We start from the raw sequence: 205,663 nt of genomic DNA on the forward strand, positions 1-205,663 counted from the left end.
TGGGGTGGGGAGAGGAATAGAAGGATATGCAAACTTACAGGGAAGATGCACAGTATGATGCAGAAGAGAGTTGCAGGATTTTGTGTAAATCTCTGGGTAGATGTGTGTGGGTTGAGCACTGCTTTATAGAAAACAATGGGATTGCCAGTGGTTGTCTTTGAGCATCCCAAGATTGCTCACAAAAATCTACAGCTGTTTAGCAGCCTGCATTGTACACCATTGGTTAAAGGCTCAAAAAATACTCCGTGAAAATACTCCTTTATCATTGTGCTCTGAATCCCCACTGCGAAACTTCCAGGATGAGAACCACTTGAATCCACAATGATTTTAGGAGAGTTCCTATAAATGTGACATCTTTAATTAAATATGTTTTGCAAAAACAAATTGTATTAGATGACACTGAGTTAAAAATAATATCAGGAAAGTTCAATCAACATTCCAGTTATAGGGCTTGGGCTATTTATACCGTGCCTAAATAAAAATGAGGCGTAAATCAAGAATCATATGCATAAACAGACTTTAGCGATAAAGGAGTCAACTACACTGGAAGCACAGGTGAATTTTACAAATTCATCGCGATCTACTTTCCCAGTCCTGCGGAGAGGAAAAATATTTCTGGAAAAGAAAACAATCTAACCCTATAAAAGTTGAATACAGATTCTGCAGACAACAGATTCTAAGCTTCTTCTTTAACTTCTAATGCATTTTTCTTGTGAAAGACTCCTGACTTTAAGCATGTGAAAAGCTAAAATAACAATATATTCTGAAATTCATGGTCTCATTTATAGGCACAGTTGATTTTAGAAACAGTGAGATCAATTTGAAATAGTAATACTGTGCTTTATTGTTGAAAAGCAAATGCAAAGAAATATTGTGTGTATGCATTCTACATTTTTAACTGTGAAGCCCAAGCTTAGCCTTTGGATTTTCAAAAGGCTAACTTTGGTAGCTCATTAAAACCTCTGCTTTTAGACATTTTCCTTCACTAACTGGCTAAATCCACCTCCTTAATTTAATGGCAGGCTTATGATCTTGCTGTTCAGTGCTCATTTCCAACTAAGATGATAACTTTCATAGCGGCACGTGGACGCAGATGTGCGCGCGCTCATAGACCCATGCCCAGGGACGTAGCCATTTTATAACATACACACTTACATGAGCACATGTTATAAAGTAGCCTGACCATGTGCAAGGCAATTTTAAGTGGACACGTGCCTATGAGCGCCAATGCCACTTCTAAGTGGGGGGAATTTAAAAGATGTGCGCCGACGACATTGCCAGTTTTCCCAGTTTGTTCCGAGTTCACCCAGTTAAGTGATAGGACTTCCAAATCTCCCTAGTTTAATACCCTTCCTTCCCCCCTGTTACACTCGACCCTTACAATCCAACTGATCTGCCTCATTTCTTTTGTTTTATAAGATACACGTATTCCATAGCATAAGTAAAGTTACGCGGTAGGAAAATCTGCGGCGCTGGAGATGACGAGCTGGCGGGGTTCCCTCTCCCTACCAGTAATAGGAAGATCCAGTGGGTCACCTGCATTTCCTATGCAACTGGTGGCCAAAGAAGAGGCTCCATGGTGCCACTGGCATATCTCCTAGTTCTAGAGTGAGAGAGTGGGACTGGCTGTGTGAGAGAAACTGCCTGTGTGAGAGTGAGAAACTGGCTGTGCGAAAGTAAGTGTGTGTGTGTGTGTGTGTGTGTATGTGTGTGTGTGTGCACCTGAGGGAGAGGGAGAGAGAGAAAGAGGTTAAAGTTTTTGCGAACTCCTCCAATGTTTCAGACTCTCAGGGGGACTAGAAATCTAAATTTCCCAGGTATGAAAAATGGGAGATTTTTTAAAATCCATATTAGTTTATGGATATGATTCTTGATTTAGGCCTCATTTTTATTTAGGCACTTCAAAGTGGTTTTAATTATTGGATGTGTTAAGAACATAAGAACATACTGGGTCAGACCAAGGTCCCTCAAGCCCAGCATCCTGTTTCCAACAGTGGCCAGTCCAGGCTTCAAGTACCTGTGTTTGCTGTTTTGAAATATTTTCTTAATGTTTAGTAATTAATGCACCTCCAACATTGCTCTATGTCTCAATGGCAAGAGGACATGTGGGACAAAGGATTTGCATTCACAAATAAGCTTGGGAGTAGCTTGCTTGTTGCGGCGGTTACTACCCCGAACCAATTAAGCCTGATACTTCACTTTGAATACATATACAGTGCAGCTCACTGCTTCAACGGCAGGGTGGAATGAAGAAAAGAGGATTTATATTAAGACAACCATCAAGGACTAAATTGCACAGGCTGGGTAAACAAATAAGCGTGGGAGTAGCTTGCTTATTGCGGCGGTTACTACCCCATACCAATTAGGCTTGATACTTCACTTTTATGCAGCTCCAGCACTGCTCTCTACATCAATAGCAGGGGTGGAAGGAAATTAGAACCAACAAGTTACCAATGGGCCCTGACCTCAGTGGTCAGAGTAACAGATAAGTATGAGAAAAATAACTGTGAAAGCTTGCTGGGCAGACTGGATGGGCTGTTTGGTCTTCTTCTGCCATCATTTCTCCATTTCTATTTTTCTCTGTTTCTATAATTTATTAAACATTTTTGTGTATTTCATTATTGGATGATGTCCTGTTCAGCTGATTTGACATTCTTTTTATTGGTAGTGTTAATGTTTTATATTTCTTGATTATATTTGGTGTTTGCATTGCATACAGAGTTTGGCTTCTTGTGATTTCCAACTCATTTTTTGTCTGCACCTTTCTGTTTATATTTTATGGTCTGTCTATTCTGTATTGGATGAGGGTCTATCTGTGTTCTGCATATGTGACTGAGATGAGGTATTCTGCAGGCGTGTGGTTTCTGTGCCTGCCTGGCATGTTCTGTTTTCCTAATAGAGGGTGAAATGGTGTTTAGGTCCTGGTGTAATATTTGCAATATTGCTTTTTCATAGGTGAAATTGTTACTGTTTGAATGCTGGCAGTTATGATATGGAAGGCTTACTATACTAGAATTGTAGTTCAGTTTATTCATGGCTTTCTGTAGGCCAAGTCCACACACAGTCCACTTTACCGTAGGCCTAATACATTATGGGATAGAGATGTGAATCGGAACCAGAATCGGTTTGGTTCCGGTTCCGATTCAAATCGTGCATTTTTTTTCGTCCGGCCCAATCGGGTTTTTTTTTAATTGGCTGCGCTCGATCCGATAAACAAAAAACCCACCCCGACCCTTTAAAACTGCTCCCTTAGCCTCCACCACCCTCCCGACCCCGGCCAATGGCACGGTTACCCTGTCACATGGTAAGGGCAAAGGGCCATTGGCGCCATTTTTATTAGTGGCAGCCGACGGCCCGAGAGCAGGAGATCACTCCCGGGGCCCACTGGACCACCAGGTAATTTTAAAATGTTTTTTGGGGGGTCGGGAGGGTGGTGGAGGCTAAGGGAGCGGTTTTAAAGGGTTGGGGTTGGTTTTTAGGTTGTGTCCTAACTCCTGTTAGTGTGCACTAACCTGATTAATGATTTTTTCACGATAAATCGGTGGAATTTCTATTGTATCGCACTCTTTAATGATTAATGACGATTTAAAAAACATCGGACGATATTTTAAATCGTCAAAAAACGATTCACATCCCTATTATGGGATTCAGTAAACTGCCTTGATTTCTCTGAAAAAGGCAGTTTATTAAGCCTATTAAACTACTATTATTGCAAGTGTCTTTTTTGCAGTGCAGGTAAATATAATATACATATTGTTGTAAGTGGTATTTTTACTGCAGAAGATTGTACTTTAAATGTCCCTTTTCCATATAAAATCTACCTTCTTAGTTGGGGAAGTGGTTAATAAATTTTTCAAATTGAAGGGAAAAAAAAGCATAATTTTTAATTGTATGGAGAAGGGAGGGAAGGGGAAATGAAAGGTTGCAAAGTTCATCTAGGGCATCTAAAACCCTTGCACTGGCCCTGAGAGAGTGTGCCCCTCCCCCCTCCCCTCCCCCACGCACAGACTCCCACCATTCACTGGCATCCCCCTTACCCAGGGGGCATATGCTGGGGAAGGGTGGGAGGCAGGCAATAGGGAGTAAAGGAGCAGCTTAGCAGTGAGCGCAGCGGACTGGGGGTTACCCATAGCATGGCGATCAAAGTTTAAAGTGTTAGTACTTATTCATAAGCTGCTCCATGGGGAGACCCTCTGCTCTTTGGAAGGCAAATTGCTTAAATACACCCCTGGGAGAACATTGCATTCACAAGGAGTAAATTTACATGCTGGTCCTTCATTAAGGGATTATAAGTTCATGGCTATTGCCATCTAGAGCTTTTTCAGATGTGGGGGCCAGGTCTCTGGAAGAGTTTGCCAGCTGAAATCCATGGGGAAACAGATGTGAAGGCACGTCGAACGATGTTGAAAGCTGTCTCTTTTGCTGAGGCATTTGATTGATGTATTTATTTTTATGTACTGTTATTGTCGAAAATTTTATGGGCGTTTAAAGATTTGTAATCCACCCTGAACACAAGGTAGAAGTGGTGGGCTATAAATACAAAAATAAAATAAAATCAGCAGAGAAGCCAGGATTCAAATCCTGCTACAGCTCCTCGTGACCTTGGGCAAGTCGCTTCTCACCCCTCCATTGCCTCAGGTACTGCAGGGAAATACCCACAGCACCTGAATGAAGTGGCTGAAAGGCGGAATGTAAATCAGATAAATACATAAATCGGGTTCCCAGGCGTGTGGCAGGGCTGCCAGCTCCCTAGAAAGAGTGCCAGAGGTAATATATCTGCCACTCCTTTGGGAACCTGCCCACCTCCAGCCCCCCCCGGCATTACAAATCACCAAAAGGGCCAGATTCTGAGGGGGACCCTTCCCACCCCCCACCTACCCTGCACAATGGGGGAGGGGCGCCATTTCATCCCTTGCCTCAGGCAGCAGGTTGCCTTGCCCCGCCCCTGCAGGCTGTCTAGTGCTTTCCGTGCATACAGTCCCAGGAGGAATAGAGAGGAAAGTAAGTTTAATCGCTGTGGAGTGCAGAGGCCTTATTTATGAAGAATTTGATTCTCATAAATAAATAAATAAATAAGAGCAAGAGAAAGTTTTTACAATAGAATAAGACAGGAATTGTTGCCATAATTTTGTGTAAGCCAGCTCTTCCTTTCGTAGAACATCTCCGTCACACATTTATTAATATATATGTGCTTTTAACTCTTTTCTCATTTTCTCACCACATTAAAGTCTATGAAATTGTGGTATTCAAATATTTCTGGCCATATTAAACAAAGCATATTAAACGATGTTTGAAGGCTGGGTAAATGTGTTTAGGTTTGAGTTGACATCAGGTTCAGAATATTTTCTGTCTCCATCCAGTTCCACATGTTGATGTTTTCGGCAAAGTGACTCTGCCTATCAGGAAAAAGATAATGGGATTCTTGCATGTTGTAGTGAAGTTACAAATCTATTATGCAATTTGGAATGGATGCCAGTCTAAATACTGAGCCTTTGTGGCTTATGCAGTTTCGCCAAGATACACAGGGCCCTTGAGCTGTGTTTTTTAAAAATATGAAATGTAATTATTTTTATTCACCCAAGATGGTGAATGTCTTTTTGCCAGAAAGGTTTATAAACACTTGCCTCTAAGCTGCATGCATGTGTGGCCACGCACAGCTTTTAGTTCCTCCCCTGCCTGATCCAATCAGTGGCATCACATCTCCTCCCAGGCAGCAGGAGTCACGTTTATCCCGATGTCATCTCCTGCTGCCGTGGGGCTAGCTCTTGCCAGGAGATCAGCCTCATGGCAGTAGGAGATGACATTTGGATAAATGCGACTCCTGCTGCCACTCACCCCACAACTCAGCAGGCCACCAAGAAGACTGTCCCGTGGTGGCTGAAGTGAGAGCGAGCAAGAGAAGATGTGGAGGCCACTAGTGACTCCATCCTGTTTGCAGCTGAAGACAAGGCCCAGGCCCTGTATGTATGTGTGTGGCTGGGTGAAAGCCTAGGTGGTAGGGTGGTAACTGCCTTTGTGTGTGTGTGTGTGGATGGGTGTGTGTGGATGAGCACCTAGGTGTGAAAGCCAGGCTGTGTCTGTGTGTGGGGAGGGGTGTGGATGACTTCCTGGGTGCGTGAGATGCTGTGGGTGTGTGTGTGTGAGAGAGGCTGTATGTATGTGGGGGTTAAGAACCTGTGTGTGTATGGGGGTGGGTGGGTGATTGTGTGTGTGTGGCTAGGGTAAGATCCAATGGGTGGAGGTGTATGTGTGACTACCTGTATGTGGGTACCTCCCTTTGTTTGTGTGGGGGTGAGGATAAGAGCTTGTGGGTGGGTGAGAGCCTGGGTGTTTGCCGGTGGGTGAGAGGTTCTGTGTGTGCGTGGAGGTGGATTTTGAGAGCCTGCGTGGGAGGGTGGTTGGGTGAGCCTGAGTGCGAATATGTGTGGGGCTGAGTGACAGCCTGTGCATCGGGATATATGTGTATAAGACTGCCAGTGTGTGGGTGTGAATAGAGGGAGGAAGGTAGAAAGACAGGTGGAGAAAGAAAAAAAGAGACTGAGAAAGGGAATGTGGCGAAAAAAAAAAAGCCTGGGACCAACCGATTAAAAAAATAAGAGCAAGCAACAAAGGTAAAAAAAAAAATGTATTTTGAATTTTTAGTGGTTGGCATATGTTATCTTTGGGAATGTGGTACAATATTATGAGGAATATATTATAGATCCCCCTTATTAATACAACATCATCACACTCTAGGAATCAATAACAATAAATGTAATACAATTGCAAATTGCTACAATGTCAAGTATTTCACATCAAATGTATAATTCCATACAACACATAGCATAATATTCTTCAAAATTTTTTATTCATATTGCACTTAACCCATATATGCAATCTGTATGAAATAAACATTTTAATCAATCAAGATGGAGAACCTCATCCATCTTGTGACTGTGGACATGTCATGTTTACGTCATACAGTGATATTGAAACTTCTACACATATATCAAATCCTTATATCTTAAATATCCCTATTTCTTAAATATCCCAAAACCACATTCACACTCATTCATACACCTAAAATTCAAACCCACCCATAAAATCCAATTCAAAATTCAATATTCATTCATTATTGTATACATCCCATGTATTACTATATTGCATCCCCAGAATTACAATGCTGTTAACTTATATTTGAATCTAAAATGCAGTCTTTACATTGCATTATATATGTATTACTTCACTAATACTTCTATACAAATATGTAATATGCCACTCCAAAAATTATTAACTATATATTAGTTCCACTCCCATGATGTTTTATCACCCTATTCCAGCGAAGTTCACCCCCAGCAGTATTCACCCCAACAAGGTGCCTTGTTTCGCCCTAACAGGGCTTCTTCAGGGGAAGTCCTTAACACAATTTGATATCCTCGGGAATAAATTCTTGTTCACACTCAGATTCTAATCTCAAAATGCGCTTTGTATCCACAATCCCCCGTCAGATCAGTCTCTCAAAATACCACTATTGAGGGCGGATTAACCCAACTCACTTCCAATTACCGCCGGTCTTCTAAAATAGTAACAGTAGACAAGCGAGGATGCAACCCGATATCACCAACTACTGCAGGAGCAGCCGCTTACGATAAATTTCTCTTACCGGGCGGAGGACTTCAAATCATCTCCCCATACAAATAAAACCAGCCACAACCACAATAATGTGCTTTCACTTCTTAAATAAGTTGGACGCTGAAACCATGCTGAACTCACGTTGAACTCACAAACCTTCTCACATACACACTTGCATATTCATTCTCATATTCTTTCTCACATATACATGCTCATTCTCACAAACATATATACACACGCACTCTCATTCCTTTTATTCACTTCCCAGACACTCACATACATGCACACTCACTCAGTTCTCTTCCTCTTCCACGTACACACACACACACACAAATATCTCGGTAACTGCAAATCCTTCACTGAGAAGTAGAACAGACCCCTCAGGACTCAAACAGCAGCAGGCTTACTTATGACATGGCAGCAATGCAAGTATGATACCATGCCCTAGAATACTAATATACCACCTACTGTGGTTAACAGAACAAAGCCCTTTAGACTTATAAACAATGTTCTCTCTAAGGATTGGGTTGCTCGTGAGCAAAAATATTTCGTTTCATTATCCTTTGAGCATGACTTTATTTGATACAAAGTCTATGAATTTTATGCTCACAGCAACCCATTCTTAGAGGGAACATTGACTGCAGCTTGCAGTCATCAGCATTAAAGGGAATAATGCAATTATACATAATCACGGTATTTGTGCTATGTTATTTCTTCCAGAAACCTTAGACACATCTGTAAATGTCATCACAAACACAATCTAGATGTGTTTGTCCATTCTGACAGGGATTGTAGCCATAACTAGAGAAAATTAAGAAATTAGAGGCATTAACATGCCTAGTAAGCATTTTTTCGATATTTCCCCTAACAAATTATTTTTGACTGTAGATTGACCCTGAAGTTTACACGTTAGAGGAAATAGCTGTATCTGTGAAAGTACTGCTCAGTACTACATATACAACCAAGTAGTTTCATTTTCAGATTTACCGCAGTATTCAGGAACTGCTTCATGTTCACACTGGTCTTTAAGTATCTGATATGACAACAGTAAATACTAGGAGGCTGATGCACACTGAATTTTGCAAAGTCCACTTTGTACTTAAAAATGGTAATTTGTCCTCTAAACTGGGCTTGGGTGCATTTTCCCCTTTTTACATGTGAAACAGTCTTTTGGAAGTTTTTTTGGGGGGGGCTTTGAATGTAGTAAGCCTACACGCATAAGTTTACTCTCGCAAAAGTATATGCACATGCAATTGTTAATGCGTTGCTGCAATGCAAAATCATGCAAAGCAGCTTATTATGGGGGTCGTTCTTTAAAACCGCGATGGGGATTGTGATGTTAGCATTTAAATGAGGGAAAGGGGAGGGGTTAGGGTGGGGTTTGGGCAGGGTTAGAAAAATGTTCTTTCCGGTACAGCTGCGGGCGATAATGTTTTAGACGTTATCGTTGGCAGTAGCACCGGAAATAACACCACCTTTTTCAGTGGCGCTATGGGGGCAATAGTATGCGGTGCGGTTGCAACCACGGTGGGCAAAAACTGGCCACTATGTTTATAGCGGAATGATGAATCCAGGCCTACGTTTGTAGTGCTAAAATACCTGTGAAAAGGCCTTTGCACGCTGGTTATCTTTTCTATCATGCTGTCTATAAGAAATTTCTGCATGTAGATTTTCTACTGGGGCTGTTTGCACATGAGTCCCTGTGGAAAACCTACACATGTAAAATTGCAACCTGCACAAAATTTGGCACACTTTAGTACATTGGCCCCTCGGTGAGAAAGTGTTTGCTTGTTTTCTCCATGAGGCATTGCCAAATCCTGCAAATAATGCAAATGAATTTATTATTTTCAGGGCAAGAGAGGAGAAATTCAGCACTTGACTCATTAGTGCTCTTTCATCCTGTAGTCTATGTGGCACTGGATAAATGTTGACCCATCATTCTTTACTTTTTCCCTCCATGTCCATTTCTCTGTAAAGTCTTGCTGGGAGTCTCTACAAATTCTATTTAATGTCCTTCTCGAAGCTGTAGAAAGAGTGCAGTCGCCACGGTCTTGCAACAGAAGTTGCTCTTTTATTACATAAAAAGCACAGCATGGATATGTCTTCCGCTCCGTACCAACACAAAGTACTGTAATGTACAGCTTCCCTTGCAATGGTTTTTGCTACAGTAATTGCAAATGAAAATGAAATTGCACCCGTAATACAGAAACAGAATTGCATGACTAAAAATGGTTATCCTTATCAAAAGCTGCTGCTTTCAAATTGCACTTTTACAATATTGCAATAGCAACACCAAATTCTGGGGCCAGCCCAGAAGCGGATTAAGTGACAAAAGCTGTGTACCAGCGTGCAGAAGACTTGGCTTTGTTTCCTGAGCCTGGCGTCTGCTCTCCAGGCAGGTTGGGGCTGGGGCTAGAGATGCCATGGAAGCAGTGTTCACAACCCCTGGGCCCCTCGCACCACAGCGGCAGCAGCAGGGTCCACATTAGCTGGGTCCCAGAGGGAAGTGCAGTTTGGGGTCCCTGGCTGAGAACTGTCCTTGCAATGGATGGGCTGAGTAGGGAGGGGGATAGAAAAGCAGGGAAATATCCCTGGGGAGTACCAAATGAAGTCTCAAGGTGACACCGCAGCCCAATGGATGCTGGTTCTAGTTGATCTGGAAGCCCAAAGGAGCAGGAGGAAACTGCTGGGGGAAATGAGACTCACGATTTTCTTTTTTCTCTGTTGAGATGGATAAGGTTCTAGAACATAATAAGTATTTTACAGTGACACTTATTGTGAACTGGGCCATAATTATAGCTAAATCTATTTCTGGGGAAAGTAAAACAATTAAATCGTGGACATTAAAATGAAGGAAAAGTAATTGAGAAGGCCAGCACAATTATAGAGCAATTTGGAATCCTCTGAAATACACATATGGTAAAAGATAAAGCTTGTTATAATCTTGCATGAATACAGGAAAAGTATATCAAACGTTATATGCAAATACTGCACTACAGCATGTGTGCTATATGAGCATATACAGAATCGCAAGACAAAAAAAAATCACTACGTCTATGTAAACCAATGTGGTCACATGCAGTAATTTAAAGATACAATTTTAATGATCAGTAATTTGAAATAATACAATTGGTGCCATTGGTATTACTATCCTTAACATAAGGCTTGGGGGTATCCTGCATGGAGCGGCAGTTACTATCCTTACCTTAATAGAAACATGGGGCTTACCTGCACAGAGCAGCAGTTGCTACCATAAGAAACTTGGTGGGCAGAATGAATGGACCATTTGGTCTTTATCTGAGGTCAATTCTATGTTACCATGTTAGAAAACATTTATGAGAGTGTAATGGAGTATCTATCTCTTGGGGAGGAAAGAAGAGAGATGATGGGGGGAAACTACAATTCCTCAAGAGATTGTGGGCAATGCTCATCACCTGCAATGATTGAGAGAGAGGCTCTGGGGGAGGGGTCTCAGGAGAGAGAGGGCAGGGACTCCCAGCACACAGGTGAAATTGAAGAGCGGGGAATGCTGACTCAGAGATGGAGAAGGGAGTTGACTGCAGTCAATGGTGGAGTGGCTGCAAATGCCAGAGAGACTGGAGGCTATCCGTTTTCTAATGGTTTGCAGAGTGCATTTACAACTTTTTTTTGAGGCTGAGAGGTTTATAAACTATGATGTTCTCATGCTGCCCTAAAGGAAGTGGAGGCAAATAGCAATGGAATGGGAATTCTTCAAGCTGAAGTTTATTTATTTATTTAAAAAGGATTTTATTCTGCCTATAGCAAGATGCTCGTGCTAGGTGGATTACAATGTTTGAAAACATCCAATGATTCTGGTTGGGCTTTGAACACTGACTTCATTGCATGCAAATTTATCTCATTGATATTCATTGTGGATAATGAAAACCTGACCGGGGGTCCCCAGGACAGGTTTGGGAACCACCGCTCTAAGCATTGTCCGAATGAGCATGCTTCTGGACAGCAGAATAAGGGCTTGAGGAGAAGCCCAGTGACAGCCTACTTGATAAAGTCTTCAAGTGTAATCGGATGAGGCCAGAGGAGGTAGGACTCAGTTTGGAAACCTAAATTTCAAGTATGTTTACGCCAGAGACTTCATTATCTCCAACACGGAGCCTAAGGCCCAGGTCTGAAATAGGGCCAACTCAACAGCAAGAAGAAAGCAGAGTCCTGCAGAGTGGATCTGGCAGGTGGAAACAATTCTGTGTGGACAGCGCATCACTACAGAGAGAGCAAATTGCACAAGTCATATCTTTACTGAGGGTTAAGGGGTTGGTTTTCATTAGGGTGCCTGGCTTAAGTGTGGATGGTTATGTTTTAGCCATCTAGATATAGCAAGCAGCTTATTTTCTTCATCTAAAAAAAACCCTTAATGGCTTAGGAAGATATAAAGCATGTTTGATTTCTGCCTTCTCCCTTAATTGCTCATGTTCTCTCACTGATAAAGAATATAACAATGGTTACTCAGCTGGCAAAGGATGCCTTTCTGTTATTCAGCACCACTCAACTCATGCAATGCTAGGCTGGTCATATAGCTCACAACAGACTTACACAAATCATCCCTGAGCAAAAAGAGCATGTGGAAAATATAGTCTTCTTTTATCTACAAGAAAGTAAATAGAATGCTAGGAATTATTAGGAAAGGAGTGGAGAATGAAACAGAGAAAAACATAATGCCTCTTATCGCTCCACAGTGCAACTACACCTTGAGTATCGTGTGCAGTTCTGTTCACTGCATCTCAAAAAAGATATAGCAGAATTAGAAAAGGTACACAGAAGGCGACCATAATTATAAAGGGAATGGAATGATTCCCCATGAGCAAAGGCTAAAGAGGTTAGGAGTCTTCAGCTTGGAGAAGAGATGGCTGAGGGGAGATACGACAGAGGCCAATAAAATAATAAGTGCAGTGGAACAGGCAAACTTGCATCGGTTGTTTACTCTTTCAAAAAAAAAAAAATACAGACTAAGGGACATTCAAAGGAGATATAAAAGGAGAAAATATTTTTTTTATTCAACATATACCGTAATTAAACTTTGGAATTCATTGTCAGAGGATGTGCTGACAGTTGTTAGTGTAGCTGGGTTTAAAAAAGGTTTGGACAAGTTCCTGGAAGTAAAAAAAAATCCATCAACCATTATTAAGGTGGACTTGGGACAAATCCACTGTTCATCCCTGGGAAAAGCAGCATGGGATCTATCTACGCTTTGGGATCCTGCCAGGTACATGTGACCTGTATTGGCCACTGTTAGAAACAGGATACTGGGCTTGTTGGACCTTTGGTCTGATCCAGTATGGCAATTCTTATGTACATATAGGCTTCATCTCCACTTACCTATTAATATTGTGTTTAGGGCATCTTAATTGCACAGTACTCATGCAAGTGGTTTTGCTTTAAAATGAGGCTCTCATGGGAGAACCCATGGAAATACGGCCACTACCTGTATCAATTTCAAAGGAAAAGTGAGTCATCTGGAAGGAAGGCCTTCTCACCCTCTGCTTCTGCACAGTTCACCTTATCTACATGTAGGCAAGCCACGCAGACAGACAGGACTTGATATACCTGGTGACATGGGTACCTTCTTCGCCCCCTCTGGATTTTAATGATTGTTTTTGCAATTATGTCTATGATTTTTGTTACTATGCAACCCTCTGTTTTTGCTACACCATCTCTATTCCTCCCCTGACAATTTTTCTGCTGCTGCCTCTAAGTGACTGCTGCCTTTCATATTTCTTGGCCCTTTGATTAAGGCTGATGTGTCCTGGAAAAATATATAAATATAGCAAACACTCCCAAAATACAAAAATGTTCTTCTCCAACAATAGGAAAAGCTGAACATTTAAGGGAGGTAAGTGGTAAATTTCATACATGGCTACCTCTACAGTAGGCACCAGGTGCCTTTGTTTAATCATCACCACCACCTTACCCTCCCAAACAGTTCAGTCTAATTTTTTTTTTCAAAATATTTTTTAAACTTTTGCATTTTATATACTTAGCTAAGCAAGCCACAGCTATTGACACATCCAAGAGGCTAATAGGTGGGGGTGTAGGTGTCCAAGCAGGTTCCATTGTACAATTTCAGCGTTGCTGAATATTGTTTGGAAGGGGAAGGAGAGAATCTGGCCCTTAGGTTCCTTCTTTTCCATTTTTCCCCCCAGTTCATTTTTATGTTTCATTCATTAGAAATAAACAAAATGAACAGGAATAAATAGCAAAGAAAATGGAAAACCCCCACAGAAAATGAAACAAATCTTTTTAGTGCACACCCCTAATATTCTGCCAATAAAAGCAGAGAGTTATATTGTAGTTGGGATAAGATCATACCAGCCTGCCCGCTGTTAATATTTCAACATCACATGCATGCAAGCTGTAATGCAGCTCCTGGTTTAGGAAGTCACATATTTGATATGCTCCTTTCAACACATGTTGATGGGTTACCGCTCTTTCATCAGATCTTCTTCATCCTTAGGTTACAGAGAGTTCGAACCAAAAAATGATTTTGGTGGCACTATACTGCCCCCCTTCCAAAAGACATCTCCAAAGGATTGATGTCCTTACAGTCCAAGCATGCCACTACTGGAAGAGGGCGAAGCATCCAAGGGGGCATTTCTCAGTAACCCAGTTAGGTGCAGGCTCAGTGGAAACATTTGTAATGTCATGGCTTGTAGCCATTTTGCAAAGGGAACCTACGCTGACCTTGTATACTATTGTTGGGGGTGCATGCTCGAAAATGTGTGTGTACATTTGAAAAAGACATCTATGCACATATTTTTCCTCCCCAAACTATCTCTGCCTCCAGGATCACCCTTTTTTTTTTTTTTTTTTGCCACTGGTAAATCTAACCACTTAGTAATGCAGCTTCTCTGATAGAAGACCTAACCAAGAAAATTGCTCTCAAAATTATTTTGATTTATATTTTACAGAAGCATTTTTATTTTATATAATTTCTGTGCCATGTATGTGTTATTGGATAGGTTTAGCACATTGAGCATGATCCTTCCATGATGTCAGCTCCAAACCACCGTATAGGCAAGAAACCAAAAACATTTGCTCACACCTCAAATACCAAACTGACTTTTAAGCATGCTCAAAACTACTTTTGAAGTTCAGCACCATTGGAAAAAATGAAGAAATTTTTTTTAAAAAAAAAACCCCAAAACACTGAAATCTTTACATTACTGTTAAAAAAAAAATACAATCATAACGTTGCACACACTGTTTGACAAAGTTTATGGAAGATTCATTCACAAGAATGCTGAAAAAAGAAAATCTCTCCTTCCCTTTGTATGCTGTGCTCTGCCCTCCCTCTCTTATAATCAGCCTTTCACATCAAGAAGAACCATGGCCTTCCTATGGAAAGCTTGTGAACTTTGCAAAATAAGGACTTTTCATTCTCCACTCTAGCACCTCTAGAATACACTGGTCTCACATACAAGCCATTCATTGACAGCAAGCTGGGCTGCAATTGAAATCTGGCCTAAATCTAAGCTTGTTAATGACGTGTTCATGGGGGCTCTTCTTCCTGGGCATTCTACCTTATTTTTTTTCGGATTATGACAAATATGTTCTTCTTCTGAGGAATATCTCCAAAACATCCTAAGATATTTTCCATTGTTTACCTTTCAGAAGCCAAAATTATTTTGAGCGAATGGAACTCCATGAATAGCAATAGCTTAGCAGCCTTACACATTGACAAGACGGGAGCCCGTTGGTCTTAGTCTTTCAAGTTAAAAGGATGATTCAAAGTTTTTTGGTGTTCTCTCTAAAAGTCCCTGATGCTTTCATAGATATTATAAGGTTATTAAACGTGCTTCATAATCATTTAATTGATATAATTCGATACAACTATCAACATTAATTTATGTGCCTTATTGTAAACCGTTGTGATGGTATCTATCTTAATGATGGTATAGAAAAGTTTTAAATAAATAAATAAAATAAATAAATAAATTATAAAACACGTGCATCTGCGAGAAAAGGCATACATACAGTACATACAAATTACTAAAACTACATAAAAAACCATGATCTAACCTTCAGTATGAGAGAGGAAGCAAGAAAGGAGGAAAGAGTAGAAAAACAATTTAGTATCAGACTGTGTTGTATTTCTTATGATTGCTAACCAGTATTTAATTGAAAGAATAAATGACCATGCTATGAAAATGCCTTTCAAAAATGACGAATTGATAAGCTGGAAAATACATGTTTAACATTAATAGTGTTTGTTGAAGCATCATGGTTATTTCTTCACAGCAGGCAGATTTTGAAGGTAGCCTTCCCTTTAGCTCTCCATTAAATGATTATAATATGCAGAGTTTAGCTGACCATGATAATTTTAACTCCTCAGATACTATATATAATATTTCAGGTCTTGAAAAATCCACTTCTAATTAGTGAGGAGAGAAACTAGGCTGAACAAGTCTTTTCCCATAGCTTTCTGATTTTTTTAATGATAAAACAGATTTTCACTATCTATCTGAACAACTATCCTTCAAGGCGAAATCTCCAATAAAAATTTATGCAATTACAGCATGTTGCATTTATTGCCTTCCACCACCCATTTCTCACTATCTGTTCTCCCTACTCCTGTTCATATACTTGACTTAATAATCAATGACAGGCCCAATAGAGAGTTGTGAGAGGAAAGCAAATCCAAGATGGAGGTGACGTGAGAGGAAGAGGCAAATTGGCAGAGCTCTCTGTTTGACCCCCCCCCCCTTCAAAATACAGTAGCCAGTTGCCCTGAGCTTACTGCATCACATTTTTCATTCTTTGTCCATGCATGCATAACTTTGTGCTTGCATAGATCATTGACAATTTAATAGCCTATATTGTAGCAACTTTGACACGCCCCCCAGGAAAGCCCCGGGTCTTACGCGCGTCCCGGGGCTTGCGCGCACCGCCGAGCCTATGCAACATAGGCTCGGCGCGTGCAGGGGATGGAAGGGGCAGCTTTTCGGGGGTTACAAGCGTATCTCTTTGAAAATCTGCCCCTATGTGTTAAAATATTCAGTTCCCCAGAGATTCAATAATATTTCCATATGAAAAGATACATGTGTCTTTACCAAAATGAAGTCATTTGGGTCTACCATGTTCTTTACTTTCTGTATATTGTAGCTTTATTGTGCATGTGCAACATTATAGTTCATTTCTTGTTTAGCGTCAATTCGATTTATAGTTTTCATAAAGCATAACCTACTTGCAATAAATAATTATCATAGGTTTTACCCGTGTTAAGTACAATGAACATAAGTATATGGGCTTTTGAAAATTTCTTTTTCCTTTGGCAATTACCTCTTTTGGTTATATACTAGGAATAACATTGGGCAGACTGGATGGTCCTTACCTGCTGTCACTTTCTATTGTATGTTTTTATGTTTTTGCCTTTCTAGGTAAAGGACTTGAAACAAGTATTGTACCTGCACCTCCAAGACCATTTGTGTGCAGGCCTGGAATGGCCAGAGGTAAGTGCACCAAGGTCGCACATTTGAGGTTTATTTCCCTATGCCCAGCTTTTAGGATTCAGCCATTACTGCTCAACTATGCATCCACCCTCTGTGGAGAGCTATCTTTGGGACAAATTCAAGGCATAGGTAAGGACCTCGCAATCTAGGACAGACATTAAGGAAGATTGATGAAAAAACAAAAATTGATGTTTATTGCTTTGGTGCCAAATAGGCACTAAATAAGCTATTGTTTCCTACAGCTGTGTTTTTGCACTCTCAACTTTATATGTTTCTGAACATGTTTTTGCCAATCTTACAAGGTCAGATTACCAAGCAGTTTAGTCATGATTTTCCAAATTCTTTTTTAACTCCTGGTAGAGTTTTATTAAACCAATATCTGACAAACACTCCTTCGTTAAGCCCCAAACCCTGATTCTAGGTCTGTAGACCTAGGGGTCTACAGACCCTTGCAGGTGGGTATCTCCTTTCCCACTCCCTATTCTGGAATAGACAGCCACCCATAGTGGGGAAACAGGTCATAGAGCCCCACATTAAAGTCCCCAAAAATGTGCACGGCAACCCCAGAGCACTGCAGTGCCTAGAAATAATATCCCAAACCTGTGCTAGAAGAGTGGTAAAATGCAGCCCAAGTCAGCATGGAAATGCAGCTACAGCAGTCTGAGCAGCAAGGGAGGAAGAGAGAGACATCAAAATGAGCACCCACTGCAGATGCTCGGTAAAAATGTGTTTACACAAATGGCAAGACAGCACACAAAGCATGTAAAAATGCAGGATAGGTGCATATATTGGAGTCCCTCCTAAACCACGATTACCAAAATGCTTCTTTTTCGAATGTGAAAACTTATAGAGTGAAGGATGCGCACTTCGGGGCAGATTTTTAAAAAGTACGCACGCGTGTACTTTTGTTCGCGCAACCAGCGCAAACAAAAGTACGCCAGATTTTAAAAGATGCACGCGTAGCCGCGCGTATCTTTTAAAATCCGGGGTCGGCGTGCGCAAGGCTGCGCAAAATCGGCAGCCTGCACGTGCCGAGTCGCGCAGCCTGCCTCCATTCCCTCCGAGGCCGCTCCGAAATCGGAACGGCCTCAGAGGGAACTTTCTTTCCAGCGCCCCCCACCTTCCCTTTCCTTCCCCTATCTAACCCACCCCCGGCCCTAATTCCCCCCTACCTTTATTTCAAAAGTTACGCCTACTCGAGGCAGGCATAACTTGTGCGCGCCGGGCCGGCTGCCGGCGCACCATGTTCCGGTCCAGGGGCTGGTCCGGAGGCCACGGCCATGCCTCCGGAACACCCCTGGGCTGGAACCACGGCCGTGGCCCCGCCCCCGATGACACACCGGCCATGACACACCACCTGACACGCCCCCAGGAAAGCCCTGGGACTTACGCGCGTCCCAGGGCTTCCGCGTGCCGCTGAGCCAATGCAAGATAGGCTTGGCGCACGCAGGGGGTGGAAGGGGCAGCTTTTCGGGGGTTACACACGTAACCCTTTGAAAATCTGCCCCACAATGGATAACTTTCAAACAACTGCACTCAGTGTCATATTTGGCATATGTATGGCCGTGTGTATCTTTACTCCACAACATATGCGCTTATATATGCTTACTTGTGAATACATTCAATGCATTGAATGTAAATATTTCAATGAATTGTACATGCACATTTTCTTACCAATTAAAAAAATATTTGCACATATATTTTACACACAAAAATAAAGTAGAACTTGTGTAAACTGGGATTTGTGTGCCTAAGGCAGTATATTTTAAAACATGCACATGTAATTGATATTATCAGTTTTACCATTCACTCCACCAATTCACCTAGTGCTTCATCGAGACCCTCCTGGTTCTTCAGCCTGAACTTCTCACAGTTCACCCAGCCAATGGTACCCAATAAACAGGTTTAATATCACTTTTGCAAGATAATTAACTGCTGCAAAATTACATGAGTAAGTTGGCAAATCTGCGCGCGACTTTTAAAAACAGCAACTTAGGAATAAATGTTGGCCCTGCCCCAGAATTCCCCTAGACCACTCCCTTTTTATGTGCATGTATGTCATGAGAAAGCAAAAATACACGCGTATATTTGATGTTTATGAAATAGCACGTGCGCGAGCTGCTGCTACTTATGCATGCTAATTTTTATACACATAACTTTCTGAAAATTCACCTCACTATTTGCAAAGTTGAAAATGTGGATATCTGCCTATAATGCGATTTGTATGCAGATTCAACCTGCATTACTCCTTGAACGTTGTTATCATTATGAAGTCTAGGTTAAATATCATGAGTGTATAAGTAAGTAGTCATTTCCCATAGTATAGCTATTTTGTGTGAGTTCTGCAATATTTTTAAAATGGATTCACAAGGATAAATATCAATTTATCCAGGTAAGTAGGCTGTCAAAAATTGCCCTTCCCCTACCTTGTTTCACCTTTACCTGCATAAAGAGGAGCATTACCAGAAATGCATTTAGCTGGGGAAAGGAAAATAACACAGGAAGATTGTATTTTCAAATCTATTCACATTATTCTCAATGAAAAACGCTTGCAGCTGCTTATTCTGCGGGTACGTCTGTGGGTTCTGTTTCCTCAGAGCAATTTTTAAAGAAGTGTACAGATACTTTCCCTTTACGAACTGGTGCAAAGCTTCCAGGTGAAAGTACCTGAGGACTGCATGAGTGCCTGAAGTTTGAAGATTGCCTCTCCCTAAATACTTAAAAAAAAACAAAAAAAAACAACAACAGAAAAATAAGAGCTGAGCAAAACAAACAAAAAAGAAACACAACTTTTCATTGAGGTGTACACTTTGGGGTAGATTTTCAAACCAGCGTGCGGGCATACATGTGTGCGTGCTACCTGCTGCGCACACATGTACGCCCGATTTTATAACTTTGCGCGCAAGTTATAAAATTGGGGGTCGCGTGCACAAGGGGGTGCACACTAGTGCACCTTGTGCGTGCCGACGTCCGCGGGCTTCCCCCATTCCCTCCCCCCTAACCTAACCTTCCCACCCCTTCCCCTTCCCCTAAGCTTTTCTCCCTAGCCCTACTCTAATCCCCTCCATAATTCTTGTCAAACCTTTTGTGCCTGCCTAAAGGCAGGCGCAGGTTGCGCGCGCCGGCACCCTGCTGGCACGCAATCCTCTGACACAGTGGCAAATGGCCGCTGAGTCGGAGGTCTCTGGCCCTGCCCCACCCACGCCCCGCCCCTGGACCGCCCCTTTGCAAGCACCGGTACTTACACGTGTCACGGGGCTTTACGCACGACACCGGGCCTTTTGAAAATACGCCCGGCGCGCGTAACCTTTTGAAAATCTGCCCCTTTGTGAGAATCTTTTTTTTTTTTTTTTTAAAGATGGTGAGGATAATGTAAAGGAATTATAGGTACAATTTGTATTTAGTTCGGATATCATTAGGTCACACTGAAATTCAGCCATATGTGATAAGCTAAAGACCAGATTGATTAAGCAATATAGATTTATTCCTGTATGAAGCCTAACATTATAGTACCTGACCATACATCTTCAGGAGGTAACAGAGATTACAAATTCAATATTACTCATAAGTAGATAAGTTTTGGAGAGTAATTTCATAATTTGTAGATAAGGGTAAAGTCTGCTTGTAAATTTTACATGCAGACCTTACTTCACATTTTCAAAGCCAATTTATGGGCATAATTCACTTTGAAAATTCCCAGGTAAATGCCCTGGTAAGTGCACAAACTCACACCTACAAAGTGTGCTGCAGGCATAACTTGTGCGGATATATGTATGCACATATGAGGTAAAAAGGATTTCTGCACGTAAAACTAGGTTTTACATACTTAAATGGGCTTTTAAAAATTGAAACTTTAACGTGCGTAATTCCTTTGAAAATTCACTCCTGCTGAATTGTCAAAAGGTTTTAGGCATGTAAATGTTTTTTTTTTTAATTGCTACTTTTACACATATAACTCCTTTGAAAATCACCTCCTTTCTTTTTATAATATAAAAGTATGAATGTGTATCCCACTGATACTAACGCCTTTGGTATAATTCAGTCACCCCCAGGTAGAAGACAAATTTGGGCCAGTCTGAGGGAAGTGGTACAAAATTTGATTCAGAGAGCAAGAGCTGAGAGGAAGGAAGCTGCAGCTAGTGGTGTTTCACGCAATGGTAGCTGTTTTCACCAACCCAGCTCTCTGGTAGAGCTTCTAATTGCTCCCAGAGGAGATCATACACAGTATTATGTGAAACTTCCAGGTGAAAAGATCTCTGTTAAAAAGAACATTTATGTGCGTACAGAGAGAGAGCAAGGGAATAAATGCTGTGAGTGGACAGGTACCTGAAATGCTGCGCAAATTAATCATGAGAATAAGATCAGAACTGAGAAAGTACAACCAAGTAACATCTTGCTCAAACAGTGAATTAAGTGCTTTGAATGCAAAGAAATACCAGTAATTATCCAAGTCAGCATCCCAACATCTTGCCGTATTACCAAAGAAATGCATTAAGTTGGAAACAGTTCAATTGGTGCGGACATTATTGTAATAGAGACACCCTGGTCTCTACCAGATGACCTTAGTTAATATCTAGGAGTAACATATTCTCCAAGGCACCTCCCCTTGAGGTTTGCCTAGGCCAGAGCTTTCCAAACCTGTCCTGGGGACCCCACAGCCAGTTGGATTTTCAAGATATCCACAATGAATTATGCATGAGATAAATTTGCATATGCTGAGTCTCCATGGTATGCAAATATTTCTCATGCATATTCATTGTGGATATCCTGAAAACCCGACTGGCTGTGGGGTCCCCAGGACAGGTTTGGAAAGCTCTGGCCTAGGCGGTGAATTCCTTTTCTGGTAAGGGAGGGTGAGCCTAGGAGTAGTGAGGGCAGTGTGGCTGTGGTTGCAACGAGGGAGGAAGTATTTTCTGTGTGCTCTCTGAGTTAGGCCCCACCCTAGAAAGATACAGCCCTGCCAGTGCTTTGTATTAAAGGCTGGAGGGAAGAAGGACCTGAGAAGAGTTTTTGTCTGTTTTCCTACTTTAGTATGCTTTTGGGACTGTACAGACTTGCCCTTCCTGGAAGTCAGAAGTCCCCCCTCAGGAGTGCAGGAAGAATCTGCTTACCTTTTGCATTCAGCTAAGAGGGGTTTGCAGAGACCACCACGAGAGTCCTGTTTGATTTCACTTATACCACCTACTGGTATAAGTGAAATCCTTCCTTGCCCAGACTAGGCCTTTCCCCCAGAAAGATCCCATGAGATCTGCATTTGAGAGAAGAAAAGAGGAGCCTCTGGAGACCCTCCAGTCAGAGTCTCCACCCCGGGCTGCAGGATCATAGCTAGGCTGGAATTCAGGCCATGCGAGGTAGAGATCAGGGACCTTACACACAGCTAGGACACTCTGGCCACATTGGGATACCCACTCTTCCCAAATGAAGGGAACCAATATCTCAACACTTGTACAGGAAAAGAACTGTAAACCTCCTGTACTCTAACGTTTCTATCAAACCTGGGTGTAAATGGACTTTCGTTTTTCAATACATGTTGATTGCATCATTACAATTCCCAGCAAAATATTATTTGAACACCCAGCCTGTGAGTCACAATTGGTCTGTTGAGTTACCTGCACCCAAGAGCTATGGCAGCCCAGAAACGGGAGATCACTAATGATTGGGCCAAGAAGGTTAGCCTTCACCCCCACAAAAAGGACCCACCCCCTTGGAATCAGAAGAGCTGGGAAAAAAGCAAAGCAGCTAGCTGCGCTGTACAAATCATTTAATGTGCCCTGGGAAATAGAGACAATCCTGGAAAAAGGGTTACATTATCTTTATTAAGAACTGCACCAATACAGCAAAGCAAATCAGCCTCAAGACCCCTTGGAAGAACTTGTACAGAGCCTTCAGTGTAGCTGAAAGGGAAGTTAACAATTTTGCAGAGGTATTATGTGTGTTACACATGTAAGCCCCAAATGCGCCCCCCTCCCCCTCAGAATGCCTCTCCTCAGTGCATGAAGAAAGAAAATGCACAGAAATATGCACTGTAACCCCTCCCCCCCCCCGAGATATTTTATAACAGCTATTCCCGTGCATAAAACCATGTTCTAGACACACACATAGCTTTGAAAATCCATTCCTCAGAGAGAAATGCTTTCTGCTACTGGAAATTTCAAATGAACATTTGTTTAAATATTTAAATCAATAGCAACAACAACAAAAAATAAAACAGAGAGCAAAGCAGATTTAATAAGCTTAATAAACTATTGGAGAAGAAAAAAAATATTTTGTAAGGGAAACATTTTTCTGGCTTCATGCTAGAAACTTACTTAAAAGATTAAAAATTAATAACTGTGCATTTACTAAAAAAGATTATATACACATATGCAACAATTCTTACTGCAAAAATGTATCAAACAAAATTGGCAGCCATAAATTTCAAAAAGTAAGATTTAAAACACACACACACACACACACACACACACACACACACCCCCCCCCCCCCCCCACCCCCTATATAAGCTATACTGGAAAGGAAATTGTGAAGTTCTCTGGAATATAATATAAATAACATTTAGATGCTCTTGCTAAACATTTGATTATTTACAAGACCTTCTCATCCTTTTTTTGGAAATCCCAAATTAATGTGCAAGACTGTGGTGGACTGAAGCAAAGAGAGGAGAATAAATATGCAGCATGGAAAACACCTAACATATTAATACTGTATTTTTTACTTTATGAAATAAAATGCCGCTCAGTTTAGACTTCCACCAGTTTGCTGTGAATGTTCATGCTGAAATATTACATTGTATTTTGACATGCAGAGAGACGGCAATATTCAGTGGCGTGAAAGCCAGTGTTTGAAGGGAGACTCTCTGCGGTTTCCCTGTGAAAATCCCACCTGCGGGCCCACCCCACAGGCAGAGGGGGTAACCCGCAGACCTTGCAGGAGCAGAGTATGTGGGTTTATAATTAGTGAAAAGCAGGGAAGGGGGGGGGGTGTGTGTGTGGGGGGGAGGGGGGGGGACACTCTTCCAGCCCTGCCCTGTCCCTGTTCCCTTTCCCCAGCACCGGAGGCAATGTTCACAGGGAGGGCCTTTACCCGTGGGTGGACACCTGTTTAGTAGCAGCAGTTCATTTGGAAAAAAATTGTCCCGTGAAGCATGCACAGGTGAAAACTTGGCAATGTATTTATTTATTTTTTATTTTTTATTTTTTTTAATAAATCCAAGCAATTTTCTGGGTCAGAGGAAAATAACCTGGCCCAAAGTACAAGAGGAATTTCAGGATGCAGCATGCCTGGCAGGAATTTAAAAACTCATCGGAGGCAGATATTCCATTTTTGCCTTTTCCAGAAGCTCAGAAAATAGCAGGAGGCTGCATAGCGCGTTATTCCCAGTGGGGTCTAGAAAAGTCCTGGTTGCAAATGAGGCGCCCTCATTTACATTCAGTTACAGTTAAGCATTAATTATAGTGCTAATGAGTTAATGTGAGGGGGGGCCATGCTAAGGCCTTACTGCAAAACAGGCTTAGCCTGCACATTTAACTTCATTGCATAGTCTCCTAAAAGTTAGCATTTTGTTAGCCTGGAATAAATATTTTTTCGGTTGCTAGAATAGGAATACACAGTGCTATCTGTGTATCTGAAGATATTTATTTTATTTAAGGTGTTAAGGATGTGCATTCATTTGAAACAAAATGGAAAATTTTAATGAAATTTACTGTTTTGTTTCAATTAAAAAAAAAAAAAAAGAAACAGAAGAAAAGCAAATTTTTGTTTTGTTTTGATAAAAATATAAGGCCAGCAATCTGCTGCAATAAAAAAACCCCAAACAAACCCAAAACACATCTACAGGTGGGCTCTCCACTTGATCCACTCAGCCCCTCCGGTGATTCTTCCTCCACTGAGAAATGTTTGCAGGGCTGAAGTGATCCCCGGTCGCTCCTGCTCCACCAGTGCGTCGATCACAAATGGCACTGGCTGCCCAAGGCCAGCATCATTGCTGATTTATTCCAATCAAACAAGCACCAGCCAGGCTCAGACCCAGGCCGCTGTCACTTTGCACAGCAGAAATCAACAATGGTACTCGCCTTGGTCCGCTGGCGGCATTTCTAAGCGCACCTCAGGCAGGGTGGGAGTGACCTGAGAAGACTCCTGCCCTGGAAGGGTGGGCTGGGGCGGAGTAGGAAGGAAAGCCCTTTTTTTCTCTGATGGGACCTGATATTTCTGAGTGCATCCCTAGTATCAATATGGAGGTCCAGCCCAGGAGCTTAGTAGCAGTACCATGTGGAGGGTCCCTGGTTAGATCCCTGAGTTGAGTATTCTGCTCTGCAGGAGCGGCTGGGGGCTGGGGATGCTGCAGAGGCAGCACTCATAGCCCCTGGGCGGGGAAAGAGTCATGGTCATCACTCAAGGGTGACACCTAGTGGTTGGATTCTGGATGGAGCCCTAGTGTATGGCTTCTGGCCCAGGATAGTCCTGACATGACCAGCCTGAGTACATTGGGGGGAGGGAGAGGGGGGGTTACAAAATAGGGGAAAAATCGCAGAGTAGTTGCCAGTGAAGGCTCGTGTTGCCAGGATCCCAGCCCTGGTTCTGACTGAGCTGGAGGCCCAAGGGTGCAGGAAGAAACTGCCAGATGAAAAAAAACCCAAGCATTAGTACAGATAAAATCGATTGCTTTCTATGTGGGTTCTTTCAGATCTCAGGCTTCTCCGTGTATGAAGTCATATTTTCTTCCTCACTTGTGTACTTTATTGGAAAATTATAGGCAGAGGTGTAATGGATAATGGGGGAATATTCCATCAAATGGCTTTGGGAGAGCCTCACATTTCCAAAAACTCAATACAATAAAAAAAAACAACCCAAAAAAAACCCCCTTCTTTACATCTGATGTCTGTTTGGTTTTAGGAAAGCAGAGGCTGATATTCTGGTAAAATGCAATTCAAAAATAAGGACCAATTTATTTTTTTTTCTGCACCAGGTTCTCTTGGACTGCTGCTTCAAAGTGGCATTTTAAGGTATGTGAAACTCGCTGAAATTTTGATGCTGATTGTATGTGGTACTCCAAAGCAAATGATTGCAATTTCTTCTGAATCACTCAAGCTTGGGTTTTTTTGTGAGGCCTTTTTTTTTTTTTTTTTTAGCTGACCTCTTGCCCAATACAGACTCTAATCAGAAAAGCTGCTCACTAAAGGGACTGAATTCCAACTGGACCCTGCTGAGGGTCAGAGAGCAGCCGGAAAAGAATAAACTAGATTGTTCAAAGATGAAATGCACTTTTGTTCCAGCAAATATATATAAATACAGGACAATGGATTAATGGGAAGCCAGGGTTGTTTTTTTTTTTCTTGCTTATTTATCTGTCTTTCTGGCTATTTCTTTCATTCTTTCTTTGTTTATTTTGGGGGATATGATAGGAAATATGGAACTATCATGAACTGCTATTTTAAAGGGGGGGAAAAAAAAAACTAGCGCACAAGGGAAATTCTCTTTTAAAAAGTCCCTGTATTTTCTCAACCACAGTAATGCTGCTTTGAGGGCCATTTTCATTTACCCATGTAAATGGCTATTTAACCTGGCTAAAAGGGCTTTTTTTTTTTTTTTTTTTAATAGCCCACCCTGTAGGTGAGATAATGTGCCTGTTTTTACCTGTCTTTTCTGGGAGAGGTTCCTGGGGGCAAGGTTAGGCCAGGAAAAGCAACAAGCTGCATAGTTTTACATTGTCAGAAACACTGTACGTTTGTTTTTGTCTGGGAAAGCTATCCACAGAGAGAGCAGGCGCCCGGAATCTAGACACTAGAGAGTCAATATTCAGCAGCGTGGAGAGCAGACAATTTAGCTGGCTAAAGGGTCACTTCTATTCAGCGGAGTGCTGCCAATTAGGTGCGCCTGCTAAACTAGCTTTAGGATTTCTCTTCAGCATGACCAGACTTATGGGTAGATTTTCAAAGGGCCACACGTGTGCCCATAAACATGCAGATCTCACCACACATGAATACCTTATATGGAGAGAGAGAGAGAGAGAGAGAGAGAGAGAGAGAGCGAGCGAGCACCTCTTTATAAGGCTCAGCCTGACACTCAACATATGGACCACTATAAGGGGGCACTTTGATTCGGGGTGAGTTTTCAGGAAGTGGGTTGGGGTTACGGGTGGGGTGGGGGTGGTGTTATAGACACATTCAAAGGTATTCAGTACAATTGACATCAGTAAAGAATTATAGCCCTTATAAGTGATGAAAAGTCTACCAGATGGAGTTCAGTTGATTTGTACTGCAGTTTCTGCTAGCTCCATTGTACAAATCAATACTTTTTCATCACTTATAAGGTCTAAAAGTCTTTAATGATGTCAATTTTACAATGGATACCTGTGATTGTGTCTGCAACAACACCCCTGTAACCACAACACACCTCGCAAAAACTCACCCCGAATCAAAGTGCCCTCCTATAGTGGTCCATATATTGAGTGTCAGGCTGAGCCTTATAGAGAGAGTCTCTCTCTCTCTCTCTCTCTCTCTCTCCTGAGGAGCTGTAGCAAAGTTACATATGCTGGCTGAGGAAAATTAGAGGTTGAGCACGTGTACATTGATGTATGCGTGCCCTTCCTCCCAGCTATTTAAAATTCACGAGCTCACATGCAGCCCATTTACGCATGTATATGGCCTTTTTTGCACGCACAAGGCTTTTAAAATCTATCTTTTAGCCAGTCAGCTTTAGGGCAACGAAAACACAGCGATCACACAATTTTCCCCCTTGCTTTACTGACCGTAGCAGAGGCTGCAGCACCTATTCTGCATGTGCTTGCCCGCTTTCTGTATGTCACCAGACTGGGTCATACTGCAACACACAGTGTGTCACTAGGCAGCTTCACTTTTATGTATAAACTCTGTATTTTATAGAATGAAATGGAATGGTTTGCAGAGAGTTGATCTGCTCTCTTTGAATAGTAGAACTTAGGGGCTGATTCATTCTACATTATGCTAAAAAAAAAAAAAGGGGGGAAGTGCTCTCCACTGTTACTCCCTCATTCCAAACCCTAATACACACATTGCCAAAACTTAATACTAACAGCCCAATGCTGAGTAATATTGCAGATATATGGGAGGGCTAGGAGCATGGACTAGTGAAAGTCTGCCTAGAATTTGAGTGGTCAGGTGGGGTTGAGCAGGAGGAGAGAGCTCATGATTGCTGGGATGAGCAACAGAGTGAAATCCATACTAGAGATGGGGGGGGGGGGGGGGGGGGGGGAGAGTAGTCAGCTCATGGAAGTCGAGGGGGGAGGGGCAGAGACCAGTGTTAAGACCCAGTAGGTGCAGGATAGGACAGAAGGGGAAGGGATGGAGACCCAAAGTTTTAGGAACTGATCAGGTGATACCATGTCTCGGGTAGACACATGTGGTGTGCTCTTTTCTAGGTGTACATTTCTTGTATCCTTTCTCAACTGCTGCATGGCTATATGGGGGCATATGCTAATTTGTATTCAATCTGTAGATTTTTTTTCTGAGTCAATTATATTAAGAAATTGGCGCTGTGATGCTATTTCTGTGGCAAGAATCATGATTGTACCATGTGGACAGCAGTCCATGATGCAGACCTAAACTTTATTATTTATTTATTTTTGTCATGGAATTTCATGTCTTTATTCTCTCCCAGCTTCCATCTTAGTGTCTATTCCCTATCATTTGACATGAAGCACAGCCTGCTGATTTAGGGATAGATTGTTCCCAAGAGCTGCTAAGTGGTGATGTTAACTGATTAATTTTACCTGGCTAACTTTGCCCATATACTCAGCTGAAGCTAAATACCTGGTTAAATCTATCCCGCAAAAAACGTGTGCGGGTAGATTTAAAGCAGCCATTTGTATGTCTGCACTTAGGTGGACAAATTTATCAGGTTAGTGCTAAATATAATGCTAACTGGCTTGATTTGAAAACCCCCTCCTTTCACATGTCCTGAATTAGTCTCTCTCTTGTGCACACAATGATTTTATGTGGACAGATTTTAGTCAGATGGAGAATGGGTCTAGTGGGTGCCCTGGGTGAGAATTTTTAATCAATTAGAATTTTGTGGTTAAAAGCTGATTTATAATTGCATAACTCTTTTGAAAATCAACCCTTTAGGTTTTACTTTGGTTGGTGTAATCATGTTAATAAGATGTAGCTATACTTTCAACTTCTGTTGATGCTACGATATTATCACAACATTTTTAACCACTTTTTTTTTCTGGCTGTAAAATGATAGAATTCCCATTGTAGTATCAGATTTAAGGCCAGAGGTTTTCTTCAATCTTGTAATGAATGATGTGCTGAAAATTTGAAATCCAATTTGAATCAGGTGAATTTCAGCTAGTTCAAGTTCAACTGAATCCTTTACATTCACTGGCTAAGTTTATTGCAAATTTTTCCCAGTAAATAGTTAAAAATCTGACAGATTTGATATGATTTTTCCAATTCAAGCAGCAAGTGGACAATTCTAGTGCAGGGGTGGCCATTTCTGTTCCTGAAGAGTCACAAAAAGGTCTGGTTTTCAGGATATTCACAATGAATATACATGAGGCAGATTTACATGCACTGCCTGTATTATATGCAAATGTATCTCATGCATATTAATTATGGGTATCCTGAAAATCAGACTTGTTTGTTGGTTCTTGAACACCAGAGTTGGCCATCAGCTGTATGATTCATCAAAGCCCCCATTAAAAAAATTCTTTCAAACTATCAAGCAATCAGGGTGATATATGAAACTGTAGAAAAAACTCTGCACATTGGGCTTTGTATGCCAAACCCTGAAATGGTGCTCGTTATTTGTGATCATACACGCACGTTCAGTTTTTAGCATACAAGCACCATTTGCAAAGTTTTCTGCATTTGCAAGTAGTACAATTTTGCATGCAGGTCACTAAATATGAAATTTTATTTATAGGCATCATTAATGAGCTGCTATGATGCAAATTCATGCATAACAGCTCATTAACTATGCTCATGGCCCAAACCTGAACATGGAAAGGTCTTCACAACTTTCTGTATGAAAACATAAGTGCATCTTGGTGAGGAGTAGTTGCTTATTTTGCAAAAATATTCATTACAAACTTTTGTGAGCATTATTTCTACCATTTGCATAGGTAGAAAAATTGCACACCCAATTCCTGATAGCGGGGGTGTTGCTAGCTATGTGCACATGGGGCCCATGCCCTGAGAACATTAAGCTGTTTTGTTTTGTGGATGCTTCTTGCCCTCGCCTCCCTTCTTCATCCCGTGTCATGCTTGTAACAGAGCCGCTTTTCCTTCTTGGTGCTGGCACGGCTTAATTTAATGACAATTTTTTTTTTGAACCATGGGAACACCCCTTGATATGGAACCCCGCAGTTCATATAAACTTATTGAACCATGCTGGTGGGAGTAGCAGCATCGAGCCAGGAGAAGCAGCTCTGTTACAAGTGCCAGACAGGAAACCTTCCAGATTCAAGGAGAGGAAGAGGAGATCGGATGGAGGAGGGGGGAGGGGGGAGAGAAGAAAAGGATATTCCCAGGTTTAGTGGGGAGGGAAGGGGGAGGAGAGAGAAGAAGGGGGGGTGGAATAGAGGTGGGTATGGAGGAGAAAGTAGAGACATGGGAATGTTTAGGGAGATTGAACATCTTCAGAGATTGTCTGGTGACTGTGGGAAGAGCAGGAACTTGGTAGTTGGGTGGGGTGATGAGTGGCGAAGTGTTCGATGAGTTATGTACGAGATGGGGCTATGGATGTGAGATGTGAGGGTAAGAGAAGTGTGGAAAAAGGCTGAGACGTGGTGTGAAGGACCAGGAAGGCTAGGGCAGGGATAGGGGTAAGAGGTAATAAAAAGGGATGGAGAGGGGGTGATGGGCAGAGTAAAGGGATGGACCTGTGAAGAGGGTGAGAAATGGTAGGAATGGGGCTTCGGTTGTAAAACAAAAGAAAGTGGCTGGAGGCAGGAGAGTGAATGAGCAACAGAAGAAGTTGGGGGCTAATGAGATGAGAAATGGGGAGTGAGATAAAGGAGGGGTGAGAGCAGGGAGATGGACTGGGGTGAGAGTGAGAGATAGAAAACTGGTAGGTAGGTGAGAGGGGAGAAGAGGGGTGAAATGTAACTGAGTGGCTAGAAAGGCAGTAGAGAGGCAAACAAAGAAAGATGGGGAAAGATCAATGTCAAATATAGATCTAAGGGAGGAACTGAAGATGATAGGAGGGAAGAGAAGAAATGCAAATGGCAGGAGACCTTAGAAAAGGAGAAGTCAGAGGAAACTAGAAAAAAGACTGGGGACCAATATGATTAGTAAAATGAAAATGCTCAGACAACAAAGATAGAAAAAAGCATTTTATTTATAGTTTAGTAATTGGAAAGTGTCAGCTTCTGGGATGTGCAACTCTGATACCCTTTTGCATTTTGCTAAGTACAAGAGAAAATGCATTTCTGTTTCTCTTTCTATGGTGTTGCACTCCCTGCAGAGTCTGGATTCTCAGGATTTCCATTGCAAGTTTTGACTGTTCATGTCTTATTTGTGGCCACTTATTTTGTATTTGAGGGTCTGTCTGTGACACAGTTGAGGTATTCTGCAAATGTAGGATTCTATAGCAGACGGACTTGTTTTGTTTTTCCGTAACTGAGCCTGGTGAGGTATTTGCATTACTGCCTTTCATGGGTAAGGTTACTAATATTTGTGTCTGGCAGTTAGTGTGTTAAATATGGTATGGCAGATTTGCTGTACAGGTTCTGGGTGCATGTTTTTCACAATGTTCTTGGTAGCAGAGTGAGTTTGTGTTGCTTTTACTGAGATGGTACCAGAATCTGAATATTATTTTTGTATGGTGAGTAGTAAGAGAAAATATCCTAGTTCTGCTCTGCATCTGTTGTAAGGAGAGTTGCTGGGGATGCAGGACATGTTTACATAGCTTGGGGTGCTTGGTTGATATTGGGGTTCTGTCCCACACTTCACTTCTATGTAGGAGAATTGATTGATTGATTGATTGATGCTATTGAATAATTTTAATGATAGTTTTACTGGGTAGTTGACCCTGGTCGTGGGTTTCTTTGTTACAGTTTCTTTGTCTAGAAATCCTACTGACATGCACATCCAGTACCTTGTTATAATGGTGCAAAAAATTGGCAGTGCTGCCTCCTGCTTTGAGTGGGGGTATCCTGTTTCCGCATGGATGGAGCTTGGTAAGGGATGGGTGCTGAGGAAGCCATGCAATCTCCAGCAGTACCAAACTAACAGGGCAGTTCCCTCACAGGTTATGACTCCCTGATAGCAGCTGCATGGGAATGTAAGACTGAGATCATTTAAAGTTCATATTTAAAAGTGTGATGAGCTGATTGTAATTGAGTTAATTATCAAAATCTCGGTGGGGGTCAGGAGGGCTTATGGGCCTGTATCCCAGGTCTTTTTCATACCTAGCAATACCTCTGCTCATTGATACTGCATGCTAATACCCACAATTTGGGAAATAGCCCTTAATGTGTTAGAAACATGGAACAATATTTTCAAAGTAGATCTAAACAAATGATCAGCAATTGGCCAAGTGTTACTGCCATCTTGGCAATATGTGCACTTGTTTTTTTTTGCTAAATGTGTTTTTCAAATGGTCACGTAAAATAATAAATCTGCACACATCATAAAAACAGCAGAACGTAGCCAATTGTATGAACAGCTGTCTTGCTGGCTTTTGAAATATGACGTCAGGATGGTTTTTTTGATGGTCAATAATCAGTCATCTGAAAGACAAAATGTAGGAATGCATACAGTACATATCAAACAAATGGCACAAACCCTCTACTCACAAATCTTTGTAAAATCCAGTAAGAGGCAGCATACATGACTTCTTCTTGATTTAGAACTTTGTTATTCAGATTGCCATGCAGGACCATGATCTGCTTGAGCCTTTCTGTTGCATATATTGTGTTACAGTACATATACAGTAGCAATATGTGTTTATATGTATGGCTGTTTTATGGAGAGACCGATTAACTGTATGAAACAATTTGTCCATTCGCTGACCAATTACTGATTTCAAAATAGGGAAATGCAATCTTTCTGCTCCAGGATTAAGCCCATTTTATTTTAATTTTTCACATATTGTGCATATTCACTTCTTATCTTAAGCATCCAAAGCAGCAAGGGACATTTTTAAATAGTCTGTAGTATTCTTCTTGGATCTGAAATAAAAGGCAACACACAAATGTTAGCATTAAATGTAGGCCATGCATATGAATTATTGGTAAATACTTTGAGATATTTCTTCTGCCTCAGTGACTGAACTAAAGACATTCTGTGATGGCATTTATGTGAGGCATAGGTGTCTGAAGACCACTTGAGAACCACAGTATATTTTTTGAAATATTAAGGGACCAATTCACTAGTCACATTAGGTTTGAAAGGTAATGTGTGTAACCTTTCAGACATAAAGTGCATGGGAAACATTTGCATACCATGACATTCGTTAAGGCCATAGTATGCAAATAAACACCATGATAAGATTTTTCATCCAATCACACCCAAATGAAGACTGGGGCAGGAGAGAGCTGGGCTCTTTCTCATGCCTCTGCCAACAATGTGAAAGAGGGCACTGGTTGACCTCTCCATTCCCCTGTCTCATGAAGGCTCCTTATTCTTGGTGATGAGGATGGGGCAGTCAGGGCTTAGAGGTCCTCTACTTTGGTGTGGGAAGGAAGGGCATCTGGCCTCAGAGGCCCCTTTCATGTTGTATTGTGAGGGGTGAATAGAATACCTCATGCCAACCATGTTTTTCACTTTGGGGAATTTTACCATCATGTACAGCACAGCAGTTTGGTTACCGCGGATATTACTATTATGGTCAAGCTCGTGTGGCAAAAATTTAACTTGTAACTGGTAAAACTTGCATTTCATGGTTAAATGGTGTTTTACCATACATGTAAAAGTATTACTGACTCCCACACTAGCATGAATTTTATTGCATAGGCTCCCTTTATACATCATACCTTCTACCAGCATAATTTGGAACTTAGCACTGGAGCTAGGGGGACATAAGCATACCTCTTCTTGGTGGCTGGGAGTGATTGATGGGTGGAGGTTAATCAGATATTGATTAGAGATCCAGGTTGGGAGAAGATGATCATGGGGTGGGAGCGAGTATTTGTTTTTCCATTTTTCTTGCAGTGATCACACTGATGATGTCAAAGGGGCTAGAATTCTGGATCAGAGCGCTAGGCCCTTTGTACCATCTCAGGAGCTGGAGAAAATATTTCCGCGGTAAATGGAACATGCAAAATTGTGCTCCAACATACTAAATTTTGTGAATCGGCATAGGCAGAAATGAGTTAATGAGCTCAAATATCACCCTGCTTGAATAATATAAATATAGAGCCACAATCCTTTTGACTCAGCCGTGGTCTTCCTGATTTGGTGCAAGTTTTCACCCATGCTCAACCTTTAGGGGCTGATTTTCAGATGGATAAGTGTGGATAAAATAATCAAGTAAACTTACTTAGCTATCTTCAGCTGAATATCTGGCTACCTTTTACTTAGTTGCATACTCTAGGAACACAAGGATCTGGCCTTTTTTACCTGGCTAAATTTTGTGCTAGTATCAATTTACCCAAACACATTTTGCTGGGTAAAGGATGGGAGAGGGGATAAGAGAGGAATTTTCAACAGATTTACCCAGCAAAACCAAGTTTTAGCCATGTACATTTTTTGCAGATTGACCCTTTAGTGCCCATGAAGTTTGGTGAATCAGCCTGTGCATTTTTTCATTTTGACATTCACATGCACTAGCTTTATGCTCAGATGGAAGAAACATGCAGGCAGATATAGTATAACTTTGCAATAAAAATGACCAGTCCCCAGGCCTGCTTACCTTCCTAGATAATACACACAGAAACAGGAAGATGAACATTCCTTGAAAGGCATTAACAATTGTAAAAAGGTATGCTGTAACCACCGTGCCATGGACAACATGCAGCACTCCAAATATCCAGGTAGCACCAAGCAGAAACAAAAGGGCAAGAGCACCTCTTGCACACGACCTAGGTGAAAAGGATAAGACGAGTACATGAAGAGAGTCATTACATTAAATTGTTGCCATGATCTGCATGCTGTAGTTCAGATAAATTAAGGACTTAGCCACTGTAGATCTTTGGGGAATTTGCTTAGTGCATGTGGCTCTATAAATTTTGGATCTATTTACCAAAGCGTCAACAGTATCTGAAGGTATAGTTAAGTTTGTTGCTTTAATGTGTGTTACATTCATTTTTGTGCTATTTAAACAATCCAAGTTGTCTTGCAATAATAACTAATTTGCACAGCTCTGCATCTCATTACTTCATCACAAATTTAGTGTTAATGCTGATTTAGCATGCTTTAGGTGCATTTGGTAACTAATCTAGAAGTTTAATGCATGTTAATGTTGCTTTAGCACTAACATGCTTTAGTAAATGGACCTGTTAGTGTTTTGCCAACTACCAGCCAATCTTTTGTCTTGTTTACAGAACTGGTAATCTAACAGTCTAAATCCTTGTAGTGCATGTATATGGTTTGTCCTTTAGGGTGTGCTGCAGTACTGTAACTGGTATACAGTCATCATACTGACTGCTTTTAAAATCTGATGCTCTAAAGCACCGAGCTTCTGTAAATATGTTTTCCTTGGTGGAGACCATTGCCATATGATTTGATTTTACATCGAATGCTAGCATAATTCCCCATAGTCAGACATGCAATGTGAAAGTATTCTTTGTGAAACTTTTTTTTTGTTTTTTTTGTAAATCGCCATATGTTCCTAGGTCAGTCATTGTACATGGTATCAAACACCTACAATGGTTTTCTTTAAAGTTCAATGCAAAAGCATGCTGGATATAAAACTATATTTTGTTAGCCCACGGATACCAAAAGGGACTTGTAAATTGTCTTTTTACTGCTCTATGTACTTATACTTATGTACATGCATAGAGATATGTACCCCAGTCACTGCCAAACCACAGCGAGCCTTTCAAATTAAACTGTGCATAGTGTACACGCATTCACTAAATTTCACTGCTAAACTTTTTCTAGTGAATGAGCCATTCAAGGTGTGCCCAGAAAGTGAATTCTCGAAAGCTTCATTAGTTAGCCAGTTCAGCAGATAGATTTCTAAAGGATGAAGTGAGAGTGGGGGGAAAACAATCAATCAAACAATTGCTAAGTCCCGACTATGGATGCGATACAATGCACTGTAACTGCAAGAAGGTTTCCAAGCAACACAAACAGTGAGTTGTTTTCAATGCTCCCTGTAGTGCACTTTAGCTGTTCCTGTGCAAACAGTTTTCAAGGTCCCTATAAATCAGTTTTAAATAAGGGGAGTTGATGGAAAAATCACAATAGCATGCAAAGTAAAACTAAAAAAATCTTGAAGAAAATGCGGGCCTGAAGCAGTGAACCCGAGTATGCTATTTCTTTACAAATAAAACGTATCACAAAAATCCTGTGTCTGTCATACAAAATACAGCATTGCGTGCCTTTTCTGCATCAAGAACAATGACCTTATTCTCTATGGCAAAAAAACTTTTTCTGAAAGAGGGCACAAAGAATCTTTGCTTAAAAAAAAAAAAAAAGTCATCCTCTCTTTGACCTTGACTGACCCCTTTTGAAGAAGAAGAAAGCACAGTGTCGATACATGAAATGAAAGCCAGCATCATTGACGTTTGCAAAAAATGGAGTATAGCGTTTGTCTAATGGGGGCCCTCCCTATTCAGGTCTCTGGTTCTTCTGAACAATGAATTCACTTTAAAAACAAACTTACCTTACATTTTCATAGCAACTAACTTCTGGTTTTAGCATTGCAGTGTGCCGAAATACTTTGTAAATGATCACCACAAAAGCTAGGAGATTAACCTGTGAAGACACATTTTTTTGGTTCAAGATGATAAACACTTTTTAAAAAAAAAATTAGTTTAGCACTGCAAAGAGCTGCACATTATATAGAAAGATCCAGTCCACAATAAATACTTTTGTACCAAAGACATTGAACATACCTTCCCACCCCCTATTCAATTTGTCCATTCTCTATTGAAGACTATTGAATCCAATGAGGAATCTGGATCAAATAATAAGAGTATCTGAGTTTCATCTTCACAGCATCCCTGCCAGCAGCATGCAAATATTTATTGATTTTTTATTGGCAACTCTCACTGCACCAATAAATTTTAAACATAGATTTAAATACCTGAAGGATTTCTCAGTTTTAGTTAATAAACAAATGCCTGTTGCTGTCAAGAAAATCAATGGCATAATATGCCTGCAAACCTTTTGGGTTTCGTAACTTTTAAGTGGCATGGAAGGCTTTGGGGTTTACATAAATAATTTTGTTTAGTAAAATAATATATCGTGTTATGCAGTTTTTAAAGGGGAATCATTTTTTAAGTGATAGCTTGAATACATTTTTCACAGTGTGATGGTCAACAAGTGCATGAACTAGAAGGAGGGATTGTAAAATCTGCAGCTTCTATTTAATGGAAGGTAAAAAGTGTCTCCCTGCTTTGTTTTATTTTTCTAAATTCACTGATTTTCTGTTTTCTGTTTTCCATGGAATTCAATTATATAGATATGCACCCTGTCTCAATCAGCTCTTAGACACAGGGGCTCACTTGGAGAGTCACAACCTAGGGCAGGCTTCGTGACCTCCCAGGGGTTCCTTCACAGGCCCCTCTGGTTTCATCTTTCTGGGGCTTCTCCACTCATTAGTCCAGTCAACACCAAAATAAAAACACTCTGAATTTCTTAAATAAATAAGTCATTTTTCTGGCACTGAAGATGGTCAACTCAAAGTCCAAAGATACTGGTACATTCATAAAAAAATGCACCACACTGCAAACAAGTCTAACAGTAGTACAATGAAACTTCAGTCTCTTTCAGCAACATCGGTCCTCTTTCAGACAGGTCTTCTCTCTGGGGAAAGGATCCTTCCTTCTCCTGGACCTTTCCCCAGTACCTGTTCATTAGGATAGCTGTCCTTTTTTCTTTTGCCAACTTCTGGCACTTGGATAAGCCTCTACCTAAGTTCCTATGTCAAACTTGAACTCCTTAGGACCTCTCTTCTGGTGGGCGGTCTCCTTCCTCCAAGAACTCCCACTGAAGAAAAAATCTTCCTAGGTGCACACTTCATCAAAACATCTTCTCCGGGATGAATGGGGTAATCCTCCTTCATTTCTCTTCCCATAAGAACATAAGAAATTGCCATGCTGGGTCAGACCAAGGGTCCATCAAACCCAGCATCCTGTTTCCAACAGAGGCCAAACCAGGCCACAAGAACCTGGCAATTACCCAAACACTAATAAGATCCCATGCTACTGATGCAATTAATAGCAGTGGCTATTCCCTAAGTAAACTTGACCAATAGCAGTCAACGGACTTCTCCTCCAAGAGCTTATCCAAACCTTTTTTGAACTCAGCTACACTAACTGCACTACCACATCCTCTGGCAACAAATTCCAGAGCTTTATTCCAGAGCTTTCTGACCTTCACATGCCACTGTCCTCAGGCAAGGAATATTTCTGTTTCTCTTTACTCTTGAAATCTTCCCTTTGAAGAGGCTAGGCTCACTAGTAGGCAGAGTTGGATACACTTATTCCAGCTTCTGGAATCCTACTCTCCATACTCCTCCAACCCTTAGGCAGCTATGGCTGGCTCTTAAGAACTCTCCCAACTCCTCCTGTATTACATGAGCGTAAGAGGTTTTTCTACTCAAAGTCCCTCCTATTGGGGAGTGGCACACCTCTCTAACATACAACTTTTTACTGTAATAAGAATAGGGTCTTCCGAGACTACTGACTAACTTACTGTCACACCAGGGCCATCAAAGTTAAGAGCATATACCAAAAGTAAGGGACAGAATTGGGATCCCCCTTACAATGATATTTATTTGTGCTGTTTTATTTCAGAAACAAATAAGAGAAATATAAAAATTGGTGCAAGAAGTATTAGTTAGATATCATCCAGATTCTGTTAGGCACTGGAATATAGTCAATTAGTTCGTGCCTATGCATTTAGAGCTACACTTTCATGGCGGAACACCTGGTCCGCCATCAGATGTCCCTAGGTCCTTTATTATAAAAATAACAGATTAGTGAGACTTCCATCTTCTTCATTCCCTCCCAGCCTGGAGGCCAGGTTACTTAGTGAGGTGATCAGTAAGTTTGGTGTGGTCATTTTTTAGTTAGCCCTTGGAGAAGCAAAGAGCTCCTTTCTATTCCGCTACTAATTTGGTCCCCCAAAGTTAAGGAATTTATAGAGGAGGTTCCCCTCAGTACATTCTCTGAGAGGTCCTGCCTCATTTTGGGTGAGAGAGAGATTTTTGCCAGATTCCTTTTGGATTTTCATTCTGGGGAAAACCTTTCATGGTCCCGGGATTGTGTGTTTCCTTGGAGAGGGAAATACACAATCCCGGGACCAGGGGTTAAAGATCTGTGAGCCATCCCTTTGCTCCTTAGGGGAGGCAAGCACCAGTGACAGAACTATCTAGCATGAGATTTTTGATAGCTAGAACTTATCCTAGTTTTTGAGATTGGACTGTTGTTTAAACATTGAACCCTTTTGGAGAAGGCATAAGGCAACCCTTCAGACCCAAAAGACAAAGGCTGGCGACCTGTGAGCCTTTTTCTACTCCCTAGAAGAGGCAAGCATCAGTGACAGCATAACATCAGCCACAGAGAGATTGCTGGAAAATAGAAGGTATTCCCATTTTGTCTGTGGGGAGATTTTTTTGATTCCCCCCCCCCCCCCCCCCCCCCCCGCCGTCCTCACTGGGAAACAGGACTGGGACAGCCAGTTTCCCATTCTCCACAGACTTTTCCTTCAGAGAAGTCACAGACCATTGAGATTCAGGAAGAAGGACGACTAAGATCATGGAGATCCTCCACAGGTTCTCCACCCAAAAGGACCAGGACACAGGCTGGGTGACCACAATTGGACTCGGGTATGATTTTTCTGGTTCTAAGGAGATTCCCCCACAAGTAAGGTTTCCCTGGCTCTGGGACAGTTTATGCACTTAAAGCATAAATAATAAACTCAACCCCCAGGAACCTGAGAGAGAGGATGCATACCCAGAGGAATATTAACATCTGTAAATCAGACAGCTGTAATCTCACACATTTGGATAAATTGGACTTCAAAGTTAAATCAAAGAATAAAGAAACATTTATTTTGAACACCCAGTACCTTATCCTGCTTGTTTGTCTCAGGAACAGCATTACAGTTACTAAGGAAGAAGGAACTAGAAGCACAACACTACCTGGGCCATAAGCTTAAGCTTTCCCTCACAGAAAAGGCCGACCTCTTGGGATAAAGAGAGAGGGGAAAAGCACAAGCCGGAGCAGCCTCAGAAACAGAAAATTAGTTTGTGTGCCCTCAGGGAAACTGAACTCCCCAGACAAAGGGTTACACTTTACTCTGACCAGACTTATTGTCGCCATATTTTTTTCCTGTATTTTTTCACTACTATTCTACCGTTCAGACCATAATAGTATTTCACAATTAAAATTCTATTTAATGGGCATAGTTTTTCAAATCATCCAAGAAATAATCCAAACTCACTGAGAGTGAAAAAATAAATCAAATATAAGACACTCATACATTTAAATACAATTGCTGAACTAGACACAAAACTCAATAAAGCATAAGAGTAATTTGTTAAAGCACCGTCATAACACTGGGGCGGTTACTTGATAAAACACTTTTTTCTGCGAGAATGGTCATAACTAATCATCGGTCCAGGGGTCTTTTTTTTTTAACAAATTGCTTATTAAGTCTCCATGCAAAATCTGTGAAAAGTAACAAGTTGTTCAAAGTTCTTGAAAATATCCAAAATTCTCTGGATTGACATATGTAAAAAAAAATGCTTACTTGTACTGAGTGAGGAATAAGGTTCAACTGTGCCTGACATGGCACCATGTTTTGGAGTACCTGCTTCAGGGGCTTCAATTGACAAGAACGGTGGTGAAGGAGGAAACCTTTTGCAGCTGAAGCTTTGCTGCGTTTAATGCCGCATTTAAGACAGGAGCACATGTTGGCATTTCTTTAACTTTTGGAAGTACAGATGCATTTTTGTATGGGTTCATGGGCCAATATTCTTGTCAATTGAAGCCCCTGAAGCAGGTACTGCAAAACATGGTGCCATGTCGGGCACAGTTGAACCTTATTCCTGAGTACAAGGGTACAGTTGAACCTTATTCCTGAGCACAAGTAAGCATTTTTTTATGTATGTCAATCCAGAGATTTTTGGATATTTTCAAGAACTTTGAACAACCTTGTTACTTTTCAGAGATTCTGCATGGACCCTTAATAAGCAATTTGTCAAATAAGGACCCCTGGGCTGATGATTAGTTATGACCGTTCTCGCGGAGAAAAGTGTTTTACCAAGTTACCGCCCCAGTGTTATGATGGTGCTTTAACAAATTACTCTTATGCTTTATTGAGTTTTGTGCCTAGTTCAATTATATGTAAGCATAGTTTTTCAAAAGCATAATTATAATAATACAAATACAAAATACATTTATTTATTTATTGACATTAATTTATATTCCACCGATTTCCAGAACTTGTTCTGGGAGGTTTGCAACATATAAATAAACATTTTAAAATATAAAAACATAAAATGTAATTTTAAAACACTTATTAAGCATACATTTCCCATATATTTACAAAACAGTTATATAATTCAAGCATATGGAAAAACTTCTTGAAATAAATGACATTTTAATAAATTTTTATAGGATTTATAATCTTGAATCTGATGAAATTCCAATGGGAAACTATTCTAGTGTTGGTGCCACACAAGAGAATGCCCGATGATTAGTTTCTTGCAATTTAAAATTTTCAACTGGGCACTCTCAACAACTGAGTGACCTGATTGTAAAGTATGGGCTGAACATACCATCAGATCGTACCTTTCAAATACACTGGCTAAGCTTTGCATAGAGCCTGAAAAACCAAGATGAGAATTTTAAATGTAATTCTCTGTATAACAGGTTGCCAGTGTATAAATGTTAATATTAGAGAGATGTGTTCTCAGAGATTAGTCTGCCACTGGATGAGTGGCAGCATTCAACAGAATTTGCAGTTCCCTGAAATGATACTTGGATAAACCAATTTATAATGTATTGCAATAATCTAATGTAGATAACACAAATGCCTGAATAACAGCTCTGAAGTCACTCCTATCTGCTAGGTCCATTTATCAAAATGCATTATGGCTCTAATGCCTGCGATATTTATTGCAACCTACAGTGCGAGTGCAAATTTTTAGAATTTGTTCAAAGGGGTGGGATCAATCAAAATGAGAAGCATTATCGCACCATGCTTTTAACACCAGAAATAACTACACCTTTTTTCCTGCTGTTAAGCTGTGTGAAATGCCCAAAGGGGGATTTGTGATAAATGTCATAAATTCAGTTTGAGGTTTTTTTTTTTTTGGGGGGGGGGGGGGGGGGGGGGAGAGAAAGAGCGAGCCTCTAGGGTGGCGGTAGTCAACTCTTTATACCACTACAGGAGGGCCAGCTAGTAAGTTGAGGAGAGATTTTGGTGGTGTTATAGGGTTTTGCGGCCAGTTTTACATGTACAGTGAGACATACGAACAGCACAGTACACATCAGTGAATATTTGACTTGATTTGGAGTGAAGAAAGCCACACAAAGATAAGATTGGTAGAGAATCCATCAAGTTAGGGCAAGAGAACATTGTAGAAATCTCATCTTTGTGTGACTTTCCTCACTCCAAATCACATCAAATCTTCACTGATGTGTACTGTGCTGTTTGTACGTCTCACTGTGCATGAAAAACTGGTCCCAAAACCCTAGATCACCATCACTAATCATTCCATTGTCTTTCATGATATATTGTAACTGAATCTATTTGGCACCTGTTAGAATGTTCTAGTGTATGCATTCACCTACTTTAATTTATGTGCCTACATGTAAATCGTTGCGATGGTATATAACTAAGCAATGGTGTAGAAAAGATTTTAAATAAATAAATAAATCAAACCTCACCTCAAGTTACTAGCTGGCCCTACTATAGTGGTATAAAGAGTTGACTACTATGCATCTTATAAAGAGTCTCTCTCTCTCTCTCATGTGATAACTTTAACATATGGTACAATAAAGTACCTGCAAAGCACACAATGCAGTAACTCATAAATTATCATAGCCAGCCATGCCCCCTTTTTTCTTATCACAGATGTTATTCGTGCAAAGGTTATCACATTTTGATGAATCCAGGCCTTAGATAAAATCTTACATGGCACAATAGCAGTTACTTATAATATCCCCCCTTAACTGCCATTTTCAATTGAGGATACAAGTTAAAATCCAAATCAAATAAAACTCCTAAATTCTTAATGGACATCGCTAGAGGGATAGTAAATCCATTTATTTTCAAAGGAGGAAAGGATGCTGAATGGAAGATCGAGAAATGAATGAAGCTTCTGTTTTGGCCAAGTTTAATAACATGCATTGTTTGTCATCCACTGCTTAACAAGACTTATAATATGAAAGACCAGATTAACTGACCCAACCACTGGAAACAAAAGCTGAACATAATTGGTGTACATCTTGAAAAGGATGTCTAACTCAGACAATTTACAACAAAGAGGATGTAAAAAATAAATATTAAATAAAATAGAAGATAGAGAGGAACCTTATGGCACACCCATACTAATCTGTACCTATGACAAAGTTTGCAGTCCAGTTCAAACCTGACATCCATTTAAATAAGAATCAAATCATTGTAACTCTGTACACTAATACTTATTTCTTGTAGCTGCTGCATCATTATAAGATGGAAAATGGAGTCAAAGGCTGTGGAAACAACTGAACAAAAATATCTGAAAGTTTCTGATCTAATGTCCACATTATAAAGCCTGCAGCAGAGACTGAAATTGCCTCTGTTCTGTGCCTAGCATAAAAATTTCCTTGATAATTACTTAAGATGCTATGATTAACCAAAAAATTGACCCAACATCATTTCTTCAATTATTTTAGCATTAGAAGAAAGGATAGAGCTAGATCTATAACTGGATGGCCCATTCACAGGAAGATGGCTACCAACACCATTTTAAACTAATCTTGAACTACAATCTCAGTCACAGGCAGATTGACTAAATTGGTGGGGGCATTCCAGAAAATCATCTTTCAGTCCATGTAAGAGCCAAAAGCAGCAGGATCTAGCAAACAAAAGGAAGATTTTAATTTTGAGATGGCTCCCTCAACTTCTGACGAAGCCACAATATGCTTCAGCATTAACCACAGTTTCATGCTGATCAGCCATTGAGCCACATGACAAAATGTCTTTAAAAAGACTATCCTAAACCTTTTGCCATTTTTTACAATATGCCAGAAACTCATCAGTCAACACCATCAACTATACCTGATGAAGGAGGTTCAAACGGGAGACTATATCAAATAAGTCATGTGGATGATTTAAGGAAGACTTTAAATATGAGGTAAAATATAGTTTTCTAGCTTTTTCAAACTCAGTTATATATATATATGTATATATCTTAAGCATTTACATATGCTTTTCTATCTTGTACACTTCAAGACTTTCCCTAAATCCACTCCATACATTGCAAAACTCTTTTTTTTCAACCAGCACATTATTGAATCAGAGAGTATGTGGTCTATATAATGGGCAATCGACATATTATAAGGAAGCAACCTTCTCAAATACTTCTGACAAAGCATCAGAAAGGGAGTCTGCAAGATAAGTGGTTGAATTCTTTACTAGTTTTTTGGGTTTTTTTGCCTTCTCCCATTCTCTCGCAAAACTCTACATATCAATCTTACCATGAGTTTGATGTAAGATGTTGATCGGGACAATACTGATAGGGTTTCTTTCAGGTAAAAATGTAAACCTAATTTAAAAAATGGTGAGACCATAGTATTTCTTTAGCATTCAAATCATCATAAACAAATTTTTTACCCACAAGATCTGTAAGAATCAAAACCAAGTTCAAAGTTTACCCAGCCCTATGGGTTGGAAAGGTGCTGAATTGTATTAGACCAAAAGATGTGACAGCCCCTAAAAAATCTTTTACTTGTCCCCTAGAGGAGAAGTCTACCTGTATATTAAATTCCCCCACCAATAAAATGATTTATACTGTGAACACAAAGAAGAAATACAATCTAACACTGTATCCAGTGATGACCCCCACCCCTGCCTTGTCCAGTGGGATAATACACCAATGCAATAGCCCAGTTACCAAAATTCACTACCATGCTTTCACTGCAGGCACCTATTTTATGTGGAGTACATTGAATACATAAGACTGCACAAAAAAATGACAATGCTGTGACTAAAAACAGATCAGGTCTGAAATCCAATTTAACAAAGAACAAAACTTCAGTCTTATTCACTAACGAACATGCATCGATATACAGACATTTGAGGGAGCAACAGAGGTATACTCTGGTACTGCTTTGCAGATAGGCAAATTAGATAAAACAGCCCCTCCATATTGAAATTTACTAGACACAGGTTGTAAATGAGAACTGCACTTCATTCTCCACCAAATAACTGAAATATTACCTTGCACACCTTCAGCCATTAAAAGTAAAATCAAACATCCAAAATCCATTCATTTACAGTTATCAGTCAAGCAAAGGTGCGAGCAAAGGGGCACATTTCCAGCAATATACATATAATTCCATTCTTTGCACTGGAGCCCAAGAATAATCCCCTGAAATTGTGTATAAAATTATGTAAATACCATAAATAGATCTGATGGCCAGCCTAGTAACTCAGTGGCAATGCTGAATGCTACCATGCAGAAAACTTAGGTTTGATTCTTGGGTCAGGTGGGGCTGGAGAAGTGGCTTAAGAAATGTTCACAGACCTTGGTGTGATGGCTTCATAGTCATTGTGCAATGGTGGCAGCTGGACCTAGGGTCCATGTTAGCCAGGTTCTGGAAGGAGCTGCAGCTTTTTGCCTTTGTTGGAAGAATGTCCCTGTAGTGACTGGGTTCAGTTGGAGGGTGGGGGTATGAACAAAGACTCATGACACTGCCCAACACAGCTCAGCTCCAACTGAGCCTGAAGCCCAAGAAGCAGGAAGAAACTACCAGGCAAAATTTTAAGATGGAGTTCTGATGTATCAGATCCTATTTAGGCTGGAGTTCTCTGGATTGAGGTGAGGAAGATCCAAGTTCAGATTCGCCATCCTTCAGGCGGGGCTGGACCAAGCCAGGAGGGTGCCCTGGACAGGTCAGAGTTGTGCGCTGAGAGGAGAGATGTGCCCTGCATCTCGCTCTCCCCCTGCAAGTTTTGGATGCAGTGCTGTTGATAATCTTCCAGCCCTGCCAGTGATCGCCGCTACTAACCTATATTCTGCAGCCTTGCAGTGTGTGTCGCTATTGCTGTCTTCATGCCCTGCCTTCTGGTGCCTTGCCCTGCCTTCTCCTGCAGTATTTTTGTTAGGGATGTGAATCGTTTTAGGACGATTAAAATTATCGTCCGATAATTTTAATATCGTCTTAAACCGTTATGGAACACAATACAATAGAGATTCTAACGATTTATCATTATAAATCGTTAGAATCGTGAGCCGGCACACTAAAACCCCCTAAAACCCACCCCCGACCCTTTAAATTAAATCCCCCACCCTCCCGAACCCCCCCCAAATGAGTTAAATAACCTGCGGGTCCAGCGGCGGTCCGGAACGGCAGCGGTCCGGAACGGGCTCCTGCTCCTCAATCTTGTTGTCTTCAGCCGGCGCCATTTTCCAAAATGGCGGCGAAAAATGGCGGCGAAAAATGGCGGCGGCCATAGACGAACACGATTGGACGGCAGGAGGTCCTTCCGGACCCCCGCTGGACTTTTGGCAAGTCTCGTGGGGGTCAGGAGGCCCCCCACAAGCTGGCCAAAAGTTCCTGGAGGTCCAGCGGGGGTCAGGGAGCGATTTCCCGCCGCGAATCGTTTTCGTACGGAAAATGGCGCCGGCCATACGCGTATGGCCGGCGCCATTTTCCGTATGGAAAATGGCGCCGGCAGGAGATCGACTGCAGGAGGTCGTTCAGCGAGGGTTCCGGCGCCTCGCTGAACGACCTCCTGCAGTCGATCTCCTGCCGGCGCCATTTTCCGTACGGAAAATGGCGCCGGCCATATGCGTATGGCCGGCGCCATTTTCCGTACGAAAACGATTCGCGGCGGGAAATCGCTCCCTGACCCCCGCTGGACCTCCAGGAACTTTTGGCCAGCTTGTGGGGGGCCTCCTGACCCCCACGAGACTTGCCAAAAGTCCAGCGGGGGTCCGGAAGGACCTCCTGCCGTCCAATCGTGTTCGTCTATGGCCGCCGCCATTTTTCGCCGCCATTTTGGAAAATGGCGCCGGCTGAAGACAACAAGATTGAGGAGCAGGAGCCCGTTCCGGACCGCTGCCGTTCCGGACCGCCGCTGGACCCGCAGGTTATTTAAGTCATTTGGGGGGGGTTCGGGAGGGTGGGGGATTTAATTTAAAGGGTCGGGGGTGGGTTTTAGGGGGTTTTAATGTGCCGGTTTTGCGATTTTTAGATTTTTAGATTTTTCACGATTTTTCACGATATTTTACCCCCCCAAACGGCAACAATATGATTCCCTCCCCCTCCCAGCCGAAATCGATCGTTAAGACGATCGAGGACACGATTCACATCCCTAATTTTTGTCCCTTCATGCCTCTGCCCAGCATTGGCCTTGGCCTTGGACCCTGATTATACTTCTGGATCTCCACCTACCCCGACCTCTGCCTGGATCTCTAGACCGCCTGTTCACTGCCCACCCTGACCTTGGCCTGCTACCTGACTTGATCTGACTGCTCCTTCAGGACCCTTGCCTAAGCACTGCCGGCCCCTGGAACCTAAGGGCTCAACCTCCAGGAAACGGGGCTGGTATAAGTGAAGCCCTAGACCTAGTCCTAGTAAGAGCGTGTCCACCTGTGTTGTCAGTGTGGGCCTAGTGGGTTCGCCTGCTAGGCTGTGCTCACCGTGCTACAGGAGGGAGAGTATGCATAGAGGCTTCATTTGCAAATCTCTACCTGTACCTTCGGTGCATTCTTTGAACCTAATCCTAAGCAGGTGGAAAGTACGTAGGAACTTTTGTACCTGCACACTCTGCATGCCTATACGATTTTCAAAGGAAGAGTCCATTAGGAGTCTTCCTTTGAAAATGAGACTTTGCAGGCACAAAGTATATTCTTGCTCTCCCCATGAGGAGAGGAATATACATCTATTTTAAAAACACTGAGCAGGGTGGGCTGCGGCAATTTATCCAGGTAACTTTTATCCATTATATTTAGCAGGAAACGTAACCCACAGAATATTCCCAGTTAGGTTTAAAGTTAACTGGATAAGTTTAGACCCGCACTCCACCAGGACCAGACTTACCAGGCCAAACTTAGTTGGTTAGCGCTGAAGAGCCGTCTTAATTGGCTACGATTAAGCCCTACCCATGGACTGCCTCCCCTCCACCTCCTTATTTATTTATTTCTTATTCAGGTGTCCTTTTTTTAGCTGAGTAATGACATTCCCTGCTAAAATGTATCCATTGCGAGGGGCAGGAAATTGAAAACTCGGGGTTTGTGCAGGTGAGTCCTGAATGCAGTCGGAGACAAACCCCTTTGACTATGAACCTCATTCTTGTAAACAGAATCCACAGTCAGCACAGTATAAACCTGCACATCGGGCTGTCCAGTAGCATCTGAATCTAATAAAACATTGTTTCCTTTCATAGAAAAACTTTGCTGGTTAGAGACCAGAAGCGGCAAGCTTTATGCTTTCAGCACTGAGGAGCAGAAAAACTTCATGCAAAGGCGAAACTGACAAGAACTATTGTGAGGACAACAATGCAGATTTAATTTGAGTTAGAGCTTCTGAGATCTTTTCAAGTGGTTATTTGAGAAGAAGGCAAATTTGCACTTTATAGTTCCCTGTGACATCCTAGCATAAGAAAAGTAAAGATACTGTAGGACTTGTCATAATCTATTAAAGCCTTTCTTGGGGGAAGACACTTCAAAGCCCTCTAAAGCCGTTACGGAGTAAGAAAGCAGATGCTAATTCTAAAAGAGTCGGCGTTTGTAGATCTGATTCAATTTGGACACTTCAATTCAAACTTCAAAATGAAACTCTCAAATCATTCATTTTTGCCTTTTTCATTCCCTGTTTCAATAATTGATGAAGCCATCCATATGGTGATGACAGATTTCAGAAAAATGTAAGAGGAGGGCTTCTGCTACTCATATGGACACATATTTAAATGTGTGTCGATAAAACAGATTGGATTTGGATCTTTCAGAGATGAATGCTATTCAGCATTATCCATGTTTGTGTCAGTCCTATCAAGAGCAATTAATATCTGCAGTGCTTAAAATTTAATAAACCCTTCCCTCTTTCTCTAAAACTTTGCCAAGTATAGGAGCAGATTTCTAAATCCCTCTATAAAGTGGCAAATCTGGCAGTATGGGAGTTACACCGCTTTATTTAAGATAGGAGTTAAGGTACCTATTTCAATGCACTAGCTACTGGTCTTAAGCTTTACTACAATGTTTGAAAGCTAATAATTAGATTACAGTAAAAGAAAATCTGGAAGTCAAGAAAGAAGTGTTTTGTGATGATAATTCCTTATACAACTGAAATTATAATGATGTTAAGAATAGGTGATGGCTAAGATGATTCAAATGTTGCTTTTTGAAAATAAGCTACAGCAGTGTATTCTAGCATCCTGCAGAGTTATTTTGTGCTTTTGCAGAATTAGTGAAAAAGGTGAATATGATCTTATACAGCAATACATAAGGTGGACAATTTCAATATAATTATGAAAATTCTCGGGTAAGTGTGAGCAGTTTCCCTATTCTGAATCTGTCTTGATTGAATGGAGATTAGTAGCATCTGACATACATTTGCACTTCGGGATGGTAACTTTCAAACTGGCACGAGGGCATGGTTTGGTGCGTGCGTGGATACGTGGCTATTTTATAACTTGCGCGCGTATGTTCGCACATGTTATAAAATAGCCTGACGTGCGCAATGTGCACCCAGGTTTAAGTGGGCATGTGCCTCTGCGCATAAATCCTTCTCATACTGTGAAAGTCCGAGAATTTTAAAAGGGGCGCGTGTCCACGCCATGGCCAGTTTCACCAGTTCATCCAACAGTTCACCCAGTTAGCAGCTAGGCCCTCCAAAACCCCTGGTTGAATAGCTTACACTCCCCCCGCTCCCCCAGTTACCCCAGACTCTTAAAACCCCTCAGGTACGGCTAGCTTTTTATTTTTTTTAAAAACGTACACCTCATCCCTAGCAGAAGTAAACTTGTGTGGCAGGGGATCTGGGCGCGTGCCCATCTCTTGGCCAGGCCTGAAATGCCCATGTCCGTGCCCCAACTCTTTTTTGAAAATGTTTGAGATGTGCATGCAGCGGGAGATGTACGTGCCTTTGGGTGGCTTCCAAAATTCGATGAGCGCCCGTGAGCCAGACTTGTTCGTGTATCTCCTGATTTTGTCACACGGTGGACTTTTAAGGATTCACCTCTTAGGTTCCAAAGCAGGGGTCGGGAACCTTTTTGGCTGAGAGAGCCATGAATGCCACATATTTTAAAATGTAATTCCATGAGAGCCATACTAACTACAACCCCCCACCCTCTTGACCCCCCCCAAGACCTACCAAATTAATTTACTACAACCCCCTACACTCCTGACGCCCCCCAAGACCTGCCAAATTAATTTACTACAACCCCCTACTCTCCTGACACCCCCCAAGACCTCCAAAATTAATTTACTACAACCCCCCACCCTCCTGACCCCCCCCCCCCCCAAGACCTGCCAAAATTCCCTGGTGGTCCAGCGGGGGTCCAGGAGCGGTCCGGGAGCGATCTCCTGGACTTGGGACAGAATGATGAATCCTGTGAAAATGGGGGGCGGACCTGCGAAAGCCCACAGCCTTTGCACCACGGCGGTGCGCCGGCTGCCGGCTTTCGCACCGAATAGCACCACCATGAAAGGTGGAGCTATTCGGCGCACTACTGCCGACGATAATGTTAGTAACATTATCACCGGCAGCGAAGACACTGCCAACTCCGCCCCTCCCCACCCCGACTCCTCCCCTCCCCGACTCCTTCCCTCCCCCTAATTTGCATTTTATTGCATGCGAAAAGGCCCTTTTCACATGCGATAGAGGCTTATCGTACACAATACGGCCATATCGTGTGCGATAAGCCTTTGATAAATGACCCCCCTAGTTTGCACTGTATATTGCACTATCCTAAGTGGCAAGTCTGGACCCTGTAGCTGATACATAGCATCCAGAAAGTCCATGACCTCGTTGAAGCCTCTCAGGTAGGCCCACCAGGTGGTTGGTGCAACTGATTGGCGCAGCAGGTCAAATGTGTCCTCACTCCAGTGATCAAGAGGTGTGTGCAGGCACAGGTGTCCCAATGGCACTGGCAGTTCCTCTCTCATAGTAAGGGCAAAGGGCTGCCGGTGACATTTTGACTAATAGCAGCCGCCTGTCTGGGAGTGGGAGATCACTCCTGGCCCACCTGCTAGACCACCACGGACTTTGGGTGAGTCTTGGAGAGTCAGGAGAGTGGATGGTGGGCTCTGCTGGAAAGGGCTTTATTTTTAAATAAATGTGAAGGGTTGGGGGCAGGTTTATGATTTTTTTTTTAACTGTGCATTTTTTAATCAACCCCCCAAAAATATAGGACAAACCATGTAAAATTTCAGGGGTTTCCTTTCATTTTTTTTTAAATTCCCAAAATGCAACAAAATAGGAATTATCATCTTTATTCCTGTTTTCGTTGTAAACAAATTCCCACCCTTTTACAAAGTACTGACCTAAAGGGTGACCAAACTTTTGCTTGTTAAATTCACTGTTTTATTATTTTCATTCTGTTAAAATCATAAAATAAATTGTAATTTTGCATTAAAAGAAGTAGAAAGATGCTGTATTGGACTTGTACTGAGTGGTGTTTAACTCTGTACCATGTAAAAGGTTGTGTCAGCTCTGTTCCCTTAGAGATTCATTGAAATGTTCAATTTGATCAGGGGTGCCTAACTTTGCGTGTGAGTGTATACATACATATACATATATATATATATATATATATATATATATATAGACAAATAGATAGATATGGATCATCAAAGTATAGAAGAGAATTTCGCTAACCAATGATGACACAAAATACTTGACCTCTTTATCCTCTCCTTACTTCAGAAGACCGTTTTCTTGTACTCGGTGACCGATGACTGGAGTTGGAATGACTGTTGTAAACTAATAACAGTTACAAGTGCCTTGAAGCAAAGGAGATAAAGGCTCTATTTAGAAATGAACAGCTAGCACCTGGTAAATTGTCTGGTTCAAAACTCCCTTTAATAGGAATTAAAAGTCCGTCTTCCAGCTGAAATTGGGCTATCAGTGAGCGAATGTCTGCCCATGTGAAATGCTGGGTTCTCGCCCCTGATGTGGCAATTTGGCTTAAAATAGCTGTGAAGATGACAGGGTACATGAGGAAACACAAAACATAAAGATGACAAGTCTAATCTTCAGAGATGACCGATCACCAAGAAAAGATTAAGTAATGCAACATTTGAAATATCAGATTATGAACCTGTTGATGTATTGTCTGCAGCCACCTCCCGCTGAGCTATTTTGAGGTACTGCTGACATGTCAAGATGCCTTCCCTTATGAAGTACAAATTTATACAAAACTCTCTTCCTAAACTGTCAGACTGAAAGGTAAATGCAACTCTTTCTCTAAAGAATTATTTTTTAAATCGTGTGTATTTTTAGGTAGGTGCTAGACTTATGTAAGCTATATAATATTAACAAAAAACAATTATATTTGAGGATTAATGCTTAAAGGCATATGTTGTGATTTGTAACGCTTTAACAAACTATACCGGGGAAGGTATCAGATAGAAGTGCTCACAGTCTCATAGGCTCTTGCCCTATACAGGGCTACAACCCTTCTCATGTATCGGCACTGTTAAATCACGTCATCTACCATTGCCCCATGGTAAGCCTGTTTTATTTGTGTTCTTTATAATAAATCACCAAAAACTTTTCTTAAAAATTTTTTTTCTTTTTTTACCCGTGAAAACTAATCACCATTATATTGTTATGTGATCTCTCTATTCAATAAAATTATTTAATACTATAACTTAATAAAATTACTTATCTTCACTTATTGTGTGCTCATTTGTTTGTTATCGGCTGGCTTCCTGCCCATTTTTGTTATTATCTTTTTATAAATACATTTCTTAATGACTAAACACTCAATGGTACTCACTATTCACGTTAGCACTTTTTCACCCGCTTTCTCTCAGCATTCAAATATGGCGCCTAAACACCTTCTCTGTCTCAATGCCGGAAATACCTATGCTCTTTATTTCCTGTCAAGCATTATTACAACACCTATCAGCTGATTTGTCTAGAACACTGACCAATCGACCTCCTTATTAAGCCCGTCTGGGGCTACTGTTTGTAATTTAAAAATCCACTTTTGCTCATGTTGTAATAAACGTAAGTTTAAATTGCCTCCTCTTTCGTCCTGCTCCATCACCTCTAACACCGTACTTTTAAATTCCAAAAATCATGTGATTTGTCTACACAGTGTTGCACCAGCGGGGCCTCTAATCTATTACGTTTCAATGCACTCTTATGCTCTATTAAGCGAGTTTTCAACTGTCTTGTGGTTTTGCCAATGTAAAAAAGACCACAAGGGCACCATATAGTATATACTACAAAACTAGAATTACAAGTTGACTTTTTTATAGGCTTAAACCTTTGAAGTTTATCTGAGGGGATATCAATGTTAGAATGAGCTAATGGGCACATCACGCACGACCCACATGCAGAATGTCCTTGTCGATTTACTTCATACTGTAGGGAACTCTGAAAATGTGATCTCACTACTTGATCTTTTATATTTGTTCCTCTTTGAAAAGCTATTAATGGTCGAGATCCAAAAACTGAGTGTACTTGGAGGACATTCCAGTGGCGTCTAATGCTGCATGCTACCTCATTCGCCCCCTGAGAATACGGCAAAACACATGTTAAACTTGATGAAGTTTCTCTCTGTTGTGGTTGTAGTAGATTTTCTCTGCAATTCCAACGTGCTCTCTTGCAAGCTTGTCTTACAATTTTTAACGGGTAACCCCGGTCTAAAAATCTCTGGCTCATTTCTTGTGATCTAACTTTATATTCTCCTATTGTTGAGCACAATTTTCTGAGCCTTAGAAATTGGCCAAATGGGATACTATTTTTTAAAGGAAGCGGATGACAACTTGAATATTCCAACAATGTATTACGATCAGTTGGCTTTTGATAAATCGTAAAAAAGAACTTATGTTCTTTAATTGAGATGTTTATATCCAGAAAAGAGACCGAATTCTGATGAAAAATATAAGTAAATTGTAAGGCTTGTTCGCGAGCATTTAACCATTGAATGAACTCTTTAAATAGAGCTTCAGTGCCTCTCCACACTATGAAGATATCATCGATAAATCGACGCCATACCAAAATATTCTGTTGATATGGAGAAATTGATAGCCACTGTGATTCAAAGTGTCCTACATAAAGACTCGCGACACTGGGGGCCATTGTGGCTCCCATCGCGGTACCTCCCACCTGTTGATAGTACACTTTATCAAAAACAAAAAAATTTTTTTTCAAAGCCAATGCTGCTAGTTCGACTATAAAAGTAACCTATGAGCCTATGAGACTGTGAGCACTTCTATCTGATACCTTCCCCGGTATAGTTTGTTAAAGCGTTACAAATCACAACATATGCCTTTAAGCATTAATCCTCAAATATAATTGTTTTTTGTTAGTTGATAAATTTTGAGGCAGTGAGCCGTTTTGTGTAAGAGCTATATAATATTAACATAAAGGTGCCCAAACAGTCAATTCAGTCAGTTCTGTACATAAGATAAGAATATAATATACCTGTTTATGTTTCTTTTACTTCAGGGCTGGTGTGGTGCAGGTGTGTCAATAATCAGCATTGATTTTTTCATTTATTATGCCTCTTGTACCATGATTTCCTTTTAACTTTCATAATAAATGCATTTGATTTCCATTTCTGATACAGTTTTAAATGCATTTTTAGATAACTGAAGATGGTTTTTAAACTGCATTCAGATTAGTTTCAAACTAATTTGGTGAAGAAAGTTAAATGAAGACCGTGCTGCACGTCATACTGTAATTTTGGCCTCATATATAGAATAACAAAAAAAAAATTAAACTCACAAGGATTATTAGACATGCAGGTCCAATAAAGCTCCATATAAAGTTGTTCTCTGTGCTCAGCCAACAGCTAGAAAGAAAAGAGTTTGCAATGTCCATTACTGTTTAAGCAAGGAAAACACATTCAACCAGGAAAATTCTGTTGCATTCTCTTGAAAACAAAAATGCAATATGGAATGACTTCCGAGTGAGCACACGCATTTTCTCATTCATTTTCTTTATTAGTCGGTCCTTTGCATGCGTGTTTATATTTAAGATGTCCTTGATGTATTTTTCACAAGAGGTATCTGGTTGACTGAAAATCTGCACCAGTTTCTGTCCCCCTACTTCAGTGGTTTTCAAACATTTTTTTCCCCAAGACATCCAGTGGAAGAAAAGTATCCCCACCCCTGATCGCATTCCCTAGAACCCATTGCTCACTTTCATACCCCTTCCCCATGGCACGTCTTGCTCATTCTCACTATCCCCTCCCTCCCCTGCCTCTACTGCCCACTTTCACCATCTTTCTGCCTTCTCCCAGCCCTGATCACTCACTGTCTCCGATATTCCTGCTCTGCACGGCCCATTCATGTTGAACCATGTGATACCTGCTCCTCTGGGTTTCTAACAATCCTCCTCCCCCCTCATTGTGAGAACAGTGCTGAGAGTGCGGGTACTGCGTGGCTCAAACTCCATGAGAAGTGTGCAGTAGCCCTACTCTCAGCACTTTTCTCGCAATGGGGGTGAGAAGCCCAAGAGTATAAGCACAGCATGGCTCAAATGGACTGAATTGCATGGAACAGGGCTGCAACTCAGTCATTGCCATGCCATGACCCAGTACTAGGCCATGACACCAAGTTTGAAAACTACTGCCCTACTATACGGTTACCCACTTATTCTAGTAATGTATTTGGAGCCAGGTCCAGGGCTGCCCATTATCAAATTTAGACCTCAAGGTATGGAAGGATGCTGCCTCACTCTGCACCCTTCCATACCTTTTGGGGTCTAAATTTCCTTTAGTTGGGAAGCAGAGTGGGGGAAGGAGAGAACGTTCTAACCCTTTGTGTATCTTTTGAACCATGTGATCGGAACTTGCCCGCTGGTGAGTCAGTTTTTTTGTGTCTATACAGAATTGCTCAATCCCTCCTCCTTTTGGCACTCCAAGGGTTGCACCCTCCTGCCTGCCCATCTTTGGCATGCTATTATCATATTCCTTGTTTGCATTGACTGTTGCTTAGCTTGTCGCAGCTTGTCGAGGCAGGGTACCCAAAGTTTTGGGGCCTAAGGAAGTGTAGTTGGAACTATCCACTCTGGAATGCTGGAGAACTTGGGTGTGATTGGGCGCAGTTACACCTATTGTGGGTAGCTTGCTAAATGGGAGGTGATGGGCCCTTTTATGTCTACTGGTCTGCTGGCCTGGCTTGCTGGGGCATGGCAGATAGACCTACAAGCACAAGCGTGACAGGGTGTGGGGTAGAAGAGTGGTGATAGTTATGTTGTTGCTGACTCAAGTACACTTATGTTAGAATTAACAAAGCTGTGGCCTTTGATCTCCAGAAAGCTTGCCTGTATTTTGTTCCAATTGTTGGTGTTATCTGATGTGCAAGAGAGGACGGGAATTCAAGGAAAGGCTGGATGGCCTAGGATGCATATGGTTATGTTTCTGTGGTACACAGTTTTGTTGGTTCTGTGTCACATGCTCCCCCAAATTTTTGCTTAAATAATTCTCTCTATACCAAATGGACAGGCATAAATAAGCATGTTGCACAAAGACGTTACTAGTAGGAACACTGCAACTTACACTTTATCGGTGCCATAATATCTATAGCCCAGCACTGCTGAGATTCCTACAACCACTGCAGGGCTGCAATAGCCAAAGATATAAAAGTTCTTGTGCAAGAATCCCTTGTTGTAGATGACTCCCACGACTATAAGGTAGAGGTGTATCCCTTCAATACACATCCAAGCAAAGGCAGCTAAGAAGAAATAATGTAACAATCCAGCGATAATGGAGCAGAAGAGCTAGAAAACAATAGAAAAACAAACAGCACCCGATGAAGTACAACTCCAGAAAGTGAGTCTCAAATATTAGCGCAATTAACTTTCCTGACCTTTATTTCTATGCTGATTAATAGAACAACACACATATATTCCACAGCTATATTGTATTGGGGTGTTTGTTTTAAGCAGATAATCTCTATTTTCAGAGCATATAAAGTCTGCATTCCTATTTTTGAATTATTTGAATAGGTAAGGCAGGTATTCCTACTTACATTTTATTATTAAGCCTAGGCAAATAGTAAATCCTTCTATACCCCTTCACCCTCCCTGAAGCAAGTAAGAGATACATTTTTATACCAATCAATCATTTAATATTCTCTTTATGCAAATTATTTGTCCCAGCTTTAAAATGATCAGAAAAAAATCATTTGAAAATATAGGATACATATTTTCAAAGTAGACTAATGATGTGTTTATATGGTAAATGGCTCTTAAGAAACTGTTTTTTCCAAGTCATGAATGCAATAAGGTTTTATTGTTTGTAAGCAGCATTCTGGTATTCAAATAGATCTATATTTTTAATATGAGATAGTTATTCCTATGTATTCAGCGACCCACGTATGGCTAAAGTCTCTGGGTGCAATGTAGCCAGGGACTTTAGCCCAAATCACTTTGAAAAACTGTGGATGACCCCAAGCCACATGTACACAAATGCACAGGAAATTACAGCTTCTCCCGAGCTGGTGTAACTTTCTGCATAAACATTTACATGCTTACTTTAAAATATAAAAACTATATGTATAAATGCTCCATCTCCGCACCCTTGGAATGCCTACCTCGAGTGTGGAGTGAAGCAGGAGCGTAATCGAATGATTGCATGTTTTTGCCCACACAATCCCCGGATAATTTTCAAAAGCTGATTTACATGCATAAACACGTGTGTTAATCCTTTTGAAAACTATCTCCTGAGAGGGTACATTTATAGCAGCCAGTATAAGTTAGCCAGCACATATGCATATAAGTTGCAGGAGTTTTCAAAGCAGGTATATACATAGAAGCTGAGCTCACTTTGCAACTTATCCCACCAAATTTACCTGTACTGTTGAATCTGCTACCATGTATGAGGAAGTTTTGTGAAAATTTACACGCATGCTTTTGAAAATGCCAAAGTATGCACCTAAGTCCAAAGCCCTCTCCGACTCTACCCACGGGAACGCTTCCACTCAGTCTGAGCAACATTTACATTCAAACAAGCAGAACTCTGCTTTATTCGTGGAAATTGCCTTTGAAAATTACACTCTTAAAAGGCAATATTCAAAAGTTTTTACACAGATGTGCACATTTACCATGGAAAAAATTTCAAAACTGTCCCTTCCCTAGTGCAGGTAGTGCGTATACTTTTACCAGTGCAGAAAAGCGAGCAGAGCTAGGATGGGGGAAGGAAATCACACACTGGAATATTAGTTTGAAATCCCCACATATACTTTACTATACGGACTTTGCATGTGCTTCAAAGCAGGTGCAGAGGACGCAGGTACAAAAAGTACCTGCATCCCCTAGCTGGCTTGCATTTGCAGGTAAATAATGATTTGCCCGAGGAATGAAAATTGCCATCCTTAGAGCAGCTGAAAAATATACATGGGTTCACAGCATGCCTACTTTTAAGCTACACTGCGCCCCTTTGGGTGTGTTTAAGAGGGGGAGGAAAATAGCACACCTAACTGACGTTTTTAAAAGTACACATGATATTTTCCCCTTTCGGTGGCCTACACAAAAAAGCAGGAGCAAAATAACTATGCTGGAGGCTTTAATGCACACACTTTATCCAGATTTTTAAAGAGAAAGTATCTGGGTATGTATGGTAAAACCACCTACATACTTAGCAACTATGTGGGATGACTGAAAATTGTCCCCTAAAACTGGCAATGTGGCAATGCGTCAGGTAAACAAAAAACAAAACAAAACCTAGCATGTCGAACATGACTTGTGACTACAAAGGGATTATTTAGCCATCAGGAAGGGTGTAAAAATCAAGTTATTCAGGAGATTTTAATACTTGCATTTTTTTTACCCTTAATGTACTGGGTGTTTATCTTGGTTGGTGGCATTTTTACGGTGCTCATTGCTGTATGTTGTATCTTTTCAAATGCTATTCTATTACAGGAAAAGAGATTTTAGTAGGGTATTGGAATGCATTGCAGCAATGCATGCAGGGCTGGGGATGGTTTATATTGTTTTGGATGGGATTGTTGCATTGGCTATATTAGATTTGGTTTGATGCTGATAAGGGAGGTTACTATGGTATATGTGGATTGTAAATGAGTGTTATGCCTTAGATTATATGGATATTTTTAGTATGTAATGTAAATAGCCTTGGGTTGTAATTAAGATATGGCAATTAAAAAATAATATAAATACTTTAATGTTTTAGAAAAATTATTGCTGAAAGGTAATCCATTTAAGAGGGCAATTTGCAAACGTTTTGCACAGGAAGTAATGACTGTTGTAAACTGCATCTTGTGTATGTGGCTAAAAGTATGTCATTTGCATGACAGTGTATGAACGTTTAGCTCTGCTGAAAAGGTGTGGGGCGAGGTGGGGGTGGGTAGAGCAAAGTATGCACCAGGATTTAATTTTCAGCAAAGTACCTGTGGGTAGAAAGTGCCTGCAAGCCCATACAAATTTTAAGCCACCCACTAAGGGCTGTATTTTCAAAGGGTTACGCGCACCGGGCCTATTTTCAAAAGGCCCAGTGACACATGTAAGTCCTGGGGCTTTACTAAAGGGGCAGGAAGGGGCGGGGTGGGGGCAGGGTCAGAGGCCTTTGACACAGTGGCCATTTGGTGCTGTGCCGGCCGGCGCACACAACTTACTTCAGCCCTGGGGCTGAAGTAAGTTTAAAAAAAAAAGAAAACAGCAGAAAAAGGTAGGGGGAAAGGGTGGGGAAGGTAGGGGGGAAAGGGTGGGGGAGGTAGGGTGGGGTGGGGGAGTTGGGAAGTTCCTTCTGAGACCATTCCGATTTCGAAGCAGCCTGGGAGGGAACGGGGGAAGGCAGCGCGGCTCAGCGCAGGCTCAGCACGTGCAAGGTGCACAATTGTGCACCCTCGTGCATGCGCCGACTCCTGATTTTATAACATGCGCACGCATGCGCATGTTATAAAATTGCGTGTCCATGTGCGTGCGCTGGGTAGCGCACGCACATGGACGCACTCACGTTGTTTTGAAAATCTACCCCTAACTGTCTAGTAACTCTTACTACTGTTGTAAGATGGGTCATATTATTGCATTTTAATCAAAGCTCCTTGCTTTGAACCATGAGATGTGAATGATAATATGCAATCCAGAAACTGCTGGCTCAAATGATGAAAGCCAAAACAAATCACAGATCCTCTAGTTTGGAGGTTTTGAGATCATGATCCATGAATCACGCATTTTGATTCACATGTCTTGACTGTCTGATATGCCATTGAAGGTCATAATGTGACTCTTGGGCATGGTTGAACAGTTGATCTCAGAATGGCATTTTGAAATGTTTGTCTTTTTATTTTGTTTCTTATTGTTTTAGATTTTATGCCTGTATTTTAAGTTTGTAAACCGCATTGATGTATTTATTTTGCGGCTTATAAGTGATTGTAAATAAATAAATACATACATACATAGTGGGATTTATACTCTTATGCTTTGCAATCTCCATATCCAGTATCAATTTTAGATAAGTCCGGAAAGTATGCTACTCAATAAAATAGTTAACCCCCAAACTCCCAAATAACATTTCCAAATCCAGGACCACAATTCACCACGTGAAGAATCATGATCTGAGAAGAACACATTGGAATTTGTCATCCACAGGGTAGGAATGAAAAATCCCAGGGAAATCGTGAACCTCTTAGTTGGTTTAGAAGATTTGGACTGACCCATCTCTAGCACATGCCTTCATTTTGTTTATATTTTTTTTTGTCCATTCTTAAAACAAAACAGAAGAACAAGCGGTTTTCATTTTACACGTAGTACCAAACTGTCTTTCAAGCACCACAGGAATAGTACATTTCAAGGACATGTTCCTAAGACATATCTTTATAAGCAAGCTAATGAATGCCAAAGCAATCAACAAGGAAGCATAATTTGAGCTGAGGGTTCAATTTGTGTCTACAATTATTGAAATATTGTATGCATTTTGTAAGCCTACTTTTAAAGCTCAGTTGTTTTTTTTTAAAGAGGCTTGAAAGAGATGCCCAACGTTAACAAAAATTCTTTGTGTATAGCTCAAGATACCAAATTTTAAAAGAAAGAAACAGCAACCTTCAGGTACACACCTTATTATTATACATGTTAATTCCAATGAGAAAAAGGAGTTCTGCTAGGAACAGGCTGCAGCAGAGATTTTTGTGGATCGTTATCCTTGTGCTTTGAATTTCACTGAAGAAGAGGAAGGTGAAAATGCACATGGAGAGGCAGATGAGCGAAATTATTATTCCCAGCTGAGTGATTCTTGTGAGGATACTGTAATGGGTAACATTCTAAGGAAAAATAAAAATACAGCATTTAAGTTAACCCAGTCAGTGGCTTGGTTAAAAAAAAAAAAAAAAAAAAGGCAGTCCATAATACCATACTCTCTCTATTTTTTTTTTTTTTGCTGAACCCTTAGACTGAGTCAGAGCTGTACACTGAGATGCCAGATAGTCCCATACTGCAACATGGGCTACCTTGCTTCTCATGGGAAGTCTAGATATGTCCTTCATGCGTCAAGGAAAACACCTGCAGCCAATAGCATCCTGCAAAACTCCATCACTAGAGCTACAGAAATAGAACAGGACATTTGGAGCTACATCTGCATGTGTCCCATCACCCAAAGTTGTTTGTCACAAGCTCAGAATGAAGGAAAGTGTTTATCTGTTCTGTATCATAACTTCATTTTTCAACCTATAATAGCACTGGCAAGTGCTGTTATAATGCAGTGAAACTTGTCAGGGTCCTGTGGAAGCAAGTAATGCATTTTAATCTTAAATTGTGAGACCATTTTGCTTATTGATAGCCGCTACAAGACTAATTTGGGGAGAAGTACAGAAAAAAAAGGGAATCGAAGAAAAGAGAAGGGACCGATTTTGTACATGCATACAGGAACTGTTGTACAACAGAAATTTTCATGAATTTTACAGTGATGCATTAAACAGAAAAGAAAAAAATGAATTATGTTAGTTTGGAGAAATTCTTCTGTTTTTTTTTTTTAATGTCATCATCTTTAATGATGTTAATTTTACAATGAATACCTCTGAATGTGTTTGTAACAACATCCCCCCTAACCCCAACCCATGTCCCGAAAGCTCACCCCGTATCAAAGTGCCCTCTTACAATGGTCCATATATTGAGTGACAGGCTGAGCTTTATAAAGAGGCTCTCTTTCTCTAGAGCTTCAGACATACATGCACGAAGAGCATTTTATAACCTATGCATATACTTTATAAATAGCACGTATCTTTGCGTGCGGCGAGAAACGTACATTTATAGACACACACGCCGCCCTTTTAAAATCAACCCGTATGTGCATTAGTACACACTATTCTATATTTTACCATGCGATGCCCCATTTGTGAAGTTTTAAACATTCACAAGGAATAAAATATTATGAACAATTTTCCATGTATGAAATGCTATTCAGATGAATGGTTAATGAGCTGCTGTGATACAAAATCATGCAAAGCAGCTCATTAACTATTAGTGTGCTGATAAACTACTCATGAAATTGGTTATGTGGACCAAAGTTTGTGTATTATTTTTCTATGGGCGTAGAAAAATAGTACACAAAAAACAATAGTGCATGCAAAAACCCACAATTTAGTACATGAGCTCCTATCTCTCTACCTAGAACAAAGGATGACTAATCTTTCTTCCACCTACCAAGTGGAAAAGCAATTATACGTGTGTGGGTATGCACACCTGGACAGTGTGTTATGCCATTAGCGACTCTCCTTCAGAGTATATCACATGCAAATGACCATTTTATTCTTAAAGTAGGCGGGAAAGAATACATAAAAAATATAGCCAACAGCATAATTAACTTTGGTACTGCTGTCTACTTCCCCTGCATCTCCACCAATTTTAAAATATAAGAATTCGATATTGCACAAACACATGGCAAGGTTTGATAAAAGAATTAAAAAGAGCACCTAAGCAGTCCATGTATATTTCCTATGACCTAATCTCTTATTTAAAGTAAAAGCTGCACTGCAGCTCATGTACTCCATTACAAACAACTCAAACTATAAAATAGAATGTGGGCTGGAGTGTGACAGTAGCATGCTGGTTAACTATGTCACTAATGTTCAAAACTGAGATGCCTACTAGTGAAAATTAGTGACATTTTAAAAATACATTAACATGAAATAAGCATTTTATGGTTGTAATATTGCCAATAAAATCAAGTTTCCTGGGCAGTTAGTGACCTTTATAAAGAACAGAGATCTCATTTTTGCTCCATAGGCTTTGATTTATCCTAGGTTGGTAACTGGCCAACCACGATAGCTAAAGAAGTATTTTTAGGTGATAGGAAGATAAATTATTTTCAAACAATGACTGTATTTTAATTGTGCTGTACAAGAATGTCATTAGTAACATATGTCCAAAGTATACTCATCACCCCCCAGTATGGCCCAGTCTGTCTCAAGTACACTCATCCCCTCCAACCCAGTATGACCCAGTCTATCCTAGGTACAGTATCCCATAGGCTGCTGCTGTGTCCATTCACCCAGAGAAGCCAACCTCCAAACACCAGGTCGAAAAACACCATGAAAGTTTGAACTTGGCACATCATTGAGCAGTAGTAAATCTATTTGCGCAGTGTTGATGATGTTCATATGTAAGTCACTGGTAAAAGAGCTTATTATGCATGTATGAGCAAGCAACGCCTCCTAATACACCCACATTTTCCGTGCATACTTTTACTCACAAAAGTGCAAATACATGTGTATGTAACCCTTTTATAAAATACAGAATATGTGCATGTGCTTCACGTACACTCATATATGCTCATTTTTTCACTTGTTACCATTTGAAAATTCACCCATTTTGTTTTATCACTTAAACCGTTTCTCATCCAATTTGCAGTTTTCTGCACTACTCTCATACCGTCAAACTTATCAGTCTTCTGTGCAGAACAGTTTCTAAAGACTTACAGAAGTCCCAGATAGAAAATATTCACTGCACCTCCCTGATCCACTACTTTTATTTACCTTTTAAAAAACAGGCATTTTTTAGGCTGACTTGACACAAAAGTCTTGTGTATTCAAATGCTTTGTAATTCTGGTACAACAAAATTATATTAATGTATTACGATTAACATTAATATGGTTTGATTGCCTGATACAAAGAGAATGCATAACATTTTAGCAGCTATCATCTCAATATACACACACATATATATATATATATATATATATATATACACATTTCCTCCTATGCTTAACTCAAGCTCCATCATCATTCTTTTGGGGAATGGGAAAAGGGTGTTATGCTGGAGCTGCTGAGCTCCCATCACTGTTGTAGTGGAGAAGGATGGGGTGTTTTGTTCCTTGCCACCCACAAGAACAACCCACATCTCCCTCCCATTTGTGGCACTTTGCTTTTCCCAGCTCAGCACCAGTATCCCTCTCTTTCCCCTGTGCACAGCAGCCTCTAGCTCCAGAAATGGTAGCCTCAAGCTTTACAACCCCTCCCTTAGCCAGCCTCCATCTCAGAGCCCCGATCTCAGCCAGCCTGCAGCCTCTAGCCTCCAACACCCCCATCTCCAGTAAGCCAGCTTTGGATTCTCCCCACCTCCACAGCCTCTGACCCTTGACCCAGCCAGTCTCTTACTGGCCTACAGTGAAGATTCTCTGGATGTGTTGCAGAAATATTGCTGGAGGCACCACATGCTTTCTGCCTTGCACTGGTCTCGCGAAAGCACCAGATCAGCGCGAGAATACAGGCGCCAGCCTGGCTACAGGCATTCTCCCGCTGATCTGCTGCTCTCGTGAGACTAAGGGGAGACAAATACAGAAAGCGGTGCGGCCATGGTGTCTTCATTAGCAGCAGCAGTACTTCCAGTGATGGTGGTGCAAAATTTGGGTAGGCTGGGTCCCAGGTGACCCACCTCATTTCAACACCCATGGGACTTCCAGCCTCTGTATCACTTTAATGACCATTTCTGTCTTAATATTAATGTGTGTTAAAGCCTGCAAGTTACTAAGTTGTCCCATGAACAAATACAAGCAAAATTCCTCCTAACGGTTTCTAATGCTGACGTGCCATAATTAATAGCACAAAGGCAGACAATATGATCGCTGTCTGCTATGCAGTTATAAAGATAATTTTGAATAAGAAAAAAGGAAAAAGAGGACAGTTTTTGAGATCTGCGGTTTGAATCAGATACTGTATGCTCAACTCTGATTCTTGAGAACTGCAAGCATTTCGGTGAGGTTTTTTTTTGTAAATTCACAATTAATATTCATCAAATAATTTTGCATGAATTTGGTCTAAGAACCTGCTTACTTTCACTAATTTGCTTACCCTGAATACTATACATATTTGAGACCCTTCAGGATTAGAGTTGAGTTTAGTTGACATTGGAGTATGACAGATACAGAATTTGAATTTGCTTTATGTAAATTAAAAAAGTCAAGGCAAATAAACAGAAGGTTCTGAAGAATCAGATCCTACATGCTGTTTCCTTTCTTATTTTTTTTTTTTTACGAAGTATTTTTAAAACATGAATATATCTAAAAGATAGTTAGCTTCTGACTTGCTCATTTTGTTGTTGTTGCAGAGGAGATACCCAACTCAGATCAGCACGTAAAGGAGCTGATGCACTAGACATATGCCCAGTGCAATATCGGGATTAGCGCATCTAAAACGCGCGTCTATACTGGCGCGTAGCTATTAGCACTCATCACATGCAAATGCCATATTGATGAAGCTAGTAGCTAGTATCCCGATGTAAAAAAAAAAAAAAGTGCAACCAATGTACACATTTTAATCCTCAAAAGTTAATGCCAGCAGAGAGGTGGGGTTAAGTTTTGAGGCACCTGAAGCCATGCTCAGAAAAGCAAAAATACAGCTTTTCTGTGGTTCCTCCTACTTAATATCATTGAGAAACTAAGCAGGAGGAACCACAGAAAGCTGCAGCATGAAAAAAAAAAAATCTTGCCAGCAGTCAATTTACAAGCATCCATTTTCCTAACCCGAGACTGTGCACGAGTTAGGAAAACGGATGCTTGGAAAATTGAATGTCCACTTTCCTTACCTACGCACGGCCAGTTCTGGGCGCTCAATGCCATGGACGTGCTAGGGACGTGCAATTTATCCACTGAGCGTCCTTTTTAGCGCACCAGCTCGTTTTGAGTATTGCATCGAGCACCCAAGAGAGGGGATGTGCACGTGTTCAAAAAAATGTGCGTCCGGGTTGGATGCACATTTGTTTGCAATCATGATATTGCATTGGCCCCAGAGTGGGTATAACCTCTCCACTGCCGAAACTGCGAGCAGCATATAAGTGCTAGTGGAAATGTCAGTGATTACTGAACTTGTATCTTGCACCCCAGAATTAAAAAAAAAAAAATAAGATGGAAAGTAAAGTGAAAAATTAGTGTCTTGATGACTTGGATCGGCGAAAGCTTATGTGATGTAAATTCAATCGAGGCACACCTCTCTGCTGGCTAGTCAGTGATATGCTCAGGAATTTGTTGAGTAAATGATTACATGCGAGATTAACGGTCATAGCTGCACTGTCCGATCGTGAAGAAGGCCATCTAGACAGAATCAAACACAGACATGCACAACAGAAACAAAAGCCTGAGGATTCAAACTGCAATGTGATTGCTTGAGCTGTTTTCTTCCTGCTCTAGCCTCCTTTTTTTTTTTTTTTTTGCTTTACATCCTCTTGCACATAGCAAAGTGTCTCATTACTTGGCAACTCGCCCATGTTGTTGAGCACGAATTTTGAGTAACTTGTATGGCAAAGCAGTATCTATATGTTGTCATGTAAAAATGAGTTTAAAAGAGGGGTTAGAGATAAGTTTAATAAAATGGTTTGATATATGGCTACATTAAGATCAAATTATATCCAGTAGTCAGGATATGGGGAGGCCAATTGGAAGGAATTGTGAATGCATTATGGGTGGAAAATAATATGAAGCAAAAAGACTGAACAAAATTATAGGAATTTGAGACACCAGACATTTTAGGGGAAAATGAGTTCTTTCGACAAAACACAGCTGGAGAAAGGAGTCCCATCAGTGAGCGTGATTGTTATAGGAAACTTTCATTATAAATAGTAAACTGGATAAAGTACATCAAGAGTCTGGGTAACTCTTTGCTCCAGCAGTCAAAGATGTTTGGGTGTTCCATCCTCTAAACTAGCTCATGTTAATGAGACCCAAGGAAGGGCTTTCACAGTTGCAGGTGCTACCTTAAGACATGCACTCCCCGTACAATTATGGACCATAGAATGCCATAAAGTATTTAAGAAACTCCTGAAAACCTCTCTTTTTCAGCAGACAACTGAGCATATAGGTTAGCAGTGACAGGTTTATGTGATCTGATGTGTGATGAATGATCATGCTATTTTTGATGTTTTGATGTTTGTTTTTATTCTGAATGTTTATATGTAACTCGCCATGAGCAATGGAGTGTGTGAGTAATACATTTCTTCTTATTATTATCATTATCATTTGATATTTATTTTGGTCCATTTTGTGTGTATTTGAAACAAAGTAAACACCAAAGCAATAAATCAAAGGAAAAGAAAAGAAAAGCAAAAGGAAATGAAAAGCCTGGATTCCGCGTGCCTTCTCCCCAATACCAGAGAAATAAAAATGTAACTCCCCTCCCGGGGCATTGCCCTATCCCCCGGGGCCCCCCCCCCCCCCGGCCTATCGGACCCTCATATGCAGGTTGCATGAAGTCAAAATCTGGCAGAAGCTATCCCCAGTTGCTCCCTGTTCTACTGGGTTCCATTTTCAAAATGGCATCAGCTGGCCCTTTGCATGGCCCTGAGGCCAGCGTCATTCTGCTATTCTGGCCGTACAATAGATGAGTGCCAGCCTCTGGGGCCAGCTGGTGCCATTTTGAAAACTGGATCTGATAGGGAATGAGAAACCGGTAATTGATCCTGCCCCATTTCAATTTCTTGTGGCCCCGCAGATTGGGTACAGTTGGTCCAGAGAGGGTGGGTGGATAATGCAAGGCCTGGGGGGGGAGGTGGTTGAGTTTATTAATTTGGTATTATTTGGGTAGGCGTTGGGGATTTAGTGGTGGCATTAGTAGGAGACTAGGTCAGGGCTGTATTCCGAAATGAAAAGAAATCCCCAATGGATTTCATTGGGGTTTTCTTCTGTTTAATTTTCAACTGACACAAGATGAAATGGTGTTTTCTTTGCATTTTTCATGACATTTCAAAATGAACGCACACCTCCAATAGTTAATAGCATCATTTTAGGGTCTTCAAGGCCACAAAATTCATTGAATAAACTCCCATAATGATAAACCTTGGAAATTACTGTTAAAAAAACACTACTCTCAAAGGTTTCTTTTATTTTATAGTCAAACAAGAGATAAGTACACAATACAGCAATGTCCCCAGGTGAAAGTATAATTAGGTAGCATAGCAATTTCTATACAAAAGAAATGTTCCCACTGTGAAAATAAATTATTGATTTCCACAGCAGACATGTTTATTTCAACAGGAGAAAAACAATATATTTATTTGTGTTGAGAAAGTCACACTGGGAAAATAGTAATCTCTTAATATGTCTATCATATGCATACCTTTAGATTAACAACACAGTTGGGCTATGCCTTTCATAATTATTTTTTTTTTTTGTGGGGGGGGGGGGGGGTTCATGTTCTCTTAGGTCACAGATTTCACAAATACACTTACAGTACAATCTGTGGGCTTACAAATAATGAGAAAAAACCTAAAGCACATCAAAAAAGCAAGTATTGAAGCATCTCTCTCATGTATATCTATATATCAAGAGATAAATAGATACAAAATGGAAGAATCACTTCAGGCTGCGTTGGTACCCATCTTGAACTGAGTGAATGAAGCAGACATTTTGCTCAAGTCCACCTCTGACTAAACACCTTGAATGAGACCTGTGCTTCCTTAACCTGGCCTAGGAAAATCTAAAATCTATCTAAGATATAATATTACAAATTATACTTTAAAGTGAGCATGCTACTATATAAACCCAGCAAGCAGGGAATTTTTAAGTCCTTCTGATGTGACTACATCTGGTCTGATAATGGCCAACCTGGGCTTCTCAGTCATTCATCCCAAACCACATAGTCAATCACGTACATTTTTTTTTTCCAATTGCAAATAAAAAGCAATCAACATCAAATATTGTATACTTCTAGTATACTCCAAATCAATCAGCATAGGGCTCAAGGGGTACATATATCAAGGTTGCTAACTTAAAATTAACAGCATCAAAATAGCCCCAACAGCTGTTTTGGTGATGCTCTGCATTGGGGGAATTTAAATGTAAGTACTTATCTGGCGAGCATGCTTAAAAATGGGCGACAATGAATCATCAGTTCATCGCAAGGAAAATCTAAGACAACCACGCCTGAACTCCTTGTAAGATCAGGTACTTTCTCATCATTAAGACGTGTGTTCTGTTCTTTCAACGTATGGTTAAAATGGGCAGAATACAGCCTTACATATAAACATTTACATATGCTGATTAACCTGCACTCTAATTTCAATTTCATTGGGAAAAATACTGGAAAGCCCTCACTGTTTACTGCTTCAGCCCCTCCTCTTCAGGCAGCTTGCAGGGAATGGAGGGGGAGGGGTTGGAGAAAGGATTAGAACAATTGTATTCTGCTCTGAAGTCTCTCCTGCAGGCTCACCCCTTCCCCTTCAGTCCTCACAGGAGGGCAGGGGCTGGAGCAGACAGCGCTCAGCTAGCAGCTCTATGTGATTCCAGATCTTAGAACTCAGCTGAGGAGACGTGAGCGAGGAGGAAGGAGACATTCTAGAGCACATGTCAGGGAGATGTGAGTCATTTATGGGGAATGAGTTCTTAAATAATTTGAATGACCATTTAGATGGATAACTCAAATGTTATGCATCTAAATGACAAATATGGTGCATTCAGCCACTTAGCCATCTAAATTATAGCTGGATAAGTAGTTATCTGTCTAAAATTTAGCTGGATGAAAAAGGGGCATTTTGGGAGCATTCCAGGGAGGGGATGAGGTATAGTTAAGTTTTTGCATCACTTGCGGCCTTAACACAGATGCGTTAGGTCCTATTAAAACCCAGTTTTGACACAGAATGCAATAAAGGCTTTTCTCCCTTTAGTAGATGGAGTGTCAGATACGCTGCTAATGTGTGTTAAAAGGGACATGTTAACCCACAGTTTAGCACTTAAACCCCTTAAGGCAGGGTTTCCCAAACTTTCAGCAATGTGATCCCATTGTAGCACTTGAAAATTTGCATGGTCCTAAGGACAACCAAAACCAAAGAAGCAGGGGATTGATCTTCCTCCAGCAATCATTCCTCTCCCCCTCCCTGCATTCTAACTAATTCCCTCTCTTGACTTACATCCCCTCCAGAGGATCCCCACTGAACCCCCCTCTCTCAACCTCATCCGCCCAGTTGATCCATCGGATCCTCTCTCACCCCCAAGCCCTTTCTATAACCCCCAGCTGATCCTCTCCCCCTCCCTCACATGCCATCTCCCATTCCCTCCTCACTCTCATCCCCTCTCTCACCTCCCAGCATCACCGCCTATCCTCTGACTCACATTCCATTCTTACCTCAATTCTTGTACATCCCCCTGTTGATCTTCTGTCATTCCCTCCCCTCATCCTCCACAGCCAATCACTCCACCTTATCCGAACCCCTCAAATCTCTCCTGCATCTTCTCCATCCTTTCAAACAGCCCCTTCTCCAAACAACCCTTGGCCAGGGCCAATGGCAACATTTTTCTTTGTGTCCTGGGCCAAACATGAATGACAACTGGAGGGGGATAGAGGGCAAGCAACATTTTACTCTTGGGTTGATTCAGTGGTGGCCGAGGTGAGAGGAACAATGGCAATTTCCTCCTCTCCCCTCATGGCTGGCTTAAGACTGACTAATCTGCAAGCGGCAGCAGTATTACTAATGAAAGTCAGCATGGGGGCCTCTAAGAGCTAGTGCAAGCTTACAGGGCCTGCAGCGGCCCTGATCCCTTTTAATGCACGGCTTTCTGCTATCATAGAAACTCATGCAAGGGCAGTGACGCTGCTGGGCCTGTGAGCGCGGGCTTGCTCACAGGCCTCATGCTGGCTTGCACTACTAAGGCTGCTGGCATCTGAAGAGTGCTGACATATCAGGCACTTGTGACCCCAGCTGAATGTTTGGTGACCCCCATATGGCTTCCTTGTCCACAGTTTGGTAAGCCCTACCATAAAGTTCTTCCCCCTTGGAAAAAGGAAATAAGGTTAAATGGTAGTTTCACCTATACTAAACTTGAAGCAGAACATATATATATATATCTATATATATATAAAAATAAAACGCTACCAACATTTCTGTGAAGCTAAAGGGCAAAATGATACATAGAAGACTGGAAACTAAGTGAATGTGTGTAGTGCATGCTGATTTTCAATATCTAAAGATCAACTAATTTAATTAAAAACCGAAAAAGAATGTGAATGGGAAGACCTTTTTTTTTAATATGTGTAATTATAATCCATATTTTCAGTTGCTTGCTTCTGAAAATGAAGCCATTTATTATCGTACATTTGAACATGTTCAACTTAGAAACTGATTTTAGTGCTTTGACATTCTCATGATAGCTTATAAAAGGAAAGTAATTTTATATTATTAATATTTCTATGATTCTTTCTTCTTGGGAAAGCTGGTGGGAGGTAAAATTACTTTTCTCAAGACAACATGGACAATAGGTAACACCCAGCTCTTTGCTGTAATCACAGAAACACTCTCTTAATGAAGAGTTCCCTGTCACTTCTAAACAATCCTTCTAAATGTGTGTGTCAGTGTTTCACTGCTAAACCATTTTCATGAGTTGCCTCGCAACTTCTTCCTGCATCTCTGCCTTCCTGTCCTATTGGAATCTGGTGCAGCTGGATCTTTGGCCCTAGCAATGCCCAGGATTCCCTGAACTCATTTTTCATTCCCTCTCCCTTTTCCATGTAGCCCAGATACAGTCCTCGGGCTGAGAAATACAGTTCTTTCTAATGTCCAACAGAAGTATAGTTTTGTGCTGACCAGCAGGTGTCGCTCTTTTTTCCTCCTATGACTTCTGCCTGAATAGCATCCATAGCTCCTGGATACCGGAGCCCATGAATCAAAACCATGACTGTGCACAGTCCTGTCCACTGGAGACTGGGAAGATCCCAGCTTGTGAAAAACATTGTTCAGATGGCATACACAAATTCACTAGTACACCATGAGAAGAATGCACTGCCATCTGTACCTCTAAATAACTTCTTTATTAATGGAAATCATGGTCGGTGTTGGGTTTGGGAAAGTTAGGGGGGGACCAAAAAAAAGTTCCCTCCAAGGCCGCTCCGATTTCGGAGCGGCCTTGGAGGGAATGGGGAAAGCCATCGGGCCTCCCCTAGGGCTCGGCGCACGCAAGGTGCACAATTGTGCACCCCCTTGTGCGTGCCGAACCCGGATTTGATAACATGCGAGCGGCAGCGCACGCATGTTATAAAATCGGGTGTACATTTGTGCGCGCCGGGTAGCGCGCACAAATGTACCCCGCGCGCGCAAAATTTAAAATCGGCCCCATAGACTCTATATAAGTGGGAAACATAGGAAAAAAAAGATTTTATATACTGAAATTGTTTGTTTGATTCTCTATATATGTCTTCTCAGGAAGCAAAATTCATTACATGCATTTAAAAGCATATACACTGCATTTTGTATTCTTTTAATTTTCATGTACACATTACTATGGTGAATTGATATTGTACAAGCATAAAAATATTTCATTTTGCTCTTTACTCTTTTCGGAGTTACCTTGCCATTATCCAGACTATAGTTTTATCCAGATAGTTAGGGAAAGACCTTTTTTAATAATTGTCTTAAGCTGTAATTAGTAGAGAGGGCTATAATTGTAATGCTGCACATTAATATATAAATCTAGAGTCTGATATTGCTTGCCCATAGGTAAAACTGTTAAAAACTTCAGGTATCCTGTTTCAGTGGTGCATGGTTATGAAATTGGGTTCTTTTGCAGTTGACATTAACTGCAACAGGTATTCTAAGGATCTAACCAGTGTTATATGAATCAGGTTTTTTTTTATATACAGTTTTCATAACCCTGTCACCCAGTGCTGAGAGAGATCATCTTCGTTATGTTTACTGTAATGGAACTTAAAGCACACTTTGAATGTTGCTGTGAGTATAAATGCAGCCTGGTAAAACGCCCAGAGAAAAAAACAATACTTACAATAGAGCGACCAGAAGACATCAGAATAGCAAAATGAGTGAGATGATTGCACGTGCAAGAGGTGTGAGAAGCATTGGAATCTATCCGCTCACAGCCTTCTGTGGACCAGCTGCCATTCATGGTGTCTGGCGAATACTTCCAAAAAGCACATCTGGTTGAATCCTGCTCTGCTGACTGGAAAGCAACAAAACTGTTTAACTGAAAGGGATGAAATGTATTAGACAGTTTGTCCAAAGAAATGTGATTCTGTAATTCAGTTCTACTGGGAGGGGGGAGAAGGGTCACCTTTCACCGAGTCCCACAAAGAAATACCGAAATTGTGTAAACAAGAGTAGGTTGAAGACCGTTGAACCCCATGGACAAAACCCCCAAAACCCACCTCCTGCTCTGGGCTGACTCTTAGCATGGGAATCAGGAACATTCTGCAAGCGAAGGCTTGAAGAATGCACCACCTGCTCTAATTTAATGGTCCTGTCTTTAAGAATTCAATTTAATGCATTTACTCTACACTGGCTAACAAGTAGCATGCAATTTTTTGAATTTAAAAAAAAAAGAAGAAAAGTCTATTCTTCCTGTGAACCCAATTGACAAAGGGGCTAGACAACCAATAAAATAATGACCTCAGAGGACTTGCCCCCTGGCAGTAATTTTGTGCACTTGCACGTGCTTCGATTTCCTGATTTCCCCCTGGGTCAGCGGCAGCTGAGGTAGCTCCAAAGACAGGGTTTACAGTCCAAGGGGGGAGAAGCGGTATGAGGTCATAACTATCAAGGGTGACATTGGGTGGCCGGTTTTATAGCCTATGGTTTCCAGAATTGTTTGTGCCTGTATGTGTGTGTGTGTGTGTGTGAGCGAGGGAAGGTGGGAATGAGGTCCATTAAAAAAAAAAATAGGGGAAACATGGCACTATTTGTTTTGCCATTGCTTTGTTCAGGGAATATACACTTCTTCCTTCTCTATGATACTTTTGGATAGTAGATCGCTTAGCTTTTTTCTGCCCAAGCTAATGGTGTTGTCAATGTGACATGTGGTCTGGGCATTCAAGGACTTCTGTGAATCCCCTGCCCTGAACAATGACTTTTATTTTGTTGGGTTTTTGACTTCCAGTCATAAGCATGGCCATTGGGTAATGGAAGAGGAAGCCTGCAGCAGCCATAGAGGGGGGAACAGCAAGGAGCAGGTGGCTGGCTTTTCACGGCAGGGCCAATCGTGGAAGTAGGCAGCGCCCAGGTCCATTATCATGGGCAGAATCTGCACAGCAGCAAAAAGCAACACAGTATAGGGCAGAAGCTTGAAGTAAGGCTTCAGAAGTGCCGGGAATTGGGAGTGTGGGACATTCAGAGGGCTTCGTTGTCTGATCTTATTTTTATAATCAGATGGTCACAGTCTCTTTTTCCTCGTGTCTGTCTTTCCTAAATCCTTTTTCAAGGTCTCTTTTATTCTTTCTGTTTCTGCTCTCTTCCCCTATCTTCTTTCCTTCCTCCCTCATACAGGCTCCACTCCCACACACTCTCTCTTGCCCGGGCTGCCAATCTCACATGCAGGCTCTCACTCTCATATACGGTCTATCACATGCAGGTTCCCACTCCCACACACACACACACACACACACACACACACACACACACACACACACACAGGCTCTCATTCTTACATGTTCTCTCTCACATCGACAGGATCTCACACGCACATACTCTCTCTCTCTCACATATCACACAGGCACTCCACATGCTCTCTCTCTCAAAAACACATACAGATTCACTCCCACATGCTCTCACTCACACTCACACTCACACACACACACACACACACACACACACACACACACACACACACAGGCTTCTCACTCCCAACCATGCTCTGTCTCTCAGATACACATGTACACAGGCTTCTCAATCCCATGCTCTCTCTCAAACATACATATAGGCTCTCCTTCCTATGCTCTCTCTCACACATACACACACTGGCTTCTCACTCCCACACCACTCTATCAGGGCTCTCCCTCTCTTCTGGGCCTCCTTGATGCGACAGACTACCTTTTCGGGCCGCGCAGGATGAACTCTGTGACAGCCCTATGTCGGGCCTCCTCTTCTCAGGCCACGCGGGATGCTCTCCATGACAGTCCTGCGTTGGGCCTCCTTTACTCAGGCTGCACGGGAATGAGCTCTGCGATGGCCCTGCATCATGCATCTTCTTCTCAGGTCATGCAGGATGAGCTCCATCATGGCCCTGCGACAGGCCTCCTCTTCTCGGCACTGGGCAAAGCTGATTGGTAGTCCACGGCCCACCCAGCCCACTTGTGGCTACACCACAGGTAATAAGAAGGAGAAGAATCTCTAGAGAGATAGGAATGGGGGAAGAAATGAGGTCGAGTGAGATGGGGAGGGAATATGTAGAGGGAGGGAGGGAAGAGCCTCTGGAGGGAGAAAAGGGGTGAAACGTGGGGGAAAGAGGAAAGATAGTGAAGGAAAGGGAAGGAAGAGCTGAGGTAGTGAGGTAAGAGGATGATAAGTAAGGGAACAAGATGAGGTAGTGAGGCCATGGGCAGCCTGTGGACCCCCATCTCGTCCACCAATGACCTAAGTAGAGAAGAGGCTGTGGGCTGCCGGTGGACTGCATCACACCAGAAGCCGACGTGAAGTGGAGGCCACCTTGTGATCCCGACCCGATAGAGGCCAAACTGAAGAGGGGGCCCGGAGCTCCCAGGTGAGAAATTGGAATAAAATAAAGAAGATGAAGCCTGTGTGTGTGAAAGATCATTGTGTGGGTGAGTGCGCGTGCAGGTGGGAGGGAGAGAGTGTGTGCATCCGAGAGGGGAAGCATGAGTGTGTGAGCATGAGTATGTATGAAAGAAAGAGTGTGTGTGCATATATGAGAGAGAGAGAGACAGGAGAAAATTTGTATGCCCTCCCTCCATCACTAATCCACAACAAACTTCAGTTTCCAGGTATGGAGAGTAGGAAATTTGTTTTAATCCTTATTAGCTTTAATTATTGGGTATTTGATGTGTCTGTTGTTTTGAAATATTTTACTGGTTTTTGTGAAATTAAGAAAATTTAAATGAGTTTTTAAATATTGGATGTTTATTCTTCAGTTGTCTTGAGATATTTCTTTTCATCATAAATATGGTTTTTACTATTATGATTGAAGTTTTATATTTCTTGATTTTACTATTTGATATTTTATGAGGAATGGTGATGTTTCTGTTTTTACATTGTTCAACTGTAATTGCTTGTTGCAATGTCCAGTTCAGTTTTCTTCACATTTCTATTTGTACTTTATGGTCTCTTTATTCTGTAATAAGTGATGGTCTGTCTGTGTTCTGCATGTGTGACCGAGGTCAGCTATTCTGTGTAGGGATGTTTAGCAGCCTGGCTTGTTCCATTTTCCTAATATTTTGGTATTTTAGGAGGTGGTGTTATACTTGCAGTGTTACTTTTTCATAGATAGGATTGCTATTGTTTGAATGCAGGCAGTTAGTGCTGTTTTGGTACGGGAGGTTTGCTATATTGTAATTATTTACTCATGGATTTCTGAGTGTCAGGCCCATATTCATCATGCATTACAATAGGCATAATACCAGAAGGGTATTTTTGCAAGGTTTTCTAATAGGCACCATAGCAGTGCATGTAAATATAATATAATATACAGGTTATTGTAAGGATATTTTCACTTCAGAAGACTACTCTGAATGATATTGTAATGCAAAATCTGTTATTATAAATGCATCATTTGTAATTGTGTGTTTGTGTGTGTGTGTAGAGGACCAGAGTGGGGGAGGGGGGTGCTAGGGCATCTAATACTCTTGCATTGGCCATGAGTTCCAGAGGAGAGGGCGTGGACCCGGGTAGGGAGGAATCTCAGATTTTAAAGTTTGGATTACTGGAGGGAAATGAATGAATCACGAAGGTGGGGGGGGGGGGGGGGAGTAGCACACTACTTATTCATACAGGGCAGCAAAAAATCTAGCACTGGCCCTGCTTAGAAAGTTATACTTTGAATGCCCTTTTTCATGTAAAATCTGTTAGGAAAAGACTTGGGATGGAGCTGGGGAGGTGGGCAGAGAGGAAGGGAGGAACAGTCCTAGGATGGAGCTGGGGTCGGGGGAGGGCAGGAAAGGATCTAGGATGGAGCAGGTGGGGGGAGGGGAGGAACCTAGGATGGTGTTGGGGGAGAGTGAAGGAAATAACATAGGACTTTTAATGTGGGATTAAAGAATGACAACGTAAATGAAAATAAATAATAACTAAATATCATTTTGCTTTGCTCCTTTCATTTGCAAAACAATACAATACTCATAATTTTTCCAATTTATACCACAGGCACAGCACCAGAAAAATCTCACTCTTCAGTCTCGTTTATTGGGATGTTAAATCCTCGTGTTTGGGATGGGGGTTAAGGGGGGGGGGGGGGGAGGGGTGGAGAAGGAAAGTCAGATGAGTATGCCAGGGAGGAGTAGGGGAGAGAGAAGGTTAGGCAATTATGCTTGGTGGTGATGGTGGGGAGGTGATTATGCAGAGGAGGGTTGCAATGGGATATTGTGCATTCACTTTGTGCTGAATCCTCTGCTTAGAATGTCACCGCACGTCACCGGTATTTACAGTTGCACTCTACCACTGCTGCTTCCTGTCAGTTTCCCTGTTATCTGTTCAATATTTGCTCTTGATGTTCATAATGTGCTTTTTTTTGTGTGTAGGATGCAAAAGTGAAGGTCATGGGCTGTTAATGGACAGTAGAGCACTCTGGCATAATGAATAGCTAAATTCATATTAAGTGTGATAGGAATAATTGTCTTTATTAAAAGAGTGTTCTCAATCTAATGGAAGACTGAGCTTAAAGTTCTATCCCAACTATGTTTTGACTGCACCATCCTCCACTATTGTAAGCGTTTTTGCTAAAAGTTGTAAAATAATAACAATAGCCCATTAGTTGGTACAGTTACATCCTCGTGCACATTATGAAAACCTCTATGTTCAGGGCGAGAACAAGATTTTATGTTTGTTTTTCACCTGATGGCTTATAATAGCAGTGACTTTTGTTGTATTTTCCATTGACTAGCTGGGCATAATATATGGATAAATATCTTTCTAGAAGGGCTTATTACTCAAAAAAACTTTTCAATACAATTACTCATTTATATGGGATTTTCATTTATAATATATCTATGTGTAAGAAGAACACACTTAAAAAAAAATCATATAATGGAAAATGTTTCGTCCAGGGATATGATCCTTCTTAAAGTCTTGGTCTCTGACGATGAGATGTGTTCGCTGCAATATCTGCCAGCATCATGTGCTATACCATCTCATTCTGCTATGCTATGGTAAAATGTTCTACTTCAGCATGAATATTTATGAGCCAGTGAATAACCTACTGGAATTTCTCTTTATCTAATATAGATTTCTTTCATTTTCATTTGTGCAGTGATTGATTGAACTTCATGCTTATCTGATGGTATCGACTCACACCTCAGTACCTTTAAAAGGATGCCTTTTAAATGGTTTTCCATATTTGTTGATAATAATAAAATGCTCTGGGCACTATTTTCTGTGACTCCTATGGAACACTTTTGAAAATAAATGTAGTTTACTTGGCAATGTATAGAGAGGTGGCTAGGCCAGGCCCTGGTTGCCATCATGTGCCAGGTCTGGCCTCCAACCTCCTCTTTACCCGATGGGGGTGATGCTGGGGGGATGGAATGCATTTGGACAACTGTTCCTGTGTGGCTCACGCCAAGCATCAGGAAAGTCCTGCCACTGATGGCTTGTGGCATGGGGGCCTGGGAAAGGATAAAAGGTGGGGGGCATGTGACATTCTGCCTCCTTTGCTATCCCAGCCTTTTAATCCTCCCACCCATACCCTTAATATATTTTGTGGTATGGTCATAATTTATATGTTGCATCTTGGAAGAGGGATGGCTTCTGATCCAAGGATGGCATCAGGGCAGTGTGGATCCATCTTGCCCGAAGGCCAGGTTTGCCTGAAGATCTGCTTGCTGGGGTATGATGAATGGGCTACTTAGATGTTGCCAAAAAACAGCAGGGTAGGCGATCCAGTGAAACCGTAGGTAAGCAACAAACAAAAGGATGCCACAAGAGCGTCTTTTTCAAAATTTAATCAAGGAGACGTAAAGAGGAAGGTCAGATAGTCCATGTTACCTTGTTGACACTTTAGCTAATGCTCAATTTTAAATAGTGTATATGCCATGTGCTGAGCTTGTAAATAGCTTAAAACATCAGTTTGCAATCAGATGTGTATAAATTATTGAGTGGGGTGGAACTGGCAAACAGGAAATGGCCATTTACTCTTTCAAATAGTTTTTTTTTTTTTACTGATGAGTATAGCACAGAATTTCAAAAGAATTTAAAGGAATTCAAAGAAATGTTACTTATCCTTTGAAATTTGCATAGGGAACTTTGTATCAGCTTTTTGTTAGTACATGAAAAGTTTTGCCAGATGATATTACACATAGAGTTCAAATTTCAATTTCTGTACATTATTTCAGAACCTTCCCAAAACATTCCTTCACCCCAGACTAGCTAAAAGTACACAGACAGTCAATTTACCTGGATAAGTCACTAACTACTCCATATAGCCACAGGTGGGTGGGGAAAGGCAGATTTTATAACAGTTGGCAGAGAAGTCTGGATCTGGGCTATGGACAAGTCTATAGCCCAGATCCAGATACTTCGGACTGAGTCAGCCGAAGTGTCTAAGTGTCTCTGCACCTCAGAGAATGGTAGCTTGAAGTAGCAGTGATGGATGGTGAGTGTAGTAGCAGAATCTGCCTAGCTGGGTTTGTTGTACTCTCTTACCAGGTCAGTGGTGGCTGGGTCTTGTCCAGCAGGCATAGTATTTCCTATGTACTACCACTGGGAATCTTCTAACTCAGGACGGTCAAGGGGTGCAACTGGACCAACAGGGAGGTTCTTCTCCCAGAGGGGAAGGGACAGATTAGGGGAGTATATTATCATGCCTCTCTCGAGGCATGGAAGAGTTTTGGAAAGAGTTCTGGCAGAGTTTAGTGTTTGGTCTGAAGACTGTATCTAGTATGAACATGAGCTGGGAGAACGGGAAGAAGGGTTCCTGGAAAGGAAGAGACCCCTTTCCCTGGAATATTTCATGAGTGAGACCTGGAGCATCTGTCCAGCGGAGAAAAGCGGAGGTTTCTGCTGAGTGAGCTGTGAGTATGAGCACTGTGAGCAAAGGACTAGAGAGCCTCCATAATCTTTTTGTGAACAGCAGAGAGCCTGGGGGGAAATTATTATGACCTTTAAGATCTGGATGCTTGAAGACAAGTTAGAGGATTATTGGTCTGTGTGGTTTTTGTGTGACTGGAATTTCTACTGTTTTTCCTGTATATCTGCTGAACTGGTTATTTTGAACGTAAGCTCTCTTCTATTTGGAGCACCAACCTTTGTGGGGACTGTTTCATTTTTGGAAGGTTATTTCTGCCCAGTTTGGTGCTGTAGGTGATCCTACCACCATTCCACAGGACCCAGAGATGCTTTCCCCGTACCCTGGTTGAGAGAGCCCTGTGCTCCCCAGGGCTGGGAAGGTGACCCCCAGCCAAGGGGGCATAGAGTTGATTATTAGTGCACAAGGACGTGGGGGGTATACACAGAGTTTTTTTGACGGGTTTATTTATCAGTTGGAGACTAAATCTTCTTCAGAGAGCCAGGTCTTAACTAGTTTTCTAAAGGATGGCAGATCTGACTGTGAGGTGGTAAAGCTTAGCACGGGGTCGGGGGCAGATCCTGTGAAGGGAGGTGCATTGTTCTTGAGGACAGTACCATTAGGAGAGCCTGAGACAGAGAGCATAAGAACCTGGTGAAGATATGAGAGGTAGAGAACTGTTGAGGTATGTTGGAACCAAGCCTTTGAGGGTTTTGTAGGTTAGGAAAATAATTTTGAATTTGGTGCTGTAGAGTGTTGGGAGTCAGTGTACAGTTTTCAGGACTGAGGTGATTTGATCACTTCTGTTTGCATTTATAATCAAGTGGCCTACAGTGCTCTGTATGAGCTGCAAGCATTGGTTTAGTTCATTCCAATGTATAGTGAGCTGCATTGCCTTCCAAGAGAGGATGGGAGGGATGAAGCTGAGAAAGGTGGAAAAGAATGTTTAACTCACTGCTTGGACTTGTGTTTTGGTGGAAGTCTAGTAAAAAGCCTAGGTCTGGGCTTGAGAGCTAAGAGATGTATCCCCAAGGGTCATTCTTGGGTTTGGGCAAGTATTTACTGTTTCTTATACTCTCTAGCATCGCTATGTTTTGAGGGTTCAGGCTTAGCTTGTTTTGGCATAGCCAGTTGGCTGGTTCTTGCAGAACATTTGACATTCACAGGGGAGCACACATGGGTTTTTGACGTATTTTTTATATTCCTTCATCTTGGCTGTGGTGGCTTGCAGTCTCTGCAGGGTTGAAAACCCCTTTTTGACAGGGTCCAAAACACATCACTAAGATCCAGATGCAGCTTGGTGCACATTGTAAGGATCCAACACATGATATGCTCGTGGGGGCAGGAACCTGGTTTGTAGTAGCCTGCCTCAGCATGACTTGTTCAAGTTGTAATCAATAGAACTGTCTCCCTTTTGTTCCTCCACATTACTGCTAATCAGTTTGCTTATTTATTTATTATTTGGAATTATTGGATATTTAATGGCATTAGCGTGCAGACCAAGGGTGCTTGGGGCTAGGGGTAGGGATAAGGGGGCGAGGGGGTAGGGAAAAGTGTAGAAAAGTATGTGTGGTGGTGTAGGGGTAGTGAGGCAAGTCAGCTGGCCAGGCTACCAGTGTTCATGTTATTGAAAATACTTTAAAATTAGTAAAGCACCCACTGCTCTCCTACCTATAGAAAAGCCTGGCAGAGCCTTTCAGAAAGTCTGAACTCTTAAAAGAACCCTCTCACGTAAGAAATATTCAGTGCTGGGTAAGAGACTCTGGTGAGCATTCCTGTAGTCTAGAAACTGAATGTGTTTTCACTCCTAAGCAGCCTCACACTGAAGAAGATACTGTGCTAAATGGAGAGCAGTTAGGGACCCAGAGTGTTTTCTAATGATACTAATAACTTATTGGCTGCTGCCATTAATGTATATTTTGTGCTAACAGTACTTTAAATAGTAGCATATTATTGCCTTAATTGTATTTATTGTGCTTTCTTTCATACTCGTTTTTTCCTAATTAGAGCACAATAAAATAAGAATTACAGTACATAGAGGACAAGGAATATAGCTTTCTGTTTTACGCAGTATGGCTAAGGTTGTTTAAAGCCAGTTGTGTAACAAATAATTAGAAGAGCTGTTTGCTTTAGTTAGACAGTAGCTGAAGAGCCCATCTTACCTTCATGTGTTTCAATGTGAATGTTATTTTCTCAATTTGATAGAGCGCTGGTGGGTGGGAGCTGATGGCAGCGGCTATAACTGGTGAGTTCACACTCTCACTTTGCTGAGACCCAGACTTGCTCTTCACCTTGTCTTGAGCGTTTTCAGATGACGCAAGCAAAGCACCAATGCTGTCATACCGCAGAAATACAAGTACAATAGTTCCTGCCAATCAAAAAGGCCATGCTTAATAAATAAATGCTTGAAAATCTGCAGGAAACATTGAACAATTGCCATCAATAGAAACATGTGAAGCATGTAGAAAAGTCTTGCATTACATTTTTTTTTACCTTGCAGTTTCCGCCAGCTCTTTTGTTCTTCCAGTTCTTTCACAACAGGGACTGGGATTTGACTCCATGAGCCTTCCTTCCAAACTACCCAGGGATTTTCTTTCTCCTATTTGTATTTCCTTGACCTAATGTGCCTAAGCTGGTCATTACTGTAATGAACCTGAGCCAGAGTCCATGCCCCAGGTCTCCTTCCAGAACACTGGAATCAAGGGTCCTGAATCGGGCCACTAGCAATTCCCACACTACCAACCCTGCCTACCCCAGAGGCTCTGATCAGTGCCTCTGCAGCATCCCCTACCCCAGATGACTCAGGGATTGGAAGACCTGACTCAGAGATTGAAGTGTGTTGTCACTAAGCTACCAGGCTGGCCCACATTTAAATATTTTATAAAACAATAAAGCAACAGCTCACGGACTGTTTGTTGCTGAATTCCAGCTGTTATCACATTTATAATTCTAATTTGAATTTGTGCACTGCACAGTAGGTACTACTGAGAGTAAATTAAGCAGTACATATGCATTTGATTTATATGATTACTTTATATGGTTTTATATGACTAACTAGGTTAAAAGCTAGTTGAGTGGGAGTCAAAGGATAGTGGTAAAGAGAGTTCATGCAAAACAGAGAGGCATTACTAGTGGCGTGCTGCAGGGAGTGGTCCTTAAACCAGTTCTTTTCAACATTTTCATAAGCGATATTGCGAAAGTGCTATCTCATTTTTGCAGAGGAGATCAAAATCTGCAACGGGGTAGGCATCCAGGAAGATGTGGAAAACACAAGGAAGGATCTAGCAAAGCTTAAGAAATGGCAGCTAAGATTTAGTGATTAGAAGTGCAGAGTGCATTGGGACTGCAAAAACCCAAGGAAGCAGTACAGTATGGGGAAAACTTCTGTATACAAAATGAGAGCGGGATTTGGGATGTGATCTTATCTAATGCTCTTATGGTGGCCATACAGGTGGATAAGGTGATAACAAAATCCAGAGGGATGCTTGGGTGCATAGGGATAAGAATAACCAGCAGGAGATGATATTGCCCTGGTATAAGTCACTGGTGAGACCTCATTTGGAATACTGTGTACAGTTCTGGAGACCACATCCTTAAAAGGATATAAGCCAGATGGAGTTGGTTTAAAGGGTGGGTACTATAGCATATGGGGACAGACTTAAAGATCTACACATGTATAAGGACGGGGCAATATGATAGAGACATTTAAATACCTCCAAGGTCTAAATGCACAGGAGATGGTCCCCTTTCAATGGAAAGGAGGCTCTATAATAGGAGTTATGAGATGAGGTTGAAAAGGGGCAGATTCAGAAGTAATCTAAGAAGATATTTCTTTACACAGAGGGTGGAGGATACCTGGAACAGCATCCTAATTTTGGTGGTAGAGATAAGGACAGTATCGGAGTTCAAGAAGATAGCTTGAGACAAGCATAGGAGATCTCTGAAGAAGTGGCAAGGATTATAGTACTGAGCAGTTGGTAGGGGTGTGCATTCGGATTGACCGCATTAGTAAAACGCAACTCATATTTTTTTTTAACTTAAAAAATTGATTCGACATAAACGATCGGATTTCCCACATATCGAACATAGATATGTTCGATATGTGGGAAATCGCGATTGTTGAGCCAAAATAAAAATATAAACCCCCTCACCCTCCTTAATCCCCCCCCCCGACTTACCACAACTCCCTGGTGATGGAGCGAGGAGTGAGGACGCCATTTCTGCAATCCTTGGCGAGAAGCATGTGACGTCGGCGGCACGTCGAGTGACGCCGGCGTCACGTGATTCCCGGCTCGTTCGCGCCGGACGGCTCGTTCGGCCCAAAAAGAACTTTTGGCCAGCTTGGGGGGGTCAGGAGGCCCCCCCAAGCTGGCCAAAAGTTCTTTTTGGGCCGAACGAGCTGTCCGGCGCGAACTCGCTGGGAATCACGTGGCGCCGCGTCACTCAGACGCGACGTCACGTGATTCCCGGCAAGTTCGCGCCGGACGGCTCGTTCGGCCCAAAAAGAACTTTTGGCCAGCTTGGGGGGGCCTCCTGACCCCCCCAAGCTGGCCAAAAGTTCTTTTTGGGCCGAACGAGCCGTCCGGCGCGAACGAGCCGGGAATCACGTGACGCCGCGTCACTCGACGTGCCGCCGACGTCACATGCTTCTCGCCAAGGATTGCAGAAATGACGTCCTCACTCCTCGCTCGATCACCAGGGAGTTGTGGTAAGTCTGGGGGGGGGATTAAGGAGGGTGAGGGGGTTTAAATTTTTTTTTTGCACATATGTACATATACCCAGCTCATTGGATTTTTTTTATGTCCATATTGGCCGCAAGTGGGACCCCCTTTCGGACATAAGAAATATGAACATAAAATTTTGCTCTGCACATCCCTGGCAGTTGGTATGGATGGGCAGGATAGGCCATATGGTCTTTTTCTGCCATCATGTTTCTATGATAATGCTTGCCTTTGCAGAATATTCCTTTATGTATTCTGTCCAAACCAAGTCAATAACAATGTTTAAACCCCATCATTGTTGCTATTAGCATCTCTTACCATTGGTTACTGTTGCTTCTCTTTTCCTGGGAAAGATCTTTATGTAATCTTCTTCCATGTGTGCATGAGGGTGAATGTGTTTGGTGTGCTCTGTGTCAAAGGCGAACACTTTGAGAGCTGTACATGAAAAATAAAAATACAATCATAGCTCCATTAAAAAGTAATACAATCTAACATCACTTATGCTTAACCTAATGTGCATGCTGTCTTGCTGCATAATTATAGAGACATTAAAAATGTTGTTGTTCAGAGTTAAAAAAACAAATCAGTAAATCAAACTTATTCTTTCAAAATGTTCTATTATTATTAGTGTATATAAATCAATATCTGAATCATTTTTCATATTTATGAAGAATATAGATATTTATTTGAAGAATATGAAATTAGATCTTGTAAATAGTAAATATGTTACACTTTTAATAACATGAGCTATTAAAATTCTTTTTGAAAAGAGGGATTGAAATGTGTAGCACATTCCTCTTGTGTTAATATATTACAAGGTCTAATTTTTGAAAAGATTAATCTTTTAAAGAACTGATCATAAAGTGATGGAAAATTCCATCTGCTCCATGTAATACAGATGTATGCTGTCAAACAGACATTGCCCCTCAGGACAGTAACAATATTAGAGGATACCAAGGTCTTGACTTTGTTCATTTTAGGCACCCAAAGCAGCATTTCAATCATCCATGATGGGTATATAGAAGAAAAGTCAACTGTATTTCTTGCCTGATGGGACAAGATCACTAATCTAAACCATATATATTGCTTACAGCAGTTTTTGCAAGACCTAGGGTACACAACAGATCAGTTGTCAAAGAATGCTTGTCAGGACATTTGGAATAGTTCTTGAAGGATGAAATTTGGAAATCCCCCACTGTGCATGAAGCTGACTCATGTAAAACACTGCATTAATAGCTCATCTTACTGGCTGGAGGTTATGTTCTTAAGCGTTATATTTTGGGTGTATATTATTTAGATATATATTATATTCTTGAGAATGAGTACCTTTAACCTTCTCATGGAAAAGAAAAAATTTTGAAAAGAAAGACTTCAGAAGGCTTTTAACATAATGCCAGGTATATTGAAAGTGACCTTCTAGTGAGAAAGGTCACGGCATTGGAATGTAAAGCTCATGATGGCTCTTTCAGGATGTTAGATTTGCAGCTGAGCTAGGTGTGAGGCAGAATTCAGACAAGAGATAAAGAAAGACTGGGGTCAGATGTGGAGGTAGTAGGGTCAAGGTATAGGAATAGAAGGTCATAATGAAGGTTTTAGAACAAGCAGAAGAAAGATCAAGAATTATGAAGGTCAGAAGTGAAGTAAAAATGGATCACCAAGAAAGGACAGCAAAAACAGGAGTTGGTTACAGGTACTAGGATGTAGGATTTAAAACAAGGTTGTTGTATCAGTAGAAAGCATGATTTGAACAGGGAAGTTAAATATTGCAGCCAAATGATATTGGCTTAATGGCTTCTTTTGGTACAATGTACTGCAGTAGGGCTAGATCCAATACAGAAAGGCAGTAATTGTTCTGGAAAGCATGCTATACACCAGGAATTTGGATAGCTCAACTTTCAAATCTGAGTTGGGAAGTCACAGGACACTGGTTTAAGACTGGCCATCCCTGACACAAACGCTTTCATTCTCTCATAGCAGACAATGGGGCTGAGTCACTGAAGTCCAGGTAAAGAATTGTGCATGCATGCTAAAAATGCAATTAATATCTTAGAAACTAACTTATTGACATGTACAGCATTCATAGGCTATTTATTTATTTATTTAGTTTTGGCTTTTATATACCGGAAGTTCCTGTATAATATACATATCACTCCGGTTTACAAGGAAATGATTAACTATCGCCTGGATGGCGGTTTACATGGAACATATAGAACAATTAAAACCATTAGAAAACAAATTAAAACAAAATAAAACAACTAGTAATTACATTATTGCTGTAAACAGAACAACAGCATGAAGGCGCAAAGGGGGCGTTCGTGCAACTCCAGTGAACAGAATATATATGATAAGTTAAATTTCAGTAAATGATTTCTTCAGGAACTTGTATGCAGGGGTGGGGGGCAGTGGTGGACAGTGACTGATTTGAGATTGTCGTTCTTCCTGCTCTTAGCTCTCTGGGAATGCTTGTATGAAGAGCCAAGTCTTAAGTTTCTTTTTAAAAGTAGTATGGCAAGGTTCAAGGTGCAGGTCTGGTGGTAGCGAGTTCCAGAGTGACGGGCCCTCTGTGGATAGTGCGCGTTTCCTCAGGGAGGATTTTGCAGGTTGGGTGATCAGTCTGTTCTGGTATGCCCTTCTAGTCGGTTTTTTGGAAGTGTGTAGCTGGAGATGGAAGGTTAAGTTGAGAGGAGAGATGCTATGTAGGGCCTTATGTATCATCATGCTGGTTTTGAACTGAATCCTGTATTTAATAGGAAGCCAATGGAGATGCTGGAGGATAGGATAGGGGTGATATGATCCTTTTTTTTGGCGTTTGTGAGAATTCTTGCCGTGGCATTCAGCTAAAGGGAGTATGGGCCTTTTAGCATGCACACAGTATATGTATTGAAATTTACTGTGCTAAACGCCCAAAATGGATGGCCTGGTTAGTATGAGGGATCCCCACCACTTTCCCTGATACAAAAGAAGCCCCTGGGCTTGATACAAAGTGAAGCAGGCTAACATTTAACACCTATCCCCCAAATGGTGCTACATTTACCATGGCCAAGCTTCCTTTATAAATTTAGCAGGGATTAGTAAATAGGATGATAGTAGCTGATAAGCACATTATCACCCGATTTACATATTTTGTATGTGCCTATATGTTAATTTTTAGCATTCAGCAACATGCTAACATGGCTTTAGCATGTGCACTAAGTGATATCAGTTATGAGTGACTTAGTCCCCATGCTATATAGTGATTAGAGATTGCTTGATCCAACTTTTGTGGTCTATGCATCCTGATCAATAATGCACTTAGCTTGAGGACTATGGATTGTTTTATAAATTGCAGTCACTGCTGATAATCATGGTTTTTATGACTGAGAAGATCATAAAACTTAGATCTAAAGGATGGTCCTATGCCCATAAATAGGGCCATATATGTTCTTTTGGAATTCCCCACCCCCAGTAAAAGAAAGTATTTGGTACCAGAAGAGCATTGGCACATAGGTTGCTTAATTAATATACTGATGTTAATATAAATATCCGCACCCCTGTTTTCTGTAAACCGACATGATGTGAACGAGTTCATGAATGCCGGTATAAAAAAACCTTAAATAAATAAATAAATAAATAAAAGGGAAAACTAATTTTGTTAAATCTTAATCCTCTGGAATTCATGCAGTTCAAATATTCAGATATTACTAGTGAATGGACAAGTTTTCTCACACACATTTTCTCACTTCTTGGCTAGGAGATTCCAAATCATCTCTGTCAATTGAAAAGCAGACTGTTAATACGAACAAAAAACACACTTTGAATTGTTTGTATATATGTATGTCAATGCCAGAAGTCTAAGAAGTAAGATGGGAAAGTGAATAGCAATGAATGATGAGATAGCTTTAATTGGCATCTCAGAAACATGGTGGAAGGATGAGAGCCAATGGGATAATGCTATGCCAGGGTACAAATTATATTGCAATGATAGGGAAGAGCAACTTGGTGTGTGTGTGTGTGTGTGTGTGTGTGTGTGTGGGGGGGGGGGGGGGGGGGGGTTGGCACTTATGTCCGGGATAGCATGAAGTCCAACAGAATAAGGATCCTGCAAGAGACTAAATGCGCAATATAATCTTTATGGGGAGAAATCCCTTGTGTGAGGGGAAAGAGTATAGCAATAGGAGTATACTAATATCCACCCAGCCAAAATGATGAGACAGATGATGAAATGCTATGAGAAATTAGGGAAGCTAAACAAATTGGTAGTGCAGTGATAATGAGAAATTTCAATCACCCCAATACTGACTGGTAATTGCAACATCAGGACATGCTAGAGAGATGAAGTTCCTGGATGGAATAAATGACAGCTTTATAGAGCAATTGCTTCAGGAACCAATGAGAGAGGGAGCTATTTTAAATCTAATTCTTAGTAGAGCAGATGATTAGCTGAGAGGGATAATGGTAGTGGGGCTGCTTGGCAATAGTGATCATAACATGAGAAAATTTGAATTAATGACTGGAAGAGGGACAATAAGTAATTCTACGGCTCTAGCACTAAACTTTCAAAAGGGAAACTTTGATAAAATAAGAAAAACAGTTAGAAAAAAACAAAAAAGTACAGCTACAAAGGTTAAGAGTGTACAAGAGGCATGGATATTGTAAAATACCATCTTAGAAGCACAGTTCGGATGCATTCTATGCATTAAGAAAGGTGGAAGGAAGGCCAAATGATTGCCAATATGGCTAAAATGTGAGGTGAAAGAGGCTATTTTGTCAAAAGATCTTCCTTCAAAAGTTGGAAGAAGGATCCATCTGAAGAAAATATGAAAAAGCATAAGCACTGGCAAGTTAAATGTAAAACACTGATAAAACAGGCTAAAAGAGAATTTGAAAAGAAGTTGGCCATAGAGGTAAAAACTCATAATAAAAACTTTTTTAAATATATCTGAAGCAGGAAGCCTGTGAGTGAGTCAGTTGCACTGTTAGATGATCCAGAGTTTAAAGGGGCACTTAGGGAAGATAAGGCCATTGCGGAAAGACTAAATTAATTATTTGTTTCGGTGTTGGAGAGGATGCTGGGGAAATACTTTTTCTGGAGATGGTTTTCAAGGGTGATGAAATCAAAACCAAAATGGAATAAAAAGAAACTTAAAAACACCCAAACAAAATGACACACACACAAAAAAAAAAAAAGAACATTTTTGCTGTGCACATCCCTACTTTTACAATGTTACTTTGAATGACAGAAGAACACATTAAAACAATTTAAGTCAATTAATTGTCTTTTGCTCTTCTATACATTTCAAACTTTCCATGTGGTCCCCTTTCTGTGAAATAAATTGCTTCTTTATTTGAAGGAAGAGGTAAATTGTCTGACCTTCAGGAAAAATTTGAAGACCTGGCTTTTTCTGGTAGTGTGTCAGTGAATAGGGGGCATGTAGTCATTTTGTTTTTATGATTTTTTATTTGGTTTGTTAATTTTGTTAATTTGTTTTGGAGGTTTTATGGTAAATTGCCTAGGGCAGTCATTTTCGGTCAGGGAGGCGATTTAGAAATGCTTTTAAATAAATATGATGAACAAATACCTACTTCTTTTTTATTCTTAGTTTTCATAATGCATTTAGTGCTAAGTCCTAAAGAAATGTATACGATGCCAGTTTCAAAGAAAATGATATACTTCGAATATTTGGAAACATTTCAAATAGCAAGACTTACCCTATATTAATGAAAATCATCACAAAGTCACTGTACGTCATTCAAAATGCTCTTAAACTTCTAGGAGTGGCCATATCAGAAAGAGTTTCATAGGTTCATTTTAAATCTTTATCAAAATATATGAATCACCAAATACATAAGGCCCAAGGTGATTTGCAACTCAGTGTTCATAATAAAATATGCCAAACAAGAATAGACAATTGATTAAAACATTAAAATAATGTGACAAATAAGATTAAAACCTGGTTTAAAAACAATAAAAGGTTTTACAGATAGCAAACAAAAATGTGCCTAATCGCATCAAATGCAGCTATGGCTCAGAGAAAATGTTATAGTCTGCCCGTATGCCACTATAAATAAGTAGGCCTTTAATAGAACTGCTTTGGACATGTTAAAAGACGGAGTTCTGCAGGTAAGCTCTTCCAGAGTTCTGGAGCAGCAATTGAAAACACCCTGTCATGCGCTTCAACTAAATGAGTCATTTTAAAAGAAGGTAAATCCAACAAGCCTCAGTGAGCTGAGCAAAGGGCACGAGTTGGGGCATACAGTCACAGAAGGGCCAATGGTATAACACATCTGGCAGGGATCTGTCAGATCCTGTGTCTTGTGAAGTAATTATATAGCCTTTGTAGAAACACAACTGTGTAAGCGTTTAGAAGAACTGCTGGGAAGCAATTGACCTAACCCAAACATTTTAGTTTATACTGAACGAGTATTAGTCTGCTGTGTGTACTTTTAAACATTGCACAGAACTCAAGACGTGCAGCTTTATTTCCACTTCTGTGCTTTTGGGATTTAACCTAAATGTGCCACTTTACCAAATGATTCATCGCGTGCATGACAATGTCATACCGTCCTACATACTACAATGCCTTAAACGTACATTAAGGTTGCATATTTAACACTGCATCGTTTGAACGGAGTCAGTAGATATTTATGTGGCAAATGGAAATCCTGTAGGTGTGGGGCATTTGACAGTCATTTTTCTCCGTTATTTCTAAAGCAATAGACCACTGCTGCACGCAGTTAAAAACGTTCTTAATCACTGGAAAATGTAACTTAAGAAGCATAATGTACATATCATTTTTCACATTATGAATTGCTTAGCACTTTTTGCTATCTCTTACCCAGGTCACTTGCATTAATATCTAACTGTGTCATCTTTTTGAAGCTCTTTGACAAATGTAATGTTGCCTGTTCCACAGTGTGCATCAGCTTAGTGATACTCTTTCTTCTATTATCTTCTGAGAGCTCATTCCAAACCGTAATTTTCTCCTTTTCAACAAAATTGTTCACTGTGTTAACAAAAGCCTGTCAGAATAAAAACACATTTTTTTTCAGTATGAGATTCTTTTACTTATTATAAGGTATACTTATACATATACATCTTTCTCTCTTTCTCTATATCAATATATAAGATTGCCAAGCCCAAGCCACTTACGTTAATAGTTGCATTTGCGAATGTTTCTTTGTCAGAATCAGCGAGCAATGGATAGGACACGGCTAGAGCTTCTACATATGAAATCATATCTACTGGTAAGGGTTCTCCTGTGGTGCTCTTCTTGATTTCTTGCAGTAAAGCCAGGGGGTCTTTTATACTTTTAATCTAAGGAGAAAAGCAAAAAGCAATTTTATAGACAATCCTGGGCTTTAAACACTTTGTTTTCTCTTACCCATCTCTGATGTTGAAACTTTACAGTTTTGAAAAGCAAAACTGAAAAACTCTGCCTGTGTTACATCTTTTTGTTTTCTTCTTTTAATTGCCTTGAAAAAGAAAGACACTTTGTGAACGAGTTTCTGGGAGAGGAACTGAACAAGCACAGGAAATGAAGCCGAGTGAAAATCTGCTGGTCATTTAGGGACTGGAATTTTTCAACAAATTCTTCAGCCAATGGCCTTAAACTGAAATTCGTTCTCTGCCAGGAATATCTTAGGAACAATTTTCTAATAATCATGAGCTGACAGCAGAGACAGCATTTTGCTTTGTTTCCAAAGTTTTTGGAAAACCAACGTGGAATTTCCTATGTTCAATAACATTTTCACATTTGCTTCCTGCAAAAGTTTTCCTTATGAGAAATAGACAGAGATGGACTAAATCGACTTCAGTGACTTGTGATAATGTTTGGCATCAAACTGGACACTGTAACATGCAAAAACAGAGCGTGAGAGAGACCGAGGTGGAATAAATGACAGAGAGGGAGAAGGGCATATAAGCAGACCTAAGACACCTCCAATAAGCATGAGGTTCTTTTTTATTCTCTGATCTGATCCAGCAAACAGATTATCAGATTGATTATACTGAGATTCAGGCCAGGTAGATAGCAAACTGTTTGCAGTCATGCAATTTCCCTGCCTCAAAGGGGTTTCACATTTGTCTTTAATACACCCTGCTCTAGGGCAAGTTAACTTATAGTCTCACGTAAAATTAGACTGGATTGTGTTGACTGGGTTTCCTGACAGCAAAGAGCAATAAAAATGTACTTTTTATTTCACAAAATATACTGGTATATATATTGTTCAGACTGAAGTGATTTTCAGTCCAGTCCTCGAGCCCACCAGGGGTCTCCAAACCTTTGAAGCAAAGGGCTCCATAGGCCATTCTTCTAAATTGCCAAGAGGGCTGCAGGAAGGGGGCTCTCCCTCTGCAAAGTCCCAGGCCCTTCCCTAACATCTGCTCCCGGGGCAGTGGGGAGCGGATGACTGGCTTGGTGGTATGTTTGTGTGTGGTGAACTCTCTCCTGCTCACACACTCCAATACATTCTCCCTCCCTCTCTTCTTCTCTCCCCTAGCCCCAACCCCTCTCCTGCTTACCCTCTTTCCTCCCTTCCCTTCTCACTCATCTCACCTTCCATATTTTCCTCCTCTGCTGGCTTGGAAACCCTGCCAGCACCGCAGCCCTTGCTGCACTGTGGGTCTTCCTTATAACATACAAATGTCCACTTTAAATTCTTTCCCATCCCAGTGTCCTTATATCTGTCTGGGCCAGTTATTGTGCTATAACAGCCCCCCGTCGGCATCACATGCTCCTCCGCGCCTCCGCTCCCGGACCCCCGTTGGACCCAACCGGAACTTTTGGCCAGCTTGGGGGGGTCAGGAGGCCCCCCCAAGCTGGCCAAAAGTTCCAGTTCTGTCCAGCGGGGGTCCCGGAGCGACCTCCTGCCACATGACCTACCTGTCACGTGGTAGAAGCACAAGATGGTGCCATGACCATGTGACAGGGGCTGACCAATGGCAGGGGCAGCCCCTGTGACACAGGCTATCGGCGCCATGAGGAAATCGCAAAGGAATGCAGGGATGGTTTCCTGACTCCCCGCTGGACCACCAGGGAGTTTTGGTAAGTCTTGGGGGGGTCAGGAGGGTGGGGAGTTTAAGTGTTTATTTAGGTTCAACGTATTCAACATAGCTATGTTGAATAAGTTGGAAGTCGCGATGCGTTGCGCATCAAACCTTTTTTTTCTCTTTTAAAAATATAAGTTGCGTTTTACATATGCGTTCAAAACGCATGCACACCCCTACTGTCCAGACTCTCTGGAAGCCCTGCCATCATCCCCAACAGCAAGAGCGGTTCAGGAGTGCTCCTGCTGCTTCTCTAGTTTTGGCCTCCCTCTGCTGGGTTTGCAGTGAGTGGCCACTCGAACCGAAGACTGCCTCCTGCTTCTCCCCTTTGCCTAGGAACACATAAATATGTGAAATACCATCAGGAAAGTCTCATCTTCTGCTGTTGGAGGTTGTGAACTCCACTGGCACTGAAATATCTGACGTGCTGCCACCTCTCACCATACATGGGACAAGAAAAAAAGTAAACCTGGCTTCAGTTCAATCTGGCCATCAGCAGGGAAAGTTTGTAGTCCAAGAAAACTTATTCTAAGGGACGGATTTGGCCCTCAGGCCATAGTTTGCCTAGCCAGTCTGGTTTTCAGGGTATCCACAATGAATATGCATGAGATATATTTGTATACAATGGAGGGAGGACATGAAGATCTACCTCATGTATATTTAGTATGGATACCCTGAAAACCAGACAGACTGAGGTACTTGAAGACCAGGTTCAGAATATCTTTAAAAACATGACCCAGTCTTGATTTATTTGTTCTATTTAAGCTGGACATTGTCTCTTTGTCTACTTGTCTATTCAAAGTAGCACTTAATATATAGAGGCGAAGAAACATAGATAATGATGGTAGAAAAGGACCAAATGGTCCATCCAGTCTGCCCAGCAAGCTTATCATAGCATCTGCTGCGCCATACAAGTGACCCGCTTACTTAGTTTCTCAAACCGTCAAAGTCAGGGCCCTTTTTGGTTACTGTCTGAGTCCAATTCCCTGTTACCTCTTGCCACTGAAGCAGAGAGCAATGTTGGAGTTCCAACCAAAGTATCAGGCTTATTGGTTAAGGTTAGTACCTGCCACACCAGCAAATTACCCCCATGCTTATTTATTTTCCCTGCCATAAAATCCAATGTTCTTGTTGGTTGCTGTCTGAATCTAATTTCCCTTTTACTCATTTCCCCCTGCCGCTAAAGGAGAGAGCAATAATGGAGTTGCATCAACAGTATGAAGGCTAGGGATGTGAATCGTTTTTCAACGATTAAAATTATCGTCCGATAATGTTTATATCGTCTTAAATCGTTATAGAACACGATACAATAGAAATTCTAATGATTTATCGTTAAAAATCGTTAAATCGTGTTAGTGCGCACTAACTCCCCGTTAGTGCGCACTAACTCGATTTAGTGCGCACTAACTGAAAATGATACAAATAAACACTTTCCAGGTCACTGAAGGTCAGTTAGGAATGAATATGTGTTCCTATTGGCTGGCTGCCCTCTTATCTATTGATATTACCAAGGTTACCACTGAGGTGATGGTTGGGGGGATGGGAAATGGAACTGGAAACTAACGAACACCAACAGAAAATGAAACAAAGTGTTCACACTTCCCAGGTCAGTAAAGGTCACTTAGGAATGAATATGTATGTATGTATTCCTATTGGCTGGCTGTGCTCTTATCTATTGATGTTACCAATATGGTTGGGGGGATGTGAAATGGAAACAGTTGGAAGCTTGACAAAAAAAGTAATGTAATGATCAGCACTCACGTGACTAGAACTTGTTTGTTTATTATTTTTGTTAGCAGGCACCTGAAATGCTAGTGCATGTTGAATTTGCCAATCACTGTGCATTTTAGAAAGGTGGTCCTGGCTGGAACTGTACACAGTTCAAATATATGTAATTGATTGTTGGTAAGTGTATTTTTTAAGTAGCCACACTGGCACCAGTATGTTTACTTTTCCTCCTACTTAACTCACTAGCTCAGCTTTGTAAGAAGGGCTTCTCTGCTTGTGTGTTGTTTTTGTTTGGTGTGAGGAGAGCAGAAACATCAGATCTTTATTCAATCTACTACAGTCATCTCTTACAGTGCCCTATCCCTATTAATACCAGGAGTGTTGTGATCTTCCTGCACACAGTGCCCTAACCCTGATACCAGTCTGAGACAGCTCCCTCCCTGCATTACTAGTGAGAGGCTGGCTTCACAGACAGGGGGGAGCTGCCTGACCCTCACTCCTGACTTCCCCCATGTCCCAGCTAGTGAATGGTGTGTGGGTGAGGGGGGGGGGGGGAGGATGGTGAAGTCTGAGACAGCTCCCTCCCTGCATTACTAGTGAGAGGCTGGCTTCACAGACAGGGGGGAGCTGCCTGACCCTCACTCCTGACTTCCCCCATGTCCCAGCTAGTGAATGGTGTGTGGGTGAGGGGGGAGGAGGATGGTGAAGTCTGAGACAGCTCCCTCCCTGCATTACTAGTGAGAGGCTGGCTTCGCAGACAGGGGGGAGCTGCCTGACCCTCACTCCTGACTTCCCCCATGTCCCAGCTAGTGAATGGTGTGTGGGTGAGGGGGGGGGAGGATGGTGAAGTCTGAGACAGCTCCCTCCCTGCATTACTAGTGAGAGGCTGGCTTCACAGACAGGGGGGAGCTGCCTGACCCTCACTCCTGACTTCCCCCATGTCCCAGCTAGTGAATGGTGTGTGGGTGAGGGGGGGGGGGGGGAGGATGGTGAAGTCTGAGACAGCTCCCTCCCTGCATTACTAGTGAGAGGCTGGCTTCACAGACAGGGGGGAGCTGCCTGACCCTCACTCCTGACTTCCCCCATGTCCCAGCTAGTGAATGGTGTGTGGGTGAGGGGGGGGGGGAGGATGGTGAAGTCTGAGACAGCTCCCTCCCTGCATTACTAGTGAGAGGCTGGCTTCACAGACAGGGGGGAGCTGCCTGACCCTCACTCCTGACTTCCCCCATGTCCCAGCTAGTGAATGGTGTGTGGGTGAGGGGGGGGGGGAGGATGGTGAAGTCTGAGACAGCTCCCTCCCTGCATTACTAGTGAGAGGCTGGCTTCACAGACAGGGGGGAGCTGCCTGACCCTCACTCCTGACTTCCCCCATGTCCCAGCTAGTGAATGGTGTGTGGGTGAGGGGGGGGGGGAGGATGGTGAAGTCTGAGACAGCTCCCTCCCTGCATTACTAGTGAGAGGCTGGCTTCACAGACAGGGGGGAGCTGCCTGACCCTCACTCCTGACTTCCCCCATGTCCCAGCTAGTGAATGGTGTGTGGGTGAGGGGGGGGGGGAGGATGGTGAAGTCTGAGACAGCTCCCTCCCTGCATTACTAGTGAGAGGCTGGCTTCGCAGACAGGGGGGAGCTGCCTGACCCTCACTCCTGACTTCCCCCATGTCCCAGCTAGTGAATGGTGTGTGGGTGAGGGGGGGGGGGAGGATGGTGAAGTCTGAGACAGCTCCCTCCCTGCATTACTAGTGAGAGGCTGGCTTCACAGACAGGGGGGAGCTGCCTGACCCTCACTCCTGACTTCCCCCATGTCCCAGCTAGTGAATGGTGTGTGGTGAGGGTGGGGGGGGGAGGATGGTGAAGTCTGAGACAGCTCCCTCCCTGCATTACTAGTGAGAGGCTGGCTTCGCAGACAGGGGGGAGCTGCCTGACCCTCACTCCTGACTTCCCCCATGTCCCAGCTAGTGAATGGTGTGTGGGTGAGGGGGGGGGGGGAGGATGGTGAAGTCTGAGACAGCTCCCTCCCTGCATTACTAGTGAGAGGCTGGCTTCGCAGACAGGGGGGAGCTGCCTGACCCTCACTCCTGACTTCCCCCATGTCCCAGCTAGTGAATGGTGTGTGGGTGAGGGGGGGGGGGGAGGATGGTGAAGTCTGAGACAGCTCCCTCCCTGCATTACTAGTGAGAGGCTGGCTTCGCAGACAGGGGGGAGCTGCCTGACCCTCACTCCTGACTTCCCCCATGTCCCAGCTAGTGAATGGTGTGTGGGTGAGGGGGGGGTGTGGATGGTGAAGTCTGAGACAGCTCCCTCCCTGCATTACTAGTGAGAGGCTGGCTTCACAGACAGGGGGGAGCTGCCTGACCCTCACTCCTGACTTCCCCCATGTCCCAGCTAGTGAATGGTGTGTGGGTAAGGGGGGGGGGGAGGATGGTGAAGTCTGAGACAGCTCCCTCCCTGCATTACTAGTGAGAGGCTGGCTTCACAGACAGGGGGGAGCTGCCTGACCCTCACTCCTCCGGGGTATTGTGATCTTCCTGCAAACAGTGCCCTATCCCTGATACCAGGGGTGTTGTGATCTTCCTGCATGCAGTGCCCTATCCCTATTAATACCAGGAGTGTTGTGATCTTCCTGCATGCAGTGCCCTATCCCTATTAATACCAGGAGTGTTGTGATCTTCCTGCATGCAGTGCCCTATCCCTGATATCGGGATGTGTGCAAGAAGATCACAACACCCCCGGTATCAGGAATAGGGCACTGTGTGCAGGAAGATCACAACACCCCCAGTATCAGGAATAGGGGCACTGTGTGCAGGAAGATCACAACACTCCTGGTATTAATAGGGATAGGGCACTGTGTGCAGGAAGATCACAATACCCCTGGTATCAGGGTTAGGGCACAAGTTCTAGTCACATTGACTGATCACATTACTTGTTTTGTCAAGCTACCAACTGTTTCCATTTCCCATCCCCCATATACTGTCAGTAGGAAACTTGGTAACATGAATAAATAAGAGGGCAGCCAATAGGAATACATATTCATTCCTAAACTGACCTTAACTGACCTGAAAAGTGTCAAATTGTATCATTTTCAGTTAGTGCGCACTAACTCCCAGTTAGTGCGCACTAACTCCCGTTAGTGCGCACTAATCGGAAAAAACGATTTTTAACGATTTTTTAACTAAAAAATCGTGCCTAAGACGATTTTCTTGCCCTGCCACACGATTTCTATCGTTAAGACGATATGGAAAACGATTCACATCCCTAATGAAGGCTGATTGGTTAAGGGTAGTAACTGTCACCAGAAAGTTACCCCATGCACTCTTTTCTTCATTTCCATCCTGGAGCCTTTAGGGATCCGCAGTGTTTATCCCATGCCCCTTTGAAATCTTCCACCACTTTTTGTCTTCACCACCTCCTCTGGAAGGGCATTCCAGGCATCCACCACCCTCTCCGTGAAGAAATATTTCCTGACGTTGGTAGATGTACTAGGGTGTGCTATAATGTTTACTGGGGTACTAACAATTAATTGAGGAATTAGCATGGTTGCCTATATAAATATGTTAATAGCCATGCAAATGAAGAATAATGAACATAAATGTCATAGATAATACATTCAAAAATCAATATCTCCTGCTCCTCCTCTCTTGTTAAGCACAAACCTATCTTCCACTCTCAGGTTTAATTCCTCCCCACACTTTCTTTGCATCACTTCCTAGGGGTGGTGTCTTTTTTCTGCAATGACTTTCAGGTCTCGATTAGTCAAAATATTTTCTGTTTTGAATTTTTTTTTTAACTGCACGCTAAAGAGATATTGCAGAATAATGTAGTAAAAATATCATTAACGTATCATTAACTTCATCCATAGCACAATATCAACCTTTTATGTTCATCTGATAATTTTGGTAAATTGTCTACAGTAATGTACAAAAGTATCACATTTTAGTACAGTTGCCTCCTAATAACTCAAAAATTGGCTAGTTTGAAATACTCCAAGTGTACAGCATTATAACATCCTTAAGGGAAAATATTTTTGTAGTAAAAATTGTCTTGAATAACATCTGAGAGCTTTATTCTGACTGCCTTGATGGGAGTTTAGGAGTACAGAGGGCTAAAATGCAAATGGAGAAGGATGCCAATATTTCTGGGGGCATGTCAAATGCTAAAGTTTGAAAAAAAATTAACTGAAGAGTTATCTCCACTTTACAGGGTAAAGTACTATATTTTACAGTAACGTCTGATCTTGTTGACTAACTATAATCCATCATAAGACTGCAGTGTACTAATTGGGGGAAGCTAATTAATTGTTCTGTTGGAGGAAAATGTGGGGCTGCCCCTTCAAATACAGATCATTTTTCAGCTTTGTCCTGCAGTTCATCTCTTCTGGACCATTTCATTTCATTGGAGTTTTATGATATTATCGTCATTCCCATCAGGTGTTTCAAAATGTCAAACAAATCTTCCTTTGAAAAGCTGCTGTCCCCTATTGCTATTACAGATAGTGTCCTCCAGAAGAAGTCAATAGATAATATTTTAAATTAAAAAAAAATGTTTAAGCTATATCTGATAAGAGAAAATCCAGGTACAGATGGTGGTGACAGAGTCATGTTTCCAGTCAAATCAGAACGTGCTAGTCTTGTTGATTTATTAGTGTATTTAATTTACTGTTCAAAAATGTAGCTTTTAAATAACAACTGATTCCCTAGAACCATCAAATGGAGCATAACAATGTTGTGAAAAATACTGCTGCTGTATTGTATTGCTACTTTATTTTCCGCTGCTAGATGGCCACATTCCATTTTCTTTGTATAGTCTAGTGTAGAATAAAAATAGTTGTTATTAAATCCTTAGAGGTTTAGTTATAAACTTACCATCCTCCTAAATCACTACAAACTAATAATTGCCTAGATATGTGAACAATCTGATGAAGGAGTAATTGAATGGTGCCTGCCTTCTATTAAACTAACTCTATAATGTAACTACTGTTGCACAAATAAAAAAATGGTTTAACAAAATGGAGCCATAGAAGGTTAACTTAATTGACTGCAGGTAATCCAGGGGTTTCTCATAGCTCTTCATAACTTTTAAGTTGATGGCAATGTACATACCAAACATTTAGGACAGATTTCATTTCTTTTCTAGATATATGTATTGTACTATATTTGTATTAAAAAGAAAACAAAGCTGCCCATCCCATGGTTTACAGCAGAGGTGGGCAAACTTTTTCGTGCTGGGGTGACATTACACTTTATCAACTGCACGAGGGCCGGGGGGAGGGGGTCCTTCACACAGCAACCAAACCCCCAGCACTTGCTGTAGGCATGCAGGCATTTCAATATCCAGCAGGCTTAGGCACCATCATTTTTAGCACCCGAAGAGCCCCTTCAATCATGGATCCCAGCCTCTTCCAAAATCAGTAAAACTTTCAACCCAAGAGGTTCAAGGCATTTTCCTGGCTGGCAGATTACCTCACCTTGATCACAAATGCAGAACACAGACAGACCCTCACCAAATCAGAATAAAAAGGCCATAAAGTATAAATAGAAAGGTGCAAGCCAAAACCTGAACTGGAAACCACTAAAAGCCAGACTCATATGCATTACAATAATGCAAAAATAGAAACATCACCATGCCTCATAAAACAAAATCAAGAAATATAACTCATCAATCACAACAGTGAGTAAACCATACTAATATAAAGAATATTTAAAAAGATGACAAATAGAACAACATCTAATAATTAAGAATAAGGATTAAAAAAATTAAATGTTTCCCAAAAATTAATCAAATATTTCAAAACAGCAAGCATATCAATCACCCAATAATTAAAACTATTAAGGATAAAAAAAAAGGCCCCCCTCTCCATACCTGGAAACTTTTCATTTCCAGTCACCCTTTCCCTCTCATATACACACACACTTACACTCATGCATCCTTCTACCCTCTTTCTTCTCAATCCCATCTTCTACTTCCTCCCTCCCCTTTCCTCACACTCACCTTTCAATCATTTATCCCCTCCCCTCTCACTCACCCTCATTCAAACCCTTTCCCTCTCACTCACTCAACCCCCACACCCAGTTCCCTTTCCTTCCCTCCCTGTCACTCACCCTTCACTTCCACTCACCCTTTTCCCTTGCCTCTTTCTCACCCCTTCCCTCACTCCTATTCACCCCTTCCCCTCCTACCCTTCCATCACTAACTCTCCCAATCCCTCCATTCTCTCTCCTGTCACTCACTCTCTTACTCCTATTCACTCCCTTCTCTCCCCTCTGTCACTCATCCTCCCACTCAATCCCCTTCCCTGTCAGTCACTTACCCTCCCGACTCATTCACATCCATTTTCTTTCAATCACTCACCACCCTCAACCCTTTCCCTTCCTTCCCTCTCTGTTCATTTCCAAGCCTCATTCTCACACCCCTTCCTTTTTTAACCCTTTTTAGTTAAAAACCCATTATTACTCATCCTCCTACCCAGGATGTTTCACTCAGCCTGCCATCAGGTTACCTTTATGCTTCTCCTCCTTGGCAGGAAATGGGAACCACACCAGCATGCCAAAACACGGGCTCTCTCCTTCTCCTCACTGGTGCAGGGAAAGAACCTTCCAGCGTGCCCATCGCACAGGGTCTCTCCTCGCTGATGGGGGTTGAACCCACCAGTGGATCATTAAATGGCGCTGATGCTCTGATCTGCCTGCTTAAGTGCATGATGTGGCATGTGATCAAGGGTGACAACATCTGCCACTCGGGCAGGAAGGTTGGAGCACATAACGCAGCATTTGCAAAGGACAGGAAGACAGGAAAAAAGATCTTTATGGGCTGAATTTGGCCTGATGGCCGTAGTTTCCCCACTTCTAGTTTACCCTGTATTGCTGTGCATTGTAGTGTGTAGAATTTGGGTTTTGATACCCTGCCTAGTAGAGGTCAGTTGGACCTAGGCGCATTGCAGAGTTAATTCACTCAGGTCCTGGGAGGAAAGGAAAATGTCTGCTGTAACTCTGATGGTTATAGTCAGCTAAGAATGGTGCTAAAGGTGAATCTTGGAGAGGCACCCTTCAGCCCTCTGGTTAGTGAGAATCTCCTGAATTGTCCAAGCTTGCCATCTCGGGAGGGTGAGGCAGCAGAAAAAGGTAAAAAGATTTTTACAAATTAAAAGAAAACTTCCAATAAATGTAATGTTGAATTTAATTACTCACACATGTGCTAGATATACTGTCTTCCCTCTGTTTACCCTTCTTTTGAATAGAAACACAGTATAAAGTTATGTAAATTAATCCATAGTAGATAAAACACTATTGCTTACTTACTTCTTTTAGGGTCTTATTAATACTTTCAGATATGCACTGATCATCCAAATGACACTTTACCTTCAAGTTTTCTGTGGGAAGATAAAAGAAATCTACTGTTATAAACTCAGTGCTCAATATTCTGCAAGCCAATAAGCCAATTTCCCTGAAAAAAACTAAATCCAGATATTCATCAGAATAAGTATAGCGCTGAAGATAACAATTTAAAGTTAAACGGAGAAATTTATCTGGGTAACTTTAGGGCAAGTTATTTTCCAGACTTACTTGGCTAAAATTTAACCACCCCCCTCCAGTATCACCCCTTTTTTATTTGGCTAAATTTCATGTGGGCAATGATTTACCCTGACAAAATCGAGCAGGACAATAGGGGGACATAGTCAAATTTCAGGTTTTGTCTAGGTATCGCCATAAATTGCCCAGACTAACTCTTTGAATAATCAACCTTTTTGTTCTTGTCTGTCAACAATTATCCTTGTGTCGTATTTTGTTTGTGCAATGTCCAACATTGCTTTGAGCTTAATGGATGTGTAACTCAAAGTAAACATATGGAGTATCCATGAATAAAAATAAATGAAGTTGGCCCATTATGGATAGAATTTTCAAAGCCATTTAAGCCTATTAGAAAATAACTCAGGGCTCTGTGTGAGTAAAAGCATGCACATGGTAATGTTCATTTTTTAATGTAAACTGGGGAATGGAGAATTCTGTGGAGTAGAGATGGTGTAGGGTTAGAACTTAGGTGCATGCGTTCTCATTTTAAAAAGTGTTTGTGTAAGTTTGCCTGTACAAATTATACTCTCCGAAGAGGGAGGTGTAACATTGTGCAAGTTAATCTGAGTGTGCACCAAGTCAATTATTAGCAAATTTGAAAGCAAACCTATGTGTATAAGTTCACAAAAATTTGGGAAAATTCTGCATATAAACAGTACATAAGAACATAAGAACTGCCATACTGGGTCAGACCAAGGGTCCATCAAGCTCAGCATCCTGTGTCCAACAGTGGCCAATACAAGCCACAGGTATCTGGCAAGTACCTAAATGTAGTGGGGTCCCTGTTTCAGTTGTTAGCTACAGCCGGGGAGCTACATTTACCGGGGTTAATTCAGCAGGGGGAGGGAGATAAACTTCCAGGGCCCAAGGCGAATCTAAGGAAACCTCCACTGCTCCAAGCCTCTGTACTCTGGGGTGCCACTTAGCTGCAGGAGCAACCATAATAACCACTGAAAAATAACATCAAACACAGGTGCCAGAAGCAAAAATAAAAGGGCAGAGTCCTCTTTGATGGCTATGGCTATGACCATGAAATTCCACTCCCTCTCTTCTCCAGGCCTGAGAGGCGTAGACAGGGATCTCCACAAACTCCACCCCCTCTCTCTTCCAGTGTTGCCTGACTCTGAGCTCGCTCATGGGGAATATTTGTATCCTACACAGGCCTCCCACAAAAAGGTGGGATCAATGCAAGGGGAGGTTCCAAAAATGCAAACCACTCCCTCTGCCCATAAATGGAAAAAATGGTGGGGATTGAAATAGGGACGGGCACAGCCCCCCATCACACAAACATTAAATAGATCTCATATTGATTAATAGCAGTTTATGGATTTTTCCTCTAGGAACGTTTTAAAACCCAGTTACACTAACTGCCATAACCACATCACCTGGCAATGAATTCCAGAGCTTAACTATGTGCTGAGTGAAAAATAATTTTCTTTAATTTGTTTTAAATGAGCTACTTGCTAACTTCATGGAGTGTCCCCTATTCCCTCTATTATGTGAGAGGGTAAATAACTGATTTATATTAACTTGTTCAAGTCCTTTCATGATTTTGTAGACCTCTATCATATCCCCCTCAGTCATCTCTTCTCCAAACTGAACAGCCCTAACCTCTTTAGCCTTTCCTCATAGGGAGCCGTTCCATGCCCCTTATCATTTTGGTCACCCAGTGATTAGAGCAACAGGCTAAGGTATGTACAGTTTGCATCTTCATGAAATATTATTATATTTCAATAGCAGCATTATACATAATACAGTTCAATTATATAGCAGATATAGATGGAATGATCTCTTCCCTCTATGGCTTACAGTCAAAGACTAAAGGAAGCTTAAAAAGACAAATGGGAAGAGAATAAGGTCCTTATTAATAACCATGGTAATATTCTTCTGAATACCACTCATTTGTGGTTTTTACTCTTTTACTTTCTATTTGGGTGTTATGCCTTGGTCATATTTGATTTTTGAACATCATATCTTTTTTTTCTTGCATTTTTAAAACGGTTTTGGACTAAAACATCTGACCATTTATTATGGCCACACACATCTGTAATTTCTTTTTTAATCTTTTGAGTCCACTTGTTGGTCTTTGTGTTAAATTCCTAGTGTACACATATTGGTATGATGCTTGTTGCATTGATTTCTTATGGGGATCAGCACAGAAGCACCCTGATTTATTTTGATTCATATTATTTGGGACAACTAGGTAAGAATAGCTATAAAAAATGTAAACATGAAGAGCTTACCAGTAGTGAAATAAAAGCATGAATTCAAAAGTTAGATCATAATGATTCTGCTTATTGCAACTCTCAATTGAATCATTTAAAACACATTTTTGTAAGGGCTTCTCCCTCAATGCCACATCCTCAGGCAAGAATCAATGGTGCTTGGCCAGGAGAATTGGAAGGTTCTTAGGTTTCCCAATTTTCTACCCAAGGCATCATTAGAATTCCTATACTAAGCTGCATTAAAATCAGTTTATATGCACATCATTGACCAATTTTAATGTATTATGTTTCACAAAAGCCAGTGTTAAAACACCCAATGTATCATTGGGCATAAAAGCTTGGTTTTTGTGGAAGAAAACTAAATGATCTGCCACTGCCCATGATATGTGGTGCCCATCCCCCCTAGTATTAAGTCAGAATCCTCAGCTCCCTTCCCCCAGCATCGAAGTTCATCCCCACATTTTCTCCCCTTCCATTACATCCCCCTTTCTGGCCTATCCATTCCAAAGTCATACAACAGTGGCTTGGAGCAGGAGGAAGTCATCCGCCCTATTGCCCAACCAGTACAAAAATTCAAAATGGCATCAGCTCACCTTACACAGTCTTTTGCTTCACCTGTGGAAGCGAGTAGCCACGTGGTTAAAGTAGCAGACTGAGGGCCAGCGAAGTTAGAGTTCAAATCCTGCTGCTGATCCTTGTGACATTGGGTAAGTCACTTCATTATCTATTGTCTCAGGTCCAAATTTAGATTGTGAGCCTTCTAGTGACAGGGAAATACCTGCTGTACCTGAATGTAACTCACCTCGAGCTACCAATAAAAAGACATGAGCCAAATCCAAATGTGCAAGGCAAAATACCTTCTAAGGTTAACCAGTACCATTTTGAACAGAGGCGGATTGCAGGAAAATATCCACCTGGGGGATTGTTTCCAAAGCAGCCTATGGGGTATCTAATGTCCTCATGCACTTTTCCTGCAGCACATATGTCAACAGTTCCCAAAAGCAAGCCAAGTCCACCCTGGAATTGGGCCAAAATATCTCCAGAATAAACTAAGAAGTTGAGGACATTCTTCACCGGGGTGAGCTGAACTTCAGTCCCCGTTCCATCCATAAAAATTGGTTGGGCCCCCTATACATCTGCTTATGTGGCTTATAGAAATATATCCTGGATTCCGGGTTTGGCTCTTGAACCAGTTGCAAGTAATGACACTGCCAGCCAGTATCAGACACACGCACGCTCAGTCACAAACAGATTTTTAGATTGCAGAAACTTTATTGGCACATACACACTGACACACACAAAGACACACCCACATACTGTGTCTCTCTGATACAGTCTACTGTGCTTGTATCAGAGAGAAAGATACCCACAGACACAGTGTGTATGGGTGTATGGGTGTGTGTCTCTCTCTTATTCTCTGTGACACAGACACACAAACACTCTCTCTGACATTCGACTGCTGAGCTGCTGCTTATGTGCGCACACAGTGAGTGATCCCAGTCCAGCACTGCTGCCTCATGGTGTAAATCTCTTGCTTGCTGCCAGCCCTTCCCCATTCTGCAGCAGACCCCCTCCCTTTCCCAATTCCATTCCCTAGGACACTGGCTAGTTTCACAGCCAGCTGCTTTTCTCAGAGCTCAGTACAGTCAAAACAGACAAAAGCCTACCCAAAACTGCACAGGCACTTCCTTTTGACTAACCACCTCCCTTCCTGTGCCTGTAGCTTGCCTCCACTTCTCTGCATCCTTCCCACCACTTAAGTGCATTCCCATTGACTGCAGGCTACACACAGTCTGCTGCTTTTATGGTTCTCCAGGCTCTGCTCTGCCTACCGACTCCAGGGGAGGAGGGACCAGAAGTGATCCATACTGATCCCTGGGATTATAAAAAGAGAAAATTAAGTCCTGGCTGAGTCTGAGGAGAACCACTAACCCAAAGTAGCACAGTTCCAGATGGAATCCTGCTTTTCCTTGTGGAGCCAGGGCTGGTGCAAGGGTATTAGGTGTCATAGGCAAATTTTACAGCCTTGCACGCACTCCTGGTCCCAACCGTTCCACAAATAATTTAAAAATATACATTTATAGTAACAGATTTTACATGAAAAAAAGCATTCAGGGGCCGATTTTAAATCCTACGCACGCGGGTTACATTTTTGCACGCTACCCGGCGCGCACAAATGTACACCTGATTTTATAACATGTGTGTGCTGCCGCATGCATGTTATAAAATTCAGGGTTGGCGCTCGCAAGGGGGTGCACACTTGTGCATGCCGAGCCTTACGGGAGGCCCGATGGCTTTCCCCGTTCCCTTCGAGGCCGCTCCGAAATCGCAGCGGCCTCAGAGAGAACTTTCCTTTGATTCCCCCCCCCCCACCTATGCTGTCAAAGTTATGCCTGCCCAAGGCAGGCGTAACTTACCTGCGCTGGCACGTGAACCTCCGACATGGCCACTGTGCCGGAGGACTCATGACCGCCCCCTGACTGCTGCCCCGCCCACGGCCCTGCCCCCGGACCGCCCCTTTTTCAAAGCCCCGGGACATACGCGCCTCCCGGGGCTTGCGTACGCTGCTGAGCCTATGCAAAATAGGCTCGGCACGCGCAGGGGGCGTTTTAAAGGGTTCCGCGCGTATCTTACGCGCGTAACCCTTTGAAAATCTACCCCCCAGTGTTCTAAGGTAAAAATATTACTTACAACATGTGTTTTATTTACATGCACTGCTGTGATATCAATTAGAAAACTCTACAAAAAGACACCTGCAGCCGTATGTAATTAGGACAATTGTAAAGCATGTCAGCCCTCAGAAAACTTTAAATAACCTGAATTACAATATAGTAAACCTCCCATATAAAAACAGTACTAACTGCCAGCACTCAAACAGTAACAATCCATCCTATGAAATGCAACACTGCAAATATTGCACCAGGCCCTAATACACCAATATACCTGATATTAGGGAAAAAGAACAAACCAAGCTGTTATACATCCCTACACAGAAACTTCTTGCTAGCAGAATACCTCACCTCAGTCACACATACAGAACACAGATAGACCTTCACCAAATACAGAATAAAGAGATAATAAAGTATAATTAGAAGCATGCAGACAAAAAGTTAATAGGAAACTGTAACAAGACAGGCTCCATATGCAGTGCTACAATGAAAAAACAGAAACATCACCATTCCTCATTAAGCATCAAACAAAATTAAGACATAGAAACCATCAGTCCTAATAGTAAAACTATACTCCTAAAAAGAATAAATATTTCAAAACAGCTGATGAATAGTACATTCAATGATTAAAAACATATAACATTGTTTTTTTTAATTTTCCAAATATCAATAAAATATTTCAAAATAGCAGCCACATCAAATAAGAACCAATAATTAAAACTAAGGCTAAAGAATATCCCCCGCTGTCCATTCCTGAGAACTTTAGTCTCCAGTCACCCAGAGATTGTCATGGATTAATCAGGGGCAGGAGGTCTTGTCTCTCTTACATATATGTACACTCTCTAACATACATGTTCATTTTTACACAAACTCCCTTATATTCTCTCTCACACATATGCTGACTGGCTCAGAAACTCTGGCTCACATACATGCTAACTGGTTTAAATAGTCCTCTTTCTCACTAGCTCACTTACTCTTGCTCACATAGATGATCTGGAAACCGCAGCAAACCTGCCTGTATTATGCAGTGCAACAATGGAAAAATAGAAACATCATCATTCCTCATAAAACAATGCATTAAGCGATAAAGTTAAGAGATATAGAACAACATTCATAATATTAAAGCCATATTAATAAAAAGAATAAATGTCAAGCAGGCAACAGCCAATGAACATCCAGTAATTAAAATTATATACATGTTTAAAATTTAAAAATACGAGGATTAAAAATCTCCAGTTCCCCATATATGGGATGTTTTGAATTCCAGTCACCCACAGATTGTTGTGGATTGGGGGAGAGGGGCCTCACAATCCTTATCCACTCTCTCACACACACATGCTGTCACACACACAGACCCTCTCTCTCACTATATTTGCTTTCATATACACAGGCTCTCTCACTCTCACACAGATGCATTTTCTCTCGTTCTCACATAGAAACCTAGAAATGATGGCAGAAAAGGACCAAATGGTCCATCCAGTCTGCCCAGCAAGCTTATGGTAGTATCTGCTGCACCATGCAGTTTACCCCCATGCTTATCAGTTTCCCAGACTGTAAAAGTCAGGGCCTTTATTGGTTGCTGTCTGAATCTAATTCTCCTTTACCCCACATACACACAGGTGCTCACAGACACATTCAGGCTTTCTCAAACATATGCAGTCTCTAACACATATACAGGCTCTCTCTCACACACATGCAGGCTTTCTTGCTTTCTTGTACACATGTAGGCTCTCACACACACATGTGCAGGCTGACTCATACATACATGCAGACTCTCTCTTTCTCTCTCTCATATATACATACACACGCAGTCTTTCTCTCTCACACACAAGTATACACACATACAGCTTTCAGGCCTCCCTCTTCTGGGGCTTGTCTTTGGCCACTGTTGGATGGTAGCACTGCACCTCATTGCCAGAAGGGAGGTGGATGGAGACCACTGCTACGGTGTAACTCTTGTAAGGTGTGTGTGTGGGGGGGGGGATGACCTTGTGGCCTTACAGGCCTCTGTTTGAGCCACGGAAGGATGGGCTCTGCCACAGCCCCACAGGCCTCTCTTCAGGCCATGGCAGGATGGGCTCTGCCATACCCCACAGGCTTCTCTTCAGGCTGTGGCAGGATGGGCTCTGCCGCAGCCTTGCAGGATATTCGTCGGGCTACAGCAGCCCCTCTTCTTTTCTTTGGTTGGGAGGCTGAAAAAAAGAACATGTGATGGGAGAGACCAGACTACAAGAGGAAGTCCAATTCTCCAATAGGCCAATCTGCCCCTGGTTTTCAATTTTGACACCACCTGGGCAAGAGAGATGATGACCCTTTTGCTCTAATTGACTGTTGGATGGGGCAGAGATCTGATGGGGGACTGAGAGAGGCCACATTTGCCTATCACCTGAACCTGACCCCTTGCTTGGACTTGGCCACGTTTTCTGCTGCCTGGACCTGACCATTCTTGCTAGCTGCGGGGAACCGCTGAAAATTCTAAATGGGGAAATGGCGTCGGGTTCGAAAAATTGATGGACCTGCAGCATCATTGAAGTTTTCTTGCATGAATTGACACCGCTCAAAGATCTGCTTGTATCCCCGCAAAAAAAAAAAGGGGCAGTGCTGGATTAGGAGAGCTTAAACGTATTTCTCTGAAGCAGCTTGTGTTGTGAAACGCGCAACACAAGCTGCTTCATCATCTTCTCTTTTGACGTACGAGTGACCCTGACAGCTACGGGACGAGTGACCCCGACAACTACGAATAAGGAAAGTTGATACTTTTTAAATATATACCAAAAATATACAAAAATTGAACTTTGTCGTTCTGGATGCTAGCTACTTGGACCAATTGATTAAAAGTGACTCCAATGAAGTGCTTGAAATACAAGTCCAACTTGTGAGCACTGGGGGTGGTATGATGGTCCTTAAATCCATACTTTGAATATATGAAAATATTGACATATACAGCGTTGTAATTTTCCCAAATTTCTAAATACCACGTGTTTCAATATAAATTTCAATTACCCCAATGTTGATTGGGTAAATGTCTCATTGGGAAATACTAGGGAGATAGTTTCTAGATACCATAAATGATGTCCTCCCTGTGATGCAAGCCCTGATGTGAGAGGTAACAGTAGTTTAATAGTAGTAGGGCCCCTTGGCAATAATGATCATAACATAATCAATTTTAACAGTCATCGAAGAGAGGACATTAAGGAAAACTACTGCAGTAGCACTCAACTTTAAAGAAAGACTATGAAAAAATGAGGATATTAGTTAGGAAAAAACAAAGGAGAAGTTATAAACATTAAAAATTTGTTTGCGGTATGGAAATTATTTAAAAACAACATCTTGTAATCCAAGACTAAATGAATTCTGTGCATTAAAAAAGGTAGAAAGAAGACCAAATGATTACCGGCATGGCTAAATGATGAGGTGAAAGACACTGTTTAGGTCGTCTTTTAGAAACTGGAAGATGGATTCAGATAAAGAAAATAAGAGCATGAAAACTGGCAAGTTATATGTAACGTATTAATAAGCTACGTCAAAAGAGAATTTGAAAAGAGCTTACAAAAGAGGCAAAAACTCAAAATAAAATATTTTTCAAATGTATTAAAAGCAAGAAGCCTGTGAGAAAGTTGGTTGGACCATTAGATGTTAGAGGGGTAAAAGGATTGCCAATTCTTTGCTTCAGTCTTTACTGAGGAGGATGTCAGGGGAGATACCTATGCAGGAAACATTCTTTGAAGATGATGATTCAGAGAGATTTAATCAAATCTTGATCAACTGGGAAGATGTAAAAGAGGAAATAAACCAAAAAAAGTAACAAATCCCCAGGACCAGATAGTATAAATCCCAGACTTCTGAACAATCACAAAAATGAAATTGTAGACTTATTACTAATAATATATAACTTCTTATTTAAATTAGTTATGATACCTAAAGACTGGAGAGTGGCCAAGTCCATTTTTGAAAAGGTCTTCAGGGTGATCTGGGAAACTACAGATCTGTAAACCTGATGTCAGTGCCAGACAAAGTGGTAGAAGTTATTCTGAAGAATATACCATAATTACTGGCCATTTGGATAGACACAGATTGACAGGGCAGAACCAATATGAATTCAGACAAAAAAAAGTGTTGGCTTACAAATCTATTAGACATTTATGAAGGGTTAGCAAATATGTGGGCAAGGGTGGGTCAAGTGATATAGTGTATCTGTATTTTCAAAAGATATTTGACAGTCCTTTATTATGTATTCATCAAGAAATTTAAAAAGTCATGGGATAGAAGGAAAAGTCCTATTGCAGATTGATAACTGGCTAAAGTAAAGGAAACAGAGAGTAGAACTGAATGATCATTTCGATCAAAAGAGAAAGATAAATTGTAGAATGCACCAGGGATCTGCACTAGGATTGGTGCTTTTAAATATATTCATATATGATCTGGAATTAAAAGTGAAGTGAGGTGATCAAATTTGCAGATGACACAAAATGAATCAAAGTTGTTTGTTCGTAAGCTGATTGTGAGGAATTTCAAGAGGACCTTGCGAGACTGAGGATTGGGTGTCTAAATAGAAGCTGAAATTTAATGTGGACAAGTGCAAAGTGATGCACATAAGGAAGAATAATCCAAATTATGAGTACATGATGGTGGACATCATCATCTGGGATAAGGATCTTGGAATTACCAGTATAGTTAAAAGGTGAGGTCAAAGAGACTATTTTAGCTAAAAGAACTTCTTTCAAAAATTTGAAGGAGGATCCATCTGAAGAAAATAAGAAAAAGAGTCAAAATTCATAATAAAGAATCCCAATACCACCCTTCTAATAGAGGAATGCCGCAAGGATCATCACTTTCACCCACCCTTTTCAATGTCTACCTGCTACCACTCTGCCAACTACTTACAAAATTAAGCCTGAAACATTTCCTTTTTGCAGATGACGTACAGATCGTAATCCCTATAAAAGAATCAATCTCAAAAACAATGGAATACTGGGACAGTTGCCTATTAGAAATTAAACTTCTCCTCAACAGTCTAAACCTTGTACTCAATGCTTCGAAAACAGAATTCCTGCTCATATCACCGGAAAACAATAACACACTTCCTAAACCACCCACACTCCTTCAAACAACCCACGTAAGAGACTTAGGAGCCATCCTAGACAATCGTCTAAACCTCAAAACATTCATTAACCAAACCACCAAAGATTGCTTCTACAAATTACATATCCTGAAAAGAATAAAACCGCTGTTTCACACTCAGGACTTCAGAACAATCTTGCAAGCAATAATCTTTTCCAAACTAGATTATTGCAACTCATTACTATTAGGCCTCCCAGCTTCTTACACCAAACCTTTACAAATGGTTCAGAACTCTGCAGCCAGAGTCCTTACAAATTCCAGGAAAATTGACCACATTTCACCTATTCTCAAAAACCTCCATTGGCTTCCGATCCACTATAGAATCATGTACAAAACCATTAACATCATTTACAAAACTATCAACCAACACACGCAACTCGACCTACAAATACCACTTAAAAAATTCACCTCCGCCAGGCCTATCAGGGAACACTACAAAGAGTTACTCCAAATTCCAAAGGCCAAAACCTACCAACATAAATCCTTGAGTCTCAGAGCCTTCTCATCAGCAGGTCCAGCTCTCTGGAACTCGATCCCACCTGATTTGAGACAAGAGCCATGCTCTTTAACATTTAGGAAAAGACTAAAAACTTGGCTTTTCAAAAAAGCATTTCCAAGCCTTGAATAAAACCTCCTCTCACTAGCACTAACTCGTATGCAATAATGGAATGTAAACACGAATCAACCAACCTCAAACCCTCTCTCACTAATTCCTGCTGAATATTTATCATACTATTACCATTCACAACTGTGTCATATTTATTCATTTGATTACCTATGTACCGTTTCATAGTCTTATTTTTCCACTTGCTATTCTAATGTATCAATAGGCTGAAATGTAAATATTGTGCTGTTCAATTTCTCCCCTTCCATCCCAAGTTTATTTTCCTTGTTTTTTGTAACTTTCCCTCTCCCTTTTTCTGATTCACTGTATTTAAAGTTCAAGGTTCTTATTGAAAATATTGTTTTTTTATGTTATGTTATGCTTTACACTCCTTGTTATTTGTAAACCGGGTTGATGTGATGCCTATCATGAAACTCGGTATAACAAAAACAATAAATAAATAAATAAATAAATAAAAAGCATAAGCATTGGCAAGTTAAATGTAAAATATTGATAAAACAGGCTAAAAGAGAATTTGAAAAGAAGTTGGCCATAAAGGCAAAAAACTATAATAACATTTTTTAAAATAAATCTGAAGCAGGAAGCCTGTGAGGGAGTTAGTTGAACTGTTAGATGATTGAGAGGTTAAAGAGGCCCTTAGGGAAGATAAGTCCATCACAGAAAGACTAAATGAATTCTTTGCTTCGGTGTTTACTAAGGAAGATGTTGGGGAGATACCCATTCCGGAGATGGTTTTCAAGGGTGACAATTCAGATGACTTGATCTAAATTGCCATCAACCTGGAAGATGTAGTAGGCTAGATTGACAAACTGGAGCGTAGCAAATCACCTGGACTCGATGGTATACACCCCAGGGTTCTGAAAGAACTAAAAAATGAAATTTCAGACCTGTTACAAGTAATATGTAACCTATCATTAAAATCATTCATTGTAACTGAAGACTGTAGGGTGGCCAATGCAATCCTGAAATATCAAAAGGGCTCCAGAGGTGATCCAGGAAACTATAGAACGGTGAGCCTGGCTTCAGTGCTGGAAAAAATCATGGAAATTATTATAAAGAATAAAATCACAAAACATATAGCTAGACATGATTTAGTGATACACAACTAGCATGGATTTACGCAAGGAAAATCTTGCCTCACAAATCTGCTACATTTTTTTTGTAGGGGTGAATAGGCATATGGATAAAGGTGAACTGGTAGATGTGGTACATTTGACAAAGTACCTCATGAGGGCTTCTAAGGAAACTAGAAGATCAAGGGATAGGAGGAGATGTCCTTTTCGGGATTGCAAACTAGTAAAAGCTAAAGACAGGAAACAGAGTGGGATTAAATGGTCTGTTTTCACAGTGGGGAAAAAGGTAAACAATGGAGTGCCTCAGGGGTTTTTAATATATATATAAATGATCTGGAAAGAGGTACAACAAGTGAGATGATCAAATTTTCAGGTGACACAAAATTATTCATAGTAGTTAAATCACAAGCAGATTGTGCTAAATTGCAGGAGGACCTTGCAAGACTAGAAGATTGGGCACTCATATAGCAGATGAAATATAATGTAGATAAGTGCAAGGTGATGCATATAAGGAAAAATAACCCATGCTATAGTTACACAATCTTAGGTTTAAATTTTAGGCGTTATCACTCAGGAAAAAGATCTAGGCATCATAGTTGATATTACATTGAAATTGTTGGCTCAGTGCTGTGGTGGTCAAAAAAGAAAACAGAATATTAAGAATTATTAGGAAGGGAATGGCAAATAAAACAGAGGATGTCATAATGCTTCTGTATCACTCAGTGGTTAGACCGCACCTTGAATACAGTGTTAAATTCTGATTGCTGCATCTAAAAAAATATATAGTAGAACTAAAAAAGGTACAGAGAAGTGTGTCCAAAATGGTAAAGGACGTGGAACAGTTCCCCTGTGAGGAAAGGCTAAACAGGTTAGGGTTCTTCAGACAGGAGAAGAGATGGCTGAGAGGAAATGTGATAGGGGTCTATAAAAAACATGAGTGGGATGGAATGGGTAAATAGGAAATGGTTATTTACCCTTTCCAATAGTACTAGGACTAGAGGACACCCAATGAAGCTAATAGGTAACACATTTAAAACAAATCAGAGAAAGCATTTTTTCACTCAGCTCACAATTAAACTGTGGAATTTGATGCTGGAGGCTGTGGTGAAAGCAGGTAGTGTAGCTGGGTTTAAAAATAGTTTAGACAAGTTCCTGGAGGAAAAGTCTATAAATTATTATTAGCCATGTAGACTTGGGAAAGCCACACTGCTTATCCCTATTTATGTGCAAGAAAGATTGGATCTGTTCCTTGGGATCCTACTCAATTGTTGTGATCAGACTGGCAGCTGTCAGAGATAGGATGCTGAGCTTGACCCAATACGGCATTTCTTATATTCTTAAGTTCCAAAGTCCAGTTTCTGTTTTGCTGTTTGCCAGGGCTAGGGTTGTGTCATACAGGGGCATGGCCAGAACTAGATTTTTTTAGGCGGTGGCCCCCAAAGTTTAACACTTGTGGGTATTATGGCCAGACCCCACTATTTTCCATTCCTTACTCCACCTTCAAGGTGAGTCAGTCTTTAAAGCAGTGGCTGCAAAACCCTTTCAGTTTCTGGCAATGCTCCCATCCTGTCTCTTCTCTCTTCCTGCATGTGCTTGCTGTTTCTCATTCTCTCTCTCTCTCTGTGGTTAATGTCTCAGATTTCTACAGAGCAATTATGTAAATAAGTTTCCACCTAGCCCAGGCATTCTATGGGGCTGAGAAAAAAAGAGCTTATATTATCTGACAAGAGTAAGCAGAAAGACATGGATGGCCTCAGACTTTTGCATGTCTAGCCCAAGGGCAGTCAGGTTTCCTATTCAAATTAGCACTCTTAAAGGTACAGGAGATCATGGACTAGCAGTGCTTCCAGTACCTGCAGGCCCTCTAACTGCTGCACCTTCAAGGGGCTGACTTAGATGGGAAATGACCCACCCTGCTAGAGATGGGAACCTGATAAGGGTCTGAAAACCCTACTAGTTCAAGAGACTTTTCAAATCTGATTGATTTCAGATGTCAACTTTCTTTCTTTAAAAAAAGTGTATTGCGGGGAATCATTATGTAATACCTGATTTATTTTTCTTAGATTTTATGTTCCTATGTTTTTATGAAATTGTTTTTAATGTTTTTATAACGAATTGTATTTATAATTGCTATGCACTCTGCATCGGACAGCATTGCTGAGAGATCATGGAATCTAACTTTTATAAATAAAGTGTATGGGAAGGGGGCACAAGCCCCCAAAGCCCACCCATGACTATGCCCCTGGTTTCAAAGGCACCATTTGCAGCCCCTGGGGAAGAGAGAATCCCAGCCATCACTCATCTACTGGCTAGAGTCAGAGTGCAGGCACGCAAGTCAGATTCTGGAAAGAGCCATAGTCTATGATTCTTGGTTGAGGATTGTTATTACAATTGGCTGGGCCCGATAGAGAAAAGGGGCAAAAAAAAAAAGAGAGACAACACCAAGAGAGACAACACCCTTAGTTATTCCTTAGATCATTCTGTTCAGCTTCTGAAGTCTCACGGGATTAGAGGTTAATGTGATTATAGGTTCAAAGAAGTTATGACTGCTTTTTGCTTCTCTGTCTTCCTGCATGCTACTATCACAAAAATTGATCTTATATATATAAACCATATCAAGTTACCAAACAACAGAAGTGTTTAGTAAGTTATTCATGAACAATTTAAGACAGAATGTATCCATTTTTTTGAACATGCAAATATCAACCTCTTGTGTGTTTATTCATCTGTGGTTGATTCATTAGAGCCTTAAAACAAAGGACCTGGTGGATCTCACGGATGATCTATAGCACATAAGCCTTCATAATATCACTTACCTTGACAAATTGTGCCATCATTTGGCTTAAACTGTAATTTTCCTGAGGATGGTTGATAACCTTCTCTACATGAGCAGTTATATCCTCCAACTGTGTTTTCACATTTTGCATGATCACCACAGTCAACCGTATCTGTTTCATTGCATTCATCTATTTCTGCAAATACCATGCAAAATTGGATGTTTTTATTAAGTATTTACAAACTTACACTTTGCTGTCTTGTTGATAATGCAATCCAGCATACTTCTAATGATTTCACATCAAAAGGTTACAAAAGGAGAAAAGGAATTGCAATTTAATGGCAGTACATCTGAATATTATCACTGAACAACTAGTGGTACCCTTCAACTTAGCATATTTCAAGAAAATGTTTGTCCTGATAAAATATAGGATAGGGAGCACATTCATAATAATAATAATAATAATAATAATAACCTGTTGATTTTTTTGTGACATCTATATAACAACTAACCACAAAAATGATAATTAAAGGGCTTTGGAAACTGGAAACTACTAATTTTGATTTATGTTTACTTTCAAAAACTGTAAGATTTGACACCAATTTACTGATAGAAATAATACATGTGTAAAAAATATAAATTTTAATTGTTAATAGTAATACATAATTTTTCCATTATTAACCTTAATCTTTCAGGAAGAAATGGAAATAAATCACAGGACAGTACATGAAAATGTAATTTAAAATGGATCCTGATTGACCATCTGTCTGTATTTCAGGCTCCTCCTTTTACACTTCAGATTTAAATTCTGCAATTAAAAAAGGACTTATTATGCAAGATAGATTTTCACTTGACTGAAAAAGGTCAGTAATGTTCCTACCAAAATGTGACTTTTGTTTCCCATTGTGGTTTAGTACAAGGGAGTGAATATAATTACCAGTAATGAAATATATTTTTTGTCTTGTGTCAATATATTTTAATACCTAGTGATGGAAAGAGACATTTTACTTATACATTGTAAAAGTACTAGAACTGAATCCTAAAAATATCTGTACTCTCAAAAATAGGGTGCTTAGCTATGTGTTAAAAGGGGTGCTTTAGCAGTATACCACTGTGCACAGGTTATGAATAATCCATACAGACGTGTGTGGCTCATGAACTGCATTTTATATACTATGAATCTGTGGGAGCAATGTTCCATTTAATTAATATATATATTAAATGCAATTTTAGTAAAAGCTCAATAAATTGCTGCTATTTGAGTGATCGGTTTATATCCATGGAAAATTATTTTATTTACATGCAAAGGCTGTCCATGTTAACAAAAAAGGTATTCCTAAGTGTAAAATGTCTTTTTGGTCTATTGCAAGCCCTACACCATATATGTATTGTGTTATATCACTTGTGTCTTTATATGGCATCCAAATTTCAATTTTAACTGCAGGTAAAAGCTATTTCTAAAAGCTTCCAATTCAAAAAATGTCTCCTGAACCTAGACATGATCATGTTTTGGTGAGTCAGTGCCTGTATTAAAGGGATTTACTAAAATAGCAGAAGACAATATTCAAAAGCCAGTTCGATGGATAACTCATAAGTTATCTGTCTAAATGGAAACCTTTGCATATTCAGCCACTTATTTGAGTAATTTATAGCCAGATAAGTCACTACCCAGCTATAATTTAGCTGGATAAAAAAGGAGCATTGCAGAGAGGGGTTTAGTTATTCAGCTAATTTAGCTGAATCTCAGATAAATCTGGCTAAATTAGCTGGATAATTTTAGATTTGGCCCTGTGTGGCCAGAAAACCTGCTGCTTAACCGGATATCCTTAAAAGATATATGACTAAGCGGCACTGTCAAAACCTTAAAATAAAATGAAATAAAAGGTCCAGAGGCCCAATCTCATCCCTCCCCCCCCCCAAAAAAAGTGTCACACCTGGCCCTGTCAGGCCATGCTTCCCGCATCCCCCTCATCCTCTCATTAAATCACAAAAAGTGCCGGTGTTTGTAGCGGGGCCCCCTGCCCTGTTTTTGTTTTTTATAATGGAGAAGCTTGGACTTCTCTCCTTTCCCCCTTTCCCTCTCATCCATCCGCAGCACTGAAATGATTTGGCGGCCCCCTCTCTATTCTCCCTGACACTCCCCATCCTCCCCACCAATACTTTCCCCCCTCCTGTGCCTCCGGCGTTGTAGCTGGCTAATTTAGGGTAGTATATTCAGTGGGACTTTTATCTCACTGAACAGCCTACTGAACATAGCCCCCCCTTAGCTTCCTCACAAACATAAGCTTGTGAAACTTGTTTGCTTCATAAGCTGAACCAGCTGGCCTCACGAGGGTAGTGTCTCCACCTTTATGGCTCTGAAACATTATCATGTTGAAGCTTGGACAACACAACTCATTTTATTCCCATAATTTAAAAATGTGCACCAAAAAAAAAAAAAAAATCTCTTCACATCAGATCTTTTGATTATTTGTTACACACATTGAAATCTGAACGCCCTATCGGGTAGATTTTCTAAGGCGCGCACGCGTGCTTCCCGGCGCGCACACATGGCCGCACCAATTTAATAACATGCGAGCGCCGGTGCGCGCATGTTATAAAATTGTTGGGCCGGGCGCACATGCGTGCCGGATTTTGCAATCCCTGCGCGCGCAAGGGGTGAAGAATTAGTCAATTCCCGTGTGGCGACGCATCCCGGTCTTCCCCAGTTTCCTCCCAGTCCGCTCCAATTAAGGAGCGGACTGGGAGGAAACTTCCCTAACCCCCTACCTAATCTTCCATCCCCTTCCCCTCTCCTCCCCACCCCCTAAACTTACCCTACCTTACCTTTTTTGTTTTTAATTTTACAAGTTACTGCTCCACTGGGGCAGTAGTAACTTGTGCGCGCAGGCACGCTCTTCCCTGGCACAGTGGCAAATGGCCGCTGTACCAGCGCCTCCAGCCCCATCCCTCTCCGCCCCTTTATCTGGGCCTGACACTTTGGTGCTTAATGGGGGTTACGCGCTGGCAAACATTTCCCCAGATCTATCCTTAGGCGCGCCTGGACCCATTATTGGTAAATTTATAGGCATATAGGACATACTTGCATAAGTTAATCTTATACTAAGCAGGCAATTTTTTTAACAGGCTAATTCCATGGCTAAAGCATTCTTATACCTGTGAAAATGCCTTTGAAAATTACCTCTCCTCCTCAGGACAGTTTTCAGTGGCCTGCAAGACAATTTTCAAAGGTAAACTCCTCTCGGAGTTTCTCTTTGAAGATCCACTGGCAGGTCCATGCCATGAGTGCATTTAATCCACATATTGCAGATACAAAGTATGCAAGTTAAATCCATGAAAAGCAGGCATGGCGATTTCAAAGTGAAATCCCTGTTCGTGCATTTCTTTGACTGCCCCATTCCTGCCTCTTTCAACCATCACTTTTCCCTGTTGAGTGCCTGGGTCAATTTTTATAGTCCTTTTAATATAAATCCCTGGGGAAATAGCCCCTAAAATCCAGGGAGTAGGTGCGACAAATGACTCCCCTTGTCCCCTCCCTTCCCTGAACCCTTGCTTCACTCCTATCCCTCCCATGGGTACTCCATGCTCTGATTAGTTCACCATATTCACCGATGAGATGCAGCTTGGATGTCTTCCTTAAACAACTAGGATGGCCTCTACTGTTTCCCAATTAGATTCTCAACAATTATAAATTGCTTCACCCTGGATTCAAATTTTCTTTAAGCAGGACCTATTTTATACGGTTTCACTGCTATCATAATGGTGATGATCCCTACCATTAGAACTCCATGATGTGTGATGTCGTCTTCATAAACGTCCAGTTGTCTCAGGAATATAGTGCATACATCATTTCTTCCCTAGGGGTTTAACTTCATTTTTCTTAGCTTACCTTGACAGAAGGTTCCATCATTAGCTTCAAACTTGTCTGGGCCTGTGGATCTGAAACCTGGTAGACACATGCAGTAGTAGCTTCCTATTGTATTGGTGCAATTGGCATTCTCTCCACAAATCTGTGTAGCATTCTGACATTCATTGTCATCTAATGAGATACAAATTAGTGTCAATTATTGTATTCTGATTTAAAAAAACCCAAGAACATGAAAAATATTAATTGCAGGTATGAACAAGGTAAATGTACATAATATTAGTGTATTCCATCATGTCTGTCAAGGATTTTTATATGGAAAGGGCAGTTTTCAAAAGCAATTTACTTGGGCAAATTGGTTGTTTGTAAACCATCCACCCTTTCTCCATAATAAAATTATGCATAGGAATCAACAGTGTGTGTTCTTTTTACCCAGGCAAAGGCCTCAAGGACCCCCAATCTAGGCGTTCTTGGAAATGCACGTTGCATTTTCTACTTCCATTGACAAAGCACTTTTTATCCCAATAAAGCAAATTTCATATTTGGCTAGCTGACAGCTGTATCTACATATGCATCAAATGATAATTAATGATTGAACCAAACACTTAGGTGTTCAAATTAATTGAGATTAATTTCAGCTCTTCTTCTTTCAGTATCAGTTGACATAATGAATGGTATGATGTCCTATACTATAACTTTTGTGATGTGGGCATTTATCAAAAGGCTATTAGCACATTAGCAGTACTATTTCTGTAGATTTGGAAAATCTACTTATAGAATATTCTTGGTTTTACTTTTCAAAAATTTGTTCCATAGGCACTGAATAGGAGAGCCTTTAAGAATTTAGGACTTCTGAAGTTTAGGGGTAGATCTTATAACATGCGCACACCTGATTTTATAACTTGTGCGCGCAGGCACGCGCAAGTTATAAAATCAGGGGTCGGCGCATGCAAGGGGATGCACAATTGTGCACCTTGCGCACGCCAAGCCATGCTGCCTTCCCCCGTTCCCTTCCCCCTAGCCCGAGCTTCCCACCCCTTCCCCTAACCTTTCCCCTCCGAGCCCTACTTTAACCCTCCCCAAACGTTTTATCCTACCTTTTGTGCCTGCCTCTGGGCAGACGCAAGTTGCACGCGCCGGCATGCAATCCCTCGACACAGCGGCAATGGCCGCTGTGTTGCAGGCCTCTGGCCCTGCCCCCGCCCCTTTTTGTAAGCCCTGGGACTTACACGCATCCCGGGGTTTTACTGCATTGCCGGGCCTTTTTTTAAATAGGCCTGGCATGCGTAACCCCCCTCCTCTGGATTTACGCGCGTAGGGCTTTGAAAATCTTCCCCTTAATGTTTTGCAAGCCTTCTGTTATGGATAGTAGCAACTGCCACTCCATGCAGGCTACCCCAAGCTTTCTGTTCAGGATGGTTGCTACTTCCTCTCACTGCAAGCTACCCTAACCCTTCTGTTAAGGATGGTAACAACCTCTGCTTAGTGCAGGCTACCCCAAGCCGCCTGTTAAGGATGGTAGCAACTTCTGCACAGTGCAGGCTAAATACAAGCCTTCTGTTCAGGATGGTTGCAACTGCCACTCCATGCAGGCTACCCCAAGCCTTCTGTTAAGGATGGTTGCTACTTCCTCTCACTGCAAGCTACCCTAACCCTTCTGTTAAGGATGGTAACAACCTCTGCTCAGTGCAGTCTACCCCAAGCCTTTTATTAAGGATGGTAGCAAGTTCCTCTCGGTGCAGGATACCTTGCTATTTTTCACTTATGAAAATAAAGCAGGATTTGCATAAAATGATGATTTACACGTGTAAGTCGGTATATTTTAAAACATGCATGTGTAAATGAAATTGCTCCACCAATTCACCCATTCTTCTTTCTGGTCCTTGAGACCCTTCTGGTTCTTCAGCCTGAACTCCCCCCAGTTCACTCAGACCTCCCAACCAGCCAATACTATGTTATAAACATGTTTTTAAATCATTTACGCAAGATAATTAGGTGTAAAATTGGTAAATTGCCAAATCTACATACACACACCCCCTCTTTTTTTAAAATACCAATCTACTTATGTAATTGTTGGCCTCACAAAAGAATTTTAATTACCAAACTAGCAGTAATACATAACGTATGTACATCATTTAAATGTCATATTTTTAAATCATTTATTCATGCAAACAACCTTTCATATAATTAACATTCAATTAATCCACAACCCATAAAAACCATCATAAAAAGACCACACTCACTCACACACACACCCGAAGTACTTCTACATTCACCAATAACATAAACATACGTAAATCCCCAAATTCTATAAAAACTAATCCCGCCCTGACAAAGTTAGTGTAATAACTGACCCATATTAGTTCACCTTGAGTCTTGACTCCAGCAGCCATATTTTGAAATATCTGTAATTTATGGAACGTCTTAGCTGGCAGACCCACAAACAGCACATTTCCATAACCAATAGTGTGTGCTGGGTTAAAATTCTTTATTTGCTTTCTAGAATGTAAGGCCCACCCTCTGCATTTTCCTTTTAAACCTGAGTTTTTTTGAAATGTAAGTTGGAAAGTACTTCTGATAACAGAGCTGTTGAGTTTAACCATGCTTGCTGTAATTAAAATACATTTCCTGAAGTCTCATACTCTTCTTAGCTGTGTGCCTTGACTAGATTGTGAGCATAGATGTACAGAAGCGATAAGTAATAATAGCATTCTTATAAAAGAATCGCTTAATTTTGTATGATTTTAACTATGAAATCTACTTGTTTTCACTGGATTTATGTTAGTTCTCCCATAGGTATGTTCACTATTTAAATAGATCCTTCTCCACCGCATCCTCTGTCACCTCTTTTTACCCACCCTTCCTCCCATGTATTCAGCTGTTATTGTTTGTTTATGGTTGGCTTTTTCATTGTTCCTGTTTGGAGTGAGCCCTACTTGTCTCTAATGTAGAAATTGATATAGGAATTGAGCAATGAGTTTGTTAATGCACCGAGGGGAGGAGAAGATTGGATAAACCAGGGCAGCTTGACAGTGCATTGAGAATGCTGGCCGTGCTACCGGTCCTTACTTAGGATGTGGCAAGAGGTGACTTGGACGGAGCTCTGCTGGTGCTGCTTTGAAAGCCAGGATTGGCTGTTGGTGATCCTCCATTGAGGACATGGTGGGGTCTGCAGGAAAAGTGTGTATGGGGGGGGGGGGGGGGAGGGTGTAATCTCAGAAACAGGATTTAGATATTCAATGGCCTTTTCGACATTGCGTGTTCGGGCTCAAGTTTTGTTTTGATTTACATCAATAAACTGCAGCCTTGTTAAACTCAATTTCTAGTGGATTGCTGGTTTGTATAGGGCAGGGAGATTTGGGGGTGGGGGGAATGCCTAGAGGGTCCCATGTGCCCATGTTACTCCTTTAACCCTTTTGAGCTTAAGCACAGCATGAAAACTTAAAAATGAATCATCTTACAGTGTAATCATCTTACACTGTAATGAATCATCTTACAGTGGCAGAAATCTAGCCAGTTTCCTTTATCGGCCATTTAATTATGAAATATTCTATAACTATTTTACTGTTACAGCTACAGAAGCAAAAATACTGGCACACGCTACATTATCATGTGATGTTAAACTTGGGAGTAAGAGAAACAGCAAAAAAGAGAGACAGTAAAGCACACTGATGTGAAGGGGGAGAGCAGAGACATGAACATTAGAGAGAGAGATTAAGTAAAGCAAATTTAGGAGAATTTTTTGGCCAAATGAAAAATGTTTTATAGAACAAAAGTCAGTTTTTTTGTTTAAATGGATATGCTTTTTATGTAGTAAAGATTAATTGAATGGCTGATTCCTTGTATTTATATCTAAAATAAAAGTTTTGTAAGATTTGGTTTGTACCCAAGCTGTTATCCTCAAACATCACAATGGGAGGAAACTATGAATAATTCATGGTCTATTTACAGGAAATTTGTGCTGCACTACACAAAGACCTCGCTTTTTTTATGTAGGGGGATCTTTTTTGTCCTAGGTGTAAATTAAAACTGATTATCCTTTCTAGTCTTAAAACCTGCAGGATTATCTACTGCTTGTCTGTTTTCAATTAGCACCTCTTCTTTTATTATGCATCAACACATTTACATTATAAAAAGAAAATAAGAAAGTAGACAAACATCTTTCACTGAAATATTTAATTTCTTGGTTATTAGAATGCAGCATGTGAAAATATATCAGAAATATAAGAATGACCCAGTAGAGTGTCTGATTATTAAAAATAATGTGCTTAAAGTAGTTATTGTTACTTTCCATCAAGCAGCACTCCATAACATCAGTTAATAAACAGGAAATTTGGTAGCAAGTATGGTAGTGTATTATGCAATTTAAATAAGGAACACTATTAGAAATATTTTACATTTTTGTGAATAATTATTATCTAAGGGCCAGATTCATTAAGGCTGTTCTTCCATTTTGTGTCTATGGGAAAATCCCTGAGGGGCGGATTTTCAGAGCCCTGCTCGTGTAAATCCGCCCAAAACCGGGCGGATTTACGCGAGCAGGGCCCTGCGCGCCGGGAAGCCTATTTTACATAGGCCTCCCAGCGCGCGCAGAGCCCCGGGACTCGCGTAAGTCCCGGGGTTCTCTGAGGGGGCGTGTCGGGGGCGGGCCCGGTCATCGCGGCGTTTCGGGGGCGTGTCGGCAGCGTTTTGGGGGGCGGGTACGCTGGATTTTACTAGATACGCGCGGAGCCGCGCGTATCTGCTAAAAACCTGGATCGGCGCGCGCAAGGCTATCGATTTTGTATAGCCGGCGCGCGCCAAGCCGCGCAGCCTACCCCCGTTCCCTCCAAGGCCGCTCCGAAATCGGAGCGGCCTCGGAGGGAACTTTCCTTTGCCCTCCCCTCACCTTCCCCTCCCTTCCCCTACCTAACCCACCCACCCGGCCCTGTCTAAAACCCCCCCTTACCTTTGTCGGGGGATTTACGCCTCCCTCCGGGAGGGGAGGGCAAAGGAAAGTTCCCTCCGAGGCCGCTCCGATTTCGGAGCGGCCTTGGAGGGAACGGGGGTAGGCTGCGCGGCTTGGCGCGCGCCGGCGCGCGCCGGCTATACAAAATCGATAGCCTTGCGCGCGCCGATCCAGGTTTTTAGCAGATACGCGCGGCTCCGCGCGTATCTAGTAAAATCCAGCGTACTTTTGTTTGCACCTGGAGCGCAAACAAAAGTAGGCTATTCGCGCGCCTTTTAAAATCCGCCCCTTAGTGAGTCAGATACTATGTTTGGTATAAGCTACATAGTCAATCTTACTCCTCATGTGAGCAAAAATAAATTTTAAAAAAAGCCATAGATGCTACAATATTAGTCTATAGAGCTGTTTCAGTAGCATATAGCAGAACCAAAAAGTATTGATCTCTGTGGTGACCCTTTGAATGCAGTTTCTGGAATCCAATGACTTGTAAGATCTGAGCCAGCATGGTTTGTTTTATTTATTTATTTATCGTTTTATTTATTTATTTAACATTTTTTATATACCGAGGTTCTGGTAACAATGTTACCAATCACTTCGGTTTACATATAACTTTGGGATGACAAAACACGAATGTCTTACATAGAACAAGGCAATGAAGAACTGGGAGAAAATTAATTAAATAAATTAAATTAAATTGCATAGAACATTATGAGAAACAACATTTTAAATTACTGAAATCTAACATACTGGAATCTAACATATTAGTGATTCGGATCGGTCATGTAACACGTTGACTACGTGTTACATGACCGATGTATTTGCTCTGGGATTATTATGTAGTGGGACACATGGTGTGTTGACCCAGATGGGATAGTGTTAATGAAGTCGAATCAGGTACATTAATCAAATTAATTTCTTTGATTCAGTGACCAGAGAGTTGGATCAAGGGAGAGCGCTAGATGTTGTGTACTTGCATTTCATTAAGGTCTTTGACATGGTTCCACAAGCAACTTCTAAATAAATTTAGCACACGTGGTATGGGACCTAGAGAGGTCCATATTCAATCACTGTACGGATAGCAAAGTGAGCTAAATAACCTATCCAGCTAACTTTGGACATATATTCAATAGTGCAGCTACACTGTTGAATATAGCCAGTCATCTTAAACTTAGCCAGCTAATTTTATCTGACTAACTTTAGGACAGCTCTTTGGCCCAACCAGATTTATCTGGCTGCATTAACTGGATAAATTATCTGGCTAACTCAACTCTTCCTGTAACACTGTTGAAGGAAGTGGACACTTGTGGCTGTGGTATGGTTGATGCTTCCTAGTAAGCAAGCTCTCTAGGCCCACGCCGGCAGCTGGCAGAGAAGCCCATAGGTGGGACTGGCTGGAGCTTCGCTTATACCAGCTGCTTCCCCTGTAGGTTGAGCCCTTGGGTTCTGGTGGCTGACAGGTGGGTCCCTAGGGCTATCTTGAGTGACAGTCCAATCTGAGCAAGAGTTGTGGCAGGCAGCAGACAGCAAAGCAGGTAACAGGCCAGAGTTGTGGCAGGCAGCAGACAATGGAAGGTCAGGGGCCAGGACAGGGTCAGGATCATGTAATCATTCCGAGACAGGACAGACAAGACAGACAAATCAATCAGGACAAGAAAGGAAGGGAATAAGCAAGGCCAGGAACAGGGAAGGACAGGCAAGGAACTGGGCAAAGAACAGAGTATGGAGAAGATTAGGACAAGACAAGGAACCAAGACAAGGAATACAGAACAAGGCACAAGGCAAGGATGAGACAAGGATAGCAAGATGCACTGGAACACAAGGGCACTAGGAGACCTATTGCTGAGGCATTGGCTGGTTGCAAAGGAGTTCCTTTACTTATGGAGGATGTGATGTCATCATCCAGCACCACAGTAAGTCCCATCTAGGGGACCTATAAAGAAAATCCAAATTTACAGAGAGTTCTATTCAGATCCTTGGAACAGCATGCTGAGGGGCTTAACACTTCCCAGTTATGACCCTGAAACACCCCTAACTTAGACAGCTAATTTGTAGTAAGCCATATATAATTTAAATGGATAAGTGCCCAAATCTTCTTTTAGCTGTATAATTTCTGCATTATCTGACTTAATGCTTTTCAATATGGATCTCAGAGTGACGACAAAGGGTAGTGATAAAGAGTTCACTCTTAGGAGATGGCATTACTAGCAGTATACCTCAGGGATTGGTCCTTGGACTGGTTCTTTTCAACATTTTTATGAGCAACACAGAGAAAGGATTGTCAGGAAAGGTTTGTCTTTTTGACGATGATACCAAAAACTTCAGGGTATTGACCCATGGTTGTGAAATGCCATTTAGATTAATATGCTTTCAGTTTTACATAAAGAACATGTAGAAATAAAAGGTCAATAAAAAGTTGTAGGTATTTCATTATCTAGAAGAGAACTATCAAAATTATGTCACTTCAATTAAACATTATGAGCTGAAGTTTAGTGTACACAACAGTATATTCTCAAGAAGAAGAGAAGAGTGAAATATGTTAGAAAAATGTATATACCATAGAAGTATATGTAATGAACAAGAAGCAAGCATTTTTTTCAGTAAATAGGAAGTTCTACAATAAGGGGTTATGATATAAGGCTGGAAACAGGAGACTCAAGAGCAACGTACTGTAAGTATTTTTTCAAAGAAAGAGAAGTGGATCCATGGAATGGTGATCCAGTGGAGGTGATGTGGCAAAAATTGCAAAAAAATTCAAGAAAGCATGGGGTAAGAACAGAGAATCTATAATGATGGGATAGCTAAGGTAAAACTTAAGATCAATAACTTCTGCAATATTGCAACAGGTGGGGAAATTGGGAAGAATAAGGTAAAACTATTTCTTAGCTGATAATTTCCTTGAGTCCAGTCAGACCACTCCAGATGACTGGGTTATGCCCATTGATCAGCAGATAGTGACAGAGAATAGCAGACTCAATGACATTATCTCTTATAAGCAACCATTCGGACCTCAGCCTGCCAGTATTACCTATAAAAAGCTAACTCTGGACGCTAAGAGCCACCATGAACAATTAAAAGACTATCCTTTTTTTCCTGAAACACGAGAGCATCCAAAATACAAGATATTGGAAGGATAATGTGAAACCAGACTGGAAACAGTATTTATAGGCTTGGAAGGAACTTGCTTACTCAAGGTAACCTCTTTGAACTCAGCTGGATTTCTTACACTATTATCTGAAGAACAGAGGTTTAGCAGCAAAAAGGGAGGGTTCTGGACTGGTCTGGCTGGACTTAAGGAAAGAAAATTATCAGATAAGAACTATTTTCAATTTCCTCATCATCCAGTCAGTTCAGACCAGATGAATGGCCTACTCCTGAACAGAGTAGGACTCTGCCAAAACTGCTTTCAACATTTCAGTAGCAAGAGACTTCCTGCTTTGCAACATTAAATGAAATGCTTTGAAAAGGTACTCAGGGAAGAAAGTTGCTACTTTGCAAATATCGAGAGGAGAAGCCAACCTCATCTCCACCAAAGAGGTTGCCTGAACTCTAGAAGAATGCACCTGAACCTGCTTGGGCAAGGGTCTACCTGTCATTGAAATATGTTGCTTGGTTGATGTCCCAATGTTCCTGGGAGAAGTTAGCTACGACTCTTAAGTAATCAGCTCATTTAAATATGCACAGTGCTTAAATAATGCAGGTATTTGAAATACCTTGCATTTTCCTTGTATTGGGCCATTTCCGTGTGAAAAAAGCATTTTTTTGTGTTATAAATGGCTTAACATGGCTTAGTAAATGAGCCTCTTAGTAATTGGAAAGAAGTTAAACTGCTTGATGTTATTTGTGATGATGTCTTATGTATGTTACATATAAATCAGAAGCAATATCAGCTGAGAAAAAAAGGATATAAACAGTTTTCTGAGCTATGGGCAGTTTGGGCACTAGTAGACAAGAATGTGTTGCAGTAAAATACAAACCAAAAACAAAAATATTAAAAACATAAGATTTTAAATATTGTACATTTCATAAATGTTACATATCATAATTATTTACTTTATAAGTAAAGCAAACTTATAAAAACAGATATTCGTCATAGTTTGGAAAAAAAAGACCTATCATAGATTCTCCATTAACACCCACCACTCTGTCAAAAGACATAGCCACAAATATGTATATACCCAAATGTATAAGCACCTTTACTCATCTTGGAGTCCTACTGCCTGAACACATTTACTCCTGTCTTAGGAAGGAGTAACTGGTAAGGAGCACTGCCACACTCTCACAGATCCTGTTACTTTGTATAGAAATTACTTGGCGCTCTAAAACTTTTTAATTCCTTGAGAAAAAATGTGTAAACAAGCAGGAACAAACCTTCTTTAATTATGTCAGCTAAAGCCACAACATTTTTAACTCCCTCCTGTATGGGGCACATAAAATGTGAGAGGGCTTGACATCTATGTGAGCTGAGTGCCAGTCTCTCAAAGTAAGGTTCGGAGCTAAGGAATTGCCTCAAACAGATGGAGACATGGGCGCAGAAGCTAAGAGGGCAAAGAGATTTTGAGCTGAAACAGAGAAACCCACCATTTGAATCTCCCCTCTATGAACTCTGTTCCCTGCTATCCCAATTATCTAAAGCGCGTATTCAACCTAAACACAGACTTCCAATGTCTAATCCAAACAATTAACTTTTAAATCTGGCATTTCAGCTGTCAAACATTTACAAAAGTATGGGGTGGCAATAGTTATTGATTTAGCCAGTGTTCACAATAAAATGGCCACGAATCTGGGCGCACGATGACACATATGCTCCAAAGAGTGCCCTCTAGCCACTTTGAAAGTTACTGTCATTATGTACTCACTCATGGACTCTGGGTACCACCTCTCCTTAACTTCAGTAACTCTGTATCCTTAACTCCAGTAACTGTATCTTTAACTTCTCTTAGGCAGTTTCTAAGGACTTCATCGGTATCCTCGGCAACTTCTTCTCCCTAACTTCCTCTGGTCCTCCATGGGCTGTGAAGGTGAATGCTTCTTCTGCCTCTCCTGTTAGATCCAGGCTGGGTCCCTTGGTTGTTTCCCTGTGGGAAGAAACACCACTTCAGCCTCAGGCCTTCTGTTTTGAAGGGGAAAGCCCTTGTAGCCCTCTCCAATGAGGAGGGTTCCCTGGGCTCACCAGCCTTTTGGAGGCTTCTTCCAATCTCCTCCTGCCATACCTTGAACCAGGATTACATAGTCTTCAATTTATTCCTCTAGATCCTTCTCCCCTCATCCCTTAAAGGAGACACTTTCTGTAGAATCCACTGGCGTGGGTTGGATAGCAAGGTTGGGGGGCTGACAAGGGGAATTAGTTTGCAGGCTGAGGGGATCAGGCTGGCTGGCTGATTAGGAAGAAAACTGTGGTTGTGGATAGGCTGGCTAGGGTGGCAAGGCTAGCTGTTTGGGGGTAATGACTGACCGAGGACAATTTTGGGCACGGGGAGAGGGCTGGGTGCGGGTGACTGTATATATGAAAGAGAGGGCTTGCAGAATTGGGGTTAAGAAAGAGGTTTAAGAGGTGGGTAGGAATGGAACTGGATCAGAGTAGGAGGTAGGGACCCCACCTTCCCTCCCCTAATCTGGTTGTCTCCTTGGTTATGAAAATCTCTCTCCCTGCCTTTTCCCCTCATCTCAGATTCTCCCTCACTCCCATCCTCCCTCCCTATACTCTTCTGTCCCCTCCTCATCCCTGGCCCTCCCCCCTCTTCTCTCACTTCCCATCTCCAGTCCTCTCCCCTTCTTCTCCCCATCCCCTTCTTCTGTCCCCATCTCCAATCCTCTTACACTCTCCTCTTTCCATTCTTTGTTCTCTAGGGAGGCAGATGGGGGAAAGAATGATAGAGGGAAGCTACAGGGCATGGGGGGGAAAGAGAAAAGGGTGGGAGGAAAAAAACACAATGGGGTGGAATGGAAGGTGGTGTTTGTGGCTGCCAGGCCCCCATTGTTGTTCTTGTGGGATGTAACTGAGCACCTCCCATTCTGCATGGAGGCAATGATAGGAGCTTGACAACCCCAACATGGTACCCCCGACTCTCCACAGGATGGCAATGAGGGCTTGCTTAAGCATGGGAAGAAATGTATATCTGTTTCTAGTTTTCCAGGCTGCTTGGATTTCTTTTTCAGTTTTTGTCTGCACATTTGTAATTTGTTAATCTACTTTTGCAATCTGCCAGGTACTTGTGATATAGACTGGCCACTGTTGGAGACAGGATGCTAGGCTTGATGGACCTTGGTCTTACTCAGTATGACATTTCTTAAGTTCTCATAAATACAGTATTCTTTAACATGCCATCTAGTGGTAATTTACAGTAATTGCAAGCCTCGGTATTTTTTTTTTTCAATCAAACCATTCAAAAACTTTATCAACCATTTACAAACTCCAGGAAGAGGTTAAATTAAATCCTACATCAGACTAATTTTCAGACCTTAACTAGTGACATAAGGCCTAGTTTGGAGGCCTCTTACAAATGTATACACTTTGCCCCATTTCTGCTAGTAGCTAACACTTCCCATGGAAAGGGTGCTTTAAAAGATACAGTATCACATTTCCTGTAGGTAATCATATTGTTCAGAATACTTACATTATACTGTGCAACAAGCAAATTACCTCTTTTCTATAAGTCAAGGACTACTTTTACTGTAGTTAAATTTGCACTTTCTTTCCTCTCTTACTCATTCAAATTAAACCTCTATCACTGATGCTTGCAATCTACATACTTTGAACATGCATGAAAACCCTTTCATATATCTCCACTGTAAACTATTCAAACACATAGCACATATACATGATAGTTTGAACCACAAGGAGTGTACAGAACTCATAAAACACATGTGGTACATGCATGCAGTATTGTTCTATTAACATTTCATTATCATTTCAGGTATGTCCTAGAAGACAGCTGTGAAATTTAGCGGTAGATTTTAAAAGGTTGCACGCAGGCGTACATGTGTGCATGCATGTTATAAAATCCTGGGTCGGCACGCACAAGGGGTTGCACAATTATGCACCTTGCATGTGCTGAGCCGTGCTGCCTTCCCCCGTACCCTCCCAGGATTTCGGAGCGGCCTGAGAGGGAACTTCCCTTCCCCTAGCCTGACCTTCTCACCCCTTCCCCTAACCTTTCCCCCCCCCAGCCCTACTCTAACCCCCCCGACCTTTATTTTACCTTTTGTGTCTGCCTCTGGGCAGGTGCAAGTTGTGTGCGCCGCCAACTGCCAGCGCGCAATCCCCGGCACAGCAGCAAATATGACCTCTGTGCCGGGAGCCTGACCCCGCCCTCGCCCTGCCCCACCCATGCCCCGTCCACACCCCCTGTCCCTTTTGTAAAGCCCTGAGACTTACACATGTCCCGGGGCTTTATGTGCGTCACCGGGCCTTTTGAAAATAGACCCAGCATGCGTAAATCTGGAGGATTTACGCACATAACCTTTTTAAAATCCGGTCCTTAGCTTGTTTTCTGTATTAGCCAGCTGGTTTAGCTGTGGTATAGAATGTTGATGTTGCAGTAGTGCTCTCTGTAAGGTGCCTCTACTGTAGTATCATCTTGGCCTATTTAAGACTGAAGATGCCTTTTTTATGTGAAGCAGATGTTAACTTTCCTTTCCCCATCTTTCTGTGCTAGGTGGCTCTTTATAATGCTGTTCTGAGCTGTCATGGTATCCTGGTCTAGACAAAGTAGAGACTGAAGTTTTAGTTGTATTAAGGAACCATGTGTTTTGTGTGAAGAGATTGGTCTTCCTTGATGTGCAGTGCTACTGAAAAGGCAATAAAGAAAAGGAAAAGTGTGCACAGGAGGATGAGACAATATATTATCCTGTTTTATTTGCATACATATGAGCTTTCCCTATCTCCTTTATAGCATTTTCTTGTGGCTGTGTTTTTTTTCTTTTAACAAGGAATGATCAATTTCTGTTTTTATTCCCTCCTCCTCCCCAATTGCTTGTTCAGCTGTATAAGTGGTTCTGAACATACTAAATTAGGTGTTATGCTGATTGAAGTATGAAAAAGCATTTTGAGATTCTTGTCCTTACGGGGCAATTTTGAGGCTGCCTGTGGCAATTACTGGTCCACGGGTGCCTTGTATCCATGGGCCTGCAAGCTAATTTTCAAAGGAAAAATCAGGGCTGGTGGCACACAGAGGATACTTGGAAGCATGTGCAGCTAGAAATAAAAGCCCCCCTCCAAACTAACCCCTCCCATTTTTGCCATTAGTAAAAGTACCCCTGCTGTAAACGATGTGGGTACTTTACCTACAGTGAGGAGTTTAGGAAGGGGGCAATTTGCTCAGACTCATTACACTTCCTGCACCTGATTCCTGATGATGCTCTTATCGGGAGAGCAATTCATGGTAAAGAGAGCAGGCTCTATCTTTTTAGATGTCCAAGATATCTGACTATTTATACTGTTCAGTGACCCCTGTGGGGCAAATAAGCTTCCAAGGCTACTTTGTTCAGATGGATCAAGGAGGTGATTGCATCAACATACTTGCTAAAGGGCCAACAGGTGGTGGAGATGCTCAGTGATCATTCCACGAGGGGCTAGACATCATTGTGTGCAGAATTCTTTTCAGTGCCTCCAGAGCAGACACCTGAGATTGATCCTTGAACTTGCTCTTTTCAACATTTTCATGAACGATAATGCAGAAGGCTATCATGAAAAGTTTTTCTTTTTGCAGAGGATCTCAAAATCAGAAAGAAGGTAGATGCCAGGAAGGTGTGCAAACCATGAAGAGAGGTCTAACAAAGCTTGAGGAATCATCTAGAGTCTGGCAGAAAAGATTTAAGGATAAAAAAAATGCAGTGTTTTGCATTTGAGCTGCAAAATCCCAAGGGAATGGTACCATATAGGGAGTGAAATTCTTCTATGCACAAAACAAGAGCAGGATCTGGGTGTGATCATATCTGATGGTCAAACAGGTGGATAAGGTGACAGCAAAAGCAAAATGAAGCTTGTGCATAGGGAGAAGAATGGTTAGCAGAAAAAAAGGAGGTGATGTTGCCCCTATATAAATACCTGGTCAGACCCCTTTAGATAGGGGGATATAAACTGGATAGAGCTGATTCAGAGGGTGGCTACTAAAATGGTCTGTGGCCTCTGTTATAAAGCATATGGGGGTCAAGCTTAAGGATCTAAACATGTATAATCTAGAGGAAAGGTGAGATGTAGAAGATATGATAGAGACATTGAGATTTCTCCAAGATATCAATACGCAGGGGGTTGGCCTCTTTCAATGAAAAGCAAGATCTGGGATAAAGGTGAAAGGGGGTAGATTCAGGAGTAATTTATGTAAGTATTTCTTTAAAGAAAGGGCAATAGATGCATGGAACAGCCTCCCAGTTGTGGTGGTAGAAACAAGGATAGTATCTGAATTCAAAAAAGCATGGATATCTAAGGGAGTGGTAAGGATTTTAGAGTTAAGCAGTTAGTGTGGATGGGCAGACTAGATAGCTACATAGTCTTTTTCTGTCGTCATGTTTCAATGAATATTGAACTAAAAAAGTAGCAGCCAAGCAGTAGATCTTGTTGGATTTTGCTGCCTGTGGAGGCCTGTGAGCGGCTCACTCACCTCCTGACTCCCTGAGACACCGCCAGCTTCTGCTTCCGGCATGGGCCAGAGAAGTCACTGTTGCTGATGCCTGAGCTGCAACAGAGGAAGATGTCACTGACTCAGCCCAGTGTTGCCCTGCCAACCTTCCATCGTGGCTGGAATGCTGCCAACAATGCCGCCAACTTCCTCCTTTACCCATTGCTCTCTAGATGCGCGTGCGCCTCTGTTAAGAATTTAAACGGCCTGTGGCGGGAAAATCCCTGCAACCCTTCTTAATGATGTCACACCTATAGCCGTATAAATGGCTTCTCTGCCAGTTCAACTTGGCCATCACAAGGACATTCATGGTTGTCCCTGGCAGTCTTCATCCTTCAAGGTCTGCCATGGTCAAGCTCCTGTTATGATGGACTTTGTTTGGTCTTTTTGTTCTTCATTGGATGTTCGTGGTTTCCTTGTTCTTCATTGGATGTTCCTGGTCTCCTTGTTCTTCATTGGATGTTCCTGGACTATTGTTCTTATTCCTAGTTTGGTGTTCCTGTCTTCATCACCTGAGGTCTAAGTTGGATGGTTCAAGTCTTTGGAGTCCTTGTTCTTGCTTTTAGAGACTGAGCTCCTAGTCTTGTTCTGCGTTCCTGAGTCTTGCTCCTGAGTTCCTGGTTCCAGAGTTCCTAGTCTCCGGAGAGCTTTTTCAAATCAGAGGAAACCTTGTCTTTGGTCTTCACCTGGTCTCTCATCTTGTCTTGTATCTTTACTGGTTCCATGTTCAGAGACTGTACTGCCATAGCGTGGTCCATGACCAATCCACTGGCTATGTAGGGCAGGCTGCAAAGCGGGGCTCTCCCTGAGAGTCAAGAGTCTATAGCAGGGGTCAGGAACCTTTTTGGCTGAGAGAGCCATAAACGCCACATATTTTAAAATGTAATTCCATGAGAGCCATACAATATGTTTAAAACTAAATACAAGTAAATGTGTGCATTTTATGTAAGATCACACTTTTAAAGTACAATAAGTCTCTGAAAATATTACACCAGGCCTTAAGACACCAATACATCTCCTATTAGGAAAACGGACCAAGTCAGGCTGCTATAGAGTCCTACACAGAAACTACACGCCAGCAGAAAACCTCACCTGAATCACGTGCTGTCCCTCACCTAACATAGAATAAAGAGACCAAAACGCATAACAAGAAGCATGCAGACAAAAACTGAATTGGAAACTGCAACAAGCCAGAGTCTCTGTATGCAGTGTAACAAAGGAAAAAAGAAACATCACACATCCTTATAAAACAAATCAAGAAATATAAAATCATCAGCAGTAAAACTGTACTAACAAAAAGAACATATTTCGAAACAGCTGATGAGTGGAATATCCAATAATTAAAAACTCATATAAAACATTTCCAGATACCAACAAAATATTTCAAAATAGCAGACACAAAGATCCAGTAATGAAAAATAATAAGGATACAAAAATTTTTTTGCTCTGCATACCTGGGAACGTTTGATATCCAGGTGTCCTGAGATTGTTCTGAATTAGCAGGAGGTGGGGTGGTTTGCTTGGAACTTTCTCCTCTCTCAGTCACATACCAGCGCTCTCTCTCACACTGGCTCTCAATGACACACCTATACACACATGCTCTCAGTCACTCACATATACAAATGTTTTTTCTCTCTCACTTATATAGGCTCTTAATTACACATTTACACACATGCTGTCTATCTTTTCACGCTTACACACACACAGGCTTTCAATCACATAAATACATGCTGTCTTTTTCTCTCACACACAGACTCTCATTCACATGCTTACAAACATGTCCTCTCTTTCTCTCATTTACACACAGGCTCTCAATCACATACTCACATGCTCCCTCACCTAAATCAGCTCTCAATCACACACATACACACATGGTCTCTCTCTCTCATTTAAACACAGGCTCTCAATCACATACTCACATGCTCCCTCACCTAAATCAGCTCTCAATCACACAGACACACATGGTCTCTCTCTCTCATTTAAACACAGGCTCTCAATCACATACTCACATGCTCCATCACCTAAACCAGCTGTCAATCAGACACAGACACACATGATCTCTCTCTTACTTATACACACAGGCTCTTAATCATACATACACATGATCTCTCTCACACACAAAGGATCTCAATCATACACACATACTCTTTCAAACAAACAGGTTTTCAATTACAAACTTACACATACAGGTTCCCAATGGTAAACTTACATTCATGCTCTCTCTCTCACAGGCAGGATCTCAATCACAGACATACTCTCTTTCACATATACAGGCTCTCAATCATTCACATACATGCAATCTCTCACTCACACACACAGGATCTCAAACACACATGCTTGCTCGCTCATTCATTCACTCTCTCTCTCCCCCTTCCCCCCCCCCCCCCCCCCGGGAACTCGCGGCAGCAGCAGCCACCTCCCAACGCTAACCTCCTTCATTTTCAGCCCTCGCGGAGGCGAAGGCGGAGTCCCATCGGCCGCGGTTGAAGATTTTCATTTTCCTCCGAGCCGCGCTGCAGTCTTCTTCCCGTCGGACACTAGCGTGCCTGCGCGGGTCTTCCCGCGCAGGCACCGATGCTCTCCACTTCCTCTTCCGGGCCGCGGGAAGAAGAGAGCACCGGCGTGCTCTCTTCTTCCCGCGGCCCGGAAGAGGAAGTGGAGAGCATCGGGTGCCTGCGCGGGAAGCCCCGCGCAGGCACCCAATGACTCCAGCGCCGGCCCCCGGCTGACACCCGATGGCTCCCGCGCAGGCACCCGGATGACTCCAGTCGGCGTGCTCTCTTCTCCTCCCCCCCCGCGGCCCGGAAGAGGAAGTGGTGAGCATCGGGTGCCTGCGCGGAAGAAGAGACCACGCTAGTGTGGTCTCTTCTTCCCGCGCAGGCACCCGATGCTCTCCACTTCCTCTTCCGGGCCGCGGGGGGGGGGGGGGAGAAGAGAGCACGCCGGTGCCGCTGACTCCAGCTGTCCTGCCGCGTTCCGCCCGGGCTGACAGCATTTAAGCCCGGGCGGCGGAGGACCGGGGAGCAGCTGGGTCAGCGGGGAACCGCGAAGTATGGCGACACTTGTCTGCGAGCCAGATGCAGCCCTCAAAAGAGCCATATCTGGCTCGCGAGCCATGGGTTCCCGACCCCTGGTCTATAGCCTTGTTTTGTCCACATCTTCAGAGTCATGTTCCAAGTGTGAGTCTGCGCCACTGCCGTCAGCATGGTCCATGACCAGCCCACTGGCTGTGTAGATGCGCTGCAGCACAGGGCTCCCTCAGTGCCTTTGTCTGCTCTAAGTCTTCAGTGTCTTTGTCTGCTCCAAGTCTTCAGTGCCTTTGTCTGTTCTAAGACTTCAAAATCATGTTCAAGCCTTCGGCTCATCATATCTTGTGTCCTCAACTTCCATCTGTCCTGTCTCACTAGCCATTCCCAAGCAGCAGGTCCGAAAGAGCCATTGAGTGACCATAGGGCTACCATAGAGACCAGCATAGGGTTGTTGGGTCTCACTCTTGGTGTGTGCAGGCTCAGCAAAGGCCTGAGCGATCCACATTCCAAGTCCAAGCTCTGTGCCAAGTTCAGTCATGCCCAGATACACTCACCTCCTGCAGTGCATACCTTGGAGCCTTGCCCTGAAGTTGTGCCTGTGGTCCAAGTGCTCATGCTCTCCCGACAATCAGGCCTCCAGCCCACTCACAACAGATCTCCCCCTGTCATTACAAGATAAAAAACAAATTGCAGGCCGAGAGTCCAATCCCTACCCACCCTGCTGCTTCCAAGATAAAATAAAATGTAGCAAGCCAAGAACCCAATTTCCTCTTCCTATAACAAAAAAAAACTAAGGATAAAAACTCAACCCCCACCCACAAAACTCCAAAGTGCATCTGAAGCCCAGTGAAAGAGGATCTTATCTTCTCACACATGAGCTGAATGCTAAGTCCCAATAGATCTGGCAGATATTGACACTTGGTATTCCTTTATTCATGTCAGTCTGGGGTGAAGCAGCCAATCTCTTTGCAAAGCTCACTGAAAGCAGCCAGTCCTTGTTCAGTACTGAGTCCTGCATGGAGATTGTCGGCTAGATCCCTTTGAAAATTGATCCAAAGCTTATAGATCCTCTAGTTCATTGGTTTTTTTTTTTTTCTTCCTGGGGAGATTCCTTACAGCTATTAGCAGAGATAAATGTTGATAAATCAGGCTCATTGTGTGGAAGAAGTAAATTGTGAGGCAACCAAGTACTGTAGAAACAGGAACTGGTAACTTGCAGCTTTTTCAAACAAATCAATATTTGGCTTTTCAAATGGTTGGAACTGGATTCTATATTTTTAAGGGCTAATTTTAAAAGCGCTGTGCTCGTGAAATCTGGGAGATACAAACATGGCTGGGACACGCTTGCACCGCACAGATTTTGAAACGTTTTCAGCCACGCAAGTATCTACCAGCATGTGCAGAAGAAAGGGTTTTTGGAAAAGGGGTGGCTGGAGGTGGGGTCTGGGCAGGGCATGGGCGGGGCATGGGTGGGGTGGGATAGCGCCATTAGGCACTGTTCCGCTGAAGTGCTTGCCAGGAGCTGACCGGACAGCACAAGCTGCTGCTGCTCTGGACTGTGGGTAAATACCAAAACAAACAACTAGGGAAGTTAGCAGGGTTTTAGGAGTCGGGGGTTAGTAGGGGAAAAGGGAGCCAGATTAGGTAGGGGGTTTAGGAAGTTCCCTCCCAGTCCGCGCCTTTATTGAGGATTTTATAAAATGAGCGTCTATTCTTCCAATTGAAGTTATAATCATTTATCCAGATAGTTGGATTGAGAAAAAATCTCAGATTTCTTGACTCCTATATTTCTAAGTCCCTCACTACTGTTATAGAAGTTGGATCAGTCTATCACTACTATTTACAGTAGTTTAATTCTTATTGAAAAAAAGCAGAAATCCAAACCTCAGGATACTTTGGGCATGACAGAAAATCAAAACTGGACAACAGAAGTTCCATAGAATCATTTGTTCACTGTTCTTTATAAGTCAAACAATATTTACTTAAAGCTACTTTTATATAAGCTTTCAAAGTGTATATTTAGTATTCAATATTCAAGGAAAAAATTGTCACTTCCAAGTATTTGCTTCATTAAGCATAGTGCAAATTTGTTTTCCTCCCTTGTGACTCACTAGGGGATTGTGCACAATTCTATGGGACATCCTCAGTTTCCTACAGAGGGTCAGTAATAGTTCAGCCTGGGATATACCCAGAAATTTTCACAGCATAAAACAGACCTAAAATTAATTCTTCTGTATTTCTCTGTCTCTTTCTTAAGCACCCATCCATATGTGAAATGTTCTTCAGACTTTTTAGGCTAATCAGCAAAGTGCTCTTTGGATAAGCAATATGGGCCTGCACTACAATTCAACCTTGGTGCTTCATTGTCAAATATTCCTGGGTGGAGAAGTAAGGACTGGGGGTGGGGAACTTCCATCAAATTCAATCTGTCCTCATCACTAGTTATGTTTCTAAGCCCAGGCAAACCTTTAACTTATAATGGAAGCTCCTGGCACTATCTTAGGCACTATGGTTTGTTCCAAAATGCAATTAATTATGCACACCTCTATAATGCTTAGGTCTTTTACAGGATCATGCATTAAATAATTGCTTACTCCTTGGGGTATAACTAGAGGTAGAGAAATGATTTGTAAAGTAGAAAGTCTTTCTTTGATCCCTTGTAATTTTCTAAAATCCTTTGGCTGAAAGGGGGCAGATATTTAAAAGGTCTCCAAAAAGAAATATATAATTAATTAAAGAATAAATACCTTCTCTTTAAAGTTTTTTGCATGGTTGTGTATTATACTGGGACATATTTTATTTCGGCATCTGATATCAGATGTATTTTTTTCTTACAAACATAGGAGATGTATTTTCAAAGGAGTTACACGTGGAAAAGTAACACATTATAGCAATTTACAAAAGCCCATTTACGTGCGTGAAATCTTTTCATTATTCTGTGAATTTTCAAAGGAATTGCGTGCCTAAACATAGCAATTTTCAAAAGCCCACGTATGCATGTAAAGTCCATTTATTCACATAAAACCCAGTTTTACATGCATAAATCCTTTTGAAAATTAGCTGCATAGTAAGTTAATCTGCAAAATGTATTTTTTCTTGGAAACTGAATACCTAGAAAAACTATAAATTATCACTGAAATCACTTGATGTACAGAGGAGAAATACTAAAATTCCTTATTGAAATCTATTTTCCAATTGATTTCCATTAAAATCTTAGAAATTTGTTGCAGAGGATTGTCAGTTTTGCACACAATTTTTCTAACCATGCAAATGAGCAAGGTAGAAAAATTGCATGAGAAATTTCTTATGAAAAAGTATGCATAAAAGAAAACTACTTTTCGTTGAAGTGCAGTTATCTATCTGTTTTGTGAAAACCAGCCTGTAATGTTTTTGCATGCCAGTTTGTATGGAATTCATAATTAATGAGCTGCTTTGCATGATGCTGCAGCAGCTCATTAATTTTAAATTTGACACAATTTTATATATACAGGTAGATTTTAAAAGCATTGCTCATGCAAAAACGGCCACATACAAGCATATGTGGGCTGCACATGAGGAACGGAAATTTTAAGAAGCCAGGAAGGACGCGTGCATATGTATTTATGCACATCCAGAATAAGGAGGTGGAAAAGGGGCAGGGCATGGGCATTCTTGGGGCAGGACCAAGACTGACACATGTAACCACAAATTTTGCAAAGGCAACAAATATATGTTACCTGTGTACTTAAGAACATAAGAACATAAGAAATTTCCATGCTGGGTCAGACCAAGGGTCCATCAAGTCCAGCATCCTGTTTCCAACAGAGGCCAAACCAGGTCACAAGAACCAGGCAAGTACCCAAAGAAGATCCCATGCTACTGGTGCAATTAATAGCGGTGGCTATTCCCTAAGAAAACTTGATTAATAGCAGTTAATGGACTTCTCCTCCAAGAACTTATCCAAACCTTTTTTGAACCCAGCTACACTAACTGCACTAACCACATCCTCTGGCAACAAATTCCAGAGCTTAATTGTGCGTTGAGTGAAAAAGAATTTTCTCCGATTAATTTTAAATATGCTACTTGCTAACTTCATGGAATGCCCCCTAGTCCTTCTATTATCCGAAAGAGTAAATAACCAATTCACATCTACTCATTCAAGACCTCTCATGATCTTAAAGACCTCTATCATATCCCACCTCAGCTGTCTCTTCTCCAAGCTGAACAGCCATAGCCTCTTCAGCCTTTCCTCATAGGGGAGCTGTTCCATCCCCTTTATCATTTTGGTTGCCGTTCTCTGTACCTTCTCCATTGCAACTATATCTATTTTGAGATGCGGCGACCAGAATTGTACACAGTATTCAAGGTGTGATCTCACCAAGGAGCGATACAGAAGCATTATGACATTTTTCATTTTATTAACCATTCCCTTCCTAATAATTCCTAACATTCTGTTTGCTTTTTTGACTGCTGTAGCATTCTGAGCTGACGATTTTAAAGTATTATCCACTATGATGCCTAGATCTTTTTCCTGGGTGGTAGTTCCTAATATGGAACTTAACATTGTGTAACTACAGCAAGGGTTATTTTTCCCTATGTGCAACACCTTGCACTTGTCCACATTAAATTTCATCTGCCATTTGGATGCCCAATTTTCCAGTCTTGCAAGGTCCTCCTGCAATGTATCACAATCCGCTTGTGATTTAACTACTCTGAATAATATTGTATCATCCGCAAATTTGATAACCTCACTCTATTTCCTTTCCAGATCATTTATATATATATATTGAAAAGTACTGGTCCAAGTACAGATCCCTGAGGCACTCCACTGTTTACCCTTTTCCACTGAGAAAATTGACCATTTAATCGTACTCTCTGTTTCCTGTCTATTAACCAGTTTGTAATCCATGAAAGGACATTGCCTCCTATTCTATGACTTTTTAGTTTTCATAGAAGCCTCTCATGAGGGACTTTGTCAAACGCCTTCTGAAAATTGAAATACACTACATCCTACTGGTTCACCTTTATCCACAAGTTTATTAACCCCTTCAAAAAAATGAAGCAGATTTGTTAAGCAAGACTTCCCTTGGGTAAATCCATGTTGACTGTTCCATTAAACCATGTGTTTCTATATGCTCTACAATTTTGATCTTTAGAATAGTTTCCACTATTTTTCTTGGCACTGAAGTCAGGCTCACTGGTCTATAGTTACCCAGATCACTCCTGGAGCCCTTTTTAAATATTGGGCTTACATTGGCCACCCTCCAGTAACTTTGTTACTGCTTCTCATGAGGTGCAGGGGTCTGGATAGAGAAAGAGAGCAAGGGAGAGTGAGAAAGTGCCTCTGTATAGGGTCAGTTGTTCCATCTCACCCCAAGGCGGTGACACTTGAGGCTTTGTGGGACCTAGTAGCTGGTTTTGGGATTGCTCTTAAATTGCTCAATACAAAGATGAGTCTTTTTTCTTCTAATTTCCATCAAAAAGTGTCTAATCTGCAGGAACACATTAATTCCACTGTTTCTAGACCTTCCAAAGTTAAAGACACTAAAATCCACTCAGGAACTTAAGATTGGCTCTTTCTAGGCGGATGGAATTCTTAGAAAACAAGGTAAAACATCTTAATTTATGATTTTTGAATTTCCCCAGGGTTCTTAGGGAAATTCCTTTTTCATCATTGAAGAGGTTTATTCAGGATGTTTTAGGATTTTCATCTGAAAATATGCCATTTATTAAAATGTGCTATTTTCTTCCTAATAGTTTAATTTATGGATCAGTAGCTGATATAAATCTGCTGTTAGTTAGACTGCGGAGTTAGCAATCTGTTATGAATGAGCTTGGTTGACAAGCTAGGAGTAGCAATCTGTTATTATTGGCTCCTAAAGAAGGAGGAGTCAGCAATCTTGTAGTGTCTCAGATATCGTCTTGCTAAGGAGTAGTAATCTGTAATGAATCTGATATAGTTGTGGGTGGATCCCTGGGCTGGTGGCAAATGACCACGCCACCGTGAGGATATCCCAAGAGGGACCACCGGCTAGGCTTGAGTATGGAGACAGACACACATTAGTTCTTTTATTAAACAGGTTTTTGAAACCACCAGAGGTGGCAGTAGTGAGCTGATATGCCCAGCAGGGCTGTAGTCCCTCAGGTACTGGAACAGCGATCCAGGATGACTGAGCTGTTGAGAAGCTGTAGAAAGTGAGTAGGCAGAGTAGGCAGAGTTCATGAACAGAACTAGATGACAAAACTCACATAAGTCTCAAGGAAGCTCAGGAGCTGGAAAGGTTTAGGCCCTCGAGGAACGAGTACCTGGTTCAAGGGAAAGCTCTGAGAGAGTGATGATAACTCACAAATGTTTGTAGCAGTGATAGCTTCCAGGCAGTAGAGAATCTTCAGAGTGTCCAGGAACATGGGCCCTCGAGGAGCGAGTACCGGTTCCTGTCTGTAATCTGAAAGTAAAGAAAAAGAGCGAGGCCCCCAAGGAGCGGGTACCTCTGGTAAGTCCAAGGAGGCAGAGTAGCTTGGAGGGAGTAGTCCGTAGGTAGCAAGACACATTCCCATACCCAACCCCTTGCTAACTCAGTTAGATAGTGAAATAGAGACCTTTAAATATTGGAAGCGGATGACGTCATCTCAGGGGGACGCCCCTGAAGTTCGCGCTCTTGCTGTTACTTCAATCAGAGCGCGCGCGCGCCCTAGGTCTTCAGGCAAGATGGCGGATCTGCAACGTCGAGCCGGTCCAGGGACGCCAGAAGGAGACGGCATGGAGACACTGCGGCAGTCAGCTGTCCATCAGACTCAGAGGGAGTTGCCACAGAGGTAAAGAGGGCGGAGTGAGGACGTCGAGCAGTGACGGTCGCAACAGTAGCTAATACTGTTTTTCAAGATAACATCTCATTTTTTTGAAAATTCCTCATTGGAAGTGTTGGATAGTTTCCTTTATTTCTACCACAGATTTAAATAATATAATGCAAGTATATTTTAGAAAGTTTCTTACTTTGCTTCTTGGACAACCAGTAAGTATTTTTCCGAATTTAGCTTATGCAACTCAGGTTAAGAGAAAGGGTTTTTATCCTTTTGGCAGGAAATCATCTCCCTTGGGTTTTCTTTTGTTCTTCATTATCCGTGTAAGTGTGTTATTAAAAAAGGGGATGAATATTTTATCTTCTTTTTGCCTGAGCAATTACAATATTTTGTAGAGGCCCGTAGGCCACTTACTTCTTCTCGCCCACCTCAAGTACTCTAGAGCTTTAATCATTATGCCGCTGGTTAATACTATATTATTGCCCTTTCTTTTGATTATGGTTTCTTTTGTATACTCCCTTAATTATTTCTCTTCTCTCACCAGCTAAATTTATCTTTGCTTTGAAGTGGATATTTTCATTGTAATTCTTTAGTCTTATGAATATTTTGATTTCTATAGCTGGAATCCACAAGGAATTTATTTTGTTTGTAAACTAAAAATCTTAAAAAGAAAAATATAAAGAAAAAAAAAAAGGAGTAGTTTCTACCATGCAGCTAGCAGAGACTGCAGTGTACAAATCAACTCTTTTTAAACTTTTCATCGCTTATAAGGACTACAATTCTTTACTGCTGTCAATTTTACTTTGAATACCTCTAAATGTGTCTGTAACAACACCCCCCCCCCCCCAACCCCAACCCGTTTCTCGAAAACACACCCTGATTCAAAGTGCCCTTTACAGTGGTACCTATATATAGAGAATCAGACTGACCCTATACAGAGGCACTCTTTCTCTATGTCTCTCTCTCTCTCTCTCCAAATATGCAAGATATGCACCTAAAGGCTGTAGAGAAGTACACACAGCAACAGTATTTTAAATGCTACACATGTACTTTATAAAATAAGGTATATTTTTGCTCACGCTGCAATATGCACATTTATGGGCACACAGGCATTCCTTTTAAAATTTACCAGATAGTGAATTGCATATGAAATTTTACTATGTATGAAAGTGAAAATTTTCAGAAATGATGTATTTTTGCTTGTTAAATCCACAAATAGTGCACAATATTATGTAAAGTGAAGGCATAATAGGAGGACTATAGTTTACATACAGATCAACACTGAAAAGCACATCTAACTGGTATTTTTATAGAGTCAAAATACAATAAGAGGTGCATATAGATCTTCCTAAAAGTTGTACAATATTTAATGGTAGAAAACCATCCTTTATTTTCAAAGTCACTCTCTTAATTATATATCTCCTATTGTGTCTTCACTTTATGTAAACACTTGTTATAAATAATCTTTGGCACAAATATATGTTAGCTGATAAAATGTAGATGTTTTAATATTTTGAAGTGTTTGCCCACTTCAAATTATTTTTATAAAAGTAAGGTTTAAATACCATAATAAATATTACAATTATTGTTAATAGAACTGAAAAAATTGTTAGTTTATTCTACTGTTCTTACGATATATTGTGATTTGATGCTTTCTCTTTTGCCTTATTCAAATTCCTCTTAAAAACCTGCATTGCTTTTAAATCTTAAACTCTGGCTTTCCATAGCCTTGCTGATTGTAGCCATGTTTTCTGTAAGATTTTTTCTGAAGCATTTTGCCATGTCCAAGTGTTTTGACTGCACTGTAAACTCCACGGAACAGGAATGGTCTCTTATGTGTATTCTGTACCTCTAGCAATGCTGTAGAAACGATTAGTAATAGTCATTGTAGATTGTTGGCTAGAATGAAAAGTAGCTCAAAAAAACCCGCCACATTTTCTAAAGTGATTTCAGACCATAACTACTTCTAACATATTGGACTTTTCTTGGGCATTCCTCTTTATTGCAAAGAATGTGTCACAGGGTATTTTATCACTTTTTTTTGTGACATGCATGGAATCTCCAGAAAGTTTCTAATCCGGTATTTCTGTTGTTTTTCTTTCAGTTTTACACACAGCTGTTATTCAGGTTACATGAGAAGTTAACCAAGGAGCTCTAGAAATGAAGCCATGAACGTTGTCTTTTATGCAGCCCAGGTTGAAAAGCAGAGGACAAGTCAAGTCACTGTAACAAGGTCACTTTTCCTGAGTGCTTCCTAGAATGCTTTTGTTTGGAGAATTATAGCATTGTTTACATCATTATAAAAGCTAATACATTTCCAAAGTCCTTTTTTTTCTGAAATGTTTGATCAATCATAATAAAAATGCTTTTTATTATAGGATTTATTATAAAGTGGCTTGCCAGCAGAGGGATAGCATGGATTTCACTCAGACTTGTCCTCCACACACACATTTTCTCTCTCTCTCTCTCTCACACACACACACACATATACACACACACACTCTCTCTCTCTCTCTCTCTCAAAAACTCCTAGAACATTGGAATGACAACTGTGTGATTATCTTTAGCCAAGATATTACTATCTATCAGATAGGATATTGTTTTATTTCATTTATTGCTTTGTGCCACGGAATCACAAAAAATATTTCAAATACAAGTTAAGGAATGACTATGGTTTTAGCTGTGATAACAATCTCACTATCTGGAAACCTCTCTCTAAAGCAAGGATCAGAATAATGGCTGAATGAAAGGAACTAAGGATCATACTTTAAGATCAAATGTCAACATAATTTCTGCAGCAGTCATGACAGAGAGACAAAGGAGCTCATTCATTAAAGATTTGCAATGGTTCTATTCCAGTGTAAAAATTGTGCCAGTATGTTCCCAATTGAAAACAACATAATGTTTTCCCTGATAAATTTGGATATTCTTTACACTAGAACAAAGCTGATGCCAGATTTTAATAAATGAGTTCTAATGAGTCAAGAATTGAAACAAGAGAAATGGATTTGAAATTAATTGTCCTGGAGAGACAATCAACTCAAAACTACTTGAGCCATACACTACAAATGATGACAAGCATAGTATGTTACATTCCTGAAAAATATAATTGTCTAAAATATATCTTAATTCTTAAAATATATCTTAATTCCATATCCTTGGATATACTATTCTGACCTTCAAAGCTAACCAAAATACCTGTCATGAAAACTAATATGCTAACATTGTTGTCTGTTGAGAAATCCTTTCTGACAGGACTGTTCCTGAGTTTTCAGTGCAGTAAATCTGTTAACTAAATCTCACTCGAAGAAAACGTAGACTTTTCTGATGCATGATCACCTTGACAAAACTTAAGCTAAAGAAAGTTGTATACTTTAGAAACAAAAGAATATAAATACTGTGCAGTATAAAATAACTGCAACATTCCACAAATATTTATTATAATCAGGTCTCTCTAGAACCAAAAGAACAATGACCTATATCCTTTTCCCTCATCCCACCTCCCTCTGAAACAGTATTGAAAGGGAATGTTGGGAGAGAGGGAATAAGCAATAGGTCTTATACATTGAGTCAGAACAACAGTCACCAGATCTAAGATGATCATGAGAGTTTGAGAAGCTCGTTTAGAACTCTCAAAATTTTCCTCTCAAGCCTCTCATTCCAAACATTTCATTTAGGGAAGAGGAAAGGGAAATCCCTGTTAGGATTTGTGGTTTCGTGGGCCCTTGGCCCGAGGTGGAGGTTGATACCACCTGAGGGGTGGAGCCCCACAGGTCCCCACCGTCGGGAGGCGAGGTCAGCTGCAGCAGGGAACACAACTGTAGTTCAGTAGAGTGAGAACATCCTGTGTCACTGCCAAGAGATCGCAGGTGCCTGCAGTGAGATGTACTGTGAGGTGTCCCGAGGAGCGGGGTGAAGAGGCATAGTTCAGAGGAGTCACAGTACTTAGGCAGGACAGACAGAGGGAACAGTGTACCAGAGCAGGAACCTCCAAGACAGAGGAGCGCTGGGCAGGCCCTGAGGAGCGGGGAGGGCAAGACAGGAACTTCTGGAGGAGTGGTGCAGAGACTGTCCCGAGGGGCGGGACAGCGTAGCAACAGAGTCTCTGGTGTGATGATGTAGGAGCTGCCCCGAGGAGCAAGTCTCTGATGTAGTGATGTAGCGCGGAGTCAAGTCTCTGATGTAGTGATGTAGGCTGCCCCGAGGAGAGGGGAAGCATAGAGTAAAGCCAGTGGAGTAAAGACATTGAGACTGCCCCGAGGAGCAGGGAAGAGTAGAATCAAGTCTCAGATAAGTGACGTAGAGGCTGCCCCGAGGAACGGGGAAGCATAGAGAAGGGATCTCTGATAGGCAATACTTGAGGCAACCCCGAGGAGCAGAGAAGCGAGCAGGCAGGACCTCTGGAGATGAGCACAGGGGCTACCCTGAGGAGTGGGGAAGCCTGGAGACCAGGTCTCCTGAAGGAAGCGCAAGCAGGCCCCCGAGGAGCGGGTACCCAAGCCAGAGTCCAATTCAGCAGTAGGAGATCCAAGGCAGGAATCATGGGTCCAGAGAGACAGGAACAAACACCTGAGGCAATGGAACTCATTGCCAAGTTGGTTAGCGTGGGCCTATGGGAGGTGCTTATAAATCCCAAATTCATGATGTCATCAGTCGGGGACGCCCCTGAGGTTCCTCCCATTGAGCCTTTAAGGGGAGGCCCGGGTGGCGCATGTGCGCCTAGGAAGGCCTGGAGTTGGCATCCCAGCCACCACGAGGAGTCTCAAGAACCCGGAGGTATGCGGCGGTAGTGGCTAGCCACAGCCGTGAGTTCACCCGGAGAGGAAACCAGGGCCATACATGATGTGAGTTGCATTGGTCATGGCCACTTGCAGCCAATGGTCATAACAATCCCAAGCCTACCTTCTTTTATACTCCATGTTAGGTAGGGTTCCGACTAACAGACTACTATGTTGTCTTGGAGTTTAGCAGTTATGATCTAACTTTGACAAGAAGCCACACATCATCATTTCTCTCTTCTAACCAGGCTTCACGCAACCTTGTGCTGTTGATGGGGTGGGTGTGTGTGGTAGTGATGGAGGGGAGCAATTACATTTTCTTCTTTCTCCTGGTTCATTGTGTCTGTCTCCAGCAGTGAAGGGTTTAGGAGTGCTCTGAAGAAGTGTTCTATAATGGAAGGAATTCATTGCTGGAGGATGTGGTTAAGACAGTTCGCATAGCTGGGTTTTAAAAAGGTTTGGATAAGTTCCTGGAGGAGAAGTTCATAAAATGCTATTAATCAAGTTGATCTGGGAATAGCCACTGCTTATTACCGGCTTTAGTAGCATGGGATCTATTTATTATTTGGGTTCTTGCCAGGTACTTATGACCTGGATTGGCCACTGTTGGAAACAGGATGCTGGGCATGATGGATCCTTGGTCTGACCTAGTATAGCAACTTCTTCTGTTCTAAAGGATTGCTTAGCTATCTAGGGATGGAGGCAGGATCAACCTCCAGCTGATTTACTGTGGCCTGAATTGCTGGTGTGAAATGGATCCAAGTAGAAACTTTTATCTTAAAAGCAGCATTACTGATTGTTGGATCCAGTTCTATAGTGAAAGTTGTTTAACGCAAATTTGCAAAATTATGTGCAAGTGTAAAACAAAACAAAAAATATATCAAAGAGAAAAATAAAAGAATTTGGTACAATACAAAAAACAGTCTATAAAACCTTAACAACAATCCCGTAGTAAGTGTCATGAATAAAACAACAAACTCCAGTAAAAACAAAAGCTAAAAACTTCAATTTAGATATAATTTGAATTATGATAAAATACAACCCATATAGGCTGATCAATACAGCTTCTATGAAAAACTAATTTTCTACATGGGTATTCCTCCAAAATCACCAAAGAGAATTTAATTAAAAGACCATGTTTTTATTTTTGGCAGAAAAGAAGGTAATTTCCTTCTAGGTGAACTTCTGTTGGGAATGCATTCCAGATCTAAGGGGCCATATCAGAAAATGCCCATGTACTGGTTCTGGTCAGGCTCATAAATGATACCAATACTGAAAGAGTGCTTAGAGGCATTCTTTCTGATCTAAGTGTTTGATAAGGCACATATCTTCTGAGATGATTTACCAAATATTGGAGAGTTTAATTCTGCAATACTCCAAGGGCTGTGTTTGATAAGGCACATATCTTCTGATATGATTTACCAAATATTGGAGAGTTTAATTCTGCAATGCGCTAAGGGCTGAATTTTCAAAGTCATTTATGCACATAAAACTATGATCAACTTATAAAAGAGCAATCAAGTGATGACTGTTTTTAAGTTGATTTCTCAAGGTAAGGTTTCAGGCGATGCACTAGTCTCAATTTATCAAAAGCAATTCTGTTAACAGCTCCTATTTGATAATCCTGAAACAATCCTGAGTCAATCCCTGAAGCCTTGGCAGGCCCAGCGTGACCAGGTGTGTATACTATGCATTTACACAGAGTGGCACACCCGGGTGGATGGCTGGCCAGCAGCCACTGGCAGAGTTCAACCCATTGGCGGCCTCTCTCCTTCCTCGCCGCTGAGATTAAGACCCACCGCTGGGTTAAGCCCCTCCAGTGGCAAGTAAGGAGAGAGGCCACAGGCTGCCGGTGGCTGAAGAAGGAGAGAGACTGCTGGTGGAGCTCAACCCACCTGCAGCTGAAGAGGGAGCCGCCACCACTGCTGACGAAGTTCAACCTGCCGGCGGCTAAAGATGAAGAGAGGCCGCTGGTGGCTGAAGGAGAGGCCCCTGTTTTTGTGCACATGTGCACACTCACACACAACTTCCATTCCCTCCCCCAAGCAGGAAGGACATTGGGCCGTGGTGAAACTCATCCCACCACAGCCCGATGACAATAGGAGGCAAGGTATGTATTTCTGTGAGCTTGTTGTGTGTGTGTGAGTGAGAGCCTGCATGTGTGAGTCTGTGTGAGAGCCTATGTATGTCTTTCTGTGTTTCTATGTGAGCATACATGTGTGTGTATGTGTGTGTGAGCCTATGTGTTTGTGTCTGTGTGAGAGCCTATGTGTTTGAGTCTGTGTGAGCGCCTAAGTGTGTGTTTATGTGTATCTATATGAGAGCCTATGTGTGTGTGTTTCTGTGTGACAGCCTATGTGTTTATGTGAACACATATGTGTATGTGAGAGCCTATGTGTGTATTTCTGTGTGTCTGTATAAGAGCCTATGTGTGTGTGCGTCTGTGTGAGAGCCTATGTGTCTTTGTGAGCATATATGTGTGTGTGAGAGCTTATGAGTGTGTTTGTTTGGGTCTGTATGAGAGCCTATGTGTGTGTGTGTCTGTGTGACAGCCTATGTGTCTATGTGAGCACATATGTGTCTGTGAGAGCCTGTGTACTTGTGTGTGTGTGTGTTTGTGAATGTTTGTGTGCCTGTGGGAGCCTATGTGTCACTTATAGGCTCTCACAGGCACACACACACACACGCATATACATAATGTATCTGTGACGGAGAAGGAGCCTGTGTATGTGAAAAGAGAATATGTGAGAGAATGAATGTGTTATTATGCATGTGTGTGAGAGGGAATATAAAATTTGTACAGCCCTACCTCCCTAATCCACGATGATCTCAGGGTGACTGGAAATCAAAAGATACCAAGTATGGAGAGCAGTATATTTTTAAATCTTATTAGTTTTAACTATTGGGTGTAATCTGATGTTTCTGTTCTTTTGAAATATTTAATTTTTTTGCGGGGAAATAGAACATTTTTTAATTATTGGATTTTTTATTCATCAGCTGTTTTGAAATATTTTATTCGTGTTTGGGACATTTTGGATACTCTTATTCATTAACTACTTTGAAATATTTATTCTTTTTATGAATATGATTTTACTATTATAAATGATGTTTTATATTTCTTGATTTTATTATTTAATGTTTTATGAAGAACGGTAATGTTTCGGTTTTTTCCATTGTTGCTCTGCTGTAGAGGCTGTTTTTTTTTTTTTTTTTGTGGGTTCCAGTTCAGTTCTTCTCAGCATTTTTCTGTTCATACTTTCTGATCTCTTCATTCTGTATTTGGTGAGGGTCTGTCTGTGTTCTGCATATGTGACCAGGGTGAGGGGGTGGGGACGTATTCGTTTTTAAAAATATAGATTGCAGGAGGGAGCTGGGCTTTATTTGATGGGCAGGGACAGAGACTGAATGAATTGTGTGTGTGTGTGTGTGTGGGGGGGGGGGGGGACGGGGGGGACAGCACAGTAGTTAGTTTGCACAGGGCAGTAAAAAACCTAGCACTGGCCCTGAGCCTTGGCTGCCAATACTGTTAATTCTGTAAATGCCTGGTAAAATAGTCACTTCTTTACAACAGCATGCATACTCCTGAAGGTAAAGTCTCCACTGGAAGGTACTTCAACAGCCTAGACTGACATAGATTTAATGGGCATATTGTTGCTTTCATTGAGGTTAATTGTATCAGCACTGACTTTTTCCAGATTCTGGATTGCTAAGAGCATTTTGGGTTCTCCTCGTAAAATATCTTTGGCAGATGTGTGGAGAGCTGCAATGAAGTTAGAAGTTGTAGTATTTTCAAAGATAAATGACCCTACTTTGTAGTGCTTGCTTTGGACAGAAAGTTCCTCAGCAGTCTTAAAACACTGATTTCATGTCAGATAAAATCCAGAAGCTTGAAAGTTAAGTGGTTGTAACAAAAACAGTCAAGGATTTAGTAAACATTTGGAAAAATCCTTAAAATCTCAAAATTTGAAATTAAAATTTCTTACATGGAAAAATATGTTACTACTTCTGCACTTATTTAACTTTTCAAATAGTACTAGGCCTAAGAGAGGCTTCATGTAACAACTATCAGGTAGCAGATTTAAAACAAATTGGAGAAAGTGTTTTTTTTTTTTCACTTAAAGTAGAATTGCACTGTGGAATGTGTTGCCAGAGGACATGGTCAAGGCATCCAGTTTTGCTGGAAATTAAAAGGAGTTTGGACAAATCCCTGGAAGAGAAGTCCAATAACAATAGTCAGCTAGGTGGACTTGGGGAAAGCCACAGTTTATCTCTAGGAGTGAGCAGCAAGTTCTGGGTTCTGCCAGGCACTTCCTAACGACTTGGATTAGCCTCTGTTGGAGACATGACGCTGGTCTTGATAGAACTTTGGTGCTAACCCAGCATGGCATATCATATGTTCTGCTATTCCTATTTAAAATATAATTTTATTTGCATGCAAATATGAAAGGAAGCCACTCCTTGTTATGTATGCGACTCACTGTTTGCCTTGTTCTAAGGATAACGTTCCACTGGGGCTCCTATGCACCAAAGAGGAAGTAACAGCACAGCAGTTAGTTTAACAAAAAAAAAGAAAAATAATTTGATGACCTAGAAACCAATAGAAAATGGATTTAAAAATTATTCTTTAAGAAAGACATGTTGCTTTGTATCATAAGGTTTGGGTGTTTTGAGATTTACCCTGTGGTATGCAACTCAGATGGGAATACATTTTTGGGATCTTTGTTTTGGGATACTGTGCTGTTCTGAGTCAAGACATTAATTTTATTACTGCATATAATTATAAACGTATAACATTACAATAATCTTTTTTTTTTTTTTTTTAAAGAAACAACACTAGGCCTGTATATTTTTCTCAGAAAGCTGAGTATTTTATAGATAAAGGAATGTCTTTTAATAATTTTTATATGGTATTCTGTTGGCTGAATTATTTGGAGGCACTGTTGCATTAAGCATTGGATTTTCATATAATGCTGTATGAACGTTGGGAGATGGGTCTTACTGCGCAGCATTTTTGCACTTAGGAATTTATTTTTTTTAATTACAATAGTGACAAGTGCCAGGCTGCCTCCTGTTACAATGTGGCACCCATTATGGTATGCGTGTTGCCCACATTTGGTTTTGACAGCTGTGGCAGTTTGTTGACATGTCACAGGTTTATTAGGAAGGAGGCAACGTGGTAATTGCTGGCTCTGTAATCAGAATTTAAATGCAAGTCTTCGGCTCTTTATTTCTTAACATCCTCTCTTTTAAGAGGTGGGGTGGGACACAGCATATCAAAGTATTGCAAGCAATTATTGGTGAATACAGTCTTGAGCTATTGGGAATCCACAGAAATGGGATGAAAACTTGTTTGACCTGCCCAATATTTATCCAGCTGCACTTGCAATGCTTCTATTCTCTTTAAAGTCCAGAGGTATAAAAAGTATTCAAAATACTTTCTTTTAACTAGACGTAAAAATCTATTCCAGGGGGCACTGAGAAGTGAGACAATGATCATGCATTTTGATTGATGGTTGTAGGAGATTTTGGCGACCAGAAATACCCACTACAGAAATCACCATGGAAACACATTATTTCCCTGCAGCATTCAGAGTCCTGGAAAAAAAAAATTCTCATATTTCAAGAAAGGAAAAAATGTCTAGCACAGCAGGCATTTCCAGTGTGACAACACCCTAGCAGGGCCATTATCTTTAAGGAAATGCCCGCTCAGATGGTCACTGTTGCTTACGTATCTGTGTATGCTTTAATGATCTGTCCCTTTTGAAAAGAATGTTGTCTTTGTGATAATGTGTTGGGCAAAAGTGTTCAAAACAGAAGTAATACTGTTTCCTTCTTTTTGTCTTTTTTTCGATATTGGACAGGCTGGAAGTGAAAGATATACAGCACAATAAAGCAGTTCTATTAGACCTCCAGTGCAGAAGGGAGCTCTTTGACATGAGTCCAGGTGCTGTGATCAGGATTCAAACATAGTCCACACATCCTTGATCATCAGGACAAATATTCTCACTCTTAGGATTTCCATCTCTGAGGAAACCCTTCTCCTCATCACATGCACATGTTCTATCCTCACTCTTCTCTCCCTGCACCCTATCCCCAATCTCCAGTATTCACCCTACTTCCTAGTCAATCCCTCAGCATTTACCCCCATGTTTTTCCAGCTTTCAGCTGTTCCTTTCCTCCTAGCCCATCAATCACCCACTCCTAATTATTCCCATCATTTATCCCTCCTTGTTATCCCCCAGTTGCCTCTCCTCATCACCCTCCAGCATTCATCCCTTCCTCATAACTTTCTCTCCCCCCCATTATTTGTCAACTCCTTATCATTCCCTATCCCCCAGCATTTGTCCCTTCTTCACACTACCCCTCTTTCAGCATCTACCACTCCTCATCTCCTCACAAATCATTCACAGCTTGCCTAATAAAAACTAGCTAAGCAACCAATCAATTGGCAACCCTACTGACTCTCCTAGTCCGAAATGGGACAAAAGATACCTTTTACCCCCATGAACTGGAGTTTTCTCTTTCATTCAGTCTTGTAGTCATTTCTCTCTCTTCTTCTATCCACCTACCCCATAGCTTTCTCACTCTTCTTTGAGGACTGGATGGGGACAGAAAATGCTTCTAATCTGGGGGCCAAAACTTCAGTCTTCAACTCCCGACCTCACTGCTTCCTCCTCCCAAGCTCTGATCAGGGTGAGGACACTGCTGTCTGATCCTTTGTGCCCACCAGCTGAGAAGATGCCCTCACCCTAGGCTAGCTGGAGAGTGGATTTTTCAAAACCCTGTATATATATGCATGAGAGAGCAAGTAGGAAAAGCACATAAGTAGAAAATCTACAAGGTCTTCAGTTCAGCAAAGTAGTATAATGGGCAATGATATATTTAGCAGTAAATACAAACTGTTTAAAGAAAAAAGAGGCAGGCTACATTCGGATCTTGAATCTTTTCTTAGCACTACACAGCTGTGTAAATAGGAAGGCAGCAATATCTTCCTTGTGTGCTTCAGTTTCAAGCATATAAAGCGAGCACAAATTGAACTTTAGTACCTCCGTAGCCCACCATTATATTATGGGATAACTTTCCTGCTACATCCCGATAACAGCTATTCAAAGAGCAGAGTCTTCCTGTAGAAATAGTGATCTTGAAAATAAAAAGCTATGTAATATGAATATAGTCTCAAAACGTTTCATATGCTTTTAATCAATTTAATTAAGGATAGTCACATGGAATCTTTTTCAATTCATTTTTGTTTCTGTTTTTTGTATTCCTGTGATTTTTTTCATTTCGTGTAATTTTAATTCTCTAATAAGCACAATTTGTAACTAGTGCTCATTACAAAGATTTAGTGCATACTATTTGTAAATAGTACACACTAAAAGCTGATCTCTAGCCCTGACCTACGCCCTGCTGATTAAACTCAGACCCCAAACTTAAAAAAAGCATCCCTCAGCCATCCTTCTGTCCTTCCTACCTCATCCCCCCATCTTATCTAAGCCATGGGGTCTAAAGAGGGCAGGATCAAGCCCCAGACACTATGGCTCCACCATGCCATACTTCAAAATGGCACTGACTGACCTGAGGCCAGGGCTGGCTTTTATTGTCAGGGTGGAGCAAGAGCTGGCTGTAAACAGCACATTCCTACTTACAATAACTATTGCAGACAGGACAGACAAAGCCTACTCAGGAATCTATGAACTAATCTGGTGTTAACATTAATGCCAGCATTAATATACAGTAGGCATTATCTACCACCCATGAATTAAGTGTGTTAATGTGTGCTAATTGCATGCTTATTAACCTTATACCTTGAAACTGGTGGTAACACTAACATGCACGCATATACCCCTAAATACAAAAAATGTATATTTAAATTACTCCATTAGATATTAATTCTAGAGGTACTATGAGGCTTAAGGTGGACCACTAAGACAAGCTTTGTGGTCCAGAATGATAGTGATGCCATTTTTATTTTGGTACAGTGGCCAGTAGATGAGAACTATTTCCCTCCTGCCATTTAAGATTTGCCCAAATTTGAGGGTGAGTTTGGGCTGGTGGGCTCTGTCTTGAAGGACCCAGAAAACCCCATGGCAATTTGAGGGGAAGGAGGTTGTGAGGATCATGGAGGACTTAAGCATCTTGGGGAAATGGATGGTGAAGGTGAAGATGGGCAGGGCCCTGAAGACCTTATTTGAGTCTTTCTCTTGTGTGTGTGTGTGTGTGTGTGTGTGTGTAATGGGGGAGGTGCAGGGGGACATGGACATTTTCCCCTTCCAATTTGCAATGGTTACTAGAGAGAAACCTGAGTTGCTGAATGTGGTTCTGTTAGCACAGCTATGCTTTCTTCAATGTGGTCATGGTAGCCCTGCCAAATAGTGCATCTTAATTGATTAGTATATGGGCATTAAAGTCTGATATAACATGTCTTACCATGCTGATTTTATCACTGGTTTTTTACATAGTCTCCTCAGTCTTGTAATAAAAAAATATTGAATTTTAGGGCTCTATAATATTGACATGAGCAAGATTAATATTGGAGAAGCACTGCAGTGAAGCATAATGCCCAGTCATAAATTATGATACTATGTATGTACTGAAAAAGTGAGAACCATAAATTTACCTTGTATCAAAATAATCAAGGTACAGCTACACCTAAAGTATATAGGTTAAGTTTAATACAGCAACATGGATTCATCTAACTGCTGGTTTTAAGCCATCAGCTAGGTGACAGATCACATAAGAACTGAAATGGCTGGTACCATTTATTAAAGTAAGCACATATACTTTTGGTGAACATTTGCTTTGCTTTTTCAGTATAAATTCTAGACAGATCTATATCTATTAGATCTGCTTCAAACTCTTGAAGCTTACATGGATCTCCTGGATGGGTTTGTGACTGCAAATTAAGCTCATACTAGTTAGTGGCTTGGATGTGAACTTTATAAAGTTTTAGTACCATTTAATTTCCAAATGTGCTTTAAATTAAAGTACTCTAATTACTAGGGAAGTGCATTTATTTGGATCAGAATGAAAAATGTAATGAATAAGTCTGTTTTGGTTTGGGGGAATCAAATTGATCTCAGTACTCCCTCAGTACTCAGCAGAAGGTCCTTTTGCTGGTGAGTGAATGGGATTTGTAAGTATTGCTCTGTAGGGAATTTTTTTTTTTTTTTACCTAAAGCTTGGGAGAGAAGAGAGATTGTTGGGTAAATTGATTATTTAAACAGAAAGAAAGCTAGGTTAATTTTGAGTGCTTTTCCCCCTCCCACCTACCATGGCACATTCTATGATTTTTAGACTATTATCCCAATTAAGAGGATAAGAGGGACATTTTTCACAAAATAAATTTAAAGGAATTTACATTAGCATCCCTACTCCCTTACCAACTTTAATTAACTAAAAACAATATTAAGATGAAAACAGAAGTCCAGCAGCAAGATGGGGATTTTCCTATCTTTTCAACCAAGTGTCACATGTATGGTTATCTACCAGCTGGTTAAATATTGTATGTGTGCACTTGATTTAAATAGTTTCTGGCTCTCAGAATGAGTTTGATATCTGAAGGCCAGAGTGCCATACTGGGAGAAGCTGAGGCAGACTGAGAGGTTTATAGAGATATAGAATAATCCTACTTTCAGTCTAGCAGCCCCGTGGAGAGGTGATCACATTTGCAGATGACACAAAATTATTCAAAGTAGTTAAATCACAAGCTGATTGTGAGGAATTTCAAGAGGACCTTGTGGGGCGGATTTTAAAAGGCGCGCAAATAGCCTACTTTTGTTTGCGCTCCAGGCGCAAACAAAAGTACGCTGGATTTTAGTAGATACGCGCGGAGCCGCGCGTATCTGCTAAAAACCTGGATCGGCGAGCGCAAGGCTATGGATTTTGTATAGCCGGCGCGCAGCCTACCCCCGTTCCCTCCAAGGCCGCTCCGAAATCGGAGCGGCCTCGGAGGGAACTTTCCTTTGCCCTCCCCTCACCTTCCCCTCCCTTCCCCTACCTAACCCACCCACCCGGCCCTGTCTAAAACCCCCCCTTACCTTTGTCGGGGGATTTACGCCTCCCGGAGGGAGGCGTAAATCCCCGCACGCGAGCGGGCCTCCTGCGCGCCAGGCTGCGACCTGGGGGCGGGTACGGAGGGCACGGCCATGCCCCCGGACCGCCCCGGGCCGTAGCCACGCCCCCGTACCCGCCCCTAAAACGCTGCCGACACGCCCCCGAAACGCCGCGACGACCGGGCCCGCCCCCAACACGCCCCCGACACGCCCCCCTCGGAGAACCCCGGGACTTACGCGAGTCCCGGGGCTCTGCGCGCGCTGGGAGGCCTATGTAAAATAGGCTTCCCGGCGCGCAGGGCCCTGCTCGCGTAAATCCGCCCGGTTTTGGGCGGATTTACGCGAGCAGGGCTATGAAAATCCGCCCCTGTGAGTCTAGGGGACTGGACATCTAAATGGGAGATGAAATTTAATCTGGACAAGTACAAAGAGATGCATATAAGGAATAATAATCCAAATTATAGGTACATGCTGCTGGGTTCCATATTAGGCATTGGATCTTGGAACCTTTGTGGACAAGACTTTGAAATCCTCTGCTCAGTGTGTGGCTGTGGTCAAAAAAGCAAATAGAATGTGATGTGTTAGTAGTAAAGAAATGGAAAATAAAACATACTGTCTCTATCAGTTCATGGTGTGACCGCACCTTGAGTATTGTGTGCAGTTCTGGTCACTCTATCGCTAAAAAAATATAACAGAACTAGACAAGGTACAGAGAAGGATGACCAAAATGATAAAGGGGATGGAATGGCTTCCCTATGAAGAAAGGCTAAAGAGGTTAGGGCTCTTCAGCCTAGAGAAGAGATGGCTGATGGGGGATATAATAGAGCTCTATAAATTAATGAGTAGGGTGGAATGATTAAATAGGGAACAGTTATTTTACATTTTACAATAGTACTAGGACTAGGGGGCACTCCATGAAGCATTTAATAGGTAGCACATACAATTTGGAGAGAATATTTTTCACTCAGCTCAGAATTAAACTGTGGAATTTGTTGCCAGAGGATATGGTAAGAGCAGTTAGCATTGTGGCATTTAAAAAAGTTTAGAAAAGTTCCTAAAGGAAAAGTCCATAACCCACTATTACCCATGTAGACTTGGGAAAACCAGAAGGATTGGATTTATTCTTTGGGATCTATCCTACCAGGTACTTGTGACCTAGATTGGCTAGTGGACAGTGGCCACTGGCCACTGTTGCTGGGCTTGATGGAGCTTTAGTCTGACCCAGTATGGTATTTATTAAGTTCTTATGGCTGCAGTCCTGAAAAATTCTGAAACCTTTAGTTTTCAACTCATTCAGTTCAGTCCCATTAAAGCCTATGGGGAGAAGGAAAACAATACTTTTATTGTACTTCAAGCCAGACAGAGCAGACCTGACCGGAGATGGGACAAGCTAATTTCTAGCTGAGCAGAACTGGCATAGACTGCCAACTGGTTTCAGGACTGACTGGTTCAGTCCCAGTTTTACCCCACTGCACACGTGCACTTGTCCTGTAATTCTCATCAGAAGTGCAACTCCTTTCATGCAATGTTGTAAAAACCAGAAGTAGATCAACCTGTCCTAAGAAATGGAGCCAGTTCACAAACCTAGGGGAAGGGAGGTGGAAAGTGTTACAACTAGCTTTCAAATGTATATTTTAAAAAAAATATGAATGGCCTTTACATGCAAACATTAATTTTTCAACAGTAACAAAACTCTTTGCTTAGGAGTGTTGGAATGCTTTAAAACACAGCTGAATATAGTGTTTTGAATATAGTGTAGCATAGTGTTGATTTCATCCGTTTTGGCACAAAAATAATCTTTTATAAGTTCTTTTTATTTCATATATTGCAAACAAAAAAACCGGGACCAGGTAACATTAAACTGCTTGTTGAAAAATGCTTTCTACAAAGCCAATTAACACCTGAACACTTCTTAATGCACTGACTGAATGCTCCATTAAAAACAGAACAGAATGCTTTAATATATTGTCGAATTCACTACTTATCCTGTTTTAAAAATATTGAATATTCATATTTAGCACTGAGCAGACTGTTTTCATAGAGGATGAATAAACAATGAACAGAGATTTTTTGGCATCCATGTACCACAACAAACAGTGGCTTCCTTCCTCCAGATGATGAGAGTTACAATTCACTGCAGAGTTCAAGGTGAAAGGATAATATAGTTCCAAACCTGTATGGCTTTCTTTAGCCTCTACAAGATACAGGGCTAGATAGTTCAATTAATGTATACAGCGGTCACCAAATCAATTCCTTATCAGTCAAAAACATACATACTGTACATTTCAGTTTCAAACTCCAATCTTTAAATTAAATCAGTATCCCTAAAAATATGGTTCAGGAACTCAGTTTATTTTTTATTTCTAATACCATTTTCAAAAGTAGAAAATAAAAGCTTTGTGCTATATATTTCTACTACAATGATTGGTATGAGACTAATCGTGCTAGAAAACGTAATTGTTTCTCTCCACAACAAATAGGAACTTCGTGATGCTTTCCTTTTCAAACTTCTTTATCAGAAGTTTGAAATTGTTTCTAGTGACTTTTACTGGACTAAGGGCATTTTAGTTACATATAGGGAGGGTAATATTTTAATAGCCCTTATAGGACTGAAATCCATGCACAGAAAAGAGACACGGGTTTCAGCCTGAATTTTCAAAGCAGATCTGTGACAGAGGTGTGCTTTGAAAATGAATGGGTGCATGTGGAAACCTGTCTGGCATATGCGCACACATTAATGCCCGCTTGGAAGCAGGTGTAAATGTGTGCACATACATTTGTGTGCATGCTTTTGCATTTTAGAAATTATGGAGGTCATTTATCAAAGTGCTATATGGCATTTTCGCATGCAAAAAGCACCTTTAATGCATGCGAAAACACCATAACGCATGGTGCAATGCAAATTAGGAAAAGGACCTTGTGGGAAGGAGTTTGGGGCAGGATGCGAAGCCATATTGCACAGTTTTAACATTAATTTTAACTACACCTTTTTCATTTGCGTTAAGCCATGCGATTTGGCTTTATCGCACTTTGAGATGTTTTTGCAAATAGTGTTTCAGTTGCTAGGGGAGAGAGAGAGAGGAGAGAGAGAGAGGAGAGAGAGAGAGAGAAAGAGAGAGAGAGACTAACTACAAGGCCCTCATACTAGGTAGGTATTTATACCTAGCTACTCGAGGTGAGGTTTAGGTATTAGTGTAGGGGTTAGGGGCCACCTTGATATGCAGAGTGCGATGTATGAACAGAACAGTTGTTGCGTTTGTGCCTGATCTAGCCCTCGCTCCACCCTCTCTACCTTAGTGGTGACTCCCTTCGGATCTGATGGACAGATGCTGCCGCGGCTTCTCCTCGCCTGGAATCCCCGGGCTGGCCTGACACTGCGGATCCGCCATGTTCTTGATGACGTAAGGGCGCGCGCGCGTGCTCCAGAGTTTGTACCAGCAAGGGTGCAAACCTCGGGGGCGTCCCCCCATAGGGACGTCATCTGCTTCCAGTTTAAAAGGTCTTTGCTTGCTACTTCGAATCGAGTTAGCAAGGGGAATTCTTTCTCCGCTGCTCTGCCTCTACCACCTTACCTATGGGTACCCGCTCCTCGGGGGCCCCGCTCTCTCTTCTTGATTTCAGATTGCTAAGATGGGATCCGGTACTCGCTCCACGAGGGCCTACACCCCTGAATGCTCAGAAGATTCCTTACTACCTGGAAGCAATCGCAGACGTGAATACTGTGAGTTCTATTACAGATAGGAATCGGTACTCACTCCACGAGGGCCTATGTTCCTAATCTCCGAAAACTTCCTTCTGTCTAAGACGTTATTGCATGTATGGAGATCGTGAGTTATTATTGCAGATTGCAGATAGGAACCGGTACTCGCTCCATGAGGGCCCATGTTCCTAAATCGCTTTTCAACTCTCTTCTATATCAGAAGCTATCATATACCTATATCTTGTGAATTACTATTATAGTTTGCAGATAGGAACCGGTACTCACTCCATGAGGGCCTAAGTTCCTGAAACCCTCCAAAGACTCTCTTCTTTTCCATAAGCCATCTCATACACAGATATTGTGAGTTCTCATTCCAGACTGCATATAGGAACCAGTACTCGCCTACGGCTCCTGTTCCTGAATATACTGAAGACTCTCTGTTGCATAGAAGTCATTACAACTCCTAGTAGCAGAGACTGATAACAGATTGTTAACTCCTCCCTCTCCAGGAGGAGATCCATACAGATTACTAACTCCTTCCTCTACAGGAGGAGCTCGATAACAGATTGCTAACTCCGAGCAGCAGATTTATAGCAACAGTGCAGTCTTGTGAAGATTTGATGACCTTCGGAGTGAGGAAATTCACCCAAAGATGAGATTTGTGCAGTGTTCTCTCTACCTAGGTTGAGAGAACACCTAGGTTGAGAGAACACTGCACAAAAGATTTGATGACCTTCCTCACTCCGAAGGTCATCAAATCTTCACAAGAGTGCACTGTTCTGTTCATACGTCACACTCTGCATGTCAAAGTGGCCCCTAACTAATACCTAAACCTCACGTTGAGTAGCTAGGTGGGCCTCCTATAGACGTATAAATACCTACCTAGTATGAGGGTCTTGTAGTTAGTCTCTCTCTCTCTCTCTCTTCTCCCCACAGTGGTTGTAAGTAGGAATTGCAACAATTGTGGTACTTACCACAAAGTGCAAAAAAGGTATCACAGTAATATCTATGCATAGTGAACTTTGCGATAAACAGCCTGTTACCATAATACACACCATTTTTCCTATCGCATGCGATATTTAGTGTATTTTGATAAATCCAGGCCTATACTTGTTAATTATCATGCAGTTGTTATGTCCTCTGAAGAGGAGGTGAACGTTTATGCAGGTCAATCTATGCATGTACCGGGCCAATCTCTCAAGAATTTTCAAAGCAAACGTGTATAATTTCACTCTGAAAATGCTGGTTAAAGTCTATGGGCCTGATTTTCAAAAGCATTTACATGCTTAACACTGGGTTTTACATGTGTAAATGCACTTTTCCCATTTAAGTGGACTTTTGAAAACTGCTACAAAATATGCCATCGAATTGTGAATAAGTTTAACATGCGCTAAGTGCACTTTAACAGGTAAATTTTCAAAAGAGCTATGCATTTAAATCATATTAAATACTATCATAGCAATTTTCAAGAGTACACTTGCATGGGTAAAGTGCGTTTACATGTGTAAAACCCAGTTTTAAGCTTGTAAATGCTTTTGAAAACCAGGCCCTAAGCATATAAATAGCTTTTAAAAATTGCTACGATAGCATGTTACATTTATATGTGTAACTTCTTTAAAAAATCACCTGTAATATTCTTAGCACAGGTTTTACTGCACAGGTACTATTATTATGAGAAATTGCAGAGCAATTGGAATGCTGAACTGTAAAATAAATCCTAGACACCATTTCCATAGGAAATAAAATGTGTTATGAACTGAGAAACAGGAGATCCTAGGGTAAGCTATCATTTGAAATGTTTAAGAAAAATTTCCCAGCAGCTGCCAGGAAAGATTCTCAATAAACTGTTTAGATAATTTCTCATGGTCGTCTTATTGTATTTGTTCTGAATTGTTTATTGTAAAGGGCAGAAGGCGTTTGCATGCATTGACTTGTACTTTCCACAGCAAAGTTTTCTGCAGTCTGTTGCTGGAATTGTGACCTCATGCTCACTGACTGACTCAAGCAGAAATGACTTGATTAGTGGTAGGAAATCAGTGAGAAAAACATGTTTTTCCTCACTGGAGGGGAACTTCCAGTGCAAGGGCTTCATACAGAAGCTTTCCTTCCCAGAACAATGGTGGATGGGAAAAAAAAGCTTGCAAAACAACCAGAGTTCAATTGTCTAAGGAATTTGCCAGGGTAACTAAGCAGTTAGCCAGGTAAATTCTAGGGGCCGTGCAGTCGTTTGAAATGACATAAGAAATATCAATGCTATTCTGAATAAGGAACCAAAAAAAACCAAACCAATCCCTCCCACAAATTTCTGGGTATTCTTGTTTCATTTTTTGAAATAACATGCACACTTTGCAAATAGCATGCACTAAATTGGTTTACTGACGGTGCAATCTTTGCAAATAGTATGTGCTGTTTCAAAAAATGAAATGAAAAGAATAAGAAGCAAAGCAAAATAATAAAATAAAAAGACATTGAAATGAAACTTTTGGGGCTGCCCACCCCTAGTAAGTTCCCTGGGTGAAAATAACCTTCTCAGCTGTCAGAAGTGTGTGCGCTGTTTCACATTCACAGCTCAAGTGCTTTTCACCACAGCTGAAAGGGCCGCAGCAGGGTTAGGGCGGGGAAGATAAAGTGCACGCAAGGGATTTCATTTTGTAAAACAAAGACTTTCAAACATTCAGTTACTGTCCGGATCACCACATTTCTTGAATCCAGTGCCTTACTGGATCCAGTTAAATCTGGATTCTGGAGCTTCAGCTTTAAAACAGTACTAACCACGGTTTTGGATGCCTTACATCAGTTGATGTGCATTGGGATACTCAGGGAGTAGTGGGTCGCTATTCATATTGGATCTATACTCAGCTTATGATCTCATTGATCGCTTATTACAGGACAAACTCAATAGTATGTGTATTAAAGCCACATGGCTAAATGGTACCTTATGAAGTACCCCTCTCTCTGATATTGTTTTATATTTATTCAGTGGGTAAGAAAAATCATCAGATGATTTGGACATAAAGACTATATTTACACTGATGATGTAATGATAGTATTACTCCTTGAGGAATATTGTTTAAAGGCATTCTAACTACTAGATCAATGATACTCATCAGCAGCTGTATGTGTCAAAATAGACTGAGACTAAACCTAATTAAGAGGAATACTGTGGTTAGGTAGTGGTGAACTGACACTCTTTAATCTGCCTCCAGCTGTAGATGATGTGATTTTAACTCAGATTATCCAAATGAAGTCTTGGAGTTATACTGGGCTCTTCTCTGTCTATGGAGGCACAAGTCTCAGGTACTGCCAGGAAAACATTCCTTAAGGTGCGGCTATGCCTGTTCCTTTGTCATCAGGAATTAAGTATAATCATGCTCTGTCCCAATTGGACTATTTCAATATTGAATGCCAGGGGATTCCTAAGAAAATTCTATCCAGGCTCCAGCTGTTAGGGAATGCTACACCCAGGTCATCAAAGGTGGAATAGGGCTACCTCCTTTCATTGGCTCCTGCTAAGGCTTCACATTTTTTCAAAGTCTTAATCTTAGCATTTAGAGCAATAGGACCAGGACACCACTTTACTTGAATAATATGGTATGTTCCAGTGAGGCCACTAAGATCCTTGAAGGAAATGCAATTGGTTAGAACCAGAAAAAGCTTCTTTACAGGGTCTTTCCCCACCCCCCTCTGGAACTCATTAATACTACAACTTAGGATAGAATTGAACTATCAGACATAACCTTTTGCAAGGAACTGAAGACTAACATTTTCATATAGATAATAGTATGTATTCCCAGGTCTCCAAAACTTAGTTCTATCCTTGGTTATAAGTTTGGGGTATGGATGTAAACTTTGTGCTTAAATGACATAAGGGTGAATTTTCAAAGTATTAAGCATGTAGAATTTAATAAATTACCATATGCATATGTAAGTAGCCTCTTATTTTATAAAAGTAAAAAATACATGCATATTTTCAATTTCAAATGCACGTATGTGATATTTTTGGTGTTTGTTTCTTGATATATTTTATGTATGTTCTATTGTAAATCGCTTAGGCCACAATTTTGTTGTGTTAAGCGATTAATACATTTTAATAAATGAAATGAAATGAAATAAAAATGGAGCAGTCTAGGGGTATTCCAGAGTGAAACCAACATTCATGCATGTAAGTTTCTATTTTAAAAAACCCGCATGTAGGTTTACTAACTTACTTGCATAATTTTGCACCTGCTAATTATATGGCATAAACAATATTAAACATGTTTATTGTGTACCGATTGGGTGGGAGGTCTGGGTGAACTGGGCGAGTTTAGGATGAAGAACTCATGAGGTCCTTGATATCCTAGAGAAGGATTGGGTGACTTGGTGGACTAATTGGTAAAACTAGTATTTTCCTTGATGCAGGCATGTTTTAAAATATGACATACATAAATCGGGATTTAGCTGTGTAAATCCTACTTTTTGCATGTAAAATATATGCATCTAGGTAATTTTCAAACATGACTGTTTTGTGTTTTCCATTTTTCTTTTCATTTGCCATTTCATTTGACTATTTCTCTTTCATTCAATTGAATGAAATTCATAAGAATGTCAAATGTTTTTCTCCTCATGATTGCTATACCATTTGGTGGTGTACACTGCCCGACATAGTTAAAATCTTAAAGGAAGAAGCTAGTATTCAATTCATTCCTCTCTTTAAATTGACATGGATAGGTAATGGACCTTTTCCACACAAATATTCATTTGAGAAATTTGCCCCAATATATAGTAACATAGTAATGACGGCAGAGAAGGATCAAATGGTCCATCCAGTCTGCCCAGCAAGGTTCTTATGGTAATATCTGCCAAGTTTCCCTTAAGGGTAGTCCATGCAGATACCCCCAAGTCTTATGATAAGGGTAGTAATATTTACAATCAAAATTCAAACAACATTACTGCTAGCAACATTTTTACTGGGAGAGGAGCCTTCTTGAAAATTCAGACAGTGCTTCTGGACTTGCTTTGCTTTTGGAATTGTGTTTTTTCCCTTATGTCTTTATATCAGTACCCTTGTTGTGCTTCTCTGAAAATAGACGCTTAGAGCCAACAGCTGTAGAGAAAAGCTACAAAATGCTGTAAAATAATAGATATTAAATAATAAGGTACCTTATGGAAAGGCAGAGTGCCACACAAAGCACTAGCACAAACTCCCTCTCAAATGATTTTACTGATAACAAAGCATTATATAGAATTTATAGTTGCATATTTCCAACTCCTAAATTAGGTTACATAATTGTCAACATTTCCATGATTGGTTTTCTATTATAAACAAATAATCTGAATGGCTATATGGTAATTTGCTCTCATTCTCCAAGTTAATTAATCCTCGTCTTGTATGTAAATGTTTTATTGGAATTTTGCCATGTTAGCAGCCTTATGTCTGTTCTAAGGATGCTTTCTATAATCTTAGATGGTGTCAACTGACATTGTCCTTGCTCTAGATATGTTTCTATGACCTTGTGGTTCAGTTCTTTCTGCATTTTTATCTAGCATATAGCATCCATCTCTCTAGGAAAACAAGATTTTAGCAAGGTAATGTCATAATGTTATGCTTGGTAAAGGCTGCCTATGATAATCAATCAAAAACTTGGGAGAACTGAAATAAGTATTTCACTGCAACCAAGGGCCTATGATCACCCACGTTACCTCAGACCATAAAAGTTGGGGCCCATGTTGGTTGTCATCTGAATCCAATTCCTCTTATCAACCCCCCCCCCCACCGTCAAAGCAGAGAGCGATGTTGCAGTTGCATCAAAAGTATTAAAGCTTATTGGTTGAGGGTAGTAGTGTTTCCCTGGCCCTGCTATTAAGAGACCCTTGCACAGACAGATTATGGACTGGCAACAGAAAAGATAAAAGCTGTGGTGCTAAGAACTGTCGGAAGTGTGACAATTAATTTTCCGATTCACCTTCAGTAAAGTATTTCTTTTGGACACTCAAATTCCGAGCCTCCTGTGTGTTATTGGCACCTCATAGCACTCACAGAAGTGAAACATACCTCTCCCAGGGAAAAAACTACACTCTGGGTCTTGAAGGAGGAATGCCTTCCCCCCACCAGCAAAGAATTCAGGCCCTGGGGAAAGGAGACTCATGTGAGAGCTAGCGTGTGTGGATCCAGCCCTAAGAACTATACATTCTTTTATTGGCTCTCCTGGTGACTACCTGCTACCCAAAAATGGGGTAGCAGGTAGTCACCTGCTACCCCATGTAACATGTAAGTGCAAAGCCCCCCCCCCCCCCCCCCCAGAACAACTTATCTTGCTGAGGGTAAAAGTAAGTACCTGCAAACTGAGAAATTATTTTTAAATACAAAGTTCTTTCCTCTCTAATATGGGACTTTTTTCTGTTTATTCAGCACCCAGATGGCATCTAACATTCTTCCTTCCCCCTTCTCTCTCTGATGAGCAAGGAGAAAAGACACATATCCATAAGATTACTCACATCACACCCATTTCTGAAGTTTGCTGGTATTAGGGATAGACTATTACATGTTCTATCTATAGTTTAATTGCAGTATCTATGGAAATAAAAATATATTTTCCTGCACTATTCTTTAAGCCTAAAATGCTCGCCGACTATATTATTTCCGGACCTTGCGACCAGTTTTGTGTCTGATGGCAGTGATACAGGATGTGAAATCCTATCTGCAGTAGACAGAAAGTGGAATAGTCTTGGAGATAATGCATTTACAACATCGTAAGTGAAATTTTCCATATCCTCTAAGCAAGCATTCTGTTGACTGATTTCACAGTCACAAAACAGGATAAAAAGGAGCTTTCCTTAAGAAAGGAATCTAATAACATTTGGCAAGGGTAGAAACACAGTTTGAGTAAAACAAATAAGGACAATCCACTCAGAGGGCTGAGAACATTATCAAGAACGGAAGAGAAGCATTTTCCCAATATGGTTTTGCTGTCTGCTTACATTTTCTGTGTTAATACCAGCTGACCTGAAATTTGGGTGTGGGCAGAAAGCAATGATTTGAAATGGGTAAAATAAAAGAAAATTTCTTTCCTAATCTGTTCAGAACTCATTTGCACTATTTCTACTGTATGTTCATGATGACATGAAAAGAAATGAGAGAATCTTAATTCTCACATTTGTTTTTGTGTTTTGAATGTTTTAAAATGAGCAAGTTGAATCGCAGTAACATAATAACATTATGGTCCATATTCAGATACAGTCCGGTTAGCAGAGATAGCCAGATAAACTTATCTGGCTAACTTTGGAGATATATTCAATAGTTCAGCAGCACTATTGAATATAGCTGGCTAACTTTAAGACAGCTCTTTGGCCTGGCCAGACGTAGCCAGCTAGTCATCTGGCTAACTCTGAAGAGTTAGCTGGTTAGCTGGTTAAGATAGCCGGCTAATTCAGCTGGTTAGCTGGTTAAGATAGCCGGCTAATTCAGCTCCTCCTAGTTACACCCCCCAGAATGCCCCTATATTATCTGGCTAAATTCTAGCCACCTAACTTATTAGCTGGCTAGTATTTAGCCAGATATGTACCCAAATATTCATTTAGCCAGCTAACTTCTGAGTTAGCAGGCTAATTGCTTTTCAATATGGACCTCATCGTATATGGTGGCAGATAAAGGCCAAAATGGACCATCTAGTCTGCCTAGCAAGTTTTTTAGGGTAGAACTAGCAACTACCGCTCTGTGCAGGCTACCCCAAGCAGAAATGCAACTTAGAAAAGTTATCTCCTTCCTTCATTTCCATTCTCTAGCCAGCAGGGATCCTCTGTGTTTGTCCCATGTCCTTTTGAATTCCATTAACATTCCTGTCTTCACCACCTTTGAATTCCATTAACATTCCATGCATCCACCATCCTTTCCGTGAATAAATATTTCCTGGCATTATTCCTGAGTCTCTCTCCCCCCCCTGGAATCTCATACGCTAACCTCTCATTTTACAACTATCTTTCCATCAGGAAATATTTGATTTCTGTGCATCATTAATTCCATTCAGCTTTATGAAAGTCTGTATCCATATCTCCCCTGTCTCTTCTCTCCTCCAGGGAGTACATGTTAAGGTCTTTCAGTCTCATCTAATATGGCGTTCCATACATTGCCCACGCCATTTTGGTTGCCTTTCTCTGGACAATTCCATTCTGTCCTTATCCTTTTTGAGATGAGGTATCTAGAAGTGAACACAGTATTCCAGGTGAGGCCTCACCGGGGATCTGTACGGTGGCATTATCACCTCCTTGTTTCTGCTGGTTATGCCTTTTTTGAAGCAGCCCAGTATCTCTCTGGCCTTAGGCACCACCATTCACATTCCTTTGCCACCTTCAAATCATCAGACATAAACACCCTGAGATCTTTCTTCCACTTTATGCACATCAGTCTTTTGCCCCACCCTCACATATAGCTCCTTTGGTTTTCTGCACCCCAAAATGTATGACTCTGAAATTCTCGGCATTGAATCCCAATTGTAAAACCTTTGGCAACTTCTCAAGTTTTCCTAGGTCACTTCTCATTCTCTCTACTCCTTCAGTTGTGTCCACTCTGTAGATTTGGTTTCAACCGCATAAAGATACATTTTACTTTCTAATCCCTCCACAACTTCGCTCACAAAGATATTAAACAGAACCAGTCTCAGAATAGATGCTTGATGTACTCCACTTATCACTCTTCTTTCTTCAGAATAGGTTCCATTTACTACTGCTCACTGATGTCAGTTTCCAGGCTTCTCATTTTGTTCATGAGCCTCCTCTACAGGTCGATATCAAAAGTCTTGCTGAAATCCAAATAAATTGCATCAAGTGCTCTTCCTTGATTCAATTCTCTAGTCACCCAATCAAAACAATTAATCAGCTTCGTTTGACAAGACCTCCCTCTGGTAAAACCATGCCTTGGATTCTGTAACCCATTGTATTGTAGGTAGTTCATTATTCTTAATTCTAGCAGTCTCTTCATTAATTTTCCTACCACTGAGGTAAGGCTAACTGGCCTGTAGTTTCCAGCCTCCTCCCTGCTACCTCTTTTATGAAGCGGGATTAACAACTTCCCTTCTCCAGTCCTGCGACCCTACTCCCATCTCCAAGGATCTGTTGACTAGATCCTTCAGCAGATCTGCCATAACTTCTTGCAGCTCCCTAAGGGGCAGATTTTCAAAGGGGTACGTGCGTAAGATACGCGCGTACCCCTCAAAAACCTGCCCCAAGCTCCCCTTGCGCACACCGAGCCTGTGTTGAATAGGCTCAGTGGCGCATGCAAGCCCCAGGATGCACGTAAGTCCCGGAGCTTTCCGGGGGGGGGGGGGGGGCGGGGGGCATGTCGGGGGGGCGTGTTGCGGCGACGCGTCACCCGGGGGCGGGGCCATGGGCATGGTTCCGGCCCAGGGCATTTCGGGGGCATGGCCGAGGCCTCCGAAATCGCTCCTGAGTCGCGGAATTGTGCACCGGCCAGCTGGCTGGCGCGCGCGAGTTACGCCTGCCTCAGGCAGGCATAACTTTTCTTTTTTTTTAATTCTTTATTTATTAGATTATAAAACTAGGCATAACTTTTCTAACAAAGGTAGGGGGGGTTTAGATAGGGCTGGGGGGGGGTGGGTTAGGTAGGGGAAGGTGCGGGGGGATGGAAGGAAAGTTCCCTCCGAGGCCTCTCTGATTTCGGAGCAGCCTCGGAGGGAATAGAGGCAGGCTGCGCGGCTCGGCGCACGCAGGCTGCCGATTTTGGGCAGCCTTGCACGCACCAACCCCGGATTTTAAAGGATACGCGTGGCTGTGTGCGTACCTATTAAAATCTGGCGTACCTTTGTTTACGCCTGCTGCACGAACATAAGTACGTGCGGGCGTAGTTTTTAAAAATCTACCCCTAAGTATTCTGGGATGTATCTCATCCAGCCCCCATGGCATTGTCCACCTTCAGTTTTCCTACTTCCACCTAAATGCTCCTCTGTAAATGGGGATGTATCTACTCTACTCTCATCTGTACACTTACTAGCCAACAATGGTGATTCTCCAATGTCTTCCTTACTGAAAACCAAACTGAAATATTTGTTTAATATTTCTGCTATTTCTTCATCTTTCTCTATACCTTGCTCCTTGTCTGCTTTCAGTATTATGACGCTACCTCTAGTCTTCCTCCTTTCTCTGATTTAACTGAAAAATATTTTGTCTCCATGCTTTACCTCTTTGGCAATCTTTTCTTTCACTCGACCTTTCACTATCCTGATTTCTTTCCTCGTTTCCTTCAGCTTCACCAGATATTATTCCCTATATTCCGCTTTCTGAGTTCCTTTGTACTTTTTTTTTTTTTTATTTAAAGTTTATTAGAGTTTTTACAAATTATAAAGTTTATTCCTTTGTACTTTTTTAATACCATTCTTTTTGTCTTTATTTTCTCAGCCACCTTTTTAAAGAAACATATTGGTTTCCTTTTCCTCTTACTTTTATTTACTTTTTTCCACAAAAAGATTTTTTGCCTTTTCATAGCTCTTTTTAATTTGGCCCACTGTTCTACTTCACCCATCTTCTCCCAGACATCTAGTTCCTCCTTAAGGTATGTTGCCATTGTCACAGACTGTGAGTTCTTGGGCTGTGGCGGGGTTGATAGTACCCATCTTGTGAACCATGGGCTGGGTCTATGCCGACGACAGGTGGGCATACTACATATTGGGTTTCAGCTATATCAGCCTCTTTTCCTGCAGGTTGAGATTTTGGGTTCAGAGGTCAGCAGGGTTTAGGAGAAAGTCCACAACTAGGAAGTGGTCTAAGGTCAGGGCAGGCAGTGGACAGACTGAGTCAGTATCCAGTCAGGATTCAAGGCAGGCTGCATACAAGCAGTGACTGTATCCAGGCTAGGGTCAAGGCAACGAGAGAGCAGTCTAAAGAGAGAAAGGAAACAGTGACAAGAATGGGGCAAGGCAGGGAACAGGAACAGGCAGGAGCAAGATCAAGGCAAGGAGCAAGGCAGGATACTGGAAGAAGGCAATAAGCAAGGCAAGAGCAGGAATAAGGCAAGGAACACGGCAAGAATTATCAATGAACACCAGTTGGAAGCCAGAGGACTTGTTGCTTTGGTGCCCATTAACTGCAGGAGGAAGGCTTAAATACGCTGGTTTCAGTGATATCATCAAATGGCGCCGTGGTCTCTTTTCCCGCCACAGGCCTTTCTGGCAGGTTGGGTGCTCAATCACCTAAGGGAGGCCAAGGATGGCATTGGAATGGCAGTGTCCTGCTGCGTGGCATTGGTGACATCTCAGGGTCTGGGCCTGGCTACAGGTAAAGTGTGCTGTCCATGGGATGTCCTCCACAGTCAGTGTGGCATTACAGCCATTTTGTCAAAGACTGTGTTTTTAAAATCCAGGATCTTAATCTTTGTGTGACTTCCCTCCCTCTTAGCTGTTATATCAAACCATACCATCTGATGATATTTAGTGCTCAGGTGGGCACCACTTGGGTATTTGAAATACTGTCTTCATTTAAGAGCACCAGGTCCAGTATTGCTCCTCCCCTTGTGGGTTCCTTCACCATTTGTTTGAACATAACTCCTTAAACGGCCTCCACAACATCTCTGTTTCTTGCAACTTCTGAAGCAGCGATACTCCAAGCCAAATCAGGCAGATTAAAATTTCCAAGTATCAACAATTTTTCCTTCCTTCCCACCTTTTGGATGTCTGCAAGCAGATGTCTATCCGGTTCTTCTGTCTGAATCAGAGGCCTGCAGACTGTGTCAGTGTAAATGGAAGTGCCTTCATCTCTTTTTAAGACAGCCCACAGCACTTCTTCCCTTTCCCATGCACTCTGCTTATCAGTTGCTCCGATATTGTTTTTGATTTAGAGTTACTCCTCCATTTCTGTCATTTCCATCCTTTCTGAACGGGTTCTAGCCCATATGGCTGTATTCCATTCATGAGATTCACTGAACCATGTTGCCCAGACTATTAGCATTTGTGCTCATAGCTTTCCAGCAATAGCTCCTGCGATAAAAAAATAGGTGTGGAGGGAGAGGGAGGGAGAGAGAGAGAGAGAGAGAGAGAGACTCTGTATAGAGTCAATATGACACGCTATATACCACTGTAAAAGGGAACACTTTCCAAGTGGGGCAGGTTTGGGGTGGTGGTTTTACATACAATCAGAGGAATTAATGCAAATTTGATATGACTCATGAATTTCTATCATTTGAACCAATGAAAGGTACCAACAAGAGGAGCTGATTACTACATCTATCTATCTAAAGTAAGATGGATGTCTATCCGGCTAACCTTAGGACAGGTCTTCAGCATGACCAGAGTTAGATGGATAACTCCTCCCAGTTATGGCCCTGCCATGCCCACCACTTAGCTGGCTAACTAGTTGAATATGTAGTTATTCAGCTAAGTGGCAGTTGCTGATCCCTGCTGATTTAGCTGCTGCCAATAACCCAGCAAAGTGGGAATGTGGACCTCTAAGTATACACATTTTTATTAATTTAATTTCAAATTCATATTTCTGGGTCCTCCTTCCTTGCTATGCTAGTTCACTTCTTACTGTTCACCTTCTTAACTGTAAACTGCTACCACTGATCTCTGATCGTATGCTGCCATCCATATATGTTGTACCCTGCCTTGAATGAATTTCCAAGGCCCCACTATTCATTCAATACAGGGATCAGACATATTTTTCTGTCTCTTATCTTCTACAAACCTATTCTGTTCCAGAATTCCCCATGTGTGGGATGGGGGAGAGAATTATTCTCCAAGGCCCTGGATTCTGTGTCACATTAAATTCGCAGAAATCATGCTGGAAGTCGGGAGGTGGTTCCAACATAACTTTACTGAGGTAAATTGAAGCATAAAGTGAGTATCATTGACAAGACCAATTGACAAATAGCTCTTTACATCAAATAAATATTTTCTGTATAAATTTGTATCTCTGGGATTATTTTCAAGTAATTTCGTGTCCAGATCCTTTCCCAGTCTCAAATGGTAGTTTTAAGCTTCCCTCCAAATTTAGGGTAATCCGCTTAGCTTCAATTTCTATCCAAATTAGATTCCAGGTTTTCTCATAGCTTATTTTAGATGTCTTGAATAGACATTTGCAGCTTTCCAAAACATTTCCAACACTTTGGGCATCTGGATGGCACTTTGCAACTCTTCCTCCAAAAATATCAGGGATTAATATCAGAGGGTGCCACTCTGCTTCTCCTCCAGCTGGTACCCGGATGGCACCTTGCAAGTCCTCTTCCCAAAAATATCTCTCTGTGATCTTTCAAGTGCTTAACACTGGCTGGGTACCACCATTCTCCTTTCCTCCTCTCACCTTCTGCAGGAACATTGAATGAATGTTCCAGGCTCCTCAACAGTTCTGTGGTTGAGGGTCTGAATTACCCAGGTGAAGGAATTCAGAGGGCCAGAAATAACCAAGAACAGGACCATTACTGGAAACCCATAACATAGGGGAAGGGTGGATAAAAAGCTTCCCCATCGAAAATAAAGAAAAGGAGAAAGAAATAGGATATTAAACAAAAAACAATCCTGCCTTCTCCAAAGTGAAAATAAAAATCCACACTAAGGGGGTCATTTTCAAAAGGGATCGCACGCAAAAAAGGGACTTTTCGCATGCAAGTTTCTAGAGGAAAGGTCCATAACACATTATTAGCCAGGTAGACTGAAGAAAGGCATTTCTATCCCCGGGAGTGAGTAGCAGATATATGGGATCTGCCAGGTACTTGTGACCTGGGTTGGCCACTGTCAGAGTCAGGATGCCATGCTTGATGGACTGACTTAACATGGCATTTCTTATTTTTTTAAGTCAGCATAGAAAATTATTTCTGTATAACAGTGCAATTAGTATAGTCTAAACACGTCTTCCTTGCCTGTAGAAGTTATAAGATATTTACATAATTTTGGAATAAAATACTATCTTACAGCTGCAATAAGTAGGTATCTATAAAAATGTTTAGTAGTAACTTCATTTCATTAGTGCAAAGGCACATGTTACAATTACCTTCCTTTAAAGTCCATTTTTATTTCAAGCACAAATAATTTTTTTAAAAAACTCAATGCATCAGGGATCTACCAGCACAACAGGGACTGTTAGTCAGCACAAATGTATTTGCTTTTAGTGAGTTTCAAAACCAAGATTCTAAGCAAGAAAGTACCATCAGCATGCACTATTTACTCTGCAGAGAACATCTCAAACAGTGAATTATATGAAGATTTTGTGACACGTTGTACGAGGAAAGATGAAATGTTAAGGCTATGCTAAGCTACAATTTTTGCTTGTAATTTATTATAATGTGTGTGATTTGTCATTTCTTAAAATTTTCTTTTCAGTTTTTATTTAAGCCAAGAATTGTGCTTGAGTATAGCCATGCTTTCAAAACGAGACTACTATTTATTTATTTATTTATTTAAGAGGTTTTTATATACCGATGCTCATGAAAAATCATATCGCGTCGGTTTACATATAACTTTAGTTGGAATTACAATAAACGGGGGAGTTTAACCTGTAAAAAACAACTCTGGGGAGAGTCACAAACAAGAATAGAGGTGGAGGAAGAGTAATAGCGTTAATAACATTAATAATTAAAGTAACAATAATGATATCTGTGTTAAGTCATGCGGTTAGGTGAAAGAGTCTTATGGCGTGCTTCAGTTCTTCAGGGAAACGCTTGACTGAAGAGCCAGGTCTTAAGCTTTTTTTTGAATGTCTTTTGGCAGATTTCTAGGCGCAGGTCAGGTGGAAGAGAATTCCATTGTGTGGGCCCTGCTGTGGAGAGGGCCCTTTTTCTGAGAGTGGTCTTGGAGGGATGAGCGTGGAGTGTGCCTTTGTGTGCTGCTCTTATAGGTCTGGCTGACGTGTGTAGTCGAAGCGGGAAGATTAGATCCAGTGGGGTCTGCATGTGGATATATTTGTGGATCAGCATTAGAGCTTTGTAAATTATTCTGAATTTGACGGGGAGCCAGTGTAAGCTCTTTAGAACCGGAGAAATATGTTCATTTCTTTTGGTATTCATCAGAATCCTTGCCGTGGCGTTCTGTAGCATCTGTAAGGGTTTTGTAGTGGAAGCAGGAAGGCCGAGTAGGAGAGAGTTGCAGTAGTCAATTTTAGAGAATATGATAGCTTGAAGTACCGAGTACTAGATGTGACATTTAAAATGGCTTACGTACTAAGCATTTGTCCCCCTTTAATTCATCACACCTAATGCAGTTCTACTGGAGCATTACATAACTAGGATGATAAACATACACAGTATATAAATAAGCACTGAAAAATATGGTGAAAATTATTCTACTTAGAAAACAATTAACCTCATCCTGATTCAATGCCAAAATCACTTGAAAATTGGTCTTCTTGTGGCACCATTTAAGAAGGAATACCACCATGTTTTCCAGTTCACATTGAAGCTAATTTTATAACATGCTTAGAACTAAAGTTTGCAGAAAGTAGATGCAGACTTTATCTTGAATTTTCAAAGTGGACTTGCATGTATGTCTTCTTTGAAAATTAGCGAATGCAAACAAATCCCAGCATTGTATATGCTCATACAATTCGCCTGCTAGGGAACAGGTGTAAAAGTGAATGCGCATATTTACATGCATCATTTTAAAAATTATATTGTATATAATTTTACTCACCAGAATGCTTCTTTGCTGTGCACATAAAAGTATACGCAAAATCTCTTTTACACATACAACCCCCTGGAAATCTCCAAAAGCCCATTAATATGCATAAAACAGCATTTTATGTTTATAAATTCTTTTGACAATTTTAGCCCATTATGACAAAGTGAATCCCTCAATATCATCAAAATCCCAAGATGGCATCAGTCTTTTACATAGAAATATGATGACTGTAAAATACCATAAGGCCTATCTAGTCCTCCCATCCATACCAACTGCTCAGCTTTACAAACCCTACTACTTCTTCTGAGATCCCCTATGCTTATCCCATGCTTTTTGAATTTGGAGACTGTCCTTGTCTCCACAAGGGATGTGCAATCATTTTAATCAAATGAGTAAAATGCTGTAAATGAGGCCATTTTCAATGTGGTGGAATGAAAGGTACCGGAAATTAGTTACAGATGAAAATACCTGAAAATTTTGGGATATTTTCATATTCGTGAATAAAAAAAAGCAAAAACAAAAAACTGGGCTTTTGGCGGGACAAGAACTGAGCCGATGCCAGGATCTGGTCCTAAACCTGGATGCCCAGGATCAGGCCTTCGACTGTCTTCTGTCAATGAAAAATGATGCTGACTGGTGGAAGGATGTTTTTCAATGATGTGACTGAGTTGTCTTCCTCCCAAGTGGATAGCACCATAGTCATGTACGACACAAATATGGCACCATCCAGTTGGGATGAAGGTGCCCTATTGATGTCACTGAGGTGCAACCTTCCACAGGATGGTGTCATTTTCCTTTTACTAGCTGACGTCGGTCCTGGCCTTCGGCTTGCTTTTTCTTTTAATAGTGAAGCCAGTGGGCCTTCCCCCATTGACTTCAATGTAAAACAAAAAAATGAATGAAATGAAGGAACACATTTTCTTTTTTTCATTTCAAATGAATCTGACAAATGACTGACCTATGACCTGAATGAACAAACCCAAACACATTTTTTGACCCTGCACATCCCTAAATTCTCTACCACCTCCACTGGGAGGCTGTTCCATGCATCTATTACCCTTTCTATAAATAAATTATTCCTGAGTCTACCCCCTGTCACCTTCATCCCTTTAAACCTCTTTTCTATTGAAAGAGGCTCACCAACTGTGCAGTGATATATTGGAAGTATAAAAATAGCTCCATCATATCTCCCCATCCCGCCTTTCTTTGAGGGCTTACATGTTTAGATCTTTCTCCATATGCCTTACAATTAAGACCATTTTAGTAACAACCCTCTGGACTGACTCCTTCTGGTTTATATGCTTTTGAAGGTATAGTCTCCAGAAATGTACAGACTATTCCAAATGAGGTCTCACCAGGGACTCTATCACCTCCTTTTTTCTGCTGACAGTTCTTTTCCCTATGCACCTAAGCATCTTTCTGACTTTTGCCATCATTTTATCCACCTGTTTGGCCGCATTGAGATCACTGGATACATTTACACCCAGATCTCACCATTATTTTCTGCATAGTCTTTCACACCTTTCTCCCTTTCGTTTTTGCAGCCCAAATGAAGGTCCCTGAATTTTTTAGCATCAAATCTTAGCTGCCAGAATCTAGACCATTTCTCAAGTTTTGCTAGATCCCTCTTCATGTTTTTCATACCTTTCTTGTGTGCAGGGGCAGATTGTGGGAAAATAGTGGCCCGGGGGATTTTTCTCCAAACTGGCCCATGGGTACCCAATTACATATACAATATAATTTACGTATATAATTTACATATATATGTACACACCCCTATATTTCGGCATGGTCCTCCCATATCAACACAGTACTATTTGCCAAAACTCAAAGAATAACAACCCCACCTATGAAAAAGAATACCACAAATATTACACCAGAATCTAAAATATCAATACACCTCCTATCAGGGAAACAGAACAGGCCAAGCTACTACAGATCCCTACAGAGAAACCACATGCTAAAAGAATGCTTCATCTTGGTCTTTGCATGCAGAACACAAACTCTCACCAAATACAGAATAAAGCCATATAAAGTATAAATAGAAATGTGCAGACAAAAACTAAACTGTAAAACATATCACGCCAGACTCTATACAGTGCAACAATGGAAAAACAAAAATGTCACCATTCCTCATGAAACAATCAATAAAATCAAGATATATAAATCATGAATCATAATTATAAAATCATACTAATAAAATAATTTCAAAACAGCTGATGAATAGAATATCCAATAATTAAAGACTCAAGCAAATTTTGAAACCTTTACCAAACACCAATAAAATATTTCAAACAGCAGACACATCACATACTACCCAATAATTAAAATGGTAGTCAATCAAGAAAAATGAACTTAAAAAGCCACCTTTACTTACCCTCTCCAGCAGTTCTCCTACTCCTTTCCCTTGCAGGCCACACCAGAAGCAGCAGTAGCTGCTGAAGCTGTCCTCATGGTCCTCTTCCTTGGGGATCACAACCAGTCTCTTATCTCTCTCTCTCATACACACACACCAGTCATACCCTCAAGACCAGTTTCTGTCTCTCACACACCAATCATCTCCCCAACCAGTCTCTCTCTCTCTCTCTTTCTCTCTCTCACACACACACACACATACACACACATACCAGTCATCTCCCTGATCAGTCTCACACATACACACATCACCTCTCTGGCCAGTCTCTCTCAATCACACAATGCTCTCGCTCCCTCTTACACACAGGATTTCAATCACACACATGCTCTCTCTATTTCACTTACACAAAAGCTCTCAATCACACACATGTTCTATCTCACTTACAAACAGGCTCAATCACACACATGCCCTCTCTTGCAGCCACAAGCCAGCCAAAAACATGCTCCATCTCTCTCTCGCACACACACATTGACTAACACAAGCACCCTCCCTGACTCACATATACACCACACACATGCAAAAGCACCCTTCCTGCCTTACACACAGAAGCACCTTCCCTGTCACACACAGAAGCATCATTCCTTTCTCACATACACATACACACAAACACATACACACACACACACACACACACAGACACACACGCACATTCCTTTCTCACATACACACAAATACACACACACACAGAAGCACCATTCCTTTCTCACATACACACATACACACACAAACACCATTCCTTTCTCACATACACACAGAAGCACTCTTCCAATCTAAGGCCCCCAGCTGAACAGCTGGTCTCCGGCGGCGGTTTGCAGCACTGGTGTTCACTTCTTCGGCCCCCGCCGGGCTCGATTTTAATTTCTTCGGCCCCTGCCGGCTTGGTCTCTGGCGGGGGCTGGCTGGGAGGCACTGAGGCTGGGCTGAAGAAGAGCCACGCGGTTGAGACCACGTGACCAGCTAGACGGGCCCACCAAGGGAAGCCCGATCCCCGATAGGCCAATCCGTCCCTGCTTGTGTGTACCTGTTACAGAATTGGGTATCATCCTCAAAAAGATAAACCTTTCCAGATAAGTCCAGCCTCAATATTGTTTATGTAAATGTTGAAAAGAAGCGGTCTAGTAATGTGTGGCACATTACTAGAAACAATCCTCTCCTCAGAGTGAATTCCATTTACCACTATCCTTTGTCACCTCCCACTCAACTGATTTCTAACCCAGTAAGTCATGATAGGAATCATTAACATTGGTGCTCAGTTTATTTATAAGTTGGCTATGAGGAATTGTGTTCAAGTACAACTGTCTGGTCACCCAATCAAAAAAATGGATCCTCTTTCAAGGCTGATCTCTGGTAAATCATGCTTCCTAGCATCTTGAAATCTATTGGATTCCAAAAATTGCATTATCCTTCTGTTTTAGCAGTGATTCCATTAATTTACCCATGACAGACTTTCTGTCTGGTAGTTCCCAGCCTCCTTCTTACTTCCACTTTGTGAAGAGGAAACACATCTGCCTGTCTCCAGACTTACAATATTAAATGACTAGTTATAAATGTTAAACAGGTTTCCCCTTGGGAAGTTTAAATCATGAGATATTTTTTTCATTTTCCATCACAAGTTTGTGGACTTCAGTGAGTAACTTTAACTTGAAATGTTTTAGGAGCATTTGATGTACAGTACTTTAGTATAAATTTGTAATGAGTTATTTAGAGTTTGCCACAATTCATGTTCATAGCTTTAAATTTTAATAATTAGAAGATCACAAAACAACAGTATAAATGAACATATTGTATAAAATGCTTCTCTGATTTGCAACAGTGTTAGGTCTTTCTGATATTACTAGTACACAAGTATACATAGATTGTAATTGCATTTAATTACATGAAAAAATTAAATTGTGTTATGAATATTAAATATCATAAGCAGAAAAATTCATATACTGTACCATCACAGAATTGTATGCCATCTCCCGTGTATCCTATTGTGCAAAAGCAAGCATGAATTCCATTGCGACTTTCACATTTAGAATTTATATGACACGTTCTTAAACATTCTGAAGACACACAGTATTGGTCCAGGGGCATGGACACACACACTAAGCAGAAAAGGAAAAACAACAATAGTAAGAAAGACAGCAAAAATGTTTGGAACATCCAACTGTATGAAAAATAAGCTTGCACTCTTTTTTCTTTTTCAATGAGCATTTTCTAATCATTTGATATTGCAGTCTGATAACCAATAACTCATGCATTGGTTTGTTTATTTCGCTTTCCATCCCAATCTTTCAAAAGTGCTCATCTACAAAAGTTCAAACCACTGTGCCTTCCCAGTAAAAGGGCAAGATCGCATTTACTGCATGGAGCCTATGCATTGCTTTTAGAAGGTTTAACAAATTACTGAATTATATAAAGTTCAAAAGAGAGTATTTCCAAGACTCAAAGAAAATTTCTAGGTTGTATGTATTGGCTAGAAAACAGAAAACGCGATGGTAAATAGATAAGTTAGTACTGAATCTAAAAGAAAAATATGCCAGCTTTGCTATGGGCATTTTATAGAACAGCAGAAGCTAAAAAGGACAAGATAGAACTAATTGCCAAGGTTACCTTTAAAGTTCCATTATTCTATCCTTTTCCCTCATTTTTGCACATAAGATATTATAAATTGCTATTTCTAGTTTTACATATCTCTTTTTCATAAGAACATTTGGAACCCTGAACAACAACAATACTTTTCAGGAGAAATAAAATAAAAAAGCATAGTTTTCAAATTTATCATCCATTTGCACATAGTAACCGTATTTTAATTTCTTTGCATAGTATGAAGGTGCTCAAGATGTATTTTCATTGTTGTTTCAGAACAAACCGAGCCCTAAAGCATTTCTGTTGAAACTCCTGGAGCCATAGTTTGCCCCCATTTTACGTCTATGGGATAATTAGTTTGCACATCGGCTCCATTAGTTTGAAAAAGTAAAGCACAAGTTCCTCGCCCTCCCGACAGCATACAAATATTCCTAAACATCATTGTGTTATATAACCTCAAGGTGTACTCTAGCAGACTCGCTCTCACTGTATTTATTTATTGTATTTATTGTAATATCAGAAAAAAACGCTAAAAGCAATCTCACTCTGTCAGGTAAGCTTAGAAGCTTCATTGTTCACATTCAGCACTATGAAAACATGCTCCACCTCAATCTTTTTTACTAAACCTTGCTTGAATAAATGATTTGTCCTTCATCATCGTGCTTACAAGTTATAAAACAGAGCATAACTTACCTAATAAAAATAAAAGTTTCATTGGAAGTATCTGGTTAGTGTTCAGCCCAAGGTCGTCCGTGCAGAACTTGTGGGCTCAGTGACGCACTTCATTTCCTTTGGAGATTTTCCTGTCTCTGTGTGAGCTCGAAGCTTCCATTTCCTATCCTTTCATCATCTGCCACAGCGAAAGGGATCAGTTTAAAATACCATGCGCTTCATTTTCAAAAGACGCTCTTCTGCTCTGTGCCTATAACTGAACCCTTTTTAAATATGTATGCCTTCAGCATTCTAAGAAACACCCAAGGATTGACAAGATTTAGCAAGAAGTATGGTCTCATGTTGCATGAACAGGTAAAAGTTAAAAGTTGACATAGGCATTCGGGATATCCTTGGCTTCCTCCTCATGCTCCCATCCCCAAAAAGCACACAACGCATCACTGAATAGATTTTAAAAAAGGCCGCTGTTGATTGCCTGGTGAAACAAACACGCAACTTGAGCCCAGAAACAATGTTAAACAAGAAGCCACCACTAACCTGAGCTCCTCCCCCTTCAAACTCGGGGCATTACCACATCAACTAAGCAGCAGACACCAACAGCCCACCACAGCCTCTGAGGTTGAACTGGCAGACCACTGTTATGTACTGAAACCTCACTGCCACAACTCAACAGGAGGTCCAGCAGCTAGGACAGTGACCTCACCACTTACTGCTGTCAGCCCCCCCCCCCCCCCCAATGAATGTACAATAACGTGAATTTCCTTTGCTCAATATGAAGTGAACTATTTTATACATAATTAACCAGGGCTTGGTTCTTCCACCATAGAGATCTAGAGAGTAACACTCATTCCCCCAAAAGCTGCAGCCTTGAAAACTGTGTGTCAAGACTGTTTCCAAAGCCTCTTGGAGCAAATTGTTGAAAAGATCAATGCCCATGCCATGTAGGTGACCTCTATCGAACCTATGAAGCCTGGGACATTCCTCCTTGGCCCACTTATGCCGAGCCTGAAACCCACTTATTGACACCAACCAAGAGCCAATCTGGTTAATTACCTTTTAAACACCCCACCTCCAGAGTGGCTAATTATCAAATTTAGGCCTCCTGATATTATCAGACCATCCCAGATGCATACGTGGCATCAGTTTCATCAACATGCTCAAATCTTTCCTGACTGCTGCTATAAACTCATGGCAGGACCATGATCCCACATCATTACCCCCCAAATGAATGACCACAGCTTCTGGAGATTCCATGCCACTCAGGTGGTGTCACGGTAGGGCTCCGGTCAGGAGTTGAGAACACCACTAACAGGGGTGTCTCTGGGTGGAGAGAGGCAGGGTTGCAGACGAGTCCAGATGCTGGCTGGTGCAGGCAGGAATGAATGAACCCTATGGGCAAGTGGGAAGGTGGAATAGGCAAATGGAGTTTCACACTGACTGGGGATACCTAATATCAGATGCATGAAGGTAAGGGTGAACTTAAGTACTGATACTGCATGGAGGTATGTATGAATGTGAATGCAGGTACAGGTGTACAGGAAACTGGAACTGGATGCTGGTAAGGATGAATTCAGGAAGCGTGCATGTAAGAGTGATAATGGCTGGATGTATAAGTGACCGAGAAGAGAAAACAAGACTGACAGAGAACGGTACAGACAAACCAGGACAGCACTGACAATGAACATAAAACACATAGGCCCGAAGGCAGCAGGGCAAAGGGCCCGTAGGCCACACACACACCCTGAAGGCAGAGGGCCCGTAGGCCACACACACACCCTGTAAGCAGAGGGCCCGTAGGCCACACACACACCCTGTAGGCAGAGGGCCCGTAGGCCACACAGACACCCTGTAGGCAGAGGGCCCGTAGGCCACACAGACACACAGAAGGCAGAGGGCCCGTAGGCCACACACACACACACACAGAAGGCAGAGGGCCCGTAGGCCACACACACACACAGAAGGCAGAGGGCCCGTAGGCCCACACACACACAGAAGGCAGAGGGCCCATAGGCCACACACACACACAGAAGGCAGAGGGCCCGTAGGCCACACACACACACACAGAAGGCAGAGGGCCCGTAGGCCACACAGAAGACAGAGGGCCCGTAGGCCACACACACACACAGAAGGCAGAGGGCCCGTAGGCCACACACACATACAGAAGGCAGAGGGCCCGTAGGCCAGACACACACACAGAGCAAGGCGAGTCAGGTCAGAAGGCCCGTAGGCCAAACACAGCAAGCAAGGCAATACAGAACAGGCCCGAAGGCCAAACACCGCAAGCAAGGCAACACAGAAGCAGACAGAAGGCCCAAAGGCCAAGCACGGGAGGCTAGAGCAGGGAGCCCAAGTGAGCTCGATGCTGAAGCGCCGATGGTACTGCTAGACAGGGTTATAAAGACAAGAGTGGTGTATAGAGTAGACAGGAAGGAAGGAGTGGGCCAGCCAGAAGGACATGCTCGAGGAGGACCTCTGGTGGTGAGGCGGCTACAAAGCAGGCATAGCCGTAACAGGTGCTTCAAAACAACTGGAAACAGCTGGTCTTATCACATTCTGCAAATGCCAAACCTCTGAACTTCCAAGTTCCCAGCTGCCAGCCCCAAATGTTTGTCTTAAGGGTGAATCAAAGCCTTTTTTAAAGTCAAATGCACAAACGAGTGGCCCACAATCAAGTGCACTCCTTTGTGACCAACTCCTCCCAAAGCCCTAAAGCGTCTCAAGACGCGATCACTTTGCATCTGAAAATGGCGTTGATCGCCTTTGCCCTCACTATGTGTGACATAGTGAGGGCAAAGGCAATCGGCGCCATTTTGAGTATTGGCATCGGACGGACGGCCTGCAGGAGGTCGCTCCCGGACCCACGCTGGACTTTTGGCAAGTCTTGTGGGGGTCAGGAGGCCCCCCCAAGCTGGCCAAAAGCCCTGTGGGTCCAACGGGGGTCCCGGAGCAACCTCCTGCACGCCGGCCGTCCGATGCCAGGACTCAAAATGGCGCCGATAGCCTTTGCCCATACTATGTCACAGGGGCTACCGGTGCCATTGGTCAGCCCCTGTCACATGGTAGGAGCACAAGATGGCGCCGGTGACCATGTGACAGGGGCTGACCAATGGCACCGGTAGCCCCTGTGACACAGGCTATTGGCGCCATGATGAAACCTGTAAACAAGGGTGTGAGAATGCAGGGATGGCTTCTGGATTCCCCGCTGGACCACCAGGGAGTTTTGGTAAGTCTTGGGGGGGTCAGGAGGGTGGGGGGTTGTCATTAATTTTAATTTTAGCCGGGACATGAATTTAACTCGACGTATTAACGCATCGGGGCGCCATACGGCCGAATGTAACGCATTTGCGCCCCGACGAATCCGAATCACGAATGCAACGAAAACTTTTTGGCTGCACATCCCTATAGCACACCATACCCTCAGCTCCTCTCAGATCCTTCTTGTCACCCATATAAAATGATGCCCATGTTTAATTCCAACCATCACAGATGAGAGCTGTCTAAAAATGCCTTTCTAATGGGTGTGACTCTTCAAGCAATATTCAAGAAACTGATAAGGGACTGCATTTGCCTTGAAATGGGCTTTTTAGCTATTCCCTGTCATACCAATGCCCTAAGCCTCTGTACTTTCTCCTTGGATAGCCTAGTTATCATCAAGTCAGAGACCAACTCAAATGTAACCCTCAACATAGGGCCCTCAGTCATTTCCTGTGTAATCAGTATGCAAAACTGACTTGCCACCTCTATGAAACCCAATAACAAATTCAAACAAGCACTTTCATGTCCCGGGCCATCTAAAAGCATTATGCTGTCCACCTAGGTTAGCAGCACCATGACCCAATGCACAAAAATGCTGAATATCCTGAAAAAGTAACTCTGGAGAGAACAATGCATGGGTAAGCAGTGGTCCACAAAAAAAGTGTCACTCAAAAGAGAAGACCAACATTGGAAAGCTATCTTGGTGTGTTGGCAGAAAATGAAAGGTAGACCAAATATCAGCCATCAAAACTCCCTTACTGGCCTCCTGACTAAGGCCACTGTTGACTGCAATGAAGCATATCATATCAAACAGAAATCACAAGGCACATAATCATTAACTGATGACCCCGGAGGGAAGGCAAATTCAAAATCATCCTATATTTGACAGGATCCTTCTTTGGCCCTATCGCCAAAGGTGACAGATACATCGCCTTAAATGGTGGGAAATGGAACGGACTGCTATCCTAGTCAGCTGCAACTTGGAGGCAAGTTTATCCCACATTTCATCCTTGAATTTGAGTGCTGATCTGAAATTTGCCATCTTCCCTGTAAGCCCTGAACCCTTATAGGGTATCCTAAAAACTCATATGAAAACCTCCCTCTAAATCACTGCCATTACCTTGTCAGGATACAGCTCTAACCATGCCTGGATAGTGTCCAATTGAATTGGTGTTGGGGCAATCTTGGTTAAGATGTCATAGATTGCCTCCTTTAGCACCTCCCCTAGAGGGACATTTAGCACATTTGCATGCAGGGTGAACTGCTTTGCAAGAGGAGCAAGCATATTTGAATTTGCAGTCAGTGAACAGACATGAAGGCTTATTGAACCTCTAAAACACATATCCTGTCCACCTCCCTGACCATTAACTTGCCCCCTGCCTTCCTTGCCCCTCCCCCCTATTGTGAAACATGAAAGAAACTCACAAACTGGCCCTGCCCAGCAGCCTTACTCCATAATAAATTACCCTTATTGATCATTTGAAAATAGCAGTCTATACAGAAATTCAGATTTTTGTTGCAGTTTGTGACAGTCTCCTAGCCAACCTATGGCCCATCCACTTATTCTTATATTATGCAAATGGGACTGACATAAAATACTAACCTAGGAACAACACATTAGAGGTGAAAATATGTAACACAGGCCCTACACAGAAATCACAAATTAAAAGGACTTGTAAGAAAATTAAACTGTAGAAGTAGCTTACTGACTCACTAATAAAAAGTGAACTGATGAACTGGAGAGTACCAACTCCAGTTTTATCCTATATTCTGAAGGAAAAGAAGGCTTCTAAAATTGCTGTCTGTGTGTGTCCCTAATAACATTTTTGTTTGCTGTCCTAACCAGACCAAATTTTCAGGGCATGTCAAGATGGGGGGAGGGTCATAAGGACTCTGATAGAGGGGGAGTTCTTTTTTTCCCAGAGCCACGCAAAGTCAAAGAGCTCATTTGTGTGCATATGTGGGTCCCGGAAAGCTTTGAACCACCAGCATAGGATCCTTTGCACTTGGGTAGAACTTCTTTCTATTTGATTTGCATGACTAAATCATGTGATAGTATCTTTGAGGATACGGCAAAAGACATTGTAATTTTTATTTATTTGTTTATTTTGGGACTGTAGACGTGTAGTTATTCATATAAAGCTTTCTTTATAAAAACTGATGAATTTAAAGAGAGGAAATTAAACTGAGATTCCACTGGTCTTTCATTGTTTGGATATTGAAAGTGCAAAAGTTCATGACTGAATTTAATGTTTAGCTCATCAAGCAAAAGTTCCTGAGAACTTTTCATTAGCAAGTTTGCATTATTATAAATACAGGTTGCCATTGTTGAATTACATAAAATAAAAATGATTGCAATTTAAAAGACGTGTATCTGCTAAGCTAGGTAACCTCGGTTTCACCCCTTGAAAGATGGGTTGAAGTTAAAATTGAAAGTGATTTCAGACAGTCTATTTGACTATCCTCTTTGATCTTCCTGAGTATGAATGCATTGAACTTTTGGAATGTAATTCCACATACTGAATTTCATACTGCGTACATGGCCATGTACAGAATTTAAGAGGTTTTCTTATGAATTTCCATATAACATTGAAATCAACAGATGAATGGTTGCACAACTGAATTTTCATGATTATGCAAGAAAGAAAGTATATGCAGCATTTTCTGATGAATTGTTTGGAATTATTATGAAGGGAATGGCAAAAAAAAACAGAGGATATCATAATGCCTTTGTATCGCTCAAGACCATACCTTGAATATTGTGTGCACTTCTGGTTGCTGCACTCCTGCACTCCTGTACTCCTGCACTCGAGCTCTCGGCTGCTGGTATTCAAAATGGCGCCGATAGCCTTTGATCTTACTATGTCACAGGGGCTACCGGTGCCATTGGTTGGCCCTGTGACATAGTGAGGGCAAAGGCTATCGATGCCATTTTGAATACTGGCAGCCGACAGCCCAAGTGCAGGAGGTCACTCCCGGACCCCCGCTGGACCATCAGGGACTTTTGGCAAGTCTTGCGGAGGTCACTCCCGGACCCCCGCTGGACCATCAGGGACTTTTTGCAAGTCTTGCGGGACCCTCCTGATCCCCACAAGACTTGCCAAAAGTCCCTGGTGGTCCAGCCATCCATTGCTCCTACCATGTGACAGGGGCCGACCAATGGCACCGGTAGCCCCTGTGACATAGTAAGGTCAAAGGCTACTGGTGCCATTTTGAATACTGGCAGCCGAGGGTGTGAGTGCAGGAGATGGCTCCCGGACCCCCCGCTGGACCACCAGGGAGTTTTGGCAAGTCTTGGGGGGGGGGGGGGGGGGGGTCAGGAGGGTGGCGGGTTGTAGTTAATTCAATTTTAGCCAGGAAATGAATAAGAATGAACGCATTAACGTATTGGGGGCCCCCCTTGCCAAATGCAACGTATCTGCCCCCCGACGAATACGAATTCCGAATGCAACGTATGGCGTCCCTCTGCACATCCCTAGAGAATTCTCTTTGAATCCAGACTAATTTGATGGCAGTGAAGAAATAGAAAGATAATAATAGCATAATCACAACACAATGAGATTGTAATGATCAGACTTGTAGAAATAGCCTAGGCTATTGAAATACTAAAGTAAGCTCAATATACCGAAGCTAAACATTACTTACTTTGTTAAAGTTCAGCAATGAGTTTCATTTCTGCCTTGTGGACTTAATTTACAAGAAATCATATGATTTACCAGAATTCAGTCTTATTAGCATATATGAGATAAAATTATAATGTCAACCAGTTGGAAAATATTATGCAAACAAACTAACTCATTGATGTGTAAGTATAGGAGCTGTGAAGTATTTAACTGAGTGAAACTGCTCAGAAGAGCTACATTGGCATTTACTCTACATTGCTTGATAAGCACTGCTCATAATATGTCTTATAACAAAATGATTTTTCTCTTACTGGCTGTTGGTAGTCAGTTTGTACTAGTGCCCCCTGTAGTATGGATGGGAATAGGTGAATGTCTCACAATCTTTTGAACTAGATAGTGGGTCATTATAACCAAATCATAATAAAGGGTACTGTTGACATATGCTGATGCTATCTTGACTGGCTACAAAGATTATGTGGGTTGATAATTATGATGAACGGTTCCATGATAAGATGGAGAAAAATAAATATATGTTGTAGTGGTTATAGAATATCTGGTTAATATGGACAATTTACAAGGTGCAAAGAGTGGGGCAGGCTGTATCAGAGCATCCTTTTGTGAGGCATCTATGTCCTTAGACCAGGTCAAATTGATTAATAATAGAAGAGAAGTATGTTGGTGGTTCTAAACTTCTGCCTGCATTTTCATAAAGTACAAATTTATACATTTCTTTGCAAACTATAGCACCAGTAAATGTTGACAATGGGATAATATTAGACAGATGGGAGTCCCTTAGTAGGGATAATGCTTTTTTTGGATGGGGCTCCATATCTTACGCTCAACTAACAAGCATCCTTTTTCCTAACCTGTGGCTGTGCTCAGGTTAGAAAAACAGATGCTCCTTAAATTGAGCATCCATTTTCCTAACCGGCTGATAACCACCTCTCTTGGGTGCCCACTGCTGAGGAGGCGCTAGAGGCACACAATTTTCCCTTGTGCCTTTTTTTTCCCATGGCACCCGATTTAAATATTAAATTGGGCACCCGGGAGAGGTGGATCGAAGTGTGTTAAGGGAGCAGGCGCTCATGATAGAGCGCCCGTTTAATGCACACCGATATTGCATCGGCCCGATAGTAAATTTGAAAGGTTACTTGTGGCAGCCTTCCAAATGTAATGCATGTTAGTATATAGGTGCTTAAGAAGTATGTAAGAACTTCTGCTGAACAATCTGTCTTGATTTTTTGCTTATGTAAATAATCCAGTACCATATTTTTTTAATATATATATTTTTTCAACTTTTCAGTTGACCAGCACATTTTTTCCTCTTTTTCTTATAGGATTCCTGAATTTCTGTTTATGACATAATTACTTGTCTTGCTCTGGGTTCTATTTCAAGTGTCTGGACTACATTAATGATGTCCCACTGCCCAATGGCATTTCTTGTTATATGATTAGAAATGTAAATTTGCAATAAGAGAAAAAAAAGCTGCTTTAATGAATTTTTTACACATGACTAATTAAAAGAATCCCCTACAGGAATTTGGAAGTCATAAGAAATTGACTGAAAATAAATTAAAAATTAATAAAGGGATCTCCAAACAACTTTGTTTATGAACATTTGCCCGTTGTTTCCTTGGTTATAAATATTTCAAGCTGTTTTGATATTCAAGGTATATTATTCTTAGAGCATTCTCAGGCTTGGAGGTGATTAGACAAATATCATCACACAACATGCAACTCCTTCAAATGATAACCCTACCCGGGGAAAGCCTGCTAATGTAGAAATAATGATTTCATATTACTTTTTCGTTTGTTTTTCCCTAACATTATCTATAGAAAAAAGAAGTTTGTTTCCTGTATGGCTTCTCCAATGTAGAAAATAAGAAAGGTAATAGAAAACAGGTTTTTGTTGTATTGCTAATGTGGAAAGAAAGATGATACTTCTAAAATAGATTTTAAAAATACCAATACACTTCTGAAAGTAGGCTTGGCGTGCGCTAGGCCCGGCCACACACTTAAAGGCCGGGTTTTACGCGCGTGTCCTTCTGAAAATCCGCCCTTTAGCTTGTCTTTTCATTGGTAACTCACAGTGAGTTACATTAAGTTGCAATGAGTATTTTCCCCTGTCCCCAGAATGGGAGAAAATGTCTTAGTAAATCAGGTCTTAAATTTGTATGTAAGACAATGGAAGGTGAGGTGATTTGCCTATGTTGAAGCTTCATGAAAGGAGGAATATAAATAAAAATTATTAAGTGAATCATTCTGTGTTGGAGTCGGGGTCGAGACCGGGAGGGGGGGGGGTATTGGCGGTGCGACCCGGGGGGGGGGGGGGGGAAGGCGCAAGGGAGAAGGCTCGCCTAGGGCACCAAATCCCCTTATGCCGGCCCTGCATAAACCCCCGAGTTTCACGTGCGGAGGGCTTTTAAAATCTGGCCCAAAATATATTAATATAAGAAACAAAACATAGTAAATGATTGCAGATAAAGACCAAAAGGCCAATTAGTATGCCCTGCAGCAATTTTGTCCGCATTTACCCAACATAGATCAAATTCCCAAATGGAGCCCAACCCCCAATCCCATCGTGTCTGCTTTAGAGTTGTAGCTGACACTCTCACTGTGCAGGGTTCCCAATGCCTACCAGGAAGCACAATGCAAGCCATTTCACTGCTTGACTTCAGCTGTAACTGTCACTCAGTGTAACTGTCACTCAGTGCCTTCATTATAAACAAAATAAACAAAAAAAAATTGTCCCACCCCACCAAATTGTTCCTGCCCCACCAGAAATAAATTATCCATCTCCCAAGCCCTTCCCTAATTTCCCTGGCCTCCCTTGGACCATCTTACCCTATGACATCTTTAAAATATAATTAAAACATCATGGGGCAGAGCCACTTTTAATAAAAGTCAGTCATTCTTGCCCCTGCCGCTGCTACTATTTCAGATGGTTCCAACAGGTTGAGGCTAGCGCCATTATTACATTCTTCCATACACAGTGGCACTGGTGGCTACTAGACTCAGGCAATCATCATGATGTATGGAAGAAAGTAATAATGGCACCAGCCTTGATTGGGCAATGTGCCTCATGGGGCAATATGCCTCATAAAGATTTAAACAGATTTTAAAGACTTCATGAAGCCAGAGGGTCCAGGGGAGGCTGGGGGCCTTGGGGAAGATAAATAAGGGTTTTTTTTTTCTCAGCAGGGCCAGGCATAGTCAATTAAAAAAAAAAATGAAATAAAGGAAAATGAAAGAAATTGTACCAGGTGTTGCATAACTTTTGCCTCCCCCATTGGAGCAGCAACAAGAAATCTGATAGAAACATGCAATACCATTTTAATCAGCATTCAAGAAAGAATTAAACATATAATTAATAGCTGGTATGCCCACTGTTAGCTTGCAAAATGGCTTTAAAATGAGAGAGGTATGAACACAACACATTTTGAAATAAATTGGTATTTTCCAAATGTAATAAGACCAATCCCAAATTTCGACACAAAGCTTTGGTGGAATAACATCCCTAACCACTTTCTTTCAACATTAAACTCTCCACCTCATCCTTAATAATGGCACCTACGTTTTCGGCAGGTTCAAGTCTGGAGATATCCCTGGCCATGTAGGCGAGCCAACACTACGCCATTTTATTTCAGCAGCTTATGCGTGGTGTTGGCTCACATACATGGCGCCTTATCATGGACAAAAGTAGCTTCGCCTACTACCAAAACCTTTTCCAGATCCCTCAAAAATGGGATAACATTTTTGGCTAAAATCATATTCCAAAAATAGGCGCCATCCCAAGATTCCCCACGTTCTTTGATTACCCACAGCATTTTCTTCACTGTAAATATGAGAAAAAGACAAATGCAAGTAGGGTTTCTGACAATTTGGTGATAATATTCCTCTTTGCTAATTTCAAAGTTTTTGATCAGCCTTGATCATTTTGAAACTTTGGTTTTTGAATTGAGCAAATGAAAAATTGGTCGGAAGGCACTAAATGAAAGAAATTCTTTTCATTCCAATTTTATAACCAATTCAGCAGTCAGAGCCTGTCTTAGATATGGGTTTCAGTGTTCAATGGTTTCCAAATAAATGCCTATATACCAGTCCTGACTCGATAATGATAAACTGTTTCTCTATTAACATTTTTCCTCCTCTCAGCCATAATCATTCATACCACCTGGTAACAACTTTTTTGCTGCTTGTTGCTAGAATTTTTAATAATTTTTTGGCTTTCTTGAGACAAGTTTAGCAGTTGATCATCACCAAATTCTGTAAAACACTCATTGGCCGTCTTGCCCCATGTGCTCTGAACCCAGCTTTTGCTTCTACCTAATTTTTTGGCAATCCACTTTTTGTAATAAAGGTTGCTCCAGCATTATGTGCTTCATGAAATACAATATGCAGGGATGGTAACTTTGAAACAGCTGTGCGGGCATACATGCATTTGCATATGCCAGCTCATGCTAAAGGATGCAGCCATTTTATAACATACACGCATATATGCGTGCATGGTATCAAATAGGCTGTACACGCGTACATAAGTGCACAATTTTATGTGAACTTGTGCAAATGCCGCCTCTATCACATAAGTGGGGAATTTTGGTAGATACATGCGCCAAAGCAATTACCAGTTTCCCCAGTTTGTTCCCAGTTCACCCAGGTAAAGGATAGGACTTTGAAACCCCTCCTAGTTACTCAGCTTCCCTTTTACCCTGTTAGCCGCTACCCTTAAAACCCTGCTGACTAGCCGATGTTTTTTTTTTTTTTGCTCCTGATTTACCCGCCATCCAGAGCAGAAGTAAAGTTATGCAGAAAGGGACCCCAGCATGCACTTGTGCATGTAAGTATTTACATGCACATTTTGCATTAAAGTCCTGGAACGCCCATATCCGCCCATACCCCGCCCACTTTTCAACTTCTTATTTGTGCGTGTACCGGGAGATACTCACGTACTCAGGCACCTTTTAAAGTCTGCATGGTGCATGCTGGCCTGACTTTTGCACTCCTGGCTTTGATGCACACCACGCTTTTAAAATTCACCCCTAAATACGGTCAATCTAATGCTTTTTTCGCTATTGCACATTCTGATCATACATAATAAATTAAAGTAATGTGTAAGGTACTGTTAAATTTCAAATTGAATGGCCTACAAAATGGTCCAAAAATTATTATTTGGGGGATTATCCAGTAGGACACTGGGAGGGGGGGGGGGGGGGGGAGGCAAAGGTTATGCATCATCTAGTACTTTTCTTTTGTTTCATTTGTAAACCAAATTGAAATAACTTCCCATTTGGTTTCAAAGAAATCATATCCCTAATTTCAATCCACTCACCACAGTTCTTGAGTTTGTATTATGCAGCATTCTAGCACATAAATTACTGCTTCAGAAAAACCAGCTGAACATTTTCAGGTGGATTTTAAAAGCACTACCAAAGCCAGGAGATACGTGCTCGAATTTTAAGAAGCGCCCAAGTACACGCGTAACTTCCATTATGTGCACAAATCGAAAAGGCAAAAAACAGAGTGGCATGGGTGGTCCGGGTCTGCAACATAAAGTCTGTGCGTAAATATTTACGTGGGCAAGCATGCACCGGAGTCCCCTACTGCGTAACTTTACTTCTGCTATGGAAGGCGTGTAAGTTTTAAAATAAAAAAACATCAGGGCTAGTCAGCGGGGTTTGAAGGGTCAAGGCTATCTAGCTAAGGGGGGTTAGGAAGCCCAATCCTTTTACCGGGGTGAACTGGGAATGAACTAGGGAAATATTGGCATGTGTGCCTAGCAAAATCCCCCTCTTAAGTGGTAGAGGCGGCATTTGAGCGCACATGCGTGCGTCCATATAAAATTGCGCATACATGTATGTGCGCACTGCCGATTTTATAACATACGTGTATAAAATGGCCATGACCATTGGCGTGAGCCGGCACATGTGCATACATGTTTAAAAGTTACCGTCCCCGGGTGCAATATTCATACTGTCTGCACTGGGGCAAAGCCTGTGCCTCCATTTTATCTGGGGTCTTTGTCCTAATATTGAACGTGAAATATACTTTCACCATGAATTTAAGATAGGTCACAAAGTGAAAGAGGACATTTGTACCTACTTTCTGTGCGAGTGCTTTTTCAAAATGAGTGTGAATATGAAAATGCAATCAATGTGCACTATTTTCTTCCCACATCCTAAACATGTCCTAAGGAAGTTGACTTTAGGGGGTTAAAAGTTCCCATGCTGTGGTATGTGCACTTTTAGACACAATGAGGTCAATATTCAAAATGCATTCAGCACTAGTATTTAGCCGCATAAGTGTAACTTATGCAGCTAGGCAGCGGACTGCTGAATATGCTTCGCTGAATAATATGGATACCACTTTTTATTTCCATTTTTTCAGTTATTATGTATGTTTGGTTGTAAACCGTTTTGATTAATTCTCTGAATTGTAAAGGTGGTATATAAACATTTTTAAATAAAATAAATAAATAAATAAATAAATAGTGGACGGATCGGGATAGAGCAAGTTAGCCATATAAATTATGCAGCTAGCTAGTAATATTCGGTCTTACCAGCATTATGCTGCTAAGTTAGACCTACCATTGGCCAGGTTTAACTTAGCTGGTTCTAGCTTATACGGCTAAGAGCGGGTACCTACATAATCGTATATTCAGTGGTTTAGCTGTGCCGCTGAATATCGCATCTGTTATCCAGCTAACTTAGAAAAACAGCTAACTTTTGAATATCGACCTTTCAGAGAGCTGGCGATTTTCAGTCTATCAATGCCAGCAAAATGCCTTTTTACCTTCTTAAACTGCTTTGGAAATTTGCCATCGTTGCCCATAAACTCTGTCTCACACACACACATACAGCTGCACCTTCTTTAGAATAACACTCACAGACGCCAGAGATATATGGACAGGTTTTCTTAAAGGACTTCACCCCTGCCCCATGTTTCTTACAAATTGTAAGAGAGAGAAAAAAAAAACTGACTTTGAGCCACTGCTCACATCATTTAATATGCAAATTTATGTAAACGGGTCACCTGATTGTTGCAGAATTTCAGAAACATTGTTGCTGAGTTTTCTAACTCTTGCTTGCAGAATATACCCTTGAGCTGTCACAGGAAATTGGGAGCTGTGCTTACAGGATTAGTACAGGCTTTTGCTACTAAAACAAAAAAAAATGTGTGTGGCCATCACTACGCACATCTTTTGTTTTAATAACACAATACTACAGCATGGTCCCCACTTTCCAACCAAAGATTGAATGCATGGCACCGGGAGTTTTGAGATCTTAAGGTCATTGTGATAATATAGTCTTGTTAAAGGCTGAAAGCAAGAATGCTTCTGAAGATAAATTCTAAAATAGCACTCCACTGCTGATTTTCTTTATTCCGAACAGCTTCTGAAGTAGTTTCAGGAAAATGATCCCCATTCTTTGTGTAGCAAGCCCCCACGTGTTTATGTTTGCCTGGAAGGGAGAACCTTCTGCTAAATATACATGTAAACCAGAGCAAGGATTTACAACGAAATATGAATAGCAGCTTCTACAAATTGGCAGTAACCCCAGAAATTAGTACCAGATTTGGGCTTTTTCACAAGATCCTATGCTCTTTCTTCACAGAAACCCTGTTTAAGAAACACACAAAATGCAAATGTTAGGAATGTTTTTATAAAGGTGCATCAGGGGTATGATGAAACCATCAGTATGCATTGGGACTTTATGATAGAAGGATCTGCAAGTAGAGAATGAACAGCTGGAGAACAGTTTGAATCACAGATGCATCAACATTGCCAGAAAGGCCTGTGGTGAAATTTGCGGATGCTTTACAAATAACAAATCTAGTGCCATTCCAGCTGTGCCTGTTCAAGTTACAAAATAATATTCAGGGGGTCCTCATGCTGATTGCCCCCAAAACTAAAGCAAACCCTCTTGGAGGCTATGCAGTCTTAGTAGTGTGATGCATCTATCTCACTAATTACAAAAAGAATATGGGTCTAGCAGGGCCTAATCTTTTAAAATAAGTTTTATCAATGTTAGCTTATGATTAAACATTTTCAGTGAATACTCCCTCCATCCCCCAGTTAGGTTTGATTTAGCTTTAAAATATGTATGTCTTTTAAACAGGGGAGAAACATTTTTCTGTATAAAAAACATTGGATATTCTTTAAAAGGCTGTGTAATGCTTTCTCTTAAAATAATACTACATTAGCTCCTATTTTGGCTAGGGCATTCTTGGGTCTTTGTGGTATTAGCCACCGGTGAAAATACTATAAATCCAAGATACTGATTTTGTAAAACTGGATCAGATTTGTGAGACTGATGTGTGGCTGCAGAGCTAATATTTTAATCCCAGAAAAAAAAATACTGTAGTGTAAAAGATACAAAGAATACGTTTTGGGAATTTGTTTAATGACTGCTCAAATCAATATATTTATGACATAAATACAGTTCTGTATTTTTTGTAGGTAGCGATATCTTTTATTGGATCACCAGAATTATTCAAAGATGACGTCGCATATGAGTTATTGATCCATTCTATGCATATTTTTCACCTAATTGAGAAGAGGCCTTCCCGGGAATGTGTTTAGGTCGGAGAGGAAAAGTACACATGCAGATGGCATTTTTAACATCTTCACACATACATTTCCTGAAAAAATCTATCCACAGAAAAAGCTGATGCAAGTGACTATGCAGGCTTTGTACCCACAGCAAGAGTAAAAGTGAAAGTTCGCACATACCTTTGTTTTGAAAATTGATGCCAAGCCCACGGGAGTGCATGCTCTGCATTCCAATGCAGACAGTTTCAAAATTTCTCCTTTTATCTGTTAAATAGTTTCTACTATATTTTTTTCTTACTCCTTCAATTGTAGTCTTATCTCTGTGGAATATATGGGTGGTTTTGATGGAACAGTGGCTTTGCCTCTGTACCAAAGTTTGGTCTTCCGTTCTTCTAGCTTGGGGAGAGTTTTCATTTTCTTGTGCCTCTCACTAATTTAGTCCCATCTTTAATGGGGATGGGTTTAGCCTTCCTATAAAAAAGGTTGGCATTGTTGTTGAGGGGTGGGGGAAGTTTTGTTGGAGTTGAGTCAGACCTGGACAGTCTGGGTTTGAGTTTTTGTTGTAGTCTTGTAGGCTTCAAGGTCCACCATACAGAAGAACCTTTTGGATAGTAAGAGAGTTTTTGGAATTTGATTGGTCTTAACGTAAATGCTATCTCACTCGTTCAGGAGTAAGTGAGTCCCAGCTTAATTGATCCTCAACATCCAGTTAACAGGAGAGGAAGATAACTTGGGCAAGTCTTATTTTTCCAAAATCCCACTTTTCTGGCTCATGATTGAGGAAGAGTTGGAACTTTCCACCCTTCACGGGGAGGGTCCCAAGGACAATGATTCAGCAAACCAAAAGAAGGGTAACTATGGATATATTTTTAGTTATTTTCCTGTTCCTTTTTAGTTTTTCAATGTTGTCTGGATTTTATTTTTCAAACTTCTATAAACCAGTTAATATGTTGAACACTATCAAAAGAATCTGGCAATACTTATTTCCACCCTGCTCAGTATGGTCTACATTTCTACTGCAGTGAGTACTCTCCGAATTAATGGATAGGACTCTTGAGAGGGAGATTTCTGTTGGACCTTTCCTCTACTGCACTGAGGGCCCAAGGTTATTCCTCCCCCCTTTTGGTGGAACCCCAGCTGCCCAGAGGCTTATTTGCTCACACTGGGAAGAGAAGAGAGAGGTTTGGGATATTTGTGTTACAGGTCTGGGAAAATTGTAGTCCTTTATTCAATCTCACAACAAAGATGGGTTGCATGAAAATAATATGATCTCATTATAATTTTCTTTGCTCTTTTTTAAACATTTTTTTGTTTAAGAGCATTGATTATTTCCAATTCATTGTGCAAGATTATTCTTTATAATGTGATAGTTTTTGAAAACTATTTTTTTTTTACACACTCTTCCACCAGACCCTCAGCATGAGTTGCAATTTCACTACAGTAAAATCTGGAACTAATAATCAATTTCATAAAATCTAAAATTTGAAATGAGCCTTGCCTCAGGCCTCTACCAATCTCCCAACCTCCCTGAATGCTCTTACCTTTTCCATGCGGTCTCCAAAGTCAAAATGGGGCAGAAGCGAGCCCCAGTCACTCCTGCTCTGCTGGTCCTGTTCCCAAAATGGCACTAGCCATTCCTGAGGCTGGCAACAGCCTCAGAAATGTATGGGTATATAACCAAATGGTACTTGCCTCATAACCAACTTGTACTATTTTGAAAACAGGATGCAATGGGGTTGCTTTTGCCCTTCTTACCCCATGGATGGGGTAAGAAGCGTCTGAGGAGGGAATGCCTAGGAAAATGTTTCGATTTTTAAATTCTGGTGGTATTCTTTTTTTTGTTTCTGAAATAAAAGGAAACAAATACCCTGTTTTGAAATTTCATTTTCTAACAAAACAGAACAAGGTTATTAATTGCATTAATCTTTTAGTTAGAAAACTGTTATGGGAATGCTGGAGGCGGTTCCAATTCCGGGAGATTGTGTACCCTTCGGCCACGATGCAACCACAGAGGAGCTCTGGGAAGGGCCGAGGCAGGCTAGGAGTGTCCAAGCACAGGCTGGAGATGCAGAACCCTGGCCTCTGCCAAGCCTGATCGCATCGAAGAGACCCAGCAATGCAATGTTGGTCTCTGGAGTAGCCCTCCGGCCACTCGATAGCCCTTTTGGACCAGCCGAACAGAAAGGCAGATACGACAGGATGAACAGAGGCTGAGGGCTGGAATGAACAGACTCAGATGAAGACTCAGGATACTTGGAGTGAGACGAGACTCAGGATACTTGGAGAAGGTGAGACGAGACTCAGGATACTTGAAGAAGTGAGACGGGATTCAAGGTTACTTGAAGAGGTGAGATGGGACTCAGGTTATTTGAAGAGGTGAGACAGTACTGAGGAGATTGCTTGAAGAGAAGGACTCCAATAGAGTCACAAGATCAAGAATTCTGAATAGGTACTGCCACACCTCACACCCTACACAGCCAATCAAGGCAGGTCACGGACCACGCTGGTGGTTCCCAACTCAGGTTACTTGGAAGTTCCATGTCAAAGACTTTGATGAGGCTTGCACCGAGGTGCGCCCTCCACAGCCAGTCAAGGCCAGGCATGGACCATGCTGATATGGGACAGGTTATGCAGAGTTCATTCATATGGACGGAGGCAGACCAAGGGATTCCAAAGACCCGGACAGGATTCAGGACAAGGAGAAGGGCCTCAGGATCCAAGGACACAGAGCAAGGGGCTCGGCATAGGAGCACAAGAAGAACTCCGAGACGGAGCAAGGGGTATGGAGACAGGACTTGGTGCAAGGGACTCTGAGTATGGGACCTGAGGTGAGGAGATTAAAAGCCGGGATCTTCTGGAGGGTTGTGCTGCCGAGGAGGAGGACATCTGGCTAAAGGTCATCTAAACGTGAAGACATCAGGAGAATAGGACATCAGGACGTCAGGGGCTCTGAAGGATGAAACATCAGGAGATCTGAAGAGAAGGACGTTGGAACATCAGGAACTGGACAAACGAAGACACGGGATCCGACGAGAGACCTTGACGAAGAAGAAGACGAAGACATGGAATTCCAACATGGAACAGAGTGCCTAGGAGAAGCTGGAATGCAGTGAAGTCCTAAGGAGGACTGGCTCCTTGCGAAGGCACTAAATCAATGAAGGTGAGGAGATTAAAAGCTGGGTCTTCTTCTGCCATCATTTATATGTTTCTATAAGACAGACCCTTCTTATAGGGCTGAGAAGACACACCCACGAAAATGTCATCAGGATGACCACTCCCTCGCTGGCCCTTTAAGAAGGAAGAGAGGTGCAGCCTCGCGTCTAAGGCAGGAAGTGGGCAGGATCTTGGAGAGCAGTGTCCCTGCTCCTGAGTGAAGCAAGAACAGATGCAGGCCGCAGAACAGGCCCCAACATCGGCTTCGGTGTCCAGGCTGCAAAGAAAAAACTGAGGGCAGCTCCATGCCGCAGACAAGGCTGAGGACATAAGGCCCCTTCCCACGGAGGGGACAAGGTAACATTGGCTGCCTCCGGACCATGTGGGAGTGCTGTCGGCGGCCTCCGAGAGCATACAGAGACCATGGAAGAGTCATGGCTGCTCACTGATATGCAGCTGTGCTCCGGGTTGAATACTCTTTTGAATGAGATGAATAACATATATATGGAACATAGAGAAGGCATTGGATTAGGCAGGAAGTGATGTCGACAGAGTGTTAATAGCCTTATAGAATAGCCTATTGACGACTGAAGTAAGTATGAAAAGACAGCATGAGCTGCTAACT

At 41.5% G+C, this 205,663-nt stretch overlaps 1 protein-coding gene across 2 annotated transcripts; it reads right to left on the reverse strand.

Annotated features, from left to right (window-relative positions):
• Positions 1-26,162: 26,162 nt before the first annotated feature.
• Positions 26,163-186,635, reverse strand: ADGRL4 (adhesion G protein-coupled receptor L4). 2 transcript variants are annotated; one of them, XM_029586094.1, is made up of 16 exons: positions 186,481-186,635; positions 185,154-185,303; positions 122,325-122,474; positions 118,476-118,631; positions 103,677-103,747; positions 92,761-92,925; positions 92,447-92,630; positions 85,950-86,066; positions 83,073-83,278; positions 73,735-73,908; positions 61,600-61,803; positions 57,087-57,307; positions 55,310-55,376; positions 36,844-36,935; positions 34,927-35,095; positions 26,163-33,244 (listed from the first exon to the last, which is right to left on the reverse strand). In XM_029586094.1, exons 1-16 carry the CDS (start codon positions 186,500-186,502, stop codon positions 33,182-33,184), a joined length of 2,211 nt encoding a protein of 736 aa, XP_029441954.1. In that variant the 5' UTR covers positions 186,503-186,635; the 3' UTR covers positions 26,163-33,181. The 2 variants fall into 2 exon arrangements, with proteins under 2 accessions (XP_029441954.1, XP_029441955.1); XM_029586095.1 differs by lacking the exon at positions 186,481-186,635 and adding an exon at positions 132,105-132,323 and having other exon boundaries at positions 185,154-185,255.
• Between the last annotated feature and the right edge of the window lie 19,028 nt (positions 186,636-205,663).

This window comes from Rhinatrema bivittatum, unplaced genomic scaffold, assembly GCF_901001135.1.
Source record: "Rhinatrema bivittatum unplaced genomic scaffold, aRhiBiv1.1, whole genome shotgun sequence".
Classification (NCBI taxonomy): domain Eukaryota; kingdom Metazoa; phylum Chordata; class Amphibia; order Gymnophiona; family Rhinatrematidae; genus Rhinatrema; species Rhinatrema bivittatum.

Coding starts and splice junctions, on each gene's coding strand:
- ADGRL4 (XM_029586094.1), bottom strand. CDS start 186,502: ATGAAACTTTTATTTTTATTAG. Junction 122,475..185,153: donor TGGCATACAATTCTGTGATG/GTACAGTATATG, acceptor GTATCTCATTAG/ATGACAATGAATGTCAGAAT. Junction 92,631..92,760: donor TCGCAAATGCAACTATTAAC/GTAAGTGGCTTG, acceptor TTATTCTGACAG/GCTTTTGTTAACACAGTGAA.